Here is a 255,255-nt window from a genome sequence, read left to right as displayed (position 1 = left end):
TTTCTCTTTTTTTCCCTTTCTTCATTCATTCATTCATTCATTCATTTTTTTTTTTTAATTTTTTTTTCAACGTTTATTTATTTTTGGGACAGAGAGAGACAGAGCACGCACGGGGGAGGGGCAGAGAGAGAGGGAGACACAGAATCGGAAACAGGCTCCAGGCTCTGAGCCATCAGCCCAGAGCCTGACACGGGGCTCGAACTCACGGACCACGAGATCGTGACCTGGCTGAAGTCGGACGCTTAACCGACTGCGCCACCCAGGCGCCCCCATTCATTCATTCTTGACAAATACAAGCAGCAGAGGGATGGAGAGCAAGGGAGAGAGAGACTCACTCCCAAGCAGGCTCCCTGCTCAGTGAGGAGCCTGACACGGGGCTCGGTCACGATCTGTAGATCCCAACCTCAGCGGATATCAAGAGTCGGACGCTTAACCCCCTGAGCCACCCAGAATCATCTTAATTGCCTGGACGCCGTGTGACCTCCCACTCTTTGAAACCTCTGTAATCCATTAGAGGCTGGTGACTCTGATTTGTGGACTGGCTTGGGAACGTAGCCTGGCGACGGAGAACACCCGGGTGATGACATCACCTATGCCCTGCACTTTCAGGGTCCATCAGTCCCTCCTGTGTTTGGTGTTGGCTGGAGATAGGAGCTGGGATGTTTGGTTAACTGTGGACCAGGCAGAGTCACCTCTGATTGGCATAGAAGAACCAGTGGATGAAATGCAAACCTAGTTCATTAATTTTTTCACTTAAGAATATTTTCGGGGTGGGGGGGTGCCTGGGTGGCTCAATCAGTTGAATATCCGACTCTTGATTTCCGCTCAGGTCATGATCTCATGGTTTGTGGGATTGAGTTCCACATCAGGCTCCGTGCTAACAGCGTAGAGCCTGCTTGGTATTCTCTCCCTCCTCTCTCTATGCCCTTCCCTCCACTTGTGCTCTCTCTCTCTCTCAAAATAAGTAAACATTAAAGAATATTTGGGGGGGGGCCTGGCTGTATCAGTCAGGGGAACAAGCGACTATTTCAGGGTTGGGAGTTCAGGCCCCACCTTGGGCATAAAGCTTACTTAAGCAAAAATAAAAATTAAATTAAAAGATAAACTCATCCATGGGGCGCCTGGGTGGCTCAATCGGTTGAGCGTCCAACTTCAGCTCAGGTCATGATCTTGCGGTTCGTGGGTTCTGTGCTGACAGCACAGAGCCTGGAGCCTGCTTTGGATTCTGTGTCTCCCTCTCTCTCTGCTCCTCTCCTGCTCACACTCTGTCTCTCTCTTCCTCAAAACTAAATAAACGGTAAAAAAAACGACAACAAACATCCATGAAATTATAAAAAATATATATATATATTTTTTTTTCTAGGTGCTTGTCTTATTAACATTTGAATTAAATAATGGTGGTTTAGTGAAAAAATAGAATGTGGAAGACAGGGAACTTTCTCAGTTCGCTTTTTAAAAAAAAAATTTTTTTTTAGCGTTTATTTATTTTTGAGACAGTGCAAGAGACAGAGTGCAAGCAGCGGAGGGGCAGACAGAGGGAGACACAGAATCCGAAGCTGGCTCCAGGCTCTGAGCTATCAGCCCAGAGCCCGACGCGCAGGGCTCGAACTCATGAACCGTGAGATCATGACCTGAGCCAAAGTCGGACAGGCGCCCCTCTCAGTTCTCTGTACCTGAGTTTCAGTGATGTACATGGTTGAACTTCATATGAAGGTTAGTGAGAAGCACTGGCTGCTGGTGTTTCTCCAGTGTCTGTGGACAGTAAGTAGACCCCTCACATGCACCTATTAAGACACATTTGGCTTTTAATCCAGGGTATATATTTCTAAACTAGCAGCTGGGAAAATCTAAGGCTAAATTTTTGGTAGATTATTACTAGATCCATTCTGAAGCAAAACAGGAATACAAGACAAGGGCAGTATGTATAAATAGGTTTCTTGAAAGCTTGATGCAAATAATGGAATGAAAAGCAAAACCCTGGACACTTCCTATATGTATATATGCCCCTGCTTAAATAATAAGCCTTGTAATGGCTTACTATGTGGCTCTTGAGAAGAATGAGTTGGATCTCAGCCTGGTGACTTGGAAGGATGTCCAGATCTGTTATTAAGTAGGAAGAAATTACGATGCAGATACCTATTTATACCATGAACTCATTTCTTAGGGAAAAGCAAACTTACATATGTAGGGAATGGATTTAAAGAGTGTGTATTAGAGTTCTCCAGAGAAACAGAACCGATAAGGTGTGTGTGTGTGTGTGTGTGTACGTAAATAATTTATTTAAGAGATAGGCTCATGCAGTTGTGGGGAATTGGCAAGTCTAAAATCTGTCAAGGTGGGAGGGCAGGCCAGTAGACTGAAAACCCGGGCAGGATTTCTGTTACAGTCTTGAAGCAGAATTCCTTCTTCAGAAATCCTCAGTTTGTTCCTCTTGAAGCCTTTAACTGATTGGATGGGGCCCACCATTTTATGGAATGTAATCTTAAACTGATTGTGGCCTGTATTCACATCTACAAAATACCTTCGCAGCGACATCTAGTGTTTGCCATACGACGACACCATAGCCTAGCCAAGTTGACACAAAATTTGACAATCACAGGGTAGAAAGAATTAGAAATCTTTTCCTTATATGTAATTGTATTATATTGGTTTTTCAAAAGGCTGTCTTTTGTCGTTTAAAACAAAATCTTAAACCCCAAACCTGGGGTACCTCGTGGGTGGCTCAGTCTGTTAAGCATCGTACTCTTGATTTCAGCTCAGGTCATGATCTCATGGTTCGTGGGATCAAGTCCTACGTCGGGCTCTGTGCTGACAGGTGGAGGCTCTTTCTGTCTCTCTCTCTCTGCCCGTCTCCTGCTCTCTCTAATAGATAAAGTTAAAAAAACCCCACCCAAACCCCAAAAGGACTAGCTTGGAATACAGATGTCCTATTTATGGTAAATGGGGGGGGGTGTAGAGGCAGGATTTGCAGTATATATAATATTCTATTTATATTTTAACTATATAATATTTCTAAAAGTATATTAAAGGTCAAACTTAAAATTTAGCTAATAAGGATAAATGGGAAACTTTTGCTGTTTTTTTTTTCAGTTTCTATTTGCTTTTTGTTCAGTGAACTTAATACCTTTATAATTAAAAAACTTTTTAATTTTAATTTTTATTATTTTTTATTTTAGAGAGAGAGCATGAGGGGGAGAGGGCAGAGGGAGAAAGAGAATCTCAGGCAGGCTCCATGCTCAGTGCAGAGACTGACACAGGGCTCGATCCCACAACCCTGGGATCATGACCTGAGCCAAAATCAAGAGTCAGACGCTCAACTGACTGAGCCACTCAGGTGCCCCTAAAAAACAATCTAACTCTTTTTTTTTTTTTTACCTGGGGGGGGATACCTCTAGAGAAAGTGCATCATGTGGGCTGTGTACCTACCCTCTAAATTCCTGGGTTATTTTACACAATTCTTAGTCTTTCTCTGACCATGCTGGCTTTCAGGTTATACTGTTTCGTTGATTTGGTGAAGACAGCCACGTTCTTAGGAGATTTTGCCTCGCTAACTGTAACCTTGCAAGTACATTTCTGAAACACTCCACAATTCTTTAGGGAAAGAGCAGCCAACCGAATATAAGTTATTGCCTGTCTCCACTGAACGTGTGCCTGCGAGTTCTGATCACTCTAGACTTAAAAGGAATCCACCTCTTACGGTCAGAGCCAGAGTTACAAACATCCAAGAACAGCTGAAGGCTACTGGCAGCCTTCATCTTCAATTACATCCCTGCTTTAATCTGCTGTACCACGTTGTGCTTTTTTAATCCAATAATTTGCGTATGGTTAGATAATGCGGTAAATACTTGTGGTAAACGGAAACAGTCTTCTGAGATTTGCTTATTTCTTCTGGGATTCTTATATGGGGTTATCTCAGGGTCACCCAGGAGCCTGTGAGAATCCAGAACTCTTTTCATCTTGAAGAACTGACTCCATACCCATTGAATAAAACTCATTCTCTTGTCCCACCCCCTCTCCCTGGCAGCCAGCATCATACTTTGTTTTTTATGACTTGTATGACTACTCCACGCACCTGATACAAGTGGAATCATATGGCATTTGTTTTGTTTTTTTTTTGTGACTGGCTTATTCCATTTAGCATGATGTCTTCAAGGTTCATCCAAGGTGTAGCATATTGCAGAATTTCCTTCCTTTTAACGGCCGAATAATATTCCATCGCATGTATAGACCAGATTGTGCTTATCTGTTCATCTATCGATCACGTGGGTTGCCTCCATGTTTTAGCTGTTATGGATGCTGCTGCTGTGGACATGAATGTACAGATAGCTCTTTGGGATCCTGCGTTTGAGCCTTTGGGTGTATACCCAGAAGTTGAATGGCTGGATCATATGGTAATTCTACTTAGATTTTTTTTGAGGAACTGAATATTGTTTTCCGTTGGGGACTGTACCATTTTACATACCTTCCAGTAGTGCACTAGGGTCCTAATTTTAACACATCCTGGCCAACACTAATTATTTTTTGTTTTTTTTTAGGAGTACCCATCCTAATGGGCATGAGGTGGTATCTCACTGTGGTTGTGATTTGCATTTCCCTGATGATTAGTGATGTTGAGACTCTTTTCATGGTTTGTTGGCCATTTGTATATGCTCTTTGAACGCATGTTTATTCAAGTCCTTTACCCATTTTTGAATCAGGTTGTTTATTTGTTGTTGACTGTTAGGAGTTCTTTATATACTCTGGATATAAATCTCTGACGAGATACATGATTTGCAAATATTTTCTTCCATTCTGTGAGTTGCCTTTTGACTCCGTTGATAGTGTCTTCTGATGCACAAAATTTTTTAATTTCTTATGAAATCTACTTCGGCTGTTTTTGTTGTCATTACCTGTGCCTTGGGTGTCATATCCGAAAAATCATTACCGAATCCAATGTGGTGAAGCTTTTATACTATTTTTTAAAGAGTTTTATTGTTTTAGTCTTTATTGTGTTACATTTAGGTCCTTGGTCCATTTTGAGGTCATTTTTTTTAAGATTTTATTTTTTAAGCAATCTCTACACCCACCATGGGCCCAAACTCACAACCCCGAGATCAAGAGTCATATCCTCCACCAACTGAGCCAGCCAGGTCCCCTGTTTTGAGTTAGTTTCAGTATATGATGTTCGTTAAGGATCTAACTTCATCCTTTTGCATGTGGACATCTACTTTCCCTGACACCATTTCTTAAGAAGACTGTCTTTTCCCTGTTGAATGGTCTTAGCACCCTTGTCAAAAATCATTGAAACATATGTGTGAGGATTTACTTCTGAGCTTTCCGTTTCATTGGTCTGTTTATTTTTATGTCAATACACGCTGTTTTGATTACTGTAGCTTTGTAGTTGGATTTGAAATCAAGAAGTGTGAATCCTCCAGTTTCGTCCTTTTTTGAGATTTTTTGAGATTTTTCTGGCTCTTTGGAGTCTTGATATTCCATGTGAATCTAGGATGAGGTTTTCTATTTCTGCAAAAACTGTTGGGATTTTGATAGGGATTGCATTGACTCTTAGATTGCTTTGGGCAGTATTGACATTTTAACAGTATTAAATCTTCTAATCCGTGAACGTGGGATATGTTCCCATTTATTTATGTCTCCTTTAATTTCTTTCAGCAGCGTTTTGTAGTTGTACAGGTCTTTCACCTCCTTGGTTAAATTAATTCCCAAGCTTTTATTCTTTTTGATGCTATTGTAAATGGAATTGTTTTTACAATTTCCTTTGCAGATTGTTCATTGTTCCTGTGAATGCAACTGATTTTTGTGTGTTGGCTCTGTATCCTGCTGCTTTTCTGATTCATTTATTAGTTCTAATAGTTTTTGTTGTTGTTGTTTTTTGTTTTTGGTCTGTGCATGTGGGGCCATTTATTTATGTCTCCTTTAATTTCTTTCAGCAGTGTTTTGTAGTTGTACAGGTCTTTCACCTCCTTGGTTAAATTAATTCCCAAGCTGTCCCTGTCCCTGTCCCTCTCCGCCTCTCCTCCGCCACTCACACACTCTCTCTAAAATAATTTTTTTGAAATAAAGGATGGAGATTAGGCTGGTTGAGTATCTGCATGGGCAGTAAAATTTCATTAATGTTTTCAAAGAAGCAACTTTTGGTTTCATTGGTTTTCTCTATTGTTTTTCTAATCTTTCATTTGTCTCTGCTCTAGTCTTTATTACTTTTTTAAATGTTTATTTTTGAGAGAGAGAATGTGAGTGGGGAGGGCCAGAGAAAGAGGGAGACACACAATCCAAAGCAGGCTCCGGGCTCTGAGCTGTCAGCACAGAGCCTGACACGGGGCTCAAACCCACAAACTGTTAGATCATGACCTGAGCCGAAGTCAAACTCTTAACTGACTGAGCCACCCAGGTGCCCCTGCTCTAGTCTTTATTATCTCCTTCTTTCTGCTACCTTTGAGTTTAGTTCTTCCTTCTTTTTCTAGTTCTACAAGTTGTAAAGTTAGGTTCTTGTAGATTTAAAATTTTTCTTGTTTTTAAATGTGTTTGTAGCTATAAATTTCCCCCATTGTACCACTTTCACTGTGTCCTGTGTGTTTTTCCAAGTTGTATTTTCATTTTTGTCTCCAAATATTTCTAATCCCCCCCCTGCTTTTTTTTTTTTTTTTTTTGGCAGTTTTATACCTTTATTTGACAACCGGCAATTCGTTCTCATCCACATTAACAGTCCGTAGATTTTTGAAAGTGGTGACAGGTACATAGGTAACCAACGTACAGAGCTTGTTTGGTGAATCCTCATCCTTGTCACGTTTTTCTGGACGACCGCACATGGATACGGTATGGAACATTCCTTATCCCTTTGGCCCAGACAGCTTTGTCGAGCCCGGTGTCAATGCACACATCTGGGGTTCCCATCTCCTTCATAGCAAATTTCCGGATCTCTTTGAGTGCCCGAGGGGCACGCTTCTTGAAACCCCCTCCACGGATGCGCTTGTGAATGTTGATGGTGTATTCGCTGCTCGCTACCTCGCTGATGGCAGAACGGCCCTTCTTCTTCTGGCCACCCTTCTTTGCCGGAGCCATCCTGCCAAGCCCGGGTCGGAAAGCTCTAATTTCCCTTCTGATTTCTTTGATCCACTAGTGGCTTAAAAGTGTGGTGTTCAGTTTTTTTTTCTTTTTAAGTTTATTTATTTTGAGGGAGAGAGAGAGTGTGTGAGTGGGAGGGGGCAGAGAGAGAGGGAGAGGGAGAATCCCGAGCAGGCTCTGTCCTGTCAGTGTGGAACCTGAGGCAGGGCTCCATCTCACAAACTGAGATCATGACCTGAGCTGAAATCAAGAATCGGATGCTTCCAGGTGCCCTGTATTGTTTAATTTCTATAATTTTGTGAATTTTTCAGCTTTGTCGTTGGTTTCTTTTTCTTTTTTTCTTTTTAAAGATTGTAAGTTATCTCTACACCCGGTGTGGTGCTTGAACTCACAACCCCGAGATTGAGAGTTCCACACTCCACCGACTGCACCAGCAAGCCTTCCCTTGTTATTGGTTTCAAATTTCATCCCACTGTGGCCAGAGAAGAGCTTTGTATGACATTTAGTTTTCTAAATCTACTGAGACTTAAGTTGTAATTTAACATATGGTTATCCTGGAAAATGTTGTTTCAAGCGCACTTAAAAAGAATGTGTATTCTCTTGTTGGGGAGAGTGTTCTATATATGCCTGTTAGCTCTAGTTGGTTTATTGTGTTAAGACCTTATTTCCTTAGGGCGCCTGGGTGCTTCAGTCAGTTAAGCAGCTGACTTAGGTTTAGTTCAGGTCATGATCTCATGGTTCCTGAGGTCGAGCCCTATTTCAGGCTCTGTGCTGACAGTGCGGATCCTGCTTGGGATTGTCTTTCTCCTTCTCTTTGCCTCTCTCTGGTGCACGTGCCTGCTTTCTCTCAAAATAAATAAATAAACTTAAAAAAAAAAGACCTTTATTTCCTTATCTATTTTCTGTTTGATTGTCTTATCCATTATTGTAAATGGGATATTGAAGTCTCCAACTTCCAATTACTGTTGCAGAACTTTCTATCTCTCCCTTCAATTCTGTCAGTTTTTGCTTCAAAAATTTTGATGATTTGTCATTAGGTGTGTAAATGTTTGTAATTGTTATATATCATCTTACCTTATTAAACCTTTTATTAATATATAACATCTTTCTTTTTCTCTTGTAAGCCCTTTCGACTATTTTGTCTGATGTTAATATAGCCCACTTGCTCTCTTTGGTTACTATTTGTATGGAATATCTTCTTCCTTTTACTTTCTTTTTTCTTTTCCTTTTCCTTTCAGCCTGTTTGGTCTTTGGATCTCAAGTGAGTCTCTTGTATACAGCATATATTTGGATCTTGTATTTTAAAGCCATTCTTCCAATCTTTGTCTTTTGAGTAACAGTTTAACCCATTTACATTTAAAGTAATTATTAATAAGGAAGGACTTCTGTCATTATGTTATTTGTTTTCTTTATGCCTCATAACTTTTTGTCCCTCATTTCCTGCATTACTGTCTTCTTTTTGTTTACTTGACTCCTTGTAGTAATATATTCAAATTCTTTTCTCATTTCCTTTTATGTATATTCTATAGAAATATTCTTTGTGGTTACCATGGAAATTGCATTTAACAGGCTAAAATTATAACACTTTAATTTGAATTTATACTAGCTTAACTTCAATAATGTACAAAAACTCTACTTCTTTACAACTCTGTCCCCAGCCCTTTGGTTGTTGATGTCACAAATTACTTTATACATTGTGGGTCTAAAACAAACCAGTGCTTTAAAAAAATGCATTAGTCTCTTAAATCATGTACAAAATAAGATAATGGAGTTATAAGCCAAGGTCACAGTAATGCCAGCTCTTACACTAATAATTTAAAATTTTTTGGGGGCGCCTGGGTGGCTCAGTCGGTTAAGTGACCAACTTTGGCTCAGGTCATGATCTCACGGTCCGTGAGTTCGAGCCCCGCGTCGGGCTCTGTGCTGACTGCTCAGAGCCTGGAGCCTGTTTCGGATTCTGTGTCTCCCTCTCTCTCTGCCCCTCCCCCCTTCATTCTCTGTCTCTCTCTGTCTCAAAAATAAATAAACGTTAAAAAAAATTAAAAAAAATTTTTTTTTTCTTTAAGCAACAGCTGGCTCAGTCGATTGAGTGTCCGACTCTTGATCTCGGCTCAAGTCATGATCTCATGGTTTGTGAGATCGAGTCCCCGGTCGGGCACCATGCTGATGGCACAGAGCCTGCTTGGGATTCTCTCTCTTCCCCTGTCTCTCTGCCCCTCCTGCACTCATGTGCTCTGTCTCCGTCTCTCTCTCTCAAATAAATAAAAAATTTTAAGAACACAAATTTTTTTCTTTAAATAATAATACTAACTTTTTAGTATTCATGTACTTACCTTTGTTGAGATCTTTATTTTTCCAAATGGTTTTGAGTTACTGGCTAGCGTCCTTTCATTCCACCTTGTAGGATTCTCTTAGGCACTTATTTTAGGGCAGGTGTAGTTGTCATGACTCCCCCAGCTTTTATCTGGGAATATCCTCATTTATTCCTCACTGGGAGGACAACTAGTGTGATATCATAGTTGAATACCGTATACCATACTCTACAGGTAGAAATCAGTGTTTTTCCTTAGAGAATAAGGAAGAAGGATTAAAGACAAGTTAATCTGGTCAAGGTTGATTTGTCTTTCATTCTCAACAATTAAAGTAAGAACTCTGAGCTACCCTGATATTTATCTAGTGGGTGATGGTACAAAGAGTATTCTTTGTAAAAATAAATCATTTTCGGTAATACATGTAGACAGGACAAAGTTCAAAAGATACCAGAAGTTATGCAAAAAAGTCCTCTTGCCCTGTGCTCCCCACCCCCTATCATTTTTTTTTTTTTTTTATCTGCAGAGGCAACTGGTTACCTTTGTGCGTGTGCGTGTGTATCCTTCCAGAGGAATGTATTCTTTTCTTTTTTTTTTTTTTTAATGTTTATTTTTGACAGAGAGAGAGAGAGAGCTGGGGGGCAGGGCAGAGAGAGAGGGAGATAGAGGATCCAAAGTGGGCTCTGCACTGAAAGTAGAGACCCTGATGTGGTATCGACTCGCGAACTGTGAGATTGTGACCTGGGCCAAAGTCAGACGAGTAACTGACTGAGCCACCCAGGCGCCCCTAGAACTACTTCATTCTTTTTAAAGACTAATTTGCATACTACTCTGGGGTTGTGCCATATTGTTTCATCAGTAGGGAATTGTTTCCAATTCTTTTGCTACTTCAAAAACGGTACATTAAGAATCTTTGTATATTGGGGCACCTGGGGGGCTCAGTCGGTTAAACGTCTGACTCTTGATTTTGGCTCAGGTCATGATCTCGTGATCGTGAGATGAATCCCCGCAGGGGGTTCCTTGCTGCGTGTGGAGCCTGCTTGGGATTCTCCTTCTCCCTCTGCCCCTCCCCATTTGCTCGTGCTTTCCCTCTCTCTCTCTCTCTCTCTCTCTCTTTCTCTCCATAAAAAAAAAGAAAAAAAAAAGAATCTGTGTATATTTATCATTTTCTTCACGTCTGCAAATATTTCCAAAAAACGAAGTACTGGGTCAGAGTTATTGTAATTTTGATAGCGACTACTGAATTACGCTCCACAAAGGCTGGGCCAGTTAACACTTCTGTATTTAATATGAGAGTATTAGCAAACTTTCTGATCTTTGCTAATCTGTATGAAATTAAGCGTACTTTCTTAGCAAAGTAGCGTTTATATTTACATATATATATATATATTTTAATGTTTTATTCATTTTTGAGGGAGCGTGAGTGGGGGGAGGCGGGGGGTGGGGTGGGTACAGAGTCCGAAGTGGGCTGTGTGCTGACAACAGCAAGCCCAGTACGGGCCTCTAACTCACAAATGAACTCACAAACCGTGAGATCATGATCTGAGCCGGAGTCAGACATTCAACCGACTAAGCCCCCCAGGTGCCCCTTACATTTTTATATTTTTATGGATTTGTATTTCTGTATATTCATGTTTCTTTTCAGTTGTTTGTCCTTTCCTTGCTGTCACTTATTGTCCATGATGTGACTTCCAGGTATTTTTTCTTAGTTTGTCATTTGGTTTTTGACTTTGAATACAGTATTCTTTTTAACCATCTAGAACTTTGTTTTTTGTAGTCAAATTTATCAAAAAAAATTTTTTTTATGGCTTCTGATTTGGGGACATGGTGGGTTCATCAGATTATGCATTGTGGAGCTCAGCTGTTCAGATCCGAATCTTAGTTCTGCTGCTTGCTTGCTGCGTGTCTCTGGGCAAGTTACTTAACCTCTCTGTGCATCATTCTCCTCCTCTGCGAAATTGGGATAATAATAGGACTTCATAGACTCCTGGTGAAAATGAGAAGAGTTAACATCTGTCAAGTAGGAGGGCACATTGGAAAAACTCTATGTAAATGTTTCCAGTTGTATCAGGATAGATTAGGTGATGCTGCAGGAACAAATAACCCCAACATCTCGGTGGCTTGTAACAAAGATTCATCTCTTAAACGCAACTATGCGTTCATTACAGATCAACTGCGGCTCTGCTCTACCTTATTTTCCCTGGACCCAAGCTGATGGAACTCATTTTGGTATATGGTTGGTCTGTGGCACAGAGGAAAGAGATCATAGTGAAGCGCACACAGGCTCCAAGTGTCTACTTGGAAGCGAGACGCATCGCTTCTCACATTTCATTGGCCAAAGAAAGTCACGTGGCCACGCCAGAGTTCCACAAGCTAAAGTTCCACAAGATAAGCATGCGTTATCCTCCTGGGCCGGGAACATCCAAAAAAAAAAAAAAAGGCCATCACAGGCAAGGACATTTTAACACGTAGTTATACAATCTACTGCAGCCCTGATTATCTTGCATTGTTTGTGGGCCTCCACACAAAGATTGTAAAAAATTCTTCCCCTGACCGTGTCTCCCGAGGAGGGCCCCGAAAATACTCCCTTCCCTTCGGCGGGGTATTACGAGATGTGCTGATGGGAGCAGTCACTTCCTTTAGAAACTTCGCGGTGGGTGTCCTCTGCAGGCTGAGAATGGCAATGAGAAGTGCTGCCACTGAAGTGGATTCCGAGTTAAGAGGCCAAGTGACCGCGTTTAACACCAGGGACACTAGGCGTGATTCCTGCCGATGGCAACAGGTCCACAGTGGCCAGTAGAACGCTGTGACTTGTGAGGATCTCTGATGCCGTCCTACGAACGGAATAGGTGGTCAGCCCGCTAAAACGTAATTTGATTTACGTAATCGGAAATTGTCAGGTCAGCAGAGATCTGATTTGGGCCTCGATAGTCGAGTCCTAGCCTCTCGCCCAGTTCCGAGATCTCGGCTCCATCGCAGACCTGGAGCCCTTTGACACGGCTGAGCCCTTTGATACTGAGCCACCCTGGCGCCTCCCCCACCAAACATCTTTTTTTTTTTTTTTTTTTAATGGTGGGAGGAAATGGAAAAATCCGAGAGTACTCCCGAGCTGCAGTGGTGTTAGACAGTGGGGCAGAAATACCTGCAAAATCCCGGAGGCAGCTTCAGAGACTCCTCACAGCGACCCAGCGTGGTGCAGGGAGCAACCAGATGTTCCGTGTCCAAGAGTGATGGAAGATATTGTGGAGCTGTGGTTGGGCCTGGAGAGGGTCTGGCAGTTGGGGGACGGCTCCAAGTAACTAGGGACCCTCAGTGCTCAGCTGTCATGTCTTTCCCAGGGTGCGCTTCTCTGGCTGAGGCCCAGCTTGCCATCATATGCTGCTGTGGCACCCTGGACTTGCCCTTCTTAAACGATAATATTCAGAGAAAAGTAACAGCATGTCTCTTAGGCAGAAATAAATTAATGAAATGGAAGGAGTACCCCAGACAGGGAAAGAAACACTATATAAAAAAGAACCGGGAAGATTATAAAAAAGGACCAGAGATTAAAAAAATGATAGTATTAAAAAAATCTTTTTTTAATGTTTATTCATTTTTTAAGAGAGAGAGAGAGTGTGAGGGGCGGAGAGAGAAGGAGACACAGAATCCAAAGCAGGCTCCAGGCTCTGAGCTGTCAGCCCAGAGCCCGATGCGGGGCTCGAACCCACAATCGATGAGATGGTGACCTGAGCTGAAGTCGGACGCCCAACCGACTGAGCCACCCAGGCGCCCCTATGTAACTTTGACTTTATTGCTTTAAACTTTTATTGCCACGTAACTTTGTATTTTGATGTAAACATACAAAGCTCATGGCAAGTATTTTCTTAGGCACGCTTAAGCAACATCTTACGACTATTTGCGTCAATGGTGGGAATCTGAATTTTTCTTAAAGGGCTTTGTACGTCTCTCGACTTGGAGGAGCTCTGAGGTGGTATGAAAAGCATCAGCCGCAGAAGGCAGGTTGTCTGAGTTCTAGCTGTGGCGTTGACGTTCACCACCTGTAGGACCTTGGGCTGGTCACCTCATCTCTGTATACCCGTTTGCTCCTCTGTGGAATGGAGGGGTTTGAGCATATGGCCTTTAGATTCTCTGCCAGCTCTAAATTCTATTCTTTAGGAGGTCAAGGCCCTCGTTTGGGAATGCAGCCAAGTACTGGTTTGCGCGATTTGTACTCTGAGAATGAAGGCTGAAGTCACTGTGACTTTATCAAAACTGCCGAGATCACCAGGAGGCTGAGGGAAGAGGCCCCCATAACTGTTGTGGGCTCAGATGCAAGGCACACACTTTGGATCACTGTGATGTATGACAATGATTCCTTATGGGGGCAGGGTGGGGGTGGCCATCAAAATCAGGGCTTCTCAATCCAGTGACCTTCCCTCTCTGGAGCCCCAGGCCACTTGAGAACCAGGTTGAAATAGATATCCCGCCCCCCCCCCCCCTTGGGACTGCATCACATCTCTCTGGGGTGTGGCACAGAAAAATGGTTGGAAAGCAGCTGAGGAAGTTATCCTTGGAATGTGCTCAATGCATTGCTGGAAGATGCTCACAGGCGGAGGTACAGCTGTGACCCAAGTCTTGGCGGCTTTGGAAGATCAGCCTGGAGAATTCCAGAGGGATTGAAATCTAAACAACTTGAAATTTTCTCCTCCCTCTCCCTTTCTTCCTTCTCCTCTTCCCTCCCTTCTTCAATAGCTCAACCTTACTGAGTGCCTCCCATGTCTGACCACACACACACACACACACACACACACACACACATATATGGTCTTAGTTTATCCTCACCACACATCCTATACCACAAGTACTTTTATTATTTTATTTAGTACACATTTTCATATCAGGGCACTGAGGCGCAGAGGCTCAACTTGCCCATATTCACACGCAGAAGAGATCCAGGGTACACCCTTTGGTGGTCGGGCTGTGGGGCATGGTGGGGGCACAGACGCAAGGACAGGCAAAAAGCTGGACCGCAGACCCTGGGGTAAGCCTCGCAGCGATGAGTGGTGGGTCTCAAGCGACAACTGTGGAATAAATGAAGAGACCCCGAGACTGTGTTCTCCAGCGGGGAGCTGGGCCGTGACCGCTTGCAATCCGCCAGGAGTGGACAGGAATCCCCAAGCAGCCCATTACCGATGCGCCGGGGCTGTCTCCGCGCTTCTCACACAGACGTGGGCGGGGTTGCCCTGGGCCAGAGACCCAGCCTTGGTCCGGGGACAGTGTGGGCTCCTCCCGCCTGTGCCTGTGGCGGGTGTAGGGGTGAGCGGGCCAGGCGCTTGAGCACGGGCCCCGCGGAGCAGCCGCCGCCACCTGGGGGCGTCCCTGAGCGCAGCGGCCACAAGGTACCAGAACCACTAACTCCCAGGGGGTAGAATTGGGGCTGAGAGGCCAAGGGAAGGGAAGCGGGGACCCAGGACCACGGAACCAGCAGCATCCCTGGACTTGATGGCCACAGCTCTTCTCTAGTAAGCTCACATCCCAGTAAGGGAGTATACATAAATATATAAAAAGTGAAAAAAAATTGTTTTTTCTTCTCCTTCCTTTGCTTGGGGTTGCCAGTTGTATTGAACAAAATGCCAGTCACACGTAATGAAATTTGCAGATGAAAATTTAAAAATACAGGATATAGGGGCGCCTGGGTGGCTCAGTCGGTTAAGCCTCTGACTCTTGATTTCTGCTGGGGTCATGATCTGAGGGTGGAGGGAACGAGCCCCATGTGGGGCTCTGCACTGATCTGGGAGCCTGCTTAAGATTCATTCTCTCTCCCTGTCCCTGTCCCTGGCCCTCTCCGCCTCTCCTCCGCCACTCACACACTCTCTCTAAAATAATTTTTTTGAAATAAAGGATGGAGATTAGGCTGGTTGAGTATCTGCATGTTATGCCATGATGTAATCATTAAAGGTATGCAATTTGAAAAAGAAGAGATGTGTTTTTGCTTTTTTTGTTGTTTTGGTTTTATTCACACACACAAAAGTTCACAGGCGAGGCCGTTAGTTTTAAAACTGGGAGCTCCACACCCTGTCTCGACCCACAACAGTCCGTCAGAGATCACCAAGACCTCCCCTCCCCACCATCCCTGCTGATGGGAGCAAGGAGGGGACCTGCTTTGTGTCGGGGGAGGAGGGCCCCGTTTCAGACCTCGTGCCAGGGCTCCGTTATATTAGATTTCCCATTGGTATGTGCTAACAATTTCCATGCTGTGCACATACAACCGCTCTGGTCCCTGGCGGTGGAAATGCCAGCTGAGTGAGTGCTGTAGGCGGAATTAACGCGAGCAGAGGTTCAAGTCCACGTTCACGGACACTCGCCGGAGGTGGGTTTCTAGCAGTTCGTCAGTCCCCTGAAGTCCTACTGTGCCTCCAGTTTCTTTCTTTCCTTGCCAGATCCCCCGTCTGCCCCTCTGTTCCCAGGCTGCTGTGACGTCCACGCCCATGATCTTCACGTCAGAAGGCAGTCGTAAGTCTCTTTCCCTCCACCCTTTCCTGAAAGGCTTGTCAAACCACACTGCGACACGCGTCTTTTAATGTCCAGCAAGTGAACTTTTCAGTTTCTCTATGGCAACTCTGCAAAAGCATTTGCACACATCATGGATTAAAACCATCCCCCAGAACACGAATTAGGTAGCATAAAATGAGGCCGCCGCAGAGTGGAAGACACGCATTGCCTGATGTACTTGACTCGGGCTGGAGCGGCTGAAAGCTCCCGGCTGCAGGTGACTGCGTGTGTCCTCCGGCCCAGGCCTGCCCTCTTGCGCACCAGCGAGGTGACCTTCGGAAGCGCAGGGACTATCTGTGTGATTCGGCCGGGTGTGAACAGGCCGCTTGGTGGCGTATTGCTACAAACACGTACGTTTTGTTTTAGGAAATTGAGATCTGGACTCAGAGCTAGTGACCGGCAGAGCCGGAAACTAGAATTCCCTTAGTCTCATCCCCAACCTATGTTCATTCTTTAACAGTTCTTTTTCAACAAGCAATCTTGAAATAACGAAGCCCTTGTCCTCCACCCTTCTCGCCCGCCTTCTACCTGCTCTGCCAGACCAACTCCTAGGGACGACAGCTAATAACGATTTGCTGCTTATCTTTTCAGACCTTTTTTTTTTTTTTTTCTGTGTGTGCATGTAATTTTTTAGCTAAATATGGGATCCTGTTCAGATTGTTCAGCAGCTTGCTGGCTTTCTTAATCCCACAAAAGATGATGAAGCTTCGTCCGTGTCGTTACTCACAGATCTGCTTCATTCTCCCTTGCCCCAATCCTGCTGTGGTGTAACGAGTACACCGCGGGTACAACACGTGTTGAAAATGTACAATTTGAGGGGCGCCTGGGTGGCGCAGTCGGTTAAGCGTCCGACTTCAGCCAGGTCACGATCTCGCGGTCCGTGAGTTCGAGCCCCGCGTCAGGCTCTGGGCTGATGGCTCGGAGCCTGGAGCCTGTTTCCGATTCTGTGTCTCCCTCTCTCTCTCTCTGCCCCTCCCCCGTTCATGCTCTGTCTCTGTCCCAAAAATAAATAAAAAAACGTTGAAAAAAATTAAAAAAAAAGAAAATGTACAATTTGATCGGTTCTCACATACGTGTATGGTTGTGAGACCACCGCCACAACAGAGATGGAACATTTAATAGATGACAAGATAACATTTGAGAAAACCAGGACATTTCCATCACTTTCAAAAGTTCCCTCATGCCCCTAGGTAATCCGTAGGTTGCATAGAAGCAGAATTGATAAAATACTTCATTATATATATATATAAAATATATAAATATTAATTATAAATATATAAACATTATATAAATATATAAATTATATAAATAATAAATAAATAAACATGACTATATATATGTATGTATATATATGTATATATATATAGTCATGTTTATTTATTTATTGACACAGAGAGACAGAGAGCAGGGGAGGGGCCGAGAGAGAGAGGGAGAGAGAGAAAGAATGCCAAGCAGGCTCTGTGCTGGTAGTGTGGGTTGGGCCCCATCTTGTGTTCCATTTGCTTATCTCTATAAATGAAAGAGAATAACTCCTCTGCTGCCTTACTCATAGGATTTCAATCAAGAGATCGAAAGTGAAATCTGAATAATACAAAATGTCGTCTGTTGTGATATGGGGACCTTGATCGTTTGGGTATGAAACTCCTCTGACCTCATCTTTGTCCTTTTCTCGAGGTAGTCTATGCAATCCTGTCTTCTTATTGTCTCTCGTACACACACACACACACACACTCCCAGAATACATATGTGTATCTTGTATGTATATATGTATGGGTATATACAATATGAGCTTTTGCTATATCAATTTCATTGATTTTATGGAAACAATTAGAAATTCTTAAATGCATTGGAAGAATTATAGTAGAAAATTAAATCTGCAATTTTATTTGTCCTGTTGGCTAGTGCTTCTGGGGATAAGCTAATCTGTTTTTCTGGCAGAAAACAGGAAATAACTTGACTTGTAATACGAGAGTAAAAGTGCATTCATGGGGTGCCTGGGTGGCTCAGTTGGTTAAGCGTCTGACTCGTAACTTTGTCTCAGGTCGTGAGTTCATGGTTCATGAGATTGAGCCCTGGAACTCTCTCTTTTCTCTCTCTGCCCCTCCTTTCTCTCTCTCTCTCTCTCTCTCTCTCACACACACACACACACACACACACACATTCTCTCAAAATAAATTGGCATTGGCATTTTTAAAAAGGTGGATTCCTTTTAGGAACTTGTAATTTTTTTGGAGGGGGGACTAGACAATATTTGTCCATACAGAAACGAGCATTACAGTCTGAAGCAGAAGGATTCAGTATATTGTATACCACATTTCTAGTAGAGTTTGAACAACCATTGCATCGTTTAAATGTATGTATTTCTATGCTAGTGCTCTGCAAAATTAAAACACCCAGCGAAGACTGCTGTTACTCTATTTTCTCGCTCTTGTCTCCCACCCTTGCAGAGCCAGCTGGTGACTGCTGGATCTTCCAGGCACTGCTTTTTTAGCTCTCTCAGTTCTTGGTTTAAGAATAGACCAGGCATTATTATGCTGCATATCTATTTTCCTCTCCCCACATTTGATCTCACAGCAGCTGATTAAACATTCAGCCTTGGCTCAAATCTTTTCCATGGGCACCATGACCTGCACTGCATCCCTTTAAGTTAGTTTGAAGCTTCAGAATTCCCTGGGTGAAATTAGAAACTGGAGCGCACCATTGGAAGGCAATGAGAGACCGAAGAAGGTGGCAGGCCATTCTTGATTGGCAGGTGGCAGGTTTAATAAGCAAGGGAAGGCTTATTAAAGAGGTCAGCTGGGAGACAAGTAGATCTTTGCACCCGCCTGGCAGAATCTTAAAAGTTTATATAGAAGCCTACATTGGGTTCAGTCATGTATTCAGTCCAGATGGTCTCAACACATATTGCTCTCTCAAGGCTGTGTCCTTGAAAACAGCCTCCACTGTGTGAACGGTGGACAGAAGTTACATTCCAAGAAGAGACAAGGAGCCTCGGATTGCCAGAGTCCAGTTCTCAGGTCAATTGTGGTCATGTCTTCTCAATGACCTCCTCTGACACTTTAGTATTATGAATCACCAGTTACTAAATGTATTTTAAAGAATTACACATAATTGTTAGAAAGGAGAGTGATCGTGGATTTAGGAAAATCTGCAATAGAAACGCATTTGGGAGAGGGGCACTTTGGTAGCTCAGTTGGTTGACTGTCTGACTCTTAGTTTCTGCTCAGGTCATGATCCCAGGGTTGTGGGATCAAGCCCCATGTTGGGCTCCACAATGAGCGTGAATTTTCTCTCAAGAGAAAATCTCTCTCTGTGGCCCAGCCCCACTCACTTTCTCTCTCTAAAATAAAAAAATTAAAAAAAAAAAAACTTGGGAGAAAAAATGTTTGTATTTGGATGAATATAAAAGGATGATGTTTGGTGAAAAATTGACATCACAAAACTCAACAGAATCGTATTTCTGGAATTTTTGGAACTAGAGATCAGTCTGGATAGAAGAAGACAAAGTGTGTTTTAGATACTTCAACAAGAAGATCAACCTGTCTCAACATATCTACAAGATGACTTTCTTTAGGAAATAGTGGTGGAATGGTTTGATGGGGAAACAGTGATTAAAAAAAAAGAGAGAAAAAAACATAATTAGTAATTCCAACCAGCTTCGTTTATGTAGATATGTGTTTTCTACAACATGAGAGTTTTAACTCTTGACTTTGAGAGAATTTTAGATGTCAGAAATGTTGCAAAAGTAGTACAGAGTTCAGGTGTGCCTTTCATTCAGCTTCCCCCAATGTTATCATCTTACATAACCACATACAATAATCAAAACTGGGACATTAACATTGGTGCAGTAGTATTAACTAAATTATAGACATTATTAAAATATCTATATCTTGTTCTACAGTTTTCCCTTTTTCTGTCCCAGGATCGAATCCAAATTCCTACAATGTATCCAGCTGCCATGGCTCCCTCATCTCCTTCAATGTGTAACATTCCCTTGGTTTTCTCCTTGTCTTTTATGACATTAAGACCTTTGACGAATACTGTTAAACTGCTTTGCAGGTTATCCCTCATTTTTAGTTTATCTGATGTTTTTTCATGATTAGAATGTAGTTTTGCATTTTTGGAAAGGATTCATGGTGATGATGTTGACTTCCGTGGCTTGCTTAAGGTAATACTTGCCAGGTTTTTCCACTGTAAAGTTAATATCCCTCCCCCCATTGCTATTAATAAATATCTTGCGGAGATCATTTGATACAATACAATTTCTGTTTCTCCTCAAAGTTTCACGCATTAATTTTAGAATCCATTGTTAGATCTTGCCTGCCAATTATTACTATTTTCCCTCATTCTACATTTATTGATTGGAATTCCTCTGTAGAGTTATCCCTTCTCCCCCGCTTATTTATTCAATCATTTATTTATCAATATGGACTCACAGAGACTTATTTTATTCTATAAGTTATAGAATATATAACTTTTATTTGACATATATGCAATACCATAATTGTTCTGTCGCTCAAAAACTACATGATTTAAGTGACAGAATAGTATTTCAATTACATGTCTGTGCCATGCATTAATCCAGTTCTTCAATGTTGGGCATTTAGGTTGTTTCCAGTTATCTAGTATTATTAATGGTGTTTGATATTCAGACATCTTTTGAATTCTTATGTGTTTTCTGAAGTTGGCTCTCTTGCTGGATGTTGGAAAATTTTATACTGTGATCGTGATCTAGGCGGTGGAAACTGTCACATGTCTCCACGGAAATCAGAGACCGCATACCCCACCCAGACTACTCGGCAAGGAGCAGAAGCAGTGAGTAGATCCGGGAGCCCGGGAGGACCTCTGCCGGCAGGGTCACGTAGCTCAATTGTCAATAACCTGAACACACATTACAATAAAGTTATTGAAGTTGAGGAAGAGACTTCCGGTAGGGGCACATCTATTTCCGTCAGGGCCCACATTCTTCTCCCTCTACGCCTTCCCAACCGGAAATATTTGTACCCCGTTTAGAGCCACGTCTGTCCTGGCCTCGGTCCCGCCCCCACACACTGTAGAAGCACTTCCGGAGTCAGGGTATTCCGCTCCGCCCCGCCGCCGGTGCCTTGCTGGAAGCCCCGGCTTCCCCGGAAGTGGCCAGGGCCTGTCTGTGGGGGTCCCCTCCACCCCGCTGCTGTTGAGGGCCGCAGGGGCGGCGGCGATGGCGGAGGCGGCGCTCTTGCTGCCGCCTGAGGCGGCGGCAGAGCGGGACGCTCGGGAGAAGCTGGCTCTCTGGGATCGGAGACCCGACACGACGGCGCCGCTGACCGACAGGCAGACGGACTCGGTGTTGGAGCTGAAGGCGGCGGTGGAGAACCTGCCTGTGCCGGCCGAGGTGAGGTGACGGGCTGGGACTGGGCTGGGGCGGCGAGAAAGCGAGCTGGGATGCTTCTTCGGCGTGCCGGTGGGCCCCGGCCTTGCAGACTCTTGCCCGCGGTCTCTTCTCCCTCCTCCCCGGCCACGGTGGCGGCTCCGGTGGGAGAGGCGCCTCACCCTCCCGGGCTGTCAGGCCTGGCTCTGCCGGCGACTGCCACCTCTACTCTCGCACGGGGACGACTGCGGGGGCGTCCAGTGGCTGGTGTTGGCGGGCACCCAGCCCTCCGCCTGCGGTGTTGGACGGTTGGCTGGGAGCCTTGCCGTGGGCGTCTTGTCCCAGGTATCCGTGCTATCAGCTGAGGCATAATCCTGCTGCCCACCATCTCCCAGGAGAGGGCACCGACCCCCGAAGTGCTTTGCTTCAGGACAGCCTCCTTATTAGTATTCATTTACCGCCTTAATGAATAACCCAGCTTCCTTTTTCCATGGGGCACTTGGAGAGACAAAAACTTGATCCCGAGTGAGGGTTTCATTCAGCGCACACAGAGCAATGAGCTCTCCATCAAGTGCAGATTATGGGAGATCGATTTATCTGACCGATAGCCGAGCAATAGAAAAGAATTTTCTTTGAAAGCTGGGTCAGTGCATTATTAGGTAATGCTGGCTTTCGGTGGTGTCAGTGTTTTTAATCCTAGTTATTATTGGGTTGTTATGCATATTATCGCTTGTGTAATTCAGTTCAAGTAGTTACAGTATCAAAAAGAACATCTTATGAATTGTCAGATGGACAGACTTTTTTCTGGTTTGAGGGCCAGGTTTAGGATTATTGTTTTATTAATAATGATTTTTTTTTTTAATGTTGGAAGCATTCATTTTACAGGATTTGGGATTGTGTCCAAAGGTGGATTGTTTTTAGAGACATAAACTATTTTTTTCTACCCTCAAGTTTTAGAGAGTAAGAACTTTGAAAGTTCACTTTCACTGTTAACGTCCTCTGCCAGAAAATACAGGTGTTCTTTCTTGGGTTTCTCTGTTCACCTGTAGGATGCAATGCTGAAATAAATGAGGAAACAGGTGGAAATTTCTTTGACTTGGCTATCAAAGTCTTTTATGCTTTGGATAACAGAAGTTGTTTGCTCTATAAATGTTCCAGTCCGGTTATAGTTGATTTGGCCTGTTACAGAAGCAGGATGCTTGGGCATCACAGCACCTGTGGGGAACATAGTCCACAAGAAAAGTAACCCAATTTGCTTTTATTGTCTTAGCTCATAAACTATTACTATTCTCGTTGAACACAAAGGAAAGGTTTTGGAGTGAAGTAAATGGAATCTTTCGTTTTCATCCTATTTTTTTTTTCATATTTATGCGGTATAGTATCCACATTAATCTCATGCAGTTGTTTAACATATATTTTGTGCCTGTTCTGGGCTAGGAATTGAGGATAGAAAGATAAGCAAATCAAGCTCCCTAGCTTCCTGGAGCTAACATAATTGTGATCATGAGCTTGTAGAAAAGAACAGGGTAAGTTCAGACAACGATCCATGGTATAAGGAAAATAAAACAAGATAGTATGACGGAAAGGGATTGAGGTATGCTCTAGACAAGGAAGGAAGCCTCTCTAAGAAAGTGACGGTCTAAGGCGAGAACTCACGGTGGAAAACAAAATGCCAGCCTTGCAAAGATTGGAGAAGTAACCTTGCAGGTGGAGGAAAAAGCAATGCAAAGTCACAGGTGGGAGATGAGCTTGACAGGTTCAAGGGTTGAGTGAAGGTGTTCTGGTATATGCAGTGTACGTATGGGATTTCTGTGAGGATGAAATGGCCTTTATTTTCCTGTCTGGGGCATCTGTCAGGGGGATCATTGTTTTTCAGCTATCTGTAGCCCTTGTTTCCCTGTCTGATGGGAAGTGTTTCTATGTCTGATGGGAAGACTGGAATTGAATTTTTTTTATCTGTTACCACCCTTTTTTTTTTTTAATGTTTATTTCTAGAGAGAGCGTAAGCACAAGTGGGGGAGGGGTACAGAGAGAGAGAGAGAGAGAGAGAGAGAGAGAGAGGCGGGGGGGGGGTGGGGGAGGGAGAGAGAGAATCCCAAGCAGGCTCCATGCACTGTCAGCATGGAACCCAACACACGAACCGAACTGTGAGATCATGACCTGAGCCGAGATTAAGAGTCGGATACCCACCGACTGAGCTACCCAGGTCCCCCTGTCTGTTACCACTCTTAACACTGGTGCTGAAAAAAGAATGGCTCAGTTTTTATTTTCTCCAAACAGTGTATCTGTAAAGGATTTTCTGCAGTGTTTCACAGTTCTCACAAGATAAATTACTTCCTGAACAGCTGGCACTGAGCAAGTTGGTTGAATAGCAAAAGGCCAGCTGATGCTTCAGTAAATACCGTAAAGCTGTTAACTTTTTTAGAAAATATTTTTCTCTTTTATGAAGAGGAACTGGTCATATTTTGGAAAGAAGTTATATCTTTCTCTTTTTTTGGTGTTAGATAAAAGAATTTGAAGTAGAATATTAGGTAGACTGGTTTCTTGCAGCCAAGATTCATCTGTTTTAGTAGTGAGGGCCTTTTGCTTTCTGCTGAATTTAGTAGTTCTTCATAAATGCTGCAATAATTAACCCTGAAATTTACCTGAAATGAATTGTAACTTGTTTTCCTAAAGACTGTGTGTTCTTAGTATATTTAACTTCTCTGAGCCTGTTTTTTTTCTTAAAAAAGGGATTATAGTATACTTACTGTCTGATGGGGGGTTGTGATTGTGAGAATTTAGTGAAATCATGTATGTTAAGTGCACATGGCAAGCGAGCTGTAAGTACTGTATTATTCATATGCTTTTCTCCCCACATGATTGATAACTTGAAAGAGTAGATTAGAATCTTGTGATCCTATGCTGGTATAGGTGTCACTCAGACCAAAGGTAAGAAAAGAAAACGTTAAGTGCCTTGAAGGTTCTGAGATTCCATCTATACGTCTTCAATGATTTGCTTCAAACAGAGAAAGTAACATCAGGTTTCATTTAGGGAATGAATTGTTTAGATTAGGAAAGTGATTTTCTCCAACCCGGAAATGTACAAGAAATAAAGTTCGGGAGAGAAAGGTGTATTTGGTTTTTTCCTGGACCTGCTTAGCTGGTCAGGCAAGGTTGATTGTTTATTATAATTATTATTTAATATGTTAACGTACCATTTGCATAAACTATACAATAGCTCTCTAGGACTGACAGTTAGATACCTAGATTTGTGCTCTTCTCTCTGATGGTAAATGCTCCATCTGGAAGCTAGCACCGTATAGTGTGTCAGAGGACTCAGGAGTGAATGAGTTAATGAGACTCAGTTTTTTTACTTATTTATTTTTTTAAATAATCTCTGTGCCCAACATGGAGCTTGAGCTTGAACTCACGACTCTGAGATCCAGGGTCTATGCTCTACTGACCGAGCCAGCCAGGAGAGGCAGGAGTGAATGAGAGGTCAGAACAGGAAAGTTTGTGACCCCAGCACACCCCTTCTTGCTTTTCCATTCTATTCCAGGTGCTTTAAGAAAAGAAGACAGCTGAAGAAATGTACCTAATGGGGCCAGTTTTTCATTCTCTTTTAAAAAGTAACTTGCTTTGTTTCTTTAAAAAATTGTTTCTTAGAATTAGTTGCAGTTGGGGGCGCCTGGGTGACTCTGTCAGTTAGCTTCCGACTTTGGCTCAGGTCATGACCTCACGGTTCGTGAGTTCGAGCCCTGCGTCAGGCTCTATGCTGACAGCTCAGAGCCTGGAGCCTGCTTCAGATTCTGTCTCCCTCTCTCTGCCGCTTCCCTGCTCACACTCTGTCTCTCAAAAATAAATAAACATTAAAAAAAAAAAAAGTAGTTTCAGTTAATGTGGCTTCTTGGTTTGAGAGAAAATGGTTTTGTATTAGGGAGTACAAGGGAACAGGACGGGAAGCTTCCTTCTGCTTCTGGTATTTAAAAGTCCTCATGCTTGAAAAGTAGTATTTGTACATGAAGTAATCAAATTGAATGTTTTTTCATATATTCACATGATCATGTTTACTCACAACATCTAGACTACAGACTTTGTCTGGAATATCTACACTGCCTTCTCAAGTATCTAGAGTTTTCATATGATTTTGTTTTGTAAAGTAAATTAGAAGATAAATATTTTTTTAAACGTTCATTTATTTTGAGAGAGAGTACACGAGCAGGGGAGGAGCAGAGAGAGAGAGAGAGAGAGAAAGAGAGAGAATCCCCAGCAGGTTCTGTGCTGTCAATGCGGAGCCTGAACAACTGGAGGCTTCAACTCACAAACCATGAGATCTTGACCTGAGCCAAAATCAAGAGTCGTCGCTTAACTGACTGAGCCTGATATATTTTTTGCTTTTGACATTTATCTTTCTGAGTGATTAAAAAGAAAAAAAATTACCATTTGCTTTTATTTTAACTATTTCTAGAGCCTTTCGTTTTTTGTTGGCTTGTTTTTAAGATCCATTTTTCCATCTGGTATTACGTTCCATCTGCTTTTGAAGAACTGCCTTTAACATTTCTTGTAGTACAAGACTGTTGGAAATGCATTTTCTCAGCTTTGTTTAAACAGCCCTTTTCATTTAAAAAAGATACTCTACTAGATTAAGAATTCTGGATTGATGGTTTTTTTCTTTTATTTCTTAAAAGATTTGTTTAATTTCTGGTGAGAAGTCTGTTGTAATTCTTTTAATTCTTATCTTCATTCTTCTGCATATAATATGTCTTTTCTCCTATGTCTTCTAGCATATTTTTTTAAACTTTATTTTTAGAAGTTTGAGTATCATGTGTGTACATGTGTATTTGTGTGTGTGTGTGTGTGTGTGTGTGTGAGAGAGAGAGAGAGAGAGAGAGAGAGATTTTGCTTGGGATTCTCTGAGCTTCTCAGAACTGTAGTTTGCTATCTTTTATTGGAAATGTTTCAACTATTATCTTTTTAAAAATTTTTTTTCTACCCTGTTCTCTCTCCTTTTGGGATTCTATTTATACATGTACTAGATAATATGATGCCATCTCTGTGTTCTTGGATATTGTGTTTGGTTTTTATTTATTCATTCTGTTTCCTCTTTATGTTTCCTATTGGGTGATTTTAGTGCACTGTCTTCAAGTTCACTGAGTCTTTAGCTGTCTTGAATGTACTGATGAGCACATTGCAGCAGCACTGTGTCCAGCTTTCCTTACCTTAGCCCAGTCTCCCGGTGCTTTCTGGTATGTTTTCAAATCTGACCCTGACCCACCTCTCCTTCCCCCTTAGCTATTGTGTAAACATTGAGGATAGCATTACATGTTTGACTTTTGTCACAGTCTGAATAGAACTAAATTTTACTACTAATGAAATCCAGATTCATAAAGATAGCTTATGGGGGTGCCTGGGTATCTCAGTTGGTTAAGCACTCGACTCCTGAATTTGGCTCCGGTTATGATCTCACGGTCGTGAGATTGAGCTCTGCGTCAGGCTCTGCACTGAGCTTGGAGCCTGCTTAGGATTCTTTCTCTCCCTCTCTCTCTCTGCCCCTCCCTCACTTGCACGTATGCAAACGCATGAGTGCGCATGTTCTCTTTCTCAAAATAAATACATAAACATTAAAAAAAAAAGATAGCCTAAGGACTATTCTTTCCCCAAGAGCACTATCGATTCTGATTTATAGATTTACTTACTCTGTTATTGCTCATAAATAGGGATAATAATAAAAGGATAAATGACAGTAGCTTAGATTTATTGAGTGTTTACTATGTGACAAGCATGATGCTAAATACATGTAGTATTGTCTCTGGTGGGTTACCTCCCCCTCTCCGAGGAGGCAGCTTGTTGTGGTAACTGGGATGGCTCCACAGAGCAGGAGTAGTGTGACTTAGCACAGCTTCCTCTGCCTCCAGACTAAGAACTGGAATTGAAATGAAATAATTAGGCCCTTTTACCTTCCGAACCCCTGGTGGCAGCACACGGTTGCTGATGATGCTTTGGATTCAAAATAGATTCTCACTGGATTTGAGAAACTTAATTCTGCGTGTGCCATAGTCCTTTTATATTGAAGGATTATGTCACCATTCAGGAAGGGTTACATGAACAAGTGATACCCTTAGTAAGAGGTATTTACGTTTACTCATGACCTCCTGGCTCTTGAGTCAGAGTCATTTGTGGGGAGGAGGCAGGTTGAGGACGTTGCTGAACCTTTTTTTTTTTTTGGTCTGCAGCTTCCCAGCAGTTCAGGAAGCCTGTTTTCCCACACCCATGTTTTCTTTTTTCCCTAGTGGCTTCAGGATACAGATATTGTAGTTCCTATTTTGCAGAAAAGAAATTGAGGATTAGGAGCATTAGGTAATTTGCCCATCGTCACACAGCTTATAAGTGAGCAGGAGCAGTGTTCAAGCCAGGCTGCACCATAACACGCTTCCCCATGCCAGGAGGTATAGCCCCACTTGAACTCAGGACAGAAACGCCTATTTTGGGGGTGCCTGAGTGGAGGTCTGACTCTTGATTTTGGCCCAGGTCATGATCCCAGGGTTGTGGGATTGAACCCCACATTAGGCTCTGTGCTGAGTGTGGAGCCTGCTTGAGATTCTCTCTCTCTCTCTCTCTCTCTCTCTCCCTCTCTCTCTCCCCCCCCCTCTCTCTCCCCCCCCACCCTCCTCCTACCTTCCTCTGCTCCTTCCCCACTCACTTATTTCTCTGTCTATAAAATTAAAAAAAATTTTTTTAAAGCCTGTTTTTAAAGGGTTGTATTTCTCTTTAATTTTTTTCTTTTTAATTTTTTTAAAAAGTTTTATTCATTTTTAAGAGACAAGAGTGTGAGGGAGGGGCAGAGAGAGACGAAGGCTCCAGGCTCTGAGCTGTCAGCACAGAGGCCGACAAGGGGCTTGAACCCACAAACTGTGAGATCATAACCTGAGCTGAAGTCGGACACTTAACTGACGGAGCCACCCAGGCACCCCAAAGGGTTGTATTTCTAAATTAGTGATGGTGCATTGTTCATCTAGCTTTTTTTTAAGCTTTGAAGATAAAAGCCTGTCTTCAGAAGAAATTCTTGTGTCTGGAAAAACAGGGGCAATTGCCTAAGGCCCTGGGTCAAAATTTTCTGTAGATGGGCCTTAAATGTTACGCCCTAAGGACTAAAAACTGGAATTGAAACATTTAGGCCTTTTTACCTCATCCTTTATCCACACTCCCTTTATTTGAGGTCCAAAATTAGTACGTCTGTGTGACTATAGGTAAATTAACACCTGGGCTATCTTTAGTAGTGGAGAACTGGAAAGTATTGTAGGTCAAAGTATTTGATGGTGTCAAAATGAGGCCTTCTGGGGGGGGGGGGGGCTCTTCCGAAACCGACGGGAGTTCTGAGATGGTTTCCCCTCAGTTACAGTTTCAGAATTTACCACCAAGAAGGTGTGGGCGAAGTGTGCCAATGGTAGAAATGGCAGAAGGAGGTCATGTTTATTGATAGTTAATTCTTGGGTGTGATTTATTTTCTGTTGGCAAGCATGAATGAGGCCAGGCTCTTTTGTTAGATCCCGGGAAAGGCAAGCTACTTTCAACAGCATACAGGTTTTTGCCTTTGGTGCCAGTTCATGAGGTTCAAGTAAGAAAACGTGTGTTGACTAGCACAGATTCACTGCCAGTATTAGAAAGGCAACTCAAAAATCATACCTAACTCTCGGTGCAATAACCGTATTACGTTTACGTTTTGAGACTAGCATTTAATAGAAAGAGCCTAGCTGTAAGTGTTACTGTCATATGGCAGTTATTAGCCTCAAATGATCTTTCAAAACAAGTGAGATGGAATAATAACAGTCAAGAGTTTAGAGAATTTTCACGCTATTTAAATATCTCTGTGGCTCTTTTTTTTTTGAAGCTTCCACTTGAAGACTTGTGCAGTTTAACATCCCAGTCGCTGCCTGCTGCAGAGCCTTCAATAGTACCTGAATCTACAGAAGACATTCTCTTGAAGGGTTTCATTTCCTTAGAAATGGAAGAAGAAAGAATTGAAACTGCACAGCAGGTGAATGGCATTGTTGTTTCTAAGGATGCTTGATTATTTTAAAGATCTCAAGACAGGGCTAATGAAAAAGTGTCCTTGTTAAAAGTTCTAAACCTTTGAAGATATAGTTAACACCAGATCTTTCTAGAACATTCTCGATTTTGTGTTAGCTGTGGTAGTTTTGTAAGTGTTTTATTTTTACTTATTTATATTTACTTATTTATTTAAAATGTTCCATTTATTTTTGAGAGAGAGGGAGAGGGAAAACAAGCAAGGGAGGGGCAGGGAGAGAGGGGGACAGGGGTTCTGAAGTGGGTTCTGCACTGAGAGCAGTGAGCCCGGTGTGGGGCTTGAACTCCCAAATTGTGAGATCGTGACCTGAGCCGAAGTCGTACGCTCAACTGACTGAGCCACCCAGATACCTCTGTGAGTGTTTTAAATAAACCTGTTGCCCAATTGTATTTGCGATACAGATAAAGATACGATATTCCAACTTTGGATGTTGATAGCTCATCATTAAGGTTTTAATGTTTCATGCACTTTTGGCCTCCCCCAGTGTCTGCTTATGTCAGTGGGTCCCCCTAGCACGCATGTGTGTGTGCACATACACGCACATGCACACACATACACCCCCCTCTGCTTGTTGCTAGGTAATTTCTTTTTTTAAGAACCTAAAGATTCTCTTTAGATGAACCCTTATTTTTTAAAATAAGTTATTTTTTAAAATTTGTGTGTGTAATCAGTCTTCCCCTGGTGGCTATTTATTCCTAATCATAAACCTAAATATATAGCAGTTTCTTCTGCCACTTCTTTTGTCTCTTCTTTCTGCTGTATAAAAATCAGAGCTGAGGCATTTACCAAGGAAAACAAAAAGCAAGCCTGCTGAATTGCAGATCTAGGAAGTCGAGGCAGTGTGGCAAAGTGAAAAAGAGCTCCACCTCTTGAGTTAGGCCAGCCTGCATCTGAAAGTCACCCTCTCCATCACTTACCATCTTTGTGAGTTTAGGCAAATCACTTATCCTCTTAGGCCTTTACTTTTCGAATCTGCAAAACAAGGATGATTATATACCTATCTCATGGGATTTTTCTGAAAATTAGATAATGCATACAGTGTTTGACAGGCACACAACACAGTCAGTGTTCAGTGAATGATAGCTAAGGCACTTGGCAAGCCTAATATCTGGAGAGAATGAAGCATACCCTTGACGTCAAATCCAACTTGAGAATTGTGGAGCGTAACCTTGCACCATGTCTGTGAACTTATTTGGACTATTTGGGAAAAAAAAATCTGGGCTAAATTTCTACCTGCATATTTTTCTTTAGATTTTTTGAAAAACTTGTATATTGAGTTATAATTTACACAATATAAAATATATCCATTTTAAGTATATAGTTTGATGAGTTTTGACAAATTTAACTCCCACAATGATCAAGCTATAAAACATTTTTATCCTTCATGCTTGTATAAGGTCAATCTTTAGCTCTTTTTATTTATTTTATTTTATTTTTTAAAGTTTATTTGAGAGAGAGAGAAAGCACAATTGGGGGAGGGGTGGAGAGAGAGGTAGAGAGAGAGAATCCCAAGCAGGCTCTGTCCTGTCAGAGTGGAGCCTGACGCAGGGCTCGAACTCACAAACCTTGAAATTGTGACCGGAGCCAAAGTCGGATGCTTAATAGACTGTGCCCTCCACCTCTTTTTAATAATAGATATTTTTCACGACATAGGTGGTAGGGCTAGAATCCAAACCCAGGTTTAGCTAATATAGAAGTCCCATGTTGTTAAGTCACTGTTATATTATTTCAAAGTTATATTTATATTATAAATATATATCTATTCTGTTATATTATTTCAAAGTTGTATTTTTATAATCCTTATTAGATAACATTAATATTAACACTGACCCAAAGCCCTATGTTACCTATTCAAATTTAGCAATGTAGCAAATAGGCATTAGCCTCTTAGGAAAGAATATATATATATATATATTTTTTTTTTTAATTTTTTTTTTTTCAACGTTTATTTATTTTTGGGACAGAGAGAGACAGAGCATGAACGGGGGAGGGGCAGAGAGAGAAGGAGGCACAGAATCGGAAACAGGCTCCAGGCTCTGAGCCATCAGCCCAGAGCCTGACGCGGGGCTCGAACTCACAGAGTGCGAGATCGTGACCTGGCTGAAGTCGGACGCTTAACCGACTGCGCCACCCAGGCGCCCCAAGAATATATATTTTTTATATACTGTACCTTTAACCCTTATCTTTGTTTGACTCTGGATGTGGCCAATGATTTTAATATCCTTTGCTTTTCTAGCATGTAGATATTGACTATGGAATTAAATGATCATCTCCTGGCTTAAAAATAATTATTAATGTCTGAACCACAAACAGTAAGACTTAGGTAGTGTCTACCCTTTTGACTTGCTGTTTAGCCTGTAGCCACTTTCCATCTTGTCTTAGTTTTGTTGACAATGTAATACTCTTTATTTTTCTAGTTTTTCTCATGGTTTGCAAAGCTACAAACTCAGATGGATCAGGATGAAGAAACTAAATATAGGTATGTGGCTCTTGAGTTTGTTGGCTAACCTAACTTTAAATTTTTTTTTTTTTAACGTTTATTCATTTTTGAGAGATGGAGAGAGACAGAGCATGAGTGTCGGAGGGTCAGAGAGAGAGGGAGACCCAGAATCTGAAGCAGGCTCCAGGCTCTCAGCTGTCAGCACAGAGCCCGATGTGGGACTGAAACTCACTGACCGCGAGATCATGACCTGAGCCGAAGTCAGGCACTTAACTGAGCCACCCAGGCGTCCCCTAACTTTTAGATCACATTCATCTGCAGCATTTCATAATCTGTATCTTTAAACGAAATTAAGATACAAAAAAAACTCCAACAGCAACATTTTCTTTAAGAAGAGCTAGAGATAAGTTGTGTGATTTAAACAAATAGTTGTATCATAATTAATAGGTTAGGAGGTGCACACATGGGTTTTTAGAGAACTCTAAGAAGGTTTGAGTTCAAGTGGGAATTTTACAGGAACTCTGAGATGTTTGTTGCTTTTCTTTAGAAGTAGTGACCCAAGAGATTTTGGGGATGCCCACCTAGAATGGGTGTAACTATGTTGTCCTGTTTGTGTATGTTGATAGCATAGGGGAAATGATGGTGCATAGTGTCGAGCTGATTTGGGGACTGTGGATTGAATAATTGCATTTATTTAACATTTATCAAGTGACTGTTACTGCTAGGTAATGTGTTAGGCTCTTTGATGTGTGATTTCAGTTAATCTTTATAGCAGTTATGTGAGGAAAGGTATTATATTATTCCTATTTTACAAATGTGCAAACTGAAGCCTGAAAATACTAAGCGACTTTCCTCATATGACTCAGTGACTCAGGTCTTCTGATTCCAAGTCCAAAATTCTTTCCATGACATCACACCGTCTCTCAAAGACATTAAGTGACCTGAGAGATTGACCTACTTAGTACCCCGGGTTGGCCCTAGTGTCCCAGTCTTTGAAAGTTGAGTCGGTGATTTATTGCCTTAAATGTGAAAAGCCAGCTTGTGGCTTTAAGGCTGATTCCTTTTGTTGCTCATTGTTTCAGTGGTTTTTTTTTCCTCTTAAGTTTTGGAAAAGGTGTTAACATAGTTTTTGGCACCTTTCTGAATATAATAAACTTCAGTGGGTAGGTCGACTCTTCTCCTGAGATGCAAGCATTTGGGGAAAAATGAGACTTTGTTGTTTATTGACTCTGCTTATTGGGGGAAAATATTATTGCCAATCCCCTTTTGGTTCTGTTTTCTAGACAGATGAGGGATTACTTGTCTGGGTTTCAGGAGCAGTGTGATGCTATATTGAATGATGTAAACAGTGCTCTTCAGCATCTGGAATCATTGCAGAAACAGTATCTTTTTGTGTCCAATAAGACAGGAACCCTACATGAAGCCTGTGAACAGCTCCTAAAAGAACAGGTAATTTGGAGTAGGGGAGAGGGCTAGTGATTATACTTAACATTTTATTTTTAAATAGATGGATAGAATTTAATTTTGATCTCTTTAATTTCTCCAACTATGTATTGAACTCTGCTCTGTATGAGGCCTTGTGCTAAGCATGCACGTTATGACATTGCCAGCTTGTTTGTATTCTAAATAAGCTCACATGAATGTGGCAAGGCAAGCCTATGTTTCGAGCTGTTAAGTCTCAGTACAGTTTCAGAATGAAGACGATACATTAGTTTGCCCTGTCCACTCTTGATTGACATTTTTCAAGTAAGCAAAGTGATTATAGTAATGGTGGGGTTTATGAAAAGATGAACTGATCTAGATTGTACTTAAACTCATGATCTAAAGATAGAACATGTAAGTCACTTTATCTGAGTCTTCTCTGTATATTTTATGTGTTTTTAAAAGGGAATTATTTATTATTTTATAAAAGATATGTAAGTTGCTGTAATAACCATCACTTAATTTGTCCACGATTGCAGAAATCTTTGAGCATTAGTCTAAAATCTTATGTCTAAAATAAACCTGTATGTCTGGTATAAATGTATTCAATGTAATTTTGAGACTGGAGTGTTGATTCTTACGTTCTTATACTGATTTTTTTCTTTTAAAAAATGCAAGTCGGAACTTGTTGATCTGGCAGAAAACATTCAACAAAAGCTTTCCTATTTTAATGAATTGGAAACTATTAACACAGTAAGCATGGTTTTTTGTTTTTTTTTTTTTACTTTTTGTAAAGTTAGTGACTTTATTTGTATTTTCCTTTCTGAATATCATCTTTAAATTTATAAATTGACTTGAGTGATAATTTAACTTAATAGTTTGCCTGCAGATAGATATTCCTACTTGTACCCCATGTAGGTATCATTACCAGTTCAGATTTTTTCAAATATGATTTAAACAGTAGTTCCTCTTAAGTTGTATTACTGTTATTAAAATCCCTTTGTCTGTTACCACGTACAGAATCTTATTTGTGAGCTGAAAAGATGGTGAGAGGAAGTATTAAATTTTAAATCTTGCTGTGGTTGTGCTACTCTTAGCAATCAAAATATTTTTTAAAATAATCTCCTGTTTAGTTTGGAGTATAGTCCTTATAACGCATGCTTGTATATCAGAGTAATAGTCTCAATTAAGACTGCTGTGTAAATTACATTCCTATGTCTTCCCGGCTCATAAATTAATCATAATTACTACATATAAATGACTAAAAGTATTAAATTAATTATAATTATTATGGTTTACTACAGAGATAGAAAACCAGTAACCAGTTAATAATGGAATGCAAGGGGAAATTGTTCATTGTTAAGCTATCAAGATAAAAAATAGTTGACTGGTTTTACTTATATTTTGCATACACTTCTTTACTTACATTTTCATATTTATATAAAACATGTATGTAAAATAGTTTCATGTCTTAATGTATAGTTTTATATGTTAAGTATTAAACATTATATATATTACTTGTGTTTATGCTTATATTTGTATATATTTAATCATTAAACGCTTACTTATATTTTGCTTATATATTGTTTTACTTTCATAGTATGACAGCTAAACATAGTATGAGTGCTAGTTAATCCTTTAACCTTGAAAAAAATCGCCACTATTTGAAAGTAGGAAATTTGTGTATGTTGTACTAGAAAATGAGAAGTCTAGGTACTTGATGTGTTAATATAACATTGTACAATGCAGTAATGTAAATATTTGCAAATTTATGAAGAGCCCCTTAAAGCTCATTAGGAATAAACTAAATTAAATCACTATTACTTTTTTGTCCTTTCTTTATTATTACACATGGGCTATATTTGAGGATACTTTGATGATTCTTAAAATGTAAAGACATTAGTATAACTTACAGTCTAAAGGGAAGTATGCTAATTCTAATACATAATTTTCAACTTTTGCCTGAATATTTTTTGTGAATTAAAAAAAATTTTTTTTTTCCTTAAAGAAACTGAATTCTCCTACATTGTCTGTTAATAGTGAAGGATTTATACCTATGCTGGCCAAGTTAGATGACTGTATAACATATATCTCATCTCATGTAAGTCATGATATTTTTGTATTTTTTTTTTTAAGTATATTTATTTATTTTTGAGAGAGAGTGCAAGTGCATGCGTGTGTGTGCCTGCACAAGCAGGAAAGGGGGCAGGGAGAGAGACGGAGAGAGAGAATCCCAAACAGGCTCTGAGCTGTCAGCATGGAGCCCGACACAGGACTTGAACTCACGAACTGTGAGATCATGACCTAAGCCAAAATCAAGAGTTGGGTGTTTAACTAACTGAGCTATCCAGGCGCCCCTGTTTCTGTATGTTTTTAAGAAATCTTAACATTCACATTATATTACTTCCTATGTTATAAAGTATTTCTTCTGAAGGGAAACAGGGTATCTGTAATATACTTGAAGAAAAACTGTAGCAAATTCTTAGTCATTGTCTGTAGTGATGTAAAAAAAAGTACTTTCAGCTGCTGAGGCAACCTCTGGAACAGAAAGGGATCCTGGCTGACACAGGTATAGCCACCTAAAAGGATGGGTGATTTTTAGGCTTTTGACTTCCTGGTGTTCTAGATACTTCTTTGGAAACAGGAAGTGTTACTTGGGAGGAAATAAAGGAACAGGCCCTTTGATTTCATCACCCTCCTTGTATCCCCCAAGGATTTATAGCTGTACAGGTTTTCCCCACTATCTGAAAGCAGAATGTTCCTATGAAACCTTTTGTAAATCAAAGTGTCCTAAAGTGAAGAAGCAGTTACCATTTCATAAAAGTGAAAATCCTCATTGGATTTCTTTTGGTTAACAAAAACGGGTACTACTGTAGGTCTTTGGTAAAAGTGAAGTGACATAAAGTGAACTTTTGGTTGAAGGGGAATTAGGGGAGAAGCCCGTATTCGTCTTCGTCCAGCTTACAATCTATATAAGACCTTTTGAACATCATACATAGCTTTACTTTAAGGACAGGTTTGTTTTCGTAGTTGGCTGTGCCAGTGTTTGTTTCCTCTTTGTAAATCTTTCCCTTTCCTTTATAGCCACATTTTAAAGATTATCCTGTATATTTGCTGAAGTTTAAGCAGTGTCTTTCTAAAGCCTTGCACCTCATGAAGACATATACTGTGAACACGCTACAGAACCTCACCAGTCAGTTATTGAAAAGGGTGAGTTAAGTGGTGAGGTCGTTCCTTTTTTTTTCTTTTCTTTTCTTTTCTTTTTCTTTTTGTATTCATTCATTTACCTTCCATAATCTTAAATGTAAGATTAGTACTTAGTACCTCTAGAAACTTTTTTTTTTTTTTTTAACATTTTGTTAAATAAGACTATGCATCACAGTTTTATTTAGCATAGAAAAAATGGCTGTATTATATCTGTTCATCAGAATCTTATTTTCAAAGAATATTTAATAATGTGAGAAGTACTCATTACTATTGGTAAACAATAAGGCTCGAACCATTTGTCACTTAAAACATTTTATGTTCATGAAAATATTGGAAGGAAATACAGCAAAATGATAAAACTAGTTCTGTCTTAGGGGTAGGATTACATATGATGGATGCTTTGAGGTTTTTTTTTTTTTTTTTTTTTTTACATATGGTAGATAATTTAATTTTCTGTGTTTAACAAATGTATTTTCATCGAGTGCCTTCTCAGTGGTTGGTATTGTACTGGGAACTGTACAATAGTGAGAAGGAACCAGCGAGGTCCCTGCCCTCATGGATAATTCAGAAGAAATAATCAGCAAAGAAGGAAACAAACAAACAAATTACAGGTCATAGTAGATGCTACGTGGAAAATGAGCAGAGAGTTAGGTTACAAAATTAAGAGTGCACCTAGCTAAGATGGTCACTGAACAGATAAGAAAATAAAATCATAAAGACTATGCATTTTATGTTTTAAGCTTACTTTTCAAAGAACATGAAATATCTTCTTGAACTTTTAGTTCAAAGCCTCTGATTTTCGGCTTCTGTTTTACTGTTCATATTGTTCGTAGCTGACATGAAGGCCAGACTATATAATTTTTCTGTTTTGTAAGATTTTTAATAAGTTTAGGAAATTAATACCTAATCAGTGCTAGTACCTACAATGTACCAGTAACTAGTGCTTTACTGTTGAGCTGCATAACACCTTTATGACTAATCTGCATTTAATGGATGCGCTGAATCTTAGAGAGGTCCAGTAATGTGGCCATTATCCTGCTGTCAGTAAGTGACTGAGTATGAATCTGAATTCAGGTCTGTTTACCACCAAAATTCATGCAGCATAGGGTAAATTTTAATTATGAAGAGGAAGGAGATGACAGTTCCACCTAAGCATGTCTCATTTGTAGCAATAATACTAATATTTAATCTGTCTTTGAGATTTTTCTCTGTAAGCTTTTGGTTGGTATACAGGCCCAGCGGTAGCCATTTAAAATGGTTGGTGTCATATTTTCTGAATGATTATTTGTTTGCTAATTATCTTCCTTCCCTGCCCTTCCCTGTGTCTCTAGGATCCTGCATCTGTACCCAATGCAGACAATGCCTTCACATTATTTTATGTGAAATTTCGAGCTGCTGCTCCCAAAGTCAGAGTAAGTCTATTGACGTAAATAGGATATTGCTATGAAGTTTATTTAGCCAGCCCATTTGAGGCTCTGCTGTATGTTAGACCTTTTGCTAAACCAGGAAAATGAATACAAATGAAAGGTAGGCACTATCTTTCCACACTACAGTAGCATACCTTAGAGGTGCCTTAAGAGCACAGAACAGGAGACACTTAGCTCTTCCCGTGATGCTCAGGGAAGGTTTCTAGGTGAAAGTGATATTTGACCGAAAGGAGCACAGATTTATAGCGGGCTTGAGGGGATTGGTAAGGATGCTTCATGCAGAGAAGACGGCACGTAGAGGGATGGTTGTAGCCACACTTATTTTGGCAGAGCTGCCTGTAACTTGTGACCAGAACACAGGGTGTTGGTAACGTGTGATGGGGGAAAAAAGACAGGAAAGATGGGAGAGATCGTTTCACAAGGGGCGTCACATGTCATGCCAATTCAGGACAAGCGGAGAGCTAGTGGAGTATTTTATTTTTTTTCAAGTTTATTTATTTTGGGAGAGAGCGAGAGAGCACGTGAATGTGTGCAGGTGAGGGGAGGGCAGAGAGAGGGAGAGAGAGAGAAACTCAAGTAGGCTCTGCACTGTCAGCTCAGAGCATGATTCGCAGCTCAAACCCATGGCCCGTGAGCTGAAGTCAGACGCTTGACCAACTGAGCCACCCAGGCTCCCCTGGTGAAGTATTTTAGACAGAATGATTTGGTCAGATTTGCCATTTCTTTAGCTTAAGGATGCTCTTTGAAGATGGATTATGGCGAAGCAGGATTTGAGACAGGGAGGCCTGATCAACAAGGAAGATTTTGCACTAGTCCATGAGAAATAGGGGTTGATTAAGCTGTTGGTAGTATATTCTTGAGGTTGGGAACATGTGCCTTACTTATCCTCCTTAGCACAGTGGCTGGTACTTATGTGCTAAATATTTGTCTTGATGGAGTGATTAGAAATGGAGGGTGTAGAAAGTAGGTCTGTGTGTCAGTATTTACATATTTAATAACATAGCCAAGATACAGTTGACCAGCTGGTACATGTATCTTTTTCCTGTTCCTTGTGAAGATACTAGAAAGAGTAGTCTACTTTTGCTGACTGACTCAGTCCCTTTCTTGTTTCCCTCCCAGAGTTAGTTGAAAGGGGTTTTTTTGTTTTTTGAAATAAGAGAAATTTGGTCTTATTTATAGGAGATACAGGAGAAGGGTGGTTCATTGATGGTAAGAAGTTTAGATTGTGCCTGATTGGTTGCTTTTGCTTAGTAGTTGAATACCAGTGGTAAAAATTTGATTAGAAAAGAAATGGTGTAGATAGGTGTGATATAGCTCTGTGGGGTAGGTGAATGTCAAATGATTTTATAATTCTCAGTGGCCTTTCTGCTTGCCATTTACTAATGGTAACCAATTAATACATGTGATGGAATCCAGTTTATATTAGTGACAGAAAGCATAAAATATTTATCTACAAATAACCTTAATGGAAATACAAGGAGGAAAAAAATGGCAAAACTGGACAGAAAATCATAAAAGACTGAATAAATAGTAAACTTATCTTGTTCCTGGTTCAGGAGACTTAATTTTTTAAATGGCAGTTCCTCCTAATCTAATTTATTAGTCAAATGTAATCTTAGCAAAAATTCCAATGGAATTTCTTTTTGGATAATGCTAAAATACTAAATAAGCAAGACTAATTAGACAAGAAAAATTTGAAAAATACAGTGATACTGATTCAAGAATTCATCAGTGGATCACTGGAATGGAAAATTCTAGAACTTAGTATATAAATTTCTTAAAGAGGAAGGGTTCTAGTTTTCTACATAGTATTGGGAAGATTTGCTAAGTATTTGGGGGAAAAGAAGTCAGGTCTTCATTTTATAACATTACCAAAATACGCTATCAGTAAACCAAAGAGTTAAATGTAAAAATAAGCAGAAAAAAAAAATAACTAGCAGAAATTACTAGGAAAAAATTATGGAGTAAAAGATTTGTGATATAAAAATTACATTTTCCAGGGGCACCTGGGTGGCTCAATTGGTTAAGAGTCCAACTTTGGCTCAGGTCATGAATGGTTTGTGAGTTTGAGCCCTGCATCGGGCTCTGTGCTGATGGCTCAGAGCCTGGAGCCTGCTTCAGATTCTGTGTCTCCCTCTCTCTCTGCCCCTCTCCAACTTGTGTTCTGTCTCTCTCTCAACAATGAACATTAAAAAAAATTAAATTTTCTGAATTTTAAACAGCCACAGAAAAACAGAAACTAGAATGTTTCCAACAAATAAGTGTGAGAGGGTTAGTATTTTCAATATACTAAGAGTGCTTGTAAGTCAGTAAGAAAGATAAATACTCTAAGTGGCCAGATTACTCAAAGAAAATGCAAACGATTAATAAATATGAGTGCTTGTATAGCCTCCGTGGAGAATACGTGCAGTTTAAGGTTAGCTGGCATTTTTTTTTTTTTTTTGGTCAAGAAAATGGCAGATTAACGTGTAACAGTCAGTGCTTTTGAGGATTTGGTCAGGCAGACAATTCTGCTGATAGGGATATATATCAGTTCCTTTCTCAGAAACGTTTTAGGAGAATGGAGCAAAAGCCCCTAAAAGTGTCTCTTTTGAGCCAGTGTTGGGCTTCCCCGACTGGGAAGTACTTTCTGTTATTGTAGCAGCTTTACCCGGTGGGAGGTGGAAAGTCAAGAGACGGGAGCCAGCTCTCCTGGACTCAGACGACTCCTGGGCAGCTGGCGCCCAGACCCTCTAGTTTCACTCCTAACCACTGGGCTTTTCTTCTCAGGATACAGTGTAGATGTCGAACAGAATGTTTGATTTATGGTACGTTTGCCGTGGGGGCTGTGAAAGTAATGTTTTAAATAATAATAATAGTGATTCGTTGAGTGTTTACTAGGTACCAGGCACTATGCTAAGGGTTTCCATACATTTTCATCTGATTGTTGAGTAGGATGATGTTTTGAAGTGTTAATTTTTTGAAAGCAGGTTATGAAGCTGAATATATAATTCTAGTTTTTTTTTAAAGAAATATATAGTAACTATAGTATACAAAAAACTGAAAGAATATCTTAAAATATTAAATGTGTTTATTTTGTAGTATTATAGGTGATTTTTATATTTCAGCATTTTTGAATTTACAGATTTCCTGACATTAGCGTGTATTCGTTAAAATGAGGAAGTAATTAAAAGTATAACTAAAACAAATGTATTTTTAATATATTTTTATTTTGTAGACTATCATTGAACAAATAGAACAGCGATCTGAAAAAATACCTGAGTGAGTACCTAGAATTTCTTTACTTTCCAAATGACCTTCTTCTTGATGGGCTCTTTTTCCAAGTTTATTATGTCCTTCATATTTTCTGAGCAGTTACCTTGCATGCTATGTAAACCTTGCAGCACATTACTTATTTGGGGGAATAAGGTTGTAGATGTGTCTTAGTGAGTTTGCAAGGCATCTCTTTTTCCCACAGCAGGATTTTCTTTTCTTTTCTTTTTTTAAGTTTGTTTATTTATTTAGAGAGGGGGGCGGGCAGAAAGAGAGAGAGGGAGAGAGAGAATCCCAGGCAGGCTCCTCACTGTCAGCAGAGAGCCAAATGCGGGGCTTGAACTCATGAACCATGAGATCATGACCTGAGCCGAAGTTGGATGCTTAACCGACTAAGCCACCCAGGCGCACCAAGCAGAATTTGCTTTTAATTTCAATAGATGTAAGATCTTTCTCTAGTCTTGGGAGATAAATCTTTCTTTAAAATTTTTTTTTTTCAACGTTTATTTATTTTTGGGACAGAGGGAGACAGAGCCTGAACGGGGGAGGGGCAGAGAGAGAGGGAGACACAGAATCGGAAACAGGCTCCAGGCTCTGAGCCATCAGCCCAGAGCCCGACGCGGGGCTCGAACTCCCGGACCGCGAGATCGTAACCTGGCTGAAGTCGGATGCTTAACCGACTGCGCCACCCAGGCGCCCCGATAAATCTTTCTTTAAAAGTTCTAGCTTTTGAACCACAGTTCATTATGGTTTGTTTTTTCTTTTTATACATAAATATTTGTAGTATTTAATGTGGGCAAATGAGAAGTGACCTTACAGCTTTAGAGGTTTGGAAATCACTTCTGGGATTTAAGATCAGATTTAATTTACATACCTGAACTCAGAAGTTTGTATGCCAATCCCATCTGCTTTTCATCAGGTACCAGCAACTGCTGAATGACATCCATCAGTGTTACCTTGACCAGCGGGAGCTTCTTTTAGGCCCTAGTATCACTTGTACTGTAACAGAGTTAACCAGCCAGAACAACAGAGATCATTGTGCCTTGGTAAGTTTCTACTAGTTTTGTTCGGTGTTTAAACCTTCCTCTGAGATGTTTTGGTATTCTGGAAGCTACAAGTGGGTAAATAAGTTTTGGTTCCCATATCAACAAACTTAGAGAATTTTTCTTTCAGGTAAGAGAAATCTGGTGTAGTAGTTAGCAGTCAACTTGTCAAAATATTCTCATTTTGATGTATTTTTTGAAGAATGCAGATGCACAAACAAGTATTCCTTTAAAGATGGAGTATCACAGTTTGTGGATTTATACTGACCATTTAGTTTTCACTTTTGCTGCAGAATGCTTTTTTGTTTTGTGACTTCAATTCATATTATAGAAAGATATATAAAGATTTTTTTTTTTTTTATTAAATACCCCCTTTTCAACTAGAAAAGTAATTTTCATTGTCAAAAGTTTAGAAGACAAAAGAAAATAAAAATGAGCCATGTTTATGTTCAGCAGTAAATCTTTGGAAACCAACCATTTTCTGTTCTTGCATAACTTTTATGAATATATATGCATAATCACATTGCAAATAAGATACTTGCTTTATTTCTAAGTGCTGGAATCATTGTGTGTCTTTAACTGTAGGTGATGTGTGTTTATTTCTTGCAGATTCGCAGTGGCTGTGCCTTTATGGTTCACGTGTGCCAGGATGAGCACCAGCTTTACAATGAATTTTTCACAAAACCAACATCAAAATTAGAGTAGGTGGTACACAAAATCTAACTCTTGGTGTTTTGTTTTGTTTTTTTTGTTTTGTTTTTTGTTTTGGAGAGAGAGAGGATGAGAGAGTGCACACACGTGTGCATGGGGCAGAGAGAGCGAGCGAGCGAGAGAGAGAGAATGAGTGAGAATCCCAAGCAGCTTGAATCCCAAGCTCCATGCTGTCAGCTCAGAGCCTGACGTGAGGTTTGATCTCACAAACTGTGAGATCATGACCTGAGCTGAAATCAAGAGTTGGATGCTTCACCAGCTGAGCCACCCAGTCTCCCCTACCTCTTGCTTTTAAGATTTAATTTGCTAATAACCATCATGGCTTATTATATTATATGACTATTTAAAAAGTAACTGCAGAGGCACCTGGGTGGCACAGTCGGTTAAGTGTCTGACTTTGGCTCAGGTCATGATCTTGCAGTTCGTGAGTTCACGCCCCACATCGGGCTCTGTGCTGACAGCTCAGAGCCTGGAGCCTCCTTCGGATTTTGTATCTCCCTCTCTCTGCTCCTCCCTGCTCACCCCAGTCTCTCTCTCTCTCAAAAATAAGTAAACATTAAAAAAAATTTTTTAAAATGAATAAAATTAACTGCAGAATATTTTAACTTTTGTGGGTGTGTGAACAGAATACTCTTGGGTGGGACAGTACCTTTTTGAAAAATAAATGCAATTTAAAGGCCAACATGCCTTTATATTTATAATATATTTATGGAGACAATATGGGACGATAGTAAGAATCCTGTATTGGGGGGCGCCTGGGTGGCTCAGTCGGTTAAGCGGCCGACTTCGGCTCAGGTCATGATCTCGCAGTCCGTGAGTTCGAGCCCCGTGTCGGGCTCTGTGCTGACGGCTCGGAGCCTGGAGCCTGTTTTGGATTCTGTGTCTTCCTCTCTCTGACCCTCCCCCATTCATCCTCTGTCTCTCTCTGTCTCAAAAATAAATAAACATTAAAAAAAAAAAAATTAAAAAAAAAAAGAATCCTGTATTGGGAACTAAGTCTTGGCAATCTATATCCCTTTATCTCCACTAAGTATGATAATTCCTTCTAGTTAAAAAATTCTGTGGTTCTAACCAATGAAAGACACTTAAAAATACATACAGTATTTAATACCTTTTCCTTATTTTTCTGAAAGTGTCTTTCTGCCCGTGTTAGTCACTTTTGGTTTTTTCCTATTGGCGATTTTGACTCTTACAAAGGTTCTAACATTATAACTCTTGTACTGAGGAAGAGACAAATTTATCTCATGGTATTGATTAGGTTGATCATTTCTGATGAAATGCTATGTATAGAAGAGCACTATTGACAATATGGAGAATATAGACCATCAAATGTTTAAAATTGTCAAAAATATACTTGTATGTCCAAAGTACTTTTTAAAAACAATTTTTAATGTTTATTTATTTTTGAGAGAGAGAGAGAGAGAGACAGACAGACAATACAAGTGGCGAAGGGGCAGAGAGAGAGGGAGACACAGAATCTGAAGCAGGCTCCAGGCTCTGAACTGTCAGCACAGAGCCTGACACGGGGCTCAAATTCACGAACTGTGAGATCATGACCTGACCTGAAGTCGGGCACTTAACTGACTGAGCCACCCAGGTGCCCCTATGTCCAAAGTACTTTGAGGTTTGTTTAAGTATTCAAGAATTCTGAATTCATCTTTCCTAGGGAAAATGTTATATTTGATTCACAAATGATGTAGAACTTAGAAGGATACTTATTGGGAATATTTGTTATTGTGGACAAGAGACATATATATCAAAGTATTGCTGAAATAAAGTTGTAATAAATTGACATTTGGCTGGGGGCAGCTAATTTGAGTGGCTGCTGAAGACTCCTTATTGATTTGAGCTTTTATTTTTATTTTTAGTAAGAAAATTTTTTTAATGTTTGTTCATTTTTGAGAGACAGAGGGTGAGTGGGGGAGGAGCAGAGAGAGAGGGAGAGAATCTGCAGCAGGCTCCAGGCTCTGAGCTGTCAGCACAGAGCCCGACGTGGAGCTTGAGCTCACAGACCCTGTGTGCATCATGACCTGAGCTGAAGTCGGATGCTCAACCCACTGAGCCCAGGTGCCCCTGATTTGAGCTTTTAAAGCAAAAACAAAACAAAACAAAACTGCAGTATTATTTTTACCCTTTCACTTCTCATTATGTAATGTTCCTATACACTGTTTTCCAGTAGATTTTTATTTTTATTGGCTGGAAGAAATCAATGATGCCATTTATACTGTTAGAAAATCCTGAAAAGATTATTACTTATAACTATGTTTTATTCTTTCATTGTAGTGAACTTTTGGAGAAACTGTGTGTGTCGTTGTATGATGTCTTCAGGCCCTTGATCATTCATGTTATTCACTTAGAGACTCTATCAGAACTTTGTGGGATCCTTAAAAATGAGGTGCTTGAAGATCATGTACAGAACAATGGTAAATGATAATTTAGAAAATTTCAAAAGTCTTTTTAATTGTATCTGTGGCTCAGTGAATTTGAAAACCCCCTATCTTCTACCCCACTCACCTGTATAAATTTAATATTTTTATAGCCTGGCTTGATGCCTTGTCCCTTTTTAAATCAAGATGCACCTTACTTTTTGACTAAAGGTACAAATTAAATGGGGAAAGAATTTTAAAATCTGGGAAAAATTAGTAATAAAATAATTACAGTTACCTTTCTTTCTGGTATCTGAAATCCAAAGAGAATTGTTGGTTTTGGATTAGGCGTTTCTAATACATTTTTACTGGAATACATGAAGTCATTGACTATATTGCTCACTCTTGATTTAAAAACAAATTATTTTAGCGTACATACATATGAATAACTTATCTTTTTTGAAATTACAAATAAAAGCAATGCTCTGGAAAGCTCTACTTTAACCATCTGATACGTTCTTTCATACTGTATTTGATTTAATTGTCATTTTCCTAATGGTACTTAGGTACCTTAAAAAAAAACAAAAAACCTTCAAGTGGTTATTTTACTGGCAGAAATTACTGTCTTCACTTTGACTTTGCTCAGGAGACACTATAGGTTTGTTATGCTTCCAGAGTTTCTTATTCTGCATTTAGTTCATTCTAAGGTGTGTATTTTCTCATATATTAATGCCTCTGAGTTAAATGGAGTATTTATGTTATTGTGTAGTGTCTCCAGTGCCCCACCCCTAGGAAAGCTGTTACTGCATCACTGGTTTGTCTTAACACTCTTGGCATCTTAGGAATGAAGAAATTCTATATGAACTCATATTTCATTTTAAATTTCCACTCAGTTTGCTTTGTAGTAACATGAACAAGTCATTTACTGTCTGTGGGACTCAATTTATTTGTAGAATAGGAATGATACGCCAGCTACTAAGCTGCTCTAGTCCTCTCTCAGGATTAGTCCAAAGCTGTATGAGATAACTTTTAAAAAGCACAAAACACCTTAAAATTCAGATTTTATTATTCATGTTAATAATAGAAGTATCACAGAGTCCCAGGAAGAGGGTATAAGGGCAAATTTATTTCCCAGCTTTCAATATGAGGAAATTGAAAGAAATTTATTAAATTTTTCTGAGGTCTTTGAATCATACTGAAATAGAATGCAGCCACAGTCCCCGAGGCAAAAACGGTTCCTGCTATTACTAGGCAATTTAGCAATATTTTCGCTTGTTTAAAGAAAGCATTTTTCCAAATATAAAAAGGATGGATGATTACACTTTTTTATCAGCTGAACAACTGGGAGCATTTGCAGCTGGAGTAAAGCAGATGCTGGAAGACGTACAAGAGCGGCTAGTCTACAGAACCCACATCTACATTCAGACGGACATCACGGGCTACAAACCTGCTCCGGGAGACCTGGCGTATCCTGATAAGTTGGTGATGATGGAGGTAGGGGCCCCTTCCTTGATCTCTCCCTCAGTCCCACATACCTTTTGGATGTTTTTTACGAGTGAAGATAGGATTTTTCTTTTTAATTCTCACTCAAGATGTAAAATCAAGATAAACTTGGCCATAAAATCATAGGAAATAAAATAAAAATTGAACAGAAATGATCTGTTAGGTTGTTTTTCCTTCAGGTTGTGTTTTATAATTCACTTCCCTCCCCTTTCTAGGAAATAATGTGTTCTCAAGTTTTAAATTGAATTTGTACTCCTTGTTATTTCTCTCTCTCTTTTTTTAATAAATGGCACAGAAGAGGGTTGATAATGTAGGAGCTACTGTAGTTGATGGTCACATAACCATCCACATGTCATTCCGTCTCATAAAAACCCTGGAGGACATCTCCTCAATTACACAGTGTTGATGTCCAGTTTATGGTTTGAAGACTTAGATTTATTTCACTGATCATTTATCTCACTGATTTAGTTGCATATGAATATTTTCTTTCAGTGCTGGACAGAGTTTAAATAATGCTGAGGGTATTAGTGCTAAAATAGAATTAGAATCTAGAACCTGTATTATTATTATTATTTTTTGAGAGAGAGGGAGAGAGGGCCTGTGCACACGAGTGGTAGAGGGGGAGAGAGAAACCCAAGCAGACTCTACTTCCTGCATGGCTCGATCCCACTACTACGAGATCATGACCTGAGCTGACATCAAGAGTCAGACGTTCAACTGATTGAGCCACCTAGGGAGCCCAGAATCTAGAACTTTCTTAATGTAGGTTTCTTTTTTTTAAATTTTTTTTTTTCAACGTTTATTTATTTTTGGGACAGAGAGAGACAGAGCATGAATGGGGGAGGGGCAGAGAGAGAGGGAGACACAGAATTGGAAACAGGCTCCAGGCTCTGGGCCATCAGCTCAGAGCCTGACGCGGGGCTCGAACTCACAGACCACGAGATCGTGACCTGGCTGAAGTCGGACGCTTAACCGACTGCGCCACCCAGGCGCCCCTTAATGTAGGTTTCAAATATAAGCAAAAAGTAGAGTAATACAATGAACTCTTACATAGTATTATCCCAGCTTCCACATGGCCAGTCTTGTTTCACTTAGACCTCCATTACTCCCCCTCCTCATCATTAGTTATTTTTGAACAAATTCCAAACATGTCATCAGTAAATACTTCAGTAGGTAACTTTAAAAGGTAAGGGCATGTATTACTGTTTGCAGTGAAGTCTTTTTTTCCAGTTCCATTAAAAATAATCAGCATATGGGGCGCCTGGGTGGCGCAGTCGGTTAAGCGTCCGACTTCAGCCAGGTCACGATCTCGCGGTCCGTGAGTTCGAGCCCCGCGTCAGGCTCTGGGCTGATGGCTCGGAGCCTGGAGCCTGTTTCCGATTCTGTGTCTCCCTCTCTCTCTGCCCCTCCCCCGTTCATGCTCTGTCTCTCTCTGTCCCAAAAATAAATAAAAACGTGGAAAAAAAAATTAAAAAAAAAAATAATCAGCATATATCAATGTATAAGCCTAAGGCATATAGCATGATGATTTGATTTACATACATTATAAGATGATTACACAGTAGGTTTAGTTAACATTCATCATCTCATATGGATAGCAATAAAAAGAAATTTCTGTAGGGGCTTCTGTGTGGCTCAGTCGGTTAAGTGTCTAATTCTTGATTTCAGCTCAGGTTGTGAGATCGAGCCTTGCATCAGGCTCTGCGCTGACAGCATAGAGCCTTTTTGGGATTCTTTCTCCCCCCGCCTTCCTTTGCTCGTGTGTCACGCTCTGTCTCTCAAAATAAATAAACATTAAAAAAAAAAAACCCAGGAATTTCTCTTTGTGATGAGACCTCTCAGGATCTACCTCTCAACAACTTTCCTGTCTATCATATAGTACTGTTAACTGTAGTTATGTAGTCATGTCATACATCATATTCCTAGTACTTAGTTATCTTGTAGTTGAGAGTTTGTACCTTTTTTGTTTTTATTTTTTAGATTTCACATAAAAGTGAGATCATACAACATTTGTCTTTAAGTTATTTCACTTAGCATAATGTCTTCAGGGTCTATCCATGTTGTAAATGGTAGGATTTCCTTTTTTTTTAATGGCTGAATAATATTCCACTGTGTATCTATATATCACAACTGCTTTATCAATTTATCCACTGGTGGACGCTTAGGTTGTTTCCATGTCTTAGCTATTATGAGTCACGATGTAGTGAACATGGGAGTGCAGATATCCTTTTGGGTTAGTGTTTTCATTTCCTTTGGATGAATACCCAGAAGTGGAATTGCTGGATCGTATAGTACTTCTATTTTTAATTTTTTGAAGATCCTCCATACTGTTTTCCATAGTGGCCGCATCAATTTACAATCCTACAAACAGAGCACAAGGGCTCCCTTTTCTCCACATCCTCCCCAGCATTTGTTCTCTTATCTTTTTTTTTTTTTTTTTAAATTTTTTTTTTTTTTTTCAACATTTATTTATTTTTGGGACAGAGAGAGACAGAGCATGAACGGGGGAGGGGCAGAGAGAGAGGGAGACACAGAATCGGAAACAGGCTCCAGGCTCCGAGCCATCAGCCCAGAGCCTGACGCGGGGCTCGAACTCGCGGACCGCAAGATCGTGACCTGGCTGAAGTCGGACGCTTAACCGACTGCGCCACCCAGGCGCCCCTGTTCTCTTATCTTTTTGATGATGGTCATTCTAACAGGCGTGAGATATTATCTCATTGTGGTTTTAATATGCATTTCTCTGATGGTTATTGATGTCGACCATCTTTTCATTTACCTGTTGGCCATTTGTATATCCTCTTTGGAAAAACGTTGATTCAGTTCCTTTGCCCATTTTTAATTGGGTTATTTGGTTTTTTTTTTTTTTTTTGCTGTTGAGTTGTAGAAGTTCTTTATATATTTTAGATATTAACTCATTATCAGATTTATGGTTTGCAAATATTTTTTGCCATTCTGTAAGTCATGTTTTCACTTTGTTGTGGTTTCTTCTGCTGTGCAGAAGCTTTTTAGTTTGATATAGTCCCACTTGTTTATTTTGGTAAGGGCACTTCTAATTGTAACACAACTGTGATAAAATTATCACGCCTTTATTTTGTAATTAAAAAAAATTTTTAATGTTTATTTTTTTGAGAGAGAGACAGAGAGCAAGAGAGGGAGGGGCAGAGAGAGAGGGAGACACAGAATCTGAATCAGGTTCCAGGCTCTGAGCTGTCAGTACAGAGCCCAGTGTGCGGCTGGAACTCACAAACTGTGTGATCATGACCTCAGCTGAAGTCGGATGCTTAACCGGCTGAGCCACCCAGGCGCCCCCAATTATCACACCTTTTTAAAAGCAGTATTATAATGCTTTAGTGTCATTGAATAGTCAGTTGAACCTAGAATTTTTTCAGATTTACTGTTTTTGTCCCATTTACTTTAGCTTTTTGTGTAGATATTTTATTACTGAACCGTTTGAAAATAAATTATAGGTATCATGAATCTTCATTTCTGAATTCTTCAATTCTTACTCTCTTAAGAATAAAAACACTTTTGGGGTGCCTGGGTGGCTCAATTGTCTTTCGGCTCAGGTCATGATCTCACAGTTTGTGAGATCAAGCCTCAGGTCACGATTTGCACTGACAGCCTGCTTGGGATTCTCTCTCTCCTTTTCTTTCTGCCCCTCCCCTACTCGGTGAGCACGCATGTATATGCTCTCTCTCAAAATAAATAAACATTAAAGAAATGTTAAAAAAAGAAAACGTTCTTCACATAATCACATGCCATTTTTACATATACTGTATGTAGTATATTTTCAGATTTCCCCAGTTGTCCTTCAAATGTCTTTCCTAAAAAGATCAAAAAATTTAGAGAGTGGGGTCTAGTCAAGGTTACTGCCTCCCCCCACCTGCTTTTTTGTTTTTGTTTTTGTTTTTGTTTTTATGACATTGACTTTTTTGAAGAGACCAAGCTAGTTTTATTGTGGAATGTGCCACATTCTGGATTTGTCTGATTGTTTTCCTCATATTTAGATTCAGATTACACTTTTTTTCTTTTTTTTTTTTTGCACGAATACTACAAGGTTGATGTTGTGTACTTTATCACATCAAAGGCACATAATGTCAGCATGTTCCACAATTGGATAATGTCGTAATTGCTGACTTCATTATAAAAGTGCATTACCTCCTTTGTAATTAGTAATGATGAAATGATATTTAGAGATTATGTGAGTTCCCCAGCATCTTTTCTGGTTATTGCAACCATTAATGATCTGTGTCTGAACCAGTTATTATGTTGGGAGTAGCAAGATGGCAATTTTCATATCGGCCATTTCTTCTACATATGTTAGTTGGCAGTCTGCTGTAAAGAATTAATTTCTCAGGGCGCCTGGGTGGCTCAGTCGGTTGAGTGTCCGACTTTGGCTTAGGCCATGATCTTGCAGTCTGTGAGTTCGAGCCCTGCGTCGGGCTCTGTGCTGACAGCTTGGAGCCTAGAGTCTGTTTCCGATTCTGTGTCTCCCTCTCTGCCCCTCCCCCACTCATGCTATGTCTCTCTCTCTCTCTCTCTCTCAAAAATAAACAAACATTTAAAAAAAATAAAAAAAATTAATTTCTCTACTTCCCTTTTTCCTACCCCTGTCCCTTGTACACTAGTGGATTTTTTTTAAAAAGTCGTACTATCTGTTGTCATTATTTTTTTTAAAGCTCAGAATTGTCCCAAATCTGACTAGTGGAGGCCCCTTGAAATAGCTTCTTTGTTCTTTCAACATGTCTCCATAATCCTTGAGGACTTTTTTCTTAAACAGTTTTATCGAATTACAGTTTATAAGCCCTACAGTTCACCCATTTTGAGTTTATAATTTAATCAGTTTTTAATACATTCATGGATAAGTGCATTCGACACCACTAGTCGATTTTAGACCATTTTTATCATCTCAAAAAAAACCCCGTACCCTTTATCCATCACCCTCCTCCCCCAGCCTGAGGCAAACACTAATTTCTGTCTGTAGATTGCTCTGTTCTAGACATTTCACATGAATAGAATTACATAACATATGGTCTTTTGTGATGTCTTGCGCTTAGTGTGTTTTCACAGGCTATGCATGTTATGTATTAGTACTTCATGCCTTTTATGGCTGGATAATATTCCATGGTATGTATAGAGCACCTTTTATTTATCCATTCTTTCGCTGATGGACACGTGGGTTGCTTCTACCTGTTGGGTGTTCTAAGTAATGCTGCTACAAACATTCGTGTGCACATTTTTATGTGGGCACGCGTTTCATTTCTCTCCTGTATACCGCTAGGAGTGAAGTTGCTGAGTAGTATAGTAATTCCACGTTTAATCATTTGAAGAATTGCTAGGTTGTTTCCAAAATGGCTGCACCAGTTTCCATTCCCACGAGCAGTGCATAGGGGTTCTGATTTCTTCACTTACTTTCCAGGTCTTGTTAGTATTTGACTTTCTGATTTCAGCCGTCTTGCTGGGTATGAAGTGGTATTTCACTGTGGTTGTGATTTGCATGTTATCCTCGCATCATTTGTTGTCCCAGCATTCTGTCCAGGTGTCCCACCATCATGTGTTGAAAGGCTTTTCTTTCCTATTGGCCCCCTTACTGAAGTCAGTTGTTCATAGATTTTTTTGTTTTATTTCTGAACTCTCAGTTGATCTTTATATCTATTTTTATGTATCATACTGATTTGATTATTTTGTAATAAATTTTGAAATCAGGAAGTATGAATTCTCTTGCTTTGTTCCCTTTTCAGATTGTTTTGACTGTTTTTGGTCCATTGCATTTCTATATGAGTTTTAGAATCAACTTGTCAATTTCTACAAAGAAATCAGCTGGGATTTGGTTAGGCATTGCCTTGTATCTGTCGATTAATTTGAGGGCCATTGCCGTATTAACAGTGTTAAGTCTTCTAATTCATGAACATGGGATATTTTGAAATTATTTGGATCTTTTTAAATTTCTTTCAGTGATATTTTACAGTTTTCAGAGTATAGTTTTTACACTTATTTTGTTAAATTTATTCCTAAGTATTTTATTCTTTTTGATGCTAATGTAAATGGAATGTTTTTTTTTTTCTTTTTTCTTTTTGGAGAGAGAGCGGGGGAGAGGCAGAGAGAGATGGAGAGAGAGAATCTTAAGCAGGCTCCACACTCAGTGTGGAGCCAACGTGGGGCTCAATCTCATGACCCTGGTATCAGGACTTGAGCCAAAATCAAGACTCAGATGCTTAACCAACGGAGCCACCCAGCCTCCCCGGAACTATTTTTTTTTTTTTTTTAAATGTTTATTTTCTTGTTTTGGAGAAAGCGAGAGTGCGTGCAAGTGGAGGAGGGGCAGAGAGAGAGAGGGAAAGAGGGGATCCCAAACAGGCTCCACGCTATCAGCACAGAGCTCAACGTGGGGCTTGAACTCATAAGATCATGACCTGAGCTGAAATCCAGAGTTGATTAACCAACTGACCCACCCACGACCCACCAGACCTATTTTCTTAATTCCATTTTTGGATTGTCGTGTGTAGAAATATATTTCATTTTTATGTATTGATCTTGTATCCTGTAACCTTGTTGGACTAGCTTACTCTAATAGTTTTTTAGTGGATTCCATAGGATTTTCTATATGTGTGTGTAAATATATATACATGTATTTATGTACCTAAGATCATGTCGTTGGCAAATAGAGATAGTTTTACTTCTTTTTTTTCCAATCTTAATGCCTTTTATGTATTTCCCTTGCCTAATTGCCCTAGCTAGAATGTCCGATACAATGTTGAATTGAAATGGTGAGATGATGGGGCACCTGGGGGGCTCAGTCAGTTAAGTATCTGACTCTTGATTTTGGCTCAGGTCATAATCTCATGCTTTGTGGGATTGAGTCCCGCGTCGGACTCTGTGCTGGCAGCACAGAGCCTGCTTGGGATTCTCTCTCTCTTTCTGCCCCTCCTCTGCTTGTGTTCACTCTCTATCAAAATAAGTAAATAAGCATTAAAAAAAAAAAAAAAAGAAATGGTGAGACCATATATCCTTGTCTTATTCCTGATATTCAGGGAAAGCAGCCAGTCTTTTCACCATTTAGCATGATGTTACCTGTGAGTTATTCATACATGCCCTTTATCAGGTTGAGGAAGTTCCCATTTTTTTTTTTTTTTTTTTTTTTTAGAGAGAGAAAGCGCCAGCAGGGGAGGGGCAGAGGGAGAGAGAGAGAATTTTAAGTAGGCCCTATACTCAGTGTGAAGCCTGATGGGGGCCTCATTCCCACGACTCTGACATCGTGACCTGAGCTGAAATCAAGAGTCTGATGCTCGACTGACTAAGCCACCCAGGCGCCCCGAGGAAGTCCCTATCTGTTCCCAGTTTCTTGAGTGTTTTTATCATGAAATGGTGTTGCTTTTTGTCAGATGCTTTTTCTGCAAGTATTGGGATGATCTAGTGATTTTATTCCATTAATCAATTTTTGAAGTTAAACCAACCTTGCATTCATTCCTGAGTTAAACCCCATTTGTTGTGGTGTGTAATTCTTTTTATATGTTTCTGGATTCCGTTTGCTAGTACTTTGGTAAAGATTTTTGTATCCATATTCATAAGAGATACGGTGGTTCTCTCTTCTCTTGATATTGTTGTCTGGTTTTGATAATCAGGGTAATACTGGCTTTGTCAGTTGAGTTGGGAAGTGTTCCCTCTTCTGTTTTTTGGAAGAGTTTGTGAAGAATATTGGTGTTAATTTAAATGTTTGGTGGAATTCAGTGGTGAAGCAATCTGGGCTTGACTTTTCTTTGTGGGTAATTTTTTTATTCAGTCTTTTCACTTATTATGGGTTTATTCATATTGTCTGTTTCTTCTTGAATCAGTTTTAGTAGTTTGTATTTTTCTAGGAAAATTTCCATTTCATGTAAGTTACCTAATTTGTTGTTATACAGTTGCTCGTTGTTGTTACATTTTTTATTTCTGTAAGGTCAGTATTACTGCTCCCTCTTTATATGTGATTCTGGTAATTCCAGTCTTCTTTCTTTTTATCTTGGTCAAACTAGATTCTTTGCTTTCTTGCACAAGATGACCCAGGTACTTACGGTTTACATTTCTTGCCCTAGACCTGGAGTCACCTGTTTCTCCAGGAAGTTTTGGTTTTCTTTAAAAATTTTTTTTTTTCAAAGTTTATTTATTTTTGGGACAGAGAGAGACAGAGCATGAACGGGGGAGGGGCAGAGAGAGAGGGAGACACAGAATCGGAAGCAGGCTCCAGGCTCTGAGCCATCAGCCCAGAGCCCGACGCGGGGCTCAAACTCACGGACCGCGAGATCGTGACCTGGTTGAAGTTGGACGCTTAACCGACTGTGCCACCCAGGCGCCCCAGTTTTGGTTTTCTTAACGGGAGGACAGTCATATTTAGAACTCAGGCTCTGAGTGCTAGGTGTTTTCATTGCTAGCAGTGGATGTCATTATTCCTAACCCCTTTTATAGGCCAGAGGTAGAAAAAAATACCACTTTAAATATCATGAATTTATACCGAAACCTCCAATTCAAATCCATTTCTATAGGGTTCTTCTTCACTTTTCCCCATTCCATATTTGTTTCTCTGTTCTCTCACAAAAGAAATTGTGGCTTCCTATATACCTTCCATTATTTACTCATTTGCTCCAAGTTACACATACTCAAAAATAGTTTGAGTGACACCACTAATACCATAACTAACAGGAAACTTATTAAATTCAAGGTTTTTTGTACTTCTTTTGGTCCTTAGATTATATCCGACCGAGATACACAATCAGATTACTTTCAAACTTAGACCTTTGATTCTAACTATAAGATCTGAAGATTTTATTTTTTTATTTTTTATTATTTTTATTATTTTTATTTTTTTTTCCAATGTTTATTTATTTTTGGGACAGAGAGAGACAGAGCATGAATGGGGGAGGGGCAGAGAGAGAGGGAGACACAGAATTGGAAACAGGCTCCAGGCTCTGAGCCATCAGCCCAGAGCCCGACGCGGGGCTCGAACTCCCGGACCGCGAGATCGTGACCTGGCTGAAGTCGGACGCTTAACCGACTGCGCCACCCAGGCGCCCCAAGATCTGAAGATTTTAAACTGAGAGCTAATCTCTTTAGAGTCGGATTTTGCCCATGTAAGATTGCCATTTGCATGGCATAGGGAAACTGTAGAGTCCGACAGATCTAGGTTCAAATTCTAGCTGTTTTGATCAGTATCTGTTACCTAGTTTCTGTGAATATGTTATTATTTGTGAAGTAGGTTTAACAGTACTGACTGTGGAGGTTTGTTGTGAGAGTAGAGATAATGGGTAGAAAGCACTTGACCTACTAGTCAACAGTAGACATTGGCTGTTATTTTATAACCTTGAAATATTTAAAAATAATATTTGAGTGTTTTTAAAAGTGTTTATTTAATAAGCAATGATGAAATATATAACTGATCAGTTAAAAAATTTTTTTTTGTAATTTTTTTAAGTTTTTAAATTTATTTTGAGATAGAGAGTGTGAGCAGGGGAGGGGCAGAGAGAGAGAAAATCCCAAGCGGGCTCTGCGCTGACAGCACAGAGCCGGACATGGGACTCAAACTCACAAACTGTGAGATCATGACCTGAGCCAAAATCAAGAGTTGGATTCTTAACCGACGGAGCCACCCAGGTGCCCCAAAATTATTATTATTATTATTTTTTTTTTTTTAAATTTAGTTTCTTCCCAGCTGTATTGAGATAGAATTGACATATAACATTGTATAAGTTTAGGGTGTAACAAATCAGGAGACTATAGATGCTGGAGAGGATGTGGAGAAACGGGAAACCTCTTGCACTGTTGGTGGGAATGCAAACTGGTGCAGCCGCTCTGGAAAACAGTGTGGAGGTTTCTCAGAAAATTAAAAATAGACCTACCCTATGACCCAGCAATAGCACTGCTAGGAATTTACCCAAGGGATACAGGAGTACTGATGCATAGGGGTACTTACACCCCAATGTTTATAGCAGCACTCTCAACAATAGCCAAATTATGGAAAGAGCCTAAATGTCCATCAACTGATGAATGGATAAAGAAATTGTGGTTTATGTACACAATGGAGTACTACGTGGCAATGAGAAAGAATGAAATATGGCCCTTTGTAGCAACATGGATGGAACTGGAGAGTGTGATGCTAAGTGAAATAAGCCATACAGAGAAAGACAGATACCATATGGTTTCACTCTTATGTGGATCCTGAGAAACTTAACAGAAACCCATGGGGGAGGGGAGGGAAAAAAAAAAAAAAAAGAGGTTAGAGTGGGAGAGAGCCAAAGCATAAGAGACTCTTAAAAACTGAGAACAAACTGAGGGTTGATGGGTGGGAGGGAGGGGTGGGTGGGTGATGGGTATTGAGGAGGGCACCTTTTGGGATGAGCACTGGGTGTTGTATGGAAACCAATTTGACAATAAATTTCATATATTGAAAAAAAAATAAGTTTAGGGTGTACAAGGTAGTGGTTTAATGTATGTATATAATGTGAAATGTTTATCAGAGTAAATCAGTTAACATCTATCACTTCACGTAGTTACATTTTTGTGTGTACGTACATAGTGAGACCTTAAAAAATCTATTCTCTTAGCAACTTTCAAATGTACAATACAATATTGTTAACTGTAGTCACCATTACTGTGTATTAGATCCCCAGGACTTACTTATCTTGTTCTGGGAGTTTGTGCTCTTTGACCACCTTCCTCCCCTCCCCCACACCACCAGTCTGTTCTATGAATCTGGGTTATTTATTATTCTTTTTTTTTTTTTAATTTTTTTTTCAACGTTTATTTATTTTTGGGACAGAGAGAGACAGAGCATGAACGGGGGAGGGGCAGAGAGAGAGGGAGACACAGAATCGGAAACAGGCTCCAGGCTCCGAGCCATCAGCCCAGAGCCCGACGTGGGGCTCGAACTCACGGAGCGCGAGATCGTGACCTGGCTGAAGTCGGACGCTTAACCGACTGCGCCACCCAGGCGCCCCATATTATTCTTTAAAAATAAGACATTGGCTTGTTAATAAATGTGAGTTTTGATGTTTCTGCTTTTCTGTATTAAAATTTAATATGAAGGGGTTGTCCTTTCAGTTTCCCTTACCTATAAGAAGGTGACTATTTTTTTTAATGTTTATTTTTTATTTTTGAGAGAGAGCATGTGTGAGCAGGGGAGGGGCAGAAAGAGGGGAAGGGGCAGAGAGAGGCAGGGACAGAGGATTCGAAGTGGGCTCCGTGCCGACGGCAGAGAGCCCCATGTGGGGCTCGCACCCACCAACCGTTAGGTTCATGACCTGAGCCAAGTCAGACAGTTAACTGACTGAGCCACCCAGGAGCCCCAGAATATGACTATTTTTTAACTTATTAAAATAAATTACATGATCTAGTTCGTTGGAATATCTAAAGTATTCAAAATAAAAGTGCATTTTATTTTATTATTTTTTAAATGTTTATCTTGAGAGAGAGAGAGCATGTGTGTGAGTCGGGGAGGGGCAGAGAGCAAGGAAGGAGAGAATCCCAAGCAGGTTCTGCCCTGTCAGTGCAGAGTCTGACTCGGGCTCCATCCCATGAACTGTGAGATCATAGCTTGAGCTGAAATCAAGAGTTAGACAACCGACTGAGCCACCAGGTGCCCTAAACAGTTATCAGTAGCAGCCTGATTATTTTATTTGAAAAGTTCCAAAGGAAATTTTGTTGCCAGTAAATTTGAAAATGTCCCCTGAAATAATTCTGCTCAGTCATTACATGTTTCTAATGTATTTTTAAAAGTGTAGTGTAATTTTTGCAAGGTTCGTAAACTATCTTTCCTTAATTATCATTAGCTTTTTTTTTTAATTTTTTTTAATGTTTATTTATTTTTAAGAGAGACAGAGACAGAATGTGAGTGGGTTGGGGCAGAGAGGGAGGGAGACACAGAATCTGAAGAAGGCTCCAGGCTCTGAGCTGTCAGCATAGAGCCCGATGCGGGGCTCGAACTCACGAGCTGCGAGATCATGACCTGAGCCGAAGTCGGACGCTCAACTGACTGAGCCACCCAGACGCCCCATAATTATCATTAGCTTACAGCAGGAGTACTGACTTGAATTTATTAGTCTGTGAAAAAGTAGTTTAAAGTCCATTTCTTCCTAAGTATATCTGATATTTATCCCCATACTTTTTGGTCCTGAGTAGTAATCTCTGTTGTTAAGTTATAAATGTGGCTCAGATATTATCCTGTTTCTGTTTAGACTGCTTTTCCTGGAGAACACATATCCTGAGTTTCTTTTCTTTTGTAATAGATTTTATTTATTTTATTTTTTTAACTTTATTTTTTATTTTTTAAAGTTTACATCCAAAGTAGTTAGCATATAGTGAAGCAACAATTTCAGGAGTAGATTCCTTAATGCCCCTTACCCATTTAGCCCATCCCCCCTCCCACAACCCCTCCAGTAACCCTCAGTTTGTTCTCCACATTTATGAGTCTCTTCTGTTTTGTCCCCCTCCCCGTTTTTATATTATTTTTGTTCCCCTTCCCTTATGTTCATCTGTTTTGTCTCTTAAAGTCCTCATATGAGTAAAGTCATATGATTTTTGTCTTTCTCTGACTGACTAATTTCACTTAGCATAATACCCTCTAGATTTTATTTTTTTAGAACAGTTTTAGATTTACAGAAGAATTGAGAAGGTAGTACAGAGAGTTCCCATGTACCCAACATCCAATTGTCTCTGTTAATTAACATCTTATGTTAGTATGGTACATTTGCTACAGTTAATGAGCCGGTAATGATACATTGGTATTAATTAAAGGCCATAGTTTATTTGGATTCCCTTAGTTTTTATGTAATGTCTTTTTCGATCCCAGGATCCCATTATCCTATTTATGACACTATATTGCATTTGTTTTTCATGTTATATTAGGCTTCTCTTGCCTATGACAGTTTCTCAGACTTTCCTTGTTTTTGATGATTTTAATTTAGCATTTTTGAGGAGAATTGGTTAAGTATTTTGCAGGGTTCCCCCTAACCCCCTGCCGTTGGAATTTGATGTTTTTCTCATGATTAGACTGGTGGTATGTGTTTTGGGGAGGAAAATCCAAAGTAACTTTTTTAGAACATCATATCTAGGGTAGATGCTATCAACATGACTTATCAAGTTGTTAACTGAACTTGATCACCTAGCTGAGGAAGCATCGTCAGATTTCTTCACTGGCAAGTTGCTCTTTTTCCCCAAGCTATGCTGCTTCCTTGAGATGCAGAGTATTTGCATAGATTATTTAGAATTTGTCTGCAAGGGAAATCTTTTTCCTTTTATGCATTTATGTATTTATTTAATCACTTATTGATACCAGTATGGACTCATGGGTATTTATTTTGTACTTTGGATTATAGTCCACTGCTGTTTTGCTCAAATAGTTCCAACTTTGACCATTGGGAGCTCTTTCACTTGGTTCCTGGGTCCCTTTGACAGATCCCCAGCTTATAGGTTTGTTTGTGTGTTTTTTGAACACTTCCTTATCTCGCTGCTCCAGGCGCATCTTGCCTATTTCCTGTCGTAGCCCTAGAGTCAGCCATTTCTCCAAGGAGTCCTGGCTTCTTTTATTGGAGAAAGGAATTAGCAAACAAAGTTTAGGTGCTGGGTGTGCTCATAGCTATCGGGGGTTCTTGCTCTTGGATCCTGTCGGCTGACAGAGCAAAGAAGTATACGTATGTATACTAACCCATTCCTGTTGCCACACACCCTCGCCAGCATATTCACTTAACCTAACGCTTCAGTGCCTAGGCTGATATGTGTGTAGTAAAAAGTGTGTTTGTTTTAAAGCTAACAGGCTTGAAATATACCAGGCTATTTGGTTTAATGCCCTAACCTATTTTAAGAATATTCTCAACTTTTCATCCCTTCTCCTGATTTCTCCTTAAATTTATATATTGGGTAGTTATATTGTTTGCATAGTACTTTTTTTTTTTAATAATATGTAAAATCAGCCATGCAGGATCTGATACCTGATAGGAAGGGCATGTAGTATTGGGGCTGTTAGTTTATTGCCCACCTTTTCTTATTCTGCAGGCTCATGGTAGGAAATCTTTTGGTGTTTGGATACTGCTAATAATTCCAGGGAACCAATCAATAGTTCACGTACAGAAGTTACCTTGGTTTTGAAGCCCACAAAGTGTATATGACAAAGACTAGATCTGTTGCTCAGCCCAGTCTGGGGAATTGTATCTTTCTCTTGTTCCCCTCCTTTCCTTGTCTTCTTTATAGTAGTTTGATATTACAGACATATCAATGTCTGTATACAGATCACTAACTACGAAAACTTCACTAGTTTACATTTCCACCTTTATAAAGGTGGAAATACACAGAAATGGGGACCTAACAGACACTTAGCTACTGACAAAAGGAATGGCCAGAGAACTGTTTGGGAGACAGTCTCCGGGCCAGTCCACTTACTCTGGGTGCAGAAACCAGAAAGTGTAGCTAATCCTTAAATGGCACACAGATGTAATCTCGTAATCTATCTAATAGACCATTAGGTGATGAGGTTTACTAAAGCCCCCCTCATTGTAATTTAGTGACACATTTAGTATGTTTATTCAGTCATCACATGGCCAGTGTCCTGATGCTTTCTTGTGTAGACCTTTTGGTTTAAGGACACCACTTGCAGCAAATGTTTGCTTTGTTTTTCTTTTGGTGGGGGGTAGGGGTATAAGGTGATCTTGCTGTGACATCTGTGTGCCATTTAGGGATTAGCTACACTTTCTAGTTTCTGCACGCAGAGTAAGAGGACTGGCCCGGAGACTGTCTCCCAAATAGTTCTCTGGCCATTCCTTTTGTCAGTAGCTAAGTGTCTGTTAGTCTCCATTTCTGTGTATTTCCACTTCTATAAAGGTGAAAATGTAAACTAGTGAAGTTTTCATTACTTAGTAGTTAGTGACCTGTGTGTATTTGATGTTATTCTTTAGGCAGTGAAGAAGGGTTGAATAGTCTCAGTGTATAAGCTAATTTTTAATAATCTGAAAAATAGCTTACTGTACCCATTCTCTCATAGAGAGAAAGTGAGTTGTTTGAATTGGCCAGTTACTTGATAAAGCATTTCTGACATTCAGAATGTGTCCAATCTTAAAGTTTGTTTCTAAACATCAAGTTGAAAATAGCTTCCTATAGGAGGCTCGTGTATTTGACCCTTCAGCAAATACCTGGTAATGGTTCTGAGCTTAGTGGTTCACAAAAGGCTATGTATGTGTTTACGGGATTAGGGACGCTCTATACTAATTCAACTTTTTCATTTCCATGGGTTGTTTTGCCTTAGTTTCATTAGTCCATTCATTTATTAACTAGATTTTTTTTTTTTTTTTTAGCTTTTTGGAAAGAACGTGTTCATGTTGCAAAATACAGCTGAAAACTACACTTTAATTTTGTTTCTGATTTCTTTACACAGCAAATTGCACAAAGTTTAAAAGATGAACAGAAGAAGGTACCTTCGGAAGCTTCGTTTTCAGATGTTCAGTTAGAGGAAACAGAGTCTAATAATCTAACAAAATCTGGTATGTTATGATGTTTAACTCCAACTTTTATGTATTCATTTAAACTTTTATTGAGGCCTTGTCATGTTCCAGACATGAGAAATGAGAAACAGCTTATGTGCCTTTGAGGAGCCCACACTTGAGCAGGCGGGGGTGGGGGTGGGGGGAGATTGATAAGCCACAGATGTAATTCAGTGGTGATATGCCCAAAGGTATACACAGGACACTCTTGGATCATGGATGAAGGGCATCAAAATTACGAAGCTTTGAGTGCAAGAAAGTGAATTCAGTGAGAGGTGTTGTGTCTGAAAGCTCTGCTGTTTATAAAGGCAAGAATGAAGCCAGGTGGAGTAAGGTTAAAGACAGAATAGCACGGAAGAAGGCATGCAGGAATGGAAGACCGTGGATGCTCTTGGGGGAGTCAAGCGGTTTGGTATGTTTGGGTATAGGTTATTTGTAGGGAAGGAGCAGATACAGCAGGCCAGATAGGTGTCAGTCTCGCAGACTTTGAACTTCTTGGTAGTAGAGCGTATTGGCATAATTATACCACCCGATTTGCATTTGGTAAATATATTGAGTGCCTGGGACTGGGATAAAATATTGATTGAAATGTATGGGATAGCTTGGACTATGGTGCATTTATTGCAGGGAGCAGAATTGTCCAAGAATCATCCTGGATTCTCATGAATTTAATGTAGACAGCGAGCTGGTTTGTTGTCTCTCCTTCTAGCTCTAACAGGGGCAGTGAAGCTCAGCTCGTCATGGAGCCCAGGACAGCCTAGGATTGGGATAGTGAGAGTGGGAACCTTTCAAGGATCCCAATTGCATCCACGTTCCCAGGTTCAGGGCATCATCAGGTATTGTGGGTTATTCTATGAACAGTTGATACCTTAAGGCCAGACTGCCAAGCAGACTGGGTATTCCCTCCCTGGCAAAGCCATTTTATCATGCTTGCCCCATAGGAAGAGAGACTAAAATTTTCTCCTCTGAAATAGAACCTCTGCCATGTCTTAGTAAACCTCTTGGTCCTAGAAAACCTTTTCAAGAGTTACTGGAAAGACTAGATTACATTTCTGTCTTGCCAATCATGGTCTTGTACATTTTCCCTTCCCCCAGTAGAGTCTGTATTCTTTTACCCATGCCTGGCCTTAAAGTAAATAAGGTATTGTTGGCAGAACTGTAGAGACTAGTTAGGAGACTGTTTTGTTTTCCATTTGAAAGTTAAAGGTGATTTGAACCAGGGTACTAATGAGGGATGGAGAGAAGTTTATAGATGAGACATACAGTTAAAAGCTTGAGTCAATAGAATTTGATGACATCCTAGAGGTGGGGGCTGAGGAAGACTTGGTAGGGTCCATGTGTATATCAGTCTGGAGCTGTGCTGTTCAATATGGTAGCCACCTGCCATTGAGCATGTGAAATGTGGCTCATCTGAATATGCTGTTAGCATATAAAATGCATACCAAATTTCTAAGGCTTAATATGAAATAAAGAATGGAAAGTACCTTATTGGTAATTTCTGTCTTGATTACATGTTAAAGTGATGATATTTTAAATATATTGGGCTAACTATATTAAAACTCATTCCATTTGTGGTTTTTTTTTTTTTTTTTTTTTTTTTTTACCTTTTTTAATGTGGCATTTTAATGTGTCCCATCTATCGCTCACATTGTATTTCTGTTGGACAGTACTGCTCTAGAGCTGTAGAGAGGAGGACTGATCTGGAGATAAAGACAGTGGAGTGCTTGATGCTGTGGGCTTGTATAGGATCACCCCGGCTCTGAGAATAGAGTGATAATAACAGAAATCTGAGAGAGAGAGAGAAAAGTAAACCTGAGAGAGAACCTTAACAGACGCTGACATTAAGGAGCAAAATGGAGTATTCTGGGCGAACTGAGGAAGAATAGCCAGAGAGGTCAGAAGAGAGCGAGAGGATAAGGTGTGATTAAAGCCAAAGGAGGAGGGGTTGGCAGTGTAGTTTGGGTGAACAGGTGAGAAATAGGACATCACAATGATACTGTGGTCAGAGTGGGATGGTAGGTTTTAATAATTAAGAGGTGGAATCGTTTGGAGTAATAAAGTCTATAGAAAGGAATAAAGTACTTCTGAAAGGAAGTCTTGAGAACATCTGTCTATGGGGTTGGGGGTGCAGGGATGGCAATGAAGGTCTTTGGAATTCGGAAGGTCAGGGGCAACCATGTGGTTGTCTGTATGATTGTTGATGGTACTTAGAGTGGTGATAGAATTTGGGATGAAAAAAGCAAGACGGAGTCAGGTGGCAGGGGGAGCAAAAAAAGAGTATAATCACTTTTCTCGGTTCTTGGTTTCTTAGTGTGCTGGAAGTGAGAATGAGAAGCCTCCAGAGTGAGGACTTTGAACAGCATGGTGTTCACGTAGTAGAACTAGGTGTCTGGGCCAGTGTGAGGGACCGTTGTGTGAAGAGGCTGATTATCAGTGTCTTCAAAAGCACAGGCTCTATTCTCTGCGTAGAGCGGGTGAGAGGAGGGTGGGCTCAGAGACGACTCTGGAGGAAGACTGCCGGAGGCTGAGGGAGAAGCCCCGTTACTTGGCTTTGTTCTGCTCCTCAGAAGGGGCAGCTAGTAGACACTTGCCTGTTGATGGTTTGCCAGGTGAGTAAACTTTCCCTGCGTCGGTTGTTTTAATGCTAACTATTTTTCACAGGAAAGTGAAAAAATAAACAAGCCAGCACTTAAAGTACAGTATTTTAAAGTACTTAAAATAGATTTGTTTCACTAAACTTTTATTTGGGGGTAATGTTTTGGCTCTTTATTTTGAAGGAGGGATCTTACAGACCTAATCTTAGCACAACTATAGATACTTAATCTCCTAAATATTCTTTGATAAAATTTGTCTAGTTTGTTCTTTTTAAGGAACTTCATATAGATATTTTAGTTTAAAGTAAGGCCCCACAGAGGGGCTTTTAAAGTCACCCAAGTATTCAGAAATGAACTATTGCGACCTCATCAAAATAAAAAGCTTTTGCACAGCAAAGGAAACAATCAGCAAAACTAAAAGGCAGCCGATGGAATGGGAGAAGATATTTGCAAACGACAGGTCAGATAAAGGGTTAGTATCCAAAACCTATAGAGAATTTATCAAACTCAACAACCCAAAAAAAACAATCCAGTGAAGAAATGGGCAAAAGACATGAATAGACACTTCGCCAAAGAATCGAGATGGCCAGTCAACACATGAAAAAATGCTCAACATTACTCATCATCCAGGAAATACAAATCAGAACCACAATGAGATACCACCTCAACCTGTCAGAGTGGCTAAAATTAACAACTCAGGCAACAGCAGATGTTGGCGAGGATGTGGAGAAAAAGGATCTCTTTTGCACTGCTGTTGGGAATTCAAGCTGGTACAGCCACTCTGGAAAACAGTATGGAAGTTCATCAAAAAATTAAAATAGAACTACCCTGTGACCCAGCAATTACACTAGTAGGTATTTATCCAAGGGATACAGGTATGCTGTTTTGAAGGGGCACATGCACCCCAGTGTTTATAACGGCAGTACCAACAATTGCCGAAGTACGGAAAGCGCCCAAATGTCCGTTGATGGATGAATGGATAAAGAAGATATGGTACATCTATACAATGGAGTATTACTCGGCAATCAAAAAGAACAAAATCTTGCCATTTGCAACTACGTGGATGGAACTAGAGGGTATTATGCTAAGCAAAATTTGTCAGAGAAAGACAAATATCATATGACTTCACTCATATGAGGACTTTAAGATACAAAGCAGATGAACATAAGGGAAGGGAAGCAAAAATAATATAAAAACAGGAAGGGGGACAAAACAGACTCATAAATATGGAGAACAAACTGAGGGTTACTGGAGAGGTTTTGGGAGGGGGGATGGGCTAAAGGGGTAAGGGGCTTAAGGAATCTACTCCTGAAATCATTGTTGCACTATATGCTAACTAACTTGGATATAAATTAAAAAAATAAATAAAAATACCAGAAAAATAAATAAATAAAATCACACAAGTATTACATGCTTTTGAAAAACAAAAACTTAAGCTTACAGAATTATAAAATGAAAGCACTGACCTACGACATTCTCCTCTTTGTTTTTGCCCATAAATCTATATACCATAATCTCCGGATCTCCTCCTAAGCCTAGGCAGTTCTGGCTCTTTTTTAAAAAAAGGAATTATATTTTGCTTGGCTATACTTTTATTTTTTTTTTATTATTGAAAAGATGTCAGATATACAGAAAAGTAGAAAGAATGATACAATGAACAGTGCATACCAGTACCCACCACCTGGATTCAAGACTTAATATTTTATCACATTACATATACATATATTCTTTTGCTCATCATTTTATTTTTTATATTTATTTTTTTAAAGTTTAGTTATGTAATCTGTACACCCAGTGCTGGGCTCAAACTCATGACCCCAAGATCAAGAGCCACCTGCTTCTCTGACTGAGCCAGCCAGGTGCCCCAATCTTTTGTTGATGACTTTAAAGTAAATTATTGACATCATTGCCAGTTTACTCTTGAGTATTTCGTCATCTCTCCAGAAAGTAAGGACATCTCTTACATAACCATAAACCATTATTGCACTAAAACATTCAATAAAGTTTCCTAATGTCCTCTCATACCCAGTCCGTATTTCACTCTTCCCTCTTGCTCCAAAGTATTATCTTAGCTCTGCTTTTGTGGCTCATTTCACCTCTGGTCTCTTGAGCTGAAGTGATTGTGCTTTCCTTACAAAGCCAACCAAGCCCCCCTCTGTCTCCTCACCGTTACCGGCGTCTGGCCTGTCTTGGAAAGAGGGGGGATAATTCTCTTCACTTGGGAAATGGATAGACTGAGGAGGCCTGTAAGTGATACAGCTTAGATCATGGAAGGCAGGTTGTCAGGCAAACCAGCTTTGATTAATTTTCCTGTTTAACATTGCTTTGTTTTCTTGTCATTCCCCCACCTCCGTAGGCTCCCACTTGGTTCCACGTGACTACACACAGGTCTATCTCCTTTTTGTATAATGTGTATATACTGTTCATTTATTCCATAAAGATTATTGATCACAGTTTGGGCAAAGCTATTTGAGTTAAGCATATATATGAGGTATACACACACACACACACACACACACACACACACACACACATATTCATGTGTATTCTTACTGTGTTAAATCTTAGCTATCACCGATTTGGGGGTTCCTGTGGCATTTTTTTTTTTAAGATTTCTTTTTCTTTTCTTTCTTGCTTTCTTGCTTTTTTTTTTTTTTTTTTTTTTATTAAGTAAACTCTACCCCCAACATGGGGCCCGAACTTATGAATTCAGGAGTTCCATGCTCTACTGACTGAGGTAGCCAGGCACCCCCCTCGGCATTCTTGATTAAAGGTGAAGAAAATTTAGAAAAAATGGATGCCCCTAGGTATCGATAACTAAAGAGAACAAACAGGTTACAGTTGCCATGCAAGTAAGACGGACCTCTATGTGTATGAAATGTGTTTTCCATTTGGATTTTTAGGTTCAACAGAATCCCTTAATCCTAGACCACAGACGACAATTTCTCCAGCAGATCTTCATGGAATGTGGTATCCTACAGTTCGAAGAACTCTTGTGTGTCTCTCCAAATTGTACAGATGCATAGATGTATGTGTGTAAATTCTTGTATCTTTAGTGTAAATTGCTTGCTGTTTCGCATGAAATTTTTTAATTTTAATTTTATTTTAAGATATCGATGTAGTATTTTGTTTGGTATCAAATTCAAATCATACGATTTTTCAGTACAGAGGTAGGTTTAAGATGAGTCTAAGTTAGGAATTCTTAACCTGTGCATTCTTTAGAACCTTAGAATTCACTAGTGGCCTTTAGGGAGTCTATGAACACCTTGAAATTGCGGGCAAAATTGTGTATGTGTGTTTATATTTGTGTCTTTCTGAGAAGGGTTATGGCTTTTATTGCTTTTCATAGGGACCTATGACCACATATAAGTTTAAAACTACTAAAGTCATCTGTTTTAGTTTAGTTTATAGATAAGGAAAAAGACATGCAGAAAGGTTAAGTGACATGTCCAGTGTCACATGGGCATAATGTACATTTAGTATTAAATTTGTTATTAAATGCATCTACTTTAGTTTTGTACTCCATTTAAATCAGCATCCTTGATAAGTACTATTAAGGTTTCATGTGTTTCTAATCATGGTATTACTTTTCGTTGTTTGCTGAAATTAGCAGTACTTTTTTTTCCCTTAAGCACCAACTTAAACGTTGCATTGATTTTAGGTAAGAGTTATTGTATACATTCCAGAATGTTTAATGATACGATTAATGTAGATGCATAGTGGTGGGTGATTATCAATCTTGACAGATTATTTGTCTATATTTATTTACTGTTAGGAACTTGCTGCTGAAATGTAAGATTCAGTGTTTTTTTGTTTTGTTTAAGTTTTATTTAAGTAATCTGTACCCAACATGGGGCTTGAACTCACGACCCCGAGATTAAGAATTGCCTGCTCCTCTGACTGAGCTAGCCAGGCATCCCTAAAATTCAGTGGCTTTACTTTAAATTAAACTGTGTAACAACTCCAATAGCATATGAAGAAAAAAGCGATTAAATACAACAGCTGTGTGATTAATTTTGCAAATGCTACTGTTTCTTAAGAATATAGTTCATAGGGGGTGTGTATATTCCCCCCACCCCCCGCATAGAGATACATTTTTTAGAACTTGGGTGACTGAGCCTTTGTTTTAAAGTTGGTTTTATTGAGTTAAAAAAAAAAAAGCCTCCAACATATTGAAGTCAGGGCTCCATGGGGTCAGAACCACATCTGCCTTGTCCACCCACCACTGTGCATCCAGCATTTAGCACAGAGCCTAGCATGAAATAGGTGCTAAGGAGATGTTGAAGGGTCACATGAGTGTCTTGAGAGATGCACATTACAAAAGCATGTATTGGTCTAGAAATAGGAATAGGAGTAGGAAATGCCAGGGGGAATATTGCCAGTAATATAACTTAATTCAGCTATATTGAGGGTAAGCAAGCATTCATTGTTCGTTGTAACTCGGCTTCCATTTTTTCTTTTTCCTGTGTTGTGAAACACTTCAGGGTAATGTTTTTCTTTTATTTCACCAGAGGGCAGTGTTCCAAGGATTGTCCCAGGAAGCCTTGTCTGCCTGCATTCAGTCACTACTTGGAGCATCAGAGTCTATCAGCAAAAACAAGGTTTGATGAAGTGTTAGGTGAAATCTTGTTACCTATAATAATACTGTTCAATACAGCATTTATTTATAGGCGCAGAAATTTAAAGCCGTGTTGGCAGTAGCATATGTTTGTTTAATGTGATTTGATTTTGAGGCCCTTTAAGAGAAGCTAGAACAGTTGACCCTTGAACAGCCCAGGAGTTACAGGGCACAGGTCCCCCCACGAAGGTGAAGATACATGTAGAACTTTTGACTCCTCGAACACTGAACTACTAATAAATAGCCTTCTGTTGACTGGAAGCCTTACTGATAACATAGTCAATTAGCACATTTTGTATGTTATATGTATTATGTACTGTATTCTTAGAATAAAATAAGCTAGAGAAAAGAAAATGTTATTAGGAAAATCATGGGGAAGAGAAAATACATTTACATTACTGTACTCTAAAAAATGCACGTGTGTAAGTGGACAGCGCAGTTCAAACCATGTTGTTCACGGTTCAGTTGTATTCTGTTATAGTGCTAAATAAAGACTGCGCTGTATAAAAGAGTGCCAATTTTGCTAAAGTACCAAAAATGATACTTAGGTTATATGTTCTGTAGGATAAAAGTTTCTTACTATACTCTTAGAAACTGGGAAGGTAGTAGATTCCTGTTTCCCTGGAAGACCAAAACTGCTTTCAAGGGAATGTAGCAATTTATAATCATCCTTCAGTGATGGTTTTAAATTGTTGAGCAGAGGAAATCTACTAAGTCAATTTAGAAGACAGACAGTTGTGGCCCATGGGTTGCATGACTGGAAGTAGTTGCCATGACTTTGTGACTTAGTTTTTAATCAAGAAGGGATCTGGGGCTGAAGGCCTCTGAGAATTTTTTACAGCCTGGTCAGAAGTGTTGCTCTGTTTAACCCTCTGTTAAAATACCTGTTACCCAGGGGGAGGGAGCTGTGGGAGGTGTTTTCAGGGAAACCTTTTTGGCTGCTTGAGTCTTCAAGGCTTTAGATAAATTAGGGTAACACACACACACACACACACACACACACACACACACACACAGCTTCCCACCAAAGAATTTGGGGTTCTTTTGCTAGGAAAGTTGTACCTCTGTGACAACTTCATTCTCCCACTCGTGGAATGGAAGGTTACAATTTTTGTTTGCTAGAAAGAGGATGGAAAGTTAGTTGTAGACAGGCAGATTTAAGTTTTAAAAAGTGTTTCTAAGTCTGAGCTCTCACATTTCCTTTAATACATGAAATCAGGAAAAACATTCTAATATTAGGTAAATGGTTAAATAAATTGTGGCATATTCCATATAGTAGACTATTACACGACCATTAAATTTTTAATGAAGCAATAACATTCAACTTAAATATGTTAAGGCAAAAAAAAAAAAAAAAAGGATACAATCCAGATCTACATTAGGACTTCAGTGAAAACGCTTTTGAAAGCTTTTGGGGGACTGTGGATGATTTTCCCTTCTTTTCTCTATACTTTTCTTATTTTCCATATTTTCTAGCATGGGCATGTGTTTCTTAGATCATCAGGAGAAAAAAAATGACCTAATTTAAAAATAAGTGTATCGACTTAGGTCTTATACCACTGTTCTCTTTTTAAAGGGAAGTATGAAGGGCTTTTTGATTCTTCAGTCCTTACCCTGTGAGGCCTGTGAGGCTGTCCTATTTTATCTAGCTTTGCTTCCTACATATTATAAGGGGTTTAAGTATGTATGAGGAAGCCCTCTATTTGGTAAGCATTAGCTAATTTGTTGTCATTGTGGAGTTTACACTTTTGCCTTTCAAGAAAATGATCACTTAATGTGTTGGCTTTTTAAGGCAAGAAATTGTTCTTCTGTACTTTTAAATGGAGCACCTAGTGTATCAGTAAATTGCTAACATGGTACCATTCGCTGGATAACAGCTGTAGTAAAGTCAATCTATATTGTACTATTTTTGCCCCTTGGAGTTGTTAGTTTTTTGAAAAATAGAGCAAGTATTCAGAATGTTTCCTGCTTATTTAATGCTCTGTGTGCCAGAGTGCAAAGTGAGTTTCCATCAATAAATCGTACTTCTATATTGATTATGGGTTTATTTAGAAGGAGGGAAGAGAGAGAGAAACCAGAGAGGAGTTACTTTGCTTAATAACCCCTTTAAAATTTTTATTATTTACTGAAGGACTTTATTCTTTTCCTAGTATAGTGTAACATCATGAGAAATATTTTCAAAGTAAAATTCTGTCTTGAGTAGGCAGCAAGAACGAGCAAACACAGCCTTGCTTTTGTTAATATACAGACTTTTTCCTGAAATGAAAGTTATCATTTTTCACTGTTTCAGGATTGGGTCTGAGCTTTGGCAATAAAGCTTGAATCAAGACCGTTCCGGACAGGGCCTAACAGGGAAGATGCCCATGTGGCTGCTCTCTCTGTCTCTCTTTTTTTTTTAATTAATTTATTTTTTAATTTACATTCAAGTTAGCATATAGTGCAACAATGATTTCAGGAGTAGATTCCCTAAGCCCCTTACCCACTTAGCCCATCCCCCGTCCCCAAACCCCCCCCAATAACCCTCTGTTTGTTCTCCATATTTAAGAGTTTCTTATGTTTTGTCCCCGTCCCTGTTTTTATATTATTTTTGCTTCCCTTCCCTTATGTTCATCTGCTTTGTATCTTAAAGTCCTCATATGAGTGAAGTCATGATATTTGTCTTTCTCTGACGAATTTTGCTTAGCATAATACCCTCTAGTTCCATCCATGTAGTTGCAAATGGCAAGATTTCATTCTTCTTGATTGCCGAGTAATCCCCCATTGTATATATATATACCACATCTTCTTTATCCATTCATCCACCGATGGACATTTGGGCTCTTTCCATACTTTGGCTAGTGTCGATAGTGCCCGGTGCAGCCACTCTCAGGATGTAGGCAGGCAAGGCTCTGTCAGTGGGAAGATAATCCACAATGGTAACCCCAACTCATTTCTGCCTTTGGAAGCTCCTTTTGTATTTTTGTGTAAATGTGATTATTTCTGATATTCGGGATATTGAAACCACTTTGACCAAACAGTAAGAGCCCTGTTACTTAACGAGAAGCTAGAAAGCTCAGGTTGGAATCATGCTCATGCTTTGAACTTGACTTCCTACTCCGTGCTGAGGTTGGGTCACTCCATCTCTTCTGTTTCTGAACCAAATTAAAGTAGATTTGATTTCTTTTCTAAATGTGTTGACTTTACAACCTTTGGTCTGATTTACTTCCTTGGATTGACAGAGTGGACGGCCGTGTTAGTAAGGGTTTGCAGCAAGATTTTTCCAGGGAGTTCTAACATGGGTGGTATGGGAGAGTTCACTGCACACCAAGGGAGCCATGGGTACATACGGTTAGGTTAAGGGCCATGAACTTAGGTAGATTAATGTTGATTAATAACACATGTGTTTTATGTTTTTTATTTAATCTGTGATGATATCCATTTTTCTGTTTTACAATTTAGACTCAGATTGATGGACAACTTTTCTTAATTAAGCACCTTTTGATCCTTCGTGAACAGATTGCTCCATTTCATACTGAATTCACCATTAAGGAAATTTCCCTGGACCTCAAGAAAACTAGAGGTACTTTATTGTCCTGGCTGGCACAGTTGGGTGTGTTTGACCTGTCCAAATGTGTCAGCAAAGGTTATAGGTTTATTTTATGTTCATCTGCAATTGTTTTTGCATGCTGTGCTTGCTAAGCTTGTTACTTGTTCGTACTAAGCTGAGCTGTCAACATCCTAACTACATCTAACTTGCTATATTTTCCTTATGAAGGGGAACTGTATCCGAGCAGTTCAGTTTGTAATATAGCGTTACTTCTCTTTGACTCTGCCACATATTACCATAACCAGTGAAAAAATGAAAAATCAGTGTAACAGCTACTTACAGTGTCAGCTAATTGGAGTGATTTTAAACACTGAGTAGAGTTTGTCAGTTCATGAAAATTCAGGAAGCCAGCTGGGTAAAATGGAGGAGTACTTATCTAAGAGTCTGAAAGAGTTGGGTTCTGTTTCTGGCCCATCATTTCCTGGCTCTTGTGCGATCTTGGACAAGATTGCTTTTCTGTCCCAGGGAAAATGAGCAGAATCAACTTGTCATGATAACTTCATGAGGTTATTGAGGTCATTAAGCATGAAAATGTATGTTAAAGTGCTTTATAAGCTTTAGATGCATAAATAAGCCTAATTGGTATTATTAAATCAGCTAGTTGTTAAATAATTATGTGGATAGGAGTTTTGAATTGTTAATAGACATTGAATCATTTTGGGAAAGATGATTCATTCATCCTAATGGTTTGTCTCTGACTGGATTAACAGAGCTCATTTCTAAAAGATCAAAATAGTTATTTTCTAAGATGTTGATCTTAAGTGGTTCAAGATATACGGTACTAAGAATATCCCTAGTTTCCCCTACATACAAATTTATCTATATTTTATCTTTTCTTAACCATTTCCAAGAGAATTAAGCTCCAATGCCTTAAGCCATTGTTTATACAATGAATCTCTCTCTTGAGTATTGGGGGAATTGAGAAAATAGTTACTCAGATGATTTCCTGTACTCTGTGGTTCAGGAGAACTCCAAATACAGGATTTGCACAGGCAGCCGGTTTTTAGTTCCCTAATGACTGCGCTTATAAAAATAGTGGGCTTGACTTAACTCACCTGAGAACCAAAGTGGTCTCATCATGAGCCATGTTAGAACAGTTTACTCTTTCTTTTCCTGGTGCTCTCTCCTTTTCACCACAGAACATACCTTTTGGTTCTGTTGGAATTTGAATAGTAAGCCTGTGTGTTATTTATATACTCTGTGATTTATTTATTTTTATAATTTTTAAAAATATTTATTTATTTTTGAGAGAGAGAGAGAGAGATGCACACAGAGCATGAGCAGGGGAGGGGCAGAAGGCAAGGGAGACACAGAATCCGAAGCAGGCTCCAGGCTCTGAGCTGTCAGCACAGAGCCCGATGTGGGGCTCGAACCCATGAACCGTGAGATCATGGCCTGAGCTGAAGTTGGACGCTTAACGGACTGAGCCACCCAGGTGCCCCTGTTTTTTTTTTTTTTTTTTTTAAATTTTATTTTAAACAGCAGCCAGGTTTCCTGGCTTTTGGCTTTTATAGGATGAATAATTTTTTTAGAGCTTATTCTCATCAGAGGCTCCCATCCCCTAACCAGTCTAGTTGATTCCCTTCTGTCCTTTCAGTGAGAGGCATGGGAATAGTGTTCTAACCTTGAAGGGTGCCAAGGGCTGCTGGTCCTTAACTGTTTTTAAGTGATGGCATAAAGTAGGGCTGATCTACTTTCTTTCACTTAATTTCTAATTCTTTTTTTATTTAATTTTTAATTTTTTTAAACTTAATCCAAATGAGTATATAGTCTTTCACTTAATCTCTAATGCATATTTGTTGCTGCTTAGTTAGTTCTAGTATAGATCCAGTGAAGTGTGAGAAAATGAAATGCCCTAAGATTTTGGCAAATACTGTTATTTATTTATTTCTTTATTTTAACGTTTATTTATTTTTGAGAGAGGGAGACAGAGTGTAAGTGGGGGGTGGGGCAGAGAGAGAGGGAGACACAGAATCTGAAGCAGGCTCCAGGCTCTGAGCTGTCAGCCCAGAGCCTGATGCGGGGCTCGAACTCATGAGCCGTGAGATCATGACCTGAGCCGAAGTCAGATGCTTAACCAACTGAGCCAGCCAGGCGCCCCAGCAAATGCTGGTTTAAAGTATGTTTTCCTTAAAACATTATAAAGCCTGTGTAATCCTACAAAACTGATTTGATTCTATTTATCACAGTCTTTTAGGTTATCTGGAAGAAAAGACAGCAGAAACAAGGAGCCATTTACCAAAGCTTTACTCTCAGTGCTGAGCGTGACAAAGAGGCCTTTTTCAGTCAGATCAGGGTGCGGGCAGTAGTACCCCTGTGTGTGTACTGGTAAAAACCAGGGTTAGAAACATTTTGTGCTCTGCTTTCTGCCGTGTGGCAAAGCGAAGAAATGTCTTTTCTGACTGTCACTTAAGAATACTTGCTCTCTTTAAACCTCTAACCTCTCATGACTAACGCTGTATCTTATTGCATTTGAACATCAATGAGACCTCAGTTAGTGCTTTGTGTAGATTCTAGTTAGTCTGGAGGTTGAGGGTTAAATATGTCCTTTTGGTGTTTTCTTTCTGGCTGACACATGAGTTTATTCACTCTGCTTTTCAAATGAATAAATTTCTGTGCCAGGCAGGATCCTGACAAACGAAGCTGGGTAAGTATATGAATTGGTTTTTTTTTTTTGAGAAACCTGTTTAGCACCCTAAAAGTAAAGCAGTGAAATTTTAAGATATCAATGACCATTTATCATTTTTCTTTTTTTTTTCTGTAAATGAGTAATTGAGATCAATAGTCATGTCCCAAGTCTGACTTGTGGAAAATAACTGTGTGGTGGGTACTGTAGCTGTGGTTGCCGCTGATCTCACGCTCCTCCATCCATGGTGGTGAGTTGGTAGAAATGAAACTTCTCTTGCTTTGTGGTAACAGAGAACCAGTGTATATTAACACACTGAAACCGTAACTCGGCTTTTCTCTTAAAACTGTACGTGTTCACGGGATGAGTAATTTTGTTTCGCAGATGCAGCGTTTAAAATCCTGAACCCTATGACTGTCCCGAGATTTTTTAGGCTGAATAGCAACAACGCCTTGATAGAGTTCTTGTTGGAGGTGAGAAGGAGTCTGGTTCATTGGTGGCGGGAGATAAACGGCATTCTTTACACGTCTGGTCATTTCCAGGCACATAAAAACAGGAGGAAATTGTCATCTTCTTTTTTAAGGGTACTCCTGAGATAAGAGAACATTATCTTGACTCTAAAAAAGATGTAGACCGTCATCTGAAATCGGCCTGTGAGCAGTTTATTCAGCAGCAGACCAAGCAGTTTGTAGAGCAGCTGGAGGAGTTCATGACAAAGGTAGAGACCTTGGTGCATATTTGCTAAAGTAATTTTGAATGCTTCCTTCGATTTCCTTTTGAATTACTCTCTTGTGAAAACTCTGGCAGGAGACAGCAACTAGTAAGCCCAAATCTTAATGATTCCGTCTGGGAAATCACCGTGTTTCCTATTACGGAAGCTTTTTGGTTTGGACTTTCAGATACGCTTACACGGTTTTTGGTTTTTAAGAGAAAGAGTGCAAATATTGACTCCTAGCCAAAATCCATCAGCTGGCTAAGGCTAGCAATGAAAAAATCAGATTATGGCTATTTTGACTTTCCTGTTTCGACCTAATCGGGGTTTTTTGTCGTTGTTGTTTCATTTTGTTTTAATACTTGAGTACGGTTACGAAGGACTTCATAAAAATGCTTAAAAAAGCCTTGAAATTAGCTTTCATTTATTAAGCGTCTGCTGTCTGTCTGGACATGTATTGGAGGACATTATAAAAAGAATTAAAATATGACAGCCTTTCATCTCAAATTTACTTACCTAAGTCCAAACTGGGGAGACAGACGTATCTTTGAAAGGACCAGGAGTCAACTAAGTGAATTGTCTGTGAGTAAATTTTTTTGCTGGGGCCATCAACGCTACTATGCTTGAAGCCTGTGACTTCCGTTTGAAAGTCAGAAGGTATTTGTTTTTAAAACTAATAGTAAATACCAAAAAAGCAAATACAGAAATGTTAAAGCAGTCAAGCTCCTCTTTTGTTTATCATTGGCATATGGTACATGTTTACTGGATTTCAGTCCATTCATGTTAAGTATTTGGAGTATGTGTGTTTTTCCCCCACCACATAAATTTAAAAGGAGGGTGGTAGAAATGTTTCTTACTGGGTTTTGAATTTTAAAAAATGGCACAAGTATTGATACTTTGTTATTTACAGGCAAGTCATTATAGTTTTTGCTGAAATTGTCCTTATGTGTGTAGATTGTACCCTTATATGTGTTTGTATTTTTGGGAGAGTATCCATGTTAATACTGATGGGAAATATTGTAGGTGAGTATTCTGCAATAACAGAGCAGCAGAATGAATCTTCTGACATAAGCAAGTGGATTATAATGAAATCTAGGATTAAAGGGTTTTTCTGGAAAAGCAGTCTTTGTAGAAGTCAAGAGAATATAAATTCACTGATGTGGCTGTCTAAGTGAGTTAGTATAGGTTTGGTAAATCTGGTATAACTCTGTAATTGTGCATTTTGGAAGGCTCTGGGCACTATGAACATTTTTTATTTTTATTTTTATTTTTTTAATGTAACTTGTTGTCAAATTGGTTTCCATACAACACCCAGTGCTCATCCCAACAGGTGCCCTCCTCAGTGCCCATTGAACATTTTTTTTAAAATTAGAGGTTTATGGGGTGCCTGGCTGGCCTAGTCGGTGGAGCGTGCGACTCTTGATCTTGGGGTTGTGTGTTCGAGTCCCAAGCTGGGTGTAGAGATTACATGAAAATAAAATCTTAAAAAAAAAAAAAAAAAAAAAAAGAGAGGTTTTATGTAGAAAACATGTGTTCTAAGCCTGAATCATATAATGGTTCTCCATGAACATGCTACACATCTATAGCGGGGACACCTCTTTTAAAATGCACTACTCATGGAGGGATTGGAGAGGGAAAGGCCCTGCCTCTGGACATCACTGAGAAGTCAGTCCCATCCCCCATGCTCAGTCTCAGCGTTGCCCTTGCTCACATCATTCACTCTTGCCTCATTATCTTTTGTCAACCTCGGTCCCTCACTGCTCTTCAGACTCCAGTCAGAATATTTAGTAGATACTACAGCTCAGAGGACTGAGCATCCCTTTTATGTTATCTTATTCCAAATTCAGGTCCCTCCCCCCATCCTGTTGGAGTGGAGTGAGTCAGAGACAAAGACGTACACACGCACAGGCATACAGCGGAAGCACTCGAGTTCACACAGATAAATGTGATCATTTAAGACATTGCTTCTTCGAATTTGTGGGCCAAACATTTTTCACTTCTTATCTGGTGAATGTTACTAGAACAGAAGAGGCAGAATAAATGATTTTAAAACTTTAAAATGATTTTCTTTAAGGGTAAATCTGCAAGTGCAGAATCTTGTGCCTCTTTTATTATAGTTGGCATTTTATAAGGCAGCCAGTGATTGTACCTTGATGAATGATTGCAAGAAAAGCAGCATCCGTAGGTGCAGAAAGGAAACCGTATTTCATCTCTGATTTGGATGTGTGCTTGTAGGTCTCCGTATTTTACCATTTGGGTGTAAGCCTCATTGACAAAATGTCCTCAGCTTGTTTTTAAGTTTGGACTGGTTTTTTAAAATATATATGGGTTTGCATAATAAAACAAACCGTGTGAGTGGAGAGAACATTCTTAGGCTGTCTGAAGACTTGTTTTTGAGCCTACAGACTTGGGTGTGATTCTGGTTCCCTGTCATCTGCTGTAAATTGGCCTTTTTGTTTAGACAGCTTCTTCCTTGGGTCTGCTTGTTGAGATGCTTTGTTTTCATTAATTCTCAATACGTTCCTGGCACCTAGAGGAAGTAAAACATCTTCATTTCACAGATTGAGAAACTAAAGGTTTGCAGAGTGACCCAACATACATAAGACAAACATTTCTACAGACTCTTAATCTGATTGGTGTAAACATCCTCCCTGATTTTTTTGGTACAATCAATGAAGTTTTTTGAGGAAAAAAAAATGCTAGAAGAACATATATGTTCTATTGCCCTATTTCTTGGCTCCTTGAAAAATAACTTTTTCTGTAACTGTTTGAGTGACCTTTAAGGGAATGTAATACTGTTCTGAGTGTTGGAGACAGAAGTTCATATGAAAACAATTTGGATCAGATATCTTCTGTCCAACTCAAAAATGATACTTTTTCTTATTGTTTTAGAATTCCATTGTACTGAACATTGCTTGTAACAAACCTTTAAGTAGGGGTTGAACTGGTCATGGGTATAATAGAGAGCCTAGAATTTTGACTCAGGAAAGCTGAGCTCTCTCTAGACCCCATTCCGCCACCTCCTGAGTGAAATGGTAGCAAGGTATTTCTCCAAGCATTGCTTTTCTCTTGTCTGCAAGCAGAGATATGGCTATTGTATCCCTCTTCCCTGCTTAAGGGTATTTTGAGGACCAGAAGATCACTTCTGTAATAGACTCTGTAAATGCTGCAGAAATGTTATAATAAAATATGACAAATGTGAAGGTCAGGTTTTCCTTTAGCAAAAATCCGAATGAAAGCATTTTAAAGGAAGTACATTTCCAGTTTATAACTACGCTAAAGGTGTTTCCCCCTGGTGGGACCAGTTTATGCTAAAAATATTGTATTTGGCAATATTCATTTTTCTTTCAAGCAATTTACTGAAGTGTTGTGAGTTTATTCTTAATATTGTCTCTGAGGTATTATTAATTTCTGCAGCAACACTATAAATTTAAATTTTTTTCTGATTGTAGTGCATGTGACAGAACTTGACCTATCAATTTAATTTTTGTTCTCAAGGAGTTATATAACCCAATGTGAAATTAAGATAGAAAATATGTAAACATGATGAAGTGTATAGCAGTGTCATCAGGGACAGTGATGGGTCTGTGTTCATCTCGTAGGGTTTTTGGACAAGATAGGGTTAATTGGGGAAGACTTTTGAAGAAAAGGCTCTTTGCACTTTGACCTAAAGATAAGTATATTACCTAGACAACAGAGATGGGGATACAAGCTTGTGTTGCTTTTTAATATAAAAATAATTAATACAGTCTAAACCTATAGCATTTATGTCATTATGAAATCGATTAACTTCAGGAATAATCAGTGGAATAATAGGAAGCCACTACTATTAAAACCTAACTGTTGGACACAGAAAAATGTCCAGAATTTAGAGTTAAGTGGGGGAAGAAAAAGATGTCCGAGCACCGTGTTCCTATTTTTATAAATGTAGACCCATGAACATGTTTACATATTTATGTTGGGAAATATTTTGGATAATATATACTGAACATGAACATGTTTCTCTTTTAGCATTGTCTCATCTATAATCCTATATGTGATTTGTTTTTAAAAGCTGCAGCTCACCATAAAAATTAGATACAGAGAGGAATTGAGTGACATAGGAAAGGGGTGATTTTATACACCCGACAGCATGAGCAAAGGCCTGGAGTGGTCAGGAGTGTGAGCTTGGATCGGAGTTAACGTTGTGTCCTGTCTGTGCCCATCTTCTGCCTAAATATTTTTCTGGCCCTCTTTATTCCAAAGACTTGGCTCTCACATTTTTCTGCTGAGACTGCAGTGAGGCCAAGGTCACAGCCTGGACCATAGGCACCTAACAGTCCATTAATAAAAATGTTTTATGTGGTTTTTGTCCTTCACCTTCCCCAACTACGCCTTAGCCCCACCATAATTTGCCATCTTAAGAACAGACTTGCCCAAGCGGCCAGATGTACTTTTTTGGTTTGCTTCTCTGTACTGATGGCTGAGCAATGAAAAGGGAGACGACTAAAAGGCGGGCATCCAAATCTACCTATAACACTGGTTGGTAGAGTGTGCCTTTTGAGGCTATTTGAAATCAAGTCCTGTTTGTCTTCATAACATTCTCTCTGCCTGTGATAAAGTAAAAATAGCATTTCTAGGTATGTGAAGGAGATTTTGTCCTGCTGGGGTGACACTCTTCTAACAGCATACGATAATAATTTAATGTGAATGTAATCCACTTAAAAAAAGACCTGTTTTGTGTTCATATTTCCCTGGGTCGTCAGTTTTGCCTTCTGTAAAATGCTCAGGACATTGGTGTTCAGGACAAAGTCAAGACAGCATAGGCCTTTAAAATCACAAAAGAATTTTTAAAATGTGTTATTAGTTGAAAGGGTTATGCGTTATGATGCAGTTTTTAGGATTACACCTTTGACTATCATTACGTTTTAATAGGTTCAGATGGTGTTGTGTGTCCTTCAAGAGTGGTGACATTTTTCTTTTTGTCTCATCCGCCAGGTTTCAGCATTAAAGACGATGGCCAGTCAGGGAGGACCCAAGTATACTCTTTCACAGCAGCCTTGGGCCCAGCCAGGTATTCACATTTTACTATTTGGGATTTCTTTTTTGGGATGTTGATTAATTTGCATTTATATGGTCTCTGACAGCTTCGAGTTGGTTTCCTGCTCCTCGTGTGGTTTGTGTTGAGCAGGATGTAGTTTGGAGCTGACAGGTCTTAATGGGCCAACACTACCTGCATTTCAAGAAGCATTCCAAGGAAAGAAGAATTAAGAAATACACACACGCGAGTTAAAAATGAAAGGTGGCTTAGATGGAAACACTTTGATTCTGTACACCTGCTTTTCATTGTGCTAGAGCTCTGATCAAAGTTCTGTGTGTGGTGGTCCGAGATTACGGAGGGGGCGCTGCTGTTCTCAAGTAATAAAGGAAGAAGTGCTGGGTCATTACTTTGTTTCACATTTTATGCAGGTTACTTTCTCTGTTTGTTAACATTTTAGAGTGTTCGAGAAAAGTTATAAAAATTGTGTTTGCGGGGAATTGGCAGACGATATCATTGTCTGATTGGCAGATGATGCTTGAGATGTTCCAGTCTTACTCTTCCCTAAATGTAAATTTTTTTTGTGCCAGAGGGATTTTTAAAAATTTTTTTTTGTCTTTAGAGTTAGCCCTCAGACATTTAAAATCATGACATTGTGGGTTATTTTTGGTTTGTTTTGTGACATTTTAAGTTGTCGTTTAAACTGGAATGAAGCGTTTTGGTAGATTAGTATTTTTCGCCGTTCTCCGGCCCATATCATGATAAAGATTTTTTGAAACCAAAAAGGGCAAAATGGAAAAAAAAATATTGTTTTTAATTACAGACAGGCTGTATCTGAGTTGGTGGGGCAGCTTTTTGCTCAGAGTGAGACAGATCCAAATTCAGGTTTAGCATCCATAAAAAATTGACTGGTGTTAGGTCTTTAATACAGTTGGCTTTCAATATCCAAAGAATGTTAATGTTTGTCAGGTATTTATTTCTTTTGGGGAAAAGAGCTGAGGCCATTCTAAACATTTTCAGTTATTCTTATTAATGCCTCAGGTTAATTTGAAGTTGAACCAGAACTAAGAAGCTGAAGGAGAAGCTGAGTATCTCACAGGAGGATTTGCAAATGTGCAGAGTTATCACTTGTGTTTGAATGGAAGACAGGATTTTCTTTCAAAACTTTGTCCCATGAACTTTGATGATGTTATATAAGTTTGCCTTGATTTGCTTTATTGCAGATAAACTTTGTGACTGTTTTAGGCTTTTTGCTCATTGTGACGGAGACAGTGAATGTTTTACCGTCTTCATTATTTGAAACCTTTGTATCACGTGTGAGATTGAAATCTTCATTATGTTACCAGCGGACAGAGATCATAGTTGGTGCGGTAGCACGTTTTGTCAGAAGACAGAAAACGAGATTCTTTTACTGTAACACTGGACATTCTAATCGGAGTTGGCTGTGGTGGTAGCCACCTGTCCTGGCCCCTCACAGTCAGGATCAGACTGGTCACTCCGTAAGTCAGCACCGGTCCGGAAGGAGTTCTCACCACCCTTGGATTAATTGGGACTGTGGCTCAAGGTTTCAGTCACTTACAGGACTTATTTAGAAATAGCTGATTTTATTTTGAACGTTTATACAAATGAAACTCTTGGGGGTGCAAGAGCTATTTTTGAAAGAGGTAGAATCTAACAGACAGGTATAGGTGTATTTAATACATCCAAGCCCAGGGACTTGATGCGTAATTAATATATTTTTCTTTCCTCTTTGGAAGGATTGTCTCTCACTCAAGACAGGGCTGTCATTTTCTCCAGCGGAATCTTAGCGGAGCTCCCAGTGTCAGGTGTGCCGTGCTCTGAAGCATTACTAGCACAGTCATTAGTAAAACAGGAGTGGACAGAAGGAAGCGGACAGGAGGACAGGTTGCAGTGGGGCTTGCTCTTTTGTCATGAACCCACTTCCTGTCGTCATGAGGGAGGACGTTTGGCAGATACAGCAGTGGCACTCTGGTTTGCCTGGTCGTATCCTCGGTCCCGTATAGCCGCGTGGAGCTGTGGAGTTGCTTCGTCTTCACCTGTATGACCAGAAGTCCACTTTTAAATGGCACAGAGATGTTCGCCCTTTTGGGGTGGGAGCCTCAAGAACAATCTAGGGACCTGTCTGGGGCCCTGGACACCCAAGGTGACTGGTTCATGCAGACTTGATCAGGTTTCTGGGGATCATTTCACGATAGACTCAAAGGAGATTGGGTTATAAATTAGGATGCCAGTTTGTTAACTTACTCTGAGAAATACACCTTCGTAGGAATTAGAGGGCTCTATGGGTGGCCTCACACCCACCATTTGGTTACCAAGGGCTCTGAAAACTGACTTAGGGATGCTTGAAGTGTGTTAGGACAGGACCAGAGCCCATGGAATTAAGTGCCCTGTAGGAGCATTCATCTGTTCTATGAAAAATAAGCAATTCCCGGATTGTTTGTTCTTTCTTCTCGAGAGCCTTGATACTTTCTTACCCTGTTCTACCACCCTCAATTAAAAAAAAAAAGTTGAATATGATATAAAAATTGAGCTATTAAGAAGTATATAAAACGAAAAGTAATTCTGTTTTCTACCTCCAAGCTAGTCCTCTCAAAGGTAACCACTATAAATAGTCTCTTTCCCCCAGTTATTATATATGTACCAGCATATACGGACTTTACAAATGTTGTAAACATAAGATTATACTTATATTCCCGCCCCCCCCTTTTTTTTTTAACTTATTCTGTATCTTGGAGCCCTTTCTATACCGCCACATCCAGCTCTGTGCATCCTATTTAATGGATGTGTGGAATGCATCACTGTAGCACAGTTTGATAATTCTATTAATAGATACTGTATGTAGTATTTTTTCCCCACCCATTCTTTTATAAATGTCCCTGTACACACGTATTTTGGTATTTTGTAAGTATATTCGTAGGGTAAGTTTCTAGTAGTGGCAGTGTTAAGCAATAGAGTATATGTGTATTTTCAGTTGTGCTAGACCTTGCCTAATATCCTCTAGAGAGGTTGAACCAATTTATATACTCCAGGGGCGGTGGACTAGAAGGCCTGTTTCTGCACACCCTTAACCAAATGTGGATATTCACAGTCTTAGTAATTTTTACCAATCCAAAAGTATCTCCATTGTTTTTTGCTTGTTTGTTTGTTTTTGAGAGCGAGAGCGAGAGAGGGAGAGTGTCTGCATGCCAGGGAGGGGCAGAGAGAGAGAGAGAGAGAGAGAGAGAGAGAGAGAATCCCAATCAGGCTACATGCTTAGCATAGGGTGGGTGGGGGTGGTTTGATCCCATAAACCATGGGATCATGACTTGAGCCAAAATCAAGAATTGGACGCTTAACTGACTCAGCCCCCCAAGCGCCCCGTCCGTTGTTTTAATACACATTTCTTGAATCATGAGTGAAATTGAACATCTTTGAAATTCTTAATCATTCTTTTCCTTTACAGCTTTCTAGGTAGTTTACTCTTTTAAATCACCTCATACAGATTACTATTCTTCTTTTTCATTTGTATTTCTTTTCAGACACTATACAGTGGGCTATGTAATTATGTCAGTTACAGTCTTCTGGAATTCTGTACCCTTTCGGATAATACAGTATGTGAATGTAACAGATGGGTTTTTAGTTACCATTAAATATGTGTGGATATTGTTGGGATGATCTCACAAGACAAGAGAGCATCTCTTACTGTGAGTCAGTTCTGTAAATGAGTAAGCTCATTCATAAGTAATTCTTCCTAGTGTCTCTCTGCAAATAATTTTTTATTTTATCTTAACTGTCACCTAGGAATTCCAAAGGAACACTGTTATAGCCCCTATAAGTGTCCTGAAGGGTATTGGGGGAATTCTTTTGCTGCCCCAGCCTTTGGAAGTAGCATTGTGTATATAGCAGATACGTAGTGAATGTTTATAGGGCTTGTAATTAAACTTGGTAGATAGGAAGAGCGAAAGAAAATTGGGGGGCACATAGAGATCTTTTCTTTGGCCGTTTTTCTCTCCCTTTATTCCTCTGAATGAAAATGGAAGTGTTTCTTCCCTTTTTCTTTGTAATACTCACAAGGTCCATTCTTTCCAGCAAAGGTCTGTGAGCTTGTAGCAAGTGCCTACAAGACAATAAAAGCGAAGCTGCCTCTGACCTTGAGAAGTATGTCGTTGTACCTATCCAATAAAGATACAGAGTTCATCTTGTTTAAACCTGTTAGGGTGAGTATTGTGATATTTTATTTGAATGTTGGCCAGTCTCTTCAAGGGTTCTTGCCGTGTCTACTATTTTCTTCTTCCTGTGAAATTTAAAAATGTTGGTATACGATTCTAGGAAAGTTGATTAATAATCACTGTGATTCTTGAAGGGCTTACAAGCCAGGACCTGCCTGATTATATCCTCCCCACCCCTTTGTTTCAAGTTCTTTATGTTACCTATGGCAACAAGATACTTTTGACCTTAAAGTACAAATTAGTAAAAAAAAAAAAAAAAAAAAGTCATCAGACCCTAACATTGAATGCAGCCCAATACTTGAGAAAGCACCATTTCAGGAATTATGCTTCATTTTACTGGTGAGTAGTGGAAAAAAATGGCTTGCAGTGGCCACCCAGGGATTAAATGTCAGAGCAAATTTAGTGCTCATAACTTCCAGCTCTGTGTTGAGCTCACATCTTTACCGAAGCATTGGTTGATTTTTAAAGTACATTCTATGTATCTGGAAACTTTATTATCTTTTGTGTGAGAAATTGCTGCTGGGGGCTCTTACTGTTCTCGGGGGGGGACCTGGGGGGGTGGGGGGGGTGGGGACAGGGATTACTAGAGTTTAGTTTTTCCAGGGAGTATATTCTGATAAGTCTTAGGTTGTGCTAGCATGTGAATGATTAAATACAAATTATATGTCTTTGGTAATCTGATGAAAGATACATTTCCTCCACTGTTTGGCTAATATCATTAAGATTTAGCATTCTTGGAGGATTGCCTGGGTGGCTCAGTGGGTTAAGTGTATGACTGTTGATTTCAGCTCAAATCATGATCTCACGGTTTGTGAGTTTGAGCCCCACATCGGGCTCTGCACTGACAGTGCAGGGCCTGCTTGGGATTCTCTCCCTCTATCCCTGTCCCTCCCCTGCTTGCATGCTCTGTCTCTCTCAAAATAAATAAATATTAAAAAAAAAAAAAAAGATTTAGCATTCTTAGAGAGAGGCAGACCAAGGAACAGACACATAACTGTAGAGAACAAACTGATAGTTAGCAGAGAGGAGGCAGGCGGGTGAAATAGGTGATGGTGATTAACGAGTACAGTTGTCATGATGAGCAGTATGTGTTTATGGAAGTGTTGACTCACTATATAGAACACTTGAAACTAATATCACACTGTATGTTAACTAGAATTTAAATGAAAACTTAAAAAGATTTAACATTCTTGGTGCTTCGTGTTCAAGACAACCACATGTTTCCGGTGACTCATTTAATATGATTGCCTCTTCTTCTTTCTAAGAATAATATTCAGCAAGTTTTCCAGAAATTCCATGTTTTGCTGAAGGAAGATTTTAGCCCTGAAGATACCCAGATCATTGCTTGTCCTTCTATGGAACAGGTAATCCATCATCAGAAGATCCTTGTTCCTTTTTTTTTTTTTTTTTTTTTTTTTTACATTTATTTATTTTTGAGAGACAAAGTGAGACAAAGTGAGAGTGGGGGAGAGGCAGGCGGAGTTGGGGAGAGTGGGAGACACAGGATCGGAAGCAAGCTCCAGGCTCTGAGCTGTCAGCACAGAGCCCGACGCGGGGCTCGAACTCATGAACTGTGAGATCATGACCTGAGCTGAAGTCGGATGCTCAACCAGCTGAGCCACCCAGGCGCCCCTTTTCAAAAAAAAAAAAAAAAATTTTTTTTTTGATCCTTGTTACTTTTATTCCTTCTTGGTTGTTTTACTTGAATAGATAATGTCTTTGAGTAACTATGTTTTTAATTTTAATTAAAAAAATTATACATTACTGGGGTACCTGGGGTGGCTCAGTCAGTTAAGTGTCCGACTCTTGATTTTGGCTCAGGTCATGATCTCATGGATAGGAGACTGAGCCCCACGACGGGCTCCATGCTGGGTATGGAGCCTGCTTAAGACTCTCTCTCTCTCTCTCTCTCTCTCTCTCTCTCTCTCTCTCTCTCTCTCTCTCTCTCCCCCTCTGCCCCTCCCCTGTGCATGCTTGCTCTCTGTCCCAAAAAAGTAAAAATTGTACATTGTTTTATTCTGATGAGCAGGAATTCAAACTTTGAGTTGCTGTCTCAGTTTTTTGGTGATGGCTTTATAATTTTGCTTTTTAATCCTTTCTGATATTGAAAGTTGCTGTGTTTAACATGAATGAACTGTTTGTGAAAATTCAAATAATGCTATTTAAGTTTTTAAATAATTTTATTTGAAGTATGCACGAAATGAGGCCCACATTTCAAATGAAAAAAAAGTTATTTTAGGGATTCGATGTTAGGGAGAGAGAATGAAACACTTCTAAGTTTAAAGAACTGAATATAGAGCTCAGTCTGTGTTTACTATTATTCATGTATTCAGTTTAGCCAGCTAGTTTGTATTGAGCATGTGTTATGTATTAGAGTAGGCTGGTCCTAAGGAGGGTATTTTATTTCTGGTTTTAAGTTTGGTATAGCTTACAGGTTTTATATGTGTAAGGACTAGAAGCTGTGGGAACCTAATCAGAGTGGGTGGAGACTTGGGGGATGGACTGCAGGCAGTGAGTGTGGGTGAGTCTTTCAGGGGGTTTTAACACGTTGGGAGAGAAAAGTTGTAGCTGGAGGAGAAATGGGGTCTTTTAAAAATTGAGATAGAACTCCTATGCCATAAAATGCACCCTTTTAAAGTGGACAGTTCATTGGCTTTTAGTATATTCACTAAGTTGTACAATCATCACCACTATCTAATTCCAGAACATTTTCATGCCCTCCCAAAAGAAACCTCATACCCATTAGCAGATTCCCTGTTCCTCCACCTTCTATAATTTACTTTTTGTCTCTATGGGTTTGCCCATTCTGTATATTTCATTAAATGGAATCATACGGCATGTTTCCTGTTAGGACTGGCTTCTTTCTCTTACCAGAATGGTTTTAAGAGTCTTCCATGTTTTAGCATGTATCAGAACTTTATTCTTTTTATGGCTTTATGTATTCCTTTATATCGATAGATGGGTCATATTTTAAAAAGCTGAGTCTGTGGTTCCAGGATTTTAGTTAAAATACTTCTTTTATAAGTCGTTTGAAGTAATTATGTGCTGTGTGATTATACATACTAATTTGATATATATATAGTTAGGTTTTTTCCACCACTTTGATTTAATTTTGTTTTTTTATTATATAAACTACTTACGTGGTTCCCAAGTCAGAATTCTAGAATAAGGTAGAATTGGAGACGTCCTGCTTTCCTTTCAGTCCCCTCCAGCTTTTCCTTCCTTTACCTTATAAATAAATATTATTATTTGTTACTGGATTATCTTTCCTTTTTTTTTTTTCTTTTAAAGATGGGGGGAAATGCATGTTTGTATATTCATGAGGATCCAGAGAGAGGGAGAAAATGATGTTGGAAAAAATGCCCTTGAGTGGCGAAGTGGGGGACGGAACTTGGAGGGTGGAGCCTTTGTTAGTTCATAGGTATGGGGTGTTCGGTCGTGAAAGAAAAGACAACTGAGTGTTTGGGCACACGTGGGAGGTGGTGGACAGGATAGGACCTCATAGAAGCTCTCATCTGATGGCTTCGTGTTTGTGAGTGAAACGGGAAGCAGGGTCATCATTAAAAGGGAGGAGAGGCAGGCTCATTTGAGTTCCGTGGTTAAGGATCCAAGAGAGACCATTCAGCATGGTTGACTGGTTTTCCTCCAGTTGTGTACAGCGGCGTGAATGTGGGTGTGGGGTAGCCAGGTGGGGCTTGCCAAAAACATGCAGACTCTGCACTCCCACTAGACTCCTGCAGGCAGGATGCACACGTTAGTGTATGTGTATGTTTGTAACTTAAAAGTTCTGTGGTAGATAATCACTCTTACGGACAACTCAGTTGCTTTGCTCTGCCTTTGTTCAGTGTTCTCTTGATGAACTGCTACCTTGGTTTCATGAGATACCAGTAGGTCGCCACCTACAGTTTGAAAAACACTGATAGAGAGAGACCCATCATTATGTGCCTGGATCCTCTTTCAGAACCATTAACCTTTTCTAGATAAAAATAATAATAAATAATAATAATAATAGCTGATATTACTGACTGCTGCCAAGCACTATTCTAAGCATTTGATATATATTATCTTATTTGATCTTCACTTGACTCCCCTATATTTGCCCCATTTTATCGATGAAGAAGCCGTGGTCCTGAAAGGTTAAGTAGCTTGGCTGAGTTACGCACAAGGTAGGAACCAGAGTCTTGGATTGTTGCTAGAGGGAACCCTCTGGCTTACTGTTGCCCATTGGGGAGCACTTCGCCGGCTCAGTTGCTAAAGTGTATGACTGACTCTTGGTTTTTGGAGTCATGAGTTCAAGCCCCATGCTGGGTGTAGAGGTTACTTAAAAAAAAAAAAAATCCCTGTGAATGGAATGTTTGTGCCCCGTTTTCTTAAGATCCAATATATAGCACACAGATTTTGGGGGTAACTTTTTTTTGTTGTAATTTCAAACTTATAGGAATAAGGTGATATTCCTTATGGTAATATTGGTAATAAGGAACTTTACCCAGTTGTTTACATTTTCCTCCATTCGCTTTATCTTTAGTTTTCTCCCTTCCCCTCCCATCCCACCCCTCTTTTAAGCAATTTGAGAGGAAGTTGGGAGACACTGTGTTCCTTTACTTGGAAATGGTTGTGTATTTCCCAAGAACAAGGAATTCTTTGACGCTACCCCCACGCAGTGATCAAAGTAGGAAATATAACATTGATACTATTATCTAATGGACAGTCCATAATCAGATTTCTTCAGTTGTCCCAGTAATGTCCTTTATAGATACGTCTCTCCTGGTCTGGGGTCCAGCCCAGATGTTGCTTTCAGGTGTCACTTCTCTTTAGTTTCTTTTAACCTGGAGCAGCTCTTCAGCCTTTTGGGCTTTGTGTGTGTGTGCGTGTGTGTGCGTGTGTGTGTGTGTGTGTGTGTGTATTTATTTTTTTGTGTGAGAGAGGGCGCAAGTGAGCAAGGGCAGAGAGAAGAGAGAAGGGGAGCTCACCCAAAGTGGGGCTCGAACTCATGAACCATGAGATCATGACCTGAGCCAGTCAGATGCTTAACCGACTGAGCCACCCAAGTGCCCCTTTTTGGCTTTGTTGACCACGACAGGCCAGTTAATATCCCTTTATTTGGTGTCGTCTGTTCCGTCATGATTAGATTGAGGTTTTGTATTTTTGGCAGGAAAAACACGGCGGTTATTTTGCATCCCTCTCACCGGAAGTGCAAGTTTATAGAAGAGATTAAGGGACAATTATTTTGATTACTGAAACAGTTTGTCCTGTGTGGAAGGGTTCCTTGCCGAGTTCATTTAACCGCAAGTCTTCTCGCCCGGCTGACAGATTGTCCGTGTGCAGACTGCAGTCCCCCTGCCCCGCCCCACGGTGTGTCGGTTTCTCTGGTTGTCCTTGGGGGCCGCTCCGTGTCACGCCCTCCTTTACCGGGTGGGCAGGGTGCTCCAGGGGTCAGGCAGAGTTCGCGTGTGAGCTGAAATTCACTCCTCAGGCCTGTTCCTATGCATTTAAATAGTCGCTCACAAAATTCAGCTTATACGCAGCGCTTCCCACAATACACTCTGCACAGAAAAAGGCGAAGCTGATTAGATTTATTTCTATCCCTTGTCAGGGTTAGGATGTAGGGTTTTTTTCCTTGTCATTTTCATTGGATTCTAAATAAGTTTGATTCGGTGACCCTTCACAGGCCGCCACAAAGCCCGCTGCCCCGCGGCTGCTTTAGAAATCAGAACGGCATTGTGGGTCCAGCCACGTTCGTTTGGCTTCTTAAAACTCTGAGGCTTTTGGGGCGCCTGGGTGGCGCAGTCGGTTAAGCGTCCGACTTCAGCCAGGTCACGATCTCGCGGTCTGTGAGTTCGAGCCCCGCGTCAGGCTCTGGGCTGATGGCTCAGAGCCTGGAGCCTGTTTCCGATTCTGTGTCTCCCTCTCTCTCTGCCCCTCCCCCGTTCATGCTCTGTCTCTCTCTGTCCCAAAAATAAATAAATGTTGAAAACTCTGAGGCTTTTTCTCTCATTCTTGTGTTTTTGTTTGTTTTTCCTCTCATTCTGATTTGAGGATCTGAGCAACGTTTTTGAGTGTGATGTTCTACAGCAGAACTAACGTAGCCTTTCACTTTGCTTTTCAGCTGAACCTTCTACTGTCCGTTTCTAAATAACCAGGCCCGGCGGGCCGTGCGTGCCGATGTCTGTCCGGTTGGAGCGGGCTGGGAAGTCTGGCAGCCTGCAGGACACCGAGGAACTGTCGGTGGGAATGTCCCCGAGAACCACGCAGGTGCGCTGCTCCGTGCTGACTACAGAATGAAAAATAAGCAGAGTGTTGGAAAGATTGGTGTTTCCCTTTTAAAAACATCACAATGCCAAAGATTAATCTAGGCGTGTGAGAACTGCCTTCTTTAAATGGTCACGAGAGACGGGAGTCTTTCGGGGTAGCTGTGGTGGGCACGCAGTGAAATGGTTCTTAGCAAACGACGTGCAATGAAAATCGGTTACGGTAAGGGGCGCGAAGAAGAACTTTATAGAAATACAGTTAATTAGAAAGCTTCTAAGATAAGGTTTGTTAACGCCTGAAACACTGCAACACTTTGAGCCACTGAACATTCCACAGAGGCTATTTTTTGTACTTCCAGAAATCTCATTTCTCCACTCTATTTAATGTAATGTTTCTCCTATCACTTTGAAGTTTAGTTTGAGGTAGATTGGATGCATCTGAGAACACACTCTGCTTTCCTGGGAATTTGGGGTGTTATCTTTTCTGCGTGTTTGATGTGAGGTAGTTTCAAGATGCAAGGACTCCGTGTAAGGTCCCAGTGTCTGTACTCCTTGAACTGCTTAGGTGCAGAAACGTTCAAAAGCAGGGCCTGGCGCCTCCCTACAATAGAGATGTGCCGTATCTTTAATGAGAATCTTCACGGTGCAATAGTCTGTGTTTGCGAGTGGGAAGTACCAATTAAGGTGGCTTAAATCCGGCACGTCGGGGAGAGAAGGAAACCTGATGAATAGTGCGTCTCGTGCACGAAGGTTAGGGTCACCGGCTTTCTGTGCACTGCCTTCGGTTTTAGTAGCTCTTGGAAAAGTGAACACCTCCGTGTCCCGTGTGCATTCGTTCATTGGCTGTGCTGGGCCCCAGGCCGGTGGGCCTCTAGCCCTGCTACAGCAGGAAACGTTCTACTAACCGAGACCAGGAGGATGAAGGTGGCCCACCCCGTGACATCTCCCGTACTCTGTCGGGGATCATCACATAAATTATGCACGTCTCTGAGTTTTCCTACTGAAAACTGTTTCCTGATTGGATAGGCTGCTTTTTGGTTCAGGAGGAGTTGGGAATTATTCAAACACTATCTAGGAGTAGAACACTGATGAGGGTTCTGGAATGTAGCCAGCAGACCTCATTCTGCAGGACCGTAGGGCATTTCTCATCCCCTGCAAGCAGACTCGCAGGGTGTACATAGGTTGCATATCCCGATGTCTGTCATTTTAAACAGGTCACTTGTTTTTCACCTCTGTTTAAATTGGTGACGAATGTGGCTTGATAGAGCTTAGCAGTCTGTTTTGGGAAGGAAAGAGGTGAAGAGGGTCCATATTCATTCTTTGACATGAAATGAATGATGCAGGAAGATTATATTTACTTCCACTTACTATTTTAAATACATGTCTAATGAAATAAACTGTAAAATATCCCGTTTTCTGTATTATATGTACATTTGATTTTTTAATAACCTTTCCAAAGAAATGAGGGCATGATTATTGTACATTACTGTGACTGATTTAATCTGATGTACAGAACAAGTTGTGTTCTACTTAAGGATAAAAATATTTGATGGCACTCATTCTTGTGTTTTGAATCTTTTATTCCTGAAACACTCGAACATCTTACAAAGTGCTAAGTCGGTGGTAGTGATCCAACTTGTTTGCTAAATGAATATTTGTTTAAATCTGTACAGTTTCAAGTGTTTACTTATACAAAGAGTGTACATACTTTCAAATAATTAATTTAAAATGCTTTATATTATTTGGCTAGAAATCGCTGTTTTTAATAAATGTGAATTTTTTTAAAAATAAAGATTTTCGCTTCCTGCTTTGTCCTTACATGTCTGTAATGTGCATGGATTCTTTTTAAAAATATTTTTCGATTGAAGTTTTTAGTGAGGCAGCTTGTGATTCACATGCAGTTATGAGAAATAGTAGTGGGAGAAGTTTCTCCCAACGGGAACATCTTGTGAAGGTGGGACGCATTATCACAAGCAGAATATTGACATGGGTACGCTCCACCAATCTCTTCAGATTTCCTCAGTTTACTTATACTGTGTCGATCTTTTAGTAGGATAATTATTGTGGAAAGACATTTTTGAAGCATCTTAATATGTTTCATCAGTCGAAAGATATTTTTTTTCTTTGTTTGCAAAACTGCCAATTTCCTGAATACCATCAGCACAAGTAGTCGTGTTGAAATTTAGTGTTACTGAAGTAGCAGTAAAAAGTCTGTATTTTGCCCCTGGCTTAACAACCCCGTATCTTTAGATTCCCCTCTGCTGTTTATCAGGTTACAAGAAAGAATAGTCAACCTTAGTTTTCAGAGAGGTACGTTGGTGAGAGAATGTTGCTTCTCGGAAGAGAGGGACTTCATTGCTCCCTCCCTGGAGCGCGTGTTCCTGGTGGTGGCTCCACTAGCTTGTCTGTCTTCTGATGGCCTTGTCGGTCTTCTGCACCTCTGTCCGGCTGGCCTCGCCTCCTCCCTACCCTTCCTCCAGATCTGCCCGCTCCTTGAGGGCACGCACAGAAGACGCCGCTGTCTCACTTGGGCAGGAAAGGGCTCTGTTGGAAGGAGATGGGGGACTCGGACAGACCAGAGGCTGGAGGGCCAGAGGGACAGGAACCGGAAACATCGCAGATCTACATGTTTTTTTCAAAACCGAAGGAGCTGGTCCAGCCCACGGCAGTGGTAGGGTCCTGGACTGGGTGTCGTCACAGCTGCTTCCTCTTGGGCAAGCTCGGGACGACAGTGTCTGTCTGTCCCAGTTCCTACTGATTTATTGCCTCTCAGCTCCACATCTACCTTTTTTTGGCCCCTCTTTTATTTTATTTTTTTTAATTTTTTAATTTTTTTTAATTTTTTTTTTCAACGTTTTTTATTTATTTTTGGGACAGCGAGAGACAGAGCATGAACGGGGGAGGGGCAGAGAGAGAGGGAGACACAGAATCGGAAACAGGCTCCAGGCTCCGAGCCATCAGCCCAGAGCCCGACGCGGGGCTCGAACTCCCGGACCGCGAGATCGTGACCTGGCTGAAGTCGGACGCTTAACCGACTGCGCCACCCAGGCGCCCCTCTTTTATTTTTTTAAAAAATTTTTTAATTAAAAAAATTTTTTTTAACGTTTATTTATTTTTGGACAGAGAGAGAGCATGAACGGGGGAGGGGCAGAGAGAGAGGGAGACACAGAATGGGAAGCAGGCTCCAGGCTCTGAGCCATCAGCCCAGAGCCTGATGCGGGGCTCGAACTCCCGGACGGCGAGATCGTGACCTGAGCTGAAGTCGGACGCTAAACCGACTGAGCCACCCAGGCGCCCCTGGCCCCTCTTTTAGACTCAGGAGCTGGACCCTGAGAACATTCCTCCTTTGCCAGCGGGTGCAGGGTTAGGCTTCCCAGGGGAAGGGGCCTCCTGTTTCTGGTGTGTTATCTTCCGTCTACACGCAGCTGAGGCAGTGGCAGTGCTTGGGAGGCTGGCGGCGCTTGCTCTCTGGGGAGATTTCTTGAGCTTTCTTGGTCTCCAAGTAGGAAGCGTGCAGCTCCCGGCACTGCGGTGAAATTCCCCACCAGCCAACGGGGGCGGCCGGCCTCCCCCTTGGTGCTGGTGGGGGCCCCTCCAGGTTCTTGGTCCGCTGCTGGGCTCCTCTGCAGAGAGGGGAGCGGAGGCGGGGAGGGGGTGGGAACCCGGGCCTTGCATCTGCTCTTCCTGCTTTTCTGAGTTCTCTTTGGGTTCTCCTTTAGCGTCAGCTGGTTAATCCTTTATACTACATTTTCTCCGTTCAGATCGTTCAGATTACCGGTGCGGCTTGTGTCCCGCTTGGACCCTGACTGATGCAACCCTGTTCACAAAGCTTCTGTAGTGGGAGGCAGGGCGCGGCTGCCCCGCAGAGCCACTCACAAGCGGGGATTTCCTTCGGTAGAGGCTGGAGGTTGGACAGCCAAGGAAAGATACCGCCCCACCATGTCTCCACGTGCTCTATTCGGGTCTGCCCCAGATGCCCACTCTCCCCAGGTCCCTGCACAGGCCGTCAGCTCTCCCGTGGGCCCCCAGCGTGTGCCCCCACCGCCACCCCCCCTTCATTCTGTGACCCCGTCCCTCTCACCCAGGGGACTCTGCTTTGCTGTGCTCCGCCACAAAGAAACGGTTAGGCTGTTTTGCTCTTGCTTGCTGCTCTGATGCCCACTCGGTAATCCCCCTGGGGGCAGACAACCTGTTCTTTTCTCTTTGGACCCTGAGCACACGGCGGGTGCTCAGTGTGTGTCTGTTGCACGACCTCATTAGTTACCGAATTTGTAATTTTGTGGGCAGCGCACGAGGCTCCATTTGCCTTGGGGCCTGCGCGCACCCCTTACGGTACCCGTGAGGAGACCCTTGTGTGTAACCGAGCGGGTTGGTGTGCATAAACAGACCAACTCAGTTCATTTTCATTTCCCAGGGAAGTACCTTTCCCCCCACAAGTCACTGAAGATAAAATGATAGTAAGTCAGAATTTGCCCTCTCTGGAAGGTGAGGGTCTGGGAGGGGCCCGGGGTGGGGGGGAGGCAGAGAGTGTGTCACCGGTTGAATTGTGTCCCCCTCCCCCTACATTCCTGTGTTGAAGTCCTACCCCCCCCAGTAGGACTGGAAACGGGACCTTATTTGGAAATAGGGTTGTTGTAGACGTGGTTAGTCAAGATGAGGCCATACCCAAGTAGATCAGGCCGCTCATCCAGTGTGACTGGTGTCCGTATAAAAAAGGGGAATCATACACACACACACACACACACACACACACACACAGACCCGCCAGGTGCTCGTATAAAAAAGGGGAAACACACACACACACACACACACCAAGTGCTTGTATAAAAAAGGGGAATCACACACACACACACACACCCGCCAGGTGCTCGTATAAAAAGGGAATCACACACACACACACACCCACTAGAAGCCCAGGTGCTCGTATAAAAAAGGGGACGGACACACACACACACACACACACACACACACACACACGCGCGCGCGCCAGGTGCTCCAGCCGCGCCGAGGACCCACTAGAAGCCCAGGAGGACCCACTAGAAGCTGGGCGGGGCCAGAACACAACCTCGCCTCCTGCCTTCGGAGGGAAGCCCTTCATCCGGGACCTACAGCCGCCAGAGGCCTGCGACAGTTAAGTGTCCGAGGTGGAAGGCACCCGGCGCGTGGCCTCTGCGAGGACAGCGCTGGCGCACGTGGGGGTGGGGGGATCTGGCTCTGCCGCGTGGCCGGCCGGCTGGCGGGTCGCCTCGTTTCCCGCCCGGTCTGGGAGGTGATTCGCGTTCCCTGAGGAAGGTAGTCCCTGATGGCCGTGCCGTTGTGTCCACTCTTGGGTAACACCGGCACGGAGGGGCCGGAAATCCATACTTCCGTGTGAAATCTCTGGTCTTTGAACTGTTGGCAACGGGATACGTTAAAATGGGGCTGACCAGACGAAACGCCTCTGCGAGGCCACCTGTTTCCAAGCTCTGCATTAGTGGAAGAGTGCTGTCAGGTTTGCGAAAGGAGAAAGATCCGGGCGAGGGCCCGGCCGCTGATGGGGGCCCCCCCACACGGAGCAGCCCAGAGCGGGGTGCTTTGCCGACACTGACGCCTCTCATCCCTGGTGTATAACTGGGAGGTGAGCTCTGTGGTTTGTCCCCCTATTACAGATGAGGAAACTGAGTCACAGGGGGAGCCCACGACCTTGCCCGGGGTCCCATAGCTAGCTGGGGCCGGCTGATCCCAGGCCATGGATGCCTTCAATGCCCTGGCGGCCTGCCTCCAGTCCCGTGGAGGATGGGGGGGCGGGGGGCGGGGGACATGGGGGCCGGCTCTGAGACACAGCCTCCACGAGCCTGGGGGAACTTGGCGGCTGCCCAGACCAACTTAGGTCTCTAGTGCCTGCTGGAAAAAGGGCTTCTGTGCGCCCTGAGCATGGGCGCAGAACCAACAGGGCACGTCAAACGCTGACGCGGGCTTGCACGGGCGGTGTCATTTGTGGCTCGTGACCTTGCCATCAGGCGACTGTTGTTTTAGCTGATGATACCATTTGCCGACAAGGTATGGCGGATGGTGGGAGTGACCGTGCACGGCCCCCACTGCCAGCCCTCTCTTCCAGTTGTCATGGTTCGGGGTGATGAGGACTTCGGTGAAGGTTGGTGGCAGGCAGGGTGAGATCAGCAGGGAAGCGGGGCTGCGAAGGTGGGGCTCTGGTGTCACTGTGGCAGCAGGGGGATGGCTCATTGGCCCCTTGCCAGGCTGGCTGGGAGCAAGGGGTTTCCTATCCAGTCTTGGTTTAAGCTGCAGCGGAGGTCATCCTGGGGAGCTGGGGTACCCCAGGGATGTATGAAAGGCACATACATCCTTAGGGGTTGTCCGGCCCCTAAGTCCCCCTTTTCTAGAAACTGCCCCTCCCCCCGCAGAGATATCAAGACACAGCCCCGCCCTTCCTTACCACACAGCACTGCACCAAGAGTGGCCTCCTGATCCGGCCCGCTGGGAGAGGCCGGCTTTGAGACTGTCTGTGTCCTGAGTCAACCCAAGTAGGCCGCGACAGAACTTCCGCGTGGAAGTGACCAGTGGAAGCGAGCGGGACGGGTGTTGACATGTATTGGCTACCGAAACGACGTGCTTCTCGTGCCATCAGCTCAGGGCCGAGTCTTTTCTGTGCCCGGCTACAGAGTCTCTTAGCCCCTTGACAAATGGTTTTCCAAACTGAGGTGCTGTGGTAAGTCCCAAATGACAAACCAACCCTCAGAAGACCTGAAGAGGGCTCTGGGGTTTTCCTTGGCGCTCCTGATGACTCCACCTTTCTGAGATGCTCAGCGGATGCTGGCGGGGGGTGGGGGGGTGGGGGGGGGAGGTGGCCGGTTACCAGCTGGTGGCTGTCCTAGTCTGGGAGGTACCATTTCTCCTTCCGTTTCCTGTTGCCTACTGCCAAGGAACTGGCAGCCTCTATGAAGTTTTCCAAATCAGGGATGGTCAGGAAATTCAGGATCCGACTCATTTTTCCCAGGAGGATCTGCGTCTTCCGGGCCGCTGAACCACATTCTACCTCCAGGATTGCTTTCTGCCTCATTTCACTCAGCACCTCCGGGGTTATGGACTGTGGGAATTCAGAGAAGGCTGGGTGAGCATAAATGCTGCCCAGGCGTCGTGATTTCCACCCCAGGATCAGGCCCCCTGTTGGCCAAGACCAAGCCTTCTCTGGAAACTTCGCCGAGGGGCACGCCTCTGCTCCCGGCCTTGCCCCCAGCAGTACGTCTCTCATTGGCCTGGGCCTGTGGCCACCTGGCCGCAGAGATGTGGGCTGAGGACACACCGAAGCCTGACCCCAAACCAAAGGCTTGCCGGCTCCTGGGCCCTCAAGTGGCCTGCCTTGCAAAGGCTGTGCCTTCCTGGGGGTGTCTGGCTTCTCCCCGTGGATTCCTACCGAGGTGGGGCAGGGAGGGAGATGTCGTCGCACGAAGGGTCTTATTTAAGCCTTACAACGATGTGGTGTCCATTTTGCAGACAATAAGGGGCACGGGAAGTGTAGGAGGCCTGCCTGGTGCCTCACAGGAAGTGGACGGGCTGGCGTGTTCCTCCTAGGACACCCCAGCTGCCTGGCGCAGGTAGACCTGCTGACGAGTCACGTGTGTGCCGAGTTGCTTCATTTGGGGCCCACCCTCCACTGGCAGAGCCCCTGGGGCCGCCAGGCCTCCTGGACTCTGCCTACACCGGCCTTTACCTGACCCTCCTCCTGGGCACTGGCTTCCTTTTGTGGCCCTCCTCCCTCAGTAAAACTGTCTGAAGGCCAGCGGCCCGGGTCCTCTCACCCCTGCCAACCCAGCTGCTCCCTTAGCTCATCAGCACGGTGCGGTAGGGGCCGAGTGGGTGGCTGGGGGACTGGGTCGGCCGCTCTGGGACATCTGGGGTAGGTGAGGACGTTGGGACATGACTATTCAGCATGCAAAATGGCAGGCCTCGCCAGGCCAGGTGACCAGCTGCCCACTTCTGGCTGTCCACCTTTCCCAGTTGGAAAACACCTCGGTCCTGGGCGAGCCGAACCCACCACATTCCCTCCGCTCCCTTCCAGTGATTTCATTCGGCCTCATTTTGCCCGAGTCTGCTGTTCGGTTGCTTTGTCCATCAACCTACTGCTCTGTCTGCTCACCTCCCGGAAAACATGTCTGTCTGTCTCTCTCTCCAGACAGGCAGTCCTACTTTCAGAGACCTCGAACGCCTCTCTGGTGGGTCTGGAAACAGAGCCTTCTGTGCATGGTGAAGGGCAAGTCAGAGCAAGAGCAGGGTCTTGTGTGGGTCCCAGTGGGGGCGGGGGACAAGGACACCCTATTCCTCTCCTGCACTGTGGGCCTGGGGAAGGGTCTCGAGAACCCACTTTCTTGCCCTGTTACAGTCAGAACCGCAGGGTGCACACTCACCATTTGTAGTGGGTTGAACTGTGGCCCCCGAAAGCTATGTCTGAGTCCTAATCCCTAGCACCCGGGACTCCCACACCCACCGCCCCGCACCATCACCTGGCAAGCTTTTAAGGAATGCAGATCTCCAGGCCCCTCCCCAGACTGACCGGTAACTGTGTTTGAAAACAGGGTTTTTGCAGATGTCATTAAGGATCTCAGTATGAGGCCATCCAGGACTTAGTGTGGGCCCTAAGTCCAGCGTCGGGTGTCCTTACGCAAGAAAGGAGAGGGAGACTGGACACACAGACGGACCCAGAGAAGAAGGCTGTGTGAGGGTGGAGGGTTGAACCGATGCTGTAGCAAGCCAGCGAATGCCTGGGGCCACCAGAAGTTGGGAGAGGCAAGGAGGGACTCTCCCCGAGAGCCTGCGGAGGGAGCGTGGCCCTGATGATACCTGGATTTCAGACCTCTAGTCCCCAGGGCTGTGAGGGTGAGTTCCTGTTGTAAGCCACCCGATTTGTGGTAATTTGCTATGGCAGCCCGAGGACACGAATCCATCTGGCTACTTTCTTGCCCGACTTGGGCGGCACACCCTCAACTCCCCGGTGCTCATTTGTTTCAAGATGAGTGGTTTGGGGAGGAGAGATGAGGATACCCACGGCAGGACTGGGAACGTAGGTTTCCCCCTTGTGTCTGTCCCTGCCAACTGACGGGGCTGTCGTGTCAGGGGAACTACTGAATGTTGACACCTTTGCTTTCTCGTCTGAGCTCTTTGAGGCTGTCCGGCTCCTCGGCTCCAAGTCTCAAGGGCTCGGAAGTGACTGACTGCTTCTGTTGTGGTCAGGCATCAGGTCAGCGAAGGTGGCCGTGTCGGTTCTCCGTCGGTTGCAGAGATGCCGAACGTGGCCCAGAGAGAGGCCGGTGGCCTGGACCGGCGGGCAGCAGCCTGGCAGAGGGAGGTGAGACCTTACCTTGTACTTGGTGCCCAGGTTTAAGCGGATGTGCTGCTGTTGGTGGTTGAAGCAGAAGGTGATCTTGTCCTGGCTCCTTATTTGTACTTTGATGTACTGGTTGATTTTCAAGGAGATGGACTGGACAGGCGGCGCGTGGACGTGCAGGTTCAGATTCCACCAGTTCCAGGCCTTCTGGTATTTGCCTTTGGGGAAGTAGTAGCCCAGGTTTTGGCTCAGGCTCAACCTAGACCAAGAAGGGATCAGGTAACCATGGCGCTGGGCCCTTGTGCGTGGGGGGGGGGGGGGGGGCAGAGCCTCTCCTGTGGCGAATGCAGGCCTGCCCCCCTCCCCTGCCTCCTTCCCATTCTCCTCCCTCCTGGCCTGGAGGCTCCCACACCCCACCCCCACACCCCCACCCCCACCCCGCACAATCACCTGGGAAGCTTTTAAGGAATGCAGATCTTCAGGCCCCACCCCAGACGGACAGAATGTGAATCCAGAAGGTGGGGGTCAGCCCTTCCCCAGTGTGCACATCATCCTTCCCTTTGGGTTTTGGACCCGGATAAGATGTGGTTATCTCTTGCCTGCCTTGTTGGAGAATTTTTAAAAATGCTTTATGTGAGGCTAAGTCAAATGTCCTAAAACTTTTTTTGCCCGTAATTTTATGCATGTCCCTGAACAAGCCACGTATATTCTCTGAGCCTAAGTTTCTTCATCAAGAAAATAAACGTAGTTCCTAGATTTCCCTAAGGTCTCTTCTGGCCTTGAAAGCGAGTGTCACTGGGGACAAGAGGCCCTAATGAATGTCACCAGGTGGTGATCTGAGAGAATTGGCTGAGTTTCTTGCCCCCGCTACTTAGCATCCAGTAACTTCTTCTACCTTTGAGGCATTGATTTCTGCACAAAAGGCCCCCAGGGCAAGGCAGATACCTCTGAGAACAAAGTTGTCAACTAGGAAATGAGGCATCTGGGTGGCTCAGTGGGTTCAGTGTCCAACTCTTGATCTCAGCTCAGGTCATGATCTCACAGTTCATGATCTCACAGTTCATGAGATCGGCTCTGCACTAATGAATGGTGTGGAACCTGTTGGGGATTCTGTCTCTCCCTCTCTCTCTGCCCCTCCCTCTCTATCTCAAAATAAATAAACAAACTTAAAAAAAAAAAACTCAAAGAGAAAAAGAGAGGAGAAAAACCCCAAACACACAGAAATTTAAAAAAAAGAATATGTAAGAAAATATTCTTAAAAACCAAGGCTGGGGGGCGCCTGGGTGGCGCAGTCGGTTAAGCGTCCGACTTCAGCCAGGTCACGATCTCGCGGTCCATGAGTTCGAGCCCCGAGTCAGGCTCCGGGCTGATGGCTCAGAGCCTGGAGACTGTTTCCGATTCTGTGTCTCCCTCTCTCTCTCTGCTCCTCCCCACCTTGTGCTCTGTCTCTGCCTCTCTCTCCCAAAAATGAATAAAATGTAAAAAAAAATTTTTTTTTTAAATTGGAAACTTAAGTTCAGTTGCACTGAGATATTTAGAAGTTTGGTTTTGTGTACAATACATGAGACTCCAAAGCACTCACCACGCCCTCCTCTCTGAGCCACCTGGAACAGAGGGGCACTGCGTCTTTCTAAGGCAATTGTCACCAGGTTTGACTCTCAAGAAGCATGGAGGAGATACAGCCCGTGGAAGGGGTCACTGTGAGTCTGTGGTCGCTGTTTCACGCACGAGGAAGCAATGGCACCAAGGACAGAGTGCCTTCCCTGAGGCCAGGGACCTGCCTTGCTGCCCTCACGATACCCATCGTCCCCTTTGCAACATGTGCGAGTCGGAGAAACAAATTCACAAGCGAATGAGAGAGAGAGACTTACCCAGTGCGGGAGGACAGATGTGCAGCCTGGGAATCAAACCTTAACCACACTGCTTCTCCTTGGGGAGGGGTGTGTGGCTCTCATGACCCAAACTTACCAGATTGCTTTGTTTTCATCGTAGAAGGTGGCATGGCCGGAGTTGTTGATAAGGGCCCGGACACAACCTTCTTCACTGTCTTCTAGAATGATATATATGAACTTTCTCTGTTTTGTGCTGAGGATGAGCATAGCCAGCTTTCCTGATGGATAACTGGAAGACAGTTAAGGTACAAGCACCCTCTTGGGACCCCCAGGAAAGGCAGAGAGCCCTGCAGAGGACACAGGGCTCAGGAAAACCCATGCCCCAGCCCCAAACCACAAACTTCTTAGGTGTCACATGTGTCAGTATGAGTGTCCCTGGGCTTCGGTGGATACTGTATTTGGCCCGATTCATCAGGAAAGAGAATTTGGAAGACAATCCCACTGGGATAGAGAATTAATTTTCCATCACCTTGAGGCACCTGGGAAGAGAAGATGAGCTTATGAAAAGCGCACAGGGGCTGACTGTCCCAATTCAGAGCCTAGTGTTGTCACTAGAGTGCTTGGGGTCTATTTACTCTCTGGATGCCCACCCATCACTACCCCAGCCATTGCTACCACCATCTTGCTGGGGGTTCTGAATAGGAAATCTCTCGGGGCCTCAGTTTACGTGTCTATGTGATGAGGCTGAAATGGATCACTGTGTGTGTGTGTGTGTGTGTGTGTGTATGTGTGTGTACTCACAGGCACACACACAGATTTTATTTTTATTTTATTTTTAATTTATTTTTAATGTTTATTTATTTTTGACAGAGAGAGAGAGAGAGAGAGCTCTCTCGCATGAACGGGGGAGGGGCAGAGGGGGAGGGGCAGAGAGAGAGGGAGACACAGAATCCGAAGCAGGCTCCAGGCTCCGAGCCATCAGCACAGAGCCCGATGCGGGGCTCAAACTCACAGACCGTGAGATCGTGACCGGAGCCGAGGTCAGACGCTAAACCGACTGAGCCACCCAGGCGCCCCCACCCAGATTTTAAACTATTATGTCAATGACTCCAGTGGTTATTGGTTGTATTTGTTTCCAAAGGCTGCCGTAACAAAGGAACACAAACTGGGTACTTTAAAACCCCAGAGATTCATTCTTTCACGGTTGTGGAGGCCAGAAGTCTGAAATCAAGGTGTCAGCAGAGGTGGTTCTTTCTGGAGGCTCCGAGGAAGAATTTCTTCCATGCCTCTCTCCTGGGGTTTGGTGATGACCTGGGATCCCTGTTGCTCCTTGCCTTGTCTACACATGGCTGCAATGTCCACCTCCAGTGTCCCATAGTGTCCGCCATGTGTCTGTGTCTTCACGCGGCCATCTTCTTGAAAGAACCACAGACGTCCTGGATTAGGGGCCCACTTCAGCATGACCTCGTCTTCACTACCTCCATAAAGACCGATTTTCCAAGTAAGGTTCCATTCTGAGGCACCAGGCGTTAGGACTTAGATAGAGCTTTTCAGGGGAACACAATTTAACTCATAACATTGGCATCACTTGGGTTTTTTATTTCTTCTTGAGTCAGTTTTAGTGAATTATATTTTCCCGGGACATTGTTCGTTTTAGGTAAATTTTCAAATTTATTGTCCTAAAATTGCTGTCATGTAGTGTTAAAAAAAGAAAAAAACCCTCTATTGCCTCTATAGTTATGACCTTGTCTTCATTCTTTTTATTGTGACTCTCTTCTCTCTCTCTCTTTTTTTCCTGGATAAACCTTGCTCGAAGATTTGCCGATTTTACTAGTCTTTCCAGAAAACCAGCTTTTGGTTTGCTTCTTCTATCACTTTGTTTTCCATTGTATCAGTTTTTAGTCTTACTAGGATCATTTACATGCTCCTGTCGGTTTTCCATATTACTCTATTTTATTTTTCTAATTCCTTGAATTGAATATTGAGCTTGTTGGTTTTCCTCCTCCTCCTTAATACACGCCTTTAAAGCTATAGCACTTCTTGCAAAATACTGTTTTAGCTGTTTCCCATGCATGTAGATGTTAACCGTGAGTTTCACTCTAAACATGTTCCAACTTCCAGTATGATCTCTCCTTTGACACCTATGTTATTTACAAGTATGTCTTCAAATTTGCAAATGCACGGGGTGCTTTTGGAGATGTTGTTTATTATTACTAAATATTTATTATTAAATATTTACTTATTTATTATTTATTATTAAAATTCACGGGGGTAAGAGAGCATAGTCTATGTGGCATCAGCTCATGGGAGAGGATAGTGTTTGCTGGGACTTGCTTAGTGGCCCAGTTGTGTCATCAATTACCGCAGCTGTTTCACATGTAGCTATTTCTTTGAGAAGGACCCATGCCCTGGTCTTGTGTTCCCATCTGGGCATTAAAACCCACGCTCCTGGATTATCAGGATGCGCCGTTCTCCCACCTCTCGCTCTCCCCTCCCCAGCACCCAGCAACCCCCTGCCTCCCGCTTCCCACACTTGTTCTCTCGTCGTACCCTTCTGGCGTTCAGTTTCTCTATTTGTGGTGTTGATCATTTCTCTTACTTTCTTACACACTCTGTGTTTCTGACGCTTTGTACATTTCATCTACATTTCCCAGATGTTTGCAGCCGGAAGGCTTTTGGGGTCATCTAGTGTCCCACCCCACTCTAATTGGAACTCAGGTTGGTGGTTCTCCAGTTAGCATTATTGTTTTTTACATGATTATTTATATATTTTTGAGAGAGAGAGAGAGGGAGGGAGGGACGGAGAGAATATGCAAGCATGGGCACACTGAGGACGGGCAGAGAGAGGAGACACGGAATCCCAAGCAGGCTCCGCACTGTCAGCGCAGAGCCCGACGAGGGGCTCGAACTCGTGAACCATGAGATCGTGACCTGAGCCGAAACCAAGAGTTGGATGCTCAACTGACAAAGCCACCCAGGCGCCCCACCAACTATTATCTTTGATGATGAAGACCCGTTTGTTCAAGAAAGCTTACAGCAGAATGCCCACATCTAAGGCGATGAAAGAAAACGATACAGTTGCCTGAGGAGCTGGGGCGGAGGGCTCCTGAGGGCATCCGAGTGAAAACCAGTCTGTGAGGTGACAAAGATCTGCAAACCGACTCCAACCCCACACCCAGCACTGTGCTGAACACTTTACCTCCACAGCGCGAGGACTCTGCAAGGTAGGCACCGTCATGATCTCCCTTGAAGACGCGGCTAAATGACTCGTCCCGTGAGAGGAGAGCCAGAGTTCAGGAATCTGCCCCTTGCTTGCCTCCAACCAGTAAGCTCCCGGCCACTTCCCACATTTAGTCTGCAAATCACTGCTCTTTTCTTTTCCAACCTGAAACGGGTGCTTTGTAAAGACATCCGGGGTTGGTTTGTTCCTGATGGCCTGTAAGAAGCTTCTAGACATTGCTCATGGGAGAGGATGTTTGTAGTTTAGGTCTTAGTTTCAAACGCCCCCCGAAAGCCAGACTTTCTTGAGAGGCTTTCTGCCTGTCAAATCCAATGGTCACGTAATGACATTTTCCTAGTGATGAAGACCCCACGGGCAAAGCAAAATCTCTGACACAGAGGAGAAATTGTCACATTTTCTCTCACTGGGAATTATATAGTAAGCGGCTTATCTAAAAGCCTAAATCTCATCACCATTTGCCTGGGGACAGGGTATGAGAGTAGGAGCTAAAAGTTAGGAGAGAAGGGACTACATCTCAGGCCCTCCGTTCAGTTCTACTCGAGAGGAAACTGCCTCACGGGCAGGGCCCTGTGCTATGAGAGAACGGCTGTCTGTCCCTGAGCTCTCTCTCTGTGGCCATCTGTCCCTGAGCTCTCCCTGTAACCATCTGTAACACAGAGATGTCTCCCTGTGGCTGTCCATCCCTGAGCTATTGTGGCGGCCATCCGTCCCTCAGCTGTGCCCCCTGTAGCCGTCTGTCCCTCAGTTCTCCCTGCAGCTGTCCGTCCCTGAGCTGTCCCTGGGGCCATCTCTCCCTGAGCTGTCTCCCTGTGGCCGTCCATCCCTGAGCTGTCCCTGGGGCCATCTGTCCCTGAGCGCTCCCTGCCTGCTGTGGAGCTGCTGGCTCCTGGGCTGGCCGGGCTGGCCCCTGCCTGAACACGAGCACACACTTCCAAACAGTGCTACCTGACTCAGCAAGCTACCTGGAATTTATTGCTCATTTGAAAAAAACAAAAAAAACAGCCAGATGTTCCACTCCTCATGGGCCTTTTGGGCAGCCCCATGTCGTGGGGTGGATTAGGAAGGGACCTCTGCTTAGATCACTTAGTGGGAAACTTCCCCTTGGCTGCAAGGATATTTAGACAGACGCTGCAGGAGTAAAACTCTGAGGCAGGACAGGACAGGGATTGTGGGAAACATGGGGTTCGCCAGCCCAGCTGGAGTAAGAAGCCAAGGAAGGTTTCACTGATATGTTGGAAGTGAGGAAGCTGGAACCTTCTGAGGGCTTCCAACATCCTTACCATTCACTGCTTGGTTCAACCTGGAGAGCCCCCCGGCTTTCCCTCAATTTCTCCGTCCACAGGAGTTCTGGCTGCTCCACTGACTTCCTTCTTTACATAGGCCCAAGAGATGAAGGGAGACTGAACTTTCCATTCCTTCTCTGGAGGCTCAAAGAGTCATACCTTGGTTGACAGTATCGGTTTCCAGTTCTTTCCCACTTTTGCCACAAGGTGAAGCAACCCTCGTCATTTTAAGATGTTCGGCTTCTTATCCTCTTAGTGAAAACTGCTTTCATTTTCCTTTGGACACACGGCAGAAATGCGTTTCCCAGTTCTCTCGCATCTAGGTGGGGTCATGTGACTTGTTTGGTGAGTAGAATTTAAGCCTAGACCTTGGCTTCACTCCTGTCCACGCAACAGGATACAAAGGACTCCAAGATGGCGGAGACCCACCAGAAAGGAGCCCAGAGCCCCCAGCGCCAGCCTTGGAGGAGAGCCCCTCAAGAGAGCTATGAGACTTGAGTCAGACGTGACATGCATCCGGTTATAAACCTGTTAGCTTTGGGAACTATTTGTTTCAGCGGGTAATGAGCATTGCTCTGAGTAATACAGGCTCTGGGTCCGCGTGAGAGTTATTTACATTTTTGGGGGTCTCACTTTCTTCGACTGGAAAGTGAAGATAGTTAATACCATACCTATCCCATGAGACTGTTGGGAAAAGCGAAGTTTACGTTACACGTAGAAGTGCTTTATAACCTGCACAGTGTTACACAAATGTTAGGTTCCATTAGGCTTGAGTTCTCCAGTTTAGTAAATAGTAACATGGCAGTTACTCAGTTGCTCAGGCCAGAATTCTCAGACACATCCTCTCAACTTCTTTTTCTCTCACATCCTGCTTCCAATTGAACAGGAAGCCTTTTTGAGTCTTTCTTCAAAAAACACCCCAAATCAGACTGCTTTCCACCACCTCTGCTGCCATTGCCCTAGTTGAGATGCCCGTCGTCTTTCACCCGAATTAACGCCCCGGCTCTCAGCTGAACTTCCTGCGTCTATTAACTTGCCTTGTTAAATCTATTCTCCATACACAGCCGGAAAGATCCTTCTACGGCGTAAAAGATTCTTCTACGGCGTAAGTCAGATGATGTTCCTCCCCTGCTCCAGATCGTCTCATGACTTCATATCATCCTTAGGATACAATCTCCAGTCTTACTCTGACTCACCAGGCTCTACCCGAACAGGGCATCTGAGCCCATTTCCCATCCTCCTCACTTGCTCACAGCTGTCCTTGAGGAAAGGCCTCAGGACCTTTGCAACGCTTTGCTCCGCCCCTCAATTCATGCATGCCTAGATTCAAATGGCACTTCCCCAGCTGCCTTATACTTATCAGAACAACTCTCCGCTCAGGCCAACAACTCATGAGCCCCTGAGGCTACTTCATCCGTGGTTCCTAACAATACCTGACATAGCACTGACCAGGATTGTTGTGCATTGGCTGTCTCCTCAACTGGAACAGAAGTTCCGTGGGCACAGGACCTTTGTTTTGCTCACCCTTCTATCTCCAGCACCGAGAAGAGGACCTGGGCATAGTAGATTCTCACTTTGTATGTTCAGAAGGCATAAAGTCTATCACATCTTCCTAATGCCCCCTTCAGCGCCTCTTTTTTTGAGCTTCAGACCTGATTGCTAGCTCACTCTGAGGGACTGCACTATTTTGAGATGTTTCCACTTGTGTGCGGTATCCGTATACTATGATACACATTTTTATAACTGTACTGTGTAGGTGCTTTTTTTTTTTTTTAAAAAAAAATAGGCTTTATTTTTTTAGAGCAGGGCACAGCAAAACCGAGCAGAAAGTACAGAGATTCCCATATGTCTTTTGTCCCTAACACATGCACAGCCTCCCCCACTACCTGCACCCGGCACCCACTGTCCGTTATCGTCAATAAACCTGCATCAGCACATCACTACCGCCCAGAGTCCATAGGTACGTTAGGGCCCGCTCTTGCTGTTGGACATTCTTTGGGTTTGGAAGAGGTATCACGGCGTGTATCCATCACACTGTGTTGTTTTTACTGCCCTAAAAATCCTCTGTGCTCCTTTGATTCATCCCTCCTTTTAAACTTCTGGCAACTACCGATCTTTATACTGTTTCTCTAGTTTTGTCTTTTCTAAAATGTCATATAGTTAGAATGCTACATATCTTTTCAGATAAGTCTCCTTGACCTAGTAACATGAATTTCAATTTCCTCCACGTCTTTTTATGGCTTGGGAGCTCATCTCTTTTTAGCACTGAGTAAATATTCCATTGTATGGACGTACCACAGTTTACTTATCCAATCCTCATGGGATGGCTTTTTGTTTTGTGCTTTTTGTGTTTGTTTGGCAGAGTAATGATTTTATTTTAGAACATCGTTGCGGAAAACATGTTCTGATGAGGTATAATCTTATCTTTCGTTTTCTTTTCAAATTTTCATTGAAATCCAGTTAGTTGACATACAGTGCGATATTGGTTTCAGGGCTAGAATTCAGTGATTCATCACTTACATACAACACCCAAGGCTCATCATAACAAGTGCCCTCCATAATACCCATCACCCATAGAACCCATCCCCCACCCCCCTCCCTCCATCAACCTTCAGTTTGTTCTCCATCTTTAAGAGTTTCTTATGGTTTGTTTCCCTCTCACTCTCTTTTTTAAATCTGCCTCTCATATGTTCATCTTTTTCTTAAATTCCACATATGAGGAGTGAAATCAGATGGTATTTGTCATTCTCCAGCTGACTTATTTTGCTTAGCATAATACACTCTAGCTCCATTTATGTCATTGCAAATGACGAGATTTCATTCTTTTTGATGGCTGAGTAATATTCCATCGTAGATGTATACTACATCTTTATCCATTCATCAGCCGATGGACATTTGGGCTCTTTCCACAGTTTGGCTATTGTTGATAGTGCTGCTATAAACCTCAGGGTGCGTGTATACCTTCGAATCAGTATTTTTATATCCTTTGAGTAAATACCTAGTAGTGCAATTGCTGGGTCGTAGGGTAGTTCTATTTTTAGCTTTTTGAGGAATCTCCATACCGTTTTCCAGAGTGGACGCACCAGTTTGCAATCCCAGCAACAGTGTCAGTGGGTTCCTCTTTCTCCACAACCTTGCCAACATCTGTTGTTTTCTGTGTTGTTAATTTTAGTCATTCTGACAGGTGAGAGGTGGTATCTCATGGTTTTGATTTGTATTTCCCTGATGATGAGTGATGTTGAGCATCTTTTCACGTGCCTGTTACTCATCTGTATGTCTTCTTTAGAAAAATGTCTACATGTCTTCTGCCCATTTTTTCACTGGATTATTTGGTTTTTTTGGGTGTTGAGTATGAAAACTCATACTCAACAATTTATGGATTTTGGATACTAACCTTTTGTCAGATATGTCATTTGAAAATATCTTCTCTCATTCTGTAGACTGTCTTTTAGTTTTGTGGGTTGTTTCCTTCACTATGCTGAAGCTTTTTAACTTGATGAAGTCCCAATAGTTGATTTTTGCTTTTGTTTTCCTTGCCTCCAGTGATGTGTTGAGTAAGAAGTTGCTATGGCCGATGTCAGAGGTTGCTGTCTGTGTTCTCCTCTAGGATTTTGATGGTTTCCTATCTCACATTTAGGTCTTTCCATTTTGAATTTATTTTTGTGTAGAGTGTAAGAAAGCGGTCCAGTTTCATTCTTCTCCATGTAGCTGTTCAGTTTTTCCAACATTATTTATTGAAAGACTGTCTTTTTTCCATTGGATATTCTTTCCTGCTTTGTTGAGGATTAGTTGACCATATAGTTGTGGGCCCACTTCTGGGTCTTCTGTTCCACTGATCTATGTATCTGTTTTTGTGTCAGTACCATACTGTCTTGATGACTACAGCCTTGTAATACAGCTTGAAGTCCAGGATTGTAATGCCTCCAGCTTTGGTTTTCTTCTTCAAGATTGATTTGGCTATTCGTGGTCTTATCTAGTTCTATACACATTTTAGGATTGTTTATTCTAGCTCTGTGAAGAATGCTGGTGGCATTTTGACGGAGATTGCATTAAATGTGTAGATTGCTTTGAGTAGTATAGACATTTTAATAATGTCTGTTCTTCCAAACATGAGCATGGAATGTCTTCCCACTTCTTTGTGTCCTCTTCAAGTTCTTTAATAAGTGTTCTATTGTTTTAGGTATCTTATGGTTTTTGGTGTAATTCTAAATGGGATCAATTCTTTGATTTCTTTATCTGCTGCTTCATTATTGGTGTACAGAAACACAACAGATTTCTTTACATTGATTTTATATCTCATGACTTTGCTGAATTTGTGTATATTTGCAATTTTTTTGGTGGAGTCTTTTGGGTTTTCTATATAGAGTATCATGTCATCTGCAAATAGTGAAAGCTTGACTTCTTCCTTGCCCATATGGATGCCTTTTACTTATTTTTGTTGTCTGATTGCTGAGGCTAAGGCTTCCAGGACAATGTTAAATAGTAATGGTGACAGCAGACGTCCCTGTCTTGTTCCTGACCATAGAGGAGAAGCTCTGTTTTTCCTCATTGAGGATGATATTAACTGCAGGTCCTTTCTATATGACCTTTATGCTGATGTTGAGGTATGTTCCATCTATACCTACTTTTTATCAAGAATGGATGCTTATTCTGTCAAATGCTTTTTCTGCATTTATTGAAAGGACCATATGATTCTTATACTTTCTTTTATTAATGGGGTGCATCACATTGGTTGATTTGCAAATACTGAACCATCCTGCAGCCCAGGAATAAATCCCACTTGATTGTGGTGAATAATTCTTTTAAGGTACCTTTTAAGGTACTGTTGAATTCGATTTGTTAGTATGTTGTGGAGAATTTTTGCATCCATAGTCATCAGGGATATTGGCCTGCAATTCCTTCTAGTGGGCCCTTTGTATGGCTTTGGAATCAAGGTAATGCTGGCTCCATAGAAGGAGTTTGGAAGTTTTCCTTCCATTTCTATTTTTTGGAACAATTTGAGAGGAATAGGTAATAACTCTTCTTTAAATAGCTGGTAGAATTCCCCTGGGAAGCCATTTGGCCCTGGACTTTGGTTTGTTGGACATTTTTGATTATTGATTCAATTTCTTTGCTGGTTATGGGTCTGCTCAAGTTTTCTATTTCTTCCTGTTTCATTTTTGGTGGTTAGTATGTTAATAGAAATTTGTCCATTTCTTCCAGATTGCCCAGTTTGTTGGCATACAATTTTTCATATATTCTCTTATTGTTTGTACTTTTGTGGTGTTGATTTCCTCTTTCACTTGTGATTTTACCTATTTGGGTCCTTTCTCTTTTTGAGAAGTCTGGTTTACCAATTTTATTAATTCTTTCAGAGAACCAGCTCTTAGTTTCGTTGTTCAGTTCTACTGTTTTTTTGTTTGTTTGTTTCTATATTGTTTATTTCTGCTCTAATCCTTATTATTTTCCTTCTTCTGCTGGCTTTAGGCTTTATTTACTCTTCCTTTTCTAGATCATTTAGATGTAAGGTTAGATGGTATATTTGAGACTTCTCTTGCTTCTTGATGTAGGCCTGTATTGCAATATACTTTCCTCTTAGGACTGCCTTTGCTGCATCCCAAAGGTTTTGGATGTTGGTTTTCATTTTCATTTGCTTACATGTACTTTTTAAATTTCTTCTTTAATTTACTGGTTAACTTATTCCTTCTTTAGTAGTAGGATGTTCCTTAACCTCCATGTGTTTGTGGTCTTCCTAAATTTTTTCTTGTGGTTGACTTCAAGTTTCATAGTGTTGTGGTCTAAAAATATGCCTGGTGTGATTGCAGCCTTTTTGTACATGTTGAGGGCTGATCTGTGACCCGGAAAATGATCTATTCTGGAGAAAGTTCCATGTGCACTTGAGAAGAATGTGTATTCTTCTGCTTCAGGATGAAATGTTCTGAATATATCTGTTAAGTCCATCCACTCCGGTGTATCATTCAAAGCCATTGTTTTCTTGTTAATTTTCTGCTTAGATGATCTGTCCATTGTTGTAACTGGGGTGTTAAGGGTCCCTTACTGTTAATATATTATTATCAATGAGTTTCTTTATGTTTGTTATTAATCGATTTATATATTTGGATGCTCCTAAATTGGCTGTATAAGTATTTACAATTGTTAGATCTTCTTGATGGATAGGCCCCCTAATTATGATATAATACCTGTCTTCATGTCTTATTACAGTCTTTATTTTAAAATCTAGTTTGTCTGATATAAGTATGGCTACTCCAGCTTTCTTTTGACGTCCATTAGCATGATAGATGGTTCTCCATCCACTCACTTTCAATCTGCAAGTGTCTTTAGGTCTAAAATGAGTCTCTTATAGGCAGCATATAGATTTAAAAAAAATCCATTCTGATACCCTATGTCTTTTGATTGGAGCATTTAGTACATTTACATTCAGAGTGATTATTGAAAGATATGAGTTTAGTGCCATTGTGTTACCTGTAAAGTTGGTATTTCTGGTGATGTTCTCTGTTCCTTTGTAGTCTTTGTTGCTTTGGTCTTTTTTCCCCCACTTAGAGAGTCCCCTTTAATATTTCTTGCAGGGCTGGTTTAGTGGGCACAAACTCCTTTAGTTTTTGTTTGTCTGGGAAACTCTCTCTCTCTCCAGCTTTGCTGGATAATGTATTCTTGGCTACATATTTTTCCCATTCAGCTTGTTGCCTTTCCCTTCTGGCCTGCCAAGTTTCTGTGGACAGATTTGCTGTGAATCTGATCTGTCTTCACTTTTAGGCTAAGAATTTTTCTCTTGCTGCTTTCAGAATTCTTTCCCTGTCTGTGTAATTTGTGAATTTGACTATGATATGTCTAGGTGATGGCTGGTTTTTGTTGAATTTTTTTTTTAATGTTCATTTATTTTTGAGAGAGACAGAGACAGAATGTGAGTGGGTTAGGGGCAGAGAGAGAGGGAGGCACAGAATCCAAAGCAGGCTCCAGGTTCCGTGCTGTCAGCACAGAGAGCCTGATGCGGGGCTCAAACTCACGAACTGTGAAATCATGACCTGAGCCGAAGTCAGTAGCTCAACCGACTGAGCCACACAGGCACCCCTAGTTTTTGTTGAATTTAATGGGAGTTCTCTGTGTTTCTTGGATTTTGATGTCTGTGTTCTTCTCAGATTACAGAAGTTTTCAGCTACAATTTACTCATATAAACCCAGATTACAGAAGTTTTCAGCTATAATTTGCTCATATAAACCTTCTGCTTCCTTTTCTCTTTCTTCATCTTCCGAGACTCCTATGATACGAATGTTATTACATTTTAAGAAGTTGCCAAGTTCCCTAAGTCTACCTTCATGATCCAATACCTTTCTTTCCCTCTTCTTTTCAGCTTCATTATATTTTATAATTTTATCTTCTGTTTCACTGATTAATTCCTCTGCTTTGTTGATCCTCACTGTTATGGCATCTATTCAGGTTTGTACCTTGGGTATAGCATTTTTTTTTTTTAATTAATTTTTTTTTTTTCAACGTTTATTTATTTTTGGGACAGAGAAAGACAGAGCATGAATGGGGGAGGGGCAGAGAGAGAGGGAGACACAGAATCGGAAGCAGGCTCCAGGCTCTGAGCCATCAGCCCAGAGCCTGATGCGGGGCTCGAACTCCCGGACCGCGAGATCGTGACCTGGCTGAAGTCGGACGCTTAACTGACTGCGCCACCCAGGCGCCCCGGGTATAGCATTTTTAATTTTGGCCTGACTAGATAGATTTTAGTTCTTTTATCTCTGCAGTAAGGGATTCTCTAGTGTCTTCTATGCTTTTTTTTTTTCCAAGCCCAGCTAGTATCCTTATAATTGTTGTTTTAAATTCTAATTCAGACATCTTACTTATATCTGTATCGATTAAACCCCTGGCTGGTTTCTACTTCCTGTTCTTTCTTCTGGGGTGAATTCCTCGGTCTTGTCATTTTGTCCAGAAAAAAAAAAATCTAGATCCTAGCTGTGTTTTGGTCTGCTTGTTAAAAGAAGCTTGATCCAAAATATATATATAATAAAAAAATAAATAATTAAACATTGAAAAATTAAAAAATAAAAATAACAAGGAAGCTAGATCCTATTTCCCCTAGAGCTGAAGCTTTGCGGCACTCTGTGATCAGTAGACTTGGTGCAGGTGAGTGGTTTGTGCTGGTCTTCTGGGGGAGGAGCCTGTTGCACTGATTCTCAGGTGGCCTTGCCCTAGTGAAGATGCACCTGCAGGGCGCAGGGGGTGGGGCTTTGTGTAGTGGCTCGGGGCTCCTTTTGGCAATACTGTTTAGCTCACTGCGGTTAGTCACTGCAGGTGGGCAAGGAATGAGATTTTTTTTTAATTTTAATTTTTTAATTTTATTTCTTTCTTCTCTTGTGGTTTTATTTTATTTTTTTAAATATGGAACTTATTGTCAAATTGGTTTCCATACAACACCTAGTGCTCATCCCAAAAGGTGCCCTCCTCAATACCCATCACCTACCCTCCCCTCCCTCCCACCCCCCATCAACCCTCAGTTTGTTCTCAGTTTTTAAGAGTCTCTTATGCTTTGGCTCTCTCCCACTCTAACCTCTTTTTTTTTTTTTCCTTCCCCTCCCCCAAGGGTTTCTGTTAAATTTCTCAGGATCCACATAAGAGTGAAAATATATGGTATCTGTCTTTCTCTGTATGGCTTATTTCACTTAGCATCACACTCTCCAGTTCCGTCCACGTTGCTACAAAGGGCCATATTTCATTCTTTCTCATTGCCCTGTAGTACTCCATTGTGTATATAAACCACAATTTCTTTATCCATTCATCAGTTGATGGACATTTAGGCTCTTTCCATCATTTGGCTATTGTTGAAAGGGCTGCTATAAACATTGGGGTACAAGTGGCCCTATGCATCAGTACTCCTGTATCCCTTGGGTAAATTCCTAGCAGTGCTATTGCTGGGTCATAGGGCAGATCTATCTTTAATTTTTTGAGGAACCTCCACACTGTTTTCCAGAGTGGCTGCACCAGTTTGCATCGCCCCCCTCTCATCTCTGGATCAGGGAGCTTGTGCTTGCCACCCCTCAGGAAGCCCTCACAGATAAGCAAACAATCACCCCTTCTGTGTCCCTGGCTTCTGTCAGATCCCCACCTGCACTCTGTGTGTGTTTGAGCTGTCCACCTGTCAGGTGGCACAGCTTTCCTGGGTTTTCTCTCAGGCATGGCTGTGTTTCAGAACTAACTTTCGGATACCCCCGTGGTGCGGCCCAGTACTGATCCTCTGGGGGAGAGTCTCCGTGCCCTGTGGCCGGTGCTGGCTTGTCCCAGAAAGTGGTTGCGTGACTGTGCGGTGGCTCGGAGTCTATGGTAAATCGCAGCAGAAAGCTGGCGCCAAGGTCGCTGCCCTCGGCGGGCATCTTTGTTCCCGTGCTGGTGAATGCGGCAGCTCAGTGGTGCCCACCGGGTCTTTTGCCTGCGGAAAGGCCAGATCCCCCCTACCAAACGCACTCCCGGCACGGGCACCACTTCTCCCAGGGCAGCCCAGGGGATCCTCGGACTGAGCTGCCCACTCCTGCTGCAGCACCACCAGGGGCCACCCTGGCGATCCCGCTGACCTCTGAAACTTCAGACTCAGACCCTATAATCTGCTGTGTATAAAAGCTGGCAGGGGGCGCCTGGGTGGCTTGGTCGGTTAAGCGTCCGACTTCAGCTCAAGTCATGATCTCATGGTCCGTGAGTTCGAGCCCCGCGTCAGGCTCTGTGCTGACAGCTCAGAGCCTGGAGCCTGTTTCTGATTCTGTGTCTCCCTCTCTCTCTGCCCCTCCCCTGTTCATGCTCTGTCTCTCTCTGTCTCAAAAATAAATAAACGTTAAAAAAAAATTTTTTAAAAAAAAAAAGCTGGCAGTATTGGGGTGCCTGGGTGGCTCAGTCGGTTAAGCATCCGACTCGGGCTCCGGTCATGATCTCGCGGTCCGTGAGTTCAAGCCCCGCATTGGGCTCTGTGCTGACAGCTCAGAGCCTGGAGCCTGTTTCAGATTCTGTGTCTCCCTCTCTCTCTCTGACCCTCTCCTGTTCATGCTGTGTCTTTCTCTGTCTCAAAAATAAATAAACGTTAAAATAAAATTTTTTTTTTTTTTTTTTTTTAAAGCTGACGGTATTTAAACCCTCTCCTTTTTCCCAGCCAACAGTTTCGGGGAAGAGTTTTCCCCGTGAAGTCCCCGGTGCATGTTTTCACTCCTCTCTCTCTCTCTCTCTTTCTTTGCTCACCTCCGCAGCACCTGCGGCTCTTTCCTCCCCCAAATCAACTCTTTGTGGTTCCTACCTTCCACAAGGTGGCCGTTTTTTGTTTTTTGTTTTTTTTTTCTGCCTGTAGACATGCAGCTTTGTTTGCTCGGTCCTCAGATCGATTTCTTGGGAATTCAGAAAGATTTGATGTTTCTCTAGCTGTGTTTGAGGTAGGAGGCAAGCGTAGGGTGACCCTACCCATCTACCCTCTTAACCGGCCATTCTCCGGGGTTGATTTTTGTGTACATTTTAAATTTTTTAGGGGATGGACCTTTATATTATACACTTTCGTTTTCCTCCTCCCAATCTTACCCAAATGCCTAAGACGGGGCCCGAAGGGAGAAGAGTCTCAGTGAACCCTAGTAAAAGCCCCGGTTAATCTGCCCATAACCCCCACACTCAGGTGTGCCTCTGTATTTGTATTCACACTGTATATTAGTTCTGACAACTCCCCGATGTTATGTGTGTGTCTCATCTCCACCCCCCCCCCCCCCCCGCCACAAAAACCCTGCACAAAGTAACAACACCAATGCACTGCCATACTTACCTCAGTCTTGCTGTGGACCCATCCCGTATCTACTTCCAATTTCTTCTTACGATAAACCACACGACGAGTTTTTCTGGCTTCTGTCACAGGCTCCTCACCTTGTGGTGGTTGTTTCCATAAGTGAAATGTGAAAGTCGACGTCTCCGCAGGTTTGGCCGTGAGGAAGTCTGGTAGAAAAGAGAAAGGAAGCCTGGATCTGTCTTTCTCAGACAGGTTGAGGGTTTGAGACATCGGCCATATTCCCCCAAGTGGCGAAGGCTGCCAGATGGTGGAAAGGGCAGGTGTTTGGAGAGAAATGTAAGGGTTGAAGTTGCAGCTTTCTCCGTTTTGGCATCCGTCCACTCAAAATGAATTTATCGAGGGCCTACAGTGTGCCGGTCCGAGGCTAGATGCCAGATGCCGTGGTGAGGACCACCCAGTCCAGACTTGGGGGGGGGTGGTGGTGTGAAGGTGACATACCAGCCACACGCTGCTAACAAGCATGGCTGCTAATTCTGGTAATTTACAAAATAGGCAAAAGTGGGGAGCCATTTACAAAAAAAAGGAAACTCTTCAAACCCCGTTATGTCAACTTAAAACATAAATGTGTGTTAGCGTGCCACGTTACTCTTTTTTAAAGTTTATTTATTTATTTTGAGAGAGAAAGAGAGAGTGTGGGCACATCGGCGTGGGGGAGGGGCAGCAAGACAGGGAGAGAGAGGATCTCAAGCAGGCTTGGGATGTGGAGCTAGATCTCAGGCAATGTGACATCGTGACCTGAGACAAAATCGAGAGCTGGACACTTACCCGACTGAGTCACCCAGGTGTCCCAGTATGCCATGACAAAATGCAGGGCAAGACCTCTCCTTTGTGGGTGCTTCTGATGCTGGACTCTGATCTTTTTTGCTCAAAGCACATTAATAATTTATTATCTATAATTCTCAGTTTTGGTAGTTTGTAAGCAGTCTGCAGAATCACAGACTTAAAAAATTCTGTATATTCCCCAATCTTTAATGGATGTTCTGTCCACATATAAATTTAAAGTAGTGTTTCATTTTTTAATGTTTTATTTATTTTTAAGAGAGAGAGAGAAAGAGTGAGCAGGGGAGGAGCAGGGAGAGAGGGAGATGGAATCCTCCCTGAAGCAGACTCCAGACTCTGAGCCATCAGCACAGAGCCCTACGCGGGGCTCGAACTCACAAACTGTGAGATCATGATCTGAGCCGAAGTTGAATGCTCGACCAACTGAGCCACTTAGGTGTCCCTAAAGTAGTGTTTTTCTTTTTAAAAATTTTTTTTAACATTGATTTATTTTTGAGACAGAGAGCATGAACGGGGGAGGGTCAGAGAGAGAATCTGAAACAGGCTCCAGGTTCGTTTATCAGCACAGAGCCTGACGCAGGGCTTGAACTCACGAAGCATGAGATCATGACCTGAGCCAAAGTCGGACGCTCATCGACTGAGCCACCCAGGCGCCCCTAAAAAGTTTTTTAAAAAGCTATTTTCTTGGGGTGCCTGGGTGGCTCAGTTGGTTAAGCCTTCGGCTTCGGCTCAGATCATGATCTCATGGTTCGTGGGTTTGAGCTGCATGTCGGGCTCTGTGCTGACAGCTCAGAGCCTGGAGCCTGCTTCGGATTCTGTGTCTCCCTCTCTCTCTGCCCCTCCCCGACTTGTGCTCTGTCTCTCTCTCTCTCTCAAAAATAAATAAAATGTAAAAAAAAAATTAAAAAGCTATTTTCTTATTGAGTCTTTTGAAAGTATTCAACTTCGTTTTCACAGCAACAAGTTTCTTTTTATCATCATTTCTGTCAATTTCTATATGAGTTGAATTTTGGAACTAGATTAGTAGGGCAGCTGACTCTCGGCGGGCGTCAGACAAGCCGTGGGAGCAGCAGGAGAATCTGGGACAGCGGCACGTCTGAGAAACTAAGGAGGCCACTGGCTAGAACTCGGAGAGGAGGCTTTTCCGCAGGAAAATGAGAAGACAGAGGTGGGAGGGCAGGGTCATTTGGAAACTTGTGTGAGAAGTTTGGAAGGGGGTCTCAGTCTCCCTGTGAGAAGCACCTTCCTTCTCCAGTGCCTGCTTACAAATGATAATGATTTGTCAGAGGGAAGAAGCTGAAGTGAGCCCAGCCACTGTTTGTGAGTGTCTCTTAGAAATTAATCGAAAACATTTCTAAAGTGGTAATGACAAAAGAGGACATATATATGCTCATTTTTCCCCCTATCGGAATGCTAAAACTGTGGACGCTTTGTTTTGTGCTATACGTCCGGCTGTGCCATCATTAGGGGGAGGCTTTAGGCTGCCTTTCTGAGCCTCTGTTCCTTTAAAATGGAATAATGATGCCTACAGAGACCTACTGAGTTACAGTAAAACCTTGGTTTGTGAGCATAATTCATTTCCGGAAACATGCTTGCAATCCAAAGCACTCGTGTATCAAAGGGAATTTCGAGAACCATTGGTTCAGTTGTGATCATGTGACATTCGGTACCACTCGTATCTCAAGACATTGTTCATTTATCAAGTTAAAATTTATCAGAAATGTTTGCTCGTCTTGCAGAACAAGTTACTCGCAATCCAAGGTTTTATTGTACTGTGAAATCATGTCTACACCGTGCCTGCCACCTAGTAGAGGGTCAATATATCTGTGGCCTTCACTCGGGGAGCTTTGAATTTTGATGGCTCATGATTCAGTGTCTTCCCACCTCTTTTCCCAGACTAGATGGTTCTGAACAGGAAAGGCCACTTAATTTGAGAGGCCCCATGCAAAATGAAAATGCAGAGGTCCTTGTTCTAATATTATTAAGAAGTTCAAGACGGTGAGCCCAGGGCATTGAATCAAGTGCAGCACCTTTCAAAGTATTGGGTCCCGTGTGACTGATCAGAGGTCCCACATTCATGAAGCCAGCCTGGGCTTGGGAATCAGCGTGTGCAGACAGGGAGGTGTGTGTGTAGAATACAGAATGGTCTGCATCCTGGAAGTAAGCGAGTTTGTATCTTGGAAGAGGCTGGGAGATTTCTTTGGGACTGGCTACAACCAGAACATGGAGGGGATGCCTTTTGTCTATTAGAAGGGTTGCTTTTTTGTACAAAAAGTTCAAGGTGTTGCTTTTTTTTGTATAAAGAATTCAAAGTGTTGCTTTTTTGCATAAAAAGTTCAATCCTTCTAGACTTCAATTGCCCAGAGGAGCAGGGAGTCGGCAGGGGTAGTCGTGAGGCACTATGGGCGTTCAACAATATTAAAATCTTATTCTCCAATTGGAAGTCCTATCCTGGATGTGTGGCAATGGAGTATCCAGAGAGGCCTTAATCTCCCAAAAGGAGCAAAAAGAAGAAAAAAAAAGAAAAAAAATCATACATGCCCACATCCATTAAAAACAACAACAAAAACACTTATTGAGTGCTTACTGTGTGCCTTACTGAAGTGGCAAGTAAGAAAGGGCACAGGCATCTACAGCCCAGAGGGAGCAGAAATATGAGCAGTAGACAAGTATAGTATCATAAGTGGAATAGATAATGTGTGTTGTGTTTTTGGCTGCTGAGCTTCTGAACCCCCCTCCTTGTTTTGGGGGCACCCCATTGTGTGAGTCTTGGTGGGAGGCAGGGCCTTCCCACTATGGAAGCCGAAGGTAGCAATTCCTTCTTGTCTTCTAGCTCCAGTGAGTGCACGAGACCTAGGCTTAGAAGGCCCCCTCTTTTTCTTCCCCAGAAACACTAGCCTTTCTTTGGGGATGAGTCCCAGGTTTGGCCTGAGAGGTCTTGGGCAGCATGCGGCTCGTGCCCACACGATGACTGGGTGATCTCAGGTAAGTCCCTTAGCCTCCCTGAGCCTTAGCTTCTTTATCCTGCTTCACATGGTTATGAAGGCTCATTCGAATCAGACTACGTGAAAATAACCTGGTCCGCAGAAGTTATCCCTAAGAGTTCGATCAGGGGCATAAATTGGTATTGGGGGCCTGGAACATGGTCTTGGGAGGGAATCTGAGGATGTGTCCTGGCTCAGGGAGAAAAAGTACCAGGACTGGTTAGCTATGGGTATTGTTAGCCATGGGTATTGTTGACATTTCTGTGTTAGTTGGATCTAGTAATCTTAAAGATTTCCATGTGGTGGCTTTGAGTCTCTGAATGAAATAGTCTCATGGCTTAGGCTCTTGGCCCAAGTTTTCCATTATTAGATTTTTTTTAAAAGAATTTGTTTGAGAGAAAGAGAGCAGGGGAAGGGCAGAGAGAGAGAGAGAGAGAGAGAGAGAGAGAGAGAGAGAGAATCTTAAGCAGGATCCATGCTCAACGTGAAGCCTGAAGTGGGTCTCAACCTCATGATCCCGAGATCATGACCTGAACCAGAATCAACAGTCAGATGCTTAACCAACAGAGCCACCCAGATGCCCCCTCCATGACTAAACTTAAAAACACTGGCAACCACCATGATGGGGAAATCTTAACAGCTGGACCTCAGATGCCTTCAGTATCTGGTAATGATCTAAGTAGCCCCTCCAGTCTAGTTTAGATCCCTTCTTATGGGGCTCTATGGACTTCTCTTCCTCCCACAGCACTTAACCATTCCATACATGAATCCCCTGCTTTCTTATCTATCTTTACCCACAGTCCCCCCAAAAGGATAAGGGGGTCCCAGACTGTGTCCATCTTGCTTGGTATTTTATCCCTGGAAGCGAGGACCTTGCTAGTCCAGTAGGTGCTGTGGTTAGGCAGTGAGCATTTCTGCCTCTTTTAGGGTTCGTGGCAGAAGGTAAGAGGCAATCACAGGATGGAAAAATGGGGGAGTAGTCCTTACTTTCACGTTTCTTCATAATCCAGAGGATTGTTTGCTTGTATTTTCCAAAATTTTTCTTCAACCTAAAGAGAATGTGAATTATCTCGAATGCATGTTTACGTGTCATGCTACACAGTGTCGACAGTGCTAGAACCTGCCGAGTGTTTCTATTGTTGAAGAATTGGGCTCGTGCCTCTGCTTTCGGGGGCTGTTTTTCTTCCACTCAGTACTCAGGAATAAAGGGACAGTACAATGGTGTTGACCCAGTGCTTCCCTCCTGGAGTTTAGGCTGACACCCAAATCCTTCTAAACGAATTCAACAAGGGGCATCTTGGGAGCTAGGACAGGACTGGGAGGTCCAAATGTGAAACCGGCTCTAGGAGTTAAGCTCGTGCAGCTTGATTTTTCTCTATGGCTGGTGCATATCCCAGTGAAGGTTACCTTTGGAAATAGCTGGGAAAAACAGCACCATCTGGGAACTGGACAGAGTCATTTGAAACCCCTTTGCGTTTAGTGGGAAAACTTCAAATACTCTCATTCAAAATGACTCATCACGAAAGCCACACTGAGGGATGGGTCTTCAAAATAATCAAGCCCTTACCCCCTCTCCTGTCAATATACAAAGCAAGTCGTCTTGGGATTTCACTGGCGTGGGCTGTTTCTGTTCCAAATAAGGGTGGTCTCCCGGGGCAGCTGCATTTCTTGGTTCTCAGATCAGAGCCCCTTTGAAAGGGAATGTGCTGAAAGGAATGAGCTTCCCAGGCTTAATTGGATCTGAGAAGAAGGCCTTTGACCTGACCGATTTCAAGTGCTCAGTTCAGATTCCTTGAGGAGAGTGGAATAATTTAACCTCAAGTAACCCCAGGAAGCAAATACCTTTGGCTGGAAAGGGCTGTGCTATTTTGGCGGGCAGAGAGCAGGTTTACAAACTTTAGAAGCAGTGGCGGGACTTGAGAAGGAGCTCTTCATGGCCCATTTGCATTGAATGTTATTTGTTGTATCTGCAAGCACTTTGAATGGAATCAAAGCAGTTACCTAGCCTGCCGTCATCTGTGAAAGGGTAGGGACCAAATGGGGGGTGGGGTGAAGCCTGACCTGCGGGGGTGGGGGGGGGGTGGGGGGGTGTGAAGCCTGACTTGCAGGTCGAGAGCAGGATGCCAAACGTACGCAAGGGTTAAATTCCAGTGAGGGGATCCAGCCACAGGCACCCAAGGCCCTTTTGGAAAGCTTCCTCCCTTGGCTCTTTGCCCACCTTTGCCTATTCTTGCCAGCCGGCTCCTCAACGGCAGAGACTCTGAGATCCCCGCTATTCTTTAGATTGACTATATATTCTATAGATTGATCTACACATAGTAGATCAGCACATAGTAGGTGCTCAGGAAATATTTGTTGAGTGCAATCAGATTAGAATGAACCTTGGTTATAGGCCCAAGTGGGATGGAATAGGTGGGGAAATGTCACATATGGGGCCCGGTAACTCACAGCGAAGTTACTTTGCATTTGTTTTTGTAGCTGTGTAAGGATCTGGAAGCTTGGATATTCTTTGTGTTTCACTCTGTGTATTCTGCTTTCTCCTTTCCTAGAGAAGCCTCAGGGGTGTCTGGCCCCAGGACTCTACTGAGCCCAAAGCAGAAGTTGCTGGCAGCCAACCTCTCTTCTTGGTTTTGGAGAAAGCTTCAATTCATCAAGGAGGTCATGCAGGGCACCCTGTACCCCCACAGCTTGTTCCTTGGTGTCACTGCCAGCGTCTGCAAAAGACTTGCAGGAGGCTGGAACGTGCACCTTGCTCGCTACGATTTCTGATAGTTGGATAAATGAAAATCCAGGTTTCTCCGCAGCACATTCCGGACGTACAAATGGGAGTTTGGGGACATTTTGTGACCTGGGGCCGTGACAACTAGAAAGATTTGGTGCCAGCAACGGTCTGCAATAGCCTTATCATTCCCCACTCCAAATGGGGATTCTGGCCATCGCTCCCGGTCAGTGCAGCTCATGGCTTTTCCCACTCCAGGGAGCATGGAAAAGCATTAGCTAGCCTGTGATGAAGCTAGGGAATTTCTTGGCAGATGCCCAAGATCTTGACCCCCCCGTTGCTCCTTTTATTAAAAGAAAGGCCAGGGCTCTGACCCTTGCTCCCCGGGCTTCTGTATAAGTTCATGGTACCTCCAAGACTTTTCCTGCCCTGGGTCTCCAACCTCTGTCACTGCCAGCCTTTGATCCTATCCTGTACCTCCCGTGCTCGTAGATTTCCTTGCTCTTGGTAGCAACCACATCATTCTGTCTACCTGCCCCTGACCTTTTCTTGCTTCTGTGCTCGCTCTTTGGCTCAGGGGACCTGCCTGGCCCTGGCCTTGGTCTTTTCTCTGGTGGCCCAGTTTATGCTTTCCGGGCTGCCACCGCTGGCCTACCTGAACCCGCTGACCAATAGCTTGATCTCTCCAGTCACTTACAGAATTCCCAGCTTCCTCCTGGTTTCACTCTCCAGAATCCCAGTCAGGGGGATGTCAATATCCTCTTCCAGTTCTTGGCGAGCAGCCATTTCTTTGAGCACGGTCCTAAACACTACCTGATAGGAGCTGTTGAGAACCTACAAAAGGAACATAGAATGAAATACCCGGAAAAGGAGGATTAATGGCTTACTATAATTAAGCACTTTTCTGACTCCCCAAAGTGCCTGGTGAGATTTCAATATGCTAGTAGGAAAACACAAACCCTGGGAACAGTAGGGCGGCCAGTAAGGTTGGTTTTAAAGACTATTTCCATTATTCTCATACTCCTCAATCCCCCATTTGCTCTCTCTCTCTCTTTCTCTCTCTCTCTCTCTACACATATATATACACACACATATATAAAATATATATAATATGTAATATTATTATTAATTTTTTAACAAAGGCATGGCAATACATCTTTTCAGAGCATAAAAGACTCCATTTCCCAAATGTGGAGATGGTTATAGAGCCTAAAAATGCTTCCATGATTTAAGGGCATACTAGGCTTTCTGAGTTGCAGGAAAGGCCAAGCTCCTAGTGGTTGCTTCACTGTGAAGGATGGCAGTCTTCAGGAAAGCAGGGTAGCACCTAACGCCTAACACGTTATAGTAGCGGCCAATTCTGCGTTTAGAGATTCTTCCAAAGTACTGATGTTTCAAGCTGCCTTCTTGTTTTGTAAATTCGACCAATCTATCCCAAATCTGTGATTCTAATACCCGTGAAGCTTTCACGTCGCCCTGCTCACGACGTGAGGTTGAGGTTGAGGCCATTATGGCTGTTCAACATCCGATAACGTACTGTATGCCGTTAACGTATTAGCCTCCTCTGGTAAGCGGAAGACCGACATATCCAAAGTTGTGTGTGAGCTGGGACAAATTTAAGAATGTAGCTTGTGGTTGGCTGGGTTTTTCCAGGTTGGGGGGGCAGGCTGGGGTGCCTCAGGTCTGGCTTGCCTGATTCCCAGACTCCGCAGCTCCTCTCCAACTGGGGGTGTTGAGTTAGCTAACCAAGCAGGCTATTACACAGAGGTGGGTGGCTCTCGTGTCATGGGGCCTAGGCAAGCCAGCCAAAATCTAAGCCTGTAAAATGCCTCAGTGTTATGAATCGAAACCTAAGGACCACCAATCGCAAGTGGCCAAATGGGCTTTAAGCGACGGCCAATCAAAACTTTTGTTGCTCTGCTTCTGCCTCTTCTTTATAAAAGCCTCTCCCCAGCTCCCGCCAGCAGAGCACTTCCTAACCACTTCCGATTTGGTGGTACACAATTCGAATCGACATATGCTCAAGCAGACTCTTAAAATGTTTTGTAGGCCTCAGTTTATCTCTTGAAACCGGAGTCTGCTTCTGAGCAGGTAGAGGTTAAGGCCCGTGGCACCAATATGGCTGCCTCTAAATTCCTCATTGTTGACAGTTCTTCCCTTGGGATGGAGTGACTTCCTATTTGCCTGGGCCAGTGATCTCTCCCCATCGTCTTTGGATTCTGAGTTTTGTTCCCCAGAAACCACGGTGCCCGCTGTGGCCCACCCGACAACAGACCCACGGGGTGGGCCTCGTTGAAGTTCTCGTCCCGTCCAGGCTGTGCCACCCTACTCGATTTAGCCAGCACACGTGACTTCTTAGAGGTCTGTCTCATTTGCTTCCCCTGCCTGTAGAGTAGAGCTAGCCTCCTCACCATGGCAGGTGTATCGAGTACCCCAGTGTTGGGTTCTCCATGCCCAGAGACCTCTCCTGGGTGAATCTCTGGTTCCCGCGACCGAAAACATTTGCACAGCCAGGTTTGTGAGGCGTGGGGACGTCACGGAATTAAAACAAGCGTGGATCGTGAACTAAAAGCAGCAAAGGGAGCCGAACTGTCAGAATAGCCAAAGTGTGAGAGCCCCTATCCAAATAGAAGGACTTAGCGCCCTCTCTTTAGTTTGTACCCCAGTGGCTTCCGGGATTCCCCCAAAAGGGGCCTCAAAAGTCCACACTGACAGGTCTTTCAGCTACAGGTACCATGTGGCATTTGCGCCATTCTTTCTGTCCACCTCTGCCTCCAGTGACGTTGCTCGGCTGCCTTCCAACCCGTACGGCTGCCTATGGTGAGGAGGCCAGTGTCTGGGGCTGGGTGGGGGCGGGCGTGGTGTAGTGCACCTGTCACACGGCGCCTCCCCCCGTGTGCTGTGCACAACTTTCCGGGAGGTGCCTCCCCTGTGCCTCAGAATGCAGCTCCATCCGGTATGGCACACCTCAGCGGACAGGGGTGCCGAAGGGCTCTGAGTAATTTAAGTTTCTAATTAAAACAATGCAGATTCCAACTCTTGCTGAAAAAAAATCTTTCTACCTTTTCTATTGTAAATTCAGAAGAATATACCGGCTTAATTTTGAGTTCCAGGGACACAAAATTTCAGTCCTGTGATTGTCGTTAGTACCTACAGTCCTGAGAAAGTTTCTTCGCTGTAATGGAAAGGATGCATAATAAAGTTTCCACCTGAATCGGCGTGTAAATCTTAGACGTAAGTAGACACAGGAAATTAGAGCCACCAGCTTGCACCAGCGGGTAAAATCTTCATGCAGGAAAGAGGACACAGCATACTGTAGATGTAAGGCTTATTCAAACTATTGCGACTTCCCATCTCCTCTCTGGTTATGGGGTCCAGCTGGGGAAGGGACATCCGCGGACTCTGGGGGGCCGGTTCTGTGTCCCTCTGAGGGGTCGTGGTGGCAGGACGTGGGGAAGGCTAGCTGCCGTGAGCTGCTGCGGTGTTAGCCTGCATGGCACACGCTGTTGTCTCAGTGTCTGTCCTGCGAGGCTGCCCCGTTCCTTGTCCTTCGGTCAGAGACAGCAGGCTTGCTTGTTGGGGTTTCTGAGTTGCTGTCTTTCAGCACTTAATCACCAGGGATATACGAAGCAAAAAGAGAACTCAGGAAACTCCCTACCATGTCATCCCTTGGGTCATGAGGTTACTAGCCAGTCTGATCGCTCGCCACCCTTCAATTTTTTTTAATGTTTATTTTATTTTTGAGAGAGAGAGAGAGAGCGAGGAGGAGAGGGGCAGAGAGAGAGGGAGACACAGAATCTGAAGCAGGCTCCAGGCTCTGAGCTGTCAGCACAGAGCTCGAGGCGGGGCCTGAACCCACGAATCGCAAGATTATGACCTGAGCTGAGGTCGGATGCTCAACCGACTGAACCACCAGGTGCCCCTCTCCACCCTTTTCTTTTCTCCACCCTTGAGAAGCTTCTTTTCTTTTTTTTTCTTTAATAATTTGTTTATTTTTTAATTTACATCCAAGTTAGGATATAGTGCCTCAATGATTTCAGGAGTAGATTCCTTAATGCCCCTCACCCATTTAGCCCATCCCCCCTCCCACCACCCCTCCAGCAACCCCCTGTTTGTTCTCTATACTTAAGAGTCCTTCAGAGGCTTCTTCTATTTGTTTTTCTTATAACGTCTAGGGTTTTAAGCGGTAGTAAGTGGGAAAAGTACATCTACTCCATCTTTCTAGAATTTAACGTCATTTTTATTGAGGTTTCGACAAAGAGTGATTTGCCTTGATATCTAGATAAATTGAATGTTTTATTTTGGGCTTTGCCACCTTTAAAAGGGTTCTGGAATGTGATTATATTATCAATAGGGCTCTGAAAGTAGGGCCATGGAGGGTTACCTTTGGTTTTCTTCTGACCCACTTTGATTTAATGTGTGGCATTTAAATTTTCATCTGTTTTAAGAAAAGCTCCTTTGGGCTATGCTAACAATGGAACGAAGCAATGAATCCCAGCACTAAGAGGCAGTTCCCCGCTGGCCTGGGGCCACACTGCTCCAACATCTGGCGGAAGGTGGGCTTGAGGTTTTACCTGACTTACCTTGTTATCGTAGCTCTCAGTTTCCACTGAGTTCGTGGGTTCATTTAATAAATCGTCCCAAAAGCTCTCTTTGGAAACAAACTCCATGGCTTTTGATTTTGGAGGGCACAGCAGAAGCGAAGGCATTTGGAAAAACAACCACAACAACGAGCAAACAAAACCAAAACCAAAAGGAAACAGAGTTACGGCATTTTGCCCTTTTAAATAAAAATGCATGCGTCATCAATAAGGCTTTAGGTAAACTCATCAAATTTCCTAAAATTCAGCTGGGAGATATTAATAAAATAGGAATAAAAGGGTCAGTTTCAGTGGCTGACTTTAGGAAGTGTGTGTTACTAGCGGCTGGCGAAGGTTCACCTGACACAGTGACAGTTGAGTGAGTCCTGAATGAAGTCAGGCAGTGAACAAGCAGGCAGATAGCTGAGAAAGAACATTCCTGGCAGGGGGCTAGCAGGTGCAAAGGCCCTGAGGTGACAGTATGTGGGAGTGTGGCTGACATAACTGACAAACTGTAAGAGGCACAGTATACCTGGAAAGGGGTGAATATGGGAGGTAGCGGGAGTGGAAATGGGGGAGCAGGGAAGGGGTTACAAGGCCAGCTCACAGAGGACCTTATAGGCTATGGGAAGAATTTTAGATTTTATTCTGGGAGAGATCTATTCTGAGTGTGATTTCCTCTTGGAAATCCTGAGGAATATTCCTAACTCCTGCCAGTGTTGTAAAAAAATTGCCGATTTCCAGACGTACGTACGGCTCCTAATTGCGAATTAAAGCATAAGAGATATATTCTCGAGCCTGTGAGCGCACAAAAAGCAGAGAGCGAATGCCTTTGTTCTCAAGGTCAGGTACAGCCTGGGCCAGGAGAGGGGCTTAGAGCCTCCAGTGTCGACGGGGTGCAAATTGAATCAAGGAATTGATAATTACATCTTGGGCCCCATCTCCTGCTCCCGGGAAGGTGTGGCTCTTGAGGGGGGCGCTCAGGGACGGGCTCTCAGACGGTAATTGAGCCCCCAGGGAAATTACTGGGGCCTGTTTTCTCAGCTTCAGGATGACAGCAGCTCCTTGAAGCCGGCCCAGCCAGAGAGCCCTGAAAATCCACCAGGTTGGTGCAGGGCTGACTTATTGTGTCCGATTTTGTGTCTCTATGACACTTTTGGGGATGGAGAAGATTCTCCGTGATCTCTGCACACGTTTACCTTTCACTTCTTCCCAGTTTGGGTTCAGTGATAAAAACTCTGTTGGGATAGAGAGCCCCCACTGAGCTGGACCTGCCTTTACCGACACCAGGCCCGGGGGCCTTTCTGCTCGATTCCAGAAACACCGTGTGTCCCCACACTGGCTGCCACGGAAACGGCCGAGAAGCGTTTTGAAAAGCCATTCGGGAACACCCAGCAATAATCCATGGGAGTTCCAGCAAGCTGAGGGGGAGGCTCCTTGTGGTGGTCACTGGAGAGCGAATGTGGAGGACCTGGGAGAACGCGTCTGGAGAGACGGAGTGGCAGGAGGTGCCTCCCGTGGAAGATTCTTCGAGTATGCGCCCGCCCTAGATTGAGAGTGAGAGCCTGGCTCTGGCCCAAATAGCTTAGCAAGTCCCCATCATTTGTGATTCCCCATTTGAATAGGCTTTATGGAATAATGCAAAAGAACTCCTTTGAGGGAAACAAAACTAGGTGTTTATCGCGGGAAGAAGGTGGCTTGGCAGTCCTGAATGCCGAACGACAGCCTTCTGAAGGGTTCGATTCAACATAATAATTAACCGTACTAACGTCAACGGGCGCTGTCTCCATGTCAAGACAAGCTCAGCAGATGTGCAGCAACAGCCACAACTGGGGCTGAACGACAAGGAAAAGCTTCATGCCTAATGCCTAATTAACTTTCCCTTTGGGGATTTCTGTCTACCTCTACCTTTGTTCTGGTGAGCTGCTCATCTTCTCCTGTGAGGCCCTATGGGAGGGTTGGTGGGGGCGGGGAAGTGTCAGGCCCTTGAGCGGTGGGTGGCCCTACGGGCTACTTGCAACCTGTCACCCAGCCCCTTGGCTCTCTGGTCCCCTCTTCTGTGTCAGGCTCGTCTTCAGGGCAGCACAGAGGAGCGGGGCTGACGTTGGTAGGTGCCAGGCACACACGATTCCCTAAAGTAGACTGTGTCCTCTCTGGAGCCGATTAAGCACAGATCTTAATTTTTTCTCCATCCAATCAGTGCCTCTCTTCTAATGGCTTTTCCTGCCGGAACCATAGTTCCCGAATTCGGGAGAGATGTTTGAGCCGCCCCTGCAGGGCAGATCCCCCCATTGTGGATGAGGAAACGGGGAGAGGAAGCAGTGAAGCATGAGCCGTGGGGCCGGCTCTGAAAAATGGGCAACCTAGCTCTGCTGATAAACAGGCAACAGAGGCACCTTTGTCCTGCCTTCACCTCCTCGACCTTTCCTGTAGTAAGTTCCTTCTTATTCTCGACAGGTGGGTTGAGGGATTGGCTCATCTGGTGATTGCTAAGGGCACAAGCCTATAAGCTGTTCTCAAACCTTGCTCCTCGAAGTGGGGCCCATGGATTAGTAGCAGTAGCTGCTGCTGGGAGCTTGTGAGAAATACAGGACCTCAGACCTACTGAGCCGGAATCTGCATTTTAACAAGATCCTCAGTGATCGTTCTGTCCATTAAAGTTTGAGCGGCACAGCTCTAAACCCTCCCTGGAAATGGATTAAGATGAAGACAATTCTATTGATCGGTACCCTTCTGGGGGGAGGGGGGGGGGTTGGGTAGCGGGCGGGTACATTGTCTAGAGTCTGAGAGTTTGTTTGATAAGCCACCTGTGTGTCCCAGACTTAATCTCCCCCTCAGCCCCTACCACGTTGAAAGACAAGATACTGTAGTCCCTAAATTGTTTCTAATAGGATGGGCCTGGTTAATTGTGGGGCTTTTGCTTTGGGGGTGAGGGTGGGAGGTGTCAGTGGGGATTTTGCCACCATCAGGATTCCCTCCTGTCTTTCCCCTTCATAGGATTCAACTAAGCCCTCCTTAATGAAGAACGAACGTGTTTCAAGGCACCATTTGTGGGGGCTCCAATTTATTCCCTACCAAGGTGCCATTGGATATGTCTATTTGGACGGGCCCTCGCGTCCTTGTCAAGCCCTGCTGTCCAGCCCTCAGGGATGCCAGCAGCCAGCTAGACCCTCTTGAAATGTGGGGCTCCTGAGTAAGGGATGAACTTCTCTCCCAGGTCATTCCGTCTTGCTCCAGAGACCCTCTCTCTGTTTCTCATTCTATTCCTCCTCTTCAGGAAAGGACACGGAAGCCCATCCAAGTTCAGAGGCCGTGTGCCCAGCACGGCCCCGGGTCCTCTCGAGGACTTGGTGCAAGCTGGACCAGCAAGGGCCCCACCCTCCCGGGGCACCACCCCGCAGCCCAGGACACTCTGCGGGGAGCAGGGATCTTTGGATATGTTATGCCGGGCGCTTACCACTTTCCTCCTCATGAGCCACGTCAGGGGTAGCAAACACTGAAAAAGAGTAGCAACAATTATTGATAGGATGTGGTATGGTGAACTTGTCTGGACCTTTGGGTCCCTGAGGGAATCGGTTTAAAAAGCACGTCCTAAATAGCTGGGGGAGACCAGAGTGGAGATCGTGGGTTTTGGGGTAAGTGGCTTCCACAGTCTTTGGCAGTTTGAGGCCTGTTGCTTACGTTCGACAAATAGTGATTCCCCTCCCTCTGTTCACACTTCATCCCGCCCACCAGAATTTAAATTCTGAGAAGGTGTCATTTTTTTTCTTTTCATGGGCACACTGGGCTCCTGGAGGAACAGGTGCACAACGTAGCGATATATATATATATGCTCTGGTACGTTCACTGCAAGCGTGGCCACTGTCTGTCAGAGGTTGTGATGGTTTTGTCCAACTTATATCCTGCCCAGTACGCAGTAGGTGAACAATTAAGTGTCGGTAGGTATACGGTAAATGTCACGGAAGAAACTGAGTAGGGGTAACCTATTATCTTTCCTTCCAATTCCAGTGGTAAATACCCTCACCTCCCTTTTCAAAATTCAATTCTCGTTCAAATTTAAAAGCACTTTACCCTTTGGCTCCGTTTCTTCCTTGGTCCCTGAGCCTGGCACCAAGCCCTAGAAATAATGCCTTGGCCACTGGCCTTAGGTAAGATCGCTGTATCCTAAAAGGTCAAAGGAGGTCTCTCTTTGGCCGGGGGCACGCTCATCCTGTTATTCTTACCTTCTTGTGGATGGATTTGTTAACTTCTACAAGTCATTTAAAATCATCATAAGATTGGGGCGCCTGGGTGGCTCAGTCGGTTAAGCGTCCGACTTCAGCTCAGGTCACGATCTCACGGTTCGTGAGTTCGAGCCCCGCGTCGGGCTCTGGGCTGATGGCTCAGAGCCTGGAGCCTGTTTCCGATTCTGTGTCTCCCTCTCTCTCTGCCCCTCCCCCGTTCATGCTCTGTCTCTCTCTGTCTCAAAAATAAATAAACATTAAAACAAAAATTAAAAAAATAAAATAAAATCATCATAAGATCATAAGATTTAAATACCTTCCAAATCTGACTTCTCAGTGGTTAGTGTGGTTGTGGAGAGTTTTAGTTTTGATTTTGATTTTGCATGTGCTGTTGAGAGACAGGAGAAGGTGGCCGTTAGCGATTTTAAACTCCCACTTTCTAAGGGATCCATATTAGACATTTAGGGCCCGAAGTTCTTCCTCGATGCCCAAGGCTGATCGCAAGAGGGGACGAGCAGATTGGAGCGCACTGGATGCACCCCCTGCCTTTCGTCCTCCTCTTTAGTTCTGCTAACTTATCCAGGACTGCGGTGAACCAGGGGTCGGGACACGTAGCCCCTCTGTGGCCTTCTCCTCTGGTCACCACAGGGCCAGTTAGGATCCTCAGGATAGACAGAACAGTATGGGGGGAGATTTTGGAGCTCCAGGTCGCTCCAAAGCCGTGTGGAAATGTATGGGGTATGTGTGTCACTACGGGAAGTGGGCATGTCTTCCCTCCTGGTGCTCTCTGAGGAGTGTTCGATGGGAGCTGGCCGGGACACAAGGGGGGGCTATTTAGTACGATCCGCTAAGATACGCAATGGGAGGCTACTGTATTTTCTGAGGACTTTTGTAAGTTCTTGGTTATCGTTATTTTATGTCTGGCGGGATCTTGTAGTCCCTATTCCTTTCTGTGCCCTCCCCACCTCTCCCTCTTCCTATCCCTACACCCATGCATGCGTGCACACACGTCCTGTATGTAAGTCCTATGTGTGCACAGCAGAGACTAGCCGGCCAGTGGTCAAAAAGCAGAGGCAAACTGCTCCGCCTGCCCCCGGGGGTGTCAGGATTCGAGCCTGGGCCAAGGGGTCAGGACGCAAGCCTCCCGCACCCGTGCAGCATCCGTGACTATCAGTCCTTTAGCTGAGGCTGAGCCCTCTGCAGTCAAGGACCTCTCCAGCTTTTAAGAAGACTCATCCCATGCCCCGATGCATCAGCACTCCTGTGGCGCTTGGGTAAATTCCTAGCAGTGCTATTGCTGGGTCGTAGGGTAGTTCTGTTTTTAACTTTCTGAGGAACCTCCACACTGGTTTCCAGAGCGGCTGCACCAGTTTGCATTCCCACCAGCAGTGCAAGAGGGTTCCCATTTCTCCGCGTCCTCGTCAGCGTCTGTAGTTTCCTGGTGTGTTCATTTTAGCCGCTCCCGATGTTTACAGCAGCGCTTTCAACACTAGCCAAATTATGGAAAGAGCCCAAATGGCCATCAGCTGACGAATGGATAAAGAAGATGTGGTTTATATAAGCAATGGAATACTACTTGGCAATGAGAAAGAACGAAATCTTGCCATCTGCAGCAACATGGATGGAACTGGAAGGTATTATGCTGAGTAAAATAAGTCAGTCAGAGAAAGATATCATATATTTTCGCTCATATGTGGATCTTGAGAAACTGAACAGAAAACATAGGGGAAGGGAAGGGGGAAAAATAGTTACAAACAGAGACGGAGGGAGGGAAACCAGAAGAGACTCTTAAATACAGAGAACAAACTGAGGGTTGATGGGGTAGTGGGTGAGACAGGGGGAAATGGGTGATGGCCATTGGGGAGGGCACTTGTTGGGATGAGCACTGGGTGTTGTAGGTAAGTCAATTTGGCAATAAATTATATTCATTAAAAAAAGGGGAAAAAAAGAGAAAATACTGGAGAAGAACTTTGTTGTTTTTGAGTTGAAGAACTCCTTCAACAAGATAAAAATTGTAACTTATAAAGGAAACTAGTAATAAATTCAACGTCATTAAAAATAAAAAAAAAAATAGGGGCGCCTGGGTGGCTCAGTCGGTTAAGCGGCCGACTTCGGCTCAGGTCATGATCTCGCGGTTCGTGAGTTCGAGCCCCGCGTCGGGCTCTGTGCGGACAGCTCAGAGCCTGGAGCCTGTTTTGGATTCTGTGCCTCCCTCTCTCCCCGGTTCATGCTCTGTCTCTCTCTGTCTCAAAAAAAAATAAACGTTAAAAAAAAATTTTTTTTTAAATGTAAAAAAATCAAATAAAAAAGAAGAAAACTCATCCCACTGTGGCATAGCTCTGTTAGGGATTTTTTTTTTTTTTTTTGAACGTATTCCCCCGAAGGCGGTCCTACTCTAGCCCTTCAGCGCACAGGCAGAGTCAGACCTCGTCCTTGTGCGGAGAGCATGGATGCTTGAAGGCAGTTATCCTCTCTCAGAGCCACGCATCTTCAGGCTTGCCACCCCCTTGGTTCCAACACGTCTGCGGATGACGCAGCCTCTGAGTCTGCCTAACGCCGCTCTCTCCTCCGAGTCTGCGTCCAACTCTCATGCGGTGTGGCAGTCCTCACGCTGAACAGCTGTCCCGGGGCTGGCTAAAGCAGGACTGATTTCCGTTTGTATCGTCTTTTAACTGTATTTGGTTACGCTAACTTTTCCAGCACTCACATCAGTCATACCACTGACTTCTTAAACTTGTGGATGAGCAAAGTGTCTACCCCAAACAGGCCTTCCCCACCTTGTACTTTCCCATCCTACCATTTTTGTGGGCTTCAAAGCAGGATCCGCTCTAAGTTAGCGCTGGACTTTATGTAGCTAGTGCCGGGTCAATGTTTCCGCCTGTCAGGATTGTTTAGAATCTGATTGCATTATCCCCATCAACCAACAGCTTCAGGTCGTCTGCAAATATAAATATTCCTCCTCCGTCCGTATCCAGGTCTGTGCTAAAATGTCCCGAGCCCTGTGGCTCCCCACTAGAAACTGGGTTGACTCTGATCCTTAAACAGTATCTCTGGGTGGTTATTCGACAGTTCTCATTCTATCATCTTCCATTAGCATCCACCTGACATTTCTCCGTCTCGTCCACGGAATAGCAGGAAGGCTTTGCAAATGAACCCCCTTGTGGAATGTGGGCCTACTGGGTTACCACAGTTGCCCCGATCTACTAACTTCGTCAAGAAGGGACCTTGATTTGTCCTTAGCCTATGCTGGTTTCTTGTGACCATTTTGCTCTCAGTATTTTTGCCCCGGGTTGGTCGCCCAGACTCATTTCCCATTTCCTCAAAAACCATACATGTGATTAAGCCACTCTCGCTCTATAGATATTCTGGTGTATGTTTTATCCCGGTCAGGACACGGAGTTATCGTTCCCTTCTGATCTTTTCACCAGCCTTTGGTTTCTGCTATTTCTTGCCTAATTTTGTTGCATCTATTTCAATCCAGAGATCACTTTTCCTTCTTAGAGAAGTCAAATTACATGGCAAAGAACCTGACTTTCTCTGACTCGTTCCTCCGAATTGCACTATAAACAGTGTCCCTGTTTACCTTGATCTTCTTCTTGCCCCAATCATATTTTATTTATTTCTAAAAAATCTTTAACGTTTATTTATTTTTGTGAGAGAGAGAGAGAAAGAGCGCAAGTGGGGGAAGGGCAGAGAGAGAGGGAGACACAGAATCCAAAGCAGGTTCCAGGCTCTGAGCTGTCGGCACAGAGCCCGACGCCGGGGCTCGAACTCCCAAGCTGTGAGATGATGACCTGAGCCGAAGTTGGAGGCTTAACTGACTGAGCCACCCAGGCGCCCATACCTAATCATATTTTAAAAGGACCCTCTTTTTTTTGTGGCTGCCTGCATGATAATGATGATGATGGTGGTGGTGAGGGGGATGGTGACAACGATGACTTTTTGGGAAGAATAAGTTTGTCCTGGGCTTCAGCTCTCCTGGCACTATTCTTAAGTTTGAGCCATTTTTCCTACCTTTCTCACAGCTAACCTTCGCATCTTTTTAGCCTCTGCGTGTGATCTTTCAAAATCTGAGTCTACTGGAGGAGACGGCACCGGTCTGCACTTGGGGGAGTTTTCCAACCGTCTTCTCCATCCGGCCAGGTGGCTTGAGGTAAACTCCACTGACAGCCCTTCCTCCCTCTGTTTATCCCCACCCACATTCCTATACGGACAGTATCTCTTTGTATATACCTCTTTCTATACGGGGCCCCCCTTCCTACCAAGACTTCTTTGGGGAGTAGGATACACCCTCCTATCACCATATCTGGTCCTGAATCAGGTGAGGATTCAACAACAATTTTGCAAGTATTTAACAAATATTTACAGTATACTCACACAGGCTTACTATGTGCCAGGCACTAAGTCTTGAGGAGTTTTACAGCCATGGGCATAATGCTCTGTGTTAGAACTTCTGCAGTTCTTTACGATCCTGCTCTGTGCCTGGGTAGGTAGACACCTGAGGCCATCAATAGCCTTTCTGGTCCTCCCTCGGAACACTTCCTTATATACATCATGAGGCATTTCTTGTGCCGTTAGCATTCCTTCAGTATCAGACTGCCACTCTCCATAGTAATAGGTTTCAAGGATTTATCTGGGTGTTTTCCCTCCACATTCGGTTCAAAGTCTTATTTGTCGAGAAGGGCCTTGCCATGTAAAATGCCGTTTCTGGCCCGCGGGGGTTGAACAATCCCATAACTTACCAATGCTTTAAAAAGAGGAACCTAGCCCCCGTGAAATTTATCCTCCACTTGAGGTTCTCTGGTTCTCCAATATTCCTGTCCCTATGAATCCTCTGGGGATGTTGTTAAGAATGCAAACAGGGATCCTGATAAGGCTGGAAGTCTGCATCTTTACAGGAAATCTGGGACAGGGATGCACAGTCCCGGACCCGGAGGAATCGCAGGATCGATGCCTGCTCTCACCTCTGCTGTTCCCGCTGGCCCTCAGCCCTACACAGCCAGCGTTTTGGCTTGTTTTTGCCTTGAATGTCTGTGTTTCTCCAACAAGTGGGTGGCTGGCTCCTGCCCCGGGCTGAAAGCAGATTCTTTTTTGTGTCTTGCCTCCTTGGGAGTCCTTAGTGTTCTGTACTCCAGCCGCAGAAGGACTGGCTTTCCTTCATGGCGTGGGCCCCATCCCGTCACCCACGCATCATTTTCCCTGTGTCACTTTCCTCTCTCTCCTCTTGACGTGGGTTTGAGCCCTTCCACCTTCCTGGACCTCCGTACTTCCTGGGTTTTTTTCCTGCACACCGTCACTTTCTCTTACAACTCTTTCACTTCAGAAGGAAGTATCTTTGCCATCTGTCTGCCCCATCCCATTGCCCAGACATAATCATGTACATATTATAGGCACGTTTGGCCCAACTGTTAGCCGTGCTCTCCAAAGGATGGCTTGCAAATCCAAGGCAGAAGGGGAAAGAAAAACCTCCGCAAATTTTAGAGAATTGCCTGCTGTCCCTTGTGTTTCCACCTCTGCTGTGGGCACCACCTCTTCACGTAACTGCAGGAACCTGGGTGTGTCCCTGGTCCTGGCTTAGAGCCTCTAACCCAAAGCACACCTTTGGCCCAAGCCACCCATGTCACAGTATTTGATCAGCGGGCACTTCCCGTGGGTGGCTAGACTTTTAATAAACACCAAACATATGCTGGCTGTAAAGAACTCAGTGTTAAAAAGACACTTAGCTGCAAAACGTGCCCCTACAGACCAAATATGCAGAGTGCTTCAGACCTAAATTAGACACAGACATGACTAGCTCTGTAAATTAAGCTTAGGGACCGAAAGGATCATGAATGAACACGTCAAATAAAACAGTGACGGCAGGAGGCTCTCTCTCTCTCTGGAGGTGGGTCCACAGCTATAAGGACAGGCTTTGGTGCCCCCCTTCCTTCCCCCCTGCCTTCTTCTATCTTCTTTCTTCCCTCCCACATCCTTTCAAGCTTAGCACTGGCCCTTTACAGGCTATTACCCAGTAAATGGCTTTAAGAATCCTGCTTATGAATATTTAGATAAATGCTCAGATTCTCCCCAGCTGTCATGCTTATTGACTTTGAAACGGTTCCAGTTCTCAGGGCTCCCTCGGAGCTCACGTGCTGACCGAAGTCCCCCACGAACTGATTTAGCCCATAACATACTCTTCATCCCGCCTGGGCTGCCCGCGCCACTGGGCTCCTGGCCTGCGTGGCCCTGCCCTCTGCCTCTCCCCCCTCCCTCATAGGGTTTCGGGCTCTTAATTTCATTTAACCACATTCGAGCTACAAAATATAGCAGGCACGGATGCAGGCAGGGAAGGGGAGGGGGTGATGGGGGAATCTAATTTACCGCTGCCATGACTACAGATGTGAAATGAATCTGTGAACCCGTGATGGATCAATCTCACGAAGGCGGGATTTAAATTATTAATAACGGCAAGAAATGCTATTCAGTGTTCCGTCCCAGGATCCTAGAGTGAGGGGACTTTGGGCTTAATTGGGTAGAGGATTAAGATTCTCAACGCAATCTTGCCAAACTGTCTCTGGAGTGTCTCCAGGTTGTGGCTACAAAAGTTCACGCTGCCGATGATTTTGGCTGGTTCTGAATCCGGGCTGGCTTTGCCTGCCTGCTGAGACAGAATCCCATTTGCCACAGTCCACGTGATCATCCGGATACAGCCCATCACCCCGAGGAACCAGTCTGTAATCTGGGAAGGTAATGGCCTGTGTCCCCGAGGGAAATAGGGCCTGTGTTCATGTAGCACGGGAACAGGAAGGCTAATGAAAAGAGAGGGGAAGATTGAAAAAGGTATTTGTTCTAGCACTTTGCTGATGCTCTTTCTCTGAGGGGGGTCTGGGCTGGGGGATGGGGGTGGCAGGGCTAGTAGAGGAGTTTAACTTTTTCCCTAAAGTATCATATCGAATGGCACGGGAAGAAATATCTGTCATTAGCATGAGAGGCAACGCGGGAGCCCCGCTCTTTCGCACGCACGGAATGCATGCCCCCTTCAGCCCCCTGTGTGACGGCCAGCAGGGGGCAGTTCCCCTTACCCAACTTACTCTCATAGATCCATTCTGTCTGCGTGCTCTCGTCATGCCAGGCCAGAAGTTCTCCATCTTGCTGCACGGAGGATGTGGAAGGCATCGCATCATGGTATGGAGACTCGTGGGACAATTCAGAGATGAAAGGAGGGGCGGCGTAGAAGGTGGTCCCCTGAGGGGGTTCCCTGTCAGAAGGGAGCACAGGGGCGGGTCAGCTTCCACACAGGGGTCCGGTCAGGCACTGGGTTCTAAGGCCTGCTGGGAAAGTGGGGGTGGGGTGCTACCCTCCGTCTCCGGCAGACTCTGCCCGTCCCAGATGGTGGATGTCGCAGGTTGAGAGGGACCAGCTTGTAGATGGTGGTAAATAGGCCCATGAGCCATTCCGGGTGGCGTAGCCCCACGTCGCCAACTGCTGCTTCGTTTGGAGTAGAAGTCTCTACGGATGCCTTCAAAGGCCAATGGGCCAGGCTTCCATTACTGACACTCTAGTGTTGCAGAACATTCTCTGTCCTTCCTTGTTATGACCCTGCCCATTTCAGTGGCCCTTTCTGCCTCAGAAAGAGTGGAAAAAAATACCAGAGTAGATGCTGCAGCTAAAATCAAGCCCTGAGGCCTGTCCCCTCTAGTCTGCCCACCACAGATACCGCCATTATGGAGAAAGGTTTCCACAGGGCCTGATGACAGAGCAGTGGCTGTGAGGCAGAGATCCTGCCATTTGACAGCTTAGTATCAAAAGGGGCAACCCCAAAATACCACAGCTGTGTTCTTCCTCGGGAATCTCTGGCTTTTAAGTGGGAACAAAAGCCCATAATTCAAAGGGATGAGAGGGGTCTTTGGGGGTATTTCAGCCCTGAGGTCACCTCATGTAAACCGGTCGAATGGCAGAGACAAGCGTGAGGGACAACGCCAACCCAAATGGGTGGCGACTGGGGTTGGTAGACAAAGCACGGACTTCGGTGCCCAACGACCCGAGCTTAAATCTTGGCTCTTGCACGATTGTGGAGTAACTTTGGGTAACCTACTTAACTTCTCTGGGCTTCGGCTTCTGCACCTTTCTGATAATCGTACCTCCCTCATAGGTCCCCACCGGTGGGGATGAGACGAGAGTGGGCAATGTGGTCTTGGCTGCTGTTGTTCTTACTGGGGAGGTAAGGTCCCAGAAGGTTCTTACTGGGTTCGGTGGCCCTTCAGCGACAGGCCTGTTCCCTGTGTGGGTCAGGGTTCCCCTACGCAGAGGGGGACAGGGAGGGGGCTGCATTCTGAGGCTGGGGGGTGAAGAGGTTGAGGGAGAGGGGAGGAGGCCACCTGCCGTATCCGGGAGGCTCAGTGCCTGTGGGAGCTACAGACAGATCTCGTTTCACTTCCAAGGGACCCGTGGGAAGGCCTGGGTCTGTGCCAGCCTGCGGCTAGGGCAAAGTGGCTGTGTTCTCAGGATGCGCCATTAAAAAGGAGCAGTGGGGTCAAGTGGCAACATGGCAGATCCTAGATCAGGTGACCACAGGGATCGAGAACTAGGGGACATAGGTAAGCTCTTCAGGCAAGTGTCAACCCTTGCCCTGTTCCGGACCTCAAGGCCAGATCAGGACACTCTCCTGGGCTTTATCTTTTTAGCGGGATGATGCCTGTCCTGTCTCACTCCCTGGTGACCCCGAGAGGTAATGCAAGTCCCCATGAAAGGACTCTGAGAAGTCAAAGCAGCCAAACACGATGAGGGGGTTATACTTAAGGTAATGGTGGCCCTATCCGGCCATTGCCATGGCCATGTACATTTACTCAACGTCCTCCCTGCCACACCTGCCTTGGGCTGGGACGGTGCAGGGTCTCTGGGGCACCTGTGGAGGCGGGGCTGGGGTTCTGGCCTCCTGAGCCAAACGCCAGCTCCCTGCCCCGTCTGCAGTGCAAGGGTTCAGGAAGAGCCATGGATCCTGGATCCAGGGGAGCGTGGATGGTTGCAGGCCTGCGTGGTCAGCTGTTTCAGAGTGGGGGAGGGGCCTGGTGTGCTCGGGGTGGGGGACCTTCAGGGCATGCGTGTAGAAGTGGGAGAGGGAGCCTTCCTGTTTATCAGGGACCCACGAAACGCTGCTGAACCTGAACCTGCTTCCTTTTCCCACCCCCTGCCTTAACAAACACATATGAGTGTAACACGTCCTGCCTGAAGTGGTTTGCACAGTTTCAGTGTCTCAGCAACCTTGTGCCAGGAAAAGCCAGGGGCTCTCTGAGCACCCATGGCCCAGATCTGGACTCTGGGAGCCAAGCCAAAAAGCGTGTGACAGACACAGGTGAGGCCCCAGGGCCCCTCCTATCCTCATGCACTCCTCGGTGACAGGAAAGCCACTCAGCTGGAATATGAATAAAGGGCTGGAAGGGTGCATACGTTTAGGTCAAAGCTGACCAGGAATCATGACTCTTGTCGCGGGCGTGCTAAGTTTCCATGCGGTGGCTCCTGGGGAGCAGACCAGGAATGACAACGAGCCACAGCGCTTACTGAACACGTCATGTGCACTCGGCACGGTTCTCAGGGAGCCCTTTTTTAAAAAAAAAATTTTTTTTTAACGTTTTATTTATTTTTGAGACAGAGAGAGAGACAGAGCATGAATGGGGCAGGGGCAGAGAGAGAGGGAGACACAGAATCGGAAGCAGGCTCCAGGCTCTGAGCCATCAGCCCGGAGCCTGACGCGGGGCTCGAACTCACGGATTGCGAGATCGTGACTGAGCTGAAGTCGGACGCTTAACCGACTGAGCCACCCAGGCGCCCCCTCAGGGGGCCCTGTGAGTTACTACTCCTTTCATCCCGACCACAGCCTCCTACGGCTGAAATTCTTACTGTCCCCATTTTATGAAGGAAGAGTCTGGGGCCGCAGGAGATGACGTGGCTGCCCTGGGGCACACAGCGGGCTGGGTGGAGCCGCTGACATTCGAACCCAAGCAGCCTGGTGCTCGAGTCCCTGTTCCAGTCACAGCCTTTCCAGTGGTCCCTGCCACATTGCTTAACACGCTGTGCGTGTCAGCAATGGAGGTGAAGGGGCCTCGGAAGAGCCCCTCCCTTTGAGGTGTTGCTTCAGTGGAGGCGAGGCCGTCAGACCCACGGTGCTCAGCCTCCCGCAGTGTGCAGCCTGGAGCGCAGGACCCGGCGGGCTCGCGGGGCTGAGGGGTAGCCCTCAAGTTGCAACCTGTGGGCTCCGAATGCGGAGCAGCAGGGGTCTCCTTTCTGCGTCTCACCATAACCGAACTGGCCTCGTGCTTTCTTTGTATCTAATGCCAACCCACTTCATCGGTGGACACAAATGTCCCCCCGCCCCCCCCCCCCCATCATCCTTTGGGGAGGGATTGTGGAGGAGGAGACACAAGGACTAGGCCTGTGAGTGGGAAGTCGGGGTACCCCCCACCTTGGTTTCTGCAGAGCTGAGCGCATAGAAGGAGGCATTTACGTGCCTGAACGAGGCAGATGGCAACTCTCTTTTGGGCATTGTGTTTACGGTGAGCACTGCCGCAAGCCCCTTGCCACCTCTCCCAGGTTGAGACCTTGTCTGCGGACTCAGATGGCTCCTGCCCTTTCCTCTCTGTAGTGCTGGGCGTCCAGGAATCGGACCTTGGGAACTGTCCCTCACCCTGTGAGTGGCCGAGTGGCAGAAGGCAGTGGTGGGAGGTCCTTTCTGTGTGACTCCCCAAGACCCCCGTCCCTCCACTGCAACCCCTCCTTCTCCAGGGGGCCTGTCCCCTGCACCGCCACCCCACCCCCCTACTCCCCAGCTTCGGGACGCAAAGGCTCCCGAAGCAGCATCCCTAAGCATGAATTTCCATCTGATTTATCCAAAAAGAAAACTATTACCTTGTAAGGATAGGCAGGCTTTTCCATGAATACATCATATTGAATTCTATTGGAAAAAGAACAGGACAATATTGAAAAAAAAGAAAGCATCTTTTTCTTTCTTTCTTTTTTTTTTTTCTTATTTAAAAATGTGTGGTCGGGGCGCCCGGGTGGCTCAGGCGGTTGAGCATCCGACTCCGGCTCAGGTCATGATCTCACAGTTCGTGAGTTCGAGCCCCGTGTCGGACTCAGTGCTGACAGCTCAGAGCCTGGAGCCTGCTTCGGATTCTGTGTCTCCCTCTCTCTCTCTGCCCCTCCCCGCTCATGCTCTGTCTGTCTTAAAAATAAATAAAACATTAAAAAAAAAGTGCTGTCAAGTATGTGATGCTAGGTTTGGGGTGGAGAGGCCCCGATTTGTAGAATTTTTCTATTTTTACTTGTCGTTAGTATTGTCTCTCTTAATGGTTTCCTTTAGAAATTACAAGGTTAAATTTCATAAAGTCAAGGAGAACGCAAGAAGATAATGTTCATGAAAGCATGGATTTTGGAGATTCAAGTTTGCTTTGTTAATCTTCGGGTTATCAGACAGGCCTCCTTCTGTCCCGAGGTGAAGGCTATCTGTACAGAAGAGGTAACTGGGGTTTCAGAATATTAATATTTTAATACGAGTATTAAACATAACATAAATATTAATTAATATACATGTTAGTATTTTAATATTAAAATATAAATATTTTACAATTTAGTTTTAATGTCAAAGAGGCTGTTTGTGTCATTTAATTACCCATTTGCCTGGAATGATACGTTAGGAATTTCGTGCACAACTGGGATAAAATATGCCACCAATTCTCATAATAGAGACTGGTAGAATGGAAGGAGGAAAGAGATAAGAACCAGAATTTGAAGTTTGGAACCTCGATGTGTCAACACTTTTCCTTACCCACAGTTTACCCATGAGACAGAGTATTATTGAGGAATATTACTTGGGTGTTATGATGTCTGCAAAAACCAAACGACATGGGCAAATGTTCAAGTCACGACACGGTTACAAAGTAAAATACAAAGTTGCACGTACCGTATGTTTAAGACAGTGAAAACAAACGAACTACAAAACAAATATAGAAGAAATAAGAGTGGAAGGACAGAATAAGAATCACTAAAAAGTGAATCAGCTCTATTTATATTTGAATGTTGGTAGAGTGGACAATGTTTTGCTGCTCTCTGCTTTTCAAGTTTTCAGTTAAAAAAAATGAACAAAAGCAAGGGGCGCCTGAGTGGCTCAGTTGGTCGAGCACCTGACTCTTGATTTCAGCTCAGGTCTTGATCTCAGGTCGTGGGATCGAGTCCCGCCTTGGCGGCTGCACTGAGCATGGTGCCTGGTTGGGATTCTCTCTCTCTCTCCCTCGCTTGTGTGCTTTCTCTCCCTCAAAAGCAAACAAACAAATAAACAAAAGTAGATTTTATTTTTTTTTAATGCCATTCTCCTAAAATTAAAATATGCACATAAGTTATTAAAAAGCCAAAACAAAGAATGAAAGGAGGAAGGAAAGGAGAAAAGACAGAGGTGATTACAAGAGGAAGAGAAGAGAAGCCTTGGGAGCCTGTCCTGGTTCCTTTAATGGCTTCCCGTGACCGTGGAGTAGTCACCTACCCTCTCTTTGACTCCAGGTTCTGCATTTGCAAAGTGGGGACAAATTATGGCTGGGAGAATTTAAGGGGACAAAGATCGTGAAATATACAACACACGCCGATGCCACTGCACTGTGCTCCTGACCTCGGGCAAGACACATAGAGAGACACGTACAGAAAGTGATGCTGTTTGTTCCGGAGCAGAGTGGAGGCTGTGAGCGACTGGCCTTGGGGCTCAGCAACTCCCTCACCAGTTCCAACTCAAGGCAGGCTGGTTGCAAAGCTCTGTCACCATCTGTGAAGTTTCCTGCCTGACAAATTGGCTGGCTCTCCCGTCCCTGCCTTATCAATATATTGCAAACCTTTCTCCTTCAGTACACAGAAAACTGCTGGGTACCCTGTTGGAAAGGGTTGTTGGGGCAACTCTTAACTGGAAATGGCCACTGAATGATAATAGCATGTGGGCGAAACGGCATCTGGAGCTGTGGGAGAGGGGGTGGGGGCAGCGAGGGTAAAGAAAATCAAATCCGGCAGATTACACGTATCAAAATACAATCGGGCAAAAACATTATGAGTCAAAATTAAAATACTGCGACAGCTCTACGGTATTATTTACCACTGAGCAGAATGCATCTTCAGGAAGTTCTGGGGTTCTAAAAAAACCAAACGGGGCCTCATTATGGAACGGTTTCATGTTCTACAACGGCATGATAGTAACATAGATGGCACTTCCTTCTAGCACCTTCCGCCCATGTGAGATCAGAAGAGCATTTTTGCACCTCACAATGGAGGTGGGAGAGCTTTCAAAGCATTTTCGGATATACTTTTTCACTTACATTTTGCAACCACACTGTGAAGAAAGGTAGTTTTACGTACAGGCAAACTGAAACTTAGAGAAAGTTAAGTGATATGCCCAAGGTCAAAGGCGGCCCCACCATGTGCTGAATCATCTGACTCTGACATCACACCTGCAGCGTGGACACCCACGGTTTACGAAACCTGCGTGGAACCTCTTGGGGAGATCAGTCACACAGAGCTATTGATTATTCGGTGGCAAGTGATGCCGCGTTTATATTCAAGTTGCTCATCTAATTTTATTGGATTTCCCCCACAGACCGTGGGGAAAATTATTTTTCTTTCTTTCTTTCTTTCTTTCCTTTCTTTTTTTTTTTTCAACGTTTATTTATTTTTGGGACAGAGAGAGACAGAGCATGAACGGGGGAGGGGCAGAGAGAGAGGGAGACACAGAATCAGAAACAGGCTCCAGGTTCTGAGCCATCAGCCCAGAGCCTGACGCGGGGCTCGAACCCACGGACCGCGAGATCGTGACCTGGCTGAAGTCGGACGCTTAACCGACTGCGCCACCCAGGCGCCCCGAAAATTATTTCTTTAAAGAAGAGAGGAGGGTACAGGTTGTTAGTATGACCCTACCCTGATTTATCCAGGGCAATGGGAGTCTCTGAAATTGACCAGCCTGCAGAGTAGTTAGGTGGGGGGCACAGATCCCTCCCACACCCCAATCCATTGCATCTTCTCTTTTTGTTAAGTCCACTTCACAAGCTGAGTGGGTGGGGTGTGTGGTGGGGAGAGTATAAATTACCCTTCACAAGTCAACGGTAGGAGAGTCATGGAACATACCACAATACACGAATAGTAATAGTAAAAGGAGCTAACACTTGCCTAGGCTTCCGATGCTATGTGCCCGGCAGAGTTCATAATGCTTTACATGATTTAATCCCTTTAATCTTCACAGATACCCTATAAGGTATGTCTGTTGTTATTCCTAATTGATAGTTAAGAAAACTAGCACACAGAGGGCTTCAGTGACTTGCCCAAGTTCACGCACTAATAAGTGGGAGAGATCTGACATGCCAGCCTAGGCAATTAAGCTCCCGAGAGAGGAAGAAGACGATGTCCTTTGTGATAGACTCACATCTACCACCAGATAGACAAATGGCACGCTGGCTTCTCCATCCTCTTGGGCGAAATGGGGCCTCAGAATCTTTCTCAACACAGTGCTCCAGCACTAGTCTCTAGTAATTAATCCATCAGCCTAAGAGAGGGGAGCCCGTTTTGTCATTTCCAGGGCTCATTTTATAGGTGCCAATTAATTTATAAAAATATCTTAAAGGACAAATGCTGGTGTGTGCATGTGTGTGTATGTGCATACGCGTGTGTGTGTGTTTGACTTTATGAAACAAACGACATGAAGCTTGATTCAATTTGCATTCACCGAGCATTTGCTATGGGTCTGGAAGGCATTCTTGTGCCAAGGGCTAAGCCAATTTATATCTTAAAGGTATTGGTAGAATATTCCACGTAAGGAAATATTGATGTAAATTCTTTTGAAAAGTTCCAAATCCTGTTGTAGACCCTTTTTAATGTAACCTGTTTTGTGCAGCCTGGCGCGGTACCCTGGGTTTTCACAGACCAAAACATTCTTCCATGTGCCTTTCAAGGCACTTAACATTCCTCTACAGTTTTGCAGTGCCTCTCCAAATTTTGCTAGCGGGGCATTTATTTTCAAAGCGTTTGCTTTATACACAGTTCCATTCACTTGACAACATTGTATTTGTCCTACTCCAGTGGGTAATATATTTACAAAGGCCCAGTGCATACAGGGAACATGTTAAGAATGCTTGATGCATACTGTGCAAAAGAAATGGTCTGAATGCTATTTTTCAATCCTGGAATTACACCTGGTATTTGAACAGCAGGGATATTAGGATTCCGAGAGGGAGAGAGGCACACACAAAAGAGAGTTTCCCAGCAATAGAGAATTATCTCTCCAGTGCCCTAACTAAATTTCTTCGGGGGTAGCAGGAATCTAGGATGAGGCATCTGATTTGGTGAAGGGGGATGTAAAGGCAAAAATGCCTGTGTGGCTGCTGAGAACACCCAGGTTTTGGATGCAGGCTGCGTGTAATCAGAATGGGATTTAAAAATTGAAGCTGCCAAAAACAACCCCCCCCAAAACAAACAAACAAGAAACCAAAAAAAAACCAAAAACAAAAACAAAACCCAGAAAACAAAAAACACAAAACACAAAATCAAGCTGCCTGAGATGCTTGCAGTGGGTAATGGAACCAGATCCAGAAAAATAATGTAGTTCTATTTCTAGGTCAACAGTAAGATGATGCAGAAGACCTGGATGTTTAGCTTTCTGAACGTGGTTGGATATATAAGGCCAAGCAGTCACGTCAGCAAAGGAAGGCCCCGCGCAGGCCCGCGAGAAAGTGCGTATCAGCCGCTGCCAGCAACAGCACAGGGAGGCCAGGGCCAAATAATAAAGCCCAGTTTAAGGAACAGGTGCCAGTTGCGGGAACCGTGTTGGAAAAGTGTCAGCCCCAGGATGAGAGAAATCACTCCAGAGTTAAATACTCACCGGCAGAGTAAGATGATGCCTTCCGGGGACCTACTGGGTACCCTGAGAAGCATACTAGTGTCTGTTGACCTAGCAACAGATTGTGGGATGTATTCTAGGAAGTAATTGGAGGTCATTGATAAAATTGAGCTCTAAGGATGTTTCTCAAAATGCCGTTTGGAAAACAAACGTAATGAATAGAAATGAATGATTAATAATAATAGGGAATCGATTGAAAATATTACGGCTTGCAAATACAATCCAGTGCAATGCAGCTATTAAAATGATTTGGAGAAAATTTAATAACATGAAATGATATTCCTAGAAGTATATATTTATGTGTGATTGCAATATATAAATATATAAATAAATGTACCTTAAAAAAGTAGGTTACAAACACTTTATACAGCCTGGTGAGGGTATAACCAAAGTGGGAAAGTGATTATTCCCCTCTGCATGGGAGGGATTTTTGCTGTCTTCGTTTCGCTCATATACGGTTTCCCTAACGTCCGCAATAAATACATGTTATTTGTGCAGTAAGGAAAAGATACAAGTTATGGGCTATATTCTGCTCGTTTTGTTTATGAATAGGTGCTTCATGTTCGTTAAGCCCCTCTGCTCTGTGGGCACCGTTCTTGGGGGCCCAGCTATTGAGACTGGGAGAACATGGTCAGGAATGAGTGTTCCTACCTGTCGGCACTGAGGGCAGGATTGACAGATTGAGCCTCGGCTCTGTCTCAAGCTTGATCTTTTTTCCCTGGGCGTGGTGGTGGATGACAGTTGCTATCTTTTAAAATTTTGTTAAAAAAAATGTTTATTTATTTTTGACAGACAGAGAGAGAGAGAGAGAGAGAGAGACAGAACATGAGCAGAGAGAGAGGGAGACACAGAATCGGAAGCAGGCTCCAGGCTCCAAGCTGTCAGCACAGAGCCCGACGCGGGGCTCGAACTCACAGACCGTGAGATCATGAGCTGAGCTGAAGTCAGACGCTCAACCGACTGAGCCACCCAGGCGCCCCACCAGTTGTTATCTTTTAGAAGGCCCTCTTCCGCATACCCGTCCCAGATACTCTTCTTCACACACCTACTCTTTTCCCTTCAGATACTCTCCCTCGTCCAGATACTCACCGTCTTCCAGATACTTCCCCAACAGATACTCTTCTTCCAGGTCCTTTTCCTCCTGTCGATACTCTCCCGCCTTCGCATACCCCTCTCCATACAGGTACGCCTTCCCCTTCAGCAACTTTTCCTCCTCCAGGTAGTTGTCTTCCTCCAGGTATTCCTCCTCTTCCAGATACTCTTCCTCTTCAGGAAATAGATAGTCTTTCTCTGAACACTCTTCTTCCTCGATCTCCTCCTCCGAAGATACGGTCTGTGTGGAATTCTGGGACATTGTGGCAGAGCGAAGGGGTGATGTTCGTCTTGATGACTGATCATCTTCAGCAGACATGTTGGGGCAGCATTAAGTAGATGAAACCCTGCAGCAAGCCGCAGGCGGTCACTTCGCCATCCTGGTAACCAAGAGAGGAATCAAGTCCCATTAGTCGGTAATCGCTACTGCATATTGATTTATATCCATTCGTGTTCGCTCATTTCATTCAGTAGTGTTTGGGTGGCCCTTTGAATGTGCACGTCGGTATAGAGCGGCCCGTGAAAAGGCACAAAAAGGGGAACAGAGGTTTTACCCTCCAGGAACGGGTAGGAGAGATCACACCTGAAGGCAACACCTTTGCAATTACTGCACAATATGAAGTGAGCCTGGAGGGCTGGAGAGTGAAGGAGTGATTCGGCGTTTAATGGTACAGTCATCAGAGGAGCCTTAGTTATTCATCAAGAAATATTTGTTACCACAATAATCAAGAAGAGGATGTTGGGATACCTGGGGGGCTCAGTCGGTTCAGCATCCGACTCTGGATTTCAGCTCAGGTCATGATCTCACGGTCCGTGAGTTGGAGCCCCGCGTTGGGCTCGCCGCTGACCGCGTGGAGCCTGCTTGGGATTCTCTCTCTCCCTCTCTCTGCCCCTCCCCCTCTCGCTCGCTCTCTCCCTCTCAAAATAAATAAACAGGAAAACAAGAAAAGAGAATGGCTCGCAGGAGCTTGAAATCTGGTGAGAAGAGGAGTCATGCAAACAGGTTTCTAGACACAAAAAGACACGCGCAGTGGGAGAGGTACAGGCAGGGTGGTTACAGGCACAGTGGCCGGGCCTTGGTCAGCAAAGGCCCTTCTAGTTGGAGGTCTGCCGGGCACGTGGTCACGGCCACCACAGGCACGGCCTCTTCAACTGGAAGGCACACCCGCGGTGAGTTTACTCAGCAAACAGTTATTTTTACGCTCCAGCTTGCACGCAGCCGTGAAGCCTTTGTCTTGCCATTCCGTCCATCCTCTCCCACCCCGTTAGCCTCTCCTGTAGCGCTTACACTGTTTCTGATTATGTTTCTGTGTTTGCTTGTCCAGCCTTTCTTTTCTACTACGCTGTGTCTCAGTGGCAGTGACCTTATGTGACCTGTTCCCCGCTCTACCTCCAGTGGTTAGCTTAACGCCCGGTGCTCGGTAAACGTCCAATAAATATGTGACCAGTGACTGAGTCAAGGGCAAGAATAGATGGCTCTAGAGCAGCGTGTCCCAAAGTTTTAAAAAGGGTAATATTCAATCTGCACAATGGAATGAGCTGAAGGAAGCAAACTGCCCAGAACCTTCCTGTTTGCTCTAGGGATTTAATGGATAAATATCTCAGTCTACCTTTCTTTCAGATCTTAGACCAGGAAGCTCTGTTTTCGGGAACCAGCGCCGAGATCACAGGATCACTTGCTAACATGTGTGCACCATGATGCCCACAATAGGAAGACCGACGTGTAAAGACATTCATAGTGGGCCCGTGGGCTTGTTTGTCTACTTTCAGGGTTGCTAGAGGCCTTAGATGATCAGATTCTGATAGGATTAGCCTGGGGCAGTGTGGTGAACCGAGGGGGTGCTACCCAGACCCCCTTTCAAAGGACTTGCTGCCGGCTGTGGAGACTGTGGTCTACAGACAGCCTCCGGCCGCCCCGTCTCTCAGGAACTGCCTCGGCTGCAGAGCTGCCTTCCAGAAGTCATCCAAGAAAGTCAGGCCGACTCAGGCAGGTCAGCTTTGACAGGCAGGCTTGCCCAGCCCGGTCCACAAGACCATTCCCTCCGCCAGTCCTTCCCCGCCCTTTCTCAGGCTTATATTTCTACTGGTTGCACCTCAACGGTCCGCATCTGGGAACCCGTTTCCAGACAACCCGCCCTCTGACAGACAGCTTCACAAAATGTAAGCCTACAAAGGAATGGATTGCAGGATTGGGGACAGCGAAGAGGACAGGCCTCATAGATAGATTGGTATTTTAGAAGGGTGGGGAGGGTGGGGAGGAAGCAGACCAACCCGGGGGTCTGGCAGAGAGAGGACAGACCTGGCAGAGAGAGGACAAGGTAGAAAAAGTAAGGGCAGAGTCAGGGGGTGGAGAGCTTTAGAAGTCATTATTACACATTTTGGGCTGGATGGTGACGGGGAACGGGAGAGGATCAAAGGCTCCAGAAGGGAGCGCTCTTGTGGCCATTTACCAGACAGCATGGAAACAGTAGAGAGTCTCCTGCCTCTGCCACTCACCACTCTGTGGTTCATACAGTGATCTTCCTGCGTGTCTTCTCACCCAGGCTACCTCAGATGCCTTTTGGAGGAGGTGGGATGTAAATCGCACACACCAGGGTGGAGGAGATCGCCTTTGGGGCAAAGGGTGAGCTGTGGGAAAACTTCGGGGCTCACACTGATGTCTTCGGGAGACTCTTCTGCTTTAAAGAAGCCTCCCCAGGCTTACTTGGATTTAAAAGCTGAACGTGTCAGTTAACTGTCGCTGTTCACTTCTGACCCCCATGCGCTCCTGGCCCTGGCTCCCTAAACCAGAGGGAGAAGGAAGGGGCTGGATAAGAGGAGAGAAATTGGAGACGGGGATGCCCGGCCTCATCCTGGGAGCGGTGAAGGAGCATATGTAAGCACCAGCCACTCCATCAAGGGCATGCTTAACACTTCAGGGATCTCCTACCTTTCCTATTTTTTTAGCTGCTTGAGATAAAAGGTCAGAATCGCCCCATCCCCCGGACGGCCCAGAATGCATTTTCCAAAGGCAGCCTGTCATTTAGGCTTAAGAATCTTCTCTTTCCATTTTCTCATCAGGCTTTGTGAAAAGGCCCAGGCTGCTGCATCCTCACATTCTCCCTTTAATTCTCCTGGAAACTTGTAAGAAGAGCCGTCAGGTGGAAATGAACAGTAATTGGCAACTCGAGACCCGGCGTCTGAGGTAAAACATCCTGGTTTTGACTTGTGATTCAGATGTGCACTCATTTTGACCCCGGTTTCTGACAGATTGCAGCTTAATTTCTGTGGTCACAACAAGAAACATCCCCTTTATAACAGCCGATTATAATCAGCTGATTGTAGGTCTTTAATCTTTAGACTGGCTTCACAAAATGGCTGCTCAATCAAAGCAAGATGGCAGACACAGGTTATTCGGCTTCAAGAGTTTTTTAAAAAAAAAATTTAGAGTGAATATTTAGAATGAGCAGAATTCGCAAAAAATCAAGAGTTCCGGCTTCTCGTGGAAATAGGAATGTCGGGCAACCCTGTGCTGGCTTTCCCACACGGAAATAGTGCTGCTGAGTTCAGGCTGCTTTCCCTGAATGGGGCCTTCCACTTCTGCGTCTGTCCCCACCACTGCCTGTAGTCTGCTCAGATTCCCGGGCGGGCGCATCCTCCCATGGGCCCTGTTGTTTTCCTTACAGTAGAGCCATGGCTCGCTGTCTCTACCAGAAGTTGGGAGAACAAAAGATACACAATCCACTAAAAGGTCTGGTATCTCTCACACTTTGCCTGCTCATGCATTGGCTTCATCTTTCTGGCCCCACGGAGAGATGGGCTGTTTGGTGGCGACAGGTGCCGTGTTTACACAGGTCGACACTGGACGCCCGTACCTACCATGGTGATTGGGCATATAATAGGCACTCGGTAATAACCCGTTGAATGTATAAATGAAAGAGCAAAGAAAAGTACTAATAAGTGCACTTTGCCAGGGATATTTACTGATTATGTACGTATGCTTATTTACCGAAGAGGGGTAAACCTTTGTATCAGAGGTCGTTCGAGCACAATCTTGGAGATTTGTATCCACATAACCCCTTCCACACTGCACTGCAAATGAGAGGCCAACTGATTTTTCCATAGTTCTGTTCTTTTCTTTTCTTTTCTTTTCTTTTCTTTTCTTTTCTTTTCTTTTCTTTCTTTCTTTTCTTTTCCTTTCTTCTTTCTTTCTTTCTTTCCTTTTTCCTTTTCCTTTCCTTTCCTTTCCTTTCCGATCCCATTTTTCATTCTGAGGGGTCGAGGCCAGGATCTCCAAACATTCTTAGTTTGAAATACATGAGGAAGACATAACTAATGTAACAAAAAGAACAGAGCACCCCCTCTGTAAATGACTGATCTCACAAGGAATAATTGCAACCTCTGGTTTCCAAGTGAATGACCTAAAGAAGGGCTCCATGTTCTGGTTGTGGTTTTTTAGGGAAAGGAGTTAGTAGGGTCTCCTCACTGGTTTCCAAGACGGGGGCGGTGGTGTTGCTCCTGAGATGTTCTTTGTCTCTCTCACCGGGGCCATGGCTCTACAGACTTGCTGAAAGGCGTCACACTTTGGAAACCAAATGCATGCAAGGAACCTGCAGCTGGGCGGGAACAAGTTCCTTGGGGTGGGAAAACAGGCTGCTGCTCCGTGAGGATGAGCGCATTCGCTTTGTCCAGCTCACGCGGCCCAGTATGATGGCTCTGGGCAGAGAGGGGATGGGAAGACGTAGAAGGACACGATTTGCCAGCGTGGCCAGCACGGCTATCCTCCCCTTACGCATCCTCGTGGGTCCCCCTCTGCCCCCTGGACATCAGTACTGGTGTGTTTCCAGGGAAAAAGCCCAAGGACCGCATTTGACCCTTGGTCTGTCGGCACTAGTTATTGTCGTCACCACCCTCTGCCTTTGCATTCTCAAAAGAAAGGAAGGGTCTGGCTTTTCTGACAAGGAAGGAAAATGGAGGCCCACGCGCCCTCTGGTCCCTGCACGGGGTCGCTCGGGGCGGGGGCCTGGGTCCCAGTGCCCAGCTCCCTGCCCCAGCCGGGGCTCCCTTGCCGCACCTCCCCTCACTGACGGTCCTGCACACACCCGCTGATGGACCCTTCCGGTCCAGCCCTGCCCCCTGGCCTGGGCTCCAGCAGCGGGGTGGGGGGGGGGGCAGCTTTGTAGATTAACCAGTCTCTGCTCGATAACGCAACACTGCTTCTGGCAGAACCGCTTCGGACAGTCAGCAGAGGAGCGGACCGTGTGAAAATGGAAAGGGAGAGCTGAAGCAGGAAGGAGAAGCAAACTTCCGAAAGAGCGGAACGGCACAGTGGTCAGGATCTGGGGCCAGGTTAACTGGGGTTAAATCGGGCTGGGCCACTTACATCTGACTTGGAGGGAAGTTCTTCCTTCTCCTGTGACTTAACTTCTTTGTCTGTAAAATGGGGAGAATAATGGTCCCCAACTCTTGTGGAGATCCAATGAGGCAATACACGTATGCATAAGTAGTGACGGTCACAAATGTGACCTATGTTGTTATTGCACGCTGACTCCTAACCAGCACTGAAGGTAAAAGTGTGTGTGTGTGTGTGTGTGTGTGCATGCCCTTCTGAGGTCTTAATTAGTTTATGGCATGGGGAGAGAAAACAAAAAGATGGCCTCTCGCTTCCCTGCTCCCTGGTCGCCACCGCAGCCTAGTGGAGGGGTCTCGAGATGAGGGTCTGTCTACGATTCAGTCCAAGTCCTGAGGGCGGGGTCCTGGGGGCAAAGATGGCCACGGGTATTGTCACAAGTGAGCTCCCCTATCCTTGGGAGGCTGGAACCCTTCTTGGGGAAGCATTTATGGCGGTGGTTGTGTCTGCCGGGACAGCACCTCCCACATAGCGCGGGTCAGTCTGTTTTCCGATTCTCAGCCATGATTTCACGAGGTTGTTGTCTCTAAACACGGGACAGCCTTTCTGAGGCCGCTCGTTCCATTTTCACGTGGCTGCGATTCAGCAGCCCTTGGACTGAATCTTGGATCCCAGCCCTCCTGACTTTTCTCACTCCCCTTCCCTGTGACAGTCTTGGGACTGTTTGGAGGTGGCAGTCAGACCTTTCTCCAGGGCCCCAGGCTCGGACCCCCAACTCCTTTCTTGGCGTCTCTGCTCAGACATCTAAGAGACACCTCAGACTTGGTGCCCAAACTCAGATCCTGCTCGTCCTCCCCAGCCCCCTCAGGTGCTGACAGAGCCCGTGGAGTCATTTCTTCTCTCTTCTTCACCCTGCATCCCATCTACCAGGAAGCCAGGCTGGCTCCTCCTTCAAAGGATCTCCCACTCCTCACGCGCCCCACGTTCCCACCCTGGTCTGCCCGGCGTCACATCTTGCCTCGACTACTGCAGGCACTTCCCAGCAGGTGTCTTTTCCACAGGTCGCCAGCTTTTAAAACTTAAGTCCTGGGGCGTCTGGGTGGCTCCGTCGGTGAAGCGTCTGACTCTTGATTTCAGCTCAGGTCATGATCTCATGGTTGGTGAGTTCGAGCCCCGCCTCGGGCTCTGTGCTGACCGCGTGGAGCCTGCTTGGGATTCTCTGTCTCCCTCTTTCTCTCTCTGGCCCTCCCACGCTTGCATTTTTTTTTCTCTCTCTTAAATAAATAAAAATTAAAAAAAATTAAAAATAAATAAATAAATAAAATATACTGCTAAAGAAGACAAGCCCCAGCCTGAGAGAAATATTTGCAAAGCATGTAATAAAGAATTTGTATCAAGAATGTAACAAACTCTCAGGGTTCCTGGTTGGTTCAGTTGTAGAGTATTTGACTCTTAATCTCGGGGTCATGAGTTCAAGCCCCACGTTGGGCATAGATATCACTTAAAAAATAAATAAAGATAGGGGCGCCTGGGTGGCGCAGTCGGTTAAGCATCCGACTTCAGCCAGGTCACGATCTCGCGGTCCGTGAGTTCGAGCCCCGCGTCAGGCTCTGGGCTGATGGCTCAGAGCCTGGAGCCTGTTTCCGATTCTGTGTCTCCCTCTCTCTCTGCCCCTCGCCCGTTCATGCTCTGTCTCTCTCTGTCCCAAAAATAAATAAACGTTGAAAAAAAAATTAAAAAAAAAAAAAGAATGTGAATTCCTTGAGGGCAGGGAGCTTGGTTTTACTCACTGATTTGGCCGAGTGCCTAGAACCGTGCCGAGCACTTGGTAGGAAATAATACATATTTATGGAATGGAGGTGTGAATCCTGATCCCTGCCTGTCCGGAGCCCAGGGCCCCGTGTGAAGGCAGTGATCTCTCCAACGGAGTGTGGTGGGTCTGAGGACACTTAACCCTCAGCTCTGTCAGTGTGTGCAGAGCTCCCCTCCAGGAGGTGTATCCCTTTTCTGTCTCATCAGGGCTTCACGTTTTCTCCAGTATAACTCCTCCCAATAGCCTTTTATGGGACTGACTGCCAGTCATTTCTTAACTCTCCCAGCTTCCTAGTATGTGTGTCTTCATCCAAAGCAGCGATACAAATGTCAAACCAGAGAGCCGCAGAGGCTGGGGGAAGGGGATGAGCATTTCCAGTCGGCCCCCGTGCGGGGTCCCCTTAGCCTCCGGCAACAACCCCCAATGCAGGCGCCATCATCCCTCTTTACAGAGGAGGAAATGGGGCTCAGGGTTTAAGAGAAACAGAAGGGTTCACAATCTTTAGAGGGTCACAGCGACAAAAAGTAGTTTACAGGAAATTGGTTTTTTTTCCCTGAGCATCAAAAAGGAAGTGAAGTGGGAGAAAGAGGCTCTTACTACAAACATTTTTGGCTGAAAAAAAATGAGAAGGTCTTAAAGAATAAAGCTTGTCCTCTGGGCAGCTGGCAGGACCTGGCCCTCGAGGCTCCTCCCTCTCTGCTCTCTGAGGGGCTCAGCTCCCAGAGGCTCCTCCCCTTGGCTCTCTGAGCCCCGCCCCTTGACTCACGAGGCCCCTCCCGCTGTGTTCCTGGAGGCGACCTTCTGCTTTTTGTCTCTCTGAAGCCACTTTTCTCTCTACTTCTTGGGCCCCTCCTCTTTGGCTCCCTGGGACTTCCCCTCCCTCAAGATCTCCCCACTTTTCTGAGGGATGGCAGGTGAAGTCCGGTCCCACGTGACTTGTTCTCCAGGAATCCGTGCTGCTCACCTCTCCAAAGTGCTCCCGAACCCTTACAGGAAACGCCCTAGAATTGTGCCCAGCATCAGTATCAAACTCACTGGGATGTAACTGGCCACATCTGCCTTCTCTTCTCCTTTTGTTTAAATCGGGACAGCGTTCTCCCGTTTCTAGATCTGGGGTGCTACTCTTCTGCTTCTCCGTGCTCCGAAGATTTGTATAATGCTTTGAGTTGCCAAACCAGTAAACGTGCCCGATTGAATTTGTTCGTCACGGCGTCCTTGAGCGACAAACACGATTATCTCCGTTTTACAGACAACACTCAGGTTCAGAGAAATCAAATGACTTGGTTAAGGTCAGACAAGTGAAATGTTGCCAAACGAGGATTTGGACACAGGTGTGCCATTGCAGAGGAATGTTCTTTCCCCGAGTGGACTATCATGCGGGTTGAGAGACTGTATTCTTTGGAGGACTGCACTTCTCGGGGCACTGGCTTCAGTGCTCAGCACCCACCTCCCCATCCCAGGTTAAACAATCATTCTCTGTGATAAAACAGGGTGAGATGAGGGAGGCCGGGGAAGTGGGGTTTTACTGAGCATCTCTTAAGTGCCTAGGACAGAATAAAGTATTTTGCATTATTTAAACCTAAACAAATTTTTAAAAAATGTTTATTTATTTTTGAGAAAGAGAGAGCACAAGCGGGGGAGGAGCAGAGAGAGAGAGAGGGAGACACAGACTCCAAAGCCAAAGCAGGCTCAGGCTCTGAGTTGCCAGCACAGAGCCCAATGTGGGGCTCAAACCCATGAACTGTGAGATCATGACCTGAGTCGAAGTTGGGCACTTAACCGACTGAGTCACCCAGGGGCCTCCGTTATTTAAAATTTAAAGAGTCACAAAAGTCAGGTAAAGTGTTATTATCCCATTTTTCAGCTTAGAAAACCAGGGCTCCCAGAGGTTCTAATTGGCCTTAGGACACAGCTACTGGGCACCGTATTTGTGATCCCCCACACTAGGTCTGTCCAATTCCAAGTCTAAACCACACCGCAAAGAGACGAGAAAGGTATTTCATCTTTTTGGTCTTGACAACTCAAATTCTTAGCGATTCCCTTAAATACGGAGAGGCCCTAATGGCAATTACTTAAAAGAATAAAAAAATAATATTTAGAGTTTCTATTTGCTACAGGCAAGTTCATTTAGATGGAAAGGCATCCCCAGTTAAAAGTTTTCTGGAGTGATTTTTGAGAGTCATATAGAAGGCCTTTGCATTGACCTCCCTCCAATCTCTGATGTCATGAGAAACAGAGTGGGGTTATTGAGACACGTTACAACAGATGACATATTCGTTTTCAGCTCGTTCAATTTAGGATCTCAGTAGAAGCGTATTTCTGGCGTGGCCCGTCGACACTTCCGATGTGCCGGGGGACCTGCGTTCTCGGCTCATGGGAGGCCATGCGGAGGCTGCCTGCCTGATGGGGCCGTAGGTGGCAATGGCGGGAGGAATAGCACTATCTTGGCTGAGCTCCAAACTGGATATGTGATTTTGAATATGTTCTCCCACTTGTGTCTAGGCTTCCTGTCTCATTTGTAAGGTCAGTGGATTGGCCTAGAAGGGCTCTAGGTTCCTTCCTTCCGGCCCTATGTTTCCAAAGACTGTCCCTTAGTCAAGCCCTTAGGGCCAGGTGCGTTGTGGCTTTCAGGTTTGTTGCTGATTTAGGCTGTCCTTACGGTGACTGTATCCTAAATACACATCAGCCCTGCGGGGGTGAGGGGGCAGGAGCCTGCAGTGAGTCTCATTAGTATTTCTATAGCAAAACATGGACATTTTCACAACAGGTGGGATAAAGAGAAACGGTTAGTTGCCCCACATCAGTTTAGGTTGGATTTTGCTTTGAACCGAGTCCTAGCAGTTCAGGCTTTGTGGCCAGAGGAGTTTGCCACAAATTTCTCAAAGTTTTCAGTTTTCAGAGCTTTTTCTGGGTTATGGAATTTGTGGATAAGACGTTTTAATCTTGCCTTTATATTGCTCATTGGTGGTCACATCTAGGAATGATCTGATGCGGTGTCCTTGATGGGAAAGGCAATGCTTTTAGAAGTTACTACGGAAGGGGCACCTGGGTGGCTCAGCCAGTTGACTGTCCAACTTTGGCTCAGGTCATGATCTCATGGTCTGTGAGTTTGAGCCCTGTGTGGGGCTCGCAGCTGTCAGCACAGAGCCCGCTTTGGATCTTCCGTCCCCTCACTCTCTGCCCCTCCCTTGCTCACGCAGATGTCTCTCTCTCTCTCTCTCTCTCTCTCTCAAAAATGAATAAACATTTTTTTAAAAGTTACTGTAGGAAAACAAAATCCATTTTGTGAAGATCCATTTGATATTGCTGTTTCTGGGATCACAGTGTGTCTAACAGGAAGGGCAGTAAGAATTATCGGCAATCATGGCCATGCGGCCTTCAGGACCCAGAACAATGCAGTTATGTTCCACCATGCTCATGGCTCAGTACTTACAAGGTCAGGGAGTGAACTCAATCCAAGCCAAGATAGTTTTCAATAAGAACAGCTGAAAGAAAAAAACTTTCTGGTTAGCTCTTAGTTACTCAGAAAATTAGCCGGAGAAAACCTCCTTCCCTAAGAATACTGGAAAATGGATATTTTTCCTATGCTAAATATGGCATAGTTTACTTTTTTTTTTTTAATTTTTTTTTCAACGTTTTTTATTTATTTTTGGGACAGAGAGAGACAGAGCATGAATGGGGGAGGGGCAGAGAGAGAGGGAGACACAGAATCGGAAACAGGCTCCAGGCTCCGAGCCATCAGCCCAGAGCCTGACGCAGGGCTCGAACTCACGGACCGCGAGATCGTGACCTGGCTGAAGTCGGACGCTTAACCGACTGCGCCACCCAGGCGCCCCGGCATAGTTTACTTTTGTGGTACAGTGTGTTTCTTCATTAACCTTCCTTGGTCAGTAGCTCTCCTCGAATGTTCACCATGGAAATCAAACCCAAGCAGCCCTCCCTATGCCACCTCCCTTTCCATCCCCCCCCCACCCATGGGACAAAATGGCTTGACCACTCCGAGCATGGACAGTCCCTGGGAATTGCAGAGAACCCCCAGGGATACTGCATTAGATTTTAAATTTTTGAAGAGAACAGCTCGGCATCTGCTGGATATTGTATGCATACCTAATTTTTGATTATGCTCCATCCCTTTTAATGATGGCATATTTTGCAACGCGGGGTTTTGGGCTGTCTTTGAGATGAAAAGCAAGGACCATGTAAAAAGCAGTGTGCAGTAGAAAAGGAGGGTGGCTGTGTCTAATGATTCCAAGATTGAAGTCACTCAGTGCCCAGTGGGCACACGCATTCTGTTAGAGAGTCATCATGGCCATTCAAAAATGAAATAAAGGCATTATTTTTTCCTTCAATTTCTGGAGGAAGTTGTGACATAACTATGTGACATAAAGACACAACGCGATATTCATCCAGTTATTTGGATATAACTGATAAATGAAACCTGTATTTCTTTTGGTGGAGGGGGGCAACAGAAAAAATTCACTGAGGCGCTAAAGGTGCCACGGACGGAGAAAGTTTGGGAACCTGGTATAATTCACGTACTTGCTCAGAGGTAGACATTCCGAGTCATCCCTGATTCCTCCCTCTTCCGCCCTCCCAAGTCTGCTAACCAATCATTAAGTCCTCTTGGCGCTGTCTTCCAAGAAGTGTCCCGAATCCATTCTTCTGTCCACTACCGTTGTGCTCACCCTTGTGTAGACCACCATCTCCTACAGCTACCTCTGTGCTTTGGCCCTTGCCTTCTGATAATCTATTCTTCAGAGGCAGTCTTTTAAATACATAAATTGGATCATGTCGCTCCAGCGGTTAAAACCCTACGGTGGTTTCAGAGGCTTCCAAAGCTTGCCCATGTTGGCTCCTGCTTTCTTTCTCACCCTCCTGGAACTCCACTCTTCCCCTTGCTCTCCATGGTACAGCCTCTTCCCACCCAGCCCTTCCCATTGTCTGGAAAGTTCTTCCAGATCTTCAAATGCTTAACTCCTCCTCCTTAAGTTTCAGCTTAAATGTCACCTCTCCAGTGAGGCCTCCTTTGGGTCACTGATCTAAAGTTGCCCCCATTCCCACCCTTACCCCAAATCACTATGTATCTTCTCATGTTGTTTTATTTTCTTCATAACATTTGTATCATGTTTATTGATCTGTGTACTGGAGGATAGAAATTTTGCTCACTTTTGTTTGCCGTTATATTTCTGCCACCTAGAATAATGCCTGGCACATAGGAGGAGGTTAATAAGTATTTGTTGAAATGAATAGATGAGTGATTATTTCACACGGTTCTAACTCGGGATCATTCACTGATGGCTCCTAATGGAGGAGATCCAGAATTTGTATTGAGAGAGAGGATGTCAATCATTTCATTTGACTGATCTCTATGTATGTAAAATAGACATTGATATACAAAATGTGTTTTACAAAGCAGGTAATCTGCTCAAGCGTTTCCTATACTCTTTGGGAAGAGACAACTGCTTGTTATCTTATACAGACTGCATTTTCCTTAGCAATACTGATGGTTTATCATAAGTTTATATCGAATTGGATAATTAATGAAGCAACTTCATCATTTTATTTGTTATTTTTCATAACAGGCGAGCTACCCCTTCCTTTTCTTTCCTTTCTTCAGACTAAGAAAATGAGATAAGGAATGTCTAAAGGAACATTTCTACAATGACAGCATTAAACAAAACATGGGAATGCCATGATCCAGCCTGCACCCACCGATGCGTTTTCTTGGACAACACCGAGTCCAGGAAGGAAGCACAGCACAGAGGCAGTAGGAACAGGTGTGGAATTATTCAACATCTCTGGCAAACAGCAGTGGGGATTAAGCAGAGATTTCTTTAATGAGATTAATTCTGAAATACGAAGAGCAGTTTGGCATGTTCCCAAAGATACAAGGCATTTGTATCTATCTAAGATTAAAGGAGCTTTCACACAAAGCGATTTTACTTTTTCAACATCAAAGAGGATTCTTGGAGGGGCTGCTTGAAGCAGACACACTGTAACAAATGTGGGGAGTGCCAAAGCTTCTTTATATAAAAGACAGTTTGCTCAGCCAGGGATTGTGTCTGTGGTTTTCACTATCCAGGATATACAGAACACTGTTCTTCCAATCACAGGATTATGGAGAAAGGGAGACCAGGGGTTAGGAATCAGGTTGACAAACATCCCAGACAGGTGGCTACCCAATGATAACCTTGGATTTCCTGGGATGGGGGCTCAGTGCTTCCTGAGGCTGACTGTTGGACAGTTCTTATAAATATTATAAATAATGGCGATGATGCTGGTAGTAACGATAAGAAGGATCACAGACACTATTTCTACATGCGAGGCACTGTATTTAGCACGTAAGAAATTACACAGACTTCTGCTAAATCTTCCTCCCTTGGGCTTTCAACCAGCTTTTCCAGGTCTGCTCTCTGGAGCTGCTCACAATAGATTTGCTCCATTGCGAGCTACAAATATTTGAAGGTAGCTTTTATATTCTGTATATTTGAAGGTAGCTTTTATATTCTGTACCGTGTGTGTGTGTGTGTGTGTGTGTGTGTATTTTGTTTTGTTTTGCTAAACGTAAGTTCATTTATGTGGATCCGTACTGAATTCCATCTTGCTGGCTTTGCCTCACCCTTCCAGGCTGCTCAAATTTTATGGATCTGATTCTATCATTCAGTGTATTAACCAGACCTTAGAAAGTGTGCTACTGAAAATGATAAGCTTCCAAGTCTCCCTCCTATCCCTTTTCCCTTTCTTCTTTTCCTCCTCCTTGCCACAAACAGTTATTGACTTTCTATATGCCAGATACTGTCAGGTACTGGGACTGCACGTTTGCACAAGGCACCCCTATAGACTTCAAGAAAGATCTAGCTTAAGCAGGGAGACAGGAAAACAAATTAACATACCGTATAGTATGATTATGTCATGAATGAAAATGCAGGAGGAGAATGCCAATATAAGCTGGAGGAGTGTCTGAAAGGGGAGGAACTATGGAGCTAGAAAAAGGCCAGCATTATATCTGGTTTCTGGGGGTGGGGTGGGGTGGGTGGGCCCGTGGGGACATAGGCAGTCCCCACTTAATTGAAAGCTAGCCAAAGGATGTTCTAGGGCTGGGAGGGCAGGGGGTAGGCTCTAGCCACCATAATGACGTGGAAAGAGAATGCTGGGTAGAGGGAGAAGGAGGGTTTATTTATGAAAAGGGCTATGCGGGGCACCTGGGTGGCGCAGTCGGTTAAGCGTCCGACTTCAGCCAGGTCACGATCTCGCGGTCCGGGAGTTCGAGCCCCGCGTCGGGCTCTGGGCTGGTGGCTCGGAGCCTGGAGCCTGTTTCTGATTCTGTGTCTCCCTCTCTCTCTGCCCCTCCCCCGTTCATGCTCTGTCTCTCTCCGTCCCAAAAAAAAAAAAAAAAGTTGAAAAAAAAAAAAAAGAAAAGGGCTATGCTATTACTGCTCAGTGATACAGCCCTCTCTCCTCTCTCCTGTCTGCCTGCCTAATGGGGCTCCTCTCTTCCCCCTGGTGGACCTCCCTAAAAAATCAAATTTAGCTGGGGCACCTGGGTAGCTCAGTTTGTTGAGTGTCTGACTTCAGCTCAGATCGTGATCTCATGGCTTGTGGGTTCGAGCCCCTCATTGGGCTCCGTGCTGACCATATAGAGCCTGCTTCAGACCCCCTATCTCCCTCTCTCTCTGCCCCTCCTCTGTTCATTAACCCCCCCCCATTTATCTCTCAAATATAAATACAAATCAAAATAATTAAAATAAAAAAATCAAGTTTAGCTGCCTCGGCTAGCAAGTTGAAGTTTTCACATGGTGGACTGGAAAAGCAGGGAGCATTCTAGATTTCAATGAGAGACCAGGGAGGGACAATATGAGAAAGGAAGGGGGTCATTTGTGATGTGAAAATGCCCATGCCCAGTTAGAAAGGCTCGTAAGACCAAGAGCAAAGGGACTTCTTGTTATGATTGCTCGTGGGGTTCATCCAAGCATAATGACCCAGTCATTTAGGTTGTCCTCAATATGAAGACTGGAATCCTCAGGAATCCAGGCAGAATGGCTTGTCTGCTGGTGTTGCAGAGCTGGGATGGCGCGAGGATCCTACAAGTTCCCAGGTGTTAGGAGTTTTGTAGGACAGAGAACAGGTGACCTTTGTAGACCCATTATCCCATGGTGGACCCATTATCCTATGGTGGACCCATGGCTTGTTCAAAGAGGGATACCTCTGAGGCCGTGAGCCCCTCCTGAGGAAAGAAACCTCAGCGGCCAAGAGGCTACAAAGTTCTGGGAATTAGTGGCCCCGGGCCACTGTGAGGTGTTGACTCTCTCCTCAGTGCTTCCCAGAATTCCTGCGACACTGTAGAAAGTCGGTTGCACAGATGGAGTTGGTTAGGGCTGATGAGCTCCACCTGTTGTCAGTTGAGAACATTACGACCTGGGTGAAGCGGGCTGACGGTGTTTATTTCCTTCCAGAGTGTCTGTGAACAGGGTCAGGAGTGGCTCCCGGGGCCCTGAGCGCACGGCTGTAGCTGCCCACACATAGCTGAGCTCCAAAAGCATGGCTCAAAGCTGTGAACCAGCATAAAGCCGAAGTTTGTCACAACCGCTGGTGAAAAGAGGACGGGAGGGTCTTCCATGAATGATTTGGAGCTGAGAAGTAGGTTCGGGACCCGGGGCGTGCTGCCTCAGCACCCCTTTCTTCTAAAAGGTAAAGGGATGAGTCAAAAAGGGCATGGACAGTTGGAGTTTGGAGGGGTTAGATATCAAAACTCAACAAACTCTTTGTTATTAAACCAGCACTTCCTATTTTGGGTGGGGCGGGAAGAACATAGGCATATGTTTGTGGACTAAGGGTTTTGGAGCAACACTAAGCGGAAGTGAAGAGGCCAGGAAAACCCCTCAGATCCCAGCAGACCAACAAGGGCTAGGCTGAGGACTCATGGCTGCCCAGGCCCCACTTTCCAGTGTATTTCAGTCCAGCTACACCAGCAGAGCAGGGAGGCCTGGGCTTCCCCCGTCTTATGGTGCCAGAGAAGCCTTGTATTTCGGTAGATAGTTGTATACGTTCCTCCCAATAAGAGACTGGAGAGAACTTTGGTTTTAGAACAGTCCGGCTTATTCAAGACACGACGTGTAGGGCTCGTGTATTCCCTATCAGTCCTTGATGCGTCTAGAAGGAGGCCCTGTTAACAGTGTTACGTTACTGAGCATTAAGAATCAACTTGGGAGAAGGCCAGGCCTTCGGCCAGTCATAGATTACCTCTAGTCAGAGTGGGCTCCACAAGCATCGCAGAGCTAGGACTGAGGGCTCAGTCTACTGAACAGTCCTCCTGCCTGGGCGTCCTCTGGCCCATGTTTCTGTCTCCTCTTGGTTTTCTACCTCAGCACATTCATAGTCCTGCTTCCTTTTCTGGAGAAAACGCAGCACACGTTTCCACCAGCTCTTCCCGAGTGGGACTTCTTTTTTGGGGGTCCCAGATGGGTCTTGGACTTCCTAAAGCAATTTAAAGTCTGTAATTCTTTAAAACCCAAGTCGCCGTCGCCTCCTCTGTGAAGACGTGCTTCCAGAGGAAGCTTCCAGAGAGCTTTTCACCACAGCCCTCGCGTGTCCTTTCCTTCCCACACGCACCATTTGCATTTGTTTGCGTGTCTGCCTCAGCCACTGGGTCGGTAGCCTCACACAACTCCTGGCACGTGGCAGGATTTCAACAGAAGTCTGTGCACTGGATAGGTGGTCCATAGGAAGAAAAGGCACACAGGAGACTGGCCGCACATCTCATTTCCGGTTTGGAATTTTCATGCAACTTTCCCTCCTGCTAGGAGAGGCCACCAAGAGATGGGCTGTGGGTGGGCTCAGACAGCAAGGATGCCTCTGTTGAAGAGAATGGAGTGGGTGGCAGGGCCTTGGGTGTGGCTGGAGCCCTGCCAGCCGAGGCTGGGAACTCTAGCTGCAGCAAGGGGAGAAGCCTCGATTCTGTGAAGGATCCAGGGTATTCTATGGTGCCTTGCAAATGCAAGTCCTTTTTGTTGCTGAAGTTATTGTCCTCAGCGGCCGTTTATATAACCCCTCTAGTGAACTGGCAGGATTCTTGGCCGAAGGCGGCTGCCTTCCCTCTCGGGGGACCAACTGATGGCCTGCTTTGCTGAGTTCCAGGGCGCCACGCCCAGGCAGATCTGGACCCACGTTAAAAAAATGCCAGGGGACAAACACTGAAGTCAAAAAGTTCTTTTGACCCCCACCCCTTAGAGGAATCGGTGTTGTTTTTTGTTTTTTTGTTTTTTTTTTAGCAGTGTAGACACCCCAGTGTACTCATTAAAACATCATTTCCTAAGGCCTTTTTTATAAATAGAATTTCAAAATGTATTCAGGTTGGCGCTTTCAAGGAGGGTGACCTTGAGCAGGTGCCTGGCACCGAACACCTGTGGAACATCGGCCAAGGGACACTCCTCACCACCTCCCTGGATGGTTAGGAACGCTGTTTCTCTACCATTTTACAGGTGGGGGAAGGGAACACAAGGAAACCGAGTGATTGGCTTTGGGTCCCAGGAACTGGTTTGTAGGCAGGCTGGAATTTTCCATCAGGGGAATTCTTCTTCTGGTTATTTGGCTGGGCTACGCAGGCCTGGGAGGAAGAAGTCACAACCTCCACACCCGCAGTTTTTCCTTCACTGCCAGAGCCAGAGGCTCTCTGGAGTGGAACGGACCCAGTTCTCCTTTATTTGTAGGGGAGTCATGAACCAACACCGGCCTTCACAAAGGTTAGCGAAGCGAAGCAGGGAACAGAAAGGCTAACGGAGGGAGGGGCAGAGAACGGGGAGAGAAACAAAGAAGGCTGCGTGTTGATGCTTCTTAGTTTCCCAGACCCTCCACACTGTTCCCCTCTCCCTCCTGCCCAGTGGGGACCGGAGAAGGGAGTCTGGGCTCCTACAGCAGCACTAGGGGGCTAATGAGCGAAGCCTTACCCAAGCCAGACAGCGGCGGCGCAGATCCAGCCAAAAGGCCCCGGGGCCCGGCGTTTGTGTGTGTGTGTCGGGCGCTCGGTTACCATGGGAACGGCGTCCCGAGTTCGCAGCGCCGCCTGGAGTTCCCAGCCTGTGCGCCTCCTCCTCTTCCCTGCCCCAGCCTCTCCGCTCCAGGAGGAAGTGCTTGGGCCAAGCGGCAGTGGCTGGCCAGAAAGTTTTCTTCATTATTTGCACCAGGGTCCCCTGGGTCAGGTGCCCCCCAAAGGGAACCGGTGGACCGCAGACTGCCGGTGTTTGCAGCCGGCTAGCGCCCGCGCTCCTGCCCCTCCCGGGTAGAGGAGGGTCGGCAAAGACTGGGTGGGGTTTTGTTTTGCTTTGTTCTTTATTTAATAGTATGTAATGTTTATAGCTTTGCTTTTCTGATTACAAAACCGTACAGCGCGATGTTAGCTTTCCGCAGTCCTGGGGCCCAGGGCTGAGCTTGGTGGGTGGCTGAGATGGAGGGGAGTGGGGTCTGAGGCTCACAAAGCTGACCGCCTTTAACTCAGGCGGGCCTGCAGAAGGGCTGCAGGCTGGGTGGGGGGGGTTGGTGCCCAGGAGGGGGGCGGGTGTTTTCCTAGGAGACACCCTGCGGAGACTCACTTATGCTGGTCCCCAGGACAAAGACCCCCAAGCAGCGGAGAGGACAGCGGCCTCTTTGCTCTCTCTCTCGGGGTACTACTGGGGGGTTCAGGGAGCAGGCAGCCACCTTAAGGGGACAGAGTCCATAAGAGGAAGCCAGCGAAGGGCACAGGTTCTGGCCCCTTGAATGGCTTTGCTGGCAGTTGCAGAGTGGCCCAGGTGCACAAGGAGGCCCGGTTGCAACCTATTTCTGGTCAGTTGTCACACACAGTTCAGAACGATAGGTCCCGGATCTTTGAAATGTCAGTGATTTCTTTTCCCATTCTAAATAAATATTCACGTTGGCACCTAAATTTATACTTTTAAATTCTTTTTCTTGAAGAGTGTTCATCACATTGTGTAAATTCCGGGTATCCATAAAGCCTGAAGAATCATGAGTACCCTGTGCATGTCTGAGTGTCACTGGGTTTCTTCATCTTGTCTCTCAGTGGCCTGTGTCAGGTTCTTGGGAAGGGGGTGAGAATGACAGAGAAAAGAACTCCAGAGTGAGGGCATGGGGCACAGAGAAACTTGGGGGTTCTCAATGGTTCTCTGCTTGATGGTCCCATAGGAGGTAAGCAAGAGGAAGGTGACCAGATAATTACTTATGCCTCTCCTCCTCCCTGGTGCAGAAAGTTGGAGAAGAGCAGAGGAGAGGCCAAGCCCTTACCAGTACTATGGGGTGACAGCAGGAGCCTCCGTGAGCTGAGCTGGGGAGGAGTGTAGGGGAAACAGGAAGACACAGGATGCTACACAGGATGTCCAAAGAGCTCTTTGCGTCTTTGGTTCTCAAGGATCTCTTGAAGCACAAAGGAGGCTAGGTTATTACAACAATTTTTGGTGAGGGGGAACTGGTCAAAGACTACCTTTTTTTTTTTTAATTTTTTTAAACTTTTATTTATTTTTGAGAGAGCACGAGTGGGGGAGGGGTAGAGAGAGAGGGAGACACAGAATCCAAAGCAGGCTCCAGGCTCTGAGCTGTCGGCACAGAGCCCGATGTGGGCCCGAACCTACGAACTGTGAGATCATGACCTAAGCTGAAGTCGGACGCTCACCCGACTGAGCCACCCAGGCACCCTGGTCAAGACAACTTCTGAGAGCTATACCTCTCAATGATTCTCAGGGCCAGTGCCAAGGGCTGCATGGGGGAACTTTTGTAGCCCCCTATAATGTCCATCAACCTCACGTGAATCTAAGTAAGAAGCAGAATTGGTTTTCCAACACAGCTTCAAGACAGTTTCCTAGTCTACTACTTCCAATAGACCAGGGCCACCAAAGCCCTGTCACAATTTCAGTGTCCATTCCCCAGGCTGGTGACTGTAACCTTGGATGGCGGCGTGGTCAGGCCTTCCACAAGATGGCGCTCAGAGGTTTTGCTTTAATTTTTAAACGTCGATTGATTCATTACTTTGTCAGTATCTTATGCATGCCTACTGTGTGCCGGCATTGTTCTAGGAGTAGGGTGGGGGATACAGACTTAACAAGACGAGCGAAATCTCTGGCTTTGAAGAATTTTAAAAGGTTGTGATTTTTTTATACTTTCGGAAGCAAAACCCAACTGTGATAGAGGTTTCCCATTTATGTTGCTGCTACGTTGTTTTGAAAGTTCTGCCGCGTTTCTGACAGTTGCACAATTTTTTCCCTCCAGACTAGTATGGCCCGGAAGAATTATAGACACTTTTATTATTTGGCTGGGGAAAGGATTAACTTACATCTGCCTGCGTAAGCCACTGTCTGAGATCCATTCTTTGGCCAGGAAAATACTACATCTCAACTTGGACGATTCCAAATTGTTGCCAGGCACCAGCTTATCATTCTGAGGTCTCAGCTTGGGATTTGGCTGCCCATTTGAGTAAATTCACAGCTCCTTTTAAAGAAAAACCGGGGTGGGGGGATTATCGGGGTGGCTCAGTCAGTTAAGCGCCCGACTCTTCGTTTTGGCTCAGGTCACGATCTCCCAGTTTGTGGGATCGAGCCCTGAGTTTGGCTTGGGGTTCTCTCTCTCCCTCTCTCTCTCTGCCCCTTCCCTGCTCGTTGTGCACTCTATCTCAAAATAAATAAATAAGAATGAAAAAAAAGGGAAACATTTGGGTAGGTCTTTCAGGCGTTATAGTGACCTGCCTCCAAGTAAGGATGAAACCAGCTTTGATCTGGGTGAGAATTTATCAGACTCTTTTTTTTTTTTTTTTTCTTTTCATAGCAAAACCAACCCCGCCACCAAACTATCTACCCTGGAGAATAAATGCAATCAAAGAGCTCACTCTTGCCAAAGGCAAACCTGAAACATTGCTGAGAGAGACAAAGGTCTGCGTAAACTGCTCAATCCTCCAGCTTCAGGAAGCTCTATTCTCATTCTAAGTTAGAATCCCAACGGCAAGATGTTTTAGGGCATTCGCTATACTAATTTGGCTGTTTCCAGAAATACCTTCACTTAGCTGTGATTTCAAAGGTATGACCTTGATTTTAATCACAGACTGAAAGAAAATGGTCCTAAGACAAGTGTTTTGTAGTTTGGCAGACAATAATTCTTTTTTTTTTTTTTTTAATTTTTTGTTTCAACTTTTTAAAATTTATTTTTGGGACAGATAGAGACAGAGCATGAGCAGGGGAGGGGCAGAGAGAGAGGGAGAGACACAGAATCGGAAACAGGCTCCGAGCCATCAGCCCAGAGCCTGACGCGGGGCTCGAACTCACAGACCGCGAGATCGTGACCTGGCTGAAGTCGGCCGCTTAACCGACTGCGCCACCCAGGCGCCCCAATAATTCTTAAGATCAAGACCTTGCTCGTTTTACCACCCATATCCTTTATGTGAGGATTCATGAGAACCCCAGACTCGTATCTGACCACCTGCCTGACTTGACATTAATACTCAGGTGTCCAGTAGGCATATCTCATTTAACACGGCCCAAATCAAACTCCCGATCTTCCCCCACCGTCTGCTCCTCCTTCAGTCATCTCGGTAAACAGCAACTCCACTGCTCAGGCCAAGCATCTCAGAACCATCTTGGCGTATCTCTCTCTCTCTCTCTCTCTCTCCCTCTCCCTCTCCCCGCCCCTCACATGTAACCAGTTATCAAATTCTGTTGCCTTTCCCTTTAACACACACTCAGAATCTGGTCACTTCTCACCACCTTCTCGTGTCTGGAAAATTTCATAGACTCTTTCACTGGTCACTCTACTTCTGCATGTTGTTCCTCTACCAGGATAATCCTGTAAAATATGTCGGGTCATGACCCATTCTCTGCTCAAAATCATCCCATGACTTTCTGTCTTACCGGAAGGAAAAACCCAAGATCTCCACTTCCTGTCCCGCCCCCACCTTCCCGTGTCTGACTTGACGTCATGGTGATCTGCTCCTGATTCACCTTACCGGAGCCACACTGGTCTCGCATGCCCCCATCTCAGGGTTGGGGAGGGGTGGGGGGGGGGATTTCTGTCCAGAAGATTCCTCCCAGATAGCCACATGATCCCTCCCTCTTCCCCCCTCCCGTCTCTCCTCGAAGGTTACCTTCTCAGCCAGGGTTTCCTGACCACCCCATGAAAACTGCAGGCCCCTCTCTGAGCTCCCTTTCTTCTCCATTCCAGCTTCATTTTTTCTCTGTAGCACTCACTACTGTCTGAGATACTATGTGTTTTATTTATTGTCTGTCTTGCTCCACTGGGTGGAAGCTCCCTGAGGGCAAAGACGTTTGTCGGTCTGCTCTGTTTGATTCACTTCTGTAGCTCACCACCGAGAGCACTACCTGGGACAGAGTAAGTCCTCAGTAAATATCGACTGAATGGATGATTAGATTCTATGAGAATGTGTGTCAGAAGAAAAAGTATCTGTTTTGTCCAAGTTGTATTTCCTTAGGCGAGATGATTGATGTTATGCATTGTAATTTACTTTTTGGTTTTACTACTGGGAAGCTCAAGGTCAGACATAGAAGGAATTACAAGCACAGTTTCCCCCATGGTCTCTAACTCAGTAACAGCCTCCTCCGTATGTTTTCTCGTCGTCTTCAATTTTAACTTTTATTTGAACAACCATGTGTGTACCTATGCTTCCGATAGTGCTCATGGAACTTCAGGCTCCCACGAAATATTTGCCAAGTGAGTGCATTGTATAGCATTTTCACCCTTTTTGGAAGTAAGTGGGATATGAATAAGAAATTACCCATGATCTCTGGTATGGCTGAAAAGTAATGAGCTAGAGAGAAATAGGCGATGATGAGGAGAGGAGAGGAGAGACTGGTGGGGGGGGGAGGGGGAAGAACCACCCACGTCCCTCCTCCGGGGCGAGCGTATCATCATCCACACCAGGACCCTATGTCAGTGAGGGGGGGAGATAGGAATAATTCTTCCAGGACAACAGGCATGAATTGGAGCTGCCTGGACACACTCGGACAAGTGGCTACTTTAGCAATGATTCATATTTGTTACATAGTAGATATGTAATTTAGGTTCAAGGTCAGGAAAGTAAGCGTAAGGAAAATGGACTCCTTTGCTAGGATCCACAGAAGCCACCGGAAGTGTCACCAGCACCAAATGAAGACACGTTCCTGGATGTTAGGAAAGAGTTAAGTAAGCGGGTTGACTTTTGTTGTTACTTCTCAACATTGACTCTGGCAGAGCTGTTTGAAAGTCTGGAAAAGAGGATAAGGGGGGACAGACCAGACAGTACCAAAGGGAGTAACTTCCCGGAGCCCAGAGAAATCCTGCCGCTGTCCGCCTATCCGCCGACCCCTGAAGCAGGACAGAGGTGAACGGACCCCTCTCCTGCCTGGTGGGGAGTCCCCTGCCTTCTGTCTTCTCTTCATTCCCAAAGCTGGGATTTCTGTCCTCTCCAGCCACCAGCTCCCAAGATCCCTCACTCAAAGGCCAATTCCTTAGGTTGCTGGTGGCAATGAGAGCTCCCAGAGCCTAACTGAAGTTTTTGGAGATAACGTCTACTGCTTTCTAGCATCTGCCTGTCACTCTTCCACAGAGCCAAGTGAAGGTAGGCTGCTCATTTGCTTTTCACAAGCCATGCCAGTGGTTTCTCTGTCGTTTATTCAAATCGTTCCAGGCGACTGCAGACTCAGGGAGAATCCAGCTGAACATCTTTCCGGATATTACCGTTTGACAGAACACTTGGCAATTGCCAAGGGCACCTGTTCTTTATAAAGTTGGGTACCACCTTTATCCCCTTTCATTTAAAAAATTTTTTTAATGCTTTTTTTTTTTGAGAGAGAGAGAAAGAGAGAGAGGATAGAGCACAAGTCGGGGAGAGGCAGAGAGAGAGAGGTGGGGGACACAGAATCTGAAGCAGGCTCCAGGCTCTGAGCTGTCAGCACAGAGCCCCACGCGGGACTTGAACTCATGAGCTGTGAGATCATGACCTGAGCCAAAGTCCGACACTTGACCAACTGAGCCACCCAGGTGTCCCCTTTATCCCCTTTTAGAATCCAGGCACTGGGGGCTTTGTTTTAACCATCATCAGGGTCTTACTCATTACTGGGTTCCAAACATCACATCCTGATTAGTGGTAGGTAATCGTTCTTGATTCTTACTCTCATTTGGATTTCTACCTTCTCATCCTAAGAGTAACTGGCCTGACAACTGAAACTCCGAGAACATTTTTTTTTTCCTAAAGGGCACAAGGGGTGCAAAAATATTTTGCAAATCTTGCCTCTTCATGTGCAATCAGCCTTTCCTCTCCTGGAAGTGATGTTTCCCTTGTATACCTTCTCTCGTTGAAGAACGGAAGGACACCTTCCTTCCTTATGTATTCCAGCCATGCAAATTGTACCCCAGAGGAAGAGAGACCAGAGAAAGGTCTCCGTGCTCAAGAATATAGGAAGAACACAGAGATCAGTACATCGTTGACTTGGCTCTTCTGTACAGAGCCCTTGACCACCAGAAAGAAGTCATTGCTGAAGAATTAGCTAAAAATGGGGGGGGGGGGAAGGAAAAAGAAGGAAAGAAATCAAACACCACGTGAGAGTCTCACCACGGCATATATTTGGTTGTACAGCAGATCTAACTGTACTGTATACGGTGGCCAATCTGGAAGATTCTTCTTCTTGTGGTGTTATCTCCCGCCTGGGAAACTTCAAACCTCTTAATAAACTAGAAGGTAAAGAGGTATGTTCTAAGCTCCTTCACCTTCTTTCTAGCAGGGCGGTCAGCTTGCATTTAGGATACTCCTAAGTTGTGTGTGCCTCTGCAAGGAGCCAACAACATGTATTCCTGGTAGATTGCGGGGACAGGGCCTCAGTCAGATACGCCATCGTGGGGGTCAACGGCCCAGAGCCCCTCGAACAGGACCTACAAATGTCAATATCAAGAACACTAGTCCTCTCTAGACATACGCATGGGATGCCAAGCTTGGCCATCGTCCCAGCCTACCAGCCCTCTGCCGCCACGCTGGATGGACCGAGCCCCTTCTAAGATACAGATGACATCAAGGTTGCCAAGGAAAATCCCGAGCTGCCCCACTGCTGGGTGGCCGTTGGTAGTGAGACTTCCTCACAGTTCTTCCCGGATCTCTGGAAAATCTCCCTGGAAACTGCTAGGAGAAGCCTCTTTTTGCTGCACCTGTTTGCCTCAGGGCTTCTGGTTCTCTCTAATGATTTTCCGTGAGGGTGGGGGAGTAGACTTCATGCTATCTGCATTATCAGCACAACTGATTTAACTGCATCCGGGACTGAGAGAAATTTTCAAAGATTTCCTTCCCTGGCAAAGCAAACAAAATATTGTTGTTTAGGAATCAAATATTTGTACTCAAAAAAATTTTTTTTTACATTTATTTATTTTTGAGAAACAGAGTGAGACAAAGTGTGAGCGGGGGAGGGGCAGAGAGAGAAGGGGACACAGAATCTGAAGCAGGCTCCAGGCTCCGAGCAAGCAGTCAGCACAGATCCTGATGTGGGGCTCGAACCCACGAACTGTGAGATCATGACCTGAGCCCAAGTCGCACACTCAACCGACTGAGACACCCGGGCGCCCCAAATATTTGTACTTTAAAGCAAAGCTTTGCTGTAAGGAAAGGACAATGTAAACATGTATTCTCACTTTTGATCCAGAGTCAAGGAGATCTTTATTTTTTATAGTAAGATTTAAAAAAAAATTTTTTTTTCAACGTTTATTTATTTTTGGGACAGAGAGAGACAGAGCATGAACGGGCGAGAGGCAGAGAGAGAGGGAGACACAGAATCGGAAACAGGCTCCAGGCTCCGAGCCATCAGCCCAGAGCCCGACGCGGGGCTCGAACTCCCGGACCGCGAGATCGTGACCTGGCTGAAGTCGGACGCTTAACCGACTGCGCCACCCAGGCGCCCCAAGGAGATCTTTATTTATTTTTATTTTTTCATTTATAATTTACTTAGGGCGAGTGAGCACACAAGCTCAGGAGGGTCAGAGGGAGAGAGGGAGAGACAGAATCCCAAGCAGGCTCTGCACCTGCACTTCAGCATGAAGTCCCAGGTGGGGCTCGAACTCACAAACTGTGAGATCATGACCTGAGCCAAAACCAAGAGTCAGATGCCCAACCGACTGAGCCACCCAGGCACCCCAAGGAGATCTTTAGATGTAAGGAGCATATCCTTATATTTTGTGCTACCCCTGGGTATAAGGTCTGTTGAGACGAAACCAGAGCTCTGTTAAATTGAGGACAGGTCCATTGGTGGGTGTAAGCATGGGCCCGAGGGTGGTCTTCTCGAGGAAGGGATAAATGAAAGCCCAGCTGCTCCTTTTTTCTGTATGCATACACTTCACCTAGGTGAGGAGTGAGCCACAGGGTAGAATAAAGAATCCTTGGACTATTATCTCAAAATGTGAACAATTTTTATAACCTGTTCTAGGGGATGATGAACTCATCAAGGTGAGAAACTCGCCTGCTTTGAGAGAGCTGGGCTGTGACTGGGTGCTGTGTTCCAGTGATTTATAGTCCCTTTTAATGCAGTTGGGATTGGGAGCGAAGGTCAGAGTGGGTCTTTGAGCAGACGTATGAGAGTGGATTTTAGATATAAATTATGCAGCACTTGAAGTTCAACACAGATACAAACCGAGCAGCTCCTTCGTGGCGTTTGGGGAGTTATGACTGATGTGTGGTCTGCTTATGAATGGGAGTAGGTCACCCTTCACTTATGAGAGTATTTTTCACATTAGGATACCCATAATTAATTAGGGGTTCATGTGGTGAGGTCATGAATGGAAATGCTTGGTGTTTTGACCCCCTAAATCTGTGTTCTTGCCCACAAGGCCTCAAGGATAGATTTCTTTCAGAGTTCACAGAGGAATGATGCGATCTTGCCTCTCAGCACAGCAGGAAACACTCTCATGGCGCCATTAAATTGGAGCTTGTCCACGCTGCGGCAAGGAAGCCGATTTTTCGCGAGACAAATCGTGTAGTATATTTTATTTCGATCCAGGATCTAACTTGGAGACTCCTTGATGACGAATTTTTTTTTTTTCCTAAATATTTTGGATAGAATTGGTTGACTCTTCCATTCGAGGGTGAAAAGGAATTCTAAACAACTCAGACTTTCGCCGGTCCAGCTAGTCAAATAAAGGAAGACTTGATGTGGTACGGCAGCCAGAAGGAATTTCCTTCCCAGTGTAGCTAATCCGTGTCCACCTTCCGACGGTGGCATGCATGCCTGAAGCTTTGCTTTGAGTCGTTGCTGAAATAGTCAAGGAAGCCCCAGGAGCCCAGCTTATTTTTGCATGAGGCATTTGATGGTAAACATGTATACTCTGAGAGCTGGGCTCCTGAGAAAAGCAAGGCTTTATTTTGAAGTCCCAACGGCCGGCTCTCTGCCTCTCATTAAGAAGAAACCACCACGATCAACACTTGCTTTCTGTTAGAAGCCTGTAGGGTCCAGTGCTGTCACATCTCAGAGAATTTTTATTTCTAGGTCTCTGGGTGGAAGTGCCTACCGGTTCTGTTCATTTGTTCCTGAAATGTGAGCTTTTGTAATGAAGTGTCCTAGAGTGGACTTCAGTACAGAAGGGCACCATTATTTAGTAACACGGACTTTTGGGATGTTTGGAGCCTCCTGGGAAGGTCTGTAGGTTCACTGTGACCTAAAGCTTTTAAATAATTTATTTAAGTTTATTTATTTAGAGAGACACAGAGAGCATGAGCAGGGACAGAGACAGAGACAGAGAGAATGAATGAGAATCCCAAGCAGGCTCCACACTGGCAGCGCAGAGCCTGATGGGAGGCTCGAACTCATGAACCGTGAGATCCTGACCTGAGCTGAAATCAGGAGTCGGATGCTTAATCGACCGAACCACCCAGGTGCCCCTGAAGCTTTAAAATCAAAATCTTATCTTCCATGGGTTGTCCGTTTTGTCTTTCAGGAAATGCCGCAGGACTTTTTCCCTCCACATCAGAGGATTTTCTCCTTTTCTTCTCTATAGCCCACCCCTTACCCTGCCTCTTTCCTTGTCCCCTTGTTCTTCTTCATGGCTTCACAATTCTTGTGAGCACTTCGTCCTCTCTCTTCGGCACAGTAGGAATGGGCCACCTCATTCCACATATTCCGTTCTTGACTTTGCCGAACTGCTCAATGAACACCACCAGTCACTGCTGCCCTCTCAATTTCTTGTTCGAGCCACAATCAGGTTTTCTGTTACTTTTAGCCCGAAGGCGTTCCTGACTTAATCAGAAGGAAGGTACTTAATAATGATGAAGACCAGTTGTCAAAAGCCACCAGCAAATATTATTATGAATAATACAATGCAAAACAACTTATATTAAAGTCAAGCAAGAACTGCACAGAGATGGCTCCTCCTGCCATTATTCAACAATTTTTTCTTCAAGGCTCTAGGGAATGCGATAAGGACAATAAAAAACAAAACAAAACAAACCAAAAAAACCCAGGGGCGCCTGGGTGGCTCAGTTGAGCCTCTGACTTCAGCTCAGGTCATGATCTCACAGTTTGTGGGTCTGAGCCCCACATCGGGCTGTGCTCTCAGTACAGAGTCCGCACTGGGTCCTCTGTCCCTGTCTCTCTCTGCCCCTCCCACACTGGTGCTCTCTATCTCAAAAATAAACATAAAAAAAAAAAATACCATGAGACAAAAACATTAAAACCAATACAACAAATGAAGTCCTGAAAGTTCAACCGTGCAGAGTTGTATTTTTGTATTTTGTATGGTGTGCACCGTGGAGTTGGGTTTTTGTGAGTTTAATAAGATCAGTTGTACAGCCAGCTGGGATTTGGGGGGTTAAGCCGTGCTTTCTAAATTAATTATTTCCTGGTTGTAGTTTGGTGCTATTTGATAGAACTTAGGTGTTTCAGCTTACATATCTGTATAGCTGTAGGCTGGACCTCCCAGGATATTGGCAATTATCCAGAAATTTCTCAGATGTTTGGTTCCTGTTTCACTGGGTAAATTGGTCCGAGAGAATAATGGAGATCTGGGTATACACCACTCACTCACCTTCCCTCCGTATCCTCCCTCGTTCCCGGTAAAAAGTTCTCTTCTTTCCATTTGAGCTCAACTGTTGATTGTCTTTTTTTTTTTTTTTTTGTTTTTCAACGTTTTTTATTTATTTTTGGGACACAGAGAGACAGAGCATGAACGGGGGAGGGGCAGAGAGAGAGGGAGACACAGAATCGGAAACAGGCTCCAGGCTCTGAGCCATCAGCCCAGAGCCTGACGCGGGGCTCGAACTCACGGACCGCGAGATCGTGACCTGGCTGAAGTCGGACGCTTAACCGACTGCGCCACCCAGGCGCCCCATGTTGATTGTCTCATAGCAGACTTTGCACTATTACAGACTGGATTATTGTTGATTTTGTAATCAATAGAAACAATAAGAAAAAAGAGATAAAACTTTTTTTTTGCATGTGATGTGACTATTTTCTCTGAACATCTACTAGAAGACAGAATTTGTTAAAGTGTTTGGATACCAACCAAACGTACAAAATAATAACTCTTCTCCGTTTTAGCAATACCCACGTAAAGCCTGAAAATGTCATTAACGGTAGTTACAAAATTTATAACATGCCGATGAAGAAACATAAGATATAAAATGTAAGAAAAAATTTTACGTGAACAAATGAAAAATCATACTATATGCTTGGAAGGGAAGACATGATTGTTCTAAAAATGTCAATTCCCCCAAATTAATAGAAATATAATGCAATTGCAGTTAGAAACCCAGCAGTGTTGTGTTAATGTGTTTGTTTAGTTTTTAATTGGATAATGTGATCTTAAGGTTTATGTGGAAGAATAATTGTATCTGAACTTGCGAAAAAATATGAAAACAATAGTAAGATGGTTTTTCCTTGATCAGATTTCAGAACACATTCTAAAGCCTCAAAACTGACCTGATACAAGTAAGCGTGATGACAAAGAGAAAGTGGCAGAGAGTAGAGAATCCAGAAATGGATTCTACCTAGTGGGAAGAGCTTGGTTTATTTAACCAAAGATACTGGCCCAAGGAGTTCTCCATCTAGAAGAAAATCAGGTTGGTTCCCTATCTCCTATTATAGTATAGAATAAAATTATGAATGGATCAAAAAGTTAACATAAAAAGAGAACAGTAAAAATTACAAAAGAAATCTGGGAAAATGCAAATACAATCCAGGATTTGGAGAAACGGTGGTAATGAAGACTGAGAACCCAGTATCCATAAAAGAGAAGAGACAAGTTTGACTGTGTAATATAGAGAACATAGAGGGTAAAATTGCCTTTGATAGACAATGTATTAAAATCTATATATACGATGACCTCTTACAAGTTTGACAAAAACATAAAACAAGAGAAGAAATTCGAAAGAAAAATGCCTGAAATGATAGGAGTAGACACTGTGGATGTGCAGACTTGTATCTGCCTTGGAGGGTGACCTCTTGGAATGCGGCCACCATATGAAGAAATCCGGACACGTGTTCCCACGCCGACAGCCAGGACCAGCTGCCAACGTGTGAACCCGGCCCTTGGGACTAGTTAGCTAAATGGCCAGTCACACGCGTGACCCTAGCTGAGACCAGCAGAAGAACTATCGGGCTGAGCCCTGCCCAAACTACTAATCTACAGAACCATGAGGAAATGAATGGTTGCTGTTTTAAGGCAGGGGTTGGCGAAAGGTTTTTTTTTTTTTTTTTTTTTAATTAAAAAAAAAAGTTTGTTTTTGAGAGACAGGGAGCGCGAGGGAGTGGGGGACAGGCAGAGAGCGAGGGAGAGAGAATACGAGGCAGGCTCCAGGGTCGGAGTGGTCAGCGCAGAGCCCGACGCGGGGCTCGAACTCGTGTACAGTGAGATCATAACTTGAGCCGACGTCAGACACAACCAGCTGAGCCACCCGGGTGCCCCCAAGGCAGGGGTTTGCAAAAGTGTTTTAAAGGGTCAGACAGCCTGTAAGATCTCTATCACGATGACTTACTTTTGGGTTGCGGGACAAGAGCAGCCGTCGACAGTAGGGGAAACGCATGGGTGTGGCTGTGCTGGAATAAAACTTTTTGTTTTTGCAAAGACAGGTGGCTGGCTGGCTGGCTGTCGTTTGGTAACCCCCACTGAATCGGTCGGTTGGGCCGCAGTCACGAAGTGATACCGAGGGATGTCGGTGACGTTGTCAAGCGAACAAGGCAAGTTGCAGAACAACGTGTAGAGTGTGGTTTTCGAAATTTTGGCCACAGACGTCTAAACCAAGCCCAGAAAACCTTCGGTATCCGTGCACGTCTGCATGCATACACGTGCGTGGGTGCAGGGATGCCTCGGAGTAGTGGATTATTAGGCGGAGGCCCGTTGGAGGCGGGGTGTGCTGAGACGAATATCGGTTTCGTGCGGTTTCATGTTGTTTCCGGTTCTGCAACGAGCCAACGACTTCTGAACTTTGAACGCCATCGAAGAAGGAAACAACGAAAAAGAGTTAAATGCCTCGAGATTTCTGTCGCGCTCAAAGACCGCGTGCAGCCACTGGCTCCATCCACCGTCCTCACCAGAGGGCGCTGGGCATTTGCCAGGTGGCAGAAGGGAGCCCGGTGGTGGGGGTGGGAGGAAGACCGAATGCTGGAAAGAGGAGGGGGGGGGGGATTTTCTGTTTGAACTGTTGCTCCAGGCTTGGATTTTTCTGAAGGCGGACGGAAGCCTGAAAGTCATTGGTCGTTGCCGAGTGGACAAAATACCTAAGGATTTATAGAGGCCATCAACGGAGGCTCCTCTGACTCTTTGGGTGGAGCCTCCGCTGTTGGCCCATGGTCATCTATCCTAGGGGCCTTACCACAGAGCACCCCGCCGTCACAGCTGGGCCTCCTGGTGCGTTCTTGTAACCGTCATCTGGGTATCCGTGAGCGGAGGGGAGCCTCTGCTACGATTCGCGAGAACCCATCCTCACGGGGATGTGAAATGTCTCCCTTTCTCTGCAGAAGACCTCTCTTGATTGATCGTTCCAATTGCTGTGAGAAGGGAATCATTCACAAGAAGGATCACTGAGTAGCTTAATTAAAAAAAAAAAAAGTGCTTATTAGCCAATGCCGCCAATTCCTGGCCCCGTCAGTGAGTCCACGATGGTGAACGTGGGACCAGCCCAAGCGTCATGTTCCTGCGAATCCTCTGGCCCATTGACACTTAGCCGGCCCCTCACAAAAAGGCTGATAGAGCCAACTTGAAAGAAATTGTTTTTGGGCCCAGACGACTGAGGGTTTGAACATAAATGAAAAGTACAACCCATATGAATGGGTGGAGGAGTGTTTTCTTGTGGGGGGGAGGTAAGAGAAACTTTTTGACCAATTTTTATAGTATCTCACCTAAATATAGATGATACATAGGCATGTACATGTGTATATACTACACAGGCACATATATATATATATATATATATATATACACACACACACGTATATGCTTACGTATCATATACATATATCTTATAACGCACACACAGCTTAGACTTGTCAGGCACGGTGTTTTAGCTTTTTCAAAGCAGTCTGATATCTGTTACCTCATTCGGATCAGCATACAGAGTTCCCGATGACTACCTAAGTCAAACTTTGGTTTACTTTACGTTGGTACGCAGAAATGATCTCATCAGTCGGGGATGGCATGTTGGGGCGGCAATAAATTTTGAAGAAGATAATTTCGTCTCTGATTCCTGACTCCTGGGTTTCTCAGCGGCCTGGCAGGAAGAGACGGAAGGGGGTGGGGGCGCCAGGGCTACAGAGGGTGCCAGAAAGGCGTGAATCTTGTAAAGGCCTGAGCGGCAGCCGCGGCGGGAGGGAGGGAGGACGCCGGCCGCCCTCCGGCCCTCTGTGCACTGAGCCCAAGACAAGAAGCAGGAATGAAATACTTGGAGGGAGTGGGAATTCTCAAGTGCAGTCACATTTTAAGGGCATGGACGAGTACTCCCCTGAAGGACTTACTTATTTTTAGTGTTTTGTTTTTAAAGAAAAGGAAAAGAATACCACCACAACCGGAAAGGATTTGACACAACAGAATCAAGTTTCGAGGATGGGTTTGGAAGAAGTCATCCCACCATATGGCAGGAGTTTGAAGCCCCTTTCCATGGCTTCTTTCACTGTGGGTTTACGTGGCCTCCATGAAAACAGGGCGCAGTTTACCTGATGACAACCAAGCACCAGAATTCTGCTTCTGTGCACGGTGGCCTTGGTGTGGCGTCTCAGCTGAGCCGCGTCGTGGCTCTAAGGCAGGCTTATGGGGTTCCTTGGTAATCCAGGAGGAACTTCAGTTCCAGAAATTTGGACCTGGAGGGACTCTAGGACTTACCTTGTCCCACCCGCGTTAGGGGGCAGCCTCCTTCTCAACGCTTCGCTAGGACAAGTGACAAAAACAGCGAGGTCAGGAGAAACGTAGCCTGGGTGTGGGAGCGTGTGTCTGTGCGGTACAGGGGGTAGCGGCAAGGGAGGGAGAAAGGTGCCCACCGGGACAGGGGGACGGGCTTTCAAGGGTACTTGGCCTGAGCTTTGGCCTTCACTCCCCTTCGCCAGCATTCGACGTGGGACGGCCTGAGAGAGGGCAGGAAGGAGGTTGTGATGAGCCCATAAAACCTTCTGCTGTGTGGGTCTCCTACAGAACGTCAGTGTAGCTGTCTGCCTCCCTAGATTGCTGGTTCCAGGGTGACGGGAGGGGAGGCCTTGATTCCCACATGCGATCTCAGTGTAGAAGTTAAAGGCAAGGAGTGCGGAGTCAGACTCTTACTACCCGCCTGACCCTGGGCAAGTCACTTACGCTGTTTCTGAGTCTTCGTCCGTTAACAGGAAGCTAGTGATATGCTCCTACGATTAGTGTGGTGATTCAGTTCTATCTTTGGATGAAATAGAATATTAGAGGCCTGTCACAATCTAAGTATTTTTTTTTAAAGTTTTTATTCATTTATTTTGAGAGAGACAGACAGTGTGAGCGGGGGAGGGATGGAGAGAGAGAGGGAGAGCGAGAATCCCAAGCAGGCTCCGTGCTGTCAGCACAGAGCCCGACGCGGGGCTCGAACTCACGAACCCCGAGACCATGACCTGAGCCGAAACCGAGAATCGGAAACGTAACTGACTGAGCCACCCGGGTACCCCATAACCCGAGTATTTAATAAGTCACTGCATACGTGTATTGCTTCCCACCACACATCTATTGGGCTCCTTTTGGGCATCTGGAGTCAGATGGGGGCTAAGAGCCGCCTCCTAAGAGTTCATGACCACTGGTTTCAGTTTTTCTTGAAGTGTCTGGGAGAGCATTCATTGGAGGCGTGCTCCCAATTTGAGTAATTGGCTGCTTTGAAATAAGCTTGATTATCTGGGAAAAGGAGGTGACAGTCCCTGAGGACAGGCCAGGGGACGGAAGCAACAAAGAGCAGCGTCTTGTTAGCGCACTAGAGGGGCCTTCAATCACCGAGCCGGTTCCTTTTGTTAGTGAGACTTGGGCTTTCCACACGAGGTGCCGCTCGTCCATAGCATTTATTCCGCCATTATCCAGCCGTAGAGCCCCGATGACAGTCCTTCATTAGTCCCCAGAGAGGGCTCTTCTTTGGCCCTGACCGCATCGCAGAGAACAGAAACTGGGCTGCTGACTGGGGACGGCCGACGCATCATCACTCAGCTTGTGTTGGCACCGAGGGGGGGGGGTGGGGGAAGTGACAAGTCTGCAGTTCGTGTTCTTACAGAGATGATGAGCTGTCTCAAACCAGCAATTTGGCTAAAAAGGAGTCTGCACGACTCCAAGCAAATTTGTCACTTTGTGTTCCCCTCCTCTTTCCTGAGTGTTAATGCAAGTTTGCAGTTGAATTTCAGATATTCTGAAATCGCATTTCCTGGCATTCATTGATGCTATGCTGAAAGCAGAATGCTAAGTACAGTTCATTTTTTCTTTTGCACCCAAATGAATCTTGGAACTACATACGTATGCATATATATATATATATATATTTTTTTTTCAATTCTTTTAGCTTTGGCGCTATCGTCTCCTGACCCAGACACCATCTCATTTCATTCAGTTCTAAACGTTTTTGTTTAGCTGTTGCTGCTGCACATCATCATCACTATGAGCTGTGCCCAGATTTGTAACATAGCAGGCAATTGTACTTTTTCCAGAACCAAGTAAATGATGCGTGATTTTAGGAGTTGTCCTGGCATTTTTTCTTTTCTTTCCTTCTTTTTTTTTGGGGGGGGTCAGAAAGGGCTTGGAAGAAAATATCCAAAAACAGAGGGTCTCGAGAAACAAAACATCAGAAGATCTATTTAAATATACTGTCTGAAGACTCCTTTGGCTACACGGTTCAGATTAGGGGAGGGATCGGAGCTGTCCCGAGGAGGAATTTGCCCGTGGGATTCTGACAGAGCTGAAAATGCTGGAGAGTGGTAGCAGATAAGAGAAAGGAAGGCAGTCATAATCAGGAGGCAGGTGAGAAAGTTGTGGACTTGAGTCCTGGTGTCTCCTTGAGATAGATAATACAGGCTTCTAGTAGAGGTAGTCTTAAAAGGGTCATAAAAAGCCTTGACAGCTTGATGGATACGGACATCATCTATTTTTTTCCTTTCAGTGTAAAGAATGGGATCCTATAAAAGCACTTCCTAACTAGGAAAAGGATTATCTGTGTGTAGACTAACTGAACGCACCCAGGCCCCGTGCCACCTGCTGCCGGCTGTCCTCACACCATGCCTGTTTGCGCTGATGTACTGTTGGGTGTTTCGAGCCTCCTTTGACCGGCAGCGGTGGTGATGTGTTGTTCTCAGCCTTCCTGGAACCTTTCTGCGTTTTGAGCTCGCTTTTATATCGGTGACCGGAGCCGGTGGTAAGTACGCCCCCTAGCAGAAGGAAAACGCAGTCCGTGCGCCTGCCTACGCACAGCTCCGGGAGAAGACGAGGCGGGGGCCCGAGCCACGACTGTTCCTCGAAGAGCCCACAGCAGTTCCTCGCTGCTGTCAGTAATGGTAATTACAGTTATAGAGCACTGTCCCCTGAGGAGCTCAAAGCACTTTGTAGACGCTGTGGCATTGATCCTCGTAACACGAGTGTAACCGGGAGAAGGAGCACGCATTGTTATCGTTTTATAGATGGGGAAACTTAACCGAGACGGGCAGGAATGACTTTCTGTTCACGTGGCGCAGGTCATGCCGTAGAGGTTTCATGAATTCTGATGTGTGTGCTAATCACCCCCGCTAAATCACCGCCGCGGACCAGCCTTTCTTAATAAGGATGTCAACTCAGGCGTATCGCAAAGACGTTGTTCCATAATGAAAAGTCATTTAAAGACAATTTAGTTCTTCTTTTATTTGTATTCTCACCAAAAAAAGCTACAGGAGAGCTTATCGCAGGAGTTATCTCCGAGTCAGGATAAAAGAACAAAGGCCCGATATCACGTCATGAACAGGGAGGAAGGGTGGGGCAGGGGTAAGATATGTGCTGGAAAATGTGTGCTAAAGCCAGTTACTGCAACGGATTTAGCTTTGAGATTCCTGGCAGTCAAGGCTAAAAGGAAAACTAGATGACTTGTCAAGGTCTGCATCCATTAAAATAAAATATGCTGTGAGGCAAGAGTTTAGGTGTGTGGGCTCAAGTAGACCAATTAGCCTAGGAATAAAGGATAAATTTTGCATCTTCTGAAAAAGCATCCTATGACCAGATCACGGAGAGGCTGGCTGCTTGTAAACACCACATACACACACACACACACACACACACACACACACACACACACCCCACCCCTTTATTTTCATATTCCAGTACGTAAAAGTTGAAGGTGATGTGTGGTTAAAATTAGCATTGAGAGCAGACCTAAAAGGCACAATGGGAATAGAAAGCTATAAGTAGCTGCTTGGTGACTGACAGGTGGAAGACAGTGGAGGGGACATTTTTGCCAGATATCAGCCTCGGTCTTTCTGCAGTATATGATGGACTGTAGATTCTCCTTATATCAGCTCTTTCTGTCTCTTTCTCCTTGATTTACAGTATTGCTTGGATGTTTATAATCTTCAACTGTGAATGACCCCTGGGGACAGTTATCTTAACATTTACCTCAGGGGCCAGCTCTGATCTCCAAACAAATACCAAGTTCCAGAAAGAGTTCTTTGCTCACCGTGGCTGCAAAATAATCAGGTCTCCAAGCTCCCTGCAAATTGGGGGCTCTTTAAACGGTGTTTGAAAAAGAGGCATCTGGGCAGTTTTTCCTTGCTTATGCTTTTTACTCTAAACTGAGAATAACCTCGAGGGTTTTGCTTTTAGAGGCTTAGCTTTTCCAGTTCTGGAAAATGCATGAGGATGTCACCAGTTGTCCTAGACTTAAGCACTGCCCGAGACAAAATGTTGGCATGCTAAAAGTGTTGAAGGATCGAGAACATTCTCCTCAACACCCTCTTCATGAGCAATGCCCACTTCAGCTAAATCCTGCCCAACTATATTTTCCTCGATGGTGTGCGTGTGTATGTGTGCGTGTGTGTGTGCGTGTGTGTGTGTGTGTGTGTGTAGGAAATTCTGACATCTAGATACGAGGCAGAAAAGATTAGATGTTGCTTAGATAAACGGTGCCTCACAAACCACTTGCCGCCTTTTTAAACAGGGATAAAACACAACTTGATTTCGGTATTATTGATATTATTTCTGGCTCTTGAAGACCTATGAAATGAAAACTAAGCTTTAAAAGCTTTGCAGTTAATTGCTGCTGAGTTAAGTGGTTTTTTTTTTTTTTTTTAAACACCTTCATGCTGACACATAATTTAGAAAATCAATCAGGGAGATGAGGATTGAAAATATGAGTCTAAAGTACTCCTGGCTAATTACAAAATGCTGTAATAAACTCTGAATGGCCCAGAGCACCACTGAGGGCCTGAGGCTCCTGCTGGGGATTGCTGGACAGAGGGATGTCATACAGCGAGCGTGAGAGCAGAGGAAGAGGGGGGCGGGGGTGGACAGAGGAAAGGCCTCTGTCTGTTCTGAAAAAGGTGTTCCTGGTTAGTGAAAATCAGTCCTGCATAACATTTCTTCAAACACCGAGACTGTCAAATTATGGAGAAAGGCAGTAGTTGTAGAAATTGAAGGTGATATTTATGCCTCTCATAAAGGGACACTGTGCCAGTAAATAAGGCCCACTTTCAATCCGGCCCTTGGTAATCTTATAAAGGATATAAACGTCTCGGGTCCTCCTGCTCTCTCTGTACCCTTTTTGTCCTAAGTGGCTCCTTTTCCCATTTACCAGGCTCCCGGTTTTCTCCACTCAAGAGGACATGCCTGTTTATAAACCATCACACCTTTACTGCGCATTTAAGCTTCCATTTTCCCTCCTTAAGGGGGTGATAATGCTCCCAAGAGAACAAAAGTTTTTTCTTGGGTGGTGAGAAAAAAATAATATTCTCTTTATGTATACAGCATGGGTAAACATACAATGCATAAACAGATACACAGAATCTGTGTATCTGCGGTGTTAAATTTTATTAAAAAAATTTTTTTTTTAATGTTTATTTACTTTTGAGAAAGAGAGAGAGAGGGAGACACAGAATCCGAGGCAGGCTCCAGGCTCCGAGCTGTCAGCACAGAGTCCGACGCGGGGCCTGAACTCACGAACCTCGAGATCATGACCTGAGCCGAAGTCAGACCCCGACTGAACCACCCGGGTGCCCCAAGTGGTAGTAAAACTTTATAGGTGGGAGCAAGTAGGAAAAACATGTCAATGGGTCCAGTGTAGTATTGGGTACAGTAGTGAAAATGAGGTTGGGAACCCTTCTGTAGATGGAAGGGCCCAAGCGAAAGTTAAGTGGCCACTTCCCAGCAGGCCAGTTCTTTGGCAAGGCTCTTTGCCAGTCCCTCTTCTGGGGGTAAAGAGGCTGAAGAAATGCACTGGGCACCAGTGCCTGGTCCCGGCCAACCGTGAGCTGGGGGTAGGGCGAAATTTTGAATTTAGAGTGAGGCGAGTCATTCCAGCTGGGGACATGAGAATTTTCAGAATTATGCAAGAGACAGAAGGCAAAAAAGAAGAAAAGGGAAGAGGAGGAGGAAGAGGAAGAAGGAAGGGCCACAGCAGTGGGAGAGCTGTGACGTCCTGTCATGTCCTATGCGGAATATGTATCCCCGTTTCTCGGCTTTTCTTGGTTGAACACATCTGGCCGATAACGCTTGGCGCTCGACTGGAACACTGCCTTGGGAACTGAACCGTGGGGAGGTGAATGCTTGTCTCGTGCGGTGTCCCCCGCAGGAGTTCAATCCTGTCCTTCCCACTGCTGGGCCAAATCCAGCTCTGTGATCCTTCAGACAGCGCAAAGCTTTCTTTCCCTGCCTTTGGCAGTTTCTGACTACTTGGGTCTTTTATGTGTTCTTAGTCCTTTCTTTTGGCTGGATGAGCTTTTGGTGCCTGATCTTGTGTCTGACGTCAGCCAGGGACATACTGGCTGCCAGGGAGTTTTGCAAAGTCTCGCAGATGAATAACCAGCCAGCCATCAGGGCATCGGAGGAGCGCAGCATCCTTATGAGGATTAAATTAGCACCAAACTGGGGTGCCTGGGTGGCTCAGTCGGTTAAGCGTCTGACTTCGCTCAGGTCATGATCTCACGGTCTGTGGGTTCGAGCCCCGCGTCGGGCTCTGTGCTGACAGCTCAGAGCCTGGAGCCCATTTCGGATTCTGTGCCTCCCTCTCTCTGCCCCTCCCCTGTTCATGCTCTGTCTCTCTCTGTCTCAAAAATAAATAAACATTAAAAAAAAAATTAAAAAAAAAATAAATAAATTAGCACCAAACTTTGAGAAGGGAAGGAAGAGGCACACAGGAAATTACTAACCCATAACTCTAATTCCCTACCTGGTAAATTGCTGAAACGATCAATAGCACAGACCGTCTGGAAGCCCCCTGGGGGAGTAAAGGTGATAAATGTGTTGTGGTCCCATAATGGAGGGGATGGGGTCTGCAAATGGAGGCCCATCTCAAGGGGGACATTGGGGGGCTGCCACGGTAACCTCAGCAGTGTGCTCCGTGCGTCGCACAAGTGGGTCTGGAGTGTATCGGGCTAATTGGTTGAAGCAAGCAAAACACTGTGGGGTTGTCCGAGGTTTTTCTGAGGTGGGTCACATGATCACAAATCTCCAGGTTTTGGGGCCACGTGAATTTTTTACTGATTACACTAGTGAGTTGGGAGAGTCCCTGCAGGGCCAGTGAGTGTCAGACTTGATACAAACATGAGTCACATGCGTTTAAGGCCTTGTTCATATCTCCACTTGGGTCATTAATCCTTTAGCGTCCCAAGGTTAGGGTATGCTTTCAGTAATAGCGGGTATTAAGGGCTCAAGTTTGCGTGATTGATTACACTGAACTTGTTTTATACCAACTGACGAATCCATACCGGCTGGTGTGACACCTGGCAGTGGTCAGTCATACGAGGATAATGGCGGACAGATGGTCAGGCCCTATGGCCCATGCATTCATGTGGATCAAACGATTGGGAGAAAATATTTGTTTTTTCTTCTTAGAACCTCAAGTAGGATGCCCTTAGAGACAGGTCCGTTGCAAACTGGTCAGCCTCAGATCTTACGTTGGATGCGTGGGCCTTTGAGGCATGGACAAGAGCCGGGGATCCCTTTGGGCACCCTGTCCCGAAGAGGAAACTGTAGAATTGTGCCACCGTCCCTGCATTCAAAGCCAGAAAACCTGGTTTCAGACTTCAGCGCTTGCTACCTACTCTTGGAAGGACCTTGAACAAGTCACCTGGGTCTCTTTGACCCGAGTTTCCCCTCTGTTAAGGGCAGATAATTCTAACACTACTTAAAAATGAGATTTTGCATTTATACATGGAAGATCTTGGCATATCATAGGCATCGAGTAGATGCTTAGCCTGATTTTTACATGTCCTTGGTCCTGGCTGGGGAGGACCTGATTCTCAGGGCAGTAGGTGACACTGAAGGACTCAGAGAGGAGGCCCACATCTATTTTCTTGACTTAAACTGACTTAAGGAATCTCCCAGCTGAACGAGGCATCCTGTTTTGTTACTTGTCTTTCTAACGGCTGTGCAGAGACGGTCACAAGTAGGATGTGTCATTTCTGCCCCCATTCTTTTGAGTAGAACTCGGTCACACAGCCCCCGCCTGGCTCATGGGGGCTTCGGAATGCAGTCCCTGGATGGACAGTCACTTCCCAGTGACATCTTTGCTCCACGCAGGGGCAGGAGGACACATCTTTGATGACCGGTAAGCTGTCACGGACACAAGTAGTAAATGTAGAAGGTCCTAGAACACGGAGGCGACGGGGTGTGAGATCATAGGAATTAAGGGGACAGGAAAAATGTTGGTTAATCCACCAAAAACAGTTTTTTTTGCCACATCAAGAAAACAGCTGTCTATCTCTAGCACCTGGCCTCTTAGCCACTCTCGTAAATGAATGCTTTTAAAGTCAACTCTCTGAGAGTATCTAAAAATACCATCTGACAGCCATTTGATTTCCCATTCACTGTAAGCATTTCCCCGCAACGTGGGACATATCTACTGGGTAGAGTAGGATGTACCTGTAGAAAAGTGAAGTTTGACCCTGATGGGATTTCTAAGATAGGCTTATTTTTATTTGCACTTATTATGTTGGAAAACTGAGGAGAGGCGTTTAAGAGCCTGGGCTCAGGGTTACGTGGCAGGTTAATAGACCGTCAGGGAACAGGACCCCGGAGCCTAGCAATCCCAACCATGGCCCTCAGGACCCATTTATGACATGGATAAACCCAAGCTATGCCTTGGAACTCCAGCTTCTGCAGTCAATGAAGTCTCTTTGTTACTCTGGCCACATTAGGAAATAAAGGTCCCCCTGCCCGCCAGCCGCGCGTCTTTTAATGGTGGGCGTGTTTACGGTAAAACTACCTCATGGAAAACAACTTGTCACTTAATTGTGCTGTGCAACTGGAAATGACGAACAGTTTCCTCCATTTAGTTCTCTAGGAAAATGAGCGGCTGCTGGGCCCAGAGCCTGCAATATCACGCAAGTGTAAGGTCTGGATTGGGGTATACGCATGGCTTCTGCTTCCTTCCGGCCACATGTTCCTAACGTTCTGTATTCCTGGCCTTAATAGTTTTCTTCATGACCTCCCTTATTAAGAGTTGACTTAAAATGGAATTTTCCTTAATGATGGTAGGTGAAAGCAGTTTCACAGAATCAATTTCAATTTTAAGAGCACCTTGAGGATTACCGGGAGTTTGTAAGTTTTATTAAATTGAATTGTGTTGTATTAATAGGCATTTCTGAAGCCAAGATTCTAGAGATCAGAATGTCAAATTTTTTCCCTCTTGGCTTCACTTCAATGATTATAATGGAAAAAAATGATCTTTAAGTGAGACTTCTGAACAACATGCCTTGCCAATGATGGTCCTCGTGGAAATACAATCCCTTTAGCCACTCAAGCCTGCTACCGTTTAAAGTTTGAGGGTCTGTCTGGATTTGTATGAAGAGTTTTCAAGGATTCAGGTCTTTCTTTTAGAGCTATTACTTGTATTTTCTACTCAGGGGGTAAAAGGACAATAATGTTCAAGTGCACAAAATTTATCCTTAGGCTCAGCTATCCTCAGGATTAGTACTTGAGGAGAGAGAGTCACACAATTCTCTTTTTGACTGATAAGTACTGCCCCAGCCGGGACATCGTAATAGGACAAAATACTGCCCCCTTAGGGAAGATTCTTAAGGTGATTTGCCCCTGTTGGTCTGGACTCCTGGTGAGAAGGCACTGTGTGACCTGCTTCGAAATCTTCAAGGTCATTTGTGTGTCTTATAACATTAGGGATCCCAAACTTCACTGCGCATTGGAGTCATTTAAAGAACTTTCCAAAAACAGAAAACATGGAGTATTCAGGCTTCACCCTGACGTGTTAACTCTGAATTTGGGGGGGGTGGCTCGGGGGGAATTCATATATTCAAAAAAACGTGCCTCGGGTCGGGTCCGTCCGTTTGGAAATGGTGCTGGCTATGTTGTTTGCCTCTTACGAGCCGTCTTTGCCCTTCTCTTTGCTCTGAGACGCTGGCTCCATCGAGAGCTCTCTTGTTCTCTGCCTTCTTGGACTTGATTTTGGGAACCCTCAACAGGAGGTAAGAGGGATGAGAGTAGTGCGGTCGGGCACACTTTCTCCTGATTCTGCGTGCCTCCCTGCTGCCTGAGGCATCTCCTTGGGTTTGCTGTGGCCCTTTGACTCAAGACATTGCCGTCTCCTCCTTTTTATGGCGGTAAACCTGGCATGACATTATATGTTTCAGGCGCCCAATGTTATAATTCACCACCTGTATACACAGTGAAGTGATCGCTACCAAGTCCGGTCACCCTCCGTCACCTTACAATTGACCCCCTTCCCCTCTGGTCATTCGTAGTCAAGCTCTTGCTGCAAAGCCGCTGAAGCCAGAAGTGCACAAAGAACTAGAAGAGTTTATGGAGGCAATTAATCTGATTTTAACAAGTGAGAAAGAAAGTATAAAATGCCAGGACTTTTGCAGTGCTTTGTGCCAAGATAGAGAATGAGCATAAAAATCTCTCGTGCTGCAGGGAGTTGTGCAGTTTTCTCTTAAGGGGCAGAGTGTTCCCGGGGTGCCTGGGGGGCTCAGTCAGTCAAACGTCTGACTTCAGCTCAGGTCATGATCTCGCTGCTCATGGGTTGGAGCCCTGCGTTGGGCTCTGTGCTGACAGCTCAGAGCCCGGAGCCTGCTTCGGATTCTGTGTCTCTGTCTCCTTCTGCCCCTCCTCCGCTCATGCTCGCTCGCGCGCGCGCGCTCTCTCTCTCTCTCTCTCTCTCAAAAATAAATAAACGTTGAAAAAAAAATTTTTTTTTCAACATTTATTTATTTTTGGGACAGAGAGAGACAGAGCATGAACGGGGGGGGGGGGCAGAGAGAGAGGGAGACACAGAATCGGAAACAGGCTCCAGGCTCTGAGCCATCAGCCCAGAGCCCGACGCGGGGCTCGAACTCACAGACCGCGAGATCGTGACCTGGCTGAAGTCAGACGCTTAACCGACTGCGCCACCCAGGCGCCCCCAAAAAAAAAATTTTTTTGAAAAGAGCCGAGTGTTCCAAATTTGCTGACCCTTTCTTGGGGTGGCAAATGACTGTTAACAGTCTGCTGTCTAGGAGCCATTTTTTTTTATTGAAAAAAAATTTTTTTTAAGTTTATTTTGAGAGAAAGAGAGTGAGCAAGCACAAGCAGGAAAGGGAAGAGAGAGAGAGAGGGAGAGAGAGAATCCCAAGCAGGTTCTGTGCTGTCAGCACAGAGCCTGACAGGGGGCTCGAACCCAGGAATTGTGAGATCATGACCAGTCATGATTTCTGACTCATGAAATCAAGAGTCAGACGCTCAACCAGCTGAGCCACCCAGGTGCCCCTAGGAGCCATTTTTAAAAAGAAAAATAAACCACACAATTATTTTTTTGCCTTCATGGAAAGGATGATGTTTTAAGAGTAAGTGAGAGAGTTTAGAGGTTTTTTTTTTTTTTTTTTTTGAAAAAAACCAAACTTCTTCAGTGAAGAAAGTGTTTCAAAAATAGGGGCAATTTTTAGTAAAAAAAATTTGCATTATTTGGGATAGGACTGAATATTGAGTATTGTTATTTAGAAATTGCAGTCAATACATATTTTTTCATTTGGTTCTATGGATCTTTGTGAGGTACTCCTCAGTGATAGCCATTAAATTAAAAAATGTGAGGGGCGCCTGGGTGGCTCAGTCGGTTAAGCGGCCGACTTCGGCTCAGGTCATGATCTCGTGGTCCGTGAGTTCGAGCCCCGCATCGGGCTCTGTGCTGACAGCTCAGAGCCTGGGGCCTGTTTCAGATTCTGTGTCTCCCTCTCTCTGACCCTCCCCTGTTCATGCTCTGTCTCTCCCTGTCTCAAAAATAAAACATTAAAAACAAAAATTAAAAAAAGTTAAATTAAAAAATGTGAGTCAATTGAATGTAGAACTTGACTTTGGGCTCACTGTGTTAAACTAAGATTTTGAGAATTACAGAACCACATTTAGTTACATTCTGTTCACTAAAAATATGTATATTTAAAGGTTTATTTATTTTGAGAGGAGGGAAGGGGCAGAGAGAGAGGGAGACGGAGAATCTCAAACAGGCTCTGTGCTGTCAGTGCAGAGCCCAATGCGGGGGGCTCGACCTCACGAACCTCATGACCCCAGCCGATATCAAGAGTCAGATGCTTAGGGGCGCCTGGGTGGCTCAGTCGGTTAAGCGGCCGACTTCCGCTCAGGTCATGATCTTGCGGTCCGTGAGTTCGAGCCCCGCGTCGGGCTCTGTGCTGGCGGCTCAGAGCCTGGAGCTTGTTTCAGAATCTGTGTCTCCCTCTCTCTCTGACCCTCCCCCATTCATGTTCTGTCTCTCTCTGTCTCAAAAATAAATAAACGTTAAAAAAAAAAGTCAGATGCTTAACCGACTGAGCTGCCCAGGCACCCCACTAAAAATATTATTGATAACTTTTTGTAGAAGCAAAATATATTTGTATTATTGATAAATAAGGTGCAACAACGTTAGGATGAAACAGTGACTTTATCTTCGTTTATCTTGTAAAAATTTCCGTTTGGGTAAGTTTTATCATATGCATACCATAATAACTTTTAAAGCATCACATTGTGAATTAGGAAATGCACCTGTAAAGGGTGGCACTCAAGAGAGTTTACTGGTAGGATTTACTGGGAAAAGTGTCTAGGGTCCGGGTTTCATACTCGGGATCTCAGGGTGTGTTTATCTGATAGAAACTCTGGTTTATAAATAGTAATGGCAAAAAAAAAAAAAAAAAAAAGGCCCAGTAATGGCAATGCAGAATCAGATGCACCTAAACTTTATTAGACACCTATGGCTTGCCAGGCACAAGGCAGGTCACAACAAACCATGCCATGGGGACAGCTAACCCATTTTACAGATGAGGAGACTCTGATTCTGAGGTGAAGGAATTATGCAGGGCTACACAGACGGCATGGAATATGCAAGCTGAAGACTTCCAAGTCCAAGTCCGGGATGTTCCCCTCGCTCCCAGTACGCAAGGCAATATTAAGGGCTCGGAATCGGAGGTCATGTCCTAGCTCTGACACTTGCTGAGCGATGGTAGGCAAATCACTTAACTTTTTGGCGCCTCGCTTTCCTTACTATAAAATGGGGCTAAAAGCAACAGGTGCTTAACCTTCTTGAATTGTTGACAAGATTAAATGGTACTTAAAGGGCTGATTAACAGCGCCTGGTACATAGTAAGCACTCAGTAAATATCTCCTGTTTCCTCAAATGCCGCTCTCTTGTTAGATTACGGTCCTTTTGGGAGCAAGAAATGGCATCTGATTTCTTCTCCTCTTTTTCTTCCTCATCTGCGCTACCAAGCACACTGCCTTGCTCAGAGACAATGCTCAAGTAAGCGTTCACTGATAAGGATTTCAGTTCGCCTGAACTTCCCAATCAGTAAATATTTATCGAGCGCCTGTGTGTGAGAAGCCCACGCAGCACCGTTTTGAAGTCTCGTCCTGTCCTGTGTTGTCTAATTTAATCCTCACCGCCACCCTAAATTGTAAGAACAATCGTGGCCATTCTGTCATCAAAGAAACTGAGGCTCGGCAGAAGGAATGCGGCAGAGGTCCTGCAGCTAGATGGGGGTGGACCCAGGGTTCCAACATAGGCACTTGACTTAGAGTCCGTGTGTCTGTCCACCGGCCAGTGTGGAGGCGAAGGTCTCCTCTGACACTATCACCTTAAGAGGTTGTCCTTGCTTATAGGGATGTAAGCCCAGTCTCAGACCCATGTTTTGGAGACTGAACACATTAAAACTCACGGAGCAAACTGAGTAAATGGAATCCTTGTTACTTCTTTTTTTTTTTTTAAGTTTTTATTTATTTATTTTGAGAGAGAGAGAGAGAGACAGCATGCGAACAGGGGAGAGGCAGAGATAGAGGGAGAGGAGAGAATCCCAAGCATGCCCCCCCGCTGTCAGTGCGGAGCCCCACGAGGGGCTCAGACTCCCAAACTGTGAGATCAAGACCTGAGCTGAAATCAAGAGTTGGATACTTAACTGACTGAGCCACCCAGGCGCCCCTCCTTGTTACTTCTTGAAAAAATACTTTAATCGATTTATTTGGCACTATTCAGAGATCACATGCTATTTGTTAGCATTTCATTATCATTAAGGAGCAACTGATGGCTAATTAATTGAAGGGATTACACACTTAACTAATTAGATAATTTTTAAATTTCAGTTAGATTGGAGTGTACAGAATCACACAAACCACAATTAGAGTTGTGCTAATAAACAAAACCTTCAGTTTTGCCCCCGGTTGGTCAGAAGGGGAGACCCCCCGACCCCCCACTGCGTCTTCATTGGGAAGCGTTCACTCCCATGGCTTCTGATGGTCTGCAATGACAAGGCCAATTATCATCTCCGACTGGGGCCAGACTCCGACTGGGTCACTTATTTTTTAAAAATTGTTGAAGTGGGGTGCCTGGGTGGCTTGGTCGGTTAAGCATCCGACTTCAGCTCAGGTCATGATCTCACGGTCCGTGAGTTCAAGCCCCGTGTCGGGCTCTGTGCTGACAGCTCAGAGCCTGGAGCCTGTTTCGGATTCTGTGTCTCCCTCTCTCTCTGCCTCTCCCCTGTTCATGCTCTGTCTCTCTCTGTCTCAAAAATAAATAAATGTGGGGCGCCTGGGTGGCGCAGTCGGTTAAGCGTCCGACTTCAGCCAGGTCATGATCTCACGGTCCGTGAGTTCGAGCCCCGCGTCAGGCTCTGGGCTGATGGCTCAGAGCCTGGAGCCTGTTTCCGATTCTGTGTCTCCCTCTCTCTCTGCCCCTCCCCTGTTCATGCTCTGTCTCTCTCTGTCCCAAAAATAAATAAACGTTAATAAACGTTGAAAAATAAATAAATGTTAAAAAAAATTAAAAAAAAATTGTTGAAGTATAATTTGACATACAACATTATATTAGTTTCAGCTGTGACATTTTCCAAACTGAAGGAGAATTTCTTAGAGACTAGAAGTCTTCTCCGTCGGACATCTTTTTTTAAATTATTTTTTAATGTTTATTTATTTTTGAGAGAGAGAGCGTGAGCGGTGGAGGGGCAGAGAGAGAGAGAGGGAGACAAAGAATCAGAAGCTAGCACCGGGCTCCGAGCTGTCAGCACAGAGCCCGACACGGGGCTTGAACTCACGGACTGTGAGATCATGACCTGAGCTGAAGTCAGATGCTTAACCGGCTGAGCCACCCAGGTGCCCCTCCATAGGACGTCTTTTAATCGAGCCTCCCTCTTGGATCAAATGAACACATGGACTAATATGAGGAAAAAGTCAGAACTTTGGGGGGGATTTCTAGCACTCCCAGATTCAGAAGGGAAGTTTGTAAGGATGGCACTCAGCTCTAAAGACCCACGAGTTTCGATGTTACTTATGAGGACCAGTCCTACACACGGTCTCCTTTCTGATTTTAAGAAGGGTTTACTTATCCTGGTTATCTTTGGAACTTGGGAGTGCCAACCGTTCTACTTTCTGGCACATTCTACCTCTGTTGGTTTCTTCAATATTCCCACACAGGTGAGTGGTTCTTCTATCAATAACAGCCATTCATCTCAACCAGCTGCCCCTGATAGCTGCCATTTTATTTTTTCACTGCCTTCCCTCTTAGATTTTTCCAACTGTTGACCTTTATTTGTTGCCCAATAGACTTACCAGCAGGCTTTCTTGGACTTCCTGGCTACTACCTTCTACTTCCTCAGAAGGTGAGGGCCCCCAACTGTCTCTAAAGAGCTTGGCTCCAACCCTTGTTATCTGTACTCAGTGTGCTCCTTTGGCACCAAAGTAGACTATCCTCTGCCCTATGTAGCAAAAATAACACATATTCCCATCATGTCCTGCAATTTAGAGATGACAGGCATCATGATAATTTACTACACTCATCCAACTTTCATCGTCTTCTCCATAAATGAGGAGGGAAAGGTCAGAATGTCCCCTGCCTTGCCCACCCTCTGACTCCTGGGCCAACAGCTATGGTTTCCGTGACTCTCTGGGGAAAGGCAAGAGGCCCTGGGCTCTCTAATAGACCCTCCTGCTTGCTGAATTTTTCCCTGTGATTCATCATCGGACAGTTGCATGTAAAGAAAGCCTGGAGAGTCTCAGATGCACGCTCGCCCTTTCCCTTTGTCTCTGCTCTACCTGTCTGTTTAGATTAGAAACCCACGAGGCATGTCTGCCTCCATGCTCTATGTAGCGCCCACCAATTGTGGATGCTCACGGAACGTGGATGATTGATGACGGTGTTAATCTGAGTAATAACAGGCATTTTGGGTTTCATCACAGGGAAGCTTCTCCGTACTGGGTTACGGATACGTGTGTTCTGCAGAGGAGGAAGGAGCCCAGCTAATGGGCAAGGAGGATGGCTCCGTTTGAAACGCTCCTCCCTTAAAAACAAAAGCCATCTCATCAATCAGGCAAATACAAAGCCTTCACAAAAGCTGTCCTATCAAGAATAGTGACAGTACCCCCAGTTGTGCGTCAGCTGCTTGAGATTTTAAGTCAAAGGGGGAGAGAGGCGATTTCGTAGGAGGGCTCCAAGGCAGTGATTATTTATTGAGAACTTGCTAAGTGTCCTTTATGTGTGGTATCTCAAATTACTTATAATTTCCTCATCTTGGAGACAAGGAAACTGAGCTTCTGGGGGGGGGGGGAGGGGGCGGTGACTTGTCCAAGTCACATGCTGTGTAGACTGGATGTTTTAGTCCCTCTAAAATCCCTATGTCGGAGCCCTAATCCCCAGTGGGATGGTATTCGGAGGGTTAGCTTTCGGGAGGTAATTAGGTTTTGTGAAGTCTTGCGGATGGGATTAGCGTCCTTGTAATAGATGAGGAGAGGCAAGGAACACACTCTGTCGCTCTCTCTGCCATATGAGGACACAGTGAGAAGGTGGCCGTCTGCGAGACAGGAATCAGGTCTCATCGGGAACCCAATCTGCTAACTCCTTGATCTTGGTCTTCCCAGCCTCCAGAACTGTGAGAAATAAGTACTTGTTGTGTAAACCACCCAGTGCGTGGGACATTTTGTTGTGCTGGACTGAGCCAAGACATACGGGCCGGGGAACTCCTTCTTGGCCTTCAGCTTTGCGCATGGCCTGCTGACGTCAGCGTCCGTGACCTTGCTATTTGCATCCTCATTTATTCTGATCGGTGCTCTTTCTCTGGGTTCAATAAAAGAAGTTCTTGTTATGCTAATGTAGTAGGACAGTCCCTGTGCCCTTTTGTTTTCGTCCCTCCCCTCAGCAACCCCCCTGGAAGGACAGGAGGGAGTGTCTGTGGTCAGGTCACACTGGATAACGAGTCACTGTTATGCTGTGAGAGCCATCACTGTCAGCCACAGATACCATAGCTGCCCCTTCACTGGGAGCCAGGCTGCTGAGCAGAAAAAGGCCAAGGACCAAGGCAGAGGTGAGGAAGGAGGGAGCCCACAAAGAGAAGGGCCCCTGGGCACCCATCAGAGGAGGACTCCACTGGGCCACTTGGCACTGAAATGGGAAAAGGGAGGATTTCCACCATTATCTGGACCCTGGGAGTTTTCGTGATCATCCGACAGCAAGACTTCCCTTCTAGGAATGAACCATACCCTCAGTTTCCCCTGAGATCATGGGTATAATCTGGGGGAATCACTGTACAAAGCCAAGAGGAACTTAAATGGGGTGGGGCGTTTATGACCACAATTAGAAAATTACATTAAAAAAGAATCACTTAGAGAAGTTCCTCCCTTTAAAATAAAAATACTAACAAATGTGAATAATTTCTTATATGCACATATATAATAGTAATTAAACACATCAGGCTTGGGGCGCCTGGGTGGCGCAGTCGGTTAAGCGTCCGACTTCAGCCAGGTCACGATCTCGCGGTCCGTGAGTTCGAGCCCCGCGTCAGGCTCTGGGCTGATGGCTCAGAGTCTGGAGCCTGTTTCCGATTCTGTGTCTCCCTCTCTCTCTGCCCCTCCCCCGTTCATGCTCTGTCTCTCTCTGTCCCAAAAATAAATAAATGTTGAAAAAAAAAAAATTAAAAAAAAAAAAAAAAAAAAAACACATCAGGCTTGCTAGCCGGTTTCTTTGTCCGTGAAGAACCTTACGGGGCAGAGCTCGTGTTCCTTGGCCTTAGAAGTGCCTCCTGTGGGAGGAAGGCGCTCATCTGAACCTATTGGAGGTGAGCAGTCAATTCTTTGATAATGTGATTAATTACCTTCTTGTTTTTTCCATACATATATCTTTGAATTTTTGTACATTGGATTTTCTTAAAGCAAGGCTTGCTTGTAATCTGGGTGTGGAAGATTCCAGTGGGCAGTTACGGTGTCCCTGGATCTGCTGACCCTGGTCCACTGTTCTTTCCCCCAAACATGGCATAGTAGTGCCATTGGAGCTCTCTGCCTAATAAGAGGCTTAAGGGACACAAGAAGGCTCCCACTAATAGTCTGTAGAGGCAAATGACTTGACAGAATTGCGGCCAGGGGGCCGGGCTACCCCTTTCATGAAGCCTGGACGTCAACACTGTGGTCTTGGGTTTTGTTCCCAGTTCCTGGCACAGAGGTCCTAAAACCCTGGGAATTTCCCGAGTGGTAGAAGTGCCTTTTATTATTCATAAGGTGCCCGTCTGAGACACATCTGAGTTTATGGTAATGAAGGGACTCTTGGTGGCCCTTAGATGGCTTCAGGATGGACACTGATTGCCAGAGGAATCAACCATGTGCAATCATGTGATTGGAGGGTTGTAACTTTCAGCATCCCTCTACCCCCGGGAAAGGGAGGGGTTGGGATGGAAATTTTCAATCACCAAAGGCCAACGACTTAATCAACCACTGCCAGGTAATGAATCCTCTATACAAACCCTTAAACGATAGGGTTAGGAGAGCTTCTGGGTTGGTGAACACACGGAGGAGCTGGGAGGGTGATGTCCTCTGCAAGGGTATGGAAGCTCCGTGTCCTTCTCCCCCCATACCTTGCCCTAAGCATCTTCCATTTGGCTATTCCTGAGCTGTATCTTTTATAATAAAACTAATGGTAAATAAAGTGTTTTCCTGAGTTCTGTTAGCTATCCTGGCAGATTACTGAACCTGAGCAGGGGGTGGTGGGAACCCCCAATTCATAGCTGGTCAGTCAGAAGCACTGGTGGCCTGGGAGTTACAACTGGTGTCTGAAGTGGGGGCTGTCTTGTGGGACTGAGCCCTTCGACTTAGGTGATCTGACACCAACTCCAGGTAGAATGTGTCAGAATTGAATTGAATTTAGGACAGCCAGTTGGCCTCAAAGAATTGGAGAATTGGTTGGTGGCAGAAAATATCTCAGGCTACATATCTTCCTTTGGTCTAGAATGAGTTCAGTTTTGCTGTCTTCCTTCTTGAGTGATACAACTCCAAGTAGAAGATGCTACCTTTAGAGAGAGGATAGGGCTCTCGGCCCATCTGGGCAGTGGGGAGGTGAATAGGATGACCAAACAGGGGGCTGGCGTTTGGATTATTGTGTGTCACACTCACCTTGATCAGTAAGCTGGACACAACCAGGGTGAGCTCCTTCTGACTGTTAGATGCCTCATTCCCACCTGTGATACTCAGAGAGACCATGAGCCCTGAAAAACACCATATTGTTTTATGATGTCACCTCTGGAATGTTCTGAGTGTTTTGGTGACCAACTCCTGCACAGGACCTATACCCGGCACCTAACACTGCTATGGCTTTTTACTTGAGGTAGAAGTAATAATCTTAGCAAAGGTAATAGGTTTGGGCATCTCTGCTCCTAAGACTTTTTGGCGGCCCTTGACCCCAATGTGTCTTAATTTCTTTCTTTTCTTCTTTTTTTTTTTTAAAGCATTTCTTTATTTTTGGGACAGAGAGAGACAGAGCATGAACGGGGGAGGGGCAGAGAGAGAGGGAGACACAGAATCGGAAACAGGCTCCAGGCTCTGAGCCATCAGCCCAGAGCCCGACGCGGGGCTCGAACTCCCGGACCGCGAGATCGTGACCTGGCTGAAGTCGGACGCTTAACCGACTGTGCCACCGAGGCGCTCCTTAATTTCTTAAAATCACATCTTATCAGATGCCATCTTCATATGCTTTCAGACTCAGATTTTCATAATGTACATAAGTGACGAGAGGGGCTAAGTGAGTAGAAAGTCTCTTGCTTTTCAGGTGAGCAACTGAGGCTCAGAGGACGGGCTAGGAAGCAGACATCTTATTTTCTCTTTTCCACAGCACTCAAGGCCAAATTTTACAAGAAAAAGAGATACCAGGTCTGAAAGCCTAGAAATTCCCATCAACGTGGTTCTCCCTCAGGTAGGGATATTCACAGAAGGGTGTAACTTAGCTGTAGCCAGAACAACTCACCCCTTTCCAAACTTTGGCAAGATATATAGGATAAGCAGCATGGTCAAGGCCTCAGATTCAAGCTGCCAACCAGCCGTGTGCCGGGCAGTGGCGGTGGGGGGGGGGGGCGGGGGCGGTTGCTTAGCCACTCTGGGTCTTGGGCTTGTCATCCCTCAAATGAGGAAGGCGGGTTTGGCGACCTGGTAAGACCTTCCAGTCATCATAACACTTAAAGTTTCCATGACGCTCTGGAATAAGCCCTTCTTCTCAGACTTCGATCTTTTGGGGCTCGCTGTTGTACAACCACCCTGGAATTCTGGGGTCGGGTGGGGTGGGGGCGAACGAGCACTGGGACCTGGAACCAAATTCACACGACCGAATCCGTTAAGCAGAAAAGCTAGGACGCGGGCCAAAAGGTACATGGTGCTTTGGAGATGCCCAGAGAATCGGGGCCTGCCGCATACCAAAGGTAGGGTGGAAGGGGGACTCAGGACGGAGGCCAATGAATGAGTGAAGTGTTGGCAGGCTGGAGAGTCTGAGGTCTCCTCCTGCTAAGCAGCCATTTCCTTGGTGGGGTTCTCCTGACTGGATTGTTTCCACTGCTGCTATGTCACAAAGGGGGCAGCCTTACTTCTTCAGAGTCACCTGAGGGCCTGTTGGAAGATGATGGCCGTGCAACCGGAGGGGCTGAAATGTAGGGTGGAGGAATCCAGTGCAGAGGTAACTACCGGAAAGCTACATACGGGGATGTGTAGGGACAGGATCGATCATCAGTGAGCATCATTATCTATCTATCTATCTATCTATCTATCTCTATCCAGATATATATATAGATATATCTATCTAAATAGATAGATATGGATAGATAGATATAGATAGCTATAGATATATCTATCTAGATATATATACTATATATAGATACCTATATAGATATATATAGATATAAATACATAGCTAATATGTATATATACATATAACATATTTAATGTAAAATTACATATATAATATAAACTATATAATTATATATAGTAAAATTATACATACGTTTTCTAAAGCCGTCTTGGGGCGCCTGGGTGGCTCAGTTGGTTAAGCGTCCGACTTCAGCTCAGGCCGTGATCTCACAGTCTGTGAGTTCGAGCCCTGCATCGGGCTCTGGGCTGACAGGTCAGAGCCTGGAGCCTGCTTCAGATTCTGTGTCTCCCTCTCTCTCTGCCCCTCCCCTGTTCATGCTCTGTCTCTCTCTGTCTCAAAAGTAAATAAAAACGTTAAAAAAAAAAAAAATAAAGCCATCTCAAGGATTTTCAGAAGAATAGGATTAGAAAGAAAACCTTCAGCATTCTTTCAACAGGTAACAATGTAGGCAAGTATGTTCAGCAGGAGGGAGAAACAGGACACAAAAACATCCCAGCTATTTGTTTTCAAGTTATCCTTATAACTTTATTTTTTTTTAATTTTAAAATGCTTATTTTTGAGAGAGAGAGAGAGAGAGAGAGAGAGAGAGAGAGAGAATGAGCGGGGGAGAGGCAGAAAGAGAGGGAGACACAGAATCCAAAGCAGAGTCGAGGCTCTGAGCTGTCAGCATAGAGCCTGACGCGGGGCTCGAACTCATGAACTGTGAGATCATGACCTGAGTCGCTTAACCGACTGAGCCACCCAGGAGTCTGTCCTTATAACTTTGTAATGGGCAGCCACTTCATCAGTTTCAGCTCATGAAGCTTAGAATACAAAACTTCGTCCTGGTCATCAGACGGCATGGTTTCCCCGTAGGGTTCCTACGGCTCTTAGGAACTTGTTTTAGGTCTGATTCTTTCCACTGAAATGCCATGTAGTTCTGCTGACCACTGCTCCCCCCGAGAGTGGGTTTGCTCCTTTGGTTTGTTCACAGCCCACGTAAATCACTCTCTGCATCACTAAGGGACGGGAAGAGGGTGCCAACCTGGGGGTGGGGGCAGGAATAGGATCTGAAATCGGGCTCACGTGATGGAGAGGTTGCAAAAAGTCTTAAATCTACACCTGACGTAACTCTTCCTGCTTAGCTCCCAGAAACAGGCCAGCGTGAAGGAGCAGAGAAGGGGAATAAAACTGGGGGGGGGGGGGTGTGTGGCTTAAGGAGGCTCAAGCTTGTTCTGGGGCCATATCGACCGAGCGCTGATTCGATTGTGTGGCAGGCACTAGGCCGTGCGAGTGTGAGGTATGGATTGTACAGGCGTGGGAGCCGGGAACCACAGCCGCCCCTTTGGTAACGGCAGAGCTAGAGTTAGGGGCTTTGAGCCCAGGCCAGTGCCCACTCTCACTCGGTCACACGCCAGGCATGTGCCACCAGGCTGGGCCTGGCCGCTTCTCAGCTCCCTGTTTCCTCTCTCGCTCTTAGGAAATAGCACCTCCTCTCTTTGCATCCCAACTGCTTGTCCTCAGCTCCCTGAGGGTGTCAGCCACACTGCTGCTTTATTCTGGGATCCGGTCCGTCTTGTTTAGAAAGGAATTGTGACAGCAGCTCTGTGTCTCCAGAAAGTGCCTCGGGCCTCCCAATCGTGTTGGGCATTTGGGCTTCTCAATTACCCGGCAAGTGCCGGTGGTTCACTATTTGTTCTCACCCTCAGGTCTTTTCAGGTCTTATTGATTTCCAGTTTTTCTTCTCACATTAAATATTTGTGTTTTCTGATCTATTTCCCAACAGCGCATTAACTTGCCAGCCATCAGTGCTATTTCCTGCCCGAGCCAGCTGACCTGGTTCCCTTTGCACATAACGATTCCATTCTCGCGGGCTTCCTTATTTCCCCAATGAGTGCTAGCAGTGCGTCTCGTGAAGGCATTGTTTATGGCTGGGTCATTAACGAAGGGTCTACACCAGACCAGATGGAGCTCCAACAGCACCCTCCGGTGCCCCACGCAAGCCTCCTGTTCCCATTCTCCTTTGTTAGGGCTTGTTCTTCAAGAACAGGGAGCTATGGAATCTGCCCACAATACCCACATCTCTCCCCATTTGAGTAACTTTTAGGAGGAAGATCTCAGGAGATTGATTGCATGTTAAACAATTTGCTGACATTTATTTGATCACCTATGATGGCATCTTTTCCTTATTGCTGTCAACTGTGTAATTCTCTCAAAATCGATCACATGGGCCTGGGAATCATCCTCTTACCTGTTAGCATTTATTAAAACCAACGTCGGCCGTATCGGGGTACTAGGCAGCTGAGTTAATTTCACAGTGTGATGACACTCGGCCCTTGCCCCTGCATCTGAAAATTAGCAGCATACCCAGCTCTTCCTTTCGGCATCCTAGGGATCTCAGCTTCACGTACCTGAAAAATACCTCAGATGGCCAATGTTCTTTGCTGTAACCCTCAATAATGCTGGGAAAGTAGGTGTTTAAAAAAACCTGGTCAATAGGTTTTGAGTCTGCTGGGGCATTTGAACGCCTCTTCTGGTCTGTGGTAGCCGTAGTTTTCCAGGAGCAGAGAGCACTCTAGACTACGTCAGCTACACCTGCCTAGTTACTGTCCAGTCCTCCCCAAACGCTTTAGATGGAAGGCCACCAACCTCAGACACTACACCCTGGAAAGTCCCACTCAGAGAGTCCTGGTCCTTAGAAACTCCATGGATCTCCCCATTTGTTCCCTGCCCTCCCCCCACCCCCCCGCCCCTCACCTTCCTATTGGCCATTCTTCCTCCATGTTCTCCGTTTGCTGGAGGCCAGTGATCTGACAAAGGCACTCAGTGGTTGGTGATTTCAAGCATTTTCCTTGCAAGACCACTTGCATTGACAAAGGAGATGCTGGGGTTGCCTGGGCAGCTCAGCAGTTTAAGTGTCCAGCTTCGGCTCAGGTCATGATCTCATGGTTTGTGGGTTCGAGCCTTGTATTGGGCTCTGTGCTGATGGCTCAGAGCCTGGAGCCTGCTTCGGATTCTGTGTCTCCCTCGTGCTCTGCCCCTCCCCCATCTGTCTCTCTCTCAAAAATAAATAAACACTGAAAAAAATTAAATAAAAAGGAGATGCCGGGGAGAGGACCAGGTCTGATGCTACGGAGGAATTTCCATTCGCAGGTGGGATTCAGGCTCTGTGAGAGAGATGTCTGTGCCCAGGACCCTTTCTGGACCCCTGGCACTAAGGCGTCTTAGGTCTCAACTGGGAGCATGGTGCTCCTGAGGGCAGAGTCTCTCGGTTGTCTTCCTCACAAGGTGATGGAAAGGTCTGATGAGCCCCACGGCCAACTGTATTCCCCTTCCCGCATCCATCCTTTCAAGGAGAAGCCACACTTCTCCTCTTTCCCCTTCTGGGTCTGTATCCATACCGGAGGACATTTCCCATAGATTAGGGAAGAGACAGTCTCTCCTTCATGGGAAATGTTGGTCATGGCTGCTCTGGGGACTAGAATCATGCTGCCATAGGCTCTACCTCCCAGACTTAGAAGAACCTTTCAGAGTTCTGAAAGGCCCAGACCTCTCGGCGGACCTCAAGGACATCAAGCGCAGATCAGTTTCGTCCATGATACCCAACTAGTGATACCCCTGGCTGTGGAGACCTACTGAGAAGGGGCTGGCTTCAAACATGGGCTGAGTCGTCCTGGGGTTTTGTTCCTCATGTGTTTGCTTAGCTCAGACGCTCGCTCCTCGGAAAGCCCAAACTTTGGTAAAGAAATACATTCGGCATTTGCTATAGTGCTTTAGGCCAGGAACATTCAAGCCTCACCGGCAGAACGGGCCACCTGTTTGGTCCTTATGACTGCTTGTCTCCCACTTCCTTGGCCTTTCACACCAGGAAGCAGGCAGAGCAGTTACGTTTAGGTTCATTTTAGAGGTGACATTCAGAGAAGCTAAGTGACTCTCTCAAGAGCACTCAAAGATGGGACTTTTGAACCCAAAGCCACTAGGAATTCGGGGCCGCTACCCTCATTGGATTATATGTTCAAGATGGTGACAGGAAAACCAGCATGCTCGCGTGCAGGGGCCAGCCCCCTTTAAGGGCTACACGGATTGACCTGGGGTTTTGCGGAATTCACAGGGGAAAACCCCACTGCTAGAGATGGGCCATCGCACGGTCACAGCTGTGCAGTTTACAAATATGAATCGAAATGAAGATAGGGCTTCACCAAAGACGCTAGCTATACAAAGACAAATGAAATCACCACTTTGGCAGGCCGAAAGTGACGACAGGTTCATGGGGTTCAATCTGATCGCCTTCTTACTTTTGAGTGCATTTCGGTGGATTAGTTCACCCGCAAGGACTCATTATACCTCCGCTGTAAGGGAAGCGTGCTGTTCTAGTTTCCATGTCTAGGCATGTCAAAAAAAGGGGGGCGGGGATAGGCCACTGCCCTCAGAGAACTGTAATTTATCTCTCTGGGGCGGGAAATGGGACAGGGCAGAAGAGAAGCTCTGAAAAGTAATGATACCAACACATGCGAAGTAAAACATCTGGGCCCTGTGAACAGCAAGAGTAAGTATGTGGTTTGGAGTCAGATATCCTGTTTTAAACCCTGCCTCTTGCCCCTTGCTGGCTCTGTGATTTTATATAAAACATGATATAGTTGATAGTTCTTCTCTGTAAGACATTACACATGAATATGGAAATCAACTAGCCTATCCTCACATAATACTCATTCAGTAAGTGCTATTTCCTTTTCCTTGTTCTAGAAATCTTCCGCTAAGGAAATCTTAGCAACTTGTCTTTTTGAATTTGCAGTCATCGTCTCGGTCGCTCTCTGTAAACAAAGAAAATGTCACACGTTGTCCCTTCATTGCTGAACTCTACAACAAACTCCCTGAAACAGGTCAGATGTCAGTGAGGTTGCCGTGGATGGGGGTACAGGTTGTGCATGGCAACAACAGTTGTGAATGGCACCCTCTACAGCTGGTCATTGTAGAAACCCAGCGTGGCTCTGAATCGTGTTAGCACCCACATTTTCTGGATATGGAAATGTCGGCACAGAAATGAAACGATTTTGTACAGGTCACGCACCCAGACGGCGTAGAGCCGGGACTCTTTGGGTTTTGTGATACCCGGTCCCTTGATCCCCACATCTTACAGCCTGCATTAACGTATGCTCCTCTTTGACTGCCCTCATTTGCACCCAGCGATAGTTGGTACCATTCACTGAATTTTCAAACTGACTGGAAGTTCCTTGGAGGCGGGTGGGGTCTGAGACTAGATGCCCGATTAATGTTAGCTGATTAATCAACATAAATGTGGATGAAGAATTGTTACAAGAACATTCAGAGTAGAAATATATTTAGGGCGAGGTGACCTTGTTTTCATAAGGCCAAGAGGGAGCCTTTCTTTACGGACCAAATCCAGCTAGGTCTGACTGGAATTGCGGAAGAAAGAATTTGTTTGGTCTTAACGTTTTCTCAAAGTTTAATCGGGGTTCTTGGCGTCTCTGAAATGCCTGCCTATTTGGTATTTTTCCTCAAATCTTCTTACTTGCAGGGGAAGGTGCTGACTTGCTTTAGCCTCATCTTAGTACTATCCATAGGATTGTGAGCTTGATAAAATAGGTATGTTCTTCCAATAGCCATTAAAATAAATACATGACTATTAAACGTTGTTAAACGTTTTTGTGTTGTATCTAAGACAGCAGGCCATGAGGCAACACTGGCCTTGACCTCCTCCTTGATTCTGTCTGGGAATAGGAGGGAAGATACAGGACTCAGTCATGAGAGGAGGATTTGGTTTCCTGGGGAAGGAAGTCATGGGGACCTATTAGTCTATCAACATTTTCTGGATCGGGTGCTGCGGGCGTGTAACAGAGAAGGCACAAGGTCTGCGTGGGAAGCGCTGGCCATTTAAAGGAGGGGACAAGATGTTAAGGTTGGTTGGTAAAAAGGACAGCTGGGGCTATGGCGGTGCCCATTACAAACACGGATCCATCACTGGGCCAGGGAAAGTTAGACCAAGAGGTGATGTCACTGATCCCCGTTGTACAGATGTGAAAACCAAGGTCAGAGGGTAAGAGGCACCTGATGGCATGCACAGGGATAAGGGCCCAAATATCCAGACTGTTCACAGCTAGGGATCCACCACCTACACATTAAGGTTTTATTTAGTGCATTTCTGCTGAGGGAGCAGTCAGACGTTCCTGGGGGAGCCCAGGCAGAATAAAGGCTGGATATGATGATTTAACAACCATCATGGATACTCTGAACAGTGATAAACAGGATAAAGGGCTAGTGATTCCTTTTCGGGCGTTTGGTTGGATGAAGACGCGTATCTCTGATTGAAACCGATCAGAAAATAAAGACAACTGGGGGCATCTGAACCCTGACTCAGTATTTGCTGATATTAAGTGATTAGTGTTAAATGTATTGTATTTGAAACATCTATTTATTTTTGAGAGAGAGCGAGAGACAGCACAAGCAGAGGAGGGACAGAGAGAGAAAGAGAGAGAGAGAGAATCCCAAGAAGCCTCCTCACTGTTGGTGCAGAGCCCAATGTGGGGCTCGACCTCATGAACTGAGAGATCATGAAGCTGAAATCAGGAGTCAGACGCTTAACCAACTGGGCCACCCAGGCGCCCCCAGTATTAAATTTTAAAGGGATAATAATGGTATTGATGGTTTGTTAAAAAGACGCACATTCACGTATTTATAGGTAAAATAACAGGATGTCTACACTTTGCTTTAAAATAACCCAGTGGCGGGGTGGGGGTGGTTGTGAAGTTGGGTGGACGTACAGATGAAACAAGTGTGGCCTGGCCTTGTGAGGCTGGGGGAGGGGTATGTGGACATTTATCGGGCTCTTCTCTTTTTGTATATGTTTGAAATTTTCCATAATAAGAAGTTAACAGGGGCGCCTGGCTGGCTCCGTCGGTTGAACGACCGACTTCGGCTCCGGTCATGATCTCACGGCCTGTGGGTTTGAGCCCCGCGTCGGGCTCTGTGCTGACAGCTCAGAGCCTGGAGCCTGCTTCCGATTCTGTGACTCCCTCCCTCTCTCTCTGCCCCTCCCCCGCTCGCGTTCTGTCTCTCTCTCTCTCTCTCAAAAAATAAATAAAAACGGTAAAAAAATTAAAAAAAAAAAGAAGTTAACAAAAAAACGATCTTCACCCCCGTAACTACTGCCAGTGCTTTGATAAATCCTTGGCGATTTCCTATGTGTGTGTGTTTCACCCATACACGTTCGGGCAGCCAGGACTGGATTTGTGACCTCGTGGGTAAACCGGCCCCGTTCATTTAACTTAGAGTCTTGAGTTTACTCCTCCATCTGTAAAATGGCAATTACGACAACACTTTAGTAAGTCAGTGTTGCGAGGGTGAAGTTAATTCGGTGGGCAGAATGCTCAGCTCAGGGCCTAACACAAAACTGGAGCTCAGTGTTTGTTTTCTTCTCAAGACTGGGATATACGCTGTTGACTACAACCACAATTCCCGTAATAATGTGTCCTAGAACAGGATCCTGCTGTGATGGAGGCCCCCGTTGGCTGGAGAGGACCTCTCAAGATCCATTCCTTAGTGACGGTGGCCAATCGTCCCAGAAATCTAGGGTCAAGGGACCTTAAACCGACAAGGAAACGGGCCGTACTGCCCACGGTGAAGTTCATTCTGGTCTCAGCTTCGGCCACAAGAGCGACTGTGCTTTCCCAGTTGGGAAATACGAAAACCACGGAGGCTGGATTTCTTTAAAGGAAATAAGGTTCTGATTGCAGAATGTCCCTGCACCCTCACTATCTAGAAGATTAAGCACATCCTTACAAAGTTAATGACATGTGCTTATTGCAAAGTTAATGGCATAGAACTGTGCCTTCTATTTATCTAGCTCTCTGGGTCTTGAAGAATTCCAGCCAACATTATACACCGTGCAAATTATATTTCTCTCTACGCCCGAAGACATAATGCAGATAACCTGACTTGTTTTCTATCTTCTCTATCTGTAAAATTGTGAAAATAGCCTGAGAAATGAGGACTTGATATTTGGAGAGCATTGCAATGTACTAAGGTGAAATGCTTTGGGTGTCTTTAGAAGTAGCTATCGTGATTTTTTTTTTTTTTTTTTTAATTCATTGCTGCAATTGTTACCTCTTCTCCAGGACACATTCCACCTGTTCACCACTTTTTGAATACACCTCAGAATTCTGTCATTAGCAAAACCTACTCTTGTCGATAACACCTTACATTTCTGTGGTGCTCAGCAGTTTCAACACGTCTGCAATTGTTATCTCATTCAAAAACACGTCTGCAATTGTTATCTCACAGCGGGGTGGTGACCCAAACAGGGCATGTGCTTTTATTTCCACTTTACAGGCACATTTAGCTGACTTTATATGTTGGAAGGTGCCTAGGGGGTCAGGGAGTCTGAGTCCTTTTTACTAGTAAAAAATCTGGATCTCAGAGAGGGTGCAAGTGATCTCCAATTTCACAGCGCCCATCAGTGACAGAACCAGGATGAGAATGCTTGTGATCCCCAATCTTAGCACGTTGGCCTTTAACCCTGGTGTAACCCCCACCTGGGCAAATGACACGTCCTACCTGGCTCCGAGCTGTCCCGAGTGCCCGCAGCTGGCATCCCTCGAGGGAGCTGGTTAGACATGGAGCTTCCTGGACCATATCCCATACTGAGTGCATCAGTCTTACAAGTAGGGAGCTCAGAAATCTGCACTTAAGACACACTCCGACGATTATTCTACACTGGCAAGTGCAATTATCGGACTTAAGCTCTGTGGCTCTGATCCCCTTTGTGACATGATGGTCTTGAGGTGTGTGGGCCACCAGCATGAATCGCTCCTTGGGAATTCCTTGGTGTCCCTTGCTGTCTTCGTTACCACATATTGAACTCTCACTGCTCAGTGATGGGTCTGTGATGGTGCCCCTCTCTTCCAAAATTACCATCTGGGCTCTGCTTTGAGCCTAACACTGTGTCAGCGGATGTTAAAGGGCTGGAAGGATAGACTCAGGGTGGCTAAGAGTGGAGGGCGAGCCTCGGTGGGACAAGGGAGAAGGCTCGGCTGGTGGACCGCACCACTGTTTTGGACGTAACGATTTGGGCGTCTGTCGGGGTGATTCATGGTGCCCCTTTGCCCACGCCAATTGTGGGGACATACCTGCAGCTGGGGGCGACTGAGAAGAGCGTGTGTTCCTCCACTAAGGGGACAGAAGTGTGCCAGAGCCCACGGTTAATGGTTTCACACGTTCTCTCTTTTAATCCTAAAAATACCTCTCTGAGGAAAGGCAGTAGATGTAGTTACCCCAACTTGAAAATGTGGAAACTGAAACTGAACTTGCCATATCCTTGTCACTGATCAAATCGTGGGGCTGGGGACCCAAATATCAGGTGCACTTCAAGTGAATGCCCTTCCACCTACACAACATACGTGTGACGGTCATTATTCATGGATTCTCTATTTGTGTATGTGCCCACTCGCTGAAGTTTGTAACCAGCAAATCAATACCTGTGGCGCTTTGGTGGTCATTTAGACATGTACAGAATGCAAAAAATTAAAGTCACCTGATACACACATTCTAGCTAAGGAACCTTCTTCTTCTTTTTTTTTTTTTTTTAAGTTTTTTTTTAACGTTTATTTATTTTTTTTGAGACAGAGACAGAGCCCGAATGGGGTAGGGTCAGGGAGAGAGGGAGACACAGAATCCCAAACAGGCTCCAGGCTCTGAGCCGTGGGCACAGAGCCTGACGCGGGGCTGGAACTCACAGACCGTGAGATCATGACCTGAGCCGAAGTCGGAGGCTCAACCGACTGAGCCACCGAGGCGCCCCCAAGGAGCCTTCTTGTTTCAGCTCTCACACTGTAAAATAGTGCCCTTTTCACAGTTTATTTAGGGCCACATTCTTGACATTTTCGTGCTCTTTGGGGGGGTAGAGGATGATTGCACAGTTCAAATGGCCCCGTAGCACATTGCCCAAGGGCTGTCCAGTGCCCCTTAATGAAAGAAGGTGTGATGTGCCTGACAGAGAGAACATGGGTTAGATAAGCTTTGCTCTGGCATGAGTGACAGCGCTGTTGGCTGAAAGTTCAATGTTAACGAGTCAATAGTGCATATACTAGAGAAGATGTCTCTCAACAGTAATACACATAAATACAAGGTTATGTCTCGGTTGGTTGACAAAACTGTGACTAGAGGCGGGCAGGAACCGAACCCTGCGTTTCTACCCGGGGCGAAGGTCTGGCCCTCGTGAATCCAGCGTTCGCGGTCACTTTCCAGACCAGAACGGCTGCAAGTAGGGGGTCGGCTGTATTTCCTTGCGAGGCCTCCGCGAAGCCAAATGCAAACGTGTCCGCCGTGGCCCGGCCGGACTATCAGACGGAGTGTCTCGTGGGGGTAAGCCGGCCTCTCACCTGGCCAGCAGCCTCGGGCTCGTCGGCTCCTTCACTAACTCTCGGCTTCCCCGCTCTCTCCCGCAGAGGGGCACAGCCGAGCCTTTCCTGAGGCTCCACAACCTGTACCCCAGCCCGCGCTGCGCCAGGCAGGCCGCCCTGCCCAGGCTGAGCCGCAGAGTGACCAGCCAGCACTCCTACCCGCTGAATCGCTTCTCCTCCGTGCCCTTGGACCCCATGGAGCGCCCCACCTCGCAGGCGGACCTCGAGCTGGATTACAACCCTCCGCGAGTGCAGCTCAGCGACGAGATGTTCGTCTTCCAGGACGGGCGCTGGGTGAACGAAAACTGCCGCCTGTACAGAGAACTGTACTTCTCTCCGTCGTCCTCTTTCCACCACAAGCTGCACCACAAGCGGCTCGCCAAGGAGTACCTGCTGCAGGAGGAGAACAAGGCGCTGCGCGAGGAGAACAAGGCGCTGCGCGAGGAGAACAGGACCCTCCGCAAGGAGAACAGGATCCTGCAGGTCTTCTGGGAGGAGCGCAAGGCCACGCTGGGCCGGGAGGAGAGCAGGGCCGCCTCGCCGCTGCTGCACAAGGACAGCGCGGCCCTGGAGGTGGCGAAGGACGCGGCCTTGCAGATGCACCGCCTCCAGGAGGACAGCAGCCTGCAGCTCCTCAGGGAGGAGAACAGGGCCCTGCGACAGCGGCTGGAGCAGAGGAAGGCCTACTGGGGCCCGGCGGAGGAGAAGGCGGGCCCCGGGGAGGAAAGCACGGCGGTCCCCTCGGCGCACGAGGAGCTCCACGGCCCCGGGCTGCTGCCGGACCAGGGCACAGGCCTCTCCTCCGCTTTCGAGGAGTCGAAGGGGCCCTCGCCCCCCCAGGACGACTCCAAGACCCTCCGCGTCCTGCGCCAGATGGTCAGCAACCTGTCCGGGTCTTCCGGGGACGAGGAGAGCAAGGCCGGCCCCGGCCTGGCTGACGGGAGCCAGTCCCTGGAGCTGCTGAGGGAGATGCACCAGGCGCTGCAGGCCCTGCGGGAGGAGAACCAGAACCTGCAGGTCCTCCGCGAGGAGAACCGGCTGCTGCGGGAGGAGAACAGGGCCCTGCACGCGCTGCGCGAGGAGCACCGCGTCTTCCAGGAGGAGAACAAGGCCCTGTGGGAGAACAAAACGCTGAAGCTGCAGCAGAAGCTGGTCATCGACACGGTGACCGAGGTCACCGCCCGGATGGAGATGCTCATCGAGGAGCTCTACGCCTTCATGCCGGCCAAGAGCAAGGACCCCAAGAAGCCCAGCAGGGTCTGAGGCCCCCTCCCCCCCCCCCCCCCCCCCAGGAGCCCTGGGCACGTGACACCCAGCCAGACAACGTCTCCTGCCTTCCATTCGTCATCCCCGCCTCCCCCCACCAGGTGGCCCTCGCGGAAGAGCAGCGCTATCCTCTTCCTCAACTCAGAGAAGCAATAAAAGCATGGGGAGGCCGGCCGGTTAACATCAGCGTGCCGCTCTGGCTTCTTTTTCTTTCTTTTTCCGGCGGTTTTGGGTTCACAGCAGAAGTGAACAGAAGGTACAGAGAGTTCCTGTATACCCCTGCCCACCCCACCCCATGCACGCCCAGCCCCCTCCCCTGCTTATCAACATCCTCCTCCAGGGAGGTGCCTCCTTCCAGCTCATGAACGCGCATTAGCACATCGTTATTGTCCGAAGTTCCTGGTTTAGATTGTGGTTCTCACTCAGGGTTGTATATTCTGTACGTTTGGACAAATGGGTAATGACATGTATCCATCATTATAGTACCAGAGTATTTTCACTGCCCCCCCCCCCCAATCCTCTCTGCTCTGCGCATTCACCCCTCCCTCCGCACCGCAGGCAACCACTGATCTTTTTACTGTCTCCACAGTTTTACCCTTTCCAGATGTCATAGATTGGAAACCCACAACACGTAGCCTTTTCAGGGTGTCTTCTTTTGTTTAGCAAAGTGCGTGTAAGTTTCCCCTATGCCTTTTGGTGCCTTGGTAGCTCATTTCCTTTCTGGGCTGAGGAATATCGCGTTGTCTGGAGGGACCACCGTTTATTCATTCACCTTGGACATCTTGGTTGCCTCCACGTTTTGGCAGTCATGAATCTGTCTTCTTTTGAACCCCCCCCCCCCAAGTCTCGTCTTTCCTTATTGTCTGTTTTTCACTCCCCCTCCCCTTTTCCTTCTTTTTTTCTCCTACTCCTGTCCTCTTTCTCCCGTCTGTCTTTTTCTCTCGTCACCTTCAATTTCTGAAGTTCTGGCAATGGAGGATGGCCTGTGGGAGAAGAGGGCACTCAAGGCAAGGGCTGTTCAACTGCACTGCTATTGACATTTGGGGCTGGTAAGTCGTGGGGGGCTCTCCTGCATGTTGTGGGGGGGGGTTTTCAGCATCCCTGGCCTTTGTCCTCCAGGTGCCAGTGACAGTTACCCAATCCCTAGTTGTGACAACCAAGTCTGTCTCCAGGTACTGCCACGCACCCCCTACCCCCAACATTGCTCTAAGTTTCTCAAAGTATATTCTCTGAGACACTAGTCCTTGACACGCTCTGAGACAATGAGGGCTTCCATGGGGAGAAATGCTGCCACGATCCTCTCCAGCAGATTCATAATCACACTCCAACTTAAAGGATCTGAGAAGTCCTGCAATGAAGAAATCTGCTTAACTTTGGTGAACCCAGAATAGCTCAATTTTACTCGATCTTGAAATCGCTTTTTATGTCACCCTGCTGTTCTCCCAGTTTGGGAAGGGGTGCTCTGTGCCTTCCCTACCTCTAGGCTTACCTCCCTATCCCTGGGTGCCGGCTACTTACTCATAGTTCACACCTCCTAGTTGGATATAAGTGGTGGGCAGGTGGCTACTAGGCTTATGGGAGGGAGCTACAGAGGCTCAAAATTTAGTGTCCTGGGCTTTGACTTCCCATTTCAAAGTTGGACATAGTGTAGAGCCAAGAGGTTGAAAGGAACCCTCGGGTGACCATAGAGGGAATGGGGCCAAGGTTCCCAAACTCTGCTGTGTGGTATTGGGTATGACTGGACAGTGGGAGTGATTCCAGTCTGCAACAAAGTTGAGGAATCACAGGGGTCCTTGAGGTAAGCTGACTGATTCTCAGTATCATCTCCGTTCGCTAGTAATGGGTCTCTGTGAGGAGGCAGGTGTGAGGGAAAGAAGGAATTTACCCATTTTGCTCATGGGAAACTGTTAGGACAGATAAGAGTTTGAGACTGGAATATTCCCACACCTAGTCCATCGTTCATGCTAGCTAGATTTCTGAGCCTTGCGTAAGGTCCAGAAGGTGAGGGAAAGGCAGTTGCCAATCACTTTTCATCCCTGTGATTCTCAGTACCTATGAGGCAGCCATTATGGTTTCTTCTACAGCTACAGAAACTGGAGTGCCAAGGATTTTCCAGAGGCTAGCCGGCTACGAAGGGCCAAACTGGGACTTCCGTACAGACCTAATGACTGCAGATCTCAGACTCCTGTTAAATCACATTGTCGAGTAAACCCGGGCTCCAAAAATTACGTTTCAAAATGGCTTCCGTGCTTATAGTTCAGATTTGGGAAGTTGTCGAGTCTTAACCAAAATAGCATCAGAGATTCCAGATGAGGGAGAACAACGATAGGAGTATTTTCTCTTACCATTCAGTGACGACACATCTATCTATTCTGTACCCAGGGGCAGAGGGGCCTGGTGCACGCAGAGGCTCAGTGATTCATTCCCAGATTGCCGCCAAAATCTAACAGGAAGTTGTTGCTAATGGGCCTCTGGCCCTTTGCAGTTTTTTTCTCCATTTGGTAAACGCATCACGCAAGGCATCGTGATATGCCATACTTTGTTTAGGGCAATGTCATAACCCCAGGGTGTAGGGTTTTTGTTTTTTGGTTTTTTTTCCCCTTCATTTATTTGATGAAACCAAATTGATTTCTGCGATTCTGGACAACTGGAAGACAAAAGGCAGACTCTCCCCACGTTTGTGTTACAAATATTAGCTTGGATTCATCTACACAACAGCAGCTGGGGGCTTCCTTGCAAGCTGAGGGAGCTCAGAGGACTTAATACTACTTAGCAGTGTCAACTTTCTCTGTCAAGCAGAATCTAAATGGGTGAAAAATTAGCAAGACAAACCATAAAATGTCATTTTTATGGAGTGGGGAAGATTTACTTCCAAACAGTGTTTCATTGCATAGTGCAATCTGTCACAGATAAGCTCACATTCCGTGGGAGCTAATTTCTTATAGAACAGTGTGAATTTCATTCTTCAAGGAGCACTTCCTTGAAACATCTCTGCTGCTTTTTCAGCTCTCTGTTGGCCTCAAGTCCCTCACTAATGTATGAGGCTGTTTTCTCTTTTCAGGGAGGATTGTGGCTGCAAGCCTCTGAGGTTTGCCTTTGGAGAGCCGAGCATCCTCCCTCTCCCATTTGGCCCTTGGCCTAGCTAACTGGCACTCTTGGTTGCTGGGGTCAACTGAACCCACCTGCTGAAGTGGCTGAATCCTGCCCATAGCCCTGTGTAGTGCCCAACAGTGAGACATCAGGTCGAATAGAGAAGAGCATCCACAGCCTAAAACAACTGGCTAGTTCATGGAAACTGTAGTTGCCCAGAATTAATTCAGGGAAGGGATTCCTGTCGGAAAATCACCTAGGCGAGGACAGTGGTTGTGAGCTTACCAGAGAGTGCCAACAAGAGGGACCAGAATCAAAACAACTCGGAAGAAAATCTTGTTGGCTTTGGTACGCTCAGATTCTGTTCTTGAACTCTTCCCTTGGCTAAGGGCTTTTCGCGAAACGGGGCGACCTCGGTCTTCATGTGGCGAATGCTTGCCGTGGTCCTGTGTGACGCTGGGCAGCCTGGGAAGTGGCTGGCACGAGGGCAAGGTGTCTGATGGAGGAAGGTGGAGACCCTACGCCCTCAATAACCATCAGCTCATTGTCCTTGGAGTTGAACTTTTGATTCATCAGATGGAAAATGGCTCTCACTGAAAGGCCAAGTCATTTTCGGAATATTCTGGATATACCAACAGGAGCTGCTGGAAACCACGTTCTTCCCGGTGAATGGGATTTCGAGCCCCCGAGTTGTTGGTAGGGCACGGCATGTTTGTGTTTGGAGCAGCCCGCCCCCTTCCTCATTCACATGCGAGTCTTCTGCAGCCTGAGCTCTTATCAGTTTCTCTGGGTAAATAGTTCTTTCCAAATTCTGTGCCTTCTTTGTTCACTCACACAATGGCCTTTGTAACCAAGAACAAAGTTAGGAACAGGTGACAGATTATTTTTAATGCTGTCAAGACAAGTGGCTGTTTAATTTTTTGACATTTTCTCTCTAGAAGCCTGCTTTTGTTCTTTGCGGATCGGGTGACTCAGAGCTATCAGAAATCCTCGTGCCTCGGCAAGACTAAGTCCAAATCTTTTTCAGAAACTGGTCAGTCGTCATTTGGGAACACTGTGTGGAACAGAGTAGCATTGCTTGGTTGTCAGTTACTTTTTGTGGCCCTGTGATTGGGTTGTCCTGACCTTTTCCCTCATTTCCTTCACTCATTCAATCCATCACCAGGTCCTACTGATCCTGTCTCCTAAACAGCCCTTGGATCTTCCTACCTTTTTCTGTTCCCATGAGTGTGACCTTAGTCCTGGCCACCATCATCTTCTGGGTGACTCTGCATTGATTTCCAGACCTTCAAGGTTACTTTCAGCCCTTTTTCCGTGTTGCAGCCAGACTGATTTTCTTAAATGTGTGTATGCTATCCCACTATTTCCTTATTTAAAATTCATCTCTAGCTTTCCGTGGTCCTGAGGATCAAATAAAACTTTACCCTGGGTCTCTGACTTGAGTGTGGATGCTACTTTATATTCTTCTGGCCTTTTCAATTCAATTACACATCACTGTTTCTCAGGGTCCCCAGTGGGCTCATTCAGAATTCAACATAATTTAACCAAATGGCCTCCTAGTCTCTTGGAGATTACATCCAGAGAGGAGAGATCCCTCCTCCTGGGAAGGGCCGGCAGAGCTCTAGGGAAGATGTACTCGGGCCAGTGAGGAAGGGTGGGGACACCTGTGGTGCCATGCGGTTGGTGATGGATCTTCCGTGGTCACGATCAGGCTGTTGGGTGAAGAGCCCGGTAACTTCCCACCTTGCCTTGTCTTTGGTGAAGATCACCTACTCTGAACCGCTCTGCACCCGCAGTGTAGAATTCAGAGCCAGCCTTCTGGGTACATAGCTAAGCTCCGCCGCTTACTCTGAGACTTTGGGCAAGCCACTTAACCTCTCTGTGCCATGGTTTCCTCTTCTGGTGAAAGCAAATGGCACCTGCTGATCTCAGTTAGCTGTTGTTGCATCATAAACCCATTCCAAAACTTAGTGGCCTCTGAACCACTTGTTTAGTTGGGCTGGATTCAGCGGGGCAGTTCTGGTCATGGCTGGGCCGCCCCACCTGTGGTCAGCTGGCAGGTTGTCAGGTGACTCTGCTTCCGGCGGGTGGCCGACGGCTAGCTCTCCTTGACATGGCGTCTCGTCCTCCGGCGAGTTGTCCCAAGCTTCGTCTCATGGCAGAGGCAAGGGTCCGAGAGAGAGAAAGAACAGCATGCAAGGTCTTTTGGAATCTAGGCCGGCACTGGTCTGTCCTTATTTCTACTGACCACACCCCGTGGGCGAAAGCAAATTGTGAGGCCAGTCCAGATTCAGGGGGTGTGAAGGGCACTTCACCTCTTCATGGACATAGGGAAGCCACTGAGTAGGACCATCGATCCACTGAATCTATCCTACTACTTTATAGGTTGTCGTGGGGATTAGGTGAGAAAATATACAGAAAGTGCTTAGCAGTGAGACTAGTCTGTTGTCAACACTCAAGAAATTGTATCCACTTTTATCAGAATAATCACTTTTATGCGTATCTTTAAGAAAATGGGTAGAAATTAGAACAATTCACAGAAAACTGCTTCAACGTTTTGTGAGAGTTTTGTAGTTTGTGTAGCTAGAATAATAATAATAATAATTATTATATATATAATATATATTGTATTATATACATTATATATATTATATTATTATTATAATTATTATTATTATTTGTGGTACTGGAAGACTAAAGTCAGCACCTGAGCTTCTCGTTATGCTCTTAGATGCAGATTTTTTGGTGAGGATTGAATACATTGATGCATGAAAAATGATTAACTCCGCATCTGGAATGTAATAACCACGAATTAATGGCAGCTATGATTATTATATGACCGCAACAGGGTCAATGATTTGGACAAAACCTGCCTTTTTTCCCCGCCCCACTTTATTGCTAAAACAAGCGAAGATTGGTTTAAAATGATTGCCGAGAACTCTGATCTAACAGGTGGTCAAGGTACGGCGCAGTAGAACGGAGCTTTATGATGGAGATTTGTCACTCACGTACACATAGAATGAGCCCCACACCTTCGTTATGCAGCTTCCCTAGATCAATCGTGGCCAGTCTTCAGTTATTCTCCCCCACTTTCTTTCTTTTGCTAATCTTTAAAAGCAAATCCCCGACGTCACATCAATACTTCAGGATGTATCACTGATAGACATTTTGATTCATTTTAAGGAGAACCTAACCACCCTATGATTGTCATATCTATAGCCAAACTAACCCGATTCTTAAATATCACCTAATACCCAGTTCATAATAAAACTTCCCCCATTGTCTGTGTGATTCAAACTAGATCCATATGTTATGTAAGAAACCTAAGTTCGTTTCACAGGAGGAGAATTCTGTGCAGTTCTTGGGGCATCCAGAATTGGCTAGTGTTATTCGAAGCCCGGCCTGCCGAGGACCCGAAACGCACCTGATGCACGCAGAGAAGGTGGACAAATGTGGTTTCCTGAACCTTTTTTGCATCTTCCAGGAAATGTTAATGCTACCATTTGGTGGGTCTAAAGCCACATTGATTTAGAACTATTCAGAAAGGTGCTCCCGAGAGCTGTAAAGCCGGATGCCCCAAGATTGCTCACGGGTTAGCTTCATTAGCCTCAAGGTCATTGGAAAGAATGGAGACCCACGTTGTTACCTTGACACCTGAGATCTGGGTAAGAATAGAAGCAAGAGACTTGCTCAAGCTGAGGAAGGACCCCCACAGTGTGCTTAGATCCTGCAGATGGCAACTGGCCCCAAGCTATGGAGAACTTAATGTCAGGCTGTCACAGAAAACCAGACTTATTCTTAACATCTTTAAATTGTATCTAAGGGTGTTGGCTGGGCTAGTCAGAGCTGGGGAAAAGAAGAGGGGACATGCCAAGAACACTTAGTGAGGGTGTGTCTGCAGTAGAAAAATCTTAAAAACACAAACACGCTAGCTCTATATGTGTGGTGAGATTAATGGGGAAAGATCTTAATCTTTTAGACAAAATAGATTTATGTATTTATACATTCATTCAACACCTAGGCTAGAAACCAGAGAGCCATGCTGAGTCCAAGCTCTCTCTCTCTTCCTACATGTAATAAATCACCAAATTTGGCCAGTTTTACCTCCTCAGAATTTCCTGAACTTGTCTCTTTCTCTTTATCTGTACAACCATCGACCCACTTCCCTTATCGGCTTTTGCCTGATCTATTGTGGTCTAATCCTAGATAAGTCCGTTTTCCACCCTGCAGTCATAGTGAGCCATTAAAATTTTTTTTTTAACGTTTATTTTTATTATTGAGAGACAGACACAGAGCATGAGCAGGGGAGGGGCCGAGAGACGGAGAGACACAGAATCCGAAGCAGGCTCCAGGCCCTGAGCTGTCAGCACAGAGCCCGACGTGGGGCTCGAACTCACAAACCGCGAGATCACGACCTGAGCCGAAGTCGGACGCTTAACCGACGGAACCACCCAGGTGCCCCCAGAGTGCGCCATTTAAAACACTACTTGGACTCTGTTATCACTCTCCTTCAAAGCTTTGAATGGCTCCTGATTTCTTTCTGTGGACCTTCCACACCACAAATGCTGGACTGGATTATGGGTGTGCAGAAATAGTGATCCCTTTAGCTCAAAGGGTGGCCCAGTTGGGAACAGCCTCATTTATTTCCTCCCATATTCCACTCAGGTGCGATTTACTATGCGTGCCACCGTGGGAAGAGGCTTAGGGAATGAAATCCAAGCTGCTCAGACCTCTCTCCTCTCACTGGCTCCCCCTCCTGTGACTCCCGGCCCTGTGAGGGAGCAGTATGGGGCTGTCTTCAGCCTTCTAGAGGTCATTCTTCGCTCACGCAGGTCTCTGCATCTGGAACGTGTTTTGACCCCTTTTGTATCTTGTAATTCTTATTCGTCGTCCAAGACTCAATTCAAGAATCATTTGCTTCAGGAAGTGTTCCCAACCTTTACGCCTAGGCCAAGGGTCCCTCTTTTGTGTCTTCCCTGTTCCTAACCCATGGGCTATTCTCCTACCAGGTCAACTCACCACATTACCAAGACATAGTTTGATTTTGTGTCTGTCCCTCCTTCCAATCTTACGGTTCCTTGAGAACAAGGTTAATCATCGAGAAATTCCTACTGCCCGGTACAGGGCCTGGCACACAGTAGGTGCTCAGTAGAGAAGAAACACAAGGGATCGTGTGGAGGACAGCCGTGATACCCCTCGGCTGGCAGTTTAGCTCTAAACCCAATGTTTTCATGCCCTTTGCTAATGGGGTCTGATTTAAACTGTCCACCGGCACAGGATCATGAGGTCCAAAAATATCAGGAGACTGAAGTCAACATCATTGGAAACATACAGTGGAACACTTCTCTCCCAGCAGTCATACTGTTTTTAACAGCAGCAGATGAGAAGAAACATGGCATTCCAAGCAGGGAGACAGAAAAGTGAGACTCGCTGCATTAGAAACGAAACCTTCCGACACTGACGTGGCCTGTGGTTTGTATCACCACCTTCGCAGCCCCGAGGATTGAGTGTTATTTTAGTTGTTAGAGTTTGTAGGCTATCGCCTGGTAGAAAATAACCATTTCCGAGATGAGATAGACGTAAAGAGACTGCTACCAAATCAAGATTGGAGAGCGATGCTATCGTTTGTAGTGAGCGGAAGTTGGTAAAAATCTCCCGTCTTGATCTTACAAACGCACACACGCACACTTGAGTTTGGGAGGGGGGGGGGGACGTGCTCCCTTTAGAGCTCAGATTTGTGGGAGCCCAACAGGGGCAGAGATGTTCACCCGAGACTCTGTGTTTAGAGGTTGCCAAGACAGAGATGCCCTCCTCTGGCAACCATTAGGACAGCATGGTTAGGTCGCAATGGTCTGTCTGCTTCACTGATCATCCTTGGTGGAACAATGGTCAGGGAGAGAGGAGTGATGCTTCCGAATATTTGAGTAAGAAAGAAGACAGAGAAGTCGCAGCAGTGATTTTGATAACGGGCCCTCTCGGTAGGAAAGAGTTAGCTTTGACTTGACGCGTGTTGCGTTCTGTGGGAAGGTGAATCAGAGAGCTTGTCTGTATCCCATCTGCTACGTACAACAGAGCCTGACGGTGTTAGCAAGGGAAGACGTGATCATCCCAGCCTAACTCATTTGTCTGATTTCCGGGGCTCTAGGGGTTTGCTAACGTTCAAAGTAGCGAGATTTTCTTCCCCGTGAACAAATTTCAGGATCCAAGAACTGAAACGCTACAATACACTGAAAAACAAAACAGAACACCCGAATCTGTCTTAAACTGAGCAAGTGGAGGTGGCACTATGAAAAAATGACAGGAGGGAAAACATGACCCCCAAATCTCATTCGAACCCTAAATCTTACCCCATGTTACCAAAGTTCTGCCTTCTCCATGACTGATAAAGACTGCCCAGTAACCGTGACTGACATCTTTCAATATGGGACAGTTTTTAAAAAAAATTTTTTTTTTTCAACGTTTATTTATTTTTGGGACAGAGAGAGACAGAGCATGAACGGGCGAGGGGCGGAGAGAGAGGGAGACACAGAATCCGAAGCAGGCTCCAGGCTCTGAGCCATCAGCCCAGAGCCCGACGCGGGGCTCGAACTCACGGACCGCGAGATCGTGACCTGGCTGAAGTCGGACGCTTAACCGACTGCGCCACCCAGGCGAATATGGGACAGTTTTGATGATATGTGTATGCATAGCTGTATGAAGTTATCATTCATCATAAGGGGTAGAGTATAGCTAGCTACAGTGCCTTAATATATATAAAATAGCACATTGTCGATGCCCCCATAGATAGCATATGCACATAATTTTTATATGTGTATATATAATTTCAAGAGAAATGAAAAAAAAAATCTTAAAAAGATCCAAAACAGAAGAGGAACTCATTAAAACATGTGTCATGGGTGAGAAAGGTGTGCTAATGAGGCATAAGCCAAAGGGCTATTCCATAATTTACCAAATGTTTTCTAAACACCTAAAACTGTGTTCCAGATTCTGTTACAGACACTGGGGGTTGTCGCTGAGGTTCAGGGCAGACATGGGGTTTACATTCTAGTAGGGGAGACAAACAGTAAACAAGTAATCCTATCAGCAAGATGATCTAAATGCTATGAAGAAATAGGAAATCAGCTGCTGGACTAGAAGATGTGTGTGGTAGTTTCAGGCAGGATTGTCAGGAGAGGCCTCTGTGAGATTTCTGAAATGTTCAGTTCCCTAGCTCTATTCCCCTATCATTTAAAATTTATGTATGTGTGTATTTATTTGTTTAGAGCATGGGGGAGGGGCAGAGAAAGAGGGAGAGACAGAATCTGAGCCATCAGCACAGAGCCTGATGCGGGGCTCAATCCCATGAACTGTGAGATCATGACCTGAACTGAGATCAAAGGTTGGGCGCTTAACCACCTGAGCCACCCAGGCACCCCTATTCCCCTGTTGTTATAAAGGACCCTCAACAATGCGATGGGAAGGTGCTGGGGGAGGGAGAACATTCTGTAGTCTCAGTCTTCTGGTAAGCCTGTGGCTTTGACCATCACAGGGGCTCCTTAGATTTCATTCACTTAGGTGGGATCGGATGGCTACAGGGGGCTGGATTTGGCTATTTCCCTTCCCCAAGGTGGGGTGGGCTCTGATGAAACCCCCAGCAGGTTAGGCTCTGGTGAGATGATTTTTCTCGAGGCCTTGTTAAAAAGAAGAATAGGGTGCTCTGATGTCTTTCAAAATGGCTACTGTTTCCCCTCCCACTGTAGAAAGCATGAGGAGAATTTTCTCTGATCGTTAATGTGAGAATCTGGCAGAACTCCTCCAGGTAAAATCCCCCAAAATGTGAGGGTCCTCCATGACCGGATCCCTCTCCGAGTTGTCCACATGAGCATCTAGTAATTCCTCAATTACAGTTCCAATTTTCCTATCCTAGCACTGGACTGGTTCTCATGGAAGTTTCTGCCCCAGTAAGTCGTTGTTCTCTGTATCTTCCTTTCTGTCTCTCCAGTTTTGGGGGTGACCCCAATTCTTAATGATCTAAGAAGAGTCGCTGATTTCCAGTTTTTAAAGACTTTTTCTTGTGAGGATGGAAGGGAACAATAACTTTTGAGGGCCTCTTTGAGATAGCTGAGATGAATGAAGAGAAAGAACTGCCATGTCAGGGGTTGGGGGAAAGACTTTTCCAGGCAGGGAGTAGCATGTTCAAAGGCCCTGAGGTAGGAGCAGACTGATGTTGGAGGCCAGAGTGGGTGAGGCAGAAGGTGAGAGGCCATGGGTTCAAGACAGGCAGGGTCTAGATCGTGGAAGGGCTGGAAGGCCACGGCGGTGGGTGGGGGTGGGGACTCTTGGGGGAAGACAGGAAGGTTTTACACTTCAAATGGAAATAACTTATTTACCTTGGAGATAAAGACAAAATTAAATGGTGTGATCCTGATAACTTTCCACATACTATAGAGGTAGAGAATTTACAGTAGAAATTCCCCACATGTCATTGTGGTTTTTGTATGTGTCTCTTAGCACACTACCATGTGATTGAACATGCACGCTAGAAGACGACCCTTATTTGCTGATGGGTATTGCTCATTCCCTAGAGCAGCTTGTGTGAAGCCTGGGTAAAATCTAATTTGTGAGGGAGATGAAGCATATTCCCTGCTAGGCCTTATCTGCAAGGGCGACTGGGCCCAAGTTCCAGGAGGGTGGAAGGTGTCTCATCCTGCCTCCTCCAGATGGCACACTGTGGCCATAGAAGATTGGTTATGAACCCACATTATGGGTCATCCAAACAACGACATTGTTGCCCTCAGAACAAACTGCCCTGTTGTGTGAGTGAGGGAGACAGAGGGAGATGGAGCTGTGGGCTAAACATGGGGTCCACTCACAGTTTGCACCTGCCTTTGGTCTCTAGAAGTCAGATCTTGGAGTCCACGGAAATCATCGTTACGGTAACTTGGTTGTCCCGCAGGTAGAGGATGTTTTCCTAACCTTGACGAGGTAGTCCTAGGAAAGTTGAATACATTAAAAAATCTGGGTTTGTACAAAGAAGTGGACCAGCAATTGCCAGGTAAATTTGATTTGCGCAAAGTTCAAGTGCAGATTTTCACAAAAGCACCTCCCTTCCTGCGCCTTCTCGCTCTCCAAGTTCACTTCTCTCTGCACCACGTACCTGCTGAATTCTGTGGTTCAGGTTGTGCAGATTGTCGTGTTAACCCTCCAGTCGGTTTTCTAGGTGTGTAGGATGGTTTAGTGTTGGTCTGGCTGCATTTCACGGACGCGAGACGCACAAAAAACTTCCATGCTGTTCCGCCATCTTGGCTTCTGCCCCAAGTGCAGATTTTCAGATGAGAGAACTGTTTTTCCTCACAGAGCAGTTTTCTTGTTCTTTCTGAATTATTTGAAAATGGTCCCGGTGATGCATTTTACTTCTCTGTTTGTATCCCGCAGACCTGATTTAGCTTTAACCGTTTTGAGTGACCAGACCTCCACCATCTACCCATAGAAATCATTCTGCGGACTAAGTTTAGTTCTCGCAGTCACGCATTTGTGTATCATTCCTGTTCTCATTTTAATTCCATGATTTCTTTATTCCATCGCATGCCTTTGTTACGTTAAACCCTCCTGTAATATTTTAGGAAACTGTGATGTTCTCTCTTAAGCACGTCCAGGTGCTAGAGGTGCTATTGCTCTGAGTTTTCCTCATGAGCCGCCATCCCAATTTGGGGTCTCATGAGTGTAGGCATTTGCTCTCCCTGTTCTTCCCAAGGTAGACACGTGGAGCTGGTGGGGAAGCAAGCCACAGAGAGTGCCTGGCTGCCACCTGACAGACAGTCAGCTGTCCATGGTCATGACTAGACTCTGAAGGCTCAAGGCAAGAATCCTCCCTGGCTTCTTTCAGCTTCCGGTGGCTCTAGGCCTTTCTTGGCTTCTGGCTACACTGCTCCATTCTCTGCCTCCATCTTTTTTTTTTTTTTTTTTAATTTTTTTTAACGTTTTATTTATTTTTGAGACAGAGAGAGACAGAGCATGAACAGGGGAGGGTCAGCGAGAGGGAGACACAGAATCTGAAACAGGCTCCAGGCTCTGAGCTGTCAGCACAGAGCCCGAGGCGGGGCTCGAACTCATGGACCGCGAGATCATGACCTGAGCCGAAGTCGGCCGCTTAACCGACTGAGCCACCCAGGCGCCCCTCTGCCTCCATCTTTACACAGCTTCTCCTCTGCATTTGTGTCTTCTGCTTCTTGTAAGGACACTTGACATTGGATTTGGGGGCCATTTGGGTCATCCAGGATGATCTCATTCTGAGATCCTAGCTTAATTATATCCACAAAGACCCTTTTATCCAAATAAGGTCACCTCCACAATTTCTGGGGGTTATGCCTGGACATAACTTTTGGGGAGCTGTCACTGACCACACTGCAGGAGACCTGACTCTTCCAACTTGCCGTCTGGGGCCTGAAATTGTCACCATTTAGAAACACAACTGAAATTTGAGCCCTAGACCTCTAGCAGGCCCCTACTGAAAAGTAAAATAAAGTGTCTCTGAGAAAGGTCACTTGCACATTTAGTGTCCATTAGTACAGGGCAGAGAGCAGGATCCTGGGGGAAGGGGACAGATGAGGCCAATATTAGTAAAGCACTAAGAGCCAAAGATGGTCTGGTACATGGGGCATTATTGGGCAAAGGACTGGGTTGTGTTCAGTTGACGACCTTGTGCCCAAACAGACTGAACCCATGAGAGACCACCCCCACAGGAAGGCAAAGGCAGAGTTTGACCATTCCTAGTTTTTCATCATATTTATGCTAGCCTCACCTGCCTGGACTGATCATCTGGCCAGGGAAACTGACCACCTTCCTGCTCTCCTCTGTTGGGTCCTGAATCATCCCACAGCGAGTATGAAGCCTGCAGGCAAATTGAATTGGGCTTTAAAGCATGAACAAGATGTCAATAGCCATTTATCCCATCGTGAAACATAGGTCCATGAGTTGAGGGTCCTATGCCCAATGAATGGAAGAGTCTAGAGACTCCTAACCACATTCGGTTATCTCTAATGGTCTCAGTGAATTTTAGGAATGGGTTTCATGTATACAAACCTTTGTGTCAGAATTGGACTTTCGTTAGACAAACAGTTGACATCACAAAATCCAACACAAGCTTACACTGCTTGCTCCCCAGGGGGTATGGCTTTGACCTCTCTATTTCAACTACAGCTTACAAGCCTGTTTTGTAACGGATAGAGGAATGAAAGAACAAATAAATAATTTAAACCAACCTTCCCTTTCAGGATTTTGTGTGTTTTCCCAACGTAAGAACCCAGGTTAGCAAACGCAGCCCTGAGGAATGGAAGTCTCATTTAAGCCTCTTCTTACTGATTAGTGGGAACCTCAGGTCTACTAAGAGAATTGTCCATGCAGTTTGATCCATGAGACTACGTAGAACATAGTGGGTAAGTTGTGTTCTGGAGTCAGAGAGACCAAGTTCACATTCTGGTTATTGCATTTAATTCACCGGGGGATCTGGGGGCTAATAACTTCTGTACGACCCAGTTTTCTCATCTGTCGAAGGGGAGGGGAACAATAGTCGCTCTCTCTTCAGGCTGTCGAGAGAATTAAAACACAGCAAACTTGGAGAGTTTGAGGTTTCAGGACGTGTTCATTGTTATGACTTCTCTCAGAATCAATGCTTTTCACAGAGAGTTGGTCAAGATCAGATTAGTTGGAAAGAAGGACTTATATGGTCAGTGCACAGCCCTCCGGGCTGGGGCAGGCATAAGGAGGTAACAGTTCTTTATTAAGGATCCAGTTTTGCCAACCTGGCTCTCTGCCTGAACACTTACTCCCTGCACCCCTCCAGGCTCTGAACCTGTCTTGCCTCTGATCTGCTCTCCATGGAGACCAGCTTTATGTGCACAGGTATTACAATGAAATTCATTGTTAGAAAGATTTCCTTCAGGCTCCCCAAGCACATTGTGTGGGAAGTTGGTAATTATGTATGTTGTTGAGAGTGCCGGGCGTTATAAAAATAGAAATGCTGTAAACTTTTTAGAAGTGAGGGTTAGTGTGGAGATTACCCATGGCTGTAATGGTTTCCAAATGCAAATTGAACATCTTTCTTTTGATCCCAAACAATGGCAAGAAGCTAACATGGACCTTTGATCCCATGATGGTGTCTAGAGAAATTATGAGGTCTCCAGGATGGGATAATAGATCCTCATCAAGACTTCTAGCTTTAGGAGATTGTTTAATCTCTATTCTCAGTGGCTGCAGCTTTGAGGCAGCTGTGACTGAAAGGTCCCAAGTGCTATTGAAAACAGCTCATCAGTTCAGAACAAAGCTGATTATGTAAATTGTGCATTAAGATGCAGCTCCAATTTAATTTTACTCTGTAAATAAATATCCCATTAACATCCATCTGTTGAAAGTCAGGTAAGACATACTCTAAGACTATATGGCTAGAGTCCCAGCGAATGCTCCATAAATACTGACGGGGGCGGGGGGGGAGGGATTAGGACATACAAAAATTCACTATGTAGAACTTTAATTTGTTTTCTTTAGATTGCAAGCCAGCTATAAAAATCAATTTAGAGCAAGAAGAGACTCTGATTGGCCAAGAAAGACACTGAATCTATTTCTGGTCCTGCTCTTTTGAGGGCACAGGAAAGCTTTCTCCGATTGCTGTCACAGAGATCAATAATAATTATGGCTCACCAATTCCCTCCCAAAATAAAAACATTTCAGCTGATGAGACGCGAACACTAAATTAGCACCAGCTCTTTTTGCTGCAGGGCAATTTACCCAGCCAGAAATGCCACTTGTGAGAGTTATCGTTGCTGAACGGGTGCAGCTGGCCTCTTCGAGTCCGGAGTGGTGGAAAATCCCACCCACCCTCGGGAGGGAACCGGAACCGGAACCAGGACTGGTAGTGGGGTTGCGGGGAGGGAGGCAGGCTGCCTTCAGAGGGCTGCCGTCTTCCGGTAGCTCAGGCCGGTAACTACCCATGGCCCCGGAGCCCTAGGAAGAGCTGCTGATGCTTCGACAGTAGCCTGTTAATATCAGGGGCTCCCAGCGGCGTGTTTGGTTGTTATTTACCAAGATTTTGGTGAAGATGGATTGCCGATCAGCTGCCATGAGGTAAGAGCCTGTTGTATTTTGGGGGCCGCTGCTTGGTGGTGGTGATGGTGTGGGAGGAGGCAAGGGGTGGGATTAGCAGGAGGTTGGGGACAGTCCAGGGATGACCCATCATGAGTTACACGTTGTAATCTCTAATGTACTGTTTTCTAAACTGTTGGTCACTTTTCTTATAAAAATGACCATTTTGCGTGGCTGTGGGCGTCTCTGAAGGGTGTGAAGCAGAGGCCCTGCAACCAAGGCTACTAGGCCCAAGGTCACTGGCATATCTAGCGCTCTGTACATACTTAGAAAGAACCTCTGAGCAGGAACGTTTCCGAAAGGTGCCCCTTCTTCCCAGCCCATGAAGCCCCGAGTCAAGGCCCAGATTCAGGAGAAGAAAGTACATCTCGCCCATCCCTATCTCTCTAAAACGTGCCCCCTTCCCCCTAAATGTGAAGCCTGGGCATCTGCCCCACCTTTTGTACCACAAGGATGGGACCAAGGCTAGCTCCTCCCCTTTTCTTCTTACCGTCTCCAAGGCGGGCATGATCTTGGAGCTAAGCAGCCATCTTATAACCATGAGGCACCAACACTTTATCTGCTTAGGAAGGTGAAGCGAAAGAAGCGTGGATGCTGGGTTCTTAATGACACTGTTAAATTGCTACGCTAGCACTGGACTAACTACTAGTCCAGTTCTGGAACTGGACTAGTCTAGTCCAAGAACTGGACTAGTACATTCTAGCACATTCTTCTAGTGAATGTTCTTCTTCTATGAGAAAGATAAATCCCTGCTTTAAACCACTGTTAATTAAATGTTCTGTTATAGCCAAAATACCCGTAATGGATGAAGGGAATGGGGGAGCTAGCACATAGGGGAATGGTAGAGGAGTCTGGATTTCTGATTCTCGGCAAATTCATCTTCAGAGATGCCACTCACACTTCCTTTACAGGGGGACTTACCATCCCCCTTCCTCAGTGTTTGTCGAAGACCAACCAAATGGCTACGTCCACCCTCGTATTGTGCCCTTTTGCAGAATTCCATTCAGCTCTTCATCCCAGGGCTATTTTTTTTTTTTTTTTTTCTGCACTGTCACTATGAGTCTTGGATTAATTAAGGATGCAGACCGAATGAGGCATTATGGTGACTGTCAGCCCTAGAAGTAAAATATCCCAAGTGGTTCCATGGGCAGGAGTGAGGTGAAAACCTGGGAGCTACATAGCCAGGCTAGAAATTCCAGCATCAACTATTTCTGCAAGCCATGTTCCTTATGGGACCTGTGGTCTGAAGTGTCACTGAGGCAAAAAGAACACATCCTGGCTTCTTCTCTTCCACAGAAATAAGCACACGTGTGCACATGCGCAAGAACGATTATAGGCAAGGTCATGATACAAGGAGCGTTTATTCCTCTATGCTCCCTTCCTACTAGATGTCTTGTTTCCACCTTCACCCAGACTGGCTCCGGGTTGGTATCAGTTAGAATCATGCTGTGATAATGAAGAAACCCAATCTCAGTTGCGTAGACTAGTAAGAGGTCTTTTCTTGATTACGCTGCCATGGCCTGTGAGGATAGCTGGAGGGCCCTCTCCACATCATTGTCATTCTTACCCGTGGCTACCCGACGTAGCCTCATCTGGCACATTCTCAACTGCTATAGCAGGGGGAAAAAAATCTCTAGGGCAGCAACATCCGATAGAAATATAATACAAGCCGCATATGTAAGTTCAGGCTTACAAGTAGCCACGTTAAAAAGGCAAAATGAAGGTGATTTAGGTGAAGTTAGTTTTAATAATGAATTTTATTTAACCCAACATTATAATTTCAGCATGTAATTAATACAAGACATATTAATGCCTTTTTATATATACTTTTTTTTTTTTGGATACCAGCTTTTCGAATCCAGTGTGAGTATTTTACGCTTAAAGCACACTCAGTTTGGACCAGCCACATTTCAAGTGCTCAGTGACCACATGTTGGGATTGGCCGCCATATTGGGTGGCCCAGCTCTGCAGTTTCCTAGCAACAGTTACATGCTCGATCTAGAAGGGACTAATGCATATCTCTTCTGCTTACAACTCCTTGGATAAAAGTGGTCAAGTGGCTGTATCCAACCACAGGGAACCAGCAAGGCCAATCCTTCCTTGTGCCTTAACATGGAAAGGTGGGACTATTTGATAAAAGGCAGTTATGTCCATAAAGCCCTCCTTACTGCCCTTGACTAGGACAGTCCACCGGCTGGTGCCTCCTCTGGTATGAAAGTCTTTGGGGCCAGCTTTCTATTTTGACTTGACTCCATTCCTTGCTTGGCCAAAGAATTGGGGGCAGATATGCTAAATATTGCAGTATATGACTCAGAAGTTGTGCCATATTAATTTTTAGAAACAGAAACTCTTGGGGCATCTGGGTGACCCAGTCAGTTGCGTGTCCAACTTTGGCTCAGGTCATGATCTTGCAGTTCGTGAGTTCGAGCCCCACGTCGGGCTCTGTGCTGACAGCTCAGAGCCTGGAGCGTGCTTCGGATTCTGTGTCTTGCTTGCTCTCTGTCTCTGCCTCTCAAAAATAAATAAACATTAAAGAAAGAAAGGAAGGAAGGAAGGAAGGAAGGAAAGATAAAGAAAAGAAAGAAAGAAAGAAAGAAAGAAAGAAAGAAAGAAAGAAAGAAAAATAGTTCTTGGAAGCGTGAGGTAAAATACTAACAAATTAAGATAACTGGGAAGGCCAGAGACTGAGGTGATTCAGGAAACAAAAGAAGACATTCACGGAGCAGGAGAATTTTTTGTTCATCCTTTACATTTGCCAGTATCTTTAGCTTCCTTTCTGGCTGCCTTGTTGCTGGAGTCCCTGAGCCCCCCCATCCCCCACCTCCCAGAACACCACAGCTAGGAGGCCAGGAGCAGGATCACTGACTGTCCGTTACGCTCTATAGAACACAACAGGATATTGGTGATTAATTTTTATACTGGAAGCTCTTGGACGTCCGGGCCACAACTTATTTTTTTCTTGAATCTCGGGTACTGCCTGGTTTATAGCAGATGTTCAGTAAATATCTGAACGAATGAGTTTTATATTAACTTTCACAAAACCGTTTCCTACGCTGTTTATATTGGTAACGGGTGGCCCCGTGACTGAGCGTCAGAACTGACCCGTGTGCCAGCTGTGTGGCTGCTAACAAAGAGCACCGAGTAGTCCTTGACCTGCCTCTTGGTGAGAATTCTTGTAAAATAACCCATGTGAAAATAAATCCGTGTAAAATGATCCATGACGTGTGGGCTTATATTGTTTTAAAATGTACCCTTTGTTATTTGGGTATGGTGAGGCCAGCAGATCAGGAGGCGACTGCCATGGAAAAGAGAGCTTATTACTCACAGTTCCCAAGAGGCGGGGTGGCCAGCTAGGCCGTGTAGGGTCACGAGCGGGACGGGACCAGTGACAGTCGGGAGCCAGAGGGAGTGAAGAGGAAAGGTAGGCGCGCGTCTTTAGTGTGGTTTCTGCAGGAAATGCAAAGCAAGACGGGGCAAACAGGCTTAGGATTGGCTAGTATGACTGATTTCAGTGAGTTCTGGGCTGATTGCAGCGAGTTCTTAGTTGTCCGGGGTGATTGGGACGGGGACATGATTCGGTATGTGAGAGTCTGATAGAGGACGTGGTGACAGTATGGGTTTTGGATTGGCTGGTCTGCATATACAAGGCACGCTGGCAAGCAAACGTTTCCAACCTCTGAGAATTGGCTAGCTGGGGGAGGGACAGTCTCTTCAAGGTCAGCAAGCCCGCAGATACCAAAGCAACACAAACACAGGAAATAAAAAGGCATTATTAATACCCACACAAATGGCCCTACTGAGTTCAAAGGTGCCGTTTCAGTCCCTTAGGGCCTAACAGAGAACTGCAGCTTACATGCCCTTTACTTGTGCGTGTTCAAAGGTGGGTTTTAGCACTTGTCTGGGGGTTTGAAGGGCAAAAACGTAAGGGCAGACGTTAGAGACCTGAGGTGTATTTGTGGTCCTAAGCGGACTCCCTGGCATCCCAGGAGGGCCCTTGGAGAAGAAGTTTCTGAATTTTTGGATTAAAAACAGCAGAGCTGTGTATACCCAAAAGGGATAAATGGTACTTGATAGAAATTGTACCTCCATCAATGTGGCTCAAAAATATGTAGGTAAGGGGCCCCGGGGTGGCTCAGTTGGTTGAGCGTCTGACTTCGGCTCAGGCCATGGTCTTGTGGTTCGTGAGTTCGAGCCCCACATCAGGCTTGCTGCTGTCAGCATGGAGCCCGCTTTGGATCCTCTGTACCCCTCTCTCTCTGCCCCTCCCCAGCTTGCACTTTCTCTCTCAAAAATAAATAAACGTTGAAAAAATATGGGTAAACAGAACTGCCCTAAATTTTCCAGAGAGGAAATGAGGGTTCATTCATTTTCTTCCTTTTTCATTCTAACCCAGAGAACAGACTCACAGTTGGGTGAGAGATTACAGCTGGCGGAGTCGAGTGGGACGGAGGATGCAGGGATGATTGTCTGCCAGAACTTTCCGGCATGGATCAGGCTGCCGGTGCTGCACATTTCAAGCGCCATATGATGGGTCCCTAGCACCTCGGAGAGCAATTGGAGGGCTAGCAAGGGAAGATTGATGTTCTTGAAGTGTGTGGTGTTTGCGAGCACACTGAGCTCCGGGAGTTCCTCCAAAGCGTGTTAGATGCTTTGGTGCCAGATTCTTGGAAAGTCAAGTGGGACTGAGTGTTGCCTGAAAAATGTCGACGCATCCTTTGGTGTGCCTTGAGCTTCCGTGTTATGCTTAAACCCATGGCCATTTGCTAGAATGGGGCACTGAGTCCAATCAGGAGTCAAAAGGGGTCTCTATTTCAGAAGGTCTGGAAGTCTCAATATGTCCCGTAGAATTGGGGACCTTGAATGCGGGGCGGCACGGAGAGCATCTTAAAATGGTGGTGTCTAGGGCCAAGGATGATAGCCATTTATAGCCAACAGCCAGTAGCTAATGCTGGCTTTGTGAATCATCGAGCACCCAGACAGATGCATGTGTGCAGCTGGTGGTGACACTGTGCTTTACAGTGAGGTCCCGCCAAGGCGTTGTCATCGGCCTGATTATGGCAAAAATCCTAGCCTGTTCTTGGGGGCTGGAAAAAGATAGACTTAAAATCTGTACTTTCATTTAAAAATATTTTCTACGGTCAGGAAGAAGCTTTTATGTGCTTACTCAGATTTACCCGGCTAATAAAAAAAGATACTGATTGATAGCTGGAAAAATGGATTAATGATAATACTAACGAGGAATGGATAATGTTAGTAGCTGATACTTAAGATGCGTCAGGCATTGGTCCGTGTTACTCACACTGATTTGTTAATTCCTTACAACAACCCTGTGAGATAGATAGTATATTATCTCCTCTTCCCAGATGAGAACAACAGAGATTAAGCAATTTGCCTCTAGGTCATGCAGCTAGTAAATGATGGAGCTGGGACTGGAACCCATGTGGTCTAGCCCAAGTTCATGCTCACAGCCCCAGCACCATGTTAAGGTGGGGAGCACAGTGGCGAGGCCAGCACTCTCCTTGCCTTAGCTCGTTACTCACTTTTTGGACCATATTGATGTCTGTTGAGCATTTCTACTGGGAGTTGTGGCACATATCTGGTGCTACAAGGCATACCTTCTAGAGTCATGAGAGGGTCATTAACCTCAAATAGGCTTCCACAGGGCTTTTGGATCTTCCTATCACAGCTCTAGAAATAGAGGTCTAATGGAGTGCCAAAAATCTTAGCAATCGTAATTTTTAGCGACCTGGAATCTGGAATTTATCTTTCTACAATTTCAAAGCTCCCAGTTTCCTTGCTTGTTCCTGGTTCAAAAGCTTGGTTGCTGGATCAGTTACGAGAGGCTAGAGTGTGCTTTGTAAAAACCATAATATATTAAATAATGTAACATTTTAGAACAGACGTCTTTCACGCATGATGCATGCCCGTAAGTCACGTTACACGCCTATCCCAGATTGCCAAGTGGTCTCGACTCATCAAAATCATTGAAAGACCCAGGATGAGAGAGGAGCCACCATCTCAAAGTTGGCAGTGGCTATGCCATAGGAAAGAATGCCCTGGAAGGTGCGTGAGACCTGCAATTAAAGGTGCTGCCTGGAAGAAACACATGATTCGTGGGCCCAACCTGGTCTCATGGCCTCACCCAACCACAGGAGACCTGGAAGTACAACCCTTACATGTGCCCAAAGAGGGGCGAACAACCCGTAGTTGGCAAACAGCATTCATGACCTCCACATGGTGCAGCCGGAACAACTATGAGCAAGAGGCTTTTGGAAAGCTCCCAAGGTACTAATCAGAATCTGCGGAGATCTTGGTAGCACAGCAAACAGGGATCAGTGCCTGAGTCTGACTTAAATGCATTAGATTAGAAAGCACTCAATTTAGCTGGTGGTTTTCCCAATTTCAGCGACTGCTCCCTCCAGTTTTCTCTGCTTCCCTCTTTTTTGTTCTCCCCCCATCCACCTGCCAGTTCCCAGGCTTATAACAGTGATGCTGTTGTCATCACTACTGGGATGAGACGAGGTTGCAGGGCAGCTTTCAGTCATCGTGATTTAAAAGGTTGAATGAAACTGTGATTACAAAGAGTAAAGAATAAGAATGGATTTGTAAACATTTTATGTACCGTCCACTGATTTTGTGTTCGCAAGAGGGGGTGGGGGCCCTGTGGGACTCCATCCCTGCCTCTCATGCAATAGAATCATTTCATTCTGTCTGTGCTGTTTTTGGTATGTGCAAGATGCAGCTTTTTACCACGTGCGGACCCGCCATCAAATCTGACTCTGGATTGACCTAGAGCAGAGGAGGTATGAGACCTGTCACTATTTCTCAGTGTGACTGATTCCGGGGAAAAGGCTGCGCTGCAAACGTGGTTGATCTTGGTGTGTTTCCCACCAGGAAACAGGAAAGGGAATGGATTTTGAAGTCCTACAGACCTAGGTTCAGATTTTAGCGGCACCGCTTATGAGCCTATGATCTTGGGCAGATCTGTTTCCTCATCCATTGTAAACTATCAAAACTCAGAGTCAACAACTGCTTACGAAGTTTGTCTCTTTAGACAGGCATGAAATAGGAAAGCACTAGGCTGCCGTGACCTTGTCTCTGATGCTGACATGTTAGGAACTGTAGGAGGATTATTATGGCAATGAACCCACCAGGCTCTTCTCGGGTCCGGTACGTGAAGCCCAGAAGACACATGTTTACGTGAACTTGCCACCTGCTCCCCTTCAAAGAACCATAGTTAAAAATTTCAATGTGTGTTTCACATTGAGGCGATCAGTAAGTAGAGATTTTTTACACGGTAAAAAGACCTTTCAAGGAGAGAGATGTCAAAATAGCTGGCGTGGGGTGGGGTGGGGGCTGATATTGTCACGTTATTGACTGTAAGTAGCCTGATTGTTAAAATTACACCATCCAAGTACATCAAAAGCCAGAAGGGAGAGAGCCCAACTGAAGTGGTTCTTTTTATTCCTTCATCACTGAAGAGAAGAATGCGTCAGTGCTGGGTGAATATACTCCATTGTGTTTTCCGGAAAATAGATTTAAACCGTATTTCTTGTTTCTTGTTTCATTAGAGTGAGAGATCTGACAACAATAGGTGGTCGGGATAGAAACTCATAAGTTCTGAGCAAACGAGTAAATCGCCAAGAATCACAGATTTTTACTAAAACAAAGGCCCCCTGCCCTCTGTTGACTGTCCTCTTCCCAAGTCTAATCCTGAGTGGCTTGCCAGTTTTCCTGCCCATTCCCGTCGTGGCTGCAGTGATGGGTCACGAGAGCCCAGGACCCCCTGACCGAAAATAACTCACTGAACCCAAATCCCTAGGGGTGTGGCCCAGGACTCTTAATTTTTACAAGTTCCCCAAACACTGACATTTGAAAACCGTTGATGGAACGTCCACATGTGAAATGATTCCTAAACTCCATTATCAGTGAGGAGAAGCCTCACACCTTTTAAGGATTATGAAAACTGGAGGAGGAATGTTCCAGAGCCCAACTGTCGGCAGGGAACTTCCTGAAACCCAAGCAGTTATCCGTTTCTCCCCATTTTCTACTCACATCCCCAGGAAATGGGCTCAGTAAGAGACTGTCTGCTGGGGATTTTCCTAATTTTTTTTTACATTATTGATATTCTTGTGACATTTCACAGATGGCTCCTTAAGTTTTCACAGCTTCTGTCTTGCCCTTTTGACTATAGATGGCTCTCTTGGCTGTGTTTTGTGTTCCCTTTTGACTATAGATGGCTCTCTTGGCTGTGTTGTGTGTTCCCCTTTTGTGTTCCCTTCTGTGCCCGGCGCATCATCTGTGCTCTATAGATATCTGTAAATTCATTGATTTGGGCGCAGCTCAGGTGTCACTTCAGCTGGGGGGTTAAAGATACCCTGAAGGGAACGTCTGCATCTGAGTCTCTTGCTGCATCCCTCATGTGCTTGGAACAGAGCGGGTGCCCAGCAAATGCACACTGATTGATTGACCTTGGACTTGCCATCTTATTTTGACCAATGCCTGCATATCTTTAGGAAAATCGGCTCCTGTTAGCAGTCACCTGTGACCATCCAGGCGCCACTCCAGCAATGGCTGCTTCTCAGGCAGCTACTCCGGAAGTTAATGCTAACACCCTCCAACTGCCTACTTGACATTCCCTCCTGGCTGTCTAGCGGACATCTCTAACATCATACACCCGAAACCGAACTCCTCGCCCTCTCTCCGTTCTGCTCCATTCCCAATCTTCACCGTCTTGGGCAATGGCAACCCTATGCTTCCAGATGCTCAGGTCCAAACCTTTGGAGTCACCTTTCATGCCGCTCTTCCTCTTATGTCCCATATCCCATCTGCAGTAAATGCTGCTCTATCTTCAAGGTACGTTGAGGATCTGACCGCATCGCAGCACCTGCACTGTTACCTCCCTGGTCTCAGCCCCCATCATCTGTCCCCGTCGGTTCTGTAATGGTCCCCTTGGTCCCATCCTCACCTCCCCCTGGTTTACTCTCAATATAGCTGCCAGGGTATACATTTAAATCCTCTGGAAAGTTAAGTTAGATAGTGTGATTCTGCTGCTACAGACCCTACAATTCCTTCTCCCATTTCTCCTAGAATAAAATCCAAATCCATAGTATGGGCCCTTCCGTACCTCCGTGGCCTCGTTTGTAATCACATCTTGCTCAGTCTGCTTCAGTGGCACTGCTGTTTGGCAATCCTGCCAGGCACCCCCGCCCCTCACCAGGAGGTGGCTGTTCTCTCTTAATGTGCCCCGTGGAGAACTCCCCCGTTTCATTCACATCTTCGCTCAGATGCCATCTTCACAGTGATTCTGTCCCTCACCACTCAGTTTAAAACTTCACCATCCCGTCAGCACACGTAATCTTCTAACCCGGCCCTAATTTTCCCATTGCATTTACCACATTTCCACACAATGTACACATTACTTGAGTATTGTGCTTGTTGGTCATATATTTTCCCAACCAGCGTGAAACCTGGGCGGGGCTTTTGTCTGTTTTGTTCCCTAATGTTTCCCTAGTGCCTAGACTATCTAGTAAATTGTTAAGCAGGAAGGGAAGGAGGGAAGGGAGGACTAAAGGGAGGGAAGGGGGGAAAGAGGAAGGAAGGAAGGAAGGAAGGACTCCATTTTGTTGGAAGACCTCAATATGAAAAACTACAGTGGTGAAGGCAAAATCAACGTAAATCCACATTGAACGGAGAGAAGAGCACCACATTTTTGAGAACTAGCAGAGGAGGCATTTCTCACATGTCAGTTGTTTCTGATTGAACTCTGAGTGGTCTGCAGCACCTGCTCGGATTGATTAAATGGCTCCCTGTCTAATCAACTCTCCATCAGTTATTATCTGTGCTCTCACTGTCGGCCATATTGAATGGTGAATGGCTTCCTCTGGCTCTTTGTCAGGCTTCCAAAGCTATGGGGTTCGTGACGTAAGGTTCTGAGGAGGGTGGAAGAAGTCCCCAGGCTAAACAGAGGTTGAGAGCATCTCCCCGGGGGGGTAGTCAGAGGTCCCCACTGTAAGTGCCCCTTGGGAACCAAGGCTTTTGTGAGGACACTGGCTTCTGTGAGCCTGAAGCGGAAGCTTCATCCCTTTGCATTTGATCTAGGAGCTGTTGCCACCTGTGGGGAGGAGGCGGATCCAAGAAAGGTGTGGATAGGTCAAAAGCCATTTCTGCTCATTAGCAATACCCTCTGTTAGCATTCAACAGCAGCACTGGTGTTAATGGGTCTTGTCAGTTCCATGATTCCTTATGAATATGGTCCTGGGGACACTCCCACAGGTGGGGTGGAGGTGAGCTCACCCTACTGCTATCTTCCAGCCACTCAGCAACTCACCCGAGTAAACCCGTGTTGTATTGGTTGAGGTCCTCATGGGTTGAGTTATCAAAAGGCTTCCGTGTGGGTCCCCAAGGCCAGGACCGCACATGAGGGTGGTTCCTCTGGGTGAGAATGGCGATTTTAAAATGTGGTCACAAGTTCTTTGACACGTCTTGTGTTGAGAGGTTGGGGTCAATGTCCTTCAGTCTGGGTGGGTTCTGTGATTACGACGTACCAACAGAGAAAGGTGAAGTGATGCTACGTGACTTCCAAAGTTAGGTCATTAAATGTCATGCTGCCTCCACCTTTTTTTGTGGAAACACTCGCTCTTGGAGCCCCAATCCATCGTGTAAAGAGTCTGACCATGCTGAGGCTGTCGCGCTGGAGAGGCCACAGGGAGAGACTCCAATTGACAATCCCAGCTGAGCAATCTCATCCTTACCCCTTCCTGACCCACACACCAGATCCGTGAGTCAAGAAGCTTCTTCAAGATTGGGTTCTGCAGGCATCGTGGAGCAGCTGTGCCCTCTCGCAGTTTCTGACCTATAGACCCCTCGAGCACAATCAGATAGGTGCTGTTTTATGCCACTAAATTTTGGGGTCGTTCTGCAGCCATACCTAATCGGAACAGCAGCATATGGGGAAGATACCAGTTTTGGAATCAGTGATAGGTCAGTTCGAATGTCGGCTCCTACTTGGCCAGTTCTGTGACATTGGACGGGGTCTGATGCAGCTTTCGAGTGGGGAAAATATCACCTGTGTTTCAGGGTGCTGTAAGGGTTAAATGAGGTAATAGACGTGCAAGGCTTATCAGGTAGTAGGCATTTGAAAAAAATCTTAGCTTCCCTTTTCTTCCCTTCCCTCCCACCTTAGGAAAAAGAAAACAATCGCCTGGCTGTGTCCGTACTGGAAGTGTGAGTAGGGCCAATGCATCCCGTGGTCCCAGGGTGGGCACTCTGTGTTAGAGCTTTCAGCTCGCTTGTCCCAGGGTCTCACCCGTTCACCCCAGCTCCGTTAAGCAGGGCCTGGTCTCCACGAGCTTAGAGCTTAGCACAGGGTCTGGGTCAAAATAGTTGCCCCAGAAGTGTCGTTCAATAAATAATGTGTTAAGAAGTGTACGCAAGCAGAAATCTGAACCTGTAGGTATGGCTTCATAGTGGCTAGGGGTGTACAAAGAGTTATAGTTCTAAGAATTAAACCTGATTTTTAGAAGTCAGCTGTCAAAGAGATCCAGACTCTGGCACTTAACTGCCAAGGGTCAAATCCTGGCTCTATTCCTTATTGGCTGTGTGACCTTAGGCTAGTTACATACCCTCTCTGTTTCTCCGTCTACAAAAGGGGAGACAAGGGATGGTACCTACCTAAGCGGTTTGTTGTAACAAGCAAACACTGTGCGTAAAGCACCTATAACAGCACCTAGCTCATGGTCACCTTATCGTGTTTCTCAAAGTAAGGTGCATAGGACCAGGAACAACCATATCACCTATGAACTTGTTAGTGTTGCACGAATCTCGGGCCACACCCCGGACAAATCCGATCAGAATTTGTGTTTTAACAAGATCCACAGGTGATTCATACGCCCGTTAAAACTCGAGAACTGCTAGGGCACCTGGGCGGCGCAGTGGGTTGAGTGGCTCTTGATTTCAGCTCAGGTCATGGTCTCACGGTTTGGTTTCTCACGGATCTTCTGAGATCTCACGGATCTCGCAGGGATCGAGCCCTGTGTCTGAGACCGCGCCGACGGCACGGAGCCTGCTTGGGATTCTCTCTGTCTTTCTCTCTCCCCATCTCTCTCAAAATAAATAAGACATAGAAGCTTTAAGAAAAATAAAACTTGGGAACCACTGCTCTAATAAGCTCAGGGAGCATTGTGGTATAAAGGCGAACTCTCCTGCATTTGGGAAAACGTCTTTCTAAAAATTTTGTGCGGCCCCAACAGGCAGGGTTTTACAAAATGGGGTGGCCTGGGGATTAGGCCAAAGGAGGGGCCGTGCCAAGGGCCACCATGCACCCGTCCAGCAGCGTCCTCCTCCTGTCCTCCTGCCACTCTGCTTCAAGCTTCAGCGTTTCTTCTTTCTTGCCCGTAGGCAAACGCACGCCTTGCCAGGCGTCTCGTGCTTTATTCCTGGGCCTGATCATTCCCTGTGGTTCCACTGTGGTTCACTGTCCGGGGCTTAGTCCAGGTCAAGGGACACGGTGTCATCTGCGGTGTCCCACGCCATGGAAATTGGCTTTCCATTTGTCAGAGGCCTCCTCTTGTGTTACCCGGGTAAGTGCCCCTGTAATCTTGCCTCAAACTAAGAACACGTTAAAAAAACGTATGCCTTTGTGCAAAGCCTTAGCTTCCCAGTTAACCCCTCTGCCGCTCTTAGGCAAAAATAACCGTTGTGGCCTATTTGTGGCCCGGTTCTTTTAGTAATAATATACCTCTGTGACTGCGTGCATCACTGCGGAGACGGCTCTTCAGAAACGGTTTTCGGAATAAAGATAATCATTACTTTTAAAATTACTGCAGTCTGACTTCTCATTAAAATTTCATTAATGCCTTTCCCGGGTGTATTAAATCGGACACTTTTAAAAGCATATCACTCTATCATATTTCCATTAATACTGCCCACCATTTTAATAGCCCTGGAATGCGTTAATACCTCTGTGCGCTTAACGCAAGAAAAGCAATGTAGAATGACCGAACTAGAGTCAACATCCTTACACAGTGTTCGGCCCAGCCCTGTCTCACTCCCGCACCTCTGTAGAACCACCTCGATAGAACTCAGCAATCAAAGTAGCAGTTCTAGGAAGATGTCAGTTAGGAAATCAGTGGATTCTGCACTAGGGGTCCTTGGGCCCCTGCGTTGTCATTTGAGCGATAAGGGCCCCCCAGGGCTGGGAATGCAGTTTTTCAGTGGCGTGCCGGCAAAAGATGGGTCTACGGCAGGCAGGCTGCGGCCACGACACAGCTCTCCGGACTCCGTGCCCAGGTTGGGGGCATCTTCCCCTCCTGCTTCGAGGTACTCCAACCACCCCCCCCCCCGCCGGCCCCACCTCCCCTGCCTCACACAGCCATAGCCTCTCCGATCACGCCGCAGACGCCAGATATGAAATGGCTCGGAACAAAAAGGGAGGAAAAAGCCATCGCCTCACCGAGGCGCCCGTGTCCATGCCGCCTCCTGCTGTGGTTTAATGATTCAGTTGTGGGCGAGGAGAGCGGCATGCCTTTATGTCCCCAAAGGAGTCACTCAAATTTGCAAAGCCTCCATCCCAGCCTGCAGGAGCCCAAAGGTTTTCTGGACCAAATGATCTCTCCCGGTACAGATGTTATTGTTTTAATATAATGAAAAATGCAGTGACATCAAGGGCTTACAATAGCCCCCATCATTCATCCTTTCAAGCCATACAAGTATATTTAGTGAACGGATGGAGTAATCAGGGAGCACAAGGCAGGCTGATCTATTATTCAGGTTATTACGGAATCGGCAATGTTTACTTTCTTATTATAGTTTTCCAATTAGTGGGAGAGCAATGGCAGTAGCCCAGCTTGGGGTCTCTAGGGAGATGCCTTGAAATTTTATGTGCAACTTAAAGGGAATAGAAGAAGTTATCAGGGCTGCGACTTGTGCTCATCTTTGCTTTTCACCGAGGGATTAGGTGGAGGGCTGCGGATTTGCAGTTTTAATCAGAGGAACTGCTGGAACTTTCATCACGGCCTCTGAAGGATGCCCGTGGCTCCTTCCACCTCTGATGGAGCAGGTCACTGGATCCTTTGTGTGCGAGAATTATCAGGGCTTTTTGGAATTGGCAGCTGTGTGGTCGGCTGTTTCGGGCTCGACTCCTGGGTGCTCCCCTGTCCGTTGGCCATGAGTGCGGTTGAGGACGCCATACTTAGATGGGCATTTCTCCTCTTCTACCCCCTCCCCCCCTTCCCCAGTGCCCATGGCCTTTCCTGGAATGCTCGCCTCCCTTCTCTCGGGCCAGCACACCCCTGAGGACAGCATTCTGCGTACATGTCCTTCCTCTTGAGGCTCTACTTGTCTGTAAATAGGCCCTTCCTCCTTAAAAATATATATTATGCAGGGGCGCCTGGGTGGCTCAGTCGGTTGAGTGACCGACTTCGGCTCAGGTCACGATCTCGCGGTCCGTGAGTTCGAGCCCCGCGTCGGGCTCTGTGCTGACCGCTCAGAGCCCGGAGCCTGCTTCGGATTCTGTGTCTCCCTCTCTTTCTGCCCCTCCCCCACTCATGCTCTCTCTGTCTCAGAAATAAATAAATATTAAAAAAAAAAATTAAAAAAAATACATACCAAAAATCTAATTCTAAGAGCTGCTCATTTTAGAAACTGTTGATAATAAAGAATATAACGTAAAGTAACATCTAATCCCACCGCCCCGGAAGGTAATCATTTTTAGCTTCTTAGCGATGATTTTTAGCTTCTTAGCGATGATTTGCATGGTTACACACTCTGTTACTTTTGTCACTTGACAGTGTGTCATGAGTGTTTTCTCATGCCAGTGACAATTTTTCTAACAGTGTCATTTTAAATGACAGAATAGTAGTTTATTTAAAGAGGTATCTTGTGTTCAAAAACAACTCCTATATTTTTGGCCATTTAAGTGGTTTCTAAAATTTCTCTCATATAAACTGTGCCATGATGAATGTGTCTGTGCACATCTGTTATTATTGCCTTAAGATATGTTCCTAGAAGTGAGATTGCCGAATTAAAGCGTATACGCCGGCTTGAAGGGTTTGACCAGTACTGACATTTTATTCGCCGTAAATATCGTTCCAACGTCTTTTGGCCCAGCAAGCAAGTGTATTGTTAACGACTGCTTCCTAGTTTGACGGGGGTCGGGGGATAAACGTGTAAGTTCCCGAAGGGTGGGAAGCACATCTCCTCACTTTGTCCCTATACCAAATACGGGGGACGAAGTCTCTTATCCATGGCCAGCTCACCAAGGCTGGATCAGGTGAGAAGCTCACCCTCAGGGTTGTGCCGAGTACAGGGTCAGATCGGGTCTTTATTTACAATTCTGGATTTGTTGGCACCCGTCTTTTAAAAAATATTGCCAGAAAACATTTATTTTCATCCTTGACTTTGGGGCCCCTTCAATCTTACACCTGAAGAGAATGCCTGTGGGGGGCCGGGCCCCGGTGCCAGGCTGAGACCGGGTCGAGCAATGTTCCCCGTTGACTCAAGCCAACCCGGTGGTTCCCCCTCCCATTCATGTGGGAGGCCGGGCCCCGGCGCCAGGCTGAGACCGGGTCGAGCAACGTTCCCTGTTGACTCAAGCCAACCCGGTGGTTTCCCCTCCCATTCCCCCACTTTCAAGGGCATATATATGAAAGCCTTGTCAAGGCCGAGAAAGTTAATTCCTGAAGCCTGTGGTCTGCGGGTGTTGGCAGTAACGCTACCTCCCTTTTTCTACCCCGAGTCAGATAGAAACAAACATGGGAATTGTGTTTTGCTAGCAATCTTATCAACAAGGTCTTGTGACCCGTCTAGAAAATGCACAAGAAACACAGAACTAAATGTTTTGGTGGGCAGCAATTATGTGAAACCTGTTTATTCTTAGAATGACCTAACCCATAAGAGTCTGGTTATAAAAGATTGTGTACAGCAACAATAAAGCCGTCACTTGGGCCATCAGCCCAGGGGACCCTCCTGTTCCCAAACTTTCTCTTCTCTCTTTTTTCTTGCATTCCTCTACCCTCAGGACCCTGACCTCGGTGTTTGTCGCGCCGGTCGCGACAAATGCCTCGCTGTCCTCACCCTACCCCTGGCCCTGTGCCAGCTTCTCTAACCCACTGTGGCCTGCCCTGAGGGGCCTGGCCCGGGTGGCCCATGTCCCATCCCTTGTTGATGCAGGCGATCGAAATGATGGCTCTGAGGTTGAGGTCACCCTTTGCCCCACGTGTTGTTTCCCCGGGGGCGGCTGAGGCTTGAGGAGGAGGAATAACAGATTCAGGGCCAGAGAACGGGGCGGGGGCAGGGCAGTGCTTCCCTGTCCAGGGCTTTCCACGAGCAGAGGTTTAATTCTGGCCAGGAGGTTCAGCAGCCGCCCTGTAATCCTCCCTTCGTCCTCCCACTTTCTACATCCCAAGCGTTTCCTGCCTCACGGTCTTAACAATTTAATGGTCATAATAATAGACTCTGTTGTCATGTCCTTACTGTTTGCCCGAGAGAACACAGCCGGGAGGGAGATGGAATCCTCACGTAAGCTCCCGTCACCCGGCCAAGGCAACGCGCTTACGAGCTGTGGCTCAGCGTCCAGCCCTACTGCTTTCAAAGTCTAGTTTGGCCGTTTTCAAACTGGGCGACTGGGCAAAATCCTTAAGCCTCCCTACGTAAGCCTCAGTTTCTTCAGCTGTGATGTGGGACTAACAGGGGTGGCCGTTTTGTAGGTAATGCGTTGCTACCCCGTGCTTTGTACGGGTAAAGTGGAAAGCCCGGTGCTCAGCGCGCAGTCAGTGATGCTTCAGCGTTAGCGTGGCGGAGGCCCAGAAGCTGTTCTCTGCTGCTTCTATGGCACTAGAAGCTCCCGGGCTTTCTGGGCTTAGGGTCATATGGAGTATTGACTCTTCTTCCCAGCCTGCACGAGGCAATGAGCTCACCGAGGCCCAGCCCTGCAGAGGATCATAGGCTGAGCCCGTGTCGAAGGGGGTCTTAGAGATCATCTCATCCTTTATTACACAGTGTGTGGCCTGATGTCCAGCAGAATGGCTGTCCCTGAGGCCTTGTCAGGAGCACAGAATCTGAGACCCCACCCAGCCCCGTGGAGTCGAGCCTGAATTTTTCCAAGACTCCGCAGGTGATTCCCAGGTACCCTAAGGTTTGAGAGCGCTGATCTGGTCTAATTCTCAACCCCGCCTCTCCTTCCTCAGGTCTCTCCCTCTTCCATCTAGCCTGTCGTGCCCCTGCCGGCTCGGAGTGTTAATAGTGGGGACTGTTCCTCCCTCTCCTTTCTCTCTGGCACCCCCCTCCCGCCATGGGGCAGAGAAATGGGACAACTTGATTCCGCGCATGCTTGCAAAATCCCTCTCCTTCTACTCTAGGCTCTTCAGATGCTCCTGCTTTGCCTCATGTTCTGGATGTCCCCAGTCCGTCAGGCTTGACTGTGACTTATAGAGGCATGGTGACAGCGTGTGTAGAGCCACCGTTACCAGCTTCTGTGGTGACTGCAGCATTCCCAAACCTGCGTGAGTAGGGAGCATGCCCCTGATAGGCCCTGGAGGGAGTTATTGTCAGCAGGGGTGGTGCGTCTGGGGGTAAGCACGGACAGGGAGCACAGTGAACCAAAGAGCTAGGATAGTTGAGTGACAACACAATGGCACCGGTGTCACACCCGCCAATCCTCCAATCTGCCGACCGGGACCCAGTGTCAGAAAGGCCAGGCGGTGACTCACGGGGAATTAGCTTTTCCGGGTTTGCAAAAGTTGCGTGGCTCTTTGCTCCCTGTATTTCTCGGGACTTGCCTTTTGGCAAGCTAGCCTTCACATTCAGCTTTGTCAAAAGTAGCGGACACTTATTGAGCTCCTATTATACGTTGGGCCTCGTGCAGGGGTTGAGGAAGTGGTGGTCCTTGCCTTGCTGTTAAGACATGGAGACGGAGACATTTGTGAATAACTGGAATCCAAGAGCAGCTGGCTGGAGCTATGATACAGACGCAGAGCTGACAGGAGAGGAGTCCGGCATGGGGGAGGGGCAGACACCCTGACTGTCGAGCCAAAGGCCATCGGTCTTACTTCCTCCCAGCTACAGTCACCCTAACTTCGTGACCCCCCTTGTTGGGGGACCATGGGCTTCAAGGGAATTGGGTCTTAGGTAACTTTGACAACCGACACAGATTAACAAAGAGCGGGAGGATTTTATCTTTTTCAAAAGCATCATCGTTGGAAGCGATCACATCCCTCTGATACGCGTTTATGTCTTCTTTTTTTTTTTTTTTAATGTTTTTTTTTTCAACGTTTTTTTATTTATTTTTGGGACAGAGAGAGACAGAGCATGAATGGGGGAGGGGCAGAGAGAGAGGGAGACACAGAATCAGAAACAGGCTCCAGGCTCTGAGCCATCAGCCCAGAGCCCGATGCGGGGCTCGAACTCACGGACCGCGAGATCGTGACCTGGCTGAAGTCGGACGCTTAACCGACTGCGCCACCCAGGCGCCCCTTATGTCTTCTTAAAATGTGTCTCCTTCCACTGTAATAATGTGAGGCCCTTGACAACAGAGATTCTGCCTCCTTGTTCAGGGCTCTCTTCCAGCCCTTGGGGAACAGTGTCAGGCATGTGGTAGACATTCACATGAAATATACAGACCCACCCAGGCAGGCAGCTCGTTTGGATTCAACAAATAGTTATTGACTTTTCTCTCGTGTGCCAGACCCTGTGTTGGGCCCCGGGGACGCTATGAACAGGCACGGATCTGGGAGGAGACACAAAACAAGGTACTTCGAGCGTGATGAGTATCATGCAGCAGAGGGATTTAAAGCAGGGCGGGCCTTGCGTTAAAGCGGGGGTGTCAAGAAAGAACGCCCCCACCCCGAGTCCCGGGAAGGAGAGTTACCCAGATAAAGGTGGGTGGTGAGCGGGAGGGAGAGCATTCCGGGCAGAGGCAGTAGCACGAGGACCCTGAAGAGCGCGGGTGCCGCACACGTCCTGGGAGAACAGAGTGCAGGAAGGTGGGCGAATGAGGCTGATGAGAAGGCAGGATCTGAGCAGGACAGAGCTGACAGACAGAAGCCACAGTAGGCTGGGGGAGCGCCCAGGCCAGGATTCAGACCGGGGTTGGGGGGCCGTGGAGGCCCACAAAGGGGGGAATGGCGGTGTGTGTGCGGGGCACTGCCGATGCGCCTGCGTCATTCCTGGTGACAGCTGACTGTGGCGAGCATTTTCCCCAGGGACACCCAGGTCCCTAACCCCCCTGCTGACTGAGTTCTGTGGATCCCACTCTTAGCCCGACGAACATTGGCAGTAGAGTCACCCCGACTCTGACAGGACCCCTGGGAGGGACCACGAGGGCAGAAATGGGGGTGGGGGTGGGGTGGCTATGGAGCAGAGCTCTGGAAATCGACTTGGCATTACAACATGGCCTCTCAGGAAGGTGATACGTTTATTCTTCCTTGTTTTACTGATGTGCGCTTTTAATTTCTGTTAAAATAACAGAATGGAAATGTCTGCAGCCTCTCCTGGGGGAACTCTAAGCCCTGAATTTAGCTCCATTAATAAGGCTATCAAGACTTCCCTTCCCTTGGGCTCACCCAACTGGTCTTTTCCCAGAACTATTTTGAGCTTAGCAGGATTTGCTGTTTCAACTCAAATCAGCAAGCATTTCTTGAGCAGGCACTGTGTCAAAGTGCTCGGCACTGAGGGGGATCCAGAGGTAAATGGAACAGTCCTGGCTCAGAGCACACACACATTAGGGAAGAGGTACATAAACAGCTAAACTATGGTACAAGGAGGGATGAACTGGGCCCTTGAATGGCATTTGAATAGAGCATTCAAGGAGTAGGGGATCTGGGGGCAGGGAGGAGTCACCGAGGGGTGACTGAAGCTTGCAGGCTTCATAGGAGAGAAAGGGAGTTCAAGGGTAGGAAACAGCATAGAGCAAAGGGCTAGAGGAGTAAACTCATCCCATGTACTGATGCGTAGGATGTGTGATGGACACGTGGAAGAGAAGTTTGAGAGATAGCAGGAACCCACTTGCGATGGTTTTACGTGCCACACTCAAGCGTTAGAATTGCCTCTCACGACGGTGGGGAGCCATTAAAGACCCTGAAGGAGGAGAGGGACACGGCCTGATGTGTGCTGTATAAAGATCATCTTTCTGGCGGTGCAAAGGACAGATTGGAGAGACAAGCAGTCGGACACACAGGGAGTGGAGTAGGGAAGGGACGATAATTTTAGTATCCAGGTAAGAACTTGGAAAGAAGTGGTGGGCCTGGAAAGGAAACCTTAAGCACAAGCTCTAAGGGAGCGGTATTTTTCAACCCCGTCTGAAATGAAGTTCATAAATAATATAACCAACCTACTCTCATAACTTCAGAAATTATCAGACACTAAGTACAATATAAAGGAGAAACAGCAAGAAAGTTCTTTACAGTCAAAGAGCGTGCATTTCAATATGAACTGGTCAGATATTTTCACCCGTACTAAGACCTCTGTGAAGGCGCCACCTAGAAAATAGAACATGACATAGTGTGTGGAGCATCTTACGTGGTGGTCTGAGTACCTTGAGCGATACCGCCATTTGTGATGTAATTTTCTGAAAGGTGGGATGAGACGTGGGGAACCAGTGGTATAGGGGAAGGATCAAGGGGATGCCGGGGTGGACTGGAAAAGCCAGCTGAGGAAAAGGGAAGGGTTTAAGATGCCCCTGGGGCTTCTAGTCCAGGTAACTGAGAGGAGAGTGTGGCCTTTCCCAAGGCAGGGAACTGAAGGAGGAGGCAAGGTTTGTTAGGGGTGCCCCCTGGCAGGCAGAGGCTTCAGGTCCATGTCGACCTGGGTAAACTGAGTTTCAGGCGCCTAGCGGAGCTCTCCGTGTAGTCTTTAGGAATTTCCTGGAAGTCCACGGCATCGAACGTGGCGGAGAATTTGGGGGACGACAAAGTCTGGAAAGCGGCTACCGTATCTGGCAATAAGGCGGTAGCTTGTGACTTGAGAAAGCTGAGGCGGTAGTTGTGAGGGATGAAGCTGAAACACGGAAAGGAAGACACTGGGGGCGCCTGGGTGGCTCAGTCGGTTAAGCGTCCGACTTCAGCTCAGGTCACGATCTCGCGGTCTGTGGGTTCGAGCCCCGCGTCGGGCTCTGGGCTGATGGCTCAGAGCCTGGAGCCTGCTTCCGATTCTGTGTCTCCCTTAAGAAACTTAAGAAAAAAGAAAGGAAGACACTGGAAGTGAATGAAGTAGAAGCAGCAGACTTGAAGAGTCTGGACTGTTGGAAGGAGGGGGGGTGGGAGATGCGTGTGCACGCAGGCTGTGTGTGTGCGTGCATGCACGGGCACACGCACAGAGAAACGGATGGGGAGAGAGAGCCAGGGATAGAGGAGAGTGAGGTACGATGCATTTGGCTTGAGTTCTACCTAGAACTTAAGAATTATAGCAACAAAACTGGTTGGATTAATAAAAGCCCTATCCAGGTTTTGTTTGGTTTTGTTTTTTTAAAGAAATTTACAAGGCATGTAGCCCAGTGTTCCTGGTACGCATCGTGGCCACTTTAATATTTCAGTCAAATCTAGGAGTTGGTTGGCCTTCCAGTAAAATGGAGGCAAGCTCATTAAAGGATTCAGTGGCAATTTAATTCTTGTTTTCTAACAACCAGGCCAAAGGATCTGGTGGCAGAGGAGGCCTCTCTTGGGCTAAGGCTCCTAGAGGAGGCAGTGGGCAGATTGCAAATATCATCTCTCCATTTGGATATGGGCAAAGAAAAATGTTTTGTTTTTTTAAAAAAAGGTCCATCACAGGGTACCAGCATGGAGACCCATGTGGGGGTGAGCCCTGAGATTCAAATACTTACAGGCTCCCATTCTGAGCTCGGTCACGGGCAGTGTAGCCCCTCAGTCCCTCCCTTGGGCCCACTGCGGAGAAATTCATCTAATTCCATTTTACATCTCTGACCTGCAGGGCTTATTACATCACCTTTCCTCCATTCACCCAATTGTCTCGTGCAGCTGAATCAAGCTGACATTTTGATAGGAAACTCCAAGATGGGGTGAGTCTCAAATTTGGTGTCTTTTCCCCTAACATGGTTTTCATTGATTCCGAGAGTTACTCTTTTACAATTCCCAGGCAGGGACTGAGAGGTTCTTCTTGGCGAGCAGGTGTGTCTGTGTGTGGGTTGGGGGTGGGGGAGGGGGGGCGGTGGGGGGAGGGTAGTGGTGGGGAACACTCTCTTTGTACCAAGATGGCTTAGATTTCTTCCCAGCTTCCTCTCCTGCAACAGCTCAGGAAGCATAAATGGGTTGGGGGATGGGCCGGGTATCGAATGGAAACGTTTTGTAATTTCAAAGCAACCAAACAAAATAGGTCCTTCAGAATGGTTTTATTTTCTGTGGCGACATAGTCGTGGGCACAAAAATCTCCTCCTCTTCTTTAACCTGCGTCCGCAGCCTTTTGCATTACCCAGTCAATAGCAGAAAATAGGATTTCTCACCTACAGATGGTGAAGAGA

The 255,255-nt window shown here is 45.1% G+C and overlaps 3 protein-coding genes, 2 long non-coding RNA genes and 1 pseudogene across 9 annotated transcripts; 3 read left to right on the top strand and 3 right to left on the bottom strand.

Annotated features, from left to right (window-relative positions):
* Positions 1-6,648: 6,648 nt before the first annotated feature.
* On the bottom strand, positions 6,649-7,107 carry LOC122482752 (annotated as a pseudogene).
* Positions 7,108-20,928: 13,821 nt separating this feature from the next.
* COG3 (component of oligomeric golgi complex 3) lies at positions 20,929-93,624 on the top strand. 2 transcript variants are annotated; one of them, XM_043579045.1, is made up of 23 exons: positions 20,929-21,276; positions 29,123-29,269; positions 31,738-31,799; positions 33,044-33,209; positions 33,861-33,935; positions 35,191-35,283; positions 36,267-36,392; positions 37,721-37,801; positions 41,034-41,077; positions 41,988-42,114; positions 42,721-42,812; positions 45,106-45,245; positions 46,522-46,682; positions 62,083-62,188; positions 67,686-67,810; positions 69,294-69,383; positions 72,896-72,959; positions 75,997-76,085; positions 76,196-76,330; positions 81,302-81,377; positions 85,431-85,558; positions 86,836-86,934; positions 91,677-93,624. In XM_043579045.1, the coding sequence occupies exons 1-23, from the start codon at positions 21,103-21,105 to the stop codon at positions 91,704-91,706; spliced, it is 2,430 nt and encodes an 809-aa protein (XP_043434980.1). In that variant the 5' UTR covers positions 20,929-21,102; the 3' UTR covers positions 91,707-93,624. The 2 variants fall into 2 exon arrangements, with proteins under 2 accessions (XP_043434980.1, XP_043434971.1); XM_043579036.1 differs by having other exon boundaries at positions 20,931-21,276; positions 72,839-72,959.
* Positions 93,625-98,646: 5,022 nt separating this feature from the next.
* ERICH6B (glutamate rich 6B) lies at positions 98,647-151,346 on the bottom strand. The gene is made up of 10 exons (XM_043570505.1): positions 150,528-151,346; positions 140,589-140,823; positions 140,176-140,304; positions 125,481-125,617; positions 122,859-123,113; positions 116,691-116,877; positions 103,423-103,508; positions 103,106-103,258; positions 101,171-101,396; positions 98,647-98,902 (listed from the first exon to the last, which is right to left on the bottom strand). Exons 1-10 carry the CDS (start codon positions 150,887-150,889, stop codon positions 98,687-98,689), a joined length of 1,986 nt encoding a protein of 661 aa, XP_043426440.1. The 5' UTR covers positions 150,890-151,346; the 3' UTR covers positions 98,647-98,686.
* Positions 140,664-142,614, top strand: LOC122482727. Its single transcript, XR_006297220.1, has 3 exons — positions 140,664-140,750; positions 141,718-141,786; positions 142,250-142,614. It is a non-coding gene; the product is annotated as an uncharacterized LOC122482727 (long non-coding RNA).
* A 23,929-nt stretch (positions 151,347-175,275) lies between the features above and the next one.
* LOC122482710 lies at positions 175,276-182,266 on the bottom strand. The gene is made up of 2 exons (XR_006297219.1): positions 181,678-182,266; positions 175,276-176,012 (listed from the first exon to the last, which is right to left on the bottom strand). It is a non-coding gene; the product is annotated as an uncharacterized LOC122482710 (long non-coding RNA).
* Positions 182,267-203,207: 20,941 nt separating this feature from the next.
* Positions 203,208-216,766, top strand: CBY2 (chibby family member 2). 4 transcript variants are annotated; one of them, XM_043579001.1, is made up of 3 exons: positions 203,208-203,374; positions 203,898-203,979; positions 215,361-216,766. In XM_043579001.1, exons 1-3 carry the CDS (start codon positions 203,298-203,300, stop codon positions 216,576-216,578), a joined length of 1,377 nt encoding a protein of 458 aa, XP_043434936.1. In that variant the 5' UTR covers positions 203,208-203,297; the 3' UTR covers positions 216,579-216,766. The 4 variants fall into 4 exon arrangements, with proteins under 4 accessions (XP_043434936.1, XP_043434927.1, XP_043434930.1 ...); XM_043578995.1 differs by lacking the exons at positions 203,208-203,374; positions 203,898-203,979 and adding exons at positions 204,662-204,729; positions 209,693-209,780; XM_043578992.1 differs by lacking the exons at positions 203,208-203,374; positions 203,898-203,979 and adding an exon at positions 204,624-204,729.
* The last annotated feature ends 38,489 nt before the right edge of the window (positions 216,767-255,255 follow it).

Source organism: Prionailurus bengalensis, chromosome A1 (assembly GCF_016509475.1).
Source record: "Prionailurus bengalensis isolate Pbe53 chromosome A1, Fcat_Pben_1.1_paternal_pri, whole genome shotgun sequence".
Lineage (NCBI taxonomy): Eukaryota > Metazoa > Chordata > Mammalia > Carnivora > Felidae > Prionailurus > Prionailurus bengalensis.
The sequence above is the reverse complement of the archived record's forward strand: the minus strand, read 5'-3'. Positions and strand labels throughout refer to the sequence as shown.

Coding starts and splice junctions, on each gene's coding strand:
- COG3 (XM_043579036.1), top strand. CDS start 21,103: ATGGCGGAGGCGGCGCTCTTGCTGCCGCCTGAGGCGGCGGCAGAGCGG. Junction 45,246..46,521: donor AGATCATGTACAGAACAATG/GTAAATGATAAT, acceptor CTTTTTTATCAG/CTGAACAACTGGGAGCATTT. Junction 86,935..91,676: donor CTTGTCCTTCTATGGAACAG/GTAATCCATCAT, acceptor TTTGCTTTTCAG/CTGAACCTTCTACTGTCCGT.
- ERICH6B (XM_043570505.1), bottom strand. CDS start 150,889: ATGTCTGCTGAAGATGATCAGTCATCAAGACGAACATCACCCCTTCGC. Junction 116,878..122,858: donor TCCTTTTGGGGGGACTGTGG/GTAAAGATAGAT, acceptor CGCATTCACCAG/CACGGGAACAAAGATGCCCG. Junction 103,509..116,690: donor CACCACGGGGGTATCCGAAA/GTTAGTTCTGAA, acceptor TTCTCTTCCCAG/GTGCCTCAAGGTGATGGAAA.
- CBY2 (XM_043579001.1), top strand. CDS start 203,298: ATGATGTCACCTCTGGAATGTTCTGAGTGTTTTGGTGACCAACTCCTG. Junction 203,375..203,897: donor TATACCCGGCACCTAACACT/GCTATGGCTTTT, acceptor CTCTTTTCCACA/GCACTCAAGGCCAAATTTTA. Junction 203,980..215,360: donor TCAACGTGGTTCTCCCTCAG/GTAGGGATATTC, acceptor TCTCTCCCGCAG/AGGGGCACAGCCGAGCCTTT.